Genomic DNA, 285,386 nt, shown 5'->3' with positions numbered 1-285,386 from the left:
TAATAAACGTTCATAAATGCAAAAGGCAAACATATACAAAAGTATATAAACCGCATGTCTGAAATAGTACAGGAGAACAATCCTGAAGCCATTTTTGACTCTCCCAAATTGACCTCAAATATTTCTCTGCAAGGAGGAATGAAATGGGAAACCTCCCTATTGTCTCTTTGCTCACAAATCTTGTCTTAAGGGTGTATCTGTGTATGAATAGGGTGAGCCTATGACCTGGATTCAGGAACTGAGTATTTACCATGACAAAATAATAGCCAGAATGCCCAGGTATCCTGGCAGACAAGTTTTCTGCTGTAGACCACCCCTTCAGTGATGTACGGTATGTATGATGTTTTTTTGGGGGGGGGGTGGTCTTGAGCTATAGGGTGGCAATTTTGAAAGTCTATATAAGAGCTTGCACACCAATGTTCTGGGTTCCTCCTCCCTCCTGCGTGGGGTGTGTGAGCACCCTGTTGCAACAGTTTAGTAAGGATCAGGCTTACTAGCTGCTTTGCTTCTCAATATTCTCTGGTTGGACTCTGTTATTTTCCTCCTACCGATAGAGAACCTACATAAGGACTCTATACGGGCTCTTGGGTAACCCATAAGGGAAAAGGAGCATTTTTTTTCTTATAACAAGATAATAAAATAGATTTGTGTCTGCATCTTGGTGGCTGGAGCAACGCGACTGATCAGGGACCCCCTTGAATACAGCCCCACACCAGCCTGCCAACTTCTGCAATTTAGTAATGTTTGTAGCTTCTAGAATACCATATTTCTGCCCCTCACTTGGAAAATCACACTCCCACCAGGTGCAGAAGAAGGAGATGTTTATCAATGGCTACTAGCCATGGTGGCTGTGTTCAGCCTCCACAGCTGGAGGGAGCAATGATTCTGAATACCAGTTGCTGGAAGCCACAGGAGGGAAGAGAGCTCTTGTGTGGTGTAGTGGTTAAGAGTGGTAGACTCGTAATCTGGTGAACTGGGTTCACGTCTCCACTCCTCCACATGCAGCTGCTGGGTGACCTTGGGCTAGTCACACTTCTTTGAAGTCTCTCAGCCCCACTCACCTCACAGAGTGTTTGTTGTGGGGGAGGAAGGGAAAGAAGAATGTTGGCCGCTTTGAGACTCCTTCGGGTAGTGATAAAGCGGGATATCAAATCCAAACTCTTCTTCTTGTGCCTGAGTCCTGCTTGTGGGCTTCACTTTCAGGGATCAGCTTGGTCACTGTGAGAACAGGATGCTGGACTCGAAGGGCCAGCAGGCTCTATTTATGAACTAGGACAACATTTGTTCAGCTCCTCTGTAACCCAGAATTAAAGAGTCCTGTAGCAGGCCAGGTCTGGCTCCCTGTTCCCTGACCCATACCAAGTCATTGGTGAAAGAAAAAAAACTTCAGAAAGTTTGAGCCAGGATACAAATACCGCGGACCAAAATCCTCATCCTTCCAGTCTTGGGAATCTTGGGTGGTTCTGTAGAGCCAAATCATTTAGTATTATCTCATATAATGTTCCCAGATGTCCTGCACACCATCAGCCTAGGGAAAATGTTGCTGAAGGGGGCTGGCCCCCTTGTTAAGAAGCATGGTGTTTACATGCAAGCCTGCCATTCTCACATGCAGCTCTGACACTGAATTCTAGGGATTGCATGATGCTGAGATCCAATGCACTCTAGAGTTTGACACCTAAAGAGTTAACACAGGCCACACGGATGAAGTAAGGTAAAAGTGGACCCCTGACCATTAGGTCCAGTCACGGGCGACTCTGGGGTTGCAGCGCTCATCTCGCTTTATTGGCCGAGGAAGCCGGTGTACAGCTTCCAGGTCATGGGGCCAGCATAGTTAGCCACTTCTGGCGAACCAGAGCAGCACACGGAAATGCCGTTTACCTTCCCACCGGAGTGGTACCTATTTGTCTACTTGCACTTTGACATGCTTTCAAACTGCTAGGTTGGCAGGAGCTGGGACCAAACAACGGGAGCGCACCATCGTGGGGATTTGAACCGCCGACCTTCTGATCAGCAAGCCCTAGGCCCTGTGGTTTAACCCACAGCGCCACCCACGTCCCTACATGAATGAAGTACATTTTATTATATTGAAAGGGCATCAGCACATTTTTACTAAAAACATTAAAACAATTTCAATAAATGGCACGTTAATCTAGTCTGAGGAGAGTTAATACTCATTGCAAGAGTTGTTCTGAAAACATGCCTGGCAGAGGCAGACATCTAGCAAGGTGAAGAACACTGCCACTTATCTCCTAGTTTGGGCTTGAAAATTAACATAGAAACAAAGTCAGTAAGTGGGTGTTATCATTTCTTAAATGGCACCAATCTGGAAGAGTTTCTCTAAGGTGCTACTGTAAGGAATTTTCTTTAAAAAGTGTTGGGGGAAATGGCTTCTGAAAAAAACTTGTTCTGTTGTGCTGATAAGATGTGTGGGGGGAGAAGAGATTAGCATATCTTTGGGGCTATTGAGCCTTTGGGCTATTGAAAATCTACAGAAGGAGTCTGATGTTGTTTTATTTATTTTTCAGTTTGTGAATGATAAGGGAGGGATGGCAGAGATTGACAAAAGGAAAGAGATAATCCATTGGCCGTGTGTGTGTGTGTGTGTGTGTGTGTGTGTGTGTGTGTGTGTGTTGCAATTCTGCTGGCTTGGAACCTGCAAACCTGGCTTCCTATAATAGAGTCTCTCTGAGATGCCTCTAGGCCACAATAAAAACTTCATTCTGAGGTGCAGCAGGCTATCATGTTGTTCAGTCGTTCAGTCGTGTCTGACTCTTCGTGACCCCATGGACCAGAGCACGCCAGGCACGCCTATCCTTCACTGCCTCTCGCAGTTTGGCCAAACTCATGTTAGTCACTTCGAGAACACTGTCCAACCATCTCATCCTCTGTCGTCCCCTTCTCCTTGTGCCCTCCATCTTTCCCAACATCAGGGTCTTTTCTAGGGAGTCTTCTCTTCTCATGAGGTGGCCAAAGTACTGGAGCCTCAACTTCAGGATCTGTCCTTCTAGTGAGCACTCAGGGCTGATTTCTTTAAGAATGGATAAGTTTGATCTTCTTGCAGTCCGTGGGACTCTCAAGAGTCTCCTCCAGCACCAAGGCTATCATAGCAAGAGCTATATCTTTTCAGGGGTGTTTCAGAACAACCTTGGAGGCCATCCTTAAGTGAGATCCGTAATCCAGGCTAACAAGGAGGCTCAGAGGAAGGTGTATAAGAGTCTACCCTAGTAGCCTCAATGTTCAGGTGAAGTCATGTGGCAGGGGGGACAATCCCGATAGCTGAAGGCATCCAGAGGAAGTGAAATCTACACATGCTCAGAAGTACTGGGCTTATGCAGAGAACATATAAAATGGGTGCTGGTGTCCAGCTTTACTAAGCTCTAGCTGAAGTCTTCCATAGCTCTTCCATGCTGGAGAATATGTACTCTGTGTCTGCTCTCCAGTGGCTGAGAGCTTGTGAGAGACTGGTGTGTGTGTTTGTGTGTGTGTGTGTGTGTGTGTGTGTGTGTGTGTTTTAAATCCTGCTTCTGGGACAGCTTACAGAACACTATAACAAGACAACCCCTTCCTGCAAATATCAAGACACAAAAGGAAAATGTATTGGGCTGGAGAAGGGAACAAGCAAACTTGTGTACAAGCCCTTAGTTACCAGCTCTTCTAACAACCAGCTGGGGTGGAAAAGTACAAGAGGAGCAGGAATGGTCAGTGCCCATTGGGACTGGTAGAGTAGGAGGCAGGAGAAAGTAGTATATTTGGGAGAAGCCTAGCCGTTAGCCTTTCAGAGGGGCAAATCAGTCACTGAATGCTGCAAAGCGCCACCTAAGCAAACTCAGGCCACAGGATCCTGGGATGAAGGAGCTGTTTTGCAGGCATGAGGCTTTCCCACTGGTTTAAATGATGGTATTCAGCTCCCCCTTCTGGCCACGGGAGCAATGAAAGCTCATTGAAAGGAAATGCTTGCATCACCAAACAATTTGGGCAGTGACAGAAAATGTTGCAGATTAAGCTTTACCTGATGGGACAACAGGCAGTGCCAGATTTATGTATAGGCTAAGTAGGCTGAAGCCTAGGGGCTCTAAATCTAGGGGGCCTCACCAGCCCTCCTGCTCTCCAGCGGGCAGTCTCCCCTCTCCCAAAATTTTAAATCCAAGACTTCATGCGAGGGCAAGGCAACTCAGGCCTCTAAATCTAGGGGGCCTCACCAGCTTGCCTTCTCCCCATTGCCACAGTCTCCCCTCTCCCAAAATTGCAAAACCAATACTTCATGTGAGGGCAGGACAACTTGGGCCTCTAAATCTAGGGGGCCTCACCAGCCTGCCCACTCCCCAGTGCCGCAGTCTCCCCTCTCCCAAAATTGTAAACCCAAGACTTCCTGCAAGGGCAGGGCAACTCAGGCACAGCAACTATGAGACTCAGGGCTAGCCAGTAGGGCCCAATTTGAAGCAGCGGGGTGCAACTTGATTTTTTTTTTTTTGTAGAGCCCCAGTTCACAGCCAAGGTCTGCAAAATCTTATAAATAAAATCCATCTAGATTGCCCCGGTGCAGGGGCCCGCTTAGGAGAGGCCCACAGGGTCCAATTTAGCCCAATTGCTCCAATTGCCTTAAGGTCAGCCCTGATGAGACTGTGTAGGGGTTGGACTGACAAGCCCTGCACCTTCTAGGTCCCTGGTGTCACCATTCAGAGTACAGACTCAAGGACTTGTTATGTAAATAAGGGGAGGAACTTATTGGAAATCTGTTTTGTCACCTCTTCCCGCCCCCCAAACCCTGAGACATCGAGCCCAGCCACCTTTTATTCACAGTCGCATAAGCACTACACTACAGCATGGCTATAAACTTCTACGTTCAACCGCTGAAATATACTCTCAATATGTAGCAATGGAGATTTATGTTACTGCTTTATGAATGAACACTGTGTTTTATGAATGGACTCTGTATTTTGTGAATTACCTAAGAGCCACCAATAGGGAGCTCTAGAATCTGACAGCTAACAAATTGGGTACTACCAAACAGCGACTCCTATTGCTGAAAGCAGGTAACCAGCAGGGAACGCTTCAGCTCAGCCTTTGCACTGTTGACTGAACACCCCCTGCTGTGCAGATAATGGAGAAAGTTTGTAAATTGTATCCCTTCTGTTATCCTGGCCAACTCTATTTTGCTGGTGTAAACCCTGGTGCACCAGAAGCACAGAATAGCAGCAAATAAAATCTGCTCATACGTCAGCGACTGATAAGACTTGTCAACCAGTTCTTCCAAAGTCTTCCTAAATTATAAAGCTCCAAAATACATGCCAAAAGAGAGCAGGTCTGGGAAGAGCGAGGCATACAATGGGCACCACCAGTGAAAAGGCCCTGCTCCGTGTAACTCCTGCCCTGTCATTTGATAGAGTGCCCACTTGCCCTCCTTCTTGACATGGAATGCTCTCTATTGGAGTCTCCAGGTCCAGTACAAAGACCATAAGAAGGGAGAGCAGGGACCTTGAAGTTCCCAAAAGCTGTTAATCAAGCAAGCAAGCACACAGGTCACCTTTGTCTCAGTCAGGACACCTATGTCCTGGCCAGGCCTGCACCCAATCTTGTTTTTGTACAATCTTGTTTGTCCTCAGTAACCAAAATTATATTATCAACATATACAAGCAGAAAAGTTGTTTTCCTTCATTTGCAAGGAATCGTACAAAACAAAGTGGCACTAATAAAGAAAAGTTCCAGGGTGGCAAGAGAAAGGAAACTAAAAATGTTTTTGCAGTTCATCAAAACTATCCAGCAATATCATGTTATAGGAAAACTGGTGCTATTAACCTTCTAGTTGGTTAATTGGTTAATTAACGGCAGCTACAGGAGAGCTATGAGATTCAGGTGAGGGTCAGTTGCCTTGTCAATCCCAGCAGGTATATAAGAGGACAACCCGGCCTGCAGCTTGCTCATCCTTGGCTTCACTCAATTTTGTTTATAACACTCTTCTATTTTCTTCTAGTTGTGAGGGTGGGGTGGGGGATCACAAGTGGAGTAGCCTAGGGCCTCTCTTTCTCTAAATCCAGCCCTGTTAACAGGTCCCAGAGCTGGCTAGCTGCCTCTTCCGTTCCGCCTGACATTTAAGCTTCTCTGTTCCCCAGTAATCTCCGCAGCCAAAGCCTCCCATTTCGTTAAAAGGCACCTCTGCATGTTCGGCCCCTAAGCCAGGCCCAGTGAGGAGGTCTCCAAGCACCCGGGTTTTGAGCCAGGGGAGTGGCTTTCCAATGCCTAGTGTTCCTTCATCTGGGCCAGGTGGGAGAACCCCTTAGGGCAGAAGGACAGAGCTGGAGCCCAGTGGGGCTGGCTGCTGGGCCCTTTACTCCTTCCACAAAGTCTCTTCCATGGGGCTGACCGCGAGCCTGCTCTCCATTTTCTTGGGGGCCTTTTCTTTTGTCTGCACCATGGGCGCCATGTGCACAAACTGCTGGCAGGTAAGAAGAGCAAGCTATTTCCCTTGCCACTCTTCAGAAAGGGTCTGGGAGGGGCACCTGGTCCCTAATTTCATCGACTGAATACTGGAGGGGAATAGAAGGGAATGGGAAAGGCTAGGGTTTAATGTAGATCTACGATTTCATTGCCTTATGCATAATTGGGCTTTTTGTTCCTTTAGGAATCAGAGAGTGGGGGTATGTGTTAGTTCCTAAGGGTTTAAGCAGAGTTGGTGGGAATTTTAAAAGGGGTTAGTTGCTTCCGGGGTGTTGCTAGGTACTGGTATTTTAAAGCATTTGAAATTGAGGCACAGGCCCATGACCCAGATTTGGATCAGATTTTCATATGCTCATTTATAACAGTCTTTGGGCAATTTAAGAGGGCATGTGATTGGAGGGGTGGTGGTGGAGGAATTTTGTCATTGCTGTGCTTTGTAAGTAAGTGGTAGGAGCTTTTTAAAAAGCTCATAAAACCTTGAGAGCTTCCTCATAAAATTCCCAGAATGATGTACAGATCAGCCAATATTATCATAGTTACTTTGTTAAAATTGCAACCCATCCTCTCAGTTGTTGTTCATCTATTACCTATTACTGAGGCTGTGGTATCGGCTGCATAAAGCACGTGCATCCTCCTCTCAAAAGAGATAATCCTGGGAACTGTAGATGGTTAAGAACTGTAAACCACAGTTCCCAGAATTCTTTGTGGTAAGGAAATGCTTAAGATGCATGGTCTCTGCTATGATCTAGCTGCCAACAGATCACCCTGTCTTAGCTGCTGCACCGCTTCAACTGAACTGGTGTCAAAGTGTTTTAGCCCTGAGTAGTCCAGCTATTGAGGACCAGTTTTAACTGATCTGGGGCTCCCTCGCCCCTTCCTCCCACCTCTTCCAGGTGAACAGCAAAGGCTCTGTGGTCCTCAGCATGCGTTGCCGAGGCCTGTGGGGAGAGTGCGTTTGGGACAAGTTTGTCAAAATCTGGACCTGCGACGTCTTCAGCTCTTACCTGAACCCTCATCCTGGTAAATTTCATGTCCCAAATCAAGCTGCTGTCAAGGACGACCCCTTTTAAAGACAGCTAACTCCCTGGTTGGCACAGCAGCAGCAGCGGCAGGCGATGGACCTTGACACAGTTGGGTGGTGGGCAGGGAAGCGAATGGGGGGCATTGTCCAAACACTGGGGTGTCTGCACTGAGTGCAGCAAACTGGTTCTGCTGCTGTAGAATCACTAAATTGGGTTTTCTTGGCTGTGCACATGCAGTACTATGACTTTCCCACGGGGGGCAACCAAGGCTGTGTGGAAAAAAGATAATTACCGGTCTGTGCCAAGTGGCTGGCTTCTGACCACAGGATGCTGTTGGTTGGTAAACTGACACCCCCCTTTCGCTTCCTCTTATCCATTTATAACTTGCCACAGCCCCAGGAGATCACTGGGGCTCTAGAAAGCCATTATTTCACACCCACAAACGGAATTCCTGGTTCTTTCAGTTCTTCTCCTGCTTAATTCCTGGTTCTTTCAGTTCTTCTCCTGCTTTCTGGGTTTTCAATTCACTGACATCATTTCTCTATGAGGCAAAGGGGTTGCCAGTCACTACAAATCAGCGTTGTGAGCAACCTGTGGTGGAGCTCACTGCCACAGGGCAATTGGAAGGCCAACAGATTATTTGCGTGCTTTTATTTATTTTTCTAAATATTAACAATTTGGGGATTTATTAGCACAGGCTCTGGCGATGGCCATTAGCTTACAGTATATGGCTAAAAAAACAATCTATCTGGAATCATGCTAGCTTGGAATGGAGCTTCCACATTCAGGACAGTCCATCTTTGACTTTCAGGTGACTGTGCCTTTACACTCTGGTCCAAAGCATCCATAGGAATCAGGTTGTTTGCCATTGGAGACAAAATGCTAGAAAAAGGAGCTCCTGGTCAGATTTGAGAAGGCTTTGTCCGTAAAATCACTCCGCATTTTAGCCATGGGGTGCTGACAGTAATTGAGAGGAGGATGCTCCAGTCTAGAACTGTGTTGTGTTTGCTCTAAAGCAGGTGTTTTTGATGATGACTCACTGCGCTGGCCAGGGCTGATGTAGTAAAAAAACATTTCTTTTTTCTTTTTAAAATCATTTTTACTGGTTTCACAAATACAAAGTACCAAATATACACACACTAGTAAAAACATATCATCTCGAGACTTTCCCCCATCCCCTTCATGGGGTCTCATTTTAAACATCTACAACTGCATATTCATCCATACTCAAATTTTTATATCAAACCGTATTGCCCATAGTAATTTTTACACTACAAGTGAATCAAAATCTTGCCCTTGTTTCCATCCGCTTACAATGGTCTCCTAAGTAACTTTTTAAATTTTTCCCATTCTTTTATAAAGGTATTTATCTTCTTGGTTTCTGAGTTTTCCAGTCGGCTTTGCCATTTCGGCACAGCCCATCAGATTGGTTTGCCATTCTTCTCTGGTAGGGAGATTGTTTTCTTTCCAACTCTGGGCTAGTAACATCTGGGCAGCTGTTGTTCCATACATAAAAAGTATTTTCTGTTCCTTTGGTATGTCAGTACCTGTAATTCCTAATAAAAAAGCTTCTGGTTTCTTAACAAAAGGCCAGGGGTTCTTTGTCCCAGTATCCTGTCTCTGACCATGGGCCAGCAAATCATACAGCAGTCTTCCTCCAACCTGGTGCTTCCAAATGTTTTGAACTACATAGTTTCTTTCTGCTTCTTGTAGTCCAAAACATTTGGAAGCACCACGTTGGAGGAAGACTCCTGTATGATTTGCTGGCCCATGGTCAGGATACTGGGACAAAAAACCCCTGGCCTCCCCCCCCCCATACAAAGCAGACCCTGCAGTCCCATATTTAACAGTTCCATATCGATCTTGTCGCCACTCAAAACCAAGCTGGTGTGTTCCTGGTCACTTGCTGGGCCTTGACCTATGTATCTTCCCACAGGGGCCATTATCACTGCAAGAGCCTTGCTCATCACATCTGCCATTGCAGGGGCTTCAGCCTTCCTCTGCCTCCTCTCAGGATGTCGATATTTCCGCTGCTTCCAAGAGACCACGGCCAAGTGGCGCTGCCTCTACCTCTCCATGGGATGCTATCTCTTTGCAGGTATGTCCGCCACCAAAGACCAGAGGCTTCCAACACAAGAGCCCTCTCCATGAGACAAAAGCAATTCCCCGCAGTGCTGAGGGACAGGTAAAACCCATGCAAGCTGGCTCACGCCTCTTTTTGGTTGCAGTGTCATTGATGTGCCCTGCCATTGGGCAAAGAGAGGCACCTCCCTCAGTCGGCAGAATCTGATGAGCCACAGGTCCTCTGCCCTAGTCGCTCCTCCTTGAGCCTTCCCATGATACACAGATCAGGCTGCACAATTCCTTATTGCAGAAAAAAGTGGGGAAGCATGCCTAGACCCATGGGATATTGCTGTATGTGACCCCACTCTCTGAGTGGCAAGAGATTCCAGCATTCACCCAGGGTTTGGTTTCCTTGGAATGAAGGACATTCGAGACTGTGGCGTCTTTAGAGTTTTATTTGGACATATGAGCAAAAGATAGAGGAGCTTGTGGCTTGGACACTCCAGCAGGTCTTGCTTCCACATTAGGGTTCCAGGGAAGCCCCACGCCACAACTCAGGGGTCCAGCACAGAGCAAGACGTGCCTCTATGTCTCCAGCTTCCAGCATTAGCCAAAACATACAAACATACTTGCTTACACAGCCCTGTGTATGTAAGAGAGTAAAATTTTTACAGCTTCAGAGCAGCTCATGTTTCATGGTTCTCTTTTCTGGGTTGGAAGGAGGTAAGCCCAGAGCAGTGACTCAAGCAGAGACTCAACAGGCAGCCTCTTCTTTGGACAGGCACTTTGGGAAGAACTTTGTGACTGTTTTGGAAGGTGGTGGACTTCCTTGGGGTTTTTAAAACTGAGGTTGGACGGCCATCTGCCACAGCTTCTTTAGGTGTGATTCTACAATTCTATAATTCCACGATTCACAAGGAGTGTTTAATCACTGGATTTCTGTACATGTATTCCTTGCAGCATACCAGTGGGTCTGGCACCATGGGTATAGCTGCAAGGGGGGAGGCAATTTCCCTTCCACATCAAGTAAATAAATAAAAACAATTAACTAGAAGTAGAAAATGTAGAAAGACTTTGACAGATTTTTTTGAGCACTTGGGGTCAAAAGAAAGCAATTAAAAACAACTGTTGTAGATACATTTCATTCTAGACCTGCTAGACAGAGGATGATGGCAGGTGGGTGTCCTGCTCCCCCCGCAACATAAATCCTGGCTACACCCATGTCTGGCACCCAATTTGAGAATTCCCAAGCTAAAGACTTGCAGGAGGGGAAGGTAGGGGGCATGGGCTTAGCCAAAGGGGGGGGACAGGGAGGGACAGCTAACCCCCCTAAATCAATAAGAATTAATAAAAATATATAGCTAACTGAGGTTCTTCCCCCCCCCCACAAAAATCCTGGCTATGCCCATGTAGGGGGGGGGAATAAATAAGTTCTGCACTCCAAGTTCATAAGAGCTCACACCTCACTCCCGTTCCTTTTAGGCTTTTTGTCCTGCATTGGCGTGATCCGATATTGCCTGTATGTCTTCTTCCAGCACCAGTATGAGGTATTTTCCCTGTCTGCTCTGGCTGTGTGTTCTTTTTTACCCACCCTCCTTGTGGTGGTTGTATTGTACATTACGCAGAGAAATAGCACTGGCGGCCGGCTCTTACTCCAACACAATAGGGAAATGCTTGAAGGCAGAGGGCTAGCTTAGGGCAACACTGTGCCAAAATGCCCTCCCTCTTTTTTAAACAGTGTCCCATCCCTTAATGAGAAAATAAATTGCATTTCGAAATTACCAAAAGGACAAGAACGTTTCGGTGAGATTCCCATGGGTGGGGTGCAGGGCTTTGGTCACACCTTGCTTTCAAATACAGTAGTGCTGAAGAGCATTTGCGAGTCTCCTGTCCAGGGCTGGCCCACCTATGAGACATGCTGAAGCAGTTGCCTCAGGTGGCAGCTTGGACAGATACATCCAGGTTTGCTTGGAGGGCACCACTCGCTGCCTCCTGCCTTTGCTGCTCATTGTCTCTTCCTCCTCCAACCCCTGCCTCCCGCTGCAGCTGATGCTTCCTCATCCTCCACACATGGCATTGGCCTCCTCTTCAGCCTCCTTCTTTCTCCCTTCCTGTGAGGTAGGTTAGGCCCCTAAGGCCACCCAGTGAGCATCATCGTGTCTGAGTGGGGATTCGAACCCTGGTCTCTCCTGGGTCCTAGCTCAACAACACTCTAACCACTACACCGTCCATAAAATCAGCACCGTCCATAAAATCTGCCTGGTTGCAGTTTCCAACATGGCAGTCCCAATTGACAATGTGTGGGATGTAACATAAGCAGTCATGTGCAACACTTCCTGTTTGCCCGGAGTGGACACACAGGGGGATGTTACTCCAGCCAGGAGGACTTCCTGTCACACTTGTCTGGAGCATTTTCCCCCTGCATGTGTCCAGGTAGATGGGCGTGAGCCTGTGAGACCCCATAAAAGGACTGGTCACGCAGCCATCTTTCTCTCTCGACCATTTTCTCTTGATGCTTTTGCTGCATGCTGGCTCAATCCCCATATGGATAAACTCTCTTCTGTAATTACAAGCTAAAGCTTGCCTTCAGGGAACCTACTGTGAACTGAATGTGAGTAAACGTCTTATCATTACTTTTAAAAGAAGATTGTTGTGTCTTTATTCTTTTTAAGAGGGAACAAAGGGGATTTACCAGGAACAAACCCGATCTGGATAAAGCCAGATTGGAATGCTTAAGTAAAGAGATTCAGACAAATCTACCAACTAGCTTCCTGCTATATACTGGGGAATGTACTGCTACTGACTCACTAGCGTGAGTGAGGAAGGATAATATTTAATCAATGTATCCTCTCCTCCCACTAAGGGACGCGAGTGGTGCTGTGGTCAAAACCACAAAGCCTAGGGCTTGCCAATCAGAAGGTCGGCGGTTCGAATCCCCGCAACGGGGTGAGCTCCTGTTGTTTGGTCCCAGCTCCTGCCAACCTAGCAGTTCGAAAACATGCCAGTGCAAGTAGATAAATAGGTACTGCTCTGGCGGGAAGGTAAACGGCATTTCCATGTGCTGCTCTGGTTCACCAGAAGCAGCTTAGTCATGCTGGCCACACGACCCTTCTGTCTGTGGACAAACGCCGGCTCCCTCAGCCTATAGAGCGAGATGAGTGCCGCAACCTCAGTCGTCCGCGACTGAACCTAATGGTCAGGGGTACCTTTACCTTTACCTTACTATCCACAACATTCCCACACAATGTGCCCCACAGCATCCCACAATGCCAATGCCTGGGATCTCCCTCCATGCCAAATCTTTGACCAACCAGCTCTTTCCCATTTGCCTTCTAGGTGTCTCTGAGGATCCCTGGATTCCCCAGCTTTGAGTATGGCTATTCCCTGTGGATGGCTGTAGCAGGTGGCCTGGCAGCCATTGCCGCAGCTGTCACTTCGTACTATGAAGGGGTGCTTCTTAAGACCCTCAGCATGAGTCCAGCCAAGGAGATGCCTGCTGGAGATGCCACTGGGACTACTTGGACGTATGTCTGAGGGAGAGAGGAACCTAAGAGCATCTTCTGATAGTGGCGTTTAGTACAAAATAAGATGTTTCTCACAGGTGTTTCTTAAGGAGGACCATCTGAATCCTTGATTGTGACCCATCAGAGGAGCTCAGTGATCAAGGCAATGCAGAAGGAAACAGACTGTCCTTAGGAGAAGCACAGAAAGAGAAAATCAACAAAATAATCCATAAAAAAACATTGGTTAAAACATCAGCAAATACTAATTGGTTGTCCATGCCCTGTGGAGCTGCTTGCTGGTAGAGGTTTTGGCAGAACTGCCCCTCCCTTCTTTCGGGTGTCTTTTGAAAGCCTTTCCAACAAGAATTTTATCAGGTTTTTTAGGGCAACCAGTATTTGCTGGTGTTTAAAACAATGTTTTTATAGATACTTTTGTTGGTTTTATCCTTCTGTGTTTTGTAGCATCTTGTGATACATTTTATGCAAGCTTAATTATAAATAAATAAATAAATAAATAAATAAATAAATAAATAAATAAATAAATAAATAAATGTGGCGAGTTGAAAGGCTAACTTTAGCGGCAGGTTGAAGAACAGAAATTTTAAAAAAGCCCTTTGAATGGCAGGTGGGGCCTGCCCCCACAGACAAAGTGTACAGCACCCCTGAGCATGGGCAGAATTGGTGCCAAAGGAATTTTTTTTCTGATCAGCGGGTCAATCAAACAAAGCATGGCATCCAGCAAAGTCCTACTCAGAGTAGACTCAAGTTAGCCAATCTTATGGACGTACTCTAATGTTGGATACAACCCATAATTGACACTGTGCTGCCTTCCTGCTTCTTCTCGTAGGGTCATAGCTGAATATTTCCTCTAAGGTTGGCACCCTCAAACTGTGGTCCACGAGCTTCATTCAGGTGGTCCGTGGTGCATCCACGAATTTGTGGCTGTGGGTGGAAGACTGCACAACCATTGCATTAAATATTCCTAATTTGAATTGTATTTCTGTTGCTTTCTTATGCCTCATATTGTATTTTATTGTTTGACAGACTTAATTTTATTGTATTGAATGGGGAAATGGCACAACATCCAGCACGGTGCATTACAATTCACACAACAGGCAGAAAACACCATCAAAAACCCTCAACAATTTTCGACTGGTCTGAGTGAGGAGGAGAGGTTTGGGAACCTAAAGCACAATGTGTAGTGTGGGGTTTCTGTGTGGTTGATTTCCCCTCTTCCTTCCCGCCCGCTTCCCCATAAGGGATTGTGCAATCTGGCCTGAGAAGGCTCAGGAAGGAGGGCCAGGTGATGGGGGGAGTGGAGCTGGTGCTGCTGCTGCCCTTCAACACCTGCCACCCGAGGCAGCTGCTTCATTTTGCCTAATGTTAGGACTGACTCTGAAACCAAGCAGGATGAAGACAATGTAACAACAAAAAGCCAACTAGCCAAAGCCTTGCACTTTCCAAATGCTTTCCGCAAGGTGCCTCCCCAAAGATTCCTGAGTAAGCTTTAGCAGTCAAGGAAAAAGAAGAGATGTTGTCCTGTAGATCAGGAATCGGTTAAGCTGCAGGAAGCTAAGAGCAGGAATAAATGGACAGTTCTCCAAATGGAAAGAAGTAAAAATTGGGTGTCCCCCAAGAATTGGTACTGGGACCTATGCTTTTTAACTTGTTCAGGGTTTCCCAAACTCGAGTCTCCAGTTGTTTTGGGACTACAACTGCCATCATCCCTAGCCAGCAGGACCAATGGTCAGGGATGATGGGAGTTATAGTCCAAAAACAGCTGGAGACCCAAGTTTGGGTAACACTGATCTGGATGAATCAGATCAGCCCCCCTGATTAATCGACGACCGTGATGTTTTTTTCAAAGTAGATGGTGAAGAGCTCCATCATTCCGGATCGGGGAGGTGTTAGGAAAAGCACACTGCACATGCTCAGAGAGATCATTCCCAGAGTCCAGAGCCCGTGGGGCTATTACAGCTTTGCAGCGCTTGTGCGGGGATCAACAGCAAGAGAGAAAGGCGACGCCGCTCCCTTTTAAATCTCGCGTTTAACCCTTTCCCGCCTCCAGGCTCAGCGCTGCCGGCGAAGGGGAGGAGCCGGCCGGCCGGCTCGGGGAGGGCGCCCCGGAGGCTCTTGCTGGTGCTGGAGGGTGGGAGGGAGGAGCCGGCAGCCGGCAGCCGGGGCGAGAGGCCGGCCCTTCTGTCGCACAGAGCTCCGCAGCCGAGGAAAGGACCGCGGGCGAGACTTCTAGCGAACCTCGACGGGTCACGATGGCTCCTCGCGTCTGGCTGCTCAGGCGAAGTTAGAGGGGATGGAAAAGTAGAGGAGAACCCCCACAGTACCTTGCGGGCCGCTCACCTTTCCTTTGCAAGGCACCCGACGGAGCGGACCGCCGAGAGACGCCGGGAGACTCCAGGGAGGCCGTCGGGGCGAGGCGGGCGGCCCCCGTATGGCGCCCTCCAGGTGTTGAGGGTTAGCTGGCCGGCCGGTCAGGCTGCCGTCGGAGGCGCAGGCGATGGCCCTGGAGCGGGCGCTGCAGGCCGCCCGCCAGGGGGACGTGGACACGCTCAAGGCGCTGCAGGCCGACGGGCAGCTGCTGCCGCCCGCGCAGCTCCGCGACGCGCTGGGCGCCTCTCCTGCTCACCACGCCGCCCGCGCCGGGAAGCTGAACTGCCTGCGCTACCTGGTGGAGGAAGCGGCGCTGGCCGGCAACGGGCGGGCTCGCAATGGGGCCACGCCGGGCCACGATGCCGCCGCCACCGGCAACCTGGCCTGCCTCCAGTGGTTGCTCACCCAGGGAGGCTGCCGAGTCCAGGTGAGCACCGGTGGAGCGAGGGGACGCCCTTGCGCGCTTTGAAGTGTTTTGCGCCTTGGGCGCACGGAGAGGGACTGTGTTCTAAGCGGCTCCGTTGACGTAGACCTTTAGGGGCGTTATCTTTTAAAAAGACACCTGTTTGGAATTCTTATTTACTTATTTAGGAAAGTTCAGCAGAGCTCGGAACAGAAAGGGTCAAGATGGGAATGCCTCTGATTACACGCAGAGTTCGTTTCTCTCAACCCAGTGCTGGATTGGTGTTTGTTTTTTGTTTTTGTTTTTTTTGCGGGGGCGCGCAGCAATCTATTCCCCCCCCCCCGGTTGATACCCATAGCTAGGGTTTTTAGCAAGTTGGTGGGTGAACAATTTGGCGAAAATTGGAGGGTTATGTGTATGTGTGTGTTGCCTCTGAGTTCCATTTTTGCCCTCTTAGATTTCCTATGGGACTCTCATCCACAAAAAAAGGTTGGCGATGGCCATCAATCTTGACTGCCTTAAAAGAGGATGAGACAAATTCATGGAAGAGAGGGCTGTCGGTGGCTACTAAGCAGGATGATGGCTGTACTTTGCCTCTGTGGTCAAAGGCAGCAATGTTTCGAAATATCACTTGCTGGAAGCCACAGGAGGGGAGAGAGGACTATTGTGCTTGATTCCTGCTTGCAGGTTTCCTACAGGTATCTGGTTGGCCACTGTGAGAAGAGAGTGCAGGACTAGATGGGCCATTGGCCTGATCCAGGAGAGCTCTGTTGCCCCATCACCCACTAAGCACTGCCCACTCTAGGAAGAAGAGGTACCTGCTGGTTGGAGGCAGCATTTTTCCAGCCTAGCTTTAAGCACTTCCTCTGTGCAGATTCGTTTGCAAAGACAGCACGCAGGTGTCCTCTGCTCCCCCAAAGTTGATCATGCCTTCGTATTTAGAATAGGAACAACAAATACATAATTCAGAAGTCAGTACCGGAAAGGAAAGAACAGGGAACAGTTTCTTGGCTGCTCCATAACCAAATACAGTAGGCCTAGTTACAGCAAGAGCAAGTGTTGATTACAGGAGTGGTGCTTGTAAAGGAGGGCAGGAGTTCCTCTGAGCATGTGTGAAGTCTGCATCCCTGTCTGCTGCATATTCTGTGCTTAACTGGGAAGCTCCTTTTATGTGGAGGCAGGTGTTCAAAGCCAGCAGAGTTTCTAAGTAAGAGAGTCTTAATACTTTGCGGGGCTAAGCTCTTGTCAGCCAGAGCAAAATGTTTAGGTTCCTCCCCTACCCTCTTTGGGAGGAGACGAGGGTGCAAGATTCAGCCTCTTGGTGTGTGGGGATGTTGTGTTGGCAAGACATTCACAATGTCCTGTTTGCACATCATCAGAAGCACTGTGGGGAGAGACCCTCCCCAGACATGGAAGAATTTCTTTAAAAGTGGATGAGATGTCACCCTAGATACTGAAGGAAACCTGTGTTGACCTCTGAATGCTTGATTGACAGGGAAATGCAGTCTGGCTCCCTGCCAGAGTATTTTTGCGTGATCTGGGGAGGGGCAACTTCTCAGCAGTGGAGCACCCACTTTGCATGTAGAAGGTCCCAGGTCCAATTCTTCTGCATCTCCAGGTAGGGCTGGGATAGAGCCGTGCCTGAAACCCTGGGAGCTGCTGCCAGTCAGTGTACAGCAGCAGTCTTTGCAGTCTGGTGCCTTCTAGATGTTTTGCACTGCAACCCCTATAAGCCCCAGCCCAGGTCACGCTGGCTTGGGCTTATGGTAATTGTAGTTCAGAGTATCTGGCAGGCACCAGGTCATACACAGCACTGAGCTACGTGGGCCAATATTCTGGTTTGGACGTATAAGGCAATTTTTATTGTTCAGCTGGAGCATCTATAGCTCAGGGATGGAGCTATAGATGCTGTGCATGCATAACCCCTGAAGGCATCTCCATGTAGCACTAGGAAAGACTTAAGACTGCTCCTTACATCTCCAGGTACATGCTAAAATCCAGCTGTGCTGTAAAATGACCTTTACTGCATGGTAGGCAATTGGCATGTTTTGACTGCTTGATTTGCATTAAAATGCTAAGTGCATTTGTTATTTATTTGTTCCGTAAAAATTTACACATCGCTTGATTGTAAAACAACAACTCCTCAGAGCATTTACAAAACAGTAAAAATCAAGAAAGATTTGTGACGAGTGCTGGATTTACGTATAAGCTAAACAAGTTATAGCTTAGGGCCCCACTGACTTGGCCCCCCCCAAAAAATTAAAAAAGCCACCACTGGATGTACATTTCCAAAATATAAGATAAAAAACAAATAAAATAAAACCTACATACAGCAACAGTGTTTTGTGTTGCGTAGGCTCCTATGATGTAAGTAATGGGCGCCGCCTGCTAGCCTGCTCCCTAAAATATCACTGGTTTGCTCATTTCTATATATAGGGTGCCTACATTCTGCATGTACAAATGGCTTTAGATACCTATTAGGTCCATAAATTACCATATAGCATATATTCAACACAAAAAACAGTGACAATTTGTTGTTGACAAAGGACAGCTGGGCATATAAAGGGCCCCATTATCTTCAGTAGCTTAGGGCCTCATCAAACCGAAATCCGGCCCTGTTTGCAACCCTACCTTAAAACAAGCCAAAGTTAAAATAATGAAGCAGATTAGAAATGCCTAAAGTTTGCAAGAAATGGAAATGGTTTTCACCAAGGAGGACTGTGGGTTTTTGTCTCGTACATCTTTCCAATGAAGGTTGTTAAAGTTGTTTCAACTTCAGCGTGAGTAGGCTGGGGCATCAGGAGAACAGCTGAAGCCTAGGACACCGGGGTTCAATTCATGAAGGCATCTTCACCCATTAAAGCAAGGGGTGGGCAATCTTTTCTCATGCCAGGGCTGGGGAGGGCCAGAAACATAAGTGAAGGATCCTCAGGATTGCAGGTGGAAAGTCTTTCCAAGACTTATCTGTGAATGCCGTGAGCCAAAACTGGGACCTTCTGCATATGCTTGGGCATAAAACAATAACTGCACCCCAATGTAAAAAGCTGTTTTATGCCAACTCTGACAGATTGGTCCTTCTACATGCAAGGCAGATGCTCTGCCTTTGAGTTGTGGCCTTTCCCAGATATGAAGGAAGCTTGGCGTGGATTTTTGTGTGGAAGGATTGTGAGCTTCTGGTGCTCCAAACAAATACCTGGGCTCAGAACTCTTCAGTGTATGTCTTTTGCATGTGGTCGGTGGAACTGGTTTCTAGTAAAAACAAACAAACACCAAAGCGGATCTCACAAGCCCACTCCTGATCATTTTGAAATTATGTGACTTTTGGACTGAAATGTTATGCATGTGCATTAATTAGAGAAGAGTGGACCAGAGTTAAAGCAGGAAAGGTACAGGGCCATTGTTGGGAGGGAGCTTCTGCCATGGTTTGCTCAGTTCAGGCAACACACCTAACCAAGGTTTGCACAGAACATAATTTAGAACCCAGAACGTTGGTTTGGGCTTCCAAATGTACAATGGGCAAACCAGGCTTTGGAGCTGGTTGATTTCTTTTGTTTTCCATCACTCCAGCATCTGGGTGCAGCAGCCATCCCCCCTCTCCCGACAGAAAAGTGCCTCTGTGGATTGTCAATTCAGACATATGCCAAACTGTAGTTGATGCAAAATGTGGTTTGAAAAGCCACTTCAGACCCTGGTTTCAAATGCCACTTTGCCAGGTGACCACAGACTCTGGTTGTGAATGTGAAAGCATCCTATATATGCAGTACCACAGTTTGTCTTTCTTTCCCATGATTTGGTGCAATTTTTGAATGGAACTGAAGTGTAAGGTGTTGTAGTCCAGGCAAGGAACTGAGATAACCAAGAAAGGATTGGCCTTGTCACTCATGTATTCCCGTGGGGTTGGAAACCCCCCCCCTTTTAGGGATTCCTCCACTGGTTGATCCAGGGATGCCCAAACTGTGGTCTCCGCAAGCTTCATTTGGGTGGTCCACAGCACACCTGTAAAACCAGACAACATCTAGCACAGCCGCCTTGAGTCCCATCAAGGAAAAAGGCAGGGTATAAATAAATATGTAATACTGATTTACTAATGGCTACAACGGACAGAAAAAAATGATTAAACAGTCCGCCAAGTACCTCCGAGATTTTCACATGGCTTCTGGGAATGGGGGGGGGGAGTTTGGGAACCTTTAAGATAATTTCATAGGTGTGGAGGGCAGAGACCTGTGGGTTGTCAACACCTTTCACTAGAAGCCCTTCCTTGTTGGCTGTTTCTCTTGGGTAGCAAAGGACCATCTTAACGCAGGTCCCGGAGCCCCAATGTGAATTCATGGTTTTCTTAGGCCAAATCCGTATGCTGAAACTCTGCTGGGAGCAAGCCAAATCAATGCCAGCATTCACATGTAAAGTGGGAGGTCCTGGATTGTACAAGCACTGAAAAAATGGTTAGTTGGCAACATTTCAGCTCTCTCTCTCTCTCTCTCTGTCTGTGTGTGTGTGTGTGTGTCTGTCTGTCTGTGTGTGTGTTAAAGCCTGCAAAGGTGGGCTAGGTAAAGGAAAAGGGACCCCTGACCATTAAGTATTCAACAACATAACAACGATAATGATGATGGTTTTTCATTGAATCTATATACCCACAGGTCTCAGGGCAGCTCACAGAACAAAATCAAAATATAAAACTACAAAATATATAATCAAAATATAAAAAACAACTGCTCTGGGTGGCTTCCAACATAAATAAAAACATAATAAAACATTTTAAAACTTGCTCATCAGGGATGCCTTCAGGTGTCTTCAAAAGGGTGCATAGTTACTTGTATCCTTGGTTCGGGATGTGTGTATCACATAACTCCATCAAGACCCCTTTGTTAAGTCCAGTTGAATTTGACTATGGGGTGTGGTGCTCATCTCTGATTTGAGGCTGAGGTAGCCAACGTTTTGTCCACAGACAGCTTTCTGGGTCATGTGGCCAGCATGACTAAACTGCTTCTGGCACAACGGGACATCGTGACGGAAACCTGAGCGCACAGAAACACCGTTTACCTTCCCGCCACAGCAGTACCTATTTATCTACTTGCGCTGGTATGCTTTCGAACTGCTAGGTTGGCAGGAGCTGGGACAGAGCAACGGGAGCTCACCCCTTCACGCAGATTTGAACTGCTGACCTAACTCCATACCCTGCCACACTTCTCTGATGAAAATAGGGACGTTCTAAGGGAAAGCGGGACATTCCAGGATCAAATCAGAAACCAGGGCGGCTTCTGTAAATCCGGGAGTGTCCTTGGAAAATAGGGACACTTGGAGGGTCTGCAGTGTTCCATGACCAGCGTTGTAATCCACTTAGTTTCTATGCATGATATTGGTGAGGGGAAGAGCCATTTTTCCTCTGCCTCAGGCAGCAAAAATGTCAGAGGCCGACCCTGTCATTTGCAAGATACTCAGTTGTGCTTCCTTCATTGCAGGGGATTAGATCAGATAATCTTTTGGGTCCCTTTGGGTCTTTCCGCTCCTGCTTTAAATCCTTGCCCACTTTATCCTGGGTAATGTGTCCCAGGTTTCCAACACTCAAACAGCGCTCCAAAGCTTGAAAATCCTGTGCTAATGGCTTCTGCTTCTTAGTATCCTGTGCGTTCAATGGAGGTGACACTTGACCCTCTTGGTTGTGTTTCCATGACTTGCAGGACACAGACAACTCTGGTGCCACCGTCTTGCATCTGGCTGCCCGCTTTGGGCACCACGAAGTGATCGACTGGCTTTTGCGCTTCGGGAGCAGCGACCCGCTGGCAGCCACAGACACGGGTGCTTTACCTGTTCACTATGCAGCAGCCAAAGGAGACTTCCCTTCCTTGCGAATCCTCATTGGGCATTGCCCCAGGTAAGAGATCAAGAGTGTATTTGTTCCTCAATAGGGACTAGTGAGTTGCTTAGGTTTCTTTTGGCCCATTGGCAGGACTGCGGCATTGTTTGGCTTACTCCCACTAGTGGTCCCCCCCCCCCGCTGACAATGTGCTGTGTAATGAATTCTCCTTTGGTTGTGATGTCCAAACTGCATGTTTTAATTTGGAAAGCAACATGGTTTTGGGTTCTGAACTACAGAAGGAAACATCATTAGGAGTGAGCATGCTAGAGAGAGCTGATGGAGAATTTGCGGCCCTTGTTGTGGCCAGAATTTGAAATGGCAAAACCCACCCCCTTGCCCCAACCCCAAGTCTGCAGTATGAAAAATGAGGTGTGCCGACTACTCCACATGGCTGCACAAAATGATTCAAAATGAGCCAAAATTGGGCTGCTGCCTCTTTGCGTTTTAGAGGCTGGTCTGTATTCTCTGCATGAGGTCTTCAGCAATGAAACAGTTTTGTCTGGCTAGGGGCAGCTGGTTCTCACACAAATGACAGCCCTCCCCCACATTCCTCATTGGTTTGGGCTGGCCTTTATTTGCTGCAGATCTTGGTGATAGAATGGGCTGCACCATTTTGAACTGCAGGGGTGTGTAATGAGTGTGGTTGTTTCTGGCAGGGGGTGGGCGGGCAGGGGAGATGAAATCACATTAAAAAAACCCAACTTTTTGCAAATAAAAAAGAGAATAGCAGAAAGAAACATCCTATCCTTTTAACCTGCAGATCTAGTTTTCTCACCAAGCAAGGCCGTGGGGAGCTATTTGGAGTTTTTTAAGGACCCAGGTTTGGAGCAAGCCTGCTGCCTCTGGGTAGAGCTTCACAAGGCAGGGAGGGACCCTGGCAGAATGATGGCATGGCAGAAGGGCAAGTTCAAGTACCCAGCCTTGGGAGCAGGACTGAGCATCAAGTCTACTTCCTCCGAGTGACTCATTGAGCCATTTTTTTCAGGCTGGTCCACAAGACAGGCTCCTGGTGCTGCTGCTGACCCACATCTAGGGTGAAGTATGCATAAAGATGAATAAATTGGTGGAGGTATCATACAAAAATGTGTTGCATGCAGCAATATTGCTTTGCAAAAATGTGTCTCTAAGGCGAATTTGGCTGTGGGTCCAGGTCCTTATCTCCCTTAACCCCCATAGGCTAAATTTGATAGGTGGGCGGAGCCTGCAAATCACCAGACATCACAATGAAATCAGGGGACTTCAAAGCACCTTGCAGGGCTTTGCTTTGGAGGGCTGCAGATTGGCATGCTTGAAGTTGCTTCTCATCAGCTGAAATCTGTTGCAGGGATTGGCTTCACGACTTAGTTCCCTCTTGCACAGCCGATCCAGCAAGATCCACCAGCTGATAGGTGGTGACTTCCGGCATGCTTTCTGCAGGGATCAGCTGTGCAATCTAGTTCCCCACAGGAAATTCAGTTGCACAACCAAGCCAGCTACATCTCTGCTCAGTTTTCAAAATTAGGCAGGCTGCAGGCACATTTTGCACCTGGCACTTGCGACCAAGTGAAGATGCCTGGGAGCCACGATGGCACCTGACATCTCCACAATCTGGAGGTGCATGCCTGGGGATTACTGGATCCAGACTGTTTTCACACACTCATGCCACACCCTGCAGGAATAGGCCAATATATAGATAGATAGATAGATAGATAGATAGATAGATAGATAGATAGATAGATATATGATATGATATGCAGACTATCCCTGAAAAAAGTGACTTTTCTTCTCTAAGTTCTTGGAGCTCTTAGCCAAGCTCAAGACTGTCATCTGAACTAGCCAGATGTCTAACTGATAATCGATCACAGTCAGTCCATCTTTGGAAAATACAGTAAGACTTTAGAGCCGTGTTGCCCAAAAACGACAACTAGACATTCCGTTTTGGTGACTGTAACCTTGGTTTTAAGGAGCCATCTGGTGCCTGGCTTATTTATTTGAGTTTCTAACATTGTCTCTGCATCTTGTGTGGAGCAGGTGGGCACGGTTTGAGAAAAATAGCCTCATGGGCCAAATTGGGACCTGTGCCAGGTCAGATTTGACTTGTGGCCTGGCAGTTCCCCACCCCTGAGCTGCAGGTCTGAATAAATTCATCCTCCTTTGTGGCCCTGTGAAATGGCTCCTTTTTGTGGTAAATGTAGGTAACAGCCTGTAACTTCACTTATTGGCCTGCCAGCAGCTTTTCAGCAAGATCTGACCTCTCCCCCCCCCCCCGCTGCCCCACTCCCTTGTCCTACGATAACAGCAAAACCCGGTTTCAGCAAACAGCCAGGGAGGAGGCTGCCTGTCCGTCTTGACTGCCGCGAAGATTTGTTCCCGTTTGTTAAGCCCTGCTTGCCTTTCTCCTCCGATGACAGCTTTATCATGGCGGGAAGTCAAATGCTTGCTTTTTTGACAGGGCACCAACAAAGCCAGGTTTAGATCTTGATGGAAATATTGCTCTCCTGTGCAGACGTGGTGCAGCCGAGGATTTGCACATGATGCTTTTGCAAAGGGGCGATAACACAGCCGCCTTTGTCTCCGCCGGAGGTTATGTAAATGGATTAAGCTGCCTGCAAGGGAGGGATGGTTAGCCAAATGTGAAGAACTGGGGTGGGGGATGGGGAACCTTTCCATGTGTGCAGTAAATGCAGAGGAAAGAATGGGGAGCCATGTGGATGGTGTGGCCTCTGTGTATTTCCAAGCAGAAACACAGAATCTTTCAATTGTGAACTTGGGAGGGATCCCAAGGGCCATCTAGTCCAACCCCCGGCAAAATGCAGGAATCGCAAATTAAAAAACCCTCCGATGGAGGAGAGTCCACCACCTTTCCAAGGTTTGTTGGGTGTGTTCATGCACAGTGATGTGCACAGCCATTAACCAAATGCACAACAACAAAGCCAGTGGACCTGATGGGATACCCGCCAAAGTCTTCAAAGTGGGTGGAATTGAACCTACACAACAACTTCACAAGCTCATTGAAAATATCTGGGGGAGAGAGGAGATCCCAGCAGAGTTTAGGGATACCACAATTATCAATTTCTTTTAAAAAGCTGATAGAACGGATTGCGGAAACTATCAAGGCATCTCTCTCTTAGCTGCGGCTGGCAAAATTCTTGAAAGGATCTTAGCAAACTTGTCTCCTAACTATATCTGAGAATACCCACCCTGAATCCCAAAATGGTTTTCGACCTTCTAGGGGGACAGTGGATATGATATTCACTGCTTGACAGCTTCAAGAAAAATGCAGGGAGCACAACCAACCCCTGTATATGGCGTTTATTGACCAAACTAAGGCCTTTGACACTAAATCAGCGGTCAGCAAACTTTTTCAGCAGGGGGCCGGTCCATTGTCACTCAGACCTTGTGGGGGGCCGGACTATATCACAGCTCTGACTTTGCTCATTGGCCAAAACCATGTGGATGTCACTTAGGAGGATACCAGCCCATTTTGCTACACAACTTTTTTTCTAAGAGGCCTAGAGTTTTACTTCCCCCCCCCATCCCCAATGAAAGCTCAGAGTCTGTGTGCCCGCAGGCACCAGGTTGGCAACCTTTGGCCCAAGGAGAGTCCTGAGGTCTGGAAGTCGACATTTGGCCCCTAGCCCAAAGTCATGTGAGGAGTCCAATTGATTAAGCCAGTAATCCCCCAAAATAGGCACCGTGGGAAATAGGTTACAACATTCAGGGGTGTTGTAAGCCCAAACTGTCTATCCACAGAGGAGGAGGATCAATGCGTCTCTGAGTGAGTCTCTGCACCTTTTTTTCCTGTTGCCTCTCTGTGTGGGAGGCAATTGAGCAATCGCTTCAGATGAAGCAGAATTGCTTGTCTCAGAGGCTGCTGCTGCTCATTGAGTCTCTGTGTGAGTTTCTCTCTGCTCTGTGTTGGCTTCCTTTAGTCGGGAGGCGTGCTCTGATCTGTAACAGGCAAGTCTTTCATGCTCCATAAGTGAAACTTCTGTAAGAGTTGGGTCTGGTGTCACCACTAGATGCCTTGGGGGCACTCATGCTGTGTGCTAACATTTTAAATCTCCCACAATGCTCCATCAGGGGCAGGGGCTAGTGGGATATATATATATATATATATATATATATATATATATATATATATATATATTAACGGCAGTGGTGACAGATAAACCTGTATTACTGTATTATTACTTTTGTGGTTATTGCTTTTCTGTCCCACCTTCTTTTGGCCAAGGAGCACAAGGTCGCGCACATGGTTCACCCCCTTTCTCATTTAATTCCCCAACAACAACCCTGTGAGGTAGGTTAGGCTGAGAGATGCAATGACTGGCCCAAAAGTCACACGCAGTGAGCTTCATGGCTGAGTGGAGATTTGAACCCTTGTCTCTCCCAGGCCCTAGTCCAATACTCTGACTTTCTGGAGGAGGCAATGCAGAAGAGGGTCCCACACAGGACACTTAACTGAGGTCACTCTGAAAACTGGAACCTGCTTCTCAAAGAGTGAAGCATTCCTATAATTTTAATGCGGGGGGGGGGGGAGTATTCCTCAACAATCAGATGTTTGGGGGAGGGCCTCAAAACACCCTAAATAACCAAGAAGTAGTAGAGCTTTCTTCGACCATACCACTTCCACCTGCAGGTGGATTTTTTTATTTTTACAAGTTTGGACGTGCTATCTCTCCAGTTTGCCAAGGAAAATCTCTAGGAGAAATCTGCCCTTCTTCTTGCAAGGTGACTCCTCTACATGTGGGGAAGGGTGGTTTTTTGGTGGGGGCAGGTGAGGATTCATCGTTCTTCTTTTCGCTTCTGGCATGGAATACTGCATTGGAAAATCTTTGCTTGGTTCTGCTGAATGTTAGAGTGTAATTTCCCAGATGAGGGTATTTAGCCATCAGGGTGGGGAGAGTTTCCTTTTTAATAAATAAATAAGCATTGTGTTTCTTGTACCCATGACACAATAAAGCTGTTTGAAAGCAATGTTTTATGGTGAGTTTTATGGACTTGCGTCTCATGGTAGTACCTTGCAAATCAGCAAATCTGTTACGTTCACATAATGACTATCCCCTGTTGTCTGGGCCTTGCAGTTTGTATTCAGAGACAGACTCCCCCCTATAGTTGGAGGTTCTGTGATTTAGGTATTGTGGCAAATAGCCACCGGCAGACTCATCCTCTCTGCATTTACAACTTGTGCTGGTGGGAAGCAACTGAGCAGAACATGCACAGAGTGCAGGTTTCAGGTGTCGGAACAGCACCACAGGATCCTGAAAAATACCTGCTAGATGGCATATTCGTATTTGCACCAGTTTACATCATTATCATCATCACCACCCCACTTTCTCAAAGAAGTTCGTGGCAGCATACATGGTCAGGGAGAGGGCCTTTTTGGTAGTGGCACCCACTCTGTGGATCACCCTCCTTTCAGATGTCAAGGAGATGAGTAACAACTATACAACCTTTAGAAGGCACCTGAAGGCGGCCCTGTAGAGGGAAGCTTCTTAAGGTTTAATGTCTTATTATGGTTTTATATATGTTGGAAGCCGCCCAGAGTGGCTGGGGCAACGCAGTCAGATGGGTGGGGTACAAATAATAAGTTGTTCTCGTTTTCATTCTTCTTCTTATAGTTCTCCTCATCCCCATTTTACCCACACAACAACCCTGTGAGGTAGGTTAGGCTGAGAGAGATGAACTGGCCCAAGGTCACCTAGTGGGTTTCATGACTGCATAGGGATTCGAACCCTGATCTCTCCAGGTCTTAGTCCAGCACTTAAATCACTACACCACACTGGCTGTTTAGATCACATCTTTCCAGCAAGGAGATCAATGCTCTGAATATCACTTTTCTCCTCCCAATGACAAAGGAATTCCCCCTTGTAAAGCGTTCCCCTGCCCTTGCCTTATGGGGTTTGCACTGTTAGCCATAATTAAAAATAAAAATAAAAATTAAAGATCCACTGAAATCTTAAGATGCAGCTGGGTCCTAGTGCCGTCCTCACACAAGCTGCAGATTTCCTGCTAGATACGTGCTTCTGTGTTCTGTAGGTCCACAAACCTGTCCCCAGATTAAACAGTCACCTGACTGGGGTCAAATCCTTAGCCTCCTCTGCCCCCAAATTGAACCATACCCCTTTTGGGGCTGGCAGCTGAGACCCCCAAAATCTCTGCAGGCCTGTCACAGTGCTGAGCTCAGTGCCAGCAATGTGGTTGCTGAGGTGGCAGTTCAGAAATACTGTTGAAGCAAGGAGTTGATGGCAAAATCACTGCCCGACATTAAAGCAGGTCAGCTGGATCCGTGCTTTGCAGATTACGGGCCGTTTAATCTCATTTTCCATGATGAGCGAGTGTGATAGACCTATTAATAACCTGGATGGAGAGAAGGAACCTCGCGTGGTAATTAAAAACCTGCCCATGCTTTGAGTCTCGTGCCAAGGAAGCTGTTTTGCAAACACCCCAGGCAATATGCGCACCGGGAAGCAGGTACAATTTCCTGGGGCCTGAGCATCTCGTGTCTATTTGATGCAGTTCTTAACAAAATATAGGGAGAGTTCTGAATAGCGGATTGCGAATTTGTGCATTTCTGAATATTTGCAACTCTATACAGTACAAACATTCACTCCTGCGTTTTGACGGTATGTGACGTTCCAACCTCCACTTGTTATGCACAGTCACACTTGTAGCTTTTCGTAAGCGAACCCCATGCGAACACAGCAAAGTCGCAGTGTGATACACATTGTGTTGTGTTGTGCGCGCAACTTGTAACTTTTAGAGTGCCTGGTTCATTCAGCAACGGTCTTGTGGGTGCTCATATTATTGGTATTAGTCATTAGGATGTTAAGATTCTCAACAGACGCAGATATTATCATATTTATTATTACCATAATTCAGAGATGTGTTTATTTTACATCCTGGGTAAATAATTTTAAATGGTCTGCCCCTGCAGTGGAGAGGGCTGAAATGTTGAGGCCCTATTGGAAGGAGCGCTGAAGGAGTTAGCACCCAGAAGTTGAAGTTGTATCCAACTAGATCCATTGTAGACCCATTGAAATCAATGGAGCCATGTTCGCCATGCCCGTTAATTTCAATAGGTCTACTCTGGGTAGGGCTAACATTACTATCATTATTAATATTATTTCAAAAAAAATGAAAAACAAAACCAAAAACAGCTCAGAGTGGTTTGTATGCAACTCCCTTGTTTGTTAAGTTAAAATTTCTGTGGCCAGGCTGTTTCAGTGCTGCACCAAAGGAAATGGGACTTGGTTGGATTGAAGTGGAGACTGGAAACAATGCAAACTCATTCAAAGTACTTTCCTAATCTGTAACTGGTGTTAGATCCTAATCACAGAATCATAGAGCTGGAAGGGACCCTGAGGGTCATCTAGTCCAACCCCCTGCAATGCAGGAATCATTCTGCCCCATGTGGGGCTCAAACCCACGACCCTGAGATTAAGATTCTCATGCTCTGCCAACTATACAAACCCAATAGGTGTTCACAGCTTCTTACTTTGCATAGCCTGCACAGTTCTGAGTCTGCATCTGTCCTGGAACTGCGTTTTGTTGTTTCAAAAGATGGGGTTGTTTTTGAAAGGAGATTCCAGCTAAATGTTAGGAGGAACCTTCTGACCGTAAGACAGTGGAATGGACTCCCTCGCATGGTGTTAAATGGCCACCTGTCAGGGATTCTTGAGCTGTGATCCCTGCCTTGCTGGGGGTTAGACTGGATGACCTTCGGAGTTCCCTTCTACAATTCTATGCCTCTTTGGTTTTGATTTTTTTGGGGGTATTGTTTTATTACTGGTGTGTTTCCCATGCTGGGTTCCTTTGAGGGGAAGGGTGGGATATAAGTTTATATAGCGATAATAATTTTGCTAGTTGCATGGAGAAAGAAGCATGAACTTTTTCAAGGCACAGACACATGACTGCAGGAGATTTTATTGTTTTATTTAGCCTCTTTTTTGCAGGATTTCAGCAGGCATTGCCACAGCACGTCTTCCCAGTCGTCAGCTGGGAACTGGATCTTCTTCTTTTTTAATTATTAAATGAAAGTTGAGATCCAAAAAAAGAAAAGAAAATAGCTGAACTATCCCACTACCGTGGTCCACATTCATTTCTGCCATATAATGGAATTGTGGCATACCGGGAACACCTAGGTCCAGCCATGCAAGGGTGTGTTCAAGGTTTAGTGTCCAAATCCCCTGGAGGTCTGTGCTCCCTTGGTTGAGTGAGAGATCGTACCTTTGCTTTGTTATGGGTCATAGCTCAGTGGCAGAGCAACTGCTTTGCATGCAGAAGGTCCCAGGTTCAACCCCCAGCATCTTCATGTTTCACTGCAAGAGATCCCTGTGAGATCCTAGAGAATCTCTGCCAACCACCATTGACAGTGCTAAGCTAGATGATGATGACGATGATAATATATTATTTATTTATTTATACATACATACATACATACATACATCGCCCATATGTTTGGGTTTCCCCAGCCACTCTGGGCGGCTTCCAACAGAATATTAAAATACAATAGTCCGTCAAACATTAAAAGCTTCCCCAAACAGGGCTGCCTTCAGATAGACCAATGATCAGACACAGTCTAAGACAACTTCCTGTTTAAACTCAGAGTCATGAGGACTAGTCTTACTTCATTTTTAGGGGGAAGAACCATAGCTCAGTGGTAGAGCAGAAGGTACCAGATTCAATCTCTAGCAACTTGAGGTAGGGCCACTAAAGAGTCCTGTCTGAAGCCCTGGAGAGCCCCATGTCTTTTTGTGAGAGTATTGTATATGTTTATGGAACGATGTCTTCTTCTTCTTCTTCTGTGGCGATCACTTGTAGCCGAGTAAGATTGTCTTCCATAAACACGGTTTTAACAATGAGTCCGTAAGTGACCGTGGAGGCCAATTCTGGATCCACATATCCTTCCACATTGGGGACATTGATTTCCGGGCGGGAGTTGATCATGGTGTGGATTTGCCAAGCGTGCCTTCCTCTTAGCACATTTCTCCCTTGCGTCCTGAGTTCGAGTGTCTTCAAAGCCCATGACACCTTTGGTAAAGGCTGTTCTCCAGTTGGAGCGTTCGCAGGTAGGAGTGATGTATTGTACCATCACACACTCCAAGTTGATATTGGGTGTAAGAGCCAAGGGTGTCAATTTACAGGGGTAGCAAGGAGGCTGTCAGAAATTTGGAAAATTCTGTGATGCATGAAGAGCATAAAAATCTTCTGGATCAGGCCAGTGTCCTATCTAGCTCCATAACCCAACATGCGCTGGGTTATGGAGAAAGCTAGAGAGTTCCAGAAAAACATCTACTTCTGCTTCATTGACTACGCAAAAGCATTTGACTGTGTCGACCACAGCAAACTATGGCAAGTTCTTAAAGAAATGGGAGTGCCTGATCACCTCATCTGTCTCCTGAGAAATCTCTATGTGGACAAGAAGCTACAGTTAGAACTGGATATGGAATAACTGATTGGTTCAAAATTGGGAAAGGAGTATGACAAGGCTGTATATTGTCTCCCTGCTTATTTAACTTATATGCAGAATTCATCATGCGAAAGGCTGGACTGGATGAATCCCAAACCGGAATTAAGATTGTTGGAAGAAATATCAACAACCTCAGATATGCTGATGACACAACCTTGGTGACAGAAAGTGAGGAGGAATTAAAGAACCTTTTAATGAGGGTGAAACAGGAGAGCACAAAATATGGCCACTGGTCCCATCACCTCCTGGCAAATAGAATGGAGGCAGTGAGAGATTTTATACTTTCTTGGGTTCCATGATCACTGCAGATGGTGACAGCAGTCATGAAATTAAAAGTCGCCTGCTTCTTGGGAGAAAAGCAATGACAAACCTAGACAGCATCTTAAAAAGCAGAGAATCACTTTGCCAACAAAGGTCCATATAGTTAAAGCTATGGTTTTCCCAGTAGTAATGTATGGAAGTGAGAGCTGGACCATAAAGAAGGCTGATCGCTGAAGAATTGATGCTTTTGAATTATGGTGCTGGAGGAGACTCTTGAGAGTCCCATGGACTGCAAGAAGATCAAACCTATCCATTCTCAAGGAAATCGGCCCTGAGTGCTCACTAGAAGGACAGATCCTGAAGCTGAGGCTCCAATACTTTGGCCATCTCATGAGAAGAGAAGACTCCCTGGAAAAGACCCTGATGTTGGGAAAGATGGAGGGCACAAGGAGAAGGGGACGACAGAGGATGAGATGGTTGGACAGTGTTCTCGAAGCTACTAACATGAGTTTGACCAAACTGCGGGAGGCAGTGGAAGACAGAAGTGCCTGGAGTGCTCTGGTTCATGGGGTCACAAAGAGTCGGACACGACTAAACAACAACAGGTTGGTGGCCATCACTGCCTCCTGCAGGAGTGAGTACCATAGTTTAGCTATGCACCTTGCGAAGGCTGCTGGTACAAGCTGATACCCACCTATCAAAGGGAATTTGCACCAGACCTCCTCGCCCCCTCCTTGCCCTCCTCCACAGCTTATAGTCCATACAGGTAAATACAAGTAAAGTTAAGTGGATTATGATAAAGCAGGCAGGTGGCCTGGGAACACATGCTTGGTTACAGCTTGGAGATGGAGAGCTGGAATTTGGCAAATGGCAAGCGAACCTCGTTTGGAAGCTGAAATGGGACCTCTGTGCAAGAGGTGCTAAATTTTACCACTTGAAAGGCCACATATTTAAATAGAGTTGGGACCGGACACAGGAATTACTGCAGTTGCCAGGTTGTGGACCTTTTATTTCCCGGGAAGCATTTGCATTCCATAGATAACTTTTCCCAACAGGATTTGGCACCACCGTTTCTTTCTCAGATGAGTCACAGGGCTAATCTTTCAAAGTAAAATGGGTTACTACCCAAACCTGTGGATATAAACACTGAATGGAGCGTTTTAAAGCCAGTATTTCTTAGCACATCCTCTGTCTCGAAACTAGACTGTGCAAAGCATATTTAGATATTTCAGTTTGGTTTTTAAATAGGTTGCTATTTGTTTATGTGTCAGTGAAGATAAGCGAAACATTTAGGATTATTTTGTAACGTTGCTTATCTTGACGTTCGCATTTGTTTTTAATCCTCCTTTGGTCAGGGATTCCTGCTCCCAGTCATTTGTTGCTTTCTGATATCATAAAACTCCATAGCCAATCAGATGGAGCCGTGCGATGACATCACAGAGGGCAGGTGAAGGCCAGTGAAGAGAATGCAAATGAACAAACATTTCCGTAAGGAATAATAAATGCAACACAAAACGGAATCTCCATAAAGGCTTCCGCCCCTCCCCGCATCAGCGCTATGTATATGGGTGACTATTTATTTAAAACCGAAAGTATTTTTGATTCATGCCTCTCCTGGTTAACAGAATGACAGGAGAAGATGCAAAAGCAAAAATAGGATGTTTATGAATTCCCTCCCCCCATTTCTCTGGATATTTGGGACTCAAATTACCTATGTCACCAATGTCATTTTGATTTCTGGACTCCATTAAACTTCTTGTAGGCCCAGTTTGCTACGGCTTCCCTGCCCTATCCTTCATGCTCACCTTACCAATTATTGCAGTCATTTGCACTATAAAAATAGGACTGCAAAAAAGAAAGAAAGAAAGGATCTTGATCTGTCCATCATCCATGATCACTCTTCCACATTGGGGCGGCGGCAGGGGAATTCAAGAAACAAATACTCCAGAAACCATGGAGATACCAGTTATGAAACGAATTAACTTTTCCAGGTTAATCTGAAAGATGGTGAAGTGGGATGCTGGACTAAGGATTTGCTGCTTTCCCGCAGAGAAAACCGATTCTTTACCCCTGAATTGGAACAAATGTCAGCCATGCTTTCTGCGGATGGATGTTTGCTCTGATTCAGCACTAAAGAGCAGGTTTTCCTGGGGAAGGCGGGTGGAGCAAATGGGAAGCCACTCGGACCTGTGGCTCGAAAGCACGAACAAGCCGAAAACCACTCAGACCCATGCTTTCTAAGAAGGAGAGAAGCAGAAGTGTGGATGAGTTAACGCAAGAGAAACAATGGGGTGGAACCAGGGAAATCTCCCCTCCCAAAAATAAACAATGCAGTGTGCATCATTTATCCAGCACTAAGCTTGGCTCAGAATCTCGATTTCCTCTTGAGCCCTCTTGCTTGCTTGGGAACCCCACCAGAGGAGCTCCCGGCTTTAAATAGGTTTTCGATTAGCTGTGGATTACCCCTGGTAGACCTTCCTTGTTTTAATGTCCTTGTCTTTCATGCTGGCTTTTTACTGGGATCACCTGTCTTCCTTAGTTAAGAAGGGGCATGAATTATTCACTGCCGGGTGAGGACTCTCTGTTCGCTGCACCTCCCGGAGACAGCGTGACGCTGGTCTCTGTTACAGGTCTCTGCAACTGGATCTCTGGGGGCTGTGAGCAACATGGCCAGGGGCTCATTTGGGGAGGGACTTGTCACCTTGCGTGTTGGCTAAGAGGTAGGGCTTTATTCTGCCCAAACGGGACTCTTTCCCTCCCCGCCCCCTTGTGGACTCACAAAGGTTAAGGAAGACGGCTAAGTGGATTGTTGCAAGAAGCAAACGATTGTTTCTATCTGAGGGTTTTCTTTGTTCTTTCTGCAGATAAGGACGATATTTGGATAAGGGGCAAATCATCCCCTGAAAAAGTGAACCTGTGTTTTCCCACCAGCTACCAAGAAAAGCCAAGCTGAGTAGTTTAATGCAACTCACAGGAGCCTTTGCCATTTTAAGAGCATATAGCTCAATATGGCCTACACTGGCTGGCAGCAGCTCTCCAGGGTTTCCCAGTCCTATGTAGAAGTGTCAGTCAGGGATTTGAACCTTCTACAAATACTCCAGCATTGAGCTGTGGCCCTTCTCCCCCCAAACCCGCGCCTTTTGAAACACATTTCTAAAGCTCTGTTTATTTTAGGATGATGATTACATTTAAAGATCTCCTTTTCTTCCAAGGAACTCAAGGTGGTGTAAATGGTTCTCCTCCTCCCCATTCCATCCTCACAACAACCCTGTGATTTAGGTTCAGCTCAGATACAGTGACTGGCCCAAGGTCACAGCAATGAGCTTCATGACAGAGTGGGGATCTGAACCCCGGTCTCCCAGGTCATAGACGAACCCTCTAACCATTATACCACACTGACATTGTACTTGTGAGTAAATTCTATGAAGCACATTTTCACAAAATACAGGAATTCCCACTCCACATGCTCGTATTGCAAGGTCTTTGGATGAGGCCCTTCTCTGCACGGCTTTCCCTTGTGGACGTTTGCAGTCTTATGTGCAAAGGAGAGGGAACCCTTTTGGTGATGGTGATGCTGTGATTTTGGAATTTCCAAAGAACAGCTTGCTGCTGCTATGAAAAAGAGGTAAATGGACCCCTGACCGTTAGGTCCAGTCGCGGACGACTATGGGTTTGCAGTGCTCATCTCGCTTTACTGACCGAGGGAACCAGCATACAGCTTCCAGGTCATGTAGCCAGCATGACCAAGCCACTTCTGGCGAACCAGAGCAGCACACAGAAACGCCGTTTACCTTCCCACCAGAGCGGTACCTATTTATCTACTTGCACTTCGACATGCTTTCAAACTGCTAGGTGGGCAGGAGCAGGGACCAAGCAACGGGAGCTCACCCCGCCACGGGGATTCGAACCGCCGACCTTCTGATCAGCAAGCCCTAGGCTCTGTGGTTTAGACCACAGCACCACCTGCGTCCCACCTGCTGCTGCTATTACACTCTCTGATTGCCAGATTGAGATAGTTAAAGGCCAAATGAGGATGCCTGTGGCCTTTTAGAAGAGGGCAGGTCAGGATTTTTAAAAAGTATTTATTTTAATGTATCTATGTGGGTATTTGTTTTTTGTTTTTGTCTGTTTGTTTGGTTGTAAGTTACTTTGGGTTGCCCTGGGCAAGATGAAGCAATTAGTAAAATTTAATTAATAGTAGTAGTAGTAGTAGTAGTAGTAATCTGCCCCGATTATTTCAGTGGTTAGGGTTGCATCCAGCTAAGTTCTACTTGGTGGCCCATTGGATCCAAGTTAGTCATGTCCATTAACTTCAATGGGATTACTCTGAGTAGGAGTAGCATTGGATAGAACCCTTAGGCTGCTTCAGTCCTGCTCTGTATCATTTCTATTAGTCGTTTTGCCTGTCTGCTTATTATGAAAGTTGCAGTTTTCTGCATGGGTGTGAATAGATATGTCAATCTATAAGAAGGATAATTTTATGCATTCCTGTTTATTGTATACACCGCTCCAGAAAGGGGGGTGGGGTGGCTGCAGCTCATCAGCAAAGTACCTGCTTTCCATGCATCAAGTTCTAGATACAATGCCTGGCACAGGACTAGGAGAGAATCTTGCTTGAAATTCTGGGGAGCTGCTGCCAGTCCGTGCAGGCAATACAGAACCAGATGGACTAACTAGTGGGCTGAATCAATTATAAGGCCGTGTCTCATGCTGGATGTTCTTACGCTAGTTATTTTCTCTGATACCGATTCCTTCTCTGCTCACTCACTTATTCTGGTCGACCCAGACATTGCGATTTCCCAACACCTGCCAAGTTACGATTCGTGGTTTTGAAAAGCTCACATCACAGATTCAATGCTTTCCTTTCAGGGGTGAATTGTCCACAGTGCAATTGTGGACATTCTGGTCCCACCTCAGCACTCGCCCCCTTCCCAGGGACACCTGCGCATCAACTAAGAGAAATAAGAATATTGGTGAAACTGGCAAAAAGGAGGAGGGAAATCAGCGAGTTTGAAGAAGCATCACATAACTAAAAAGGGCTGCATCTGATATCCGCTGGGGAATTTAAATTATTTGCAAGGTTTGTTAAAAAAAAATAAAAACAAACAGCATTTATATGCCACCCTCAAAATAAGGTTTCTCCGCACTAAAAATGCTTTTATACACAGAAATCTGAGGGGGAGAGACTGAAGTGAAGAATGCCTGCCATTTTATTCAAGAACCCAACCGAGGAACCTTGCGACCCAGCTATCAAAAGTATGGAATATATTATAAATACACTGCTCAAGTGTGGTTCCCCACCGTCCCATGTCCTATATTGAATATTTATTGGGATTGCTCCTTCAGGTTGCAGCGCATCTTCTCTTCAGTGTATCCAGAGAGTGCTTTTTGATTACCGAAATATCGTCATATGCACAGGTGCATTTTCTGGGGGGGGGGGGTTGGAATCCCATGCAAAATTGCTACAGCTGCCCCCACCATCTCTTTATCAGGGAAAAAAAAGGCTGATGTGGAATTGGAGCGAAGAGGTGCAGAGCATTAACACCAGGGACTAGAACCTTGGAACTGGCATCACAGCAAACGTGTGCTCAAAAGCTGGTGTGAGGGCGCAATGAAAAATGGGGTGATACAGTCAAGGGAGTAACACTGCTGGGTTGTGGAGGCCCAGATGGTCAGATGCCCAGAGGTGGGCAGCCAGATTGCATCCTAATTACTAAATTAATTGGAGTGGCATTGGCAGCAACTATAACTGGCACTATATTCATAGTGAGGCTGTGGTCTTTGCCACTCCTGGGGCTGAAGCACATTTATGGTGGTGGTGGTGGGGGGGCTCTCTTTGCTTTGTGTCTGTTTAATCTTGTCCCTAATCAGCCGCCGGGGCTTTTAAACCTGATCAGTGCCAGCCCTTCAATCTGTAGGCTTTGCCTTGTTAATTCTTAATCAGCTTGGCTGGTGGCGATCAATGAGGGGAGAAGAGGGCCGGTTTCCATCGGGTTGTTTGCTGCAGTTGCTCTGGTTACCAGCAAGCAGCTAATCCCTCTCCTAATGGGGGGTGGAAGACTTGCGCCCCTTCCTACAGACTTTTTGCACCCCTGTTGCCCCACCATTCCACAGGTGAAACCACTCTTCTGCCCCTGTTCTTGCACCCAGGATCACCAGCGCACCCACAACCACCAGTTGCTACCAGAGTCTCCTCTTCTTGCCCATTTGTTCAGCATTGCCGTGGATCCGTGAATTGGTCAAGTGGCTCAGAGTTCCATAGATCTGCTGAGCCTCACAAAATGGCTTGCAGATTTTTTTTCTTTGCAGAAGCGTTCTAAGGAAACCTTCCAGGGAGTGGGAAGAAAGAGGAGGCTGCAGCCCATTGTGTGCTTTGCATTTGGGGGAGGGGCTGGCTTTTATCGCTCGCTATGCCTGCAATGCCTTTACGGCCTTTGCCGTGATGCTATCTGGGACCTGGCACAATGGCGCAGGTCTCTCCAGAGTGCTGATTTATGGGGCTGCCTGCAATCAATGCCCAGCTGTAAATCTTGGCGCAGCTTTGGTCTGACTGGACACTTGTGAATTATGGTGATCGAGCTTATCAGAGCAGCTGCAGCTTTAAGGGGTATGGATTTGTCCTGCTTCTGGTGGAGAGTGCTCAGAAATGCAGTCAGGTCCTTGAGAACATGCCTCCTGGATCAGGCCAAAGGAGACCCATCTAGTCCAGCATCCTGTTCTCATGGGGGCCAACCAGATGCCCCAGTGGGAAACCCTTAAGGAGGATTCTAGCCCCAAAGAACTCCTGATGCTTTACTTGAGATTCCTGGGTTACACTGTGATTCCCAGCCACTGGCAGAGCATAGTGATCATGGCTAGTAGCCATCCATAGCCCATGAATTTGCCCAGTCCTGTTCTAAAGCCCTCTAGGTTGGTGCCCATTGCTGCCTCTTGTGGCCATGAGTTCCATAGTTTACCGGTAACTATGCACTACATGGAGAAGTCCTTTCTTTTTATCTGTCCTGAATCTTTCAGCATTCATCTTCATTGGATGTCCACCAGTTCTCAGGTTCCTTCTCAGTGGTTGGTAGATGGTCTGACACTCTAACCAGCACCACAGCATTGGCTCCCAATTTGATCTGACTTTATGGGACCATAACTTCGTGGTAGAGCATCCTAGGTCCAGCTCTTCACATCTCTAAGTAGGGCCGTTTGCTACCCTGGAGAGCTGCTGCCTGTCTGTGTCAACAGTATCAAGCTAGATGGACCAGCTGGTCTGACTCAGTGTTCGAAATTAGCCAGGCGCCAGGTGCGTTTTGCTACTAGCATGGGTCCAATTGTGACTATGTGGGGGTTTCTGGGTGCTAGCTTGGCGACGACAGTTTAAAAATCTCTGCTTTACTCCGTTGTTAATACCATTTCCATTTCCGCTGTGTGTGTTTCTCCTTCTTACATGCTGCGACAAGTGAATTGTTGTAAGAGCAAGCTACAGTCAACCAATGTAGCTGAGATAATAAAATCTTAGAATTGTAGAATTGGAAGGAAGTCCAACCCCCTAGGATTAGACATTCCATTGTGGTGATCGCAACCTAGATTCAAGGCCCCATTTTGTGTCTAGCTTACATACCTGAGTTTCTAACCCTGGTATGACTGGATATAAAGTGGCTTCTTATTTTTATATATAATTTTTAAATTTGATTTTGAATAATATAAACCAATTACAAACAACAATTCAAAGTCCAAATATCAAGATTACTCTGAATCTCCCGACTTCCCCCCGTCTCTTCCATGGGTCCTAATGTTAATATTTACAACTGCATATCAATATTTATCCAAATTTTTATCCTTCTAGATTATCCATAGTTTCTATTACTTTACAAGTATGGTGAAAATCCTGCCAATGCTTTAACTTGCTTGCAGTGATCTGATAAGTAAATCATAAACTTTCCCCATTTTAAAAAAAAGTTCTTGTCTTCTTGATTTCTGAGCTTCCCAGTTAATTTTGCCATTTCAGCATAGTCCATCAACTTGGTTTGCCATTCTTCTCTAGTCAGTGTTGTTTCTTCCTTCCATCTCTAGGCATAGCTTCTTATGTTCTGGTGCTCATCAGTGTTGTACGATTTCTGGTGTTTGGAGAGGAAGAAACGCTTCCTCTCTGCAACTTTCTCCGCATCAAAGTTTCCCACCTTTTCTTTTCCATTGGAGGATGTGCTGTTTGAGAAAGAATTTCTGCAGCATTGGTGGCAGCAGAGTCTTGGAGCTTCCCTGACCTTGGATCCCACCTGCATCCTCTGATAAACAGGAGCTCCCCAAGCCTGTGGGATAACTCTGTAGTCTTTGAAAACAGCAGCAAAGTTTAGTTCACAAAACAGCTGCATTCTCCACATTCCTGCCGCCTGCCAAACTTCGTAACAGGAGGCAAGCTGCCGTTTCCAGGGTTGCTGCACTTGCTAACCCTTCCTTTGAGTGTCAGAGTTGGTTCCCTTTGAAAGAGACTATTCCTGGGATCTGCAGCGTTTTCAGAATAATCCGTACAGGTTGAGCAGGAGGGAATCAAACAGCAGACCCACCAGCACCTTCTGGGAAGTTGGAACAGTGACTTTTCTCCTTTAAAGCTCTTAACCAAAGCTCAAGGTTGTCATCTGAACTAGCCAGATGTTTAACTGAGAATCAGTCACAGTCAGTCCATCGTTTGAAAAATAAGACTTCAGAGCCGTCTTGCCCCAAAATGGCAACTAGACATTCCGTTTTGGCAACTGTAACCTTGGTTTAAAGAGCCATTTGGCACCTAGCTTATATATCTCGAGTTTCTAACACTGTGTGCATTAGGGCTGGGCAATATCTGGTTTTCAACACCACAATATATCACCAGCTAAACATTGTGATATACCGATATATCACAATGTCTGAAATAAGGGTGGAGCTATCTAAAGGCATTGGCTGGTTTCATGGTTTCCCCCACCTTGTGATTTTTGCATTGCTGGGCGATATATCATCCCAAACTGATTTGAAGTCCATATCATGATATCAGTTTCACAATTTTTGACCTGGCACTATATTGAGAATCATGACGTGTGTGTGTGTGCTCTGCAAAAATCACAATGCAGGAGAAACCGTGAAGCTAGCCAGTGTTTCTACACAACTCATGCTTTACTTCAGACATCATGATATATCAGTATATCGAGATGTTGAAAACCAGATACCATCCAGCCCTACTGTTCGCCTCTACATAGTTCCATCCTTATGGCAGACATCGCGATATATTTGTATATCACGATGTTTAGCTGGCGATATATCGCGATGTTGAAAAGCCAGATATCGCCCAGCAGACTTTTACCTTAATCACAACCCAGAGGCTTGATGTTTTGTTCCTTGAGTTAAAAGGTGTGGAAAGGAATGGCTCAGTCAGGGATGTATTTTGAGTCATGTATGTGTTGAGTAAGTTCCCTCTTCTGACCTGAGGCTGTTGGCGCTGCAGTCCCTGTGGAGGGAAGGAGTGTAGACCAGGCGACAGCTGGACCAGCTGACGGCCAGGTTGCCAGTTTTCAGGAGCTGTTATCTCTCCTGCATTTGATGATGGGACCCCACCCAAAGAGGATGCTGCTCTAAAGGTGTTAACTTTCAAGATGCTGGAGAGCCCTTCCCCGGCATATGTCGCCGTGACATAAGCAGCTGCCGGCCCTTCTGGAATTTAGCCCAGATGGGATGGGCTTTTGCGGAGCAAAGGAATGTTACGCTGCCCCTCTCACAACCCCCCACTCCAAGCATCTGCTATCATAACATTATTGCTCTCCGGTGGCTTGTGGAAGCCAGATGGCAAAGCCCTTAACCCACCAGCACAGCATTACCAGGGGACCCAAAGCACTTGCTGGCTCTGCAGCATATGACTGAGACCTGGAAGGGCAGATTAATTTGCCGGATGGTAGATGAGGCTGAAATTGACCGTGATGGGTTTAGGATGAGGGCCCGTCACCCTGATTAGCAGCTAAGAGGCCTCAGCCCTATTACTGTTAATTAAATAGATTAAAAAACATTAAAATGTAGACGTGCAGGGGGTTAATTCTCCCTCCCTCCCAACCTACCCCGATCCCTGTTCCACCTCTCTAGGGGTTGCGTTTAGGAGGAGAATTTATAGTCCATTCATGGTGCAAAAGATAACAGCTTCATTCTCCGGCCTCGACGAGCAAAGCAACTTCACTTTGGAGCCTGCAAAACCTGCTTCGTTTTTATTTACCGGTATTTATTGCACAAAATTTCTAGCCCACCGTTCATTGCAAGGGGCAGCTCTGGCAAAGTTTTAAGGGGGACCATCGTACAAATAAGATCGGTACAGCGGTAGCCTCTGAAAGCTATACCTTGGCGCTGGAATGGGGAACTTATAGTATTCCTGGTGTTGCTGGACTATAGGCCTCACTGGGTGGGGCTCATGGGAGTTGTAGTGCAAGAAAATTTGGAGGGCCATCCTGGTGCTTGATCTCTAGACACTTAATAGTCTCCTAGAAATGCCTGCATCAGCAACTATATTTTCAGCTGGCTTTGAAAAGCAAAGTGAGGCTATGCCAGCCAACCCACAGAGGGGAGGACATTCCACATCCAAGGGGAGCCACCAAAGGAAGCCTTTCTGTGCACTGCCGTATAATAGATCTCACCTGGTGATGGAACACCCAGTAAGGCCTCCCAAGACCAGTCTAGGAGACGACACTTTTAAATCTCTTGTCCTTCTAAGTTGTCACCAGCACATTGAAATTGGGCTGGTAGCATATCCATCATCATCATCATCATCATCATCATCATATTTGTATGCCGCCTTTCCATAGTTAAAACAATGCTCAAGGCGGCTTACAACACGACAAGATTTACATAATTACCAACACAACAAAAGTCACACAATAAATAAAACCCAACAAAAAGTACACAACCAAACTTAAAACAATTTCCACATAAATCATAAAATCTAAAACTAAGGATACAACATTAATATCAACCACAATTTAAAATAACATAGATAAAAATAAAAGCAATTTAAAAAGATAAAGAAAAACTGAGCCCTCTCTGCCCAGCAGCAGCAGCAGCAGCAGTCATCCTTAATGGAGTCTGTCAGGCCCCACCCCAAGCCAGGTGGAGAGAAGCAGGGCAGGTCCCTTCAGGCTCCCAGCAGGTCAGTATTGGGAGCCCCTGTGCAAATTATTATTGCCTTGCTGGTTAGCTCAGTTGGTTAGAGCATGGTGCTGATAAATCCAAGGTCATGGGTTTGATCCCCATATACAGTCATACCTCGGGTTGCATTCTCTGCGGGTTATGTGTTTTTGGGTTGCACTCCGGAATGGGTTACTTTCGGGTTTTTGCGCGCATGCACAAAACACTAAATTGCGCTTTGTGCATGTGCAGAAAAGCCGAATCGCGACCCGCACGTGCGCAGATGTGGCACTGCGGGTTGCGAAGGTGCCTCCCGCACGGATCACATTTGCAACCCGAGCATCCACTGTAGATGCATACTGTATTTCTGCATTGCAGGGGGTTGGACTAAATGATCTATGGGGTCCCTGGGGTCCCTTCCAGCCCTATGATTCTATTCGTTTTGTAAGTTGCATGATTTATGTTGCTTTGCTACTCGTGAGAAGAAGCATTGAAGCTCTGCTTTCTGCCCACCAGGGGGAGCAGCCTTAGCTCACTGAGATAGCAGGTGCTCTGTCTGGACATATTCCCAGGTGTCTCCATCTTCCCCAACTCAGTTGATGGGAACGACCTTCACTGGAAAACTTGGAGAGCCGCTGTCAATCAAAGCGGAAAGTCTGGGCCAGGTGCGCCAATAGTGTGATGGCGTACCAGGGCCATTTCATGTGTCAGGAGGGCCTGCATATTTCTCTGTGGTAGTTCATGCAGAAAGGCCCAGATCCAGTCTCCAGTTCAAGTAAGGATGAGGAACCTCTGTCCCTCCAGCATGTTGGTGGTCTGCATTTCCCATCATGCCTGGCCATGCTGGCTGGCTGGCTGAGGCTGATGGGAGTTGGCACTCCAGCCAGCAACATCTGGAAGGCCTCATGTTTCCCACACCTGAGTTAAAGGTTCTCAGAAATCAAGATGCTGGGGAAGAGTGCTTTCTACCTGAGCAGCCTCCCCCAGCCTGGTACCCTCCAGATGTTTTGCACTACAGTTTCCATTAATCCCAATGACCAAGGGCCCATCTAGTCTAGCATCCTGGTCTCACAGTGGCTGACCAGATGTCTGTGGGAAACCCACAAGCACAAGAGCAATCTCCCCTCCTGTGGCTTCCAGAAACTGGTATTCAGAAGCACTGCTGCCCTCTCCTCCATGAATTTGCCTTGTCCCTTTTTTTAAAGCCATCCAAGTTGGTGGCCTCCTGCGGGACAGAGCTGCAAAATTTAACTATGTGCTCCATGGTGATGGTGTCCTTTCTTTTATCTGTCCTGAATCTTCAAACATCTGGAGGTGGTACCAGGCTGCCCTGAAGAATCGCTGCTAGTCCAAGTAAACCTATGAAGCCATGTTATTCCGAGTAAGATGATAATCTCAGGCTGTTGTCTTGGTTTAGATGGGACTGTGGTCTCACTTGTATAAGAGAGCTCCATACGTTCATGAATAAAATCTGATCTAGCCATGATCTGTTTGGTTCATGTGTACTGGCCACAGACCAGAATAATGACACCTGAGGGATTCTTCGCTTATTTCAGGGCTAAGTGCTTGCACCGAGGAAATAAATTTGCCACAGTTCCACCATGAGGCTGGAAGCCAAGTAAAAGAGGGTGTTAACTCCAAACTCCAAGTTCAGGAGATCTCACCTCAGCCATAACAGCTAAAAATGTAGGGTTTTCTTTAAAACTGGGCCTAAATAGGAAGTGGCTACCCTTTTGGGTGGGGCTAGAGGGCCACGTTGGCTTATTGTAGACACACCAAAAGCCACCACCAAATTGTTTGGGTTCTTGGGGGTCATTGCAAACCTTCTGGGTGGTTGACCGTGATCTGCAGGCAGTGGATACCCCTGATTCAAAGATTCATCATGGTGTTCTGAGCCTGTAAGATACCAGAAAGCCACCAGCTTTAGGGTTTATTTCTGCCGCAACTTATTTTCTGGGTGCAGCTGAATGGATGCTTTTGGGGTGGTCCTAGTCCCCTGCCCCTTTCAGGATGTATGTATGTATGTATTCCTTCATTGGGTTGGGTGGCGACCTGTCAGAAGAAGAAGAAGAAGAAGAAGAAGAAGAAGAAGAAGAAGAAGAGTTTGGATTTGATATCCCGCTTTATCACTACCCGAAGGAGTCTCAAAGCGGCTAACATTCTCTTTTCCCTTACTCCCCCACAACAAACACTCTGTGAGGTGAGTGGGGCTGAGAGACTTCCAAGAAGTGTGACTAGCCCAAGGTCACCTAGCAGCTGCATGTGGAGGAGCGGGGACGCGAACCCGGTTCACCAAATTACAAGTCTACCACTCTTAACCACTACACCACACTGGCTCGGTGTTTATTTAGCTGTGGTTCCTGCAATGTGGGGGGGGGGTAGGATGGATTATACTTGGGGTACCTTCCAACTCTGCAGTTCTGTGAATCTTCCCTCCCCTTTTTAATTTTTTTTACTGAGGTTTTTCAAGTATGCAAAAATATTTTAGGACAGCTGAGATCCGAAAGAAGCTGGTTTGGATGAACAGAGCCACATACACACTTGGGAACAAAAGGCCCACCTGCTGAGCCTCTCCTATGGCTGAATAAACATCTGGCAGCATAGCACAGGGCCTTTTCTTTTGAAACGTGGCTCACACCTGCTCGTGAAACAACATCCTTTGCAGCTGTTAGCCAAACACAAAGAACTGGACCCATTTTTGGGGGGCCACAGCCTGCTACCCATGCACCAGCTTGGTTCTGTTTACAGTGACTTCCATTGACTGCTGCAGGAGCAGAGGGAATCCCAACATGCCCCAAAGAGGGTTGGAGTGGCCAGGTTGCTCCAGAGAGAGAGAGAGAGAGAGAGAGAGATCTTTTGGCTCTCTCCCCATCACGCAACACCAATCCCATCAAACATAGTGGGACCAGGACTGGAGATTCTGGTCTGCCGGGGTGGCTTCCTTCTGTCCATGAGATTCAGTGGGTCTGCTCAGAGTAAAACTTGAGTTGTCTGCAACCCGTTCTCTTTCAACGAGAGTCAGAGGAAGGTGCCTTCAACCTAGAGGACTGCCCTCTGCGAAGTAGGGCACTGGGCCACCCGGGCCAGCCCTCCTCTTCCCTGCCTCCCGAGAGCCTGCTCTGCCACCGCCCTTCTCAGAGTTACAGCAATGAATTATTGAAAGCCCCGGCATCTATTTTGATAGCAGAGCCGAGTATTTATTGCATCTCCTCTTTAAAATATTAAACAGGTATTTATTGGGAGCGTAATAAAACGGTCTTCGTGATGCCGCAGCCCAGGCATTTGCAAATCCTTTGGGCAAATCAGAACCCAGCCAAAGCTTGGGATCCAGCTTGGGAGATACGGGGTGGTTGTTGATCTCATTGGAGAAATGCAGGGTGCAGATAGCTTGCGTTGCCCTAAATAAATGCACGGCAAGAGCTTCCTAGAGAAGCAAATGTTATAATAAGAAATCACTGGCACATCACTGCTTGACTCCTGAATGAGCATTTTCACTGCTGAGCTGGCGGTGCACTTATTCTGCAAATTCTGTTCCACTGCCTTATGCCACTCAGGGCATTGGCCCATTTGGCTCAGCATTGCCTACACTGGCTGCCCAGTTTGACAGACAGACGGAATATTTCTATTCCTACCTGGAGATGCCATGGGACCTTGAACATGGGACCTTCTGCATGCAAAGCAGGTGCTCTGCCACTCAGCTACGACCCCCATTCCATAATACAACAGACAATGAATGGGTGAAGAGGCAATTGACTAGCAAAGTAGCCCTGGCTCCCAGCTCTCAGGAGCCCAACCAATTGCCCATGCCAGGAATTCAACCCCATTCCCTCTTTTTTTAGTGTTGGAATGGCTGCTTCCAGTTAAGGCGTTCTGGGAAATGATATATAATGAACGTTTAAAAATGTTGAAATATCCATTTACAAAGAAACCAGAAGCCTTTCTTTTAGGTATCGTAGGAAGAGAAATACAAAAGCAGGACAAAACATTGTTTATATATGCAACAACTGCAGCGAGAACATTATCAGCCCAAAGATGGAAGCAGGAAGAATTACGGATGAAAGAAGAGTGGCAGATGAAATTATTGGACTATGCCGAATTGGCAAAATTGACCGGAAAAATTAGGAACCAGCAGGACCAGACTTTTCTGACAGACTGGAATAAATTTATGTTGTATTTGAAAGACAACTGTCAACAGCTGACATTGTTAGTACGGTTGCAAGAAGTTTTGTAAGGATAAAAGTATCATTTACTATTAAGGGTAATTTATAATCTATGTATAAAAAGAATTGATCTAATAATAATAAAATATAATCAATTGCAGGATTAGAGAACAAGTATGAAAACCATCAGTCAGGGGAGGGGGGAGTCACAGGCTTATATAGCCAAATATGTATTTTTATTTTTATTTTACAGTCATACCTCTGGTTGCATCGCTGCGGGTTGCGTTTGCTACAGGCTACGAATGCGCCGAACCTGGAAGTAACCCATTCGGCGTGTGTGCGCATGCACAGAAGCGCTAAATTGCGCTTTGCACATGCACAGAAGCGCCGAATCGCGCCGTGCACATGCGCAGATATGGCACTTTGGGTTGCGCTCTTTTCATGTTGCAAATGGGCCTCCAGAATGGATCCCGTTTGCAACCATAGGTACCACTGTATAATGTTGCTATGTTTGAAAAAAATGTAAAAACCAATAAAATTACACACACACACACACACACACTTCTATAGCTGTGTTGTTACCCTTTCCCTCCTGTGTTTACTACTCGCCTAATCTGCTTATTTAAACATGATACAAAACTGCAGCATCCAAAAACAGCCGGTGGAAGGAGCTTAGCCTAAGCAGGCTGATTAACTTAATGACCCAGAAGGATGGGATGGCCCTGCCTGGAGCAGGTGGGCGGGAGAGAGAGAGAGAGAGAGAGAGAGAGAGAGAGCACCAATGGAGAGCTCCTCTCTGCATGCAGCATGGGGTACAGAAGTGGCAACACTGAGCAGAGAGAGGTGGTCTGTGGCTCAGTCTTGGAGCGTCTGCTCCAAGACTGAAAAGCTCCCTGGCTCAATTTCCAGGTATCTCCTGGCAGCACTGCAGGAACAGAAATAATTTGTTCCTGGGACCCTCGTCTGGTTGCCACTAAGCAGACTTGTGCTACCAATGGGGCTTTGCCTGCTAATCACAATGATCAAACAGGCCAATAGGAATGTAGTTGCTCTTTCAAGTCACCTGGTCCAAAGGGCTATTTTATAGGTCTCTGAGAGAGACAGAGAGAGAGAGAGAGAGAGCGCAACAGAGATCTAGGGAAGGTGGACGAGAGAAACTCGCTCTCCCAATCACCTTCCAGAAGTGGCTCCAGCTGTTTAATTTCCGAGGCAAGACTTAAGCCCAGGGGTAGGCAACCTAAGGCCCGTGGGCTAAATCCAGCCCAATTGCCTTCTAAATCCAGCACGTGGACGGTCTGGGAATCAGCATGTTTTTACATGAGTAGAATGTGTGCTTTTATTTAAAATGCATCTCTGGGTTATTTGTGGGGCATGGAAATTCGTTCATTCCCCCCCCCCAAAAAAATATAGTCCTGCCCACCACATGGTCTGAGGGATGGTAGACTGAAAAAGGTTGCTGACCCCTGCTTTAGCCCAAGCATACATGACCAAGCCGGTCCTTAAGAGACATGGCTAGGGCTATATACCTAAAAAAGAAACTGGTTTGATCATTTTAGCAGTCTCCTTTTCTATTCATATGATTCTTACTCTTATTTACATCCTGCCCTTTTCCCTGACAGGGAAAAAATCACAGGTTTGGAGAGGACTGCAAAAAAAACGATTTAGTCCACCTCAAACCTACAGTGGTACCTCGGAAATCAAATGGAATCCGTTCCGGAAGTCCGTTCGACTTCCAAACCATTTGGAAACCAAGGCGCAGCTTCCGATTGGCTGCAGGAAGCTCCTGCAGCCAATCGGAAGCCACAGAAGCTGCGTCGGATGTTTGGGTTCCAAAGAATGTTAGCGAGCCAGAACACTCACTTGCAGGTTTGCGGCATTCGGGAGCCAAAACGTTCGACTTGCAAGACGTTTGGGATCCAAGGTACGACTTTATTATGATAGCAAGTTGAGAGAGAGGGAGGGAGGGAGGGAGGGAGAGAAGAACATAGTCCTGCCTACAAGTTGCTCATGAAACAGAAATGGGGTTGGGCTAGATGACACCTGGGGTCCCTTCCAACTCTGCATTCCTATGAGAAAGGGCACAGAGAAGCCCATCCAGAGAGACTTGTGCCATTTCCAGGGCTTTGGAAAGTGCTGCTTCCTGAGTGCCCAACCTTCCCTCTCACCCACCCCTTCCTTTCCATCTTCTCGCCCCTGCAGTTCGGTCAGTGCCCAAACCAAGAATGGTGCCACACCTCTCTATTTAGCATGCCAGGAGGGCCACCTGGAAATCATCCAGTACTTGGTCAAGGACTGCGGAGCGGACCCTCACCTACGCGCCAACGACGGGATGACCCCTCTCCACGCCGCCGCCCAGATGGGCCACAACACCGTCATCGTCTGGCTGGTGAGGGCTGCTCGGGGCTGCAGCGAAGGCTGGGTGCGAGGGGGATCAGAACTCGGGGCCCAGTAAGGCTGCCCAAGCAACATTCAAGTGGTCACCTATAAGCAAATTGCATTTGTTTGCGTTTGTATCTCAAGCCTCTCCTGTGGCGTTTGCTGCAATGGAGCTTCTTGGCCTGTTTTATTTCAGGGGGGCTTTTGATCCTGCCATCTCCCCCCGCCCCCCACTCTCATTCCTTAAAAAAAATATTTTTTTGAAAATTTTCAACATAAAATACAATAAGAATCAAACTAGTCTACAGAACAAGAATAGTGAAAAAAGCAAGCGGGGGGGGGGGGAATGGAGACCTATAAGACACTTTATCATATTTATATAATATATATACCCTGCCATTTATCTCTCGTTCCTCAGATGAGCTTCACGGATATCAGCCTCTCCGAGCAAGACGACGACGGTGCCACCGCCATGCACTTCGCCGCCAGCCGAGGCCACGCCAAAGTTCTCAGCTGGCTGCTTTTGCACGGAGGGGAGATCACCACGGACCACTGGGGCGGGACCCCCTTGCACGACGCGGCTGAAAACGGGGAGCTGGAGGTGAGCCCGCAAGCGGTCGGCCTCGCGAGTGTCTTGTAGAGAGGGATGGGATGCGAAGCGATTTGACGGCCAGGAAGAGAAGTAGGAAGAACTGCTGTGCAGTTGCTGTGTGGACTGTAGGGGCAGAAAATAGGGTCTGTCCTACCCCGTAAGTGCATGGAATTTATCCAGGGTTGCTTCTCTGGCCACATTTGCAGTATGCATTTGAAGCACTTATCATAGCTCTTGCAACAACCCCAAAGAATCCTGGGAGCTGTAGTTTATTATGGGTTCTGAGAGTTGTTAGGAGGCCTCTCCTGTTTCCCTCCTTGAGCTACATTTCCCAGAGTTCCCTGTCAAAAGAGATCGATCGTTAAAGCGCTCTGGGAATTGTAGGTCGCCGAAGAGGGCTCTCTTAACAACTCTCAGCACCCTTACCAAACCACAGCTCTCAGGATTTTTTTGGGGAAGAAATGACTGCTTAAATTAGCGTTATAATGCTTCAAATTGGATGCTCTGAGTGGGGCCTCAGTTCAGCCAGAAGTCCCTCATTCAGCCATAAACTCACGAAACATTGTTATCTGGTCGCTATCTCCCTGCCTTGGCGTGCAGAAACCATGTCCGTGAAACAAGGCTAGGTCTGGCCTACCTTGCAGAGTTGTTGGAAAGATTTCTGAATAATGTATGTGAAATGCATAAGGCACTTAAAAAAAAAACTTTAATGGCAAAAACAGCTGATGAGTACCGATGGAGCCAAAACAAGGCTATGGAGAAACTAGAGGGAGATATCAACATGCTGGGGTGGGGGTGGGGGCAGAAGTTTGCAGAAGTCAGGGTTTTGAAAAATTAAAAACAACAAAACCTCATAGAATTGTAGAGTTGGAAGGGACCCTGAGGATCATCTAGTCCAACCCCTTGCAATGCAGGAATATGCAGCTGTCCCAAACAGGGACTGAACCTGCAACCTTGGCAATATCAGCACCATGCTCTAACCAACTGAGCTATTGATGTAAGAGGTTCTTTTTTGCCTTTAGAGGGCAAACCACCCCAAGAAACGTAGTCCGGTGAGGAATGTCGTGTCAGCTGGAAAAATAGGCTTGCTAGGTCCAAATACAGCTGATACAAGAGGCAACGTGGCTAAGTGGCTGGAACCCTAAACAGGTGGACTACAGGGAGGTCCACCTGGTTCAGTATTGTCCGCACTGACTGGCAGCAGCTCTCCAGAGCTCCAGGCAGTAGCCTCTCCAAGCCCTTCCTGGAGATGCAGCTGGGGATTGAACCTGGGACCTTCTGCATGCAAAGCAGGCGCCCTACAGCTGAGCTGCAGCCCTTCCTGAGGAGGAGTGCATCTCCTTAGAGGTGAGAAAGACACACTGCAGCATTTCATTGCAGACACCAAAGCATGAAGAATAGAGTTGTCCTTTATAGAAACAGGACTCTGTGAGGCCGGGGCAGTGACCTGGTGATACTGTATATTGGTGCTTGGCTGGGCCCCAGAATGCTGGGTAAGGACATGCAAGTCTCTCCATATCTCCAGGTAAAATTGAAGGGACCCCAAGAGTCATCTAGTCCAACCCCCTACAATGCATACAAGGGAACAGGCATCCGACTTTGGAGGTTTGCTGCAAAAGGAGGCAGCGCTGAGCTAGAACAAATGATTCTCAGACATGCCATAGCTTGAGAATAAGGCAGCCTTCTTCCTTTCAAGCCTTGGTGGTGGTCCTTCCTCCCGTGGGCTGACTGCCTTTCTCTTCTCCTCTCAGTGCTGTCAAATCCTCGTCGTGAACGGTGTAAACTTGGGCATCCGCGACCAGGATGGCTACACGGCGGCCGACCTTGCAGACTACAATGGGCACCTGCATTGCGCCAAGTACCTGCGCACAGTGGAGAACATGGTGAGAATTATGTCATGTGGGCGGCTGGCTTGCTTTGACGGGGAAGAGTGAGACCAGAGAGAAAAGGAAGAGGCACTGATGATAAGGGCCATTGAGACAGATTATTCAAGGAACCATTAACTGGCTCCTTGCCCGTAACTTCCCAATCACACGCAATAGGAGGCAGTAAAAAAGGGGTCCAAGCTGGAAGAAAGAAGCTCTCAATTAACACTGCAGGGGACCTGAGGTGCCAAGTACTTACTGTGTAGTCATCATGGAAGGACCTTTGCTAGATGGAAGGACATTGCTGGCTCACATAGCATTAGAATCCCCCCATCACACTGAACAGGAGGCAATAAATAGGGTCTAAGTTGCAAGGAGGAAGCTACCACTTAACATTGCAGGGGACCTAAGGTTGCTGAGCTCTTACTGTGTAATCATCATGGAAAGAATCTTCACCAGAGGGATGGATATTGCTGGATTATGTTAAGTGCGGAACCCACATTTCAGCTCTGCTCCTTATTTCCGTAAAACAGCACCCAAGCAATGCTAAAAGGGATTTGGTGTGGAAGGAGCCTGGGAAAGGGGCGGTGAACTCTGGGATGTAGCTTACTTTGGAGGGGAATAATAGTTTAAAAGAGAGGGATGCTACCTGTTGAACCCTATTAGCCAGATGTGTGTGTCTGACTATGGGGAAATGGGCTTCTTCCTTGGATGCTGAAGGTTTTCAAAAGTTCTTGATGGGTAGATGCGTCACCAGACCCTGGTACATTCAGCGCAGATGTGGAGCTGTTTTTTTGGGCCAGTTTAGGCAACACTTGATTCCATATTTCTTTTCACGAGTTGCAGCTGACTGTGTGAATGGGCTCTCTTGGCACAGCAAGGGATGAACATGGAACAGCGACATGTTTAAACAGGGATTGCTGTTTCACCTGTTCATTTCTTTATTTCATTTTTTTTTTTAACGTTTATATCCTACCTTTCTTCCAAGGAGCTAAAGGCATTGCGCAGAGTTCTTTTCTTTTTTTCTTTTTGGAAGGGGCTCACTTTTTATACTCACAACAACCCTGCGAGGTGGGGTAGGCTGACTTAGTCCAAGGTCACCCAGTAAGCTTCATGGCCAAGTGGGGATTTGAACCCTGGTCTTCCAACACTCTAACCAACTACTGCAAGTTGGCAATCATGAAGTGTGACCAGGGGTGCCAACTTGAATAAAATATTGGGGGGGGGGCTCAGGCAAGCGCTGCCCCACTTAGTTGATCACATGACGCTGTGCCCGCATACCATTTGAATGACAATGCCCATCAACTTGGAGAGAGGCAGCCCCCTCAAATATTTTATGGGGAGCCCAAAAACCTCCTCAGCCCCTAGGAGTTGGCTCTCATGAGTGTGACAGTCATTAAATGATGGGCACAGCCTATCTGAACCCTTCCTGAGCCCCAGGAGGTTCTTCTGCAGAACCAGATGCAGATGGGCACTTGCACTCCTTTGATACGGACTCTGCCAGCCGAGTTTACACCAGATCATCGTTCTGCCTTTCTGGGACATTTTGTGTGTGTGTGTGTGTGTGTGTATGTGTGTGTTGCATGGGGGTGTCTTCAGGTGCATGGAACATCCTTCCTTCCCTCCCTCCCTCCCTTCCTACAGCTCCACTCTCACAACTCCCCTGCCTCCCCATTGGGAGGACAAAAATATTTCTCAAGCAGGCGGAGGAGGCCAATGGGAGGCTGGCAGCTGGTGTGTTACCCAGGGCAGCCGGGCTAATGATGCCAAGCAGGGCTCGCAGAAGGGCTGCTGTCACTCAGCAGCCCCCCTGGGGACTCATCCAGCCCTGTTGTGTTATGCTTTCCTTCATGCCAAGAAGGCCAGACCTCAGGGTTGGGCCGCGCCAGAGCTGAGCAAGGGGACTAGGGGCTTTCCCAGGATCATGGGCAACGTAAGTAAGGGGGGGTGTCCTGGTGTGTGTGTGTGTGTATGTGTGCCTGTTGTGGGATGTGTCACGGAGTCTCCAGGGCGAGTGTTAGCCTGGGGCATCACATCTGGGAAAGATGTGATGCAGAATTACAGCCTGGTGGAAAACCTGTGAGTGGGGTAGGGGAGCCGGCCAGCCTAAATGAAGGGGTCTCTTGAAACACCCTCCAGGAATCCCTGAGTGGTGCCTCCCCCCCCCCCTTTCAAAAGCCACTTTCCCATGTTGGCTTTAACCCCCTAATCCCCAGCTGAAGCCATCCTTCTGTTCTCCAAAATTTGCCTCGGCATCAGCTCTCAAGGCTTTTGGTCTTGGCTTCTTCTTATTTTTATCATCACCACCTTTGTACTTATACCCTGCCTTTTCATTGTCAGGGACTGATGCAAGTGAGTCAGTGTGGTGTGGTGGTTAGAGGGTCAGACTAGGAACTGGGGAGACCAGGGTTCAAATCCCCACTGAGCCATGAAGAAGATCTACCTTGCAGGGTTGTTGTGAGAATAAAAATGAGGATATTGAGAGAAGCACAATAAGATGAATAAATAAATTGGGGGAAATTTCAACTTTGTGGTGCTGTATAAAAACCATTTTTTTTCTTGGGATTCCTACCCATGATTTGCCAGGGAAGGCCTCTCCAGTTTGGCAAGAGTTGGCCTGTCCCCTGCCTGGCCCAGGGAAGACCCTGAAATCAGGGGCATAGCCCCTGCTTTGCATGCAGACACAGGGAGTGTGGTCTAGTGGTTAGAGCATCAGAGTAGAACCTGGGAGAGACCAGGGTTCAAAACCTCAACTCGGCCACAAAGCTCACTGAGCATCCTTAGGCCAGTCACTGCCTCTCAGACTAACTTACCCTGCAGGGTTGTTGCGAGGAACAAATGAGGAGGGGAAGAACCATGCACCCCCCCCCCACCAGACTTCCTTGGAGGACAGAAGGTGGGGATAGAAGTGCAACCATCCAATCAACCAGGCAGACCAGTTTTCGAGGAGGGGGCCACCTGAGCGTTGCCTGGTGCAGAACGGCCCCTTTCTCGGAGCTTCTTGCTCACCTCTAACTGACACTTATGGCCTGTGGCTTGCAGAGTGTGGAGCACAGGGTCCTTTCGCGGGATCCTTCGACGGACCTGGAGTTCAAGCAGCCGGACTCTGGGATGTCGTCGCCCAACACCACCATGTCCGCCCCGCAGGCCCACTTTGACCTCGGGTCCCCCAGCAGCACCCTCTCCAACTACGACTCCTGCAACTCCAGCCAGTCTAGCACCGGGGAGAAAAGGAACAGTCAAGGCTGCAGTAAGTATCCCTTACAAACACACGGGGTGTTTGTGTGTGTGTGTGTTGGGGTCTGTTCGCCTTTCCCCACTTGCCATCTGTTGCAAAGTCTGTTGCTCTTGGGAAGAAGTGGGAGGTGGCGGCAGGGTTGGGGGGGAGTTAATTCATAGCACCATCAAATTGCAGAGTTTGATCTATTTGTTTTTATTATTATTATTCATCAAACTTACATGCCGCCTTTGATCTAAAGATCTCAGGGTGGTTTGCAGAATAAAATGCAAGGTGAAACACAAGTGAACGATCAAACCCGAAACCACGAAGCAATAACCCCTGTGTCTCACAGACAGATTTAAAAGGCTGTAGAATATTAATCCACCCAAGGCCTGGTTGAAGAGGAACGTATTTGCCTGGCGCCTAAAATATATATAATGAAGGCGCTGGGCGAACTTCCCTGGGGAGAGCATTCTACAAACAGGGAGCCACTACAGAAAAGGGACCTGGAGGATCATCTATTCCAATGCACGAATCTCAACTAGATCGTATCTGACAGACGAGCACCCAACCTCTGCTCTTTCTTTCACTGTTTTTAAATTTTAGATTAGTTTTCTTTGATCTTATTTTACCACGAGAAAGCTCCAACAAAATCGTATGGCAAAAGGCGGGGAGAAACCCAACCTCCACTTAAAAACCTCCAATGAATCATAGTTACATTGATGATATTTTTATTATCTGGACACATGGTCAACAGACCCTGGACACCTTCCACAAGACATTCAATGACCTTCACCCCACCATCAACCTAACTATGAACCAATCTATGCAAGAAATACACTTTTTGGACACTACTATAAAAATACAGGATGGACACATAGACACCACCTTATACCGTAAACCAACTGACCGACAAACATATCTACATGCTTCTAGCTACCATCCCAAACATACCAAACAATCCATTGTATATAGCCAGGCCCTACGTTACAGCCGCATCTGTTCCAACTCTACAGACAGAGACTCTCACCTAAGAGATCTACAGCAAACCTTTTTAGAACTAAAATATCCACCTGATGAAGTTAAACAACAGATCGACAGAGCCAGACTGATACCCAGAGAGAACTTGCTGCAAGACAGACCCAAAAAAGAAAATAACAGAACACCACTAGTCATCACATACAGCTCCCAAGTTAAAACAGTACAACGCATCATCAGAGATCTACAACCTCTCCTAGACAATGACAGTTCTCTTTCTCAAGCTCTGGGAGGAAGACCCTTCATCGCATACAAACAGCCACCCAATCTCAAACAGCTCCTCACCCACAATAATACAAAAACAGGACTCAACATGGACACTGGTACCAGAGCCTGCAATAAACCCAGATGCCAACTTTGCTGCCACATAAACCCGGATAACACCATTACTGGTCCCAACAACATCAAACACACCATCTCAGGACTATTTAATTGCTCATCTTCCAACATTGTGTATGCAATCAAATGCCAACAGTGCCCTTCAGCTCTCTATATTGGACAAACAGGCCAAACCCTACGCCAAAGGATAAATGGACATAAATCTGATATCAGGAATCACAAGACAGAGAAACCAGTAGGAGAACACTTCAATCTCCCAGGACATTCTATAAAAGATCTCAAAGTAGCTGTCTTAATACAAAGAAATTTCAGAAATAGACTGGAAAGAGAAGTGGCTGAATTGCAACTAATCACCAAACTTAAAACCATGGAGAAACCTGGTTTGAACAAAGACATTGGATTCTTATCTCATTATACATAACAAAGCCATCTTTAGCCATCTCACCCCTTGCCTTTCCCTGCAAGACTAATTGCAGCCGTTTAGAGTCGTCAACAGGTTTTCCACACTTATCAGCCTATCACCCATTCCCACCACCCTTCTTAGTAATACCCCTCCCCACTCCCCCACTATATTTAAGGATCTGGTGACTTCTGTTTCAGTGTATCTGAAGAAGTGTGCATGCACACGAAAGCTCATACCAGGAACAAACTCAGTTGGTCTCTAAGGTGCTACTAGAAAGAATTTTCGATTTTGTTTTGACAATGAATCATAGAATTGGATGGGTCCTCCAGACCCTCTCCTCACCCCCTAAAATGCAGGGGTCACAGCTAAAGAATCCCTGGCAGACGGCCATTCAACTTTTGTTTAGAAACCTCCCATGGAGGAGAATCTGCTTCCTTCGGAGGGAGTCTGTTCCACTGTTGAACGCCTCTTACAGTCAGAAAGTTGGAATCTCCTTTCTTGTCATTTGAATCCACTGGTTCTGATTCTTCCCTGTGGAGCAGCAGCAGAAAACAAGCTTTCTCCATCTTCCATGTGACAGCTCTTTAGATATTTGAAGATGGCTCACATTTCCCATCACAGCCTTCTCTTCTCTAGGCGAAACATCCCCAACTCCCTCAACCTGTGACAGGCTCGGTTTCCAGACCTAATTTTTACCATCTTGGCCACACATACAGATCAGGGCCAAGGGAAGAGTGCCACCTTGTGGCACAGATTTGTGCTTCATTGCCAGCTTACTAGATAACTTTACCAGCACAGCAGCAAGCAATGTCCGCATTTCCGAAAGCAGCTATGGTTTTTTTAAAAAAATAATTTCAAATAAGGTCATTGCGAAGAGGTTAATTGGTCCTCCCTTTTAAAGCCACACAGGCTCAAGGTGAGCCAAAACAATCTCGCATTAATTGCACCCGCTGGAGACAGACAACTGTGGAGGGTTCTTGCCTTCAGGCTTTGTGGGCTTCCTGGATGTTTCTGGTTGGACCATGTAGAAAGCTGCAAGGATGCTGGAGTTAGGTGGACCCAGCAGGGCTAACCTTGTGTTTCCCATATGTTGTGCACTCATTTTTTGAGACCTCTGCTACAAAACAGAGAAGCGCAAATTTCTAAGGATATTTCAAAGGACTGCCAATGTCAAAGGGTATTTCAAAGGCTGTTTTAAAGCATTGCAAATTTCAAAGAATATTTCAGTCTGCGCTCTCTCTCTCTCTCCTTCTCTCTCCGACTCCTTGTTCCAGGAGTTCCTGGTACGACGATCACAGATATGCAAACCTACATGGACATGCTGAACCCTGACCTCGCCCCCGGGCAGAACAAGAAGGGGGGTGAGGCCTCCCCACCCCCACCTCCAAACTTCCCGGCGCCTCCCCCACCCCCCGATACCAAGGTGCTCCCTCCTCCTCCTGGTTACCCGGCGCCAAACCCCCCAGAGGTTCAGCACACGGCCGAGATCTACGTGCAGGCGAAGAACAATCTCCGCCACGTGGAGAGCGAAGCCCTCAAGAGGGAGGTAAGGCCCAGGATGCCGCAGGACCCTTTTGAGAAATGCTAAGCTTTGTGCCGGAAGCTGTCTTGGCTTTCTCTTGCAGTTTCTTGGTGCGATGGAGGAGATCCCAAACTGACCTTGAGTAGGTGGGAAGACCAGCAGTGACATAAAGGGTGCATAGGATTCCTCTGGAGTCATGGTTTTCAAATATAGGAAGCCCCCTCAGGCACCATGTTATAAACCTGGGACCCTCCAGATATTTTGGACCGCAGCTGGAGGGCACCAGGTTGACGAAGTCTGTTGTAGATGTCTATAGAGCAGTGGGTCCCAAAGCAGACGGTGGGATTACCTAGGGGGACACTAACAGGCAAGGGGTGCACAGAAGGTGCAATTGACTTTGAAAAGCTGATATTACCAGATCGAGTTCATCAGTGTTGTTGACTTAATTAAACTACATAGTTTTAATTGGATCTTAAATAAATGGTTACTGTTTTAAATTTTATTGCACTGTTATATTGGGTTCTGCAAACAATGATTCTGAATGATGCTTTTTTAAATATATTAGGGTAAGGGGCAGTGGGGATGAGTTTATGTTGGCCCAATAAGGTTTTGCAACTACTGTTTTTGCAATGCATTATTGTGTTTTTGTATATGCCGTATTGGCTCAAATATAAGGCACACTCCCCCCCCCCAAATTCTGATTGTGAAAAGTTAAAGTGTGGCTTATATTCATGACCGTACGGTATCGCGGCATAAACAGCTGCCCACAAGAGCCATTGGGGGTGCAGGACAATGGTGCCCATCCCGACCACGTAAGGAAGGGGAAAGGGAGGGAGGCTGCCGGCAAAGCGGCATGGCTCCCCCCCCCCAGGAAGCAGCCCGGGAGCGTGGGGCAATGGCGCACAGACAACCCACCACTCCCAAGCCTCCCCCGGTGCCAGCTTGGGGAGGTAGTGCCGGGAAGTGGTAGTTCCAAGAGGTGGGCCACACCTGTAAATAAGCCTTGAATTTTAATGGTGCGACTTATTTGTGGGTGCGTTTTATATGGTGCGACTTATTTGCGGGTGCCAGTGCAGTACTGGAAGCCGCCCAGAGTGGCTTATTATTTTATTATTATTTATAATAATAAAATTATTATGATTATTATGATTATGATTATGATTATTATTATTATTATTATTACTGCTGTAGAGGTTTGAGCACATGCCTGCATGTGCTTGTTTAGGCATAGACTTGGGGAGCATCTTCCATCTCAGATGGTTTAGAACACTGCTTGAAAAGTCAGGAAGTACTGTTTGGAAGTGATGCTGGATGCGCCTTTGGAGCTGAAGGCGGAGAGGACCACCTTTGGCCAGCTTAGTCAGGTTCCTACAAGAACCTGAGTGCCCTTTCTCAGAGAGAACAAAAAAAAAAAAGCTGATTCTCCTTACTCCGGTCAGACATGCTGCAGTTACTATAACACTGGATCGCTGCAGGGGCTTCGTTTGAAAAATATTGGGAAAGCCTCACTGAGCCAAAACACAGCTGCTAACTTCTTGACCCTGTGATGCTGGAGCCTGTGATGCTGTACCAATTTTACCAGTCGTAGGGCAGGCCACTACATTTAAAGCATTGCAAAACAGCTCAGGACAAGGATCCTTAAAGGACTATCCGCTTCTGAACGCCTTAGCACTTGGGACGTCAGGGGAGGCCTTGCTGCATTTCCCATCAGACCTGCATGCACTAGGCAGAGACCCTTCCCCACCTTAGTTCCCAGAAGATCTGGCTGACTCTTCCTTAGGGGAAAATGTTGGTCGTTGCAGCAGGCCCATGGCTTGGCCAGTCCTTCCACTGTTCTCTTCTCCCCACTTTGCAAAGGGATTTCTGTCTGCTCTGCTGGTTGGATGATGACCGCCGCTTTGCTTCTCCTTCATGGGATGTTTTTGCTAATCTTAACCGTCTGGGACTCCAGGGTTGGGACTGGCTGGCCGGCCTAAGTAATACTTGAGTTGACTCCAGCTCCCTACAGAAACAACATCTCCTATAGGCACCTCAGCAGGGCTCCCTGGAGCTCTCCAAGGTGCTGAATGTTTTCTGCTTGACTGGGACATTGGCTGCCTCCCCTGAGAACCTCGTGATCCCAGAATTGGACACAGTCTCATGTTGTGGTATGACTCTGCACCTTGGCATAGTGTCCTCCTTGCTCTGAAATCTCCCCAACTTGTGGGTGCTCTCAGAACCCTCAAAACCTCGTCATTCAACCAGAAAGATCTTTGTGAGCCTCTAGCTCCAAGTATGTAGGGTTGTGACTCTTCTCAATGCTGAGCTTTCCCTAGGGTTACTGTGCAAATGTCTTCCTCCATTCCTTCCTCCCTTCACACAGACTTTACTTTCTTGGCTTGTTGCCACCCAGAAAGAGTTTCCCATCGGTCCTTGCTGTGTCTCCCATGCTGAGGCAAAGTTTTGCTTTCGAAGTATCTCTTCCTTCCAAGTCTGATTGAGGGAGATGCATGGGGTGTGTGTGACATGAGACGGGGCCTTCTCTGTGGTGGCCCCACAGCTTTGAACATAAGAACAATCATGCTGGATCAGGCCAATGGCCCACCCACTCTAGTATCTTGTTCTCAACCAGATGCCTTCAGGTAACCAGCAAGCAGGATCCAAGCACAAAAACAGTCTCTCCTGTGATTTCCAGCAACTGGTTTTCAGAAGCATTGCTTTCCTGGAATGAATTCCTGGAACTGACTCTGCTGGCAGCTTGGCACCAGGTTAAGGCCTACTGTATCCGTTTGTCTGTGCTTTTCTTCTGGGTTGCCAGCATTAGTGTCTGTTGTTGTAAGGTCTGTTCCTCAAGATGAACTTAAGGCTGATCTCCAGTTGGTTTTAGGTACGTTTTATCTGCTCCGGCTGACTTGGGCTTTTTTGTTTTAGGTGTTTGTATTTTAACTGATTTGTAACATCCTCTGAAATCATACCTGAAAGACCACTTCCTTCCCTACAGTCTTTCTCAGGTGTTAAGATAAACAGAGGGGTTCCTCTTGGTGGTTCCAACTCCCTCAGAAGTTCAAGGGGTGGTGGCAGTGGCCCAGGAGAGGGTCTTCTCTGTGGTGGCCCCTAAAGTGTGGAACTCCACACACAGAGAGTGGTGTTCCTGGCCCCTTCACTACACAGCTTCTGGGAAATGCTGAATATGCACCCTGACCTGTGGCATATTCCATTCTTGTGAATGGAATATGTTTCAACTGTTTTTAATTCTGAACATTCATGGATTATAGAATCATAGAATTGTAGAGTTGGGAGGGGTGCCAAGGGTCATCTGGTCCAACCCTTGTAATGCAGGAATCACAGCTAAAGAATCCCTGACAGATGGATTCCTGTTTGAAAACCTCCCATGAAGGAGAATCCAACACCTTCCGAGGGAGTCTGTTCTCCTGGACAGCTCTCACTGTCAGAAAGTTCTTCCCAATGTCTACTCAGAATATCCTTTCTTGCCATTTGAATCTGTTGGTTTGGGTCTTCGCCTCCGGAGCCACAGAAAACAAGCTGGCTCCACCTTCCATGTTGTGACAGCCCTTCGGATATTTGAATAGTCGCGATATTTTTAAATAGTTGTAACCCACCTCAGGGTGAAGGGCAGGTAATGAAATGATGGTGGAGATCGTGGGAGGGATGAAAGTATATGTAATAATTAAAAAGACCTTCCAAAGCTAAGCTTCGACCTTTGCAGAGAGAATACCCCACACCTGCCTGACACAATCCTGTCCTTTCCCATTCCTCTCTCTTGTCTTGGGATGGTGATGGAGTGCAAGCGGTCTTGGTCCCTGCTTGCCTGTCTATGATGTGAAGCGACAGAGAGCTGTCAGGAACAATAGCTGGCTTGTTGGCCCCACTCCTCCCGGCTGACTCATGACAACAGGCTGCAGTTAGGAAAAATTGATGGCTCCATTTGTAATTTGGTTAATTGCACCGGCCCTTTTATTCCCCCTTAGCCCTGGTTTGGGGCTCAGGAATGTGGTCCAGTTTGCAGACTCAGCAGCTTGGAAGTGGCCTGGCTGCTACTGTGACTTTTAGACCCACAACCAGGTCCCTTTCTGGCAGACTGTGAGGGATAGGGGAAGGCTTTTAAAATAAAATAAAATAAAATAAAATAAAATATAAAATAAAGGGAAATAAATGGTATCTGAAGAAGTATGCATGCACACGAAAGCTTATACCAAGAACAAACTTAGTTGGTATCTAAGGTGCTACTGGACATATTTTTTCCAGGAAATAAATGGTTCATTGAGTCCCTTGAGGTCTCTTGCTGGCTGCTGAAGGATTTGGAAGGCTGGCTCCTGAGTGGCAAGTGACTGAATGCAGGGGTAGGGGATGAATCGAGCCATGATGGGTGTCCCTTGCAGCATGGAGTCTCTGAGATCAGTGGCTGCGTCTGAGAGGAACAATAAGCAGAACACAATAAGCAGAATGCTGGATCCTCTGATATTTATGTCAAGTCCAATCAATTCAGAGAGTTGTCTCCAACTAAGATTTACTCAGACTAGACCCAGTGGAATGAAGGGACCTAAGTTAATCATGTCCATTAATTTCAGTGGGTCTGTTTCCCTCTCCAAGGGTGGCCCCATGTAAAAAGCATTGTGGCAGTCTAGGCTGGATAAGAGCCATGTATGTATAACTGTGGCAGGTCCATTTCTAAATGGGGACACAGTTGATGGATGTTGCCGTTGGAGGACCTCTCTGCATCCTCTCCTCATCCTCTCGCTGCCAAATGTTTGGCAGGTGTAATGCACGTATCCCAAATCAGATATCCCTGCAAGGATTGAGCAAAGCTTCACTCTGAGACCTACATAATTTCCGTACATGTTAATAGTCTCCTCCTCCAATTTATTCTGTGGTGCATCTGCTGGTTATGGGAAAGGAAGCCAGCACTGGAACACTTCATTCTTCCTCTTCTCTGCCTGCTAAGTTTTCAACAAGCAGATTTCTATTGTGAGAGGGCTTGAAACTTACTTCATAAAATGTAAGCTGAAGTTGCTAAGAAAACCACATTTTCTTTGCCCCACATTCTACACTTCCCCCGTGCCATATACAGGCTTTCTGATACTGGTAAAGTTTTGTACTAACTCCCACAATCTAGGTAATAAGGATGGGGGACTCCAGCATCTTGGTTTTAAAAAAAAATCTGCAAAAGGAATAGATGCACTGAGAATTACAGAAATCATTTTTTCACAATCACACAAACCCTTTAATGCTGGCATGTGTTAAAGGTTGGACAGATCTGTCTCAGGCCTTTGTCTGCTTCCTTTATTTATTCACAAATCCAACTCATTCTGTTTCCACACCAATCTGCTTATACAGTGGTACCTCTGGTTACGAACTTCATTCATTCCGGAGGTCCGTTCTTAACCTGAAACCATTCTTAACCTGAGGTACCACTTTAGCTAATGGGGCCTCCCACTGCCACCATGCCGCTGGTGAGCGATTTCTGTTCTCATCCTGAAGCAATGTTCTTAACCTGAAGTACTACTTCTGGGTTATCAGAGTCTGTAACGCAAAGTGTTTGTAACCTGAGGTGTTTGTAACCCGAGCTGTCACTGTATTTATTTTTTAAGGAAAGCATGAAAACGTGCATTATATTTGAACATTTATCCAACAAACTATGCAATTTTTGGTATGCATGTTACCTTAAAATATGGATTTTTTGTGTGTGTTTTAACCTAACCTATATGCATTTCAGTGTGTTTTTGAACCGAGAAATATCCTGCAAAATTTGGAGCAGAGCAAAAAGTGAAGGGCAGCCTGCATTTCTAGCCATGTACTGGTCATGGAGCTGCAAATCTGGTCAGCTCACTTTAAAACGTGGACCATATAAAGTCCTCAAGCATTTGTTGTGTTTGTTCTGGTGGTGGGCTGTGGGCACCCCTGAAATATTAATATTAATAATAAGAATTTTATTATTTATACACCACTTTTCCAGCTGGGTTTCCCCAGTCACTCTGGGTGGCCTCCAGCACATATAAAAACATAACAAGATGTCAAACCTTAAAAACCTCCCAATACAGGGCTGCCTTCAGATGTCTTCTAAAAGTTGTGCAGTTCTTTATCTCCATGACATACAACAACAGCAAGAGGAGGAGGAGGAGGAGGAAGAAGAAGAAGAAGAAGAAGAAGAAGAAGAAGAAGAAGAAGAAGAAGAAGAAGAAGAAGAAGAAGAATTTATTATATACAACAACAACAACAACAACAATTTATTATTTATACCCCGCCCATCTGGCTTGGTTTCCCCAGCCACTCTGGGTGGCTTCCAGCAAAATATTAAAATACAATAATTCATCACATATTTAAAAAACTTCCCTAAACAGGACTGCCTTTAGATGTCTTCTAAAAGTCAGATAGTTGTGTAACCTCACTTCTCGCAATGAGGGAACCGCCAGAAGGCCCTCGGCGCTGGACCTCAGTGTCCTGGCTGAACAGTGCGGGCGGAGACGCTCCTTCGGGTATACTGGGCCAAAGCCATTAGGGCTTTAAAGGTCAGCACCAACACTTCGAATTTTGCTCGGAAATGTACTCCACAGGGAGGGCGCCATTGCCAAGAAGGCCCTCTCCCTGGGTAAGTAACTGTGTTGAAACACCGCAAGAGGGGCTGTGTCTTCCTCTGATGCCTGCGGAAACACTGATGCAAAAGGAAACACGCCCCCATTTTGAAAACGGACACTTGCTTTCTTAGGGCCTCGTTGTGTAGCTACAAGATTCAAGGTGTGCTTTTGTCAGTGGCTATGCCGTTACAAGGATACACCGCCTCAGAAAATGGTAGACCTGGAGATTTAAAGCAGATATTGGCTGTCCATCTGCCAGGGATTCCTTAGCTGTAATCCCTGGATTGCAGGGGTTTGGACTAGATGACCCTCGGAGTCCCTTCCTGCTCTGCAATTGACTGTTCTTTCAGGCTACGCCCCACATGTGGGAACCTAGGGAACCAATCCTGAGCCGGAGCCTTTGGCAAGGGCCATTGTAGCTTGGTGGTAGAGTGCCTGCCTTGCAGGAAGAATGCACCAGGTTCAATTCCCAACACGGCCAGGTCGGGCTGGGATAGATCCTAGGCCCAAGGCCCTGGAGATCTGCTGCCAGTTAACGGAGACAATGTTGAGCTAAGTGGGCCAATGGTCTGATTCGGTAGAAGGCACTTTGCTGTGTTCTTACCATCTAGCTCCAGAGTACATACACTGATGGGCAGCAGCTCTCAAGGTTTTCAGACTCAAGTGTCTTGCCGGGGTTCGGTGCTGGAGCTCCCCGTGCGTGAGTCTAAGCTACCCACGCACGAGGTACCAGTTGCCGGGGAAAAGCGGCCAGCGTTCCGCGTGCGTATGGGCACGGGCGCCGGCCAAGTCTCACTATCTGAAGGTTGCTGAGTAAGACGGAAAATGACTCTGAAGGTGCGTGAGTAAGTGGATGCCTCGAAACTAAATAAATGCCTCGAAAACTAATGGATGCCTCGAATCTGAATTGGAACTACTTGTAACCTCCTGCACTATCATTGATCAATAAAGGAAACCAAACCAAGGATATTGTCTAAGCATGAGATTTTTTTGACAGAAATTAAAAATCCTAAAACCTTTACCCTTTTCCCCAAATGACGACAGACACCGAATCTTTCTTTTGTGGCTTTGGCAAAACCCGCGTAGGCTCGTCTTCTAGCCCTAAGCTAAGTTTCCCTAAGCTCTCAGTCCCTGCGCGCCAATTCTTCCGCGATGCTAACTAAATAAAACTAAACCGAGAAATCTTCCGCAAATCTAGCCCTAGGCTAAACCTAAAAGCCTAACTAAAACCTCACCAAAAGATCTTCCGCAAACTAAACCTAACTAAAAGAAACCCATCCAGCCCGCTCCCAAAACCCTTAAACTAAACTTGACCTAACTGAAATCCAACTAAACAAAACGTAAAAGAACGTGCCTAAGCGGGGAGCCTCAGCCTTTTATTTAGGAACAGGTATGACATCACAATCAATAATTCAACCAATAAAACCACTGTTGCTGCCCTCCAAAAAGGCGGGAAGCAGGATAAACGTCCATTGATAATTTTGAAACATTACTGGAACTACAAGTTAAGGGCGGAGTAATCCTAATGGCAAAGTGCCTCTTCATTCTTACTTCCACTTTCACTTTTAAGTGGAAGGATACGAAAAGTAGTTCTTAATAACCATTAAAATAAACAAATAACCGCGGATCTTTAACGGATCCACGAAGTGTATTCCAACAGTGTCTCTCCCATTCCTACCTGGAGATGTTGAGAGTTGAGCCAATGGCTTTCTTCTGCATGCAAAGCATTCGGCTCTCACCCCTTTGCCAAGCACTGGGGGGGGGGGAGGTCTTGCCAAATCCTTAGGAAGATGGGGCCAGATCCATCCTCTGCCTCTGACATGCAGGTGTGTGTGTGTGCGCGCACACACATGTGTAGGGTGAAGATTCAGTGTCAGGCCCTGCTTGAGGAAGTGCATCCAAGGCCGAGGGTCTATTGTTGGCGGCTGGATTGTGTGGCACAGATACCTTTGCTGGGAAATAAATACACAAGTCTCCAGTTTCTCTGCAATGTGACCCCTCTTCCCCCTGCACAGCTAGTGGCACAAAGGCCTTAAACCCACAGCATCGGGCTTAGGCAAAAATTCCTTAAATCATCCGCTTTGGCAGCAGCTCATTCCCCTATTAGCGTCTTGCCCTGGGGGGTGGAAGTGTTGGCGTCTTAGGGCTGGTTTACGCAACCAGCAGGACCGGGTGCTGAAGATTTAATCTGATTGGCTGAAGTGACCCAAGTGATTTTTTTTAAAAAAAACTATTATTATTTTTTGCTGCCATTGTCAAGTGCTGCATACTCCATCTAGTCCAGCATCCTGTCCTCACAGTGGCCACCCAGATGCCCCAATTGGGAAGCCCGCAAGCAGGACCTGAGCACAATGTCACTCACCCTCTCTGTGCCTTCCAACAACTGCTATTCATATACATTTGTTGCCTCCAACCTAGTAGCCATCAATACATTTGGGTTTTGTAATGGTCTTGAGTTATATCTGTTCGGATGGCTGATATATTTATCAATGACTTGGATGATGGGCTTGAGGACATCCTGATCAAGTTTGCAGATGACACCAAATTGGGAGGGGTGGCTAATACCCCGGAGGACAGGATCACACTTCAAAATGACCTTAACAGATTAGAGAACTGGGCCAAAGCAAACAAGATGAATTTTAACAGGGAAAATTGTAAAGTACTACACTTGGGCAAAAAAAATGAAAGGCACAAATACAGGATGGGTGACACCTGGCTTGAGAGCAGTACATGTGAAAAGGATCTAGGAGTCTTGGTAGACCATAAACTTGACATGAGTCAACAGTGTGATGCAGCAGCTAAAAAAGCCAATGCAATTCGGGGCTGCATCAATAGGAGTATAGCATCTGGATCAAGGGAAGTAATAGTACCACTGTATTCCGCTCTGGTCAGACCTCACCTGGAATACTGTGTCCAGTTCTGGGCACCACAGTTCAAGAAGGATACTGACAAGCTGGAACGTGTCCAGAGGAGGGCAACCAAAATGGTCAAAGGCCTGGAAACGATGCCTTATGAGGAACGGCTTAGGGAGCTGGGTATGTTTAGCCTGGAGAAGAGAAGGTTAAGGGGTGATATGATAGCCATGTTCAAATATATAAAAGGATGTCATATAGAGGAGGGAGAAAGGTTGTTTTCTGCTGCTCCAGAGAAGCGGACACGGGGCAATGGATTCAAACTACAAGAAAGAAGATTCCACCTAAACATTAGGAAGAACTTCCTGACAGTAAGAGCTGTTCGACAGTGGAATTTGCTGCCAAGGAGTGTGGTGGAGTCTCCTTCTTTGGAGGTCTTTAAGCGGAGGCTTGACAGCCATCTGTCAGGAATGCTTTGATAGTGTTTCCTGCTTGGCAGGGGGTTGGACTGGATGGCCCTTGTGGTCTCTTCCAACTCTATGATTCTATGATTTTGTGGTGCCTTGTGAGTTATACGATTGTTGCTGTTTTGTCAGTGTATGCTGTTCGAGTTTGCATTGCTTTTGCTTTTGAGATTAGTAGATATATATAGATATATACATTTTTAATTGTTATTACAGTACAAAAACCGAAGCACTCTGTTTCGCCAGGCATGCCTCCAGGCTGAAGGGACCCAGCGCAGGCTGTGATCCCTCATTCAAGCTGTCTTCAGCCTTCCTGGGGGGAAAAGAGAGAAAGCTTCCTCCGCTCCAGCCTTCAAGGGGGATTCAACAGAATCCTGGCTGAATCACTCCACAAACAATGCCTGAATTAACCCAGATAATGATCCCAGCAGCTGGAGGTGCATTAACTATTGAATACCTCTCCTTTCAATGTGGCTTAGCGGGAAGAGGAAACCGCCTAAGCAGAAAAGAGGAGAGATGGAGGAGGAAAAGGTGGAGCAGAGAAGTCAAATCTTGCAACAAGGGAAGCTGAATTTCCCTTAGGGGAGCCATTGAGCTTTTCCCAGATGACCAGTTTATTGAGCAGTCATCCTTATATGTTGGCCAGGAGGTTAGATGGCCTTCTGTCGAGTCTTATCCCACACTATCCAGGACATTTTCCCATAACTTTTCTTTTTGTAAAAAAAAAGTCTGATCTTTGGGGGAAGTGGGCTTGTTGTGCGAAACCTCCCAGGCAACTATGTTGTTGTTGTTGTTGTTGTTGTTATTGTTGTTGTTGTTCAGTCGTTCAGTCGTGTCCGACTCTTCGTGACCCCATGGACCAGAGCACTCCAGGCACGCCTATCTTTCACTACCTCCCGCAGTTTGGCCAAACTCATGCTAGTCGCTTCGAGAACGCTGTCCAACCATCTCATCCTCTGTCGTCCCCTTCTCCTTGTGCCCTCCATCTTTCCCAACATCAGGGTCTTTTCTAGGGAGTCTTCTCTTCTCATTAGGTGGCCAAAGTACTGGAGCCTCAACTTCAGGATCTGTCCTCCCAGTGAGCACTCAAGGCTGATTTCTTTAAGGAGGGATAAGTTTGATCTTCTTGCAGTCCATGGGACTCTCGAGAGTCTCCTCCAGCACCATAATTCAAACTATAATATAATTCAACTATATTATCCCAACCTAATTTTGCTGATTCCTGTCAACCTAGCAGTTCGAAAGCACGTCAAAGTGCAAGTAGATAAATAGCTACCACTCCAGCGGGAAGGTAAACGGCGTTTCCATGTGCTGCTCTGGTTCACCAGAAGCGGCTTAGTCATGCTGGCCACATGACCCGGAAGCTGTACGCCAGCTCCCTTGGCCAGTAAAGCGAGATGAGCGCTGCAACCGTAGAGTCGTCCATGACTGGACCGAATGGTCAGGGGTCCCTTTACCTTTAATTTTTCTGATACGTGATGGGATCCCACCAGAAAATGGCAATAGTCTGGAAGTACCCTTTGTTTGCATTGGGGTTGTGAGTCCAGTTTGACTCCTCTTTGGGATTTGTTTTTTGCGCTGCAGACTGGTAGGACTGCAAAGTGCCCGAGGCCCATGGTTTGACATCGACCTGTGTTAATTTGTTGCATTGTTTAGGTGGCTTTCCACTAAATTTTACTCACTGAAATGAATGGGCCTTAGTTTTTCTTAATTTCAGTGGCTCTCCTCTGAGTAAAACTTAATTGAATACTGCTCCTCCTTTTTTTGCTTACCAAGATGGACAGTACTGCTATTTTTATTTTTTCAATTCTTTGTTATCTTCGCATGATCCACTAGGAGCTCAGCCTTCTTGGGAAAGCAGCATGCAAATATTAAACCAAATCAAAAGTGCAAGGTGGGAATAAAAGAAGGCAAGTAACACACATATTTAAGTGATGCTCCCTGCTACAGTGGTACTTCGGTTTTTGAACGTTTCCGTTGGTGAACATTTCGGAACTTGAACACCGTAAACCTGGAAGTAAATTCTTCCATTTTCTTTCTTTTTTAAAGATAGTTTTATTGAATTTTTACAATTTTATCATCATCACAATCATCATTTCAAAAACAAAATACATTATAAACAACCCCACCCCCGGTGACTTCCCTCAACTTCATTTTATGTTTTTTTTGGCATATTATCTCTCCCTGCTTATTGGTTATTCCTTTTAAAAAAAAATATTATTATTATTATTATCATTTTAACATCCCGTTTCTATTTCTACAATTGTTTTTTTTTTATTGCAAGTGTTTATTCAAACCCTGCAAGTGAGTCCATTTCTTTACATTGATTGTGTAAATATAAATGGTTCCCAGTCTCTTAAAGTCTTTATTGTCTTTGTCTCGAAGTCTTTCCGTTATTTTGCCATTTCAGCGTATTCCATCAGGTTTCCTTGCCGTTCTAATATCCTAGCAGCAGTTGTAGCATACATGAAAAGTTTTTTTCTTCTCTGTTGGTAAACCTTGAGCTGAAATGCCTAACAAAAAAGGCCTCTGGATAAATGCTTCCATTTTCGAACATGCCTCGCAACTCGAACGGTCTTCCAGAATGCAATACGTTCAAAAACTGAGGTACCACTGTACTGATTTTGGCAAGCCGCTCATGGAGACGAAGGAGTAGGGTAAAGGTAAAGGTAAAGGTACCCCTGACAGTTAACTCCAGTCACAGACGACTCAGGGGTTGCGGCACTCATCTCACTTTACAGGCCGAGGGAGATGGCGTTTGTCCACTTCCGCAGACAGTTTTTCTGGGTCATGTGCCCAGCATGACTAAGCCACTTCTGGTGAAGCCAGAACAGCGCACGGAAACGCCGTTTACATTCCCGCCGGAGCGGTACCTGTTTATCTACTTGCACTGCGTGCTTTCGAACTGCTAGGTTGGCAGAAGCTGGGACCGAACAATAGGAGCTCACCCCGTTGTGGGGCCTCGAACCGCCACCTTCCGATCGGCAAGTCCAAGCGGTGCAGTGGTTTAAACCACAGGGCCACCTGCGTCCCTTAAGAGTAGGGTAGAAGCCGCTAAATAAATAACAATAAACATGTTTTTCAAGGTGGTGGACAGAAGGACTTGCTCTGGGGCTTAGTGGGGCAGCAGGCCAGGCAAGAGTGACAGTTTTAGCTCCTCATTGGTTCTTTGACCCACAGCTTTACACAGTGAAGCACATTCAAGTGCTGGGAGGTGCATATAAAGTCAGTATTGTGATCTGGGATGTCAATAGCCCAGGGGGCAGAAAGGGTGCTTTTCACACATCCTCTGAGGCCTTGTTGCCTAACCACTGGCCAGGGTAGGCTCCTGGCCTTTGTATAAGTTCTGGGCCAGGCATAAGCAAAGCACCTCCTCTCCCTCATAGCTGCAGTCCTTCTTCTTCCGACTGGTTGTACTTATGCAAAGCACATTTGCATCATCCAGGCTCCGCTGGGTCCCGCAGAAGCAGAGGAAAGGTGTGAACTTGCTCGTTTTTCTTCCCCCCTGCATAACTTCTCATTAGCAGATTGCACCTCCGGATGAGGTTACCGCCCTGGACACAGCGGTCGGTGTCCAGTTCCCCCGACACCCTCCTTTGCCACATTTCCAGGTGCACGGAAGATGTGCGTGTTTGCACACTCCGTTCGCAACAGACTCGCACGTAGAAGGGGCAGTCCCAAAGCTGCTTCCTGGCTTGTGCCCTGGAGAGAGTTTCACTTCTTATTATCTTGGTAAAATCCTGGCTGCTATCTGTCCATAGAGACGTTTCTCTCAGACAAATCAATCCATCACTTTGGCTGGCTGGAGTTTGCTACCAAATAGCAATGTTTCAACATTGATGTTTTTAGAACCCTAAGCATCTTGGGATCAGCATTTCAGGGGGTTGGACTGGATGACCCTTGGGAGTCCCTTCCAACTCCACAATTCTATGATTCTTGGATACTTAGTAGACTGCATCTCTAAGTCCAGGCATAACCAGTTTTTTAAGATCTTCTGAGGAGACCCCTGATCGTCATTCCACAACAAGCAGATTGTTTCCTTGGGATGGCACAGACATGGCCTTCTTGGTGATAGCACCTACCCTGTGGATTGTCCTTCTAGATTCCTAGACACAGTCATGACTTATAAATACCTCTGCAAAACTTACCTATTTACCCAAGGCTTTCCTGGACCAACATAAGAACATCAGGAGCCCTCCTGGATCAGGCCAATGTCCCATCTAGTCCAGCATCCTGTTTGCCAACCAGATGTTTACCGTTGGAAAACTGCAAGCAGGACCTGAGCACCAGAGCACTCACTGCTCATGTGGTTTCCAGCAACTGATGTTCAGAGGTTTTTCTGCCTCTGATCTTGGTGACATTGCTGAGCCATCATGGCTTAGTAGCCATTGACTCTTGGTTTTTAATTCTCTGTTTTGTACACGGCTGAGTTTTATTACTGAGATCCACTCGCATGTAATTCTGGCCTCATCTTTATTGAATGCTTTGTTTTTATGTAAAACTCTTTAAAAGATTGTTATTAAGCAGTTTAAAAAATAATGATTATAAATAAATAAAGCATCCACTGCTGGCTGGTAATTTAGCTGGTCCAGAATTTGGTGAGGCAGTTGAGGCTCATATTCACCAAAAGTCATGCTCATGTTTCTGATGGTCAGAGGTGTTTGACGGTGGAACGGACTCCCTCAGAAGGTGGCGGACTCTCCTTCATTGGAGTTCTTAAAGCAGAGATTGCATGGCTGTCTGTCAGGGATGCTTTGGTTGAGATTCCTCCATTGCAACTAAACTCTACAATTCTATCATTCTAAAATCCTTTTGTTGGTTTAATCTTCTAGCTGTTTAAAGCAAAAGCGAACCCTTTTCTGCAGGGAGTCCCCCAATTTTGGAATTCCCTCTTCAAGGAGACCCAACTGATGCTGGCATCTCAATCTTTTTGGCACCAGTTTACAACCATTCTTACAATGCAGGTGTTTTTACCTGGGTTTTTTTAGGCTGAACTGCTTTTTCTGTTCCTCTCGTTTATTTTCTCTTTGGTTTTAGGCTATCTCTTTTTATATACATTGGTGTTCTGTTTAATATTTTTTGCGAAGCTTTTTTTGTTATTATTTCATTGCAGAATGTATGTAAAGCAGAGGGAACAGTTACAATAGCGAGACTATAAAATAGGTGCATTCAATGAGTAGTTGCACATGAGTTGAAATAGCGAAGTCCAACTAAAGATCCATCAACTTTCTCAGATCAAGTATAGTTCCAGATCTGCTGGACTTGTCTTGAAAATGGTGGTTCTGCTGTATGTGCCATGATTTCGGTTGCTATATGTTGCATAAATCTTCTCACGCTTTCCTACACTGCCCTGGAATCTTCTGGTGAAGGGCAGATCAGGAATATTTTAAAATAAAGTAATGGGCTGGTAGCTGAGCGATTCCTTTGAAGACGGAAACATCACCTGGGCCAAAATGCAGTGGCCAGATTGCTAGCCAGGCCTCCCCACAGAAATCATATAGCCTGTGCTATTTTTCTAGAAAAAGAGGTGCCAGAATTTGCCACGGACACCTCCCTCATTCTCTTAGAATGGCAAAAATGCGCCCACCTGAGAACTGAGTTCTGTTGAGTCGTGGCTGGTAAAGAAAAAAGCCCTGCATATAACCTCTGTTTTAAAACAGCAGCACCGGTTGCCAGTTAGGGCCCAGTTCAGGGTGTGGCCGTTAGTGTTTAAAGCCCTAAATGTCTCAGGCCTCAAATACCTGAAAGTCACCTCCATTCCTGATGACCCCCTCAGGTGTTGAGATTAGCAGAGGCACCCCCTTGGTAGTTCCTCTGCCCCCAGAGTCTTGGGGTGGGTTGCGGCCCAAGAGAGGGGCCTTCTCTTTGGCAGCCCCTGAACTCTGTAATTCCCTCCTCACAGAGGTGCAAATGGCACTTTCATTATACAGCTGTTGGAGAATGTTTATCCTGGCTTTTTCGGACCTGTCTCCCATTTTTGTAATTTCAAATTGTTTTAAACTTTTTTAGGTTGGATGGATACACACACACACACACACACACACACACATACATATACATATATATATATACATATATATATATATAATGTAATGTTGTGCTTTAATTGTTGTAACCCACCCTGGGGCCTTAGGATGAAGGGCAGGTAATAACTTGTACCAATAAGAATAATAATTATGCGCAAATCTGTGAAAGCTGTTTCCCTTGATATACCGCATTTTTGTCCGATATTTTCACCAGTATTAGCATTTTGGATGTACACTTTCCCCTAGCACATCCATTTCGGGGCATATTGTTTGGCTAGGGAACAGCAGCACAAAATTCAGAGAAGTGTGACTTTTGAAGGGTAATAATAAAATGGCTTTGCCCCCAATCTCACCACAGGGCAGGGACATTTCCAGACCCTCCAAGTGTCCGTATTTTTCAGGGACAGTCCCAGATTTACAGAAGCTGTTCCGGTTTCTGATATAATCCTGGAATGTCCCGCTTTTCCTTAGGACTTTCCTATTTTCATCAGAGGAATGTTGGAGGGTATGGTGTTATGCGACCCCTGAGCCAAGGAGATAAGTAACTATACAACCTTTAGAACAGGCATCCCCAAACTCAGCCCTCAAGATGTTTTGGGACTACAACTCCCATCATCCCTAGCTAACAGGACCAGTGGTCAGGGATGATGGGAGTTGTAGTCCCAAAACATCTGGAGGGCCAAGTTTGGTCATGCCTGCTTTAGAAGATATCTGAAGGCAGCTCTGCATAGGGAGGTTTTTCTTTAAAAAAAAAGTTTAATGTTTTCTTATGTTTTTATATATGTTTGAAGCCACCTAGAGTGGGGCAACCCAGTCTGATGGGTGCAGTATAAATATATAAATATACATATAAATATAAAAAGGACACCCCTATTTTCATCAGAGAAATGTTGGAGGCTACACATTTCCCAAGCAGGGCCAGTTTCCTTACTGATCTTAAACGAATTGGCAATTTGGGAATGGGGGTGGGGTGGGAGACCTGGGATCCTTCAGCCCAGGAACCTGTTGCCACCTGCCACTTCATCTCTTGGGCTGCCGGGCTCCCAGGTTGATCTTTACTTACGGCTCCGTGAAGAGAGGAGCAAGAGATCCTGCCGGGTGGCGATTGGCTGCTGCGCCTGGGTGATGTCACTGGTGGGTGAGCTGATAGGTGTAGCTAATTCATTAGAAGGCTTCTGTAACCAGAGAGGCCAGCTTCAGTATCACAGGTGTGCAGAGGGCAGGTGTCAGGTGACACCGATGTTTCAGTCAGCTGGGCAGGTTTGGTGGGACTTAGTGCTTCTCTGCTCAGGTAAGAGAAAATTAAAAAGACATAGATGTGTATATCTATATTGCTTCATTAAATTGAGACGGCGGAGAGATGGACAATCGGGGGGGTGTGTGTGTGTATTTTTTTATCTGGGGTAGCTTGGTACCAGAGCTAAGGAAGTATCCCCACAGCTCTTGGCAATTTGCTGCAGATTCTCCTATTCCCCGGGCACAGAACATAGACACGATGTGACCATCCTCTATTTTTTTGCTGTCAAGGAATGGAAGTGGCTGCCCAGGGGCCAGTGACAGAGCATCGGTTTTGCATGCGGCAGGTCCCGGGTTCAGTTCCTGGCAGGATTTCAAGGGAGACCCGAGAAAGGCTCCCAGCCTGGAAACCTGGAGAGCAGATCCCAGCCAGTGAATTTGGGCAGATTTGGTCTTACTTGGTACAAGGCTGGCAGAACCCTGTTTTCTTGCATTGCATTGAGCTGGGCTGAAATTGTTCTCCACCTAGAACTTTGGGGGAGAAGATTAGAACCAGGAACAACGGGCATGGAATGAGTCAAAAGCTAGTGTACCTTTGAAGCCCTCGGTTCAAACCCTCACTTCAACAGGGCAGTCAGGCAAGCTGGTATGTCCTCCGTCCTGCTGATAGGAGGGGGGGGGAAGATACTACTACCCTACACTGCAGGGCTGTTGGAAGGGCTGCTGCAGCAATCGCTTCGGGAATGCTTGGAGTGTGCTCCAGAAATGCAAAATGTCAAACCTATTATGAGCACAAGTGGCTGGAATGCAAGGAGCGACAGGCACATCAGTGGGGTGGAGTCGAGGCTCTTAAGGAAATGGGCAACATCTTTACTTAAAAAAAGAATTTCCCAACCCAGCAGGGACAGATTGCTGTCTGTATGTATCTACTGGCCACATTCTGTCAGTGAAGGTTGGCGATTCAGAGAGCAGCAGACCATGTGGACTCTCAGCCAGGGTGGTGCAGGGGCTGGTTGAGAGTAGATGGCCCTGGGAGGGTCCCTTCGAACTCTACAATTCTATGACGAGAAAACAAAAATAAATACAGAAATTGAAAATGCCATATGTGTGTTTTTCTTAAATTCCCAGCTCGTTATTGTAGTATTCCTTCCCTGCTCTCAGAGGCCTCGGTAATTTCATAAACACCTTCCCTGTCCTTTTAATGTACTCTCATATTTTTCTCTGGGAGGAAACCCAATTTCCCTTAAAGCCTAAACCAGCCCCAATTAGTGCCCTGGTCGAAAGCAGACCTCCAGTTTCTCAGCTTCCCCATCGGAGCTTATGCTTCCCTGTCAGGGTTTATTACCACGGCCTGGGCGGATAATGTTTTCTGTCTCCAATCACAAATATATCCGAGTCAGGTATATCGGTTTCTGTGCTTATTAGGTATAAATGGGCCAACTGCTCAGCCGAAACGGCAAATGTCTCGTTTCCAGATTCTGGTGCTCGAAATATGAACAGATTCTCACAGAACTAAGGACTCTGTGCCGTTGGAAGGTTTGTGGAGTGAGCAGGAATGACCAGCACCCAAGCACAGCTCCCAGCGCCACACACACCCAGAGATTGCGTCCACATGGTGGCAGTTTATTCCGATTTCGTGACTTCCCCCTAACAGCAGAGTTCCACATTATAGTTGAGCTTTCACGTGACATTCGAGCCCTGCTTTGGGCAAAAGATCTCTGCATTGCAAGAGGTTAGACTAGTCGCTTCCAACTCTACAATTCTGTGATAAGAGCTGCTTCTGGAACTAGAGAGGAGTACAGTGAAAGTTTACGGTGTTCATCTCCGTGCTATTTGCTTCCAGAAACAATCTGTTTGCAAATTGTATGGAAATGAGTGCTAAGCTTTTCAGGGTGTTTCACTACAGTTCCGGAAGTGGGTTGTACGTTGCGTGAAAGCTCAGAGACAGTGTGGAAATTAACGGTTAGGGAAACATAGTGAAAATGGAATAAACTAGCATATGCATGCAGGCAGAGAAGATCTCTTGTCAGAGAGCAGGGGGTGGGGTGGCGGCTGGGATGCTCATTTCTATTTTAAGAGACCTTGGGGGACATTGGTTGTGCATTGATACACCAGCTTGGTGATACAGCCCCTGCCTGTTCCAGGTTCAGCCCCCAATGGTTTCTCCTGACTGGGCTGGGAATAGTCCTTACTTGCGGGCAGTACTAAGCTAGGTGTACCGATGGTCTTGCTCCTTATAAGGCAGCTTCCATTGTCCCTGTGTCTTAAGAGAAGGGCTACTGTAGCTCAATGGTAGAGCACCTGCTTGACACCTGGAAATGTCCCTTACTTGAAACCCTGCAGAGCTGCTGCCAGTCAGTGCAGACATGACTGAGCTAGATAGATGAAGAGAGTGATTCAGTTAAAGGCAGCTCTTTGTGTTCCAGGGTTTGCTCTGTAAGCAGTGCGGAAGAGGTATGCAGCATCCGTCTTCAATGGGATGCACATTTGCAGCTGATTTTGCTTGTTTAAGGATCATGCAAGGATACATGGGCAGTGTAGGGCGGGTAGCAGCAGTGGACTAGCTAGCTGCTCAGGTGCCCGGTGCGGCTCAGCTGTAGCGCGACTGAGGGAGAGGCGGTGGGCAGATGCAAGCCCTACACTGCCGTTTCAGGCAGTGCTGAGCCTGCAGGTGCCCAAGCCACCACGTCACTCCCAGGAAAGACACGTGGCTCGGGCACGCTGCAGGCCCCGTGGTAAGTGCTGGCCCCGTGGTGTGGCGCCCAGTGCCAGCCGCGTTTTGTTACATTTGTTGACTGAACTAAAAAGTTTCATGAGCCCATTTTTTTTTTTTAAAAAATATATTTTTTAAACTCATATTTTTGTCATTTTGTCACACACCCCAGTGATGACACCCAGGGTGAACCCCCTCCCCGCACCCCCTTCCTCCACCACTGAGTAGAAGGAAGATAAACTACCCCCTTGGTGATTTATTTTTTTTTGGGGGGAGGGGATGTAAATGACACAAGGGGGTGTAACCATAAAAAGAAAAGAAAAATAGGAGTGAAATTCACCAGTTGCAATTTTATGGGAGATTTGCTAGGAAACTGCAAGGAAGTTGATTTCGGCGATAAGGTTCTTCCATTGGCAAATCTGCTTGTCAAGAGCATTGACTGGGCTGTGTGTCTTTCTTGGGGGGGGGGGGGGTTGCAGAGGAAGGGGACAAAAGGGAGCTTGAGAGATAAAGTATCCTATTTGACTTCCATTACAATGGTCAGAGAGTAATTTACCCTTTGGGGTAAATTTCCTGGGCCAGGGTGGTTGTTCTCTCCCTCCCCCCACCTCATTGGTAAAATTAGTGACCTGAAAAAGAATTGGGGGGGGGGGAATCCCTTTGAGAATCTGTGACTTTCGTTTCTTCAGTGCATGTTGTGCCAATTTGCATATCACACAATAATATAAAGAAAACCTGCAGGCTGGATTGGATGTGAAATTATTGTTCTCAAATATTCCAGATCTGCCACTGAAGTTCAGTTTTCTCAGCTTCTGACATTTCCAACCTAAGATTTCATTTCCCAAATTTTTGCAGCAGTTAGCATTTTGGTGTGAATTTCTCCTAGTAAAGTCATTTTTGTAGGAAAGATTTGACTAATGGATGCATGTTTGCAAGCAATTTCCCCCCAAAATGTAATACGTTTTCACACATTATTTCCACCAATGTATCCAATTTTAGGCACAAGATACACATTTTTTGAAAAAACACTTTTTGCTTTGGGAGAACTGCATCACAAAATTCAGATAAGTGCAGAACTTGAATCACTGCTGTATTTCGGTTTGTGTGCTGTTTCAGGAAGCGTTGAATTTGGTAGATTTGCCTCGAAATGCAAAGTGATTTGAATTCCCCCAACCTGCCCCTTTCTTTATGTGGCCCAAACAGAACTCTCTGCGTTTCAAGAGAGAGAGGCATTAACTTTCTTGGGGCATCCCCTTGCATAAGTACAAAACAGATGTCAGGGAGGCGGGAACATCAAAAACAGTCCAATGAAGGGTGAGCATGATCATGGGTACCAAATGCTGAGTGTCTGTTGAAATCCACAGCCAATGGACAGGCCCTGCTTGCCTTGTCACCTTCTCTGCAGCCTGGTGGAATGGCTGCTGCTAGTTCCAGTTGAAAGAGAGTCTACACTTTGGAATGCCCTTTGGAATTCCTCTGCCCATTTGGCCCCTTCACTGCCCATTTTTCTGGTGGGTAACAAAGCCGGGCTCTTTGAACAGCTATTTGAGGCTTAATTCTAGCTGGTAGCATGGCTTGTCGGCTCTTCAATTGCCAGTAATGTTGTGATTATCTTGGAGGGGGGTGTTTGTCTTTTGGGTCTGTGCTTTAAGACAGTTTGAATTTCTACTATGCTTTTTTTTATTTTATTTTATACTGCTAGGCTTTTGGCAGTGCGGGTGGCGCTGTGGGTTAAACCACAGAGCCTAAGGCTTGCCGATCGGAAGGTCAGTGGTTCGAATCCCTGTGACGGGGTGAGCTCCCGTTGCTCGGTCCCTGCTCCTGCCAACCTAGCAGTTCGAAAGCATGTCAAAGTGCAAGTAGATAAATAGGTACCGCTCCACAGCATTTCTGTGCGCTGCTCTGGTTAGTCATGCTGGCCACATGACCCAGAAGCTGTACGCTGGCTCCCTCGGCCAGTAAAGCGAGATGAGCGCTGCAACCTCAGAGTCGTCTGCAACTGGACCTAATGGTTGGGGTCCCTTTACCTTTACCTTTACTCCACCCAAAGGCTGGCTGTCAGCATTTTAACAAAGAAAAACACACTAAAGCAAAGAAAAACACACTAAAACAAAAAGACCTTGCAAGGGAGTCCAGGTGGAGCATCCCTGCTCCCTGAAGTCACCAGTCAGGGGCCTCCAGGAAAGCTTTGAATGGAATTACCTCCTCCTGCTGTTGCCCTCCTGCAATTAACATTCCATGGTAGACTGCCTCTGAATGTGGAGGGTCCATGGTATAACTATCGTGACTGGTTATTGTTGTTGATGGAAAGGAATGTTTTTGGGTGTTCATAGAGAGACAGAGAGAAGGGAGATGGTATCACAGAGGTGTTTGGGAGTTCAAGGCATAAAATCCACCTGGGGAAAAAAGGTATGCAGCTTCGGATTCCACAATGTGAGAAAACGAAATAGAAGCAAGGACCAACTAAAAACAGATCCAAAAAGAACCTATTATTTGTAACAAGGGGGCTTGGAGTGGAGTAACCCAGCAACCCCAGGGTAATGGATTATATCAGAGCTGGCCCTATTGTGAGGCAGCCACACAAACATACCCAGCCCCTCTTCCTGAGTCTCCCCAACAAGGACAGATCAGGCTGCACAAGTGATTCCTCATGGGTCAATGCAGCAAAAAGGGAACAGAACAAAGCCTGTGTAATCCTAAGGGATATACTGTGCCTTCGAGCAAATATTCAGCTCAGATCTTGCTGTCTATCTTTGGCCTGAGGAGGAAGGGGGCATATAGTATACAGATTATGTTTGTCCCCACTACCAATCTGAGCCTTTGAAGCCAATTCTGTGCATGCTCAGGGGTACTGTGCCCTGTGACTGTGTGATGCCATTTGCTGTGCCACCTCAGGTGGCCAAATGTCTTGGGAAAGCCCCAAATTCCATTTGTTATCATCGTCACATCCTGTCTTTCTTCCATGGCAGAATTCAAGGCGTGTCACTTGAGGCTCTCTGGACAGACTGCTATCCAGGTGCTGACCAGACCCAGACCTGCTTACCAAGGTGGCTGCGTTAAAAATATTAGCAGAGCCTTGCTGGACCAGGTCAATGGGCCAACTAGTCTAGCATCTGTTCTCACAGTGGCCAACCAGATGCCCCACGTGGAAGGGACAACGAGGGTCATCTATTCTAGTCCAACCCCCTGCAATGCAGGATTCTTTTTGCCCAATGTGGGGCTCAAACCCATGACCCTGAGATTAAGAGTCTCATGCTCTTACCAACTAAACTATCCTGCTTCCACCATGTTGCCACTTACTCACCTTTTCTGTATACAAACGCTGCAACCTTTCCAAATAGGCGAGTCACTCTATCCATCCGTGATCATTTTGGCTGCCCATATTATTGGGTACCAGCAGGATTGGAAGAGTCAGGGGCAGAGGCACCAGAAGAAATAAGGAAAAGGCTACATGCGAGGCTACAGGCAGCTTTAAAGCTGATGGGGAAAGGATCTCAGATGCAGAAGGGGGACAGCTTCAGGGTTAGAGAAGAGGCACTGAGAGGAAAAAGTTTGTCCCAGGTCGACATATGCCAAAAACCCTGAAGAGTTGCTTCCAAGTCTGTGTTGGCAATATTGAGCTAGATGGGACCAGGGGACGGAATCATTTCTAAGGTAGCTTCCCGTGTTCCTAAGTCCTTTCCCCAGCTTTTGAACACGGTTCCCTTTTCCGTGGGGTCATTCCTGCCCCCACCAGGGTTGAGTAGAGAGTGCAAGCAAACTGTCTCTTGTGTCCTCTCTCCTGAATGGACCCCGGTTAAAGATTAGCCAGCCGCAGCTAATGAGAGGCTGATTCCTGCCTCTTTAAGGCTGCGTGCGCGCAAACACACACACACACACACACACACACACACACACACACACACACTGCTGTTTGCTGGAGCAAATGATAGCCAAGAAGCCAGAGCTGGCATCATCTGTGCCTTCTGGGCTTGCCACGAAATCAGGAGCTTTAAGAGACAAGGGAAATGACAGCTTCTAAGCTCACATTATTTGTTTTCATTATGGATTGATTGCCCCTTTATATCCTGCCTTTTCCTCCAAGGCCCACAAGTTTTCCTGCTCCTAAGTTAATCCCCACAACAACCCTTTGAGGTAGGTTAGACGGAGAGAGGCAGCGACTGGCCCCAGGTCATGACTCATGCAGACATAGGAAGCCACCTTTACCCCAAGTCAGTTTGCTGGTGCGTTTAAGACCATACATGGCCTCCTGTTTACGCTGCGCCCAGTGTGTTCCCAGCTCTGGTTTGGAAAGTAATAAATATACTGTATATAAGAACATCAAGTCCAGCCTCCTGTTTTCACAGTGGCCAGCCAGATGCCCCTGGGAAACCAGCAAGCAGGAGCCGTGCACAGGAGCACTCTCCCCTCCTGCGACTTCCACCAACTGCATTACTGCCTTTGACTGCTATGAGCCATTTCTCCAATCCTCTTTTAAAGCTGGCGGCCATCGCTGCCTCCTGTGGCAGTGAGTTCCATAGTTTAACTATGCTCTGCACCTACATGGCATTAGCCCCGACCCATATCCATCCTGTTGTTTCTTCCGATATCCTTTGTTTTGATTATGCATTTTCCAACAATGGGACCAGGGGAGAGCAACAAACAGATCTGACTTTCAAGCCGGTAAAGGCTTAGAACAATGCTCAGAGAGCTGGTTCAATTAATCCTCAGGGCTTGGGGGAAGTTCAGAAATCTTTAGGGCTAGAAAGGCAGGATAGGGCTGTTGGCAGGCGGCTGGTCTTCTTTGGAGAGGATTATTCACAAGTCCCTTCCCTCGGTTCAGCCTTGAGAAGGGTTCCCCAGATACAGAACCGGGGAAGGCTCTCTGGTGCCTGGCTGCAAAAGAGGGGAATTCACCCACTTCCCTCTTTTCAGTTTGTTCCTGAAATGCAAGCTACTGAGCTTTGTTATGGGGCCGTGGGGAGGATAATAAGGGGGTGTGAGGGAGAGGAACCATGCAGGCTGCCCTAAGCCTGTAATAAAAGAAGCAAGGTCAAGAAAGAGTGGCGTCTGTCCGATATTGGCAGGAAAGCAAAAGGGCTCTGTGTTGTGCAGAGGGAGCAAACTCCAAAGTTGACGGGGAAGTCAAAGCTTTGCTCCATGATAATGACGAGTGGAGTTTGCCCTTGGCTCCAGAGGGGGAGGGTGGCCGCTACTTCTCCTTTCGATTGTCTTGCCGCTCCTGGCCCTGCCACGGAATATGTCGGAGGCAGTCTGTTGCTGGGAGGGGCAAACGAATCATAGAATAGTAGAATTAGAAGGGACCCTGAGGGTCGTCTTGTCTGACCCCCCTGCAAATGCAGGAATCTGGGCACAATGGGGATAACAGGCTACTCTGTCAAACAGACCATTTCCGAGGGGGTTCTCTCGCACACCATTTGTGCTTGTGCCCTGCTGCTTGCGGGCTTCCTAGAGGCATCTAGTCAGCCTCTGCGGGAAGCTGGCTGCTGGACCAGCTGGACCTCTCGCCCGATCCGGCAGGGCTGCTCTTGCATTTGTTTAAATCTGGGACATGGGGAACTTGGAGGCCTTTAAAAAAAAAAGAAGAAGAAGGATTGGGCAAATTCATAAGTGATAAAGCTATCAATGGCTGCTAGCTGCAATGGCTACGGATCAGAGGCAACAATGCTTTTGAATACCAGTTGCTGGAAATCATTGGGGGGGGGGAAGGAGAGGGCTCTTGTTCCCTGGTGTTGCTTGCGGTTTCCCATTGAGGCATCACTGTGAAGACAGGGTGCTGGACTAGATGAGCCACTGGCCTGATCCAGTTAGCTCTTCTTACGTTCTTATCTATGGACCTCCAGATACTGTTGGATTCCAAGCCCCTTCAGGCCTGGCTGGCATGGCCAATGGCCAAGGATGGTGCTGAATACAGACTCCCCATCCCAATATAAAGGATTAGATAAATGGATGACTAACAACAGGAAGATGCACATTAAAAAAATAAAACAAATGCATATTGGCAGCTAGTCAGGGTGATGGCTAAGAATGCAGCCTTTCAATTGCAATCTATTGCACACTTTTGTATGGATATCCTCCTTGCAGTTAAGAACGTCAGAAGAGCCCCATGGCTGGATCAAAGGGAGCCCATCTAGCCCGGCTGCCTGTTCTCATAGTGGCCAACAAGATGCTTCTTCTGGCAAGTCAGGCATGTTTCCACATTTGTGTTCTGTGCTGATTTTAGATAGAAGAGTTTGGATTTGATATCCCGCTTTTCACTACCCGAAGGAGTCTCAAAGCGGCTAACATTCTCCTTTCCCTTCCTCCCCCACAACAAACACTCTGTGAGGTGAGTGGGGCTGAGAGACTTCAGAGAAGTGTGACTAGCCCAAGGTCACCCAGCAGCTGCATGTGGAGGAGTGCAGACACGAACCCGGTTCCCCAGATTACGAGTCTGCCGCTCTTAACCACTACACCAAACTGGCTCTCAGTTGGGGCATTTTGCTTTGTGGTTTGTTTATATTGCCTTTTAAGGGCTTTCCTTGAGACTTGTATGCTAGTGGGTTATAAATTCTCTTGAATCAAGTTTCCGAAGGCGTTTGTGTCTCTGAATGCGAGGGATGATCAGCCATTTGCGGGTTATTAATTGCCAGCTTGGACAGATAGAAGTCTTCCTTCTGCTGTTGATCACATTTACTGAATTTCAGCCGCTCTGTTGATTGTGTCGCTATTGCGTTTCAAGTGAACTTTTATTGTACCCTACCCTGAAACCGTTGCGATGAAGGGAAGAAGGTAGACATTTTAAAGAACGGAAACAAACCAATAAAGCTGTTGTCTTCTTGCCCTGATTTTGCACTTTGTAGAAGCATCTGGATCAGTGTTTCCCAAACTTTGGTCCCCAGCTGTTACTGGACTACAACTCCCATGATCCCTAGCTTGCAGGACCAGTGGGTCAAGGATGATGGGAATTGTAGTCTAAAAACAGCTGGAGGCCCAAGTTTGGGAAACACTGATCTGGATGAACTAGATCAGCCCCCCCGTGCCCGATGTTTGGCACTAGCCTGCTGGATCAGACCAAAGGGGGACCAATTTGGTCCAGCATTCTGTTCTCACAGAAGCCCACAAACAAGTCTCCAGCATTTTCCCCTCCCGTGGTTTCCAGCAACTGATATATTCAGAGGACTTGCTGCCTCTGACTGTGAAGGCTGAGCATAGCCATTTTGGCTAGTAGCTGTTGTCATGTGGTCACATTGGTTGGGGCTGGAGCGAGCTGTAGTCCGAAAACATCTGGAGAGCACCAGGTTGGGGAAGGCAAGACTAGCTAGATCTTTGGACCGATCTAGTGGTGCTCATTCTGACAAGCTTGCCTTTTTAATAGGACCTCTGCACCTTTAAACTCCCATGTTGCAAGCTGAAATTCAGCAAATGAGATGCTTCCTAGGCCTGCGTTGACGTTCTGGGGAGAACTTCAGCTGCTGTGTTTCTGCTGGCTATATAATTTCTAGCGGTAGAGAGGCCACACCAAAAGGAGAGCGACTCTGGCTTTGGGAGCATTGTTCTATATCACTGTACATCACCCTGATAATTTGACGAGAGGGCAGCGTATCTAAATACTTCAATAAATAAATAAATACATGGGGCAAAGGGCGAGAGAGGAAGGTTTCTGTGGCCTGCCTGTCTTGTTTTTTTACTTTATGTGCAGGGGGCACCCCAGTAAGTTTTGGTAATCAGGAACCATCAGATCAAGAAATGTAGTGCAGCTGGGCATCCCCCACGCACCTCGGCCCCCAAAACTCCACTGTCCACACTTTTGCCACCCAGAAAAGTCACAGGAGATATCTCCTGAGTGCTTTTGAATAGCTCACCTCTTAGAATCATAGAATCATAGAGTTGGAAGAGACCACAAGGGCCATCCAGTCCATCCCCCTGCCAAGCAGGAAACACCATCAAAGCATTCCTGACAGATGGCTGTCAAGCCTCCGCTTAAAGACCTCCAAAGGAGGAGACTCCACCACACTCCTTGGTAGCAAATTCCACTGCCGAACAGCTCTCACTGTCAGGAAGTTCTTCCTAATGTTTAGGTGGAATCTTCTTTCTTGTAGTTTGAATCCATTGCCCCGTGTCCGCTTCTCTGGAGCAGCAGAAAACAACCTCTTCCTCCAAAGGTAGTGGACTCTCCTTCTTGGGAGGTTTTTAAGCAGAGGTTGGATGGCCCATCTGTCAGAGATTATTTAGTTGTGATGCCTGCATTGCAAGGGGTTGGACTAGATGACTCTTGGGGGTCCCTTCCAACTCTGCAGTTCTATGGTTCTACAGCATTGTGCAAATTAATTGAAACAAACAATGAATTTAGTAGTTTATTGTAAAAAAACCCTCACATATACATGTACAAAACTCACATATACGTACATTAGTAACGGATATGACCTCCGCTATTTTTAAGCAGCATTTGAACACGGTTTGGCATGGAGTCTACTAGTTTCAAACAGTCACTGTTGATTTTCGGATCCCTGTACCACACGTGAATCAGCGCCTGAATGAGCTTCTTCATAGTCGTACAGTCTACAGCACGGAGGTGACTTTTGCATATAGCCCACAAATTCTCAATGGGATTTACATCCGGGGAATTCCCTGGCTAATCAAGTACCTGTATTTGCTGCTCTGTCATGAATTTCTTCACCACTTTCAATGTGTAATAGGGGGCTAGGTCCTGCTGCAATATCCCAGTACCACCAGGATACCTCTTTTCCAGCTCTGGAATAACTCTCTTTCGTAGAACCTCAACATATTGTGGCAAGCACATCATTCCTTCTATTGGTTTCAGTCTTCCGACACCATAATGATCAACTGACTTTTCATGTTTGTTTTGAGTACAGTCATAACTGTTCCTCACCGCTAATCATTTAGAAGAAGAGGAGGAAGGTGGAAACCATAGTGAAAGTGGCAAAGGTTCTCTTCTGCTCAGTAAAACTGACACAGCTTATCCATTTCACCAGATTTTTTTATTTTTATTTGCTGCAGAGATGATGACAGCCTTGTCAGTTTTATCACTGCTTTTAAAAGGGGGGGGAGGCGAGTAATTCTTGCTGTGGCAATAGACAGCTGTTGTTAGAGTTAGGCAGTCCCTACCTGCCCTCGTGCTTAGTATCTGAAAGACATCACACAAAGGAAAATTGATTGGGAGGGGGGAGGAGAACAGGAAAAAAAACCTAAGGCAATAGTTCTTAATCAAAGAGATAGGCATGAGGTCACACTGCACCTGCAAAGGAAGGAAGGGAGAATTGGGAGTGTTCATGGAGCGTGCTCACAATTCCCCCCCCCCACACACACACACTTTTGAAATTGAATTAGCTATTTGTTATGGTGACACCAGGTGATTGACAGGTAGGCACACGCATACTCATAGACCTCTCCTCCTCTTGAGTCCAACCCTGGTCTTTTTCTTTCTCTGCACTCCCTTCCACCACAGAGCCCTGGAGACAGAGGTTAATTGGGAGAGGAGAAGAGGGCAGACGCTCCAGAGACTGTATGCTCTAATTTGCAGCTGGCTCATGCTAGGATGAAGCCTGCAAGTTGCAGGTCTTCCAGATAGATAGATGATAGAGATATATAGGTAGGTAGGTAGGTAGGTAGGTAGGTAGATTCAAGCCCCCACCTGCTCACCAGGAGACTTCAGGTCACTTTTTGTGGTCAGGCAACCCTACATGCCGATGGTCCTATATAGTAGCAGGCTATCTGTGTTGTGTAGCCAGAAGCCAAAGCAATCCAGGGCAACACGACTGGCCAGGGTGTTCCAGCTAATTTACATCTCATGGTTCCCTCAAAGGATCTTGGGAACTGAGTGTGCCAACTAGTTTGGGGCTCAGTATGCTTATCTATAAAATGGGTCTAAGGAGCCTAGCTCTTCACATCCTTTCAAATGAGACTCATGGCTCTTAGCGGTGCGGGCGCCTTCTCTGCAACATGGAGATCTGTGGGGCTCTGTCCTTGTGCTTTTTGCTGTAATAAAAGAGATCCGGCATCTTGGTTTTCCAGCTCACCTCACTTGAGAGCAGCCCAGAACTGCGGCGTGTCGACTCTAGCAGGAAATCAAGGAACTTCAACAAGCAGCCCAGCACCGGTGATTACTACAAGCACCTGGGCAGCAGTGGTAGCGTGGTAGAGCAAACCGGGAACAACCGCAGGATGGCGCACAGCGAGGAGGTGAGCCACTAGGGAATACTGCTTCCTTCTGGCCAGCTGCTGTTCCCCTCTAGCCATTCTGAGTAATGGCCAGTTGCTGTTTGGGGACAGGGGGAGAGTGTGTGGTCCTCGTGAAGGCTCTTTCCAGAGCATAGGCCTTCCAACAACAGTCAGAGGTAGAGGAAGTGGGTTTCCCCAGACTGAAAACTGACAGAACCTTCTTAAAAATAGTTTATATATTGATTGCATTTGTAGCCCACCTTTCTCTCCAAGGAGCTCAAAGTGACATACATGGTTCTCTTTCTCTCTCTCCTTGTTTAATCCCCACAACAACCCTGTGGTGTAGGTGAGGCTAAGAGGCAGTGCAAGGCCCCCAAGATCACTTCCAGTGAACTTCATGTCCAAATGAGTATTTGAACCCAGGTCTCTCCCAGGACCTGGTCCGATACACTAACCACTACACCATGCTGTCTGTCTGATCACAGTAGGTTTATGTGACAAACCATGATTCAAACACTAGGTCCAATCTGCCTGGCCTCTCCTCTGTTGCTTCAGATAGTACATCCACTTTTAAAAACCTTTTTTCAATGCATATACATTTTGTAAATGCATATACAACCAGTTCCTCCAAATTAACAGATATTTTCTAGCAGAGTTGCAAACTGTTCCCGCAGTTGCTTGGAGACCAAGGTGTGTTGGTGAAGTCACACATGCTAGCCAGTAGGTGCTGGCTTCTCTCTGATGGGCTGCAAACATGCAAAATCAGCCTCTCCCCCTTTCATGGCGCAGCAACTGGTGAGGTGGACCAGGAAACAGTAAGCAGCAAGAACAAAAGACCAGCTGCCCTCCTCCCCAACTGCCTCTGGCACACCTGCCTCCCTTTTGACCACAGCGGCTGTTTTCTGCTTTCTACCCCACCTCACTGCCCCTCTCTGGAAGAAGATGCCTGCATTTGCAGGGAAGTCACCTCCACTGCTCTCAAATGATGTATCCACCTGCATCTTGACTGCAGGTGGGCCAAGGTGGGACTTGAGCTGCATATCTCTGTACCAGCTGGTCTGCCCTACTTCTGTGGAAGTAGACAAAGGTGGGTTGGTGAAGTCACACATACTAGCCAGTAGGTGCTGGCTTCTCTCTGTTGAAACCCAGGCTTTGATCCTCCCCAAGGAGGACCATCCTCTGAGTGGGGGTTGAGTCATAAAACCTAAGAAGATCCCTGTTGGATCAGGCCAATGGCCCATCCACTCCAGCACCCTGTACTCACAGTGGCCAACCAGGTGCCCACTATGGCAGGACCAGAGCACAAGATCCCTTTCCCTTCCTGTGGCTTCCAGAAACTGGTATTCAGAAGCATTACTGCCTCCAGCTATGGAGGCAGAGCAGAGTCATTGTAGCTAGTAGTTGCAGCATTTCTTGGTGAGGGCACTGATTTTATCTGTCTCTCATTCCCCCTTCTCATACTTCTGTTGCTGCTGCTGCTGCTGCTATTGTTGTCACTTTTCCTTCTCAGGCTTCCCTTCTGTCCAACGACAACGTGCAAAACGGGAGCCCAGCGGAGAACAAGCCTTCCGGGGAGATGCCTCCCCCTCCTCCTCCCCCACCCCTCCCCGAGGGCGCCTGCCCCCCACCGCCACCCCCTCCATTGCCAACAGAGAACCACCCTCCATCCACCAGCCAGCGGCGATCATCTTCCTCCACCGGAAGTAAGTCAGACAGCGACTTTCCCATCTGACGGGCGTATCAGCCACTATTGGCTGTGATGGTTATGCGAAGCTTCCACATTCGCCTCTGAACCAAAGTTGCCAGGAGCAAAAGTGGGAAGAAGTGGGTATTGCCCTGTCTCTGAGCTTCCCAGAAACACCTGGTTGGACAGTGTGGGAAACAAATGACCCATGTAACAGCCACGAGAATTATATATATATATATATATATATATATATATATATATATATATATATATATATATATAATTAAAGCCAAATTGGAACGCAGGAGATATAAACATGAATCGGAGTAGTTGAGCAACAAGAACAAAGTCCAGCAGGTCAAAAAGCCCTGTTTGACCATTTAAAATAATAATAATAATAATAACCCCAATGTTTTTATGGGTCCAAACAGGCTTGGGAACACCCAGAGCTCAGAGTTCTACTGCTTCTGCTTCGCGGTGACTGTGGGTCACAGGCTAGTGCGTGTTTTACAGCTTCCCCACTTTCCCTGTCCTCTCCCTGCAATCTCAAAGTCCACCAGATTCTACACCGAACTGTCAAATAGAAGCTAACTGCAGCTTTAAAAATGTCAGCGTGGCTTGGACGTTTCGTGTTCTTCTCTAGAATTCCAAGAAGTCCTGGGACTGTCTGAAAACAGAGAGTGTTGAGGCAAATATATATATAGCCACGAATCTCCTTTGGGGGCTGCAGGTAGATTATTATTTTATTTGGTAGGGGGAGGCAGAAGGAAGCGGTTATCTCGACTTACCTTTATCCAAACTCCACCCCTCCGACTTAACCCTGCCTTTTCCTCTCACTTGGCCCGGGTGACAGATTTCTGGCTCCCACCCCTAAGGACCTGCTGTGTTGGCCATCCCCACCCCCCACCCCACCCCAGAGCTTTGCACCAGCCTGTGCAATGAGCAATGGGTGCCTTTTCCAGGAAGGATTTCTCCACTTGGAAGCCATGAAGAGTAAGTCCAGTGAGCCATTTTGCCATATCTCTGACTGTACCTATTTAATATGCTTGTGTTGTGTAGCTTCCTTGCTTCAGAGCCCTAATTTGTGTGGGGTTGAGCTTTCTTGAGGACTAGTCGCACTTGCTGCGTGCATGCCAGACTACAGTTGAAAAAATTCTGGGGACCCATACTGAGTGTACGAAATGTGCATATGATTGTTTTCCTGCCGTGGAGTGTGGCTAAGAGACTCTCAGGGCCCTGATTCTGTATCTGCAACCCCAAGGAATCTTATTCAGCTGTTTGCCTCTGGATTCTGAGGTTTCCGAAGTTCCCCACATACTTCCGAGTACAGCTCCACAACCCAAGGGACTAGAAACTTGGCAAGAAGGTGTTAAACTTTTTTTAAAAAAAAGTGAATTTGAATGCTAAGGGGGTGTTGTTTTTCTGCGCTTCTGCAGAATTGTGCCCCTTGCCATACATATTTTGGGCAGGGTGAAGGCTTCCCAACTTATTCGAGGGTGGGTCTCACAATCTTACTACAAGCGGTTAATATTTGAGTAGTGAGATGTGCATAAGACATCTTATACACATGTATAAGGAAGTTTCCCAGATGGTGAAGAAACAGTCATTATCATAATTTTGAGCATTTATATCAATTACATTCTCACAATAATTCTCTAAACACCCTTTTAGGTCAGGGGAGATTAAGGAAGACAGACAGACAGGGATTTCCCCCCCCCCTAAAGAGGGTAATCAGAGCATGGTTGGTGCAGGTATACTGCAAGAAGGAAGGATAGTAACTTGTATAGGTGTCTTATTTTAATAATTTTCATGGACTTTGCCGTGTGGGCGGCACTCTAAACTTGCTCAGAGGCACCCTTTTCCCTCTGTCCCCCTTGGAAATATCAAGGCATACTATTTGACAGGATTTTGGGAATCCTGTGTTAGGCTGATGAAAAACTCAGGCTCAGTGTCTTATATTTGGACATTTTGGGAACAAACGGGAGCCTTTTTTCTTTTCTTTTTTTTCTTTTTTTAGTAAAACCAGAATTTATTGGGAAAGTATGGGCCCCTGAGAAAGTGGTTGCTTTCCCTTGGAAATGGCCAGTTGTAAACTTAAATGGAAGGAGCTATTCACTTCTTCCAAGAGGGGAAAGAACTGGCTGTTGAACTAGATCAGGGGTCAGCAACCTTCGGCTCTCCAGATGTTTCGGACTACAATTCCCATCATCCCTGACCACTGGTACTGTTAGCTAGGGATCATGGGAGTTGTAGGCCAAAACATCTGGAGAGCCGAAGGTTGCCTATGCCTGAACTAGATTGTCAGCACTCTTGCAAAACTACAATTCCCAGGATTCCTTGGGGGAAGTCATGAGGGCTGAACTGGTGCAAAACCCATGCGCTGTCTTGTAGTTCAGAAAGGTTCTCCCTCCCACTCTCTGCTTTTAAATACATCTGCAGTTGCCTCCCTTAGCAAAGGCTTTAGCTCCTTAAAATATTGATGGAGGCTTAATCCTCAGGCTTTTGTGTTGGGTGCTTACCTGTCACCACACCCCATGCCAAGCCTACATTATTTAGTACAAATTGAGTCTGGCAATGCATCCGGATTGTGGGATGCAAACGGCAATACGGGCGTTAGAGCCTCAGCTTACGGACGTACACACCGAATCTCTGTCTCTATATCCTGACTGGGAAACACGCACGGAAGCTTGTTTCTAAAAGACTATGTCGCTCCATCAGGCTGAGCCGTTCCTTACAGCAGCCTGCCAAATGCCTCTAGGAAACTCATATGCTTCTGCTTCCCTGACTCATGCAGAGACACGACAGGCAACCTCCTCAAGGCAAATGGTTGCCTTCTCTCTGCTTCAATCATTCAGGATATAGAGATGCTCTACCACCAAGTTGTGGTCTTTCCTCCAAAGGCCAAATGTGGGCGGGAAGTGTAGTGGGAGTTGTTGTTGTTGCTATGGGAGCCTAGAACCACTGTTCCCAGAATGTACCCGGAACAGCTATGAAACAGGGAGGAAGCTGGTTTGCATTTCAAACCATGCTACGCACATCATACAAGTCTCTCGGCAAACACTGCTGATCCCCAGAGGCTTCACACAGAAGCACAGTCCTCGGAGTAACAGATCGCGCCTCGGAGACAATTGCTCGTTTTCTTCCTCTGCAGAAATGGCCAAGCCCAATTAATTTGTCTCCCGAAAGCAACTTAGCAACTGCAGTTTTTGTTTTGCCTCAGTGTGCCTCCCAGAATCTGCACAGCCTCACTCTATTTAAAAATGTTTTCGGAAATTTCCAACCGTGTGCCTCCTTGCAAAATCCCGGTGCAGGGAAAAAGTCACGGTGGCTTTCCATGATGCAAGGATATATGGTAAATCACTATTGATGTGATAGCTATCTTCAAATATCTGATGGGCTGTCACAGGGAAGGTGGAGCAGGCTTGTCGCCTGCTGCTCCAGAGGGTAGGACTCAGACCATGGCTTTGAATGACAAGGAAGGAGATGCCAACTAAATATTAGGAAGAACTTTCTGGTGGTAAGAGCTGCTTGCCCGTGGAACAGACTCCCTTGGAAAGCGGTGGATTCTGCTTTGTTGGAGGTTTTTAAGCAGAGATTGGATGACCACCTGTCAAGGGTGCTTTAGCCGTGATTCCTTCAATGCATGTGGTTGGACTAGATGATCCTTGGGTTTCCCTTCCTGTGATCCATATTTTTTTATTAAAAAAAAACTTTTGTGGAAATGGGATGAACTGAACTTTAGGGTTGAGAAAAAGGAGAGGGGCTGAAATAGGCACACCCTGCCCTCCCGTATAGATTTTTAAAGAGACATTGGATTGTTGTCGTTCAGTCGTGTCCGACTCTTCGTGACCCCATGGACCAGAGCATGCCAGGTACTCCTATCTTGGCGTTGGATAGCCAACTATATACATGTCCCCTGACTATAAAGTGTATTCAAAGATAAGGAGGAGGAAAAGGTGCTGTGGCAACCAGCGCCAGCCACAGTGGTCCCCATTGTTTGCACAATACTAGGCCTTTTCACCTGCTGCCACTTCCTGGGGGCCCATGGGCTGCGAGTCCCCAGACCTCAGCCCCGAAACTCAGGGACTAAGTTTCCATCAGAGCCGAGGGCAGAAGCTCGCTGTGGATCTGAGCAGCGCTCATTCTCCTGGGAATGCATTGTCCCCTCTGCAGTCTCTCTCACTAGTTCACCCGTCTCCAACCTCGATTGTCCTGTGCCCGCCGCCCCTCTGCTTGAGGAGGCACACAGGGCTCCTTTTGTTTGTGCTCATATGCTCCGCATTAGCCGAGCCACGTGGACATCTATCAGGCGCCCCCGGGGGGCTTATTAGCGCTCCCAATTTGGCAGCCGCTCAACACATGGCGCTTATTAGCCCTGAATCCAGGAGGATTTGGGGTCTCAAGCCGGCTCTTAATAGCATGTCGTTTTCTCAAAGTGGGCCATTAATGCCAGCAGGCTTTTTTGTCTTTGCTCCCCGAGGGGGAGGGCACTCCCGAGACCCCGTCCATTCATTCCTCCTGCCCGGAGGAGGGAGGCTGACGCTGGGAGCCTTTTCTTCCTCCCCTTTCTGGCGGCACCATGGCCTGCTAGGGAATTAGGAGCGACGGAGCCGCATGGCGCAGGAAGACAGATGGTGGCGCGAGGAGCCTGGGTCTTGTCCTGCCGCGCCGTCTGCTCAGGAGCGCTGGGGCTGCGCCCTGCGTGCTATGCTGACACACTCCAAACAGGGCAAGTATCCTCCTTGCAGTAGACCAGCTTTGGCGAACGCCCCCCCCCCCACAAGTGGGTCAGAACACCCAGTGCAATGTTAGTGGTTCAATCTGTGGTTGGTGCCAGGTGTGTGAGGTCAGGCGACGGCTGGAGAAAGCACCTAGTCCTGTGCTCCAGAATCAGAACTATGCGTACCGCAAGCCAGGTGGGGAGGCGATGTAACCAAAGGGAGACTAAATAGCTCCCGAAATGGGATTTTCATTAGCCCAGATCAGCGCTATTCCGGGTCCCCCTGGGAAGATGGGAGGGGCTGGCACCTGGCTAACACAGCCCTGGCCTTCCCCTGGCCTCCTTTATCCCTTCTTAACCTCTACCTGTCTGCTTCCTTGCACCTGAGCGCCGGATGGGTCGCACCAGGAAAAGGTGAGGTGCCATTGCGGGCTTCAGAGGAGGGGTGCGTGGTCTGCTGGGAGGACCCAGTCAAGAGGATATTCTGCCTAAACATTAGGAAGAACTCCCTGATGGTGAGAGCTGTTGGACAGTGGAAGGGACTCCCTCGGAAGGTGGCTAGAGGTTTTCAAGCAGAGGTTGGGTGGTCATTTGTCAGGGATTCCTTAGCTGTGATTCCTGCACTTGAAGGGGGGTTGGACTAGATGACCCTTGGCACCCTTTCCAACTCCACAAGTCTATCCGTCTTTGAAGTGTCGGGTACCCCGTTTGCATCCTGCATGCTTCAGTCTGTTGGCTTCCTTTTCCATGTGAGTCGTCTCGGTTTGGGATGCCGTGGAACGGGTTGAAGGTGTAGGCATGTTTTGGTTCTTCCCCGAATGACAGCAAAGCTGGCTTTTTGCAGTGATGTCGTGGGACGCCTCTGCCCACTCAGCTTTTCCCCACTGGCTTTGAACGTGGTGTAGCGATTAGCTAGCCGTTGCTTTTAATGTTTCCAGCTTCCACTGAGATGGGATTAGCATGTGCATCCCAGGCTCGCCGGGGCTCTTAAGGACATCATCGCCCCCACATTGCATATTTTTTTGTGTTGCAAGGTGGTTCCTTCAAATACACAGAGCATAGGTGTGGTTCCTCTTGACTTCAGGGGTTTTTTTGGGGGGAGGGAGGGATCATTTGCCAAACTTGACTTGGTAGAGCTCCTTAAGAAGCCCAGTGGAAGCAGTAGAGGTCTGTCTGGTCAGCTATGTAACACGAATGAAGATGCCAGATTCTCCTGCCAATGGCTGGAAATGCTAAACTCACTTGCCGTGGATCATGATTAACTCTGAGGCAGCCTAATTGGGGGAGGGGGAGGCATGGGCCAAAGAGCTCTTGATTGGCAGAATTGTTTGATCTTCCAGCTCCAACCATTGATCCCCTTTCTTATAGAGATAATGTGAAAAATGTCTCTCAGGTGAGGTTGCAGTTAGGTGAGGCAACAGGTCACAGATCTCCAGGTGTTTTATATAAGTAGTAGTAACAGCAGTAGTAGTAGTAGTAGCTATGTGGGGGTGGAATATGATGAGGATCTTTTTTCTGGTGAAAATGCCCCCCTCCCCATTATCTTCAAAACCTTGCCAGAGACTGCAGGGGGGTTGTATGCATGAAGAGGTGGAGGAGAGGTTAGATTTTGTTTCTGTTTGCAGGAGAAACTCCCTGGTTTCCTCAACCCAAATGCAAACTGAAATTTCCACTCCACCGAATTTTGCGATGCATTTATCTGACCAGGTGATCATGTGTTAGGAAAAATAACATACATACAAGAATGCAACGTATCTGGGGAAATGGCTTGCAATGATGGGTATGCTAGCCATAGCTGCATACAAAAACGGGGTTTGTTAGAAGAAATCCGCCGTAAAATGCTGATAATTGTTTGTGGGGTGTGTGGTTGTTTTTTAATGCAAATTGCTGTGGAAATATGAGCTGAGTTGGAAGAATGAGAAACTCAGAGAACCGAAATTAAAAGGATCTGTCGTTCCTAGGATGAATGCTCCCCTGTTGTTGTTGTTGTTGTTGTTTTAAAAAAAATCCATCCACATGGAAAACTAGCAAGTCGGAGAGGAGGAGATGTGGGGCAGTTTATTGCAGACAGGTTTGGAGGGGAAGAATCCACATCACAACGTCCTCATCAAAATGCCACCCTGTATTTTCTACCCCCACGTTTAATCTGGATCAACTCTTTCGGGGGTTTATTGGTTTGTTTTACTGATCGGATTTTCCTCGGAAACAGTAAATCCGGATTAAATGGGGAAATATTGTGTGGTGGCATTGTGGCGTAGATGCTGTGCAGAAACCTTGCAAATGAATGAACAGTAGCGAGGTCACGATCGACCACTGCTTGGAAGTGGCCCGGGTTTCACGTAACCCCTAGGTGTTTGTCTTCCACGTACCCTACTTTTTACCACTTTCTTAAGTAACAGAGTCTTGGGATGGGTTTTGAACAATGTGGATCATCTCTTAGCTAGTTTCCAGAAGAAGGCAAGAGCTACAGGGCGCTGCAGCCAAGTTTCCCACGAGTCCTTAAGCGCAAACTAGTTTTTATCGTCAGCTGTTTTATCTAGGTCTGTAAAAGTAAAGGTAAAGGGACCCCTGACCATCAGGTCCAGTTGTGTCCAACTCTGGGGTTGCGGCGCTCATCTCGCTTTATAGGCCAAGGGAGCCGACGTTTGTCCGCAGACAGCTTCCAGGTCATGTGGCCAGCATGACAAAGCCGCTTCTGGCGAACCAGAGCAGCGCACGGAAACGCCGTTCACCTTCCCGCTAGAGCGATCCCTATTTATCTACTTGCACTTTGATGTGCTTTCAAACTGCTAGGTGGGCAGGAGGTGGGACCGAGCAACGGGAGCTCACCCCGTGGCAGGGATTCAAACCGCCGACCTTCTGATCAGCAAGCCCTAGACTCTGTGGTTTAACCCACAGCGCCACCTGGGTCCCTATCTAGGTCTGAGAGATCCCTTAAGTTAAAAAAACAAAACAGACTCCATTCAAAACAGCTGAGGAAATGGAGACCTACCAAAATCACAAAATTTGGGAATATCCTGAAAGAGGGTGCTGCTAGAATGAGTGGGGAAGCTGCCAGGGTGATTTTGGATTTCTTGGCATGACCAAAGCCTCATTTGCTGTTATCTGCGAGTTGAGAGCGTAGAATACCATGTTTCCTCTTCCAAACGTTTGTTCATCTCCTGCTAGAACAGGAACTCCAAAATTGTGTATAGAGAACATTGGTGTGTCACGCAAAATAAATGTAAAAGTAGGCTTAAAAACCTCTCACCTGCATTTGAGGGCTGCTGATGTGTCTCTGTGTGAGTCACTGCTCAGGGCATAAAACCGTCCTCTCTGCCTCGTCTAGAATTAGGCCATCCTATTATTTATCTGTATTAAGAGTGATTGGATGAGCCTGCTGGACACCGCAGTCACTTGCCTTCCAGTTCCATTACTACATGAGTCACTTCCAACAAGGCAACAATTGTTTGGCCACATCAGTGATGCACACAGGAAATAGACTCCTTTGAAGAGCAAACCGCCTTAATATTTCACACTGTGTGTGTGTGTGTGTGTGTGTGTGTGTGGAAATGAGCATAAGAAAATGACATAGTCCTCCCATTTTAAGCTAGCCTGAAAAGTATACCTTCACACTGTCAGAAGTCTGGGGTAATGCTACTGTTTGAGTTAGCGACAGCTACACTTCATATTCCACCCAAGCCACTCCTTGTGTCTCAGGAAGCTGGTGTGAACTTCCAGAAGTTTTACAGTAGAGGTGAGGTTTTGCTCTTTGTGTGCGGCACCCCAGTTTCAGTCTTCACTATCACCTGTCAAGGTAGAGGTGGGACTCAGCTACATTAGTAAAGAAAAAGTGTTTTATATGCGTTATAACACCGTGACACCAGGTGGCGCTGTGGAGTTCAGTCTTTCGTCAATGTAATTTCCCACTTTGAGCTTTACAATGTTTTTTTTTTCCTGAAACGGTTTTTGATGTGACTAGATCCAGCCATGGAGGAGAAATTCCTGTGGTGCACAGTTTGATAAAAAATTTACCTAATTCAAACTTTCCAAGCCAGTACACAAACTTATCCTTCAAAACCGGCAATGTAGTTCTCCAGCAAAAAAAAATGTGCATGTGACAAAAAGCACCCATTCAGGGGAAGTGCTATCAAAAAAGCAGGTATGGGTAAAAGCAATGCACAAAAAGTGGCATTATGTATATTTAATAACATAAGGAGTCCAAATATGCTATCTCAGCTGGATCACCTCTGCCTATACACTTGTGGACATCCTCAAAGATCTCAAATGTGTTTATGGGAGAGGGCTGGCCCTTGCAGAAGCCATGCTGGTTCTGCTTTAGCAAGGCTTGTTATTCTATATTTGGCAATGCTGCTTGGGGGGAAATGTGCCTATTGGATTTTATAGCATCCCAAAATGTATATATGAGCAGGGGTGCACACAGAAATGACTATGAATTTTTCCCGAAGAAGCTTTCAGTCACCTTCAAATGTCTGAAGGACTGTCACATGAAAGATGGAACCAGCTGGCTTTCTGCTGCTCCAGAGGGTAGGAGCTGATTCAAATGACAAGAAAAGGGATTCCGAGTTAACGTTAGAAAGAACGTTCTGTCAAAGAGAGCTGATTGACAGTGGAGGGTCGTGGACTCTCCTTCGATGCAGTTTTTTCAAGCAGAGGTTGGGTGGCCATCTGTCAGGGATTCTTTAGCTGAGATTCCTGCGATCCGTGGGGTCAGACTAGATGATCCTTGGGTTTCCCTTCCAACTCCACAATCCTGTGATTCCCTATATTTATTTATTTTTAAATTAACTGATGCAGAAATGGTGACGAACTGAATTTAAGAAATGAGAAAGTGAGAGGGGCTGAAATTGACGCACCCTCCCCTTCACCCTCTATGTTTCAGGCACCAAGTCGTTCAACATGATGTCCCCGACCGGTGACAACGCAGAGCTGCTGGCAGAAATCAAAGCCGGGAAGAGCCTGAAACCTACACCCCAGAGCAAGGGCTTCACCACCATCTTCTCGGGCTCTGGCCAGACAGCCACCAACGTAGGTGATGGACTGGGTTGCCTGCCTGTTTGCCAACTACGTTCTTCCTTATCCTCCTTAGAAGTGGGAGTGGGGGGAGGGCAGAGGCCCCAAAGAGGCTTTTGGAGCAGGATTAACTCTTTGTAATTAGAATCAGGGAAGCTGATTGGCTGGTGTGTGTGTGTGTGTGTGTGTGAGTGTGTGTGTGTGTGTGTGAGAGAGAGAGAGAGAGAGAGAGAGAGAGAGAGAGAGAGAGAGAGAGAGAGAGAAGTCTTCTGGAGCTCAGTTCAACAGCATCGCCTTTATTGTGGGCCCGAGGAGTAGATGGGGGCTTATCAGTGGGGTCCTTAAGCTTTTACTAATGCAAAAACAAGGCTGGGTTTTTTTGGGGGGGATTCCTCACTCCAGCTGCAGGGAACTCTGCCCCATGTGGCTGCACTCTTGCAAACAGTTCCTGGGTTCCCAGCAGTAATAATACAGTAATAGCAATAATAAGAATTTATTATTTATACCCTGGCCATCCGGCTGGGTTTCCCTAGCCACTCTGGGCAGAAAGCATATTCCAAAATCTTTCTTGTGGCAATACCTCAAGCCTGCCAAAATGTCCCCAAACAGTAAGTCTCTAAAGAGAAGAGCTCAAATGGCTGTAGGTGTGCCCCCCCCATACACACACACCATGTATGGCATGCTTTTATTTCTTATACAAATATTGGAGCCACATGGGCACTCTGTGCCACAGGTAAATTAGGGCGTGTTGAATTTTTCAACATCCAAATTCCAAAAAGGAGGATGGGCAAAGAAGTTGTAACATGACTTGGGAATTCAAAAGATATTTTGGTTAAATTGGCATAATTTGGTTTTGCTTGGTAAATAACTACATAAAAATATTGACTCGTCCTATTATTTGCCTCTGTGTGTGTGTGTGTGTGTGTGTGTGTGTGTGTGTGTGTTTGTGTGTGTAAAAATATGTGTAAAATGGCATGGAAATGATTAAAAATGATTGCCAAGTGCCACACACACACACACACACACATACACAGTGGTACCTCGGGTTACGTACCTGATCCATTCTGGGGTGCCATTCGCACCCCGAAAAGTACGCAACCTGAGCGTCCATTTTGCGCATGTGCGAACTGCGCAAGACTTTTCTGCGCATGTGCAGACCTCGCGGAACACTCTGTGTGTGCACGGCGCGGCGATCTTTACTTCCGGGTTTGCGGAGTACGCAACCTGAAAGTACGCAACCCGAGGTATGACTGTATATATATATGCCTGAGAATAACAGACAAGTAAACAAGCGGAAGTGGCAAGATGAGAGAAGAAGCCTTGCGGAATATAAGTAGAGAAGAAGGAAACGGGATGCTTCAGAACCGTCAAATGAAATGATTTTCCCCTGCTGGTGAAAATGAAGAACAAATAGCTGATGCCCAGGATGGAAATTACAGACATTATGAATGGACATTAGGAAAACCAAGCACACCTTCTACTTCTAATTAAAAAAAAGACAAGAATGTAATACATGAGAAATACATGTTGCCACGCTGAGCATCAGATATGGTGTTGGCCTGCATGCCACAGCTGCCATCTCCACTGCCACCTTTATGGATGCTGGCTTGATCACCTGTAACTGGAACAAAACTCCTGGTTGATCACAATAAAGCCAGTTGGGTCCAAGAAAAAGGTTTGAAATTGTTGGATCAGGAATCCCATTATGTTTGTCAGAAGGGTGAAACTGATTGCATCATCTTTGACGGCTGTAAAGATGCAACTAAAGTTATGCTGAAAGCGTAACGTTTAAGCCCTTTTAAAATGGGGGGGGCGATTATAGGGTTGTTGTTGTTTTTATTCTGATTATGTATTTTGTGGTTTTATGTTCTGATTTTATTCTGTGACCTGCCCTGAGACCTGCGAGTATAGGGCAGTATATAAACTAGAAGGAGGAAGGGAGGGGGGGCAGATCATTCAGATCAGTAGTTCTCTAGCATCATCACCGAACAGCATTATTCTGTGTGCAGTGAACTGGGTGGAAGAGATATCTACCACTTCCCTCTGGAGAAAGAAAACCCAGCTGAAGTTATTGCTAATAATCTTGTAGGTTTCATGAAGGGCCTGCAGGCCATTGGAGATGATTCTACAAAAGTTAAGACTTGCCTGGGAAGCCAAACCGATGGATCCAAATTTGCACTAGAGGAGATCCTGACAAAACATCAAAAATGGCTTTCTGGGGAATGGGGCAGAACCACTGGCTGGGAGGGTGGTACCATGGGTCAAGCTTGGTCGTCAGATGATCTGGTTGGTTTGTGCCCTCCGCACCAAGGAGTTACCCCTGCGACGCTTGATCACAGCCCTTGATGGGAAGACCTTGTCTAACTGCGAGCAGACGGGTTGTTGCTGTTCAGTCGTTCAGTCGTGTCCGACTCTTCGTGACCCCATGGACCAGAGCACGCCAGGCACCCCTATCCTCCACTGCCTCCCGCAGTTTGGTCAAACATGTTAGTAGCTTTGAGAACACTGTCCAACCATCTCATCCTCTGTTGTCCCCTTCTCCTTGTGCCCTCCATCTTTCACAACATCAGGGTCTTTTCCAGGGAGTCTTCTCTTCTCATGAGGTGGCCAAAGTACTGGAGCCTCAACTTCAGGATCTGCCCTTCCAGTGAGCACTCAGGGCTGATTTCTTTAAGGATGGATAAGTTTGATCTTTTTGCAGTCCATGGGACTCTCAAGAGTCTCCTCCAGAGCAGACGGGTAGCATTGGCCAGATGCTAGATGCAGCTACCGAACTTGACATTGATCCTTCGCCAAACTCTCACTTTGCTGAGTGACAATGTCGTAAAGAATCTGTCTACTGAACTGACCAAGTGTATGGGTGTTGGATCACACAGGCCGTAAGGACAGGCAAACCTCCCATGCATCTGGCCCTACTTGCCTACTTGAAATTGGTCCAGTGACCCATTCAAAGAGGTGGTTAGCAACAGCAAACATGCTTTGCCACTTACGGGTTTCAAAACAGGACTGTTGTCCATTTTTCTTCATGATAATGTTCTTGTTTTATCTTTTTTGGTTAGACCGCTGTTTTACACACAAGCAGTGTATCCGTTTTATGAAAGAAGTAAGTGCAAACCGAATCGAGTTCCTTCCCCGTCCCTAACTTTCGGCTCCTTTTCACCCCACCCAACTCCAGGTCGAGGCTCCTGCATCTTCCCCTTCCCCTACCAGGACACCGACCCCTCCGTCCACCCCGGATGCACCTCCCGCGCCCAGACCGGCGGCCTCCCCGGAGCCAGTGGTCAACGGCTCTTCGCTGTCGCCCTCCTCATCAGCCGCAGCTGGCCAGGTGGACATTGAGGCCCTGATCCCCACCCACGATGAGCAGGGGAGGCCCATCCCGGAGTGGAAGCGCCAGGTGATGGTCCGCAAGCTGCAGGTGAAGATCCAGGAAGAGGAAGACCAGAGGCGCAAGGTAGGAAGCGTGTGGGGGGGGCTGGTGAGCATGGCGTGGTGCTGCGTGCCCTGGTCTTGTCACCTGTGTTTGCTGTGAGGCTCCCTCTGAGGAAAGCATCAACCCTTGGCCCCCACGGCCTCAAGACCCCCTTCAAGTGCTGCTGAATTCGCCCCTGACCATTGGGCTAGACAGTCCGGGGCTTGATGAGAGTCCCAACAGCATGGACACCAGGCTGAGGAAGGCTGCTCAGTCCACCAGCTCTTTCTGGATTCTCCTCCCCTTCCTGATCTACTATTCTCCAGCCCAGAGTGGGTTCCCTGGGAAGAACCACCCCCACCCACCCACCCACCCCTGGGGACTGCCTTCTCCTGGGTCAGATCATTTTGATCAGCCAAGCTCTGTATTGCTTCCACTACCTGGCAGGAAGCCTTGGAAATTACTTAGGACAAGCCCTAACGTTACTTTAGGACAAAGAGCAGCTCACCTGTGGCCCTTCCAATACGGTATTGTTGTTTACTATTCATAATCATTTGGGTTTTCTCAATTTGTTTTGTTTCACAAGGTTTGTGCATCGCTTGATTGTGAGGGGGAAATCTCAAAAGGGCTTTACAGGAAGAATAAGGCAATGACACAGAAGAACAGCTATCTAAACTGTTCAGAAAATGAAATCCATGATAAGCTAAAAATGGATTAAAATGCAATTATTATTGTTGTTACTACTACTACCATTTCTATTTATTTATCCATTTATCCCACCTTTCCTCCAAAGAAAGTGCAGAAGTCTGGGTTTCTGCCAGTAACAACCATAACAAAATTCTACTGGGTTGGTCCAAAGATCAATCTAGTTTAGTCTTTCACAACCTAACACTCTCTATGTGTTAGTTATGCTGGCTGGAACTGCAATTTAAAACATTGGGGGGAGGGGGGTTATTTTATTATGATTTCTTTATTGTATTTATATCCCAGCATTTTCTCCAAGGATGACATAGATGGTTTCCCCCTTCCTCATTAAATCCCCACAGCAACCCTGTGAGGTAGGTTAGGCTGAGAGACAGCGACTGGCCCAGCCCACAGTCACCCAGCGAGCTTCATGGCTGAGTGGGGATTTGAACCCTGGTCTCTCTCAGGTCCTAGTCCAACGCACTAACCACTACACTACCATTGGCTCTAGATAACAGAAAGGACTCCGATTATGATCACTACATTCCTCGGAATAACTTGCTTCAGTGGCCAGATTTGGCCCACTGGACCTCCATCCATCTGGCTCGGACACTCTGTCAAAGGCAAGCAATGCAGGCTGCAATCCAATCTGTTGCACCAGCTAAGGGGGGAGGGGACTTGTGATGAGCAGACCCCCCCCCCCTCCGCTGTGGAGCGATAACAGCATTGTTCTGCCAGCTGGGCAGGTTCGTGTGCTACCTACTGGGGCCTAGCGACAATTTCTGCACCGGTTCGATTTCCCTGCCCCTCCCCGCCGGGCCAGTATGAGCTGCGGATGCACCAGTTGCTGCACCCCTCCATAACCAGAGTTCGGACTGCAGTGTTGTATGATGAGATACAGTTATATCAACCCCACTAGCAGATTGTTCCAATGGACACCTGTATCTATCTACCTATCAACCCTATCCATCTCTCCACCCCTCCTTAGCTGCATTGCAGGGAGTTGGACTAGAGGACCCTTGGGGTCCTTTCCAGCTCTGCAATTCTGTGAGTCCATGATCCATCTTCCTTCCTTCCTTGACCTCCGGTCTCCAACATGAGCAGCCTGGTTCCGTGGCCCCTTTTGCAAATCATTGAGCCTCCAGGGCTCGGGGTTCTTCTTTCCCACCTCGTTTGGTCACCTGAGACTTTTCTGTGTGCTCTGGCTGGGGGGAGGCGGAGAGGTGAGGGGCATGTGGCTGGCATGTGGTTGGCATGGTCCTGCATCCTTTGCCTTGGTGTGGCTGACTCTGAAGTGCATTTAACCTGCAGTAGGTGCCAAGGGTCCTTGGCTCAAGGCTGGCGTTCCCAGCATCTGATGGTGGCCCACCAAGCTCCAACCTTTGCTGCCGTGTCTTCAATTTGGTCCGCTTGTCTAAGTAAAACCAACCAACCAACCTGAAAAAGGACCCCCCTAACAGACAACACAACCCTAACGGTTCGCTACAAAGCACGATACTGCAGCGTTAAATGCCTTACATGATCACTCAGTGGTGTAATGTGTGAGCATCATACCTGAGGCCTCTGCCGTTGAGTCGATCACGCCCTTGTGTTCCTTGTGGTTCTCTCGCTGCCCGCCACGTGAGCTGGAAACTGTAAGTGTCTCTCTCTCCTCCCCCCTCCAACCACTTTCCAGTTTCCCCTGCCCCCCTGCACCCCACCCGCCCCACCCCGGTCTGCGCAACTCCCTGGGAGCGCCAACGTGTTGCGCCACCATTACACCACGAAGGGACATGTAAGGCCTTGTGGCGTGTGCGAAACCCGGGCAAATGTAGAGGACGGTCCTGAGGGAGCCCCTTTGCCCTCTGTTCTTTTCTGCCCTGCCGTAGCTTCCCTCCAGCCACCAGGAAGGCTGGCGCTACTCCCATGCCCACAAGGCTATCCTGGGGCCTTTCGGGGAGCTCATGACCGAGGAGGACATCCTCTACCTGGAGAGGCAGATCGAGAACCTCCAGGTGATGCACAAGGTGCAGAAGGTGGAGACCCAGCTGGAGCAGCTGGAGCAGGAGCTGCAGCAGCTGCTGCCCGTCTCAGCCGCCTTGGCGAAGGAGCACTTCACCGTCAACCCCAAGCGCATGCAAGGCCAGGCCGACGACCTCCCGGCCTGGTGCAGCAAGATCTCCACCCTCCTGAAGAGCATGGCACTCCTCCTGGCCACCCTGGGCGGGAAGGCCATTACCCTGGCAGACATGGTCACCCCACAAGGGCCAGAGCAGGCGGGCAGCATTGCTGCCGTGGGGGCTGCACCACCTCTCAAAGAAGGCCCCTCCAACATCACTCGGTCGCAGTCCTTCAGCTGTACCCGGGAGGAGGTGGAGAAGGAGATCATGCAGTGGGGGGTATCGGTGAAGAACCTCAAGGCCAATTATGAACTGCACATGCAGGCACAGGTGCCCAATGCCATATCCAGCCGGGTGTACAAGAGGAAGCGGTCCTTGCCGGTGGGGACAGCTCAGTTCACTCTTGGCCGGGAGCCCATCTTGGAAGAAGACTACATCACCGGCATTGAGCCATTTGGTGGACTGGGGGAAGAGGAGATCTCCACCATGGGCCTAGAGCCACCGATCCCTCTCTCTCATGCACCTCTGCTTTACGGCGAAGCGGGGGTCCTTTTCCCGAAGCAGGCTGACGTCCCGTGCGTGGCGGGAGACCCCTTTGGGGAGGCACTGTTCAGCCCCGACCACATGACCCGTAGCCTCCCGGTCCAGACAGAGTTGAGCTGCGTCCAGGATTACATCGACATGCGGAAGGAGAGGATCGTCTACCTCTTCCTGGAGCACTGGAAGAAGTGGACCTTCACGGAGTCAGTCAGACAGGCCACGCCCAAGAGGAAGATGGCCGCCTCTGATGCTGCAAACGCCAACTCGGATGGAGCTCGGAAGATGGATGGCCCTGGGCTGATGCCCTTGGGGAGGAAGCCCAGCGAGGACGACCGGCTGCTGTATTTCATGAAGCAGCGGCAAGTGGTCGGGAAGCTGATCGCCCACTGGAGGAGCATCATCAGCCAGGTGCCCACCAGGCAGATCCGCCGCCTGAGCCGCACCAACATGCTCTACTGGCCCGAGCACTTCCTGCCCCACATCAGCGGCACGCCTGTGGCCTACGACAGCCTCACCTTGGACCTCTTCATGCTGGGCTACTTCCAGCTGTTGGAGATGAGCATGAGCCGCGCAGAGCGCAAGTTCCGCCACCTCCTCTGCTACGAGATGTTCGACCGGCTGGGCAGCCACAGCTGGGAGCTCATCCGCCACTTCCACAAGGTGGTGATGGAGGAGGTAGAGGCCGGCAAGAGGGACTGGCTGGACGGCTTCGAGGACCTCAAGCAGGAGTTCTTTGGTGACAACCTGCAGCCCAACCAGGCGGCTTCTGCAGAGCGGTCGGCGGTGTCATCGCCCCGCCCACCCTCTGTTCTCTCCCATCAGGCGTCGTCCCAAACATTGGTCAGCAGTGTCCAAGAGCCCAGCATGACCACAGATGAACTGACCCCAGCGTCTCTTGACCCCAATAGCAGGAAGAACTCGGTCCAGCTCGTTTCGGAGCTCGGGGAGTTTAGCAACGAAGACATTTGCCGCTATATAGACCGCAGCTTCTCCTTCTGGAAGGAGAAGGAGGCTGAGATGTTTGATATCTGAGGGTGCTTCCTGGGAGGGTGGAGAGAGGGCATGCGCAGAGAGATTCGGCCCCGGTTTTTTCCGTACAAACTCAGAGGCACACAGTGCAGACTACCAGCGCCACTGCAGCCCAACCCACCTTTGTGGAAAGTGATCTTGGGGCTGCTCTCAAAGGCGACAACTTTATTCAAGCCGGTGGTGGGAGTGAGGAGGGGTCTGAGGACACGGGGGCCCTCAGCAAAGGCCTTGCCGTGTCTTGGCGAACAGAGGTGAGGGGCCAGAGGTGCACTTCACCTTACTTCTATTGGGAGAACGTCTCCAATTTGTTGAGAACCCATTGATTTGCATTATTCAGGCCAGGCGTAAAAAATGTCTCCTTGACCCATCCATTCGCTACCACAAGGTTGGTGGTGGCCAATCTTGGGGAAAGGACCAGACCAATTTTTTACAGAGAGAGAGGGTGGTAGGTCTGCCAACTTCTGCTGATCACAGTAGCTAAACACCAAATCAGGTCTTTTGTCCAACTAGTGTTGTCGACACTGACTGGCAGCATCTCCAGTTTCAGACAGGGGTCTATTTCCCAAACTGAAGGTGCCCTGCCACTGAGCCATGGTGCTTCTAGTCAAATTCCTAGAGCTCTGTGAATATCTGGGGAAGGTTGTCATCATCATCTCAGCTTCCCAGAGATACCTGATTGGCCATCGTGGCAAACAAAATTATGTCCCATGTGGACCATTCACCTGGTCTTGCTGAGCTGCCCCTACAATCCTTTCATGCACCAGACCTTTGGTCTGCCTGGTACGTCAACATGTTGATACCCAAGGCAGACCAGCAATGGTGGCGTCACACATATGGTCACGGTCAGTACACAGTGCCCCTGAATCTGTGCAGAATTGGCTTCAAAGGCTCGTTTTCTTTCAGATCAGTAGGAAGAGCAGACATCATGTCTACACTTCATGTCCCATTCCTGCTCTTCCCCTATGACCAAAGATATGAGGGAAGATCAGAGCTGAATAATCCAAGGCACAGAATATCTATGCATTTATTCATGGTTTATTTTCCCCTTTGCTGCATTTATGAATGAGAATATTATTATGGATTAAATTTATATGCCACATATCATCCAAAGATCACAGGGCAGTTCACAACATAGAAATAAAAATGAGAACGCAAAGTACACAATAAAGCAAACACAAATCAATAACACACACACACCCTCTTGCAAAACAAAGTTGGTAAAGCATGAGACTCTTAATTTCAGGGTTGTAAGTTTGAGCCCCACATCGGGCAAGATTCCTGCATTACAGGGGGTTGGACCAGATGACCCTCGCGGTCCCTTCCAACTCTACAGTTCTATGATTCTAGAGTGTTAATCAGCCAAAGGCCTAGTTACAGAAAAACGTTTTTTGCCTGGCACCTAAAGATATGCAATGACGATGCCGGGCAAACCTCACTGGGGAAAACATTCCACAAACAGGGAGCCACTGCAGAAAAGGCCCGTTCTCATGTTGCCGCCCTCCAGGCCTCTCATGGAGGGGGCACGTGAACGATTACATGTGCAGCTGGATCTATTTGCAATGCGAAGGCTCAGGAGGAGTGGCCAGTGGGGAGGAGGAACTACTGCCCCTCAGCATCTGCCAACCGAGGCAGCTGCCTTGTGCTTTGCCCAACGACAGGGCCGGCCCTGATGTCAACCATCAGTTGCTTTCCAGGGTCTCAGGCTGAGGCCTTCGCTAGGGCCTGGTTATCTTTCATTATTTTGAGTGTAAGATGCTTGGTAGGCCGCTCCTTTGGGAAACTGTAACACGGAGTAGTTGCAGTAAGCCAAGGAAGGGCAGATTTTAGGCTTTGGTGATCTATTCTGAGTTTTACTCAAGCCCTGAGAGCCATAAGGCAGAGCCAGGTGCAAATATACTCTTAGAATTAAAGAACGGGATATCCCTGAGCATGGATTTCAGTACTGGAACACACAGTCTTCCGGTCATACAACACTCCTGATTCTCTCCATCTACCTCCAAAAAACGTTCTTCATCTCAGCAGCCTAATTTAGCATAAATTTGCTATTGTTGAACATCTGGGAGTCGGAGTTGTTGCTGATCTCCTGTGAATCACTCAGAGACCTACCTTTAGATCTCAAATCTACTACCTGCCCTAAGCAACCTATTCTCCGTCTGCACCGTACATTTAAAGCAGTAGAACTTTAAACAGCCATGGCTTTCCCCCAGAGTATCTTGGGAACTGTAGTTTGCTGAGGGTGCTGAGAGATGTTAGGAGACCCCTGTTCCCCCATAGTTCCCTAAGGAGTGCGTTTGATTGTTAAGCCGCTCTGCGAATTGTAGTTCTGGGAGGAGGACAGGAGTCTCTTCACGACTCTCAGCACCCTTCGCAAGTTACAATTCCCAGGATTCTTTGGCGGAAGCCAAGACTGCTTAAAGTGGTGCGAGACCGCTTTAAATGCATGGTGCGGATGGGGCCCTAGACTGAGCCTGGCTCTTGCTCTCACTCCACAAGGAGAAGGAAAAGCAACTCTCGAGTAGCATGTTTCATTCAACACGCTTCACACATTGCAGTCTGTACCGTTTGCAATGTTTTCATTATTCAGTTAGCAATAGTGTGATTGTTTGTTTTAAAGTAAGTAGCATTCATTGCAGGGAGGTGTGTGGTGCGGATCAGGAGGGGGCCTTTAACCCTTTGCCTCCAACCATGATCCCAATCCAAATCAGACCTTCCCGCAGCTATTTACATTCTTTTTTAAAATAAAACAAAACCCACAGCCATGTGCACAAATAGCATTGCAAACAGGGTCCTAGAATTTCCGACCACAAACACAAACACACACACACACAAAATCATTGAGTGTGTGGTGGTGTCCTCATTTTCTCCGCAGGAATCTATTTATGTCTCAGAGCACATTGCAAATAACCAAATCATCACTCGGGGGAGTTTGGGCAATCGAAACACGAACAGATGCATCAACCTCCCGTTCTGCTTGCGTGATCTTTGAGCTGTGTGATTTTGACTTGTGGCAGAAGTGGGATCTTCTGATTAGCTCAGTGTGTTGATCTGCAAACGTTCCATTCCACCACCACCCCTTGCTTGTCTCTGTTAGCTCCAGCTAGTGCAATAGGGGGGAAACGGGGGGGGGGAGGTTGAGGGTTGGGGGGGGGAGGCGTGTGTGGGGAGATTTTAGGATTAGTGTGCCTGTTGTTCATGGGTGGGGGGGGGCAGTGTTGCTTTCTCTGGTGCTGAAGTTAAGAAATAAAGTTCTGTCTTGCGTGGAAGGAATCGAGCATATTTATTTTTGTTGGCGGAAGAATTGCTCAGGCCATGTGCTAGATCTTTGTACGTGTTTGTTTAAAATATCTAAATATTCCCTGCCTCTCTCCATGAGACCAGGCCTCACAAGAAATTGAAATTAATTCATAGTAAGCATGACCAGTGTCTCCACATTTAAAAAGAAATGAGTTAAAAGTGCAGAATCCAGATTTCTGCCAATAACAACAATGACAGCAGCCCTCCTGGATTGGTCTAAAGATCCATTTAGTTCAGCCTTCCGCAGCCCTAGTGCTCTCCAGATGTTTTTAGCACAGCTGTGCTGGCTGGAACTGCAGTGCAAAGCATTTACGGGGGGGCAGGCAGGCGGGTTTATTTTATTGAGATTTATCTATTGCATTTATATCCCAGCTCTGTCTCCAAGGAGCTCAAGATAGCATAGATGGTTATCTCCTTCCTCATTTAAATCCTCACAACAGCCCTGTGAGGTAGGTTAGGCTGAGAGGCAGTGACTGGCCCAGGGTCACCCTTCATCATGGCCTAGTGGGGATTTGAACTCTGTTCTCTCTCGGGTCCTAGGACGTCTCTGGAGGAAGACTGTTCAAGTATGCCAGTGTTACTAATGGAATTCTAATAATTTCAAAATATGAATGGATGAGAGACCTTACCTGTGCAGTATAGTGATGAGAGGAGAGCAGAAAGTAGAAGGGAATTACTTGGATGGAATGCAACAGAGACGAGATCCAGGTCACCTGAATATCTATTTTACTAGTGCCATGTAATGGTGATGATTGAAGAAGTGGTCTCCCCACACCCTTTCTTGTTTCTTCCCGCCTCCACATAATCCACTAAGGGAAAAGCAGACATATATATATGATCCCAAATCTTCTTGGTCCAAGTCTAGTTTGGTCCTAACTGAACCACCTTCTGCTTGTCCCCGGTTGTCTGCTGTGAAATGCAACTAGTTAGTAACACAAGCCTCTCCTGAGACGTATGTGATTTCTCTCCATGTTTTGCAGGGGGATCGCTGCATGTAGAAAACTAGCAATTCAAAGGCTAGAACCCTGAACGCTTAGCTTTCAGCAGGCAGAGAGTTTTGTTTTGCCTAAACCTCTCTTCTTGAATCTGCAGCACAGATACTACTGCAGAGGGAAGAGATGACTATGCATGCAGAAAAAAACCCCGTAATTGCTAAGAAAGTGTGAATTTGCCTCACTTGAATATGCAGAAAGAAGCACTGGCTGGATTTGATCCCAAGGCCATATAGAGATGAGGGAGAAGTTCACATTTGCCTCATTGGCCCTTCCTGAAATGACGCACCTGCTGAAATGTGCCAATTTTTCCAGATATGCACAAAGTCGCAGTGCAGTTCTCCCAGTCATGCGAACAAAAAAAAAGATGCATATGCTGGGGGTGGGGGAGGGAGTTGTGTGCACAAAAATTAGCAGACTAGTGAAAGCTACACACAAAAATGAATTTTATGAGAGAAAATTGCTTTGCAAACATGTATAAAGAGAAACCTGTGCTCAAATGCTGATGATGACATTAAATGTAGAAATGTGAAGAACTGAACTTAAGATTGGGGGGGGGGGGAGTTAGAGAGAAACTGAAATTGACCCGTTTGCCCATTCCTCCAGGAAGGAGAAGGCTGTTGAGTCCACTGGCTCTTGCTGGTTTCTACTCCTACTGATCTGCCGTTCTCCAGCGTAGAGTGGATTGCCCGGAAAGAATTCCCTCCTGGATACGAACATAGAAAACTTCCTTATACTAAGTTGATTTGTCAAGCTCAGTATTGCCTACTCTGGCTAAAAGGGCCTCTGCAGGCAGCCTTCCCCTGACCGGTGGCCCTACAGATATTTCTGAATTCCCATCAGTCCCTGCTGTGGTCTGGTATGAGGGGAAGCAGGCACTTAATTGGGAGAAGGTACCTGGTTGGTGTTCTGAACCGCAGGCCCAAAGGAGGGCTTGTGGTTGGGTGCAGGGATACTGAAGAAGGATGGCCAAAACACCATAGTGATCAGTTCTAGTTAAAGGAAGGCATAGACCTACAGCAAATCAGCTTGCCAGGTCTCCCGGCATTAAGAGACATTGGATGGACCCCGCAGCAAGGAGATGGGTTGTCCGTCCCAGGTCCGTAAAGCCTGGGAGACCTTGCTGGCAGACCCTCCCAAGTGTCCCTATTTTCCAGGGACAGCCCCAGATTTACAAAGCTGTCCCGGTTTCTAATTTGATCCCAGAATGTCCCGCTTTTCCTTAGGATGCCCCTAATGTTGTAGGGTATGGAGTTATTGCAACACTTCCCCCCCCCCAAGCCAATGAGATAAGTAACTATGCTACCTTTAGAAGACACCTGAAGGCAGCCCTGTATAGGGAACTTTTTTAATGTTTTACAATGTTTTTATATATGTTGGAAGCCTCCCAGAGTGGCTGGGGTATAAATAATAAAATTATTATTTTATCATTATGGGATAGGATGTCCCTATTTTCATCAGAGAAATGTTGGAGGGTCTGCGATGGTTTTTACATCCTTATTTGGTAGCCCTGCACCCAACAACAAGCCTTCCTTTGGGCCTGCGTTTCAGAACAGTTACCCATGTGAGAAAAGGATACTGGACTAGGATGGGCCGGATCCAGCAGAGCTCGTCTTCTTCCAGGGTTCCAGACAGGAGCCTTTCCCAGGAAAGCTGGACTCTTCAGTGTGCCAAGCATGTCCTCTTTCGCTTCTCTGGAAATTCTCCGTAAAAGTAGCCTCTTCCCCCTCCCAGCCCCTCCAAGCAACCCTGGCCTCGGCTGCCCCCTGGACTTGCAACTTTACCAGCCAATCCTGGCTCTGCACCTGAGTCCAGCCATAGCCTCGCACGACCTCCAGTTCCTACACACGTATAAGCCCCTTTATCCTCTCAGCAGTAAATCTCCCAGGAATTTAGGTCCCACCTCTCTGTGGTGGCTGAGCGCTAAACCCCCTCGTGCTCTCTGGGCTCTTCCACCTAAGCAGCTTGCCCTGGTGGGATTCCTGATCCATCTCCATCTTCTGCTCTTTCGCTGTGGTTCTGTTACCACGATCCCTGATCCCACTGTCAAAAGTGTTCCCCAGTCTCATCGTTCAGGTGGCGTGTGGCCCCTCAAATTCTTAAACTGGTCTCTTACTCTTTTTTCACACCCACCCACGCCAAAACAACAACAGCACCCCGTACTACTGTAGAGGATCTGCTTTTCTCAGAGAATCATGTTGTTTTAAGGAAGCTAAGAAATGGCAACTTGTAGTGTCGGGAGGAAAAAAAGCTTGGATGTGGTTCCTGCTCTCTAGAAAGGTACATCACTCCCTCCCACTTACACACACATTTGCCAATTCATCCTAGACCCCTTGACAACCCCCACTCGCCTTCCCCCAGTTATAGAGGGCTGAACAACACTACACCAGCACAGAATATTGTCAGGAAAACTCTGAGAAACTAGGTGGGATTTTTAAGGGGGAAAGGGCATTTTGGAATGAGTCTCAGTCCGTAAAGGACTTGGGGTACAGGACCAGAACTAAGAGTAGGAGTGGGGATTTGTATGTAAAAGCCTAATTCACCCTTTCTGAAACATAGCCATCCTTATTCTCACTTCTCCGAATTTTGCAATGCATTTCTCCAGCCAAGTAATGTGTGCAAAATTGCACCTGCTAGGATAGGGTGTTTAACAATACAAAAAGACCTCTCTTTTTTGGAAAAAAATATGCATGATATTGGGATAAATTACTTCTCCAAAATGTGTATATTAGGCCACGTTGTACACAAAAAAATTGTATATGAGGAGGAATTCGCACTAAAATGCTTGTGAGTTTTCATGAGGGTTAAAGGGGGGGGGGGAATCACAAACTGACTGAACTTCAGATTAGAAATAATGAGAAACTAAGAGAAACCAAGATCTGCCCATCCTGACCCATGACACAAATTTGCATAACATTTGCCTATGCTGATTTATATGTGCAGATGCAAATTTTGACCAAGTTTTAGAGGGGTGCCTGCCTTGTAAACAAAGGATTTTATTTTTATTTTTTAAAAGCTTTTTTAAAGAAGAAGGACCAAGGGTCCCCTTGGGGCACCATCTAGAGGGAACATTTATTTCATTGACTAGCCAGTGCTAGCCATATCTACAGAATGGAACCAAATCAGGCACGTTTTAAGAGAGCATAGGATTCCATAGTCACCTGCACCTGCCCCGGTCAAATGAGGTGCAAAGCCTCCTAATAATTTTAAAAACAAGAAACAACAACAGAGGGCTTACAAGACTGGGAGGTGGTGGCAGTCGAAGAACCTGGGCATAGAGCAGCTCACATCCTTAACAGCAAATTCAGCCTGATTCCTTCCATTTGCTGGAGCAAAAATTGGTGTTTGTTCTACAGGGACATTTAATGCTTTCTGGTGGTTCTCTCACTGTGGGAACGCATGCAAAGGCAGTGTTACCTGGCTGGCCGATTCCCCACTGTGAAATCTTCCTGGAAAGGCTGCCATAACTACAACAGCTCCTGCCCATAAGGAGAAGTTGCTCTGACCAGCTTATCCTGGAGAAATTACTTCAGTGTGCAAACCTTCAGTGTGCAAACCTGTGCACAAAGTTCCAGCAGCAAGGAGGTTTTGCGGTGTGGAGAGATGGGCAAAAACCCCTGTTTAGATCCTTCTTGAACTTTCCCCCACCTACCTCCTTTCTGAGATTCCTTTCCCGTTCCGGTGGCCCTGAGTTTAGCCACAAACGTGCCAGAATGCGGGAAGCATTGGCAACGGGGCAGAGAAATCCAAGGCACAGCCAACACGTTCCAGATCTCTGGCGGAACTTGGCAGAGTTCTTTCCTAAGGCGTCTCTACTTAATTGCCTCAAAGTGAAGCGACGTTCAGTGGCATCTCCAAGGCAGCAGCAAGGTATAGAATTCCCTTTCTCAGCCTGAGCTGGTTTTCTGAGTGCAGGGGAGCAGGCGATGTTATGCTTTCACCTTTCTTCTCTGCTACCTAGTAGAGAGGTTAACAGCCAGATTTGTTCTGCAGCCTCAAGAGAGTTTCCCAATAAACAGAAAAGTTAAAGAGGATCGAAACGAATAGATCTTTGGTGCTTCTTCTACCGTGACCCGCAAGCCCATTTCATGGTTTCTGTAGCAGATTTTCAAGGGGAGAGGGCCTGCATGCTGTAAGTCTATCTTCCTGTTGGGTGCCAGATATCAGCACCCAGAGCAGATATTTGTTGGAGAATGGTTGGCAAAGAGATTCACCAGTTTTGCCCATTGCCATAAAGGCAGTTCTAATGTCCTCCTGCCCCCACCAATCCCTGCTTTCCCCTGTAAATGCTCCAGGACAAATTCAACTTCTATGTCCCCTTCCTCCTTTCTTGGGCCACAAAGTTCTTCCAGCCAGGCTTGGAGCTCTGAAACGGACGCACCTGCCTTCTCTCTCTCTCTCTCTCTCTCTCTCTCTCTCTCTCTCCTCCGTTTCCCTTTCTTCCAGCCCTTCTCACAGGCTTGAGCAGAAGGAAAACCCTCAGCCACTTCTTTTGCCTTGCAGGAACGAGAGGAAGAGGCTCGACTGGCCACCATGCCCGCCTGGCGGAGGGATATCCTGCGCAAGAAGATGGAGGAGGAAAGGTGAGCGCAGGCTCCAGGGGGGAGGAACCACAGCTCAAGGGATGCTGTTGGCAAGGGCATCCTTTATTGATTCGTAAATGTATGCCACCTTTTCCTCCAAGGAGCTCAAGGTGGTGCACAAGCTTCTCCCCTTCCTCATTTAATCCCCACAACAACCCTGTGAGGTAGGCTACCCTGAGAAGCAGGGACTGCACACACCCCCCAGGTCAACCAAGTGAGCTTCGTGGCTGAGTGGGGATTTGAACCCTGGTCTCTCCCAGCTCCTAGTAGTCCACCACTCTAACCGCAGCACCGAGCAAGCAGCAGCTTAACAGGAGTACCAACAGAGGCTGCAACCTGGCTGGAGTTGCAAAAAAGGCATCAAAGATCATATCCTATATGGGCTGTTGTTAAATTGGTGCTAAATTTTGTTGTGCCGTGTTTTCAGCATGGGACGGCTAGCCACATTTTGGAGACGGTAGGTGGGGAAAGACGGCAGGAGGGGAAGCTTGCAAGCCAGGCAAGGCTAATCCCTCCTGCAGCTTCTCACTGGCCCTATTTGTTTTTATTTATTATCCATGCTGTGGGTGGAAAATGAGAAAGTTGGAGACCTGGGACAATAGATGGCAGCAGGCAGGTTCTCAACCATTGGAAGGGGGTGGATTCTGTACACGCCTCTGGTATATTAACGACAACACTGATGTGGTTTCTCTTAAAAGTGGAGCAAACCAAAAATGAAGAGATTCATCCATGCTTGTTTTTGAGTAGACGCTTATAGTATTACTCTTATAAATTTGGGATCTAACAGGTGCATTTTCTTCTTCTCCTTCTTCTTCCTTTTCTTCTGCAGAGAGCAAAAGCGGTGAGTCATTACTGTCGTGACCGATTCGGAAGGGTGGCGGCTTAAGGATTGGAGAAAAAGAGGGCTCAGATTTGTTTTGTTTTTGTTTTAAAAAATTATCAAAACTATCCAACATACAATATAATAAAAAAGAACTAATCGAACTAATCTAAATAAGCAACAACAACAACAAGAAAGAAAAGAGAAAGGGGGCAATAAAATAAAATAAAATAATAAAATAAAATAAAAAGCCCTTTCCCAAAGGTAGACCTTAACCCTTGTCTCACACAGAATGGGACAGACCCGCTCCCCCCCCCCCCAGCTCCCACTTGGGAGCTTCCCTTTCTTCCACCAGCTTCCCACCCTGGGAGATCTTCCCTTCCCTGCCTCTCACACATGGGAGATAAAAGAAAAAGGGGGGGGGGAGAAAAAGAACACAGAAAATAAAGAGAGAGAGAGAGGTGACAAAAGAAATAAGGAGGGCTTGTGGTTCTTCGTCTTTCAATTATGTATATTAAGGTTATTCAAAGTATCCAGCTATATTCCAAAATAATATCCAGCTGTTCCTCGTTCTGCTAGGTGATGATTCCCCAAACGTCAGCCCCAGACACCCCAAGTTTCATTCATTCTCCTTTCCACACAAAAAGCCCCAAAGGGGCTCTCCAGTTCTTATTACCGCTCAGTGTCAAGAATAGTCTTCCAACAGTCTGGTATGTCAACTTTATCCAAAATAACAACCGAACATCCATTATTAGGATAATAAGCCATAGTTACTCACTTGTTCTGTTTTCATTAACTCTGGGGCCTCTTCATATCCAGAAACTGGCATTCAGAAGCTTTACTGCCCTCTGGCCATGGAAGCAGAGGATGGCCATCATGGCTAGCAGCCAGTGGTCGCCTTCTTCCATGAGCTTGCCCACTCCTCTTTTAAAGCCATCCAGGTTGGTGGCTGTCACTGCCTCCTGTGGGAGGGAGTTCCACAGTTCACCTATGTGCTGAATGAACAGGCATTTTAGCTTTTGTGCCTCCCAAGCCTTTGGTAACCGGCTGAGCCTCCCCTCCCTTTTTCCTTCCCAACAGAAAAGAGGAAGAAAAGCTGCGGCGAGAAGAGGAAGAGAAGGAGAAGGAGCAGTCAGAAAAGCTAAGGACTCTTGGGTATGATGAATCAAAATTGGCGCCTTGGCAAAGGCAGATCATCCTCAAAAAAGGAGACATAGCGAAGCACTAGGACCCGGGTGTCCTTCAATCTGCCCACCTGCCTGGTTCTGCTTTGCTTGGAGATGCTTCCATCCTGTAGATCTCAGACCCTGTGAGCTGTTTGAGAGGAGGAGGAGGAGGAGGGATGTTCCTGCCCACCCCTACCCCACTTCCTGTTTCTGGGCTTCTCTCTCCTCTCAGCAAAACCACACACACCCCTCCCTTACCTATGCCATCTCTCTCCAATTGTTCGTTCCCCCAATTCTTCTTATTCATTTTGTGCCCGTTTTCAGACCAGCCCCGTCCCCCGTCCCCCAACGTGAGGACAGGCATAACATTCTTAAGTTTTGCTGGAAGTGATGTGAAACTATACCCTAAAATATAATGTACCATTTTCTGTCCTGAAATGAAAAGAAAAAGAAAAAGAAACCAGAACGCCCATGTACCAGTTTTCAGTGTGTCGGAAAGCACCAAGGGGTGAGCACTGACTGGCTAGCACCTGGGACTTCACCAACCCTGAGAAATGTTTTGCAACTTGTTAGTATTTCTGAATTGAATTCATGTTCATGAAGAAGCATATGAAGCGGGGAGGTGGGTGACATGCTGAAAGGTGGGGAAAGATGTACATAAATTCACTTGAGTGTAAGTCAAGCCAAAGCTGATGTCACACCTTGGGGGAGGGGGAGAACTGGCTGTCTGGAGTGTTATGTCTGTCTTCACCCTAAGGCTAAGTTGAATATGAAATCTAGCCACATGGCAACCTTAGCAACTTCCAACGCCCTCCACACCCACTTGGCTGGTATGATATCAACTGCTTAATGTCCAAATGTCCATCTGTGCAATAAAATAATTTCTCCAGATTTGTCCTTTGCTGCTGTCTTGGCTAACCCTAAGGCCTAAGAGGGCTGGACTAGATGACCCTCTTGGTCCCTTCCAACTCGTATGATTCATTTCTATTCCGAAAGTGGGCATGGCTGAACAAGGTTCCTAGAGCTTCAGCATCCCATCAAACTCTTTGACCTCTCACTCTTGCAGAGGAAAAAGAATAACCACTGAAAAAAGAGGAAATGAGGGATTCTGCAAGCTTGCTGCATTTGCATAGTTTAAACAGGTTGCAGAATCTGGTGTTCCTTGATGCAGAAACTGGATGAATAATTTTTTTTAAGCTCTATGTATCTTGTGCATGTTTACTTGAAAGGAATTCCCATTGTCTTCATGAGTACTTATTCCATTGGCAAAGGAGAGGGTTGTTTTGGTTTTGGTTTTGTTTTTTCAAAACAGCGCTCAGACCCCCTTCTCCAGGATGGATGGGCCACAGCCCTCATTTCATGTCTGACTTCACCCTTTCTCTGCCAAGATAATCTGTCTGCTGGGTAGCTATAGGTAGAAAGTCCCAGGGCTTAAAGTACCTTGCAGAGCTGCGTTCCTCAAGCACCCTGCCCTTTTCATAATAGAACCTTGTAGACAAAAGTTTCTGCTGGTGCACATTTTATTTTGCAAAGGGAAAGGGGCATTTTAAAATAAAAGGGTTACAGTTTGAAATGTACATCTCAATAATTTGGATGAGTTGAAGCAAGAGGTTCCTTTAGCTGCCATATTTTCGTTAAAAGCACAGCAGCTCCAACAGCGCTCTGTAGATTTTCTTCAAACTCTTCTTCTCTATATGGGTTTCGGTCCTGTCCACCTTCGAGGCCTCTGGAGGTTGGGGATTCCTTCAGACCCAGAATGTTGACCTTATCAGCTGTTAAAAAGCAAGTCCCTCTCCAAGCTGGCCTTTCCTTCCTTTTTTCTCGCTTTTGACCTGCCCCTTGGGATGGAATCGCTTCTACACAGACTTCCTTCTGCTTTCGCTGATACAACTACAATAATGTTTTTGTGCCATCCTGGTTGCTGAAGGGCGGCAATTAGGAGGGGGTGGACTGGGTAGATGTGTGTGCATATATGAACCAGCCAGAATGCCTCCCCGTGCCCCTGTTGTGTGACTCACTTTGCCTCCACTGAATTCAATGGGATAACTAACCTTCTCTGGATCAGCCGTCAAGGGCCTATTAACCACACACAAAACAGGCAGCTGTTATTCTGGACACAGAAGTAATATTTAATAATTTAGAGCAGGTTTCAGCAGGGGGCCAGTCCACTGTCGCTCAGACCTTGTAGGGGGCCAAACTATATATTTTTCAGGTGGGGGGGGGAGAACAAATTCCTGTGCCCCACAAATAACCCAGAGATACATTTTAAATAAAACCACACATTCTACTCATGTAAAAAAAAACACCAGACAGGCCCCACAAATAACCCAGAGATGCATTTTAAATAAAAAGACACATTCTACTCATGTAAAAAAAACACCAGACAGGCCCCACAAATAACCCAGAGATGCATTTTAAATAAAAAGACACATTCTACTCATGTAAAAAAAACCAGACAGGCCCCACAAATAACCCAGAGATGCATTTTAAATAAAAGGACACATTCTACTCATGTAATTCCCGGACCGCCTGCGGGCCAGATTGAGAAAGCGATTTGGCTGGATCCAGCCCCCGGGCCTTAGTTTGCCTACCCATGATGTAGAGTGTATCATTTCTTGTTTTATTATTTCCTAAAACTGAAATAACGATGCCATGGTGGAAAGGGTTTCTGAACAGAGGGGGAGTGGAAAGGAGTCATAGGCAGAGGTGCGCAGCATTTTTATTTTTATTTTTATTTAACAAAATGTATATACTGCTCAATTATTCAAAACAAAACTCTGAGCCCAGGAAGTTTAGCATTCCACCAGCACCCAACTCCAGTGTTTGCTTCGAAGGAGTGGCAATGGCAGTGAGCGCGAGAGCTGGTAGTCTCTAGTTCAAATTTGAATGACAATATTCACAACTCAGCTTGCTGCAACTAGTGGGGAATTCTGAAAATGGCCTTGGAAATGTAGCACCAGAAAAATAGCAGAGAACTGGGTGTTTCATAAATAGCAATACTGCAGCATCCTGAATTTGGATGGCGGCCCTCGAATCCCAATTCACTGCTCGAGACCTGAAATTTGAAAGCTGGAGGATCCCCAACAGTTAGCTGTGTCTATTCTCTTCTTTCTATGCATAAAAACACAGGAAGCCAAACCTTTGGGTCCACCTAGCTGACAGGCAGGAGGGTCTGCAGCAAGGGTCTTCCCAAAAACGCCTAGAGATGGCAGGAACGGCACCTGAGGCCCCGCCTAGATGCAAAGTATGTGCTTGAGGGTTTCCCACCAGGGCATCTGGTATGTACAGGATGCTGGACTAGATGGGCCATTGGCCTCATCCTGAAGGCTGTACTGAAGTTATTATGCCAAGCTCCCTCTGCACTACAGACACACTATTTAGTCTGCAGGTAGACCACCACTTCTCTTGACAATCCTTACGAGCATCACCTGAGCTCCTTCTCTGTGGGCTGGCTCAGAGAGAGGTTCAAAGCATGGCAGTGAGGAACAGAGCCTTTTCTGTGGTGACCCCCCCCTTTGCAGAATTCTCTCCCAGGTGAGCCCTGCCTGGTGCCGACACTGACATTTTCTAAGAACCTGATTAAGCCCTCCTCTTCACTCGGACATTTGATGGGATTTGGAACATGATTAAACTAGATTGCAAGACGCCTGGAGATTGCCCTGTGTTTGGACACTTAACAAATTAAAAAACAGTGAAAGCCAATCAAATTGCACACTTCCTGGTGTGGGAAAACTAGGAGCTCCTGGGACCATCAGGTGTATCTTTCCAGGGCTCAATCAGGTTCAGAATCACGAGCCTCTGATTGTTAAAGTGCGTTAGAATTGACATAAATGAAAACACATACATAAATACATTTTTCAAAACAGGCTCCTGGCACACTTGCCAGCCATTGGGTGAGCTCTTGTGAGGTCACAGAATGTTTGTGAACATACCAGCTCCTGAGGGGGGAGGCTCAGTCATGGAATGCTCAACCCTGCTGGACACTGAAGAAATCAGAAGGGTGGTTTGGCTGAGAGGAAACTTGCAGGAGGGCTGAGAGGTGAGTGGCGGGTGGGCAAGGGGCTGTGGGAGAGAAATATTCTGGTTGTCTCATCCTTCCTGTGGGCAGCCAAGCTCTGAGGCATAAGTCTTGGCCATAATTTGTAGCAAGGTGTCTTGCTGAATCACTAATAGTACCTTGGAGCATTTTAGTGTGTGCAAAGCATTTCACATACATAATCTCAGCAAACTTTACATCTACCGGCATGTAAGGTAGATGAAGTATTATCTCCCTATCTCAGAGGCCACCTGGAATATCTATGGCTGTGGCGACATTGGAACTGCAGCCAGCATCCTTGGGTCACAGCTCAGTGTCTTAGGCACCACACATGTTCCAGATTGCCTGGAATAGGATTTCAATGTCACTGCAAAGTTCTACAACTGCAGAGCCAGTGTGGTGTGGTTAAGAGTGGTAGACTTGTAATCTGGGGAACCGGGTTCGTGTCTCCACTCCTCCACATGCAGCTGCTGGGTGACCTTGGGCTAGTCACACTTCTTTGAAGTCTCCCAGCCCCATTCACCTCACAGAGTGTTTGTTGTGGGGGAGGAAGGGAAAGGAGAATGTTAGCCGCTTTGAGACTCCTTCGGGTAGTGATAAAGTGGGATATCAAATCCAAACTCCTCCTCCTCCTTCTTCTTCAGTGCCCCTTCCATGAGGTTGGAGCTCTCTGTTTCCTTTGCCCCAGCGCAAGTCTGTCTGAGATGGGGTGGGGAACGGCATAGCCCCGATCTTTGCGGCCACCCCATCTCAGGGGCTCCCCTGCTAGCTGTTGGCGTGCAGCTGCTCCCTCAGTTCCTGGGCGCAGCCACCCAGCTGCATGTTCTCCAGGACAGCGAAGATAGCATCCGCTGAGGGCCCCTGCTGCTGGCACCAGCGCTTGAGCATCTCATACTGCTGCTCGCGGAATTGCGAGTGCTCCAGCTCCACCAGCTCGATCTCCCTGTCGCGCAGGCCCAGACCCCGCACAAACTCTTTCCAGCGCCGGACTGGCACAGCGTCAATCACAGCGTACATTTTTCTGCCTTGCAGCAAACCACAGATAGGGGGCGCTCCGCTCACCAGCCTCTCTTTCTCGGGGAGGGATGCGGCAGGAGGCTCCGAATGCAGAAACAGGGGGGGCATCTGCACCGTGTCTGCAAAAACAAAGACGTGGATTTATCAACCGCAAGGCTCTGGGGGCCTCTTGCTGCAGCAGGAGGTCTCAAGGGGCATAGACACTTGTCTCTGAGAGCAATGGGCACGTCGAAATTCTTGGATAGCTTCAGCATGAGCTGGACCTGATATTTGCTACACCTTTAGTGGTTAGGTTGCCAGGATAAGGGCCCATCAGCACTGAACATTCAAAGCATTTGGGATTGTCACGGCGTCCCTCAAAAGAATTATGGGAAGTGAAATAGGAGCTAGAACTTTATATGCACAGAGGTGGAAAGAGGAAGGATTACCAAGGAAGGAAGAAAGGCTTATGAAAATAATGGGCTGGGCTGAAATGGCAAAATTAACTGCCAGATTAAGAGGACATAATGATGAAGTATCCAAGGAGGATGGGAGAACATTGATGGACCATCTATTAAAGTATCGCCCATACGTGAAGTCGCTGGCAGGATTTGAAATATAAGCAGTGGATTAATGAAAGAATTAACGGCACTGGAGTTTAGATAGTAAAAATGCATGTGTTGTAAAACAGCTAATAAAATGGAGTAAAAAAACAAAACATCAGGAAAGGGGGGTAGGAAGTCAAGAAGAAACTTTATATATTTAAAAAAAACCCATAATGTTCTGGAATATTTTTGGAGATTTAATATACCGTACTTTTCCATGTATAAGAGTATGGGTTTTTTTTTTTACTAAAAAATAATGTTAATGGGGGGTAGTCTTATACACGGGGGCAATCTCCCCCCATTTTCTTAATTTTGAGTCCCCCCTGTCTTATACACAGGGGTGTGTTATACACGGAAAAATACGGCAAATGACTGGAGAGAGAAAAAAGAATCCTGGGAACTGTAGTTCGTGGAGGGTGCTGAGAGTCTGTAAGAGCACCTCCCCCCCCCCCGGTCACAGAACTACAATTCTCCAAGTGGTTTAACAGTCAATTCCTCTCTGCAGGGAACTCTTTTCATTAACTCCCTAGCCAGCTTAGGCAAGCTGTTATTCTTTCAGCCTCAGTTCTTTATCTGCAAAATGGGTATATTTGCAATATCTGGACTTATATGGATTGATCTATATATTGTAATTGGTCTGAAGCACTTTGCATGTGTGTGTGGGGGGGTGTCCACCCCGTGGGAGGACTTTCCTACTCAGAGCCAGCCCAAGACATTTTTCTGCCTGAGGCAGAAGGTAGTATCCCATCCTGCCCTGTTCCATATGTAGAGGCTGGCTGTCTGAATCTTACTTCAGCAACAGCCTGGGGCTACTGAACTTCAGTGAACCAGATCAGAGGGCAAATGGTTGGCTTGTGGGGCATACAGCTACGATCCCCAACAGAGGAGGGTCTGAAGCCACAGCCTCTAAACACTCTACCCAAATGGCAGAACCGGTCCTGTTTCCACCTTAGGATTACCATTGCAAAGGTGTTTTGTAGACTGGCCAGTCTGGACGCATGGAGATGTGGAGTAGCTCTCCTCAGCACGGGGGGCAAATCTCCTTACACAGTACGCAATGAGGGCCGCCGCTAGAAGCAACAAGCATCCGCTCATACCTATAGCTTAGAAGACACGCAGGAGGAGGAATCAAACACCTCGTCTTGGCCAAGCTCCCCAGACATTGTACAACCGCACATACAGTTGCAATCGAAATTATTCAACCACCCCCCCATTGAAAATCAGGTTTATTATCACAAATTTACAAACTTCCAGCTGCTTGCAATGAGCAAATCAAACAGCAATTGAAGTAGCTCAACACAATGGATGCCTCAAGCGGTTTCCCCAAATGCAACTGAAATTGCAACTTATACTGGCTTCTCCAGACTCACTATTATTGAAGCTCAAGGTGGCATACATGATTCTTCCTCACCTCGTCCCTCCCCCCCCCTGCCACCGCACAACAACCCTGTGAGGTGGGTTAGACTGAGAGGCAGTGACTGACCCAAAGTCACCCTGTGAGCTTCATGGCTGAGTGGGGATTTGAACCCTGGTCTCTCCCAGGTCTAAGCTGAGCACTCTAACCTCTGTTCTGTACTGCCTCAACCTGAACAAAATCGGCATGGAGGTCCCGTTTAACCTAGGGTTGCCATATTTCCAAAAGTGAAAATCTGGATGCTACAGTTGTTGAGAGAAGAAGAAGAAGAAGAAGAAGAAGAAGAAGAAGAAGAAGAAGAAGAAGAAGAAGAAGAAGAAGAAGAAGAAGAAGAAGTTAGCCAAACCCAGATGGATGGCAACCCTAATATAACACACATTTAACTTTTCCTTCACAAATTTGCCCAACCCAATTGTAAAGCTGCACCTGAAGATGCCATTGAGGACTGAACCTGGGGCAAGTAATGTGACCCTTAACTTAGTATCCTAGGGCCTAGGGTTGCCATACGTCCAGATTTTCCCAGACATTACCAGGATCTCAATGGCAGAAGTGGGGGGGGGGGTTGTCCGAAAAGCGGCAGTTTGTCCTGGATTTTCAGCAACATAACCGAAAAATCGCATTTTGGAGGGGATTTTTTTTTAAAGTCGATATTTTCACTTCTTGAAATATGGCAGCCCTATCCTACGCTATGTTTCAGTTGCACAAGAAACAGAGGTTTCTATGCATACAAACACCCCTCCATCATCTAGGCAAGCAGAAGGCAGAATCACAGGCCGCAGACACATTGCAGTCAAGCCAAAGTACTCCAGGAAGGTGCAAAGTCAGGATACCCAGAGCCAGTGTGGTGTAGTGGTTAAGAGCGGTAGACTCGTAATCTGGTGAACCGGGTTCGCGTCTCCGCTCCTCCACATGCTGCTGCTGGGTGACCTTGGGCTAGTCACACTTCTTTGAAGTCTCTCAGCCCCACTCACCTCACAGAGTGTTTGTTGTGGGGAAGGAAGGGAAAGGAGAATGTTAGCCGCTTTGAGACTCCTTCAGGTAGTGATAAAGCGGGATATCAAATCCAAACTCTTCTTCTACTGTGAGGCACAACCAGGGGAAACTCCCAAGCATAGCTGTCAACTTTCCCTTTTTTGCGGGAAATTCCCTTATTCCAGCGCCATTTCCCACTGCAAGAAAAGGGAAGGTTGATATCTATGGCCGTTTCCCAATGCAAGAAAAAGGAAGGTTGACAGCTATGCCCCAAGGGCCAGGCAGAGTGCTGCATTTGGCCCCTGACCCTGAGGTTACCCACACCCCTCCAATAAATGCTAAACTGAGCTCATAACACCAGGAGTGACATATCCCGGGATTGCCAAGACCTACCAAATTTACAGTCCTTGCTGCAGATTTCAGTTCTGGGACTCTTGCTGGAAGACAAAAAAGAGTTAAGTCCTTTAGGTAAAACTAGGTCACAAGGGCAGCCCATTCTCCCAGATAAGTCTCCCAGGCCGCACTGCAGGGCTGTTGTGTTACAGTTAAAGTACGTATATCAGGAAAGAAAAGAAAAGGAAGGGGTGGGAAGAGGCTTCTTTTGAGCACCCCTGCCTTGACCCCAGCGACCTGTTTATTGGGTGATGACAAAGCGATTCAGAGACATCACTTTGTGAAGGGCATGGGGACTTGCCTGCTTGGGGTGGTGGGTATCAGAGGTCGTGAGGCGTCAGAGCTAGACTGCAATCTTACTCTGGAAGGAAAAGATAAAATAAGTTTCTAGGTAGTTTGTTGAAATCCAAAGGCAGCCCTTACAGAAAATGCTTCCTGGGGTCAACTAAGCAGGAGGTGGGATTGAGAGCTTCCGATGTCTGGGTGAGAGATGGTGGGTGTCAGCAGAATAGAATTTGATTTGGTAGGCAGGAGCAGGGTGTGTTTCGAGACAAGCAGATCATAGACAGAAAGGGACAGGCTCCACTTGTAGATTGCAGACCAATGGGGCTTAAGCCCCCACACAGAAGGGTGGCAATGCAGGGGGACTGAAAGAAGGGGGTCTGTTGGGGGTGGACAAAAAGTGGAGAATGTCTAGCTTGGGGTAACACATCCGTACGGGATAAGGATGCTAACCAGCTTTCCCCAACATGGCTTTCTCCAACTCCCACCAGCCTGGCCAACATGACAAATGAGCAGTAAGGGAGGAAGGGAACTGCAATACAAAACCATCTGGAGGGCACCACGTTGAGGAAGGCTGGCCTCAGCATTCAAGGTCACCAAAACTGGGTAGAGCAGAACTCAGCCGTGAGCCCACAAAGAGGCCCAAGAGGTGGTGGCAATGGGGACACCAGAGACATTTGGAGAGGGACTTGTAGGTTAATGGTGGGAGCCTCCGAGCCGAGAGGAGGGAGCTGGAGAGGGCTTGGGGCTGAACTGAGAACAGAGGGACGGTGAACATATTAAGAAACTGCAGGAATGGAGAGAATTTGTAGGTTATGCCTGGGTACAAGCATGACAAAGGACAGGGAAATGATGTGTTGGGGGTTGCTTTGCGTTGTATGTCAAAGAGAACATAAGGGTACTTGAGAATTTAAGAGAGTCTAATCCACAGCATCTCTATGGGTATGTTCTGGGTATAAGCTTTCGTGTGCATGCACACTTCTTCAGATATACTGAAACAGAAGTTTCAGCTACCTGACTGAATCTCTATGGGTGATATGGTACTAATGGTGATGATGATTTTGATTTAAAAAAAAATCGGTTGCTTTTTACAAAATAAATAAATCAATAAATCAAAGAAATTTACAAAAGAATTTAGGTGGAGCTTACTGGCACCCACTGACTAAAATGATGAAGACAGGGATTAGCTTGGAACATTGCAATTCTCACTGAATTCTTATTGTCCACATCACCATTGACATTACATTTGCTGGCCGCCATGTTGGTTTATTTCTCAACCCAGCTGACTGCCAATAATTTAAAGTCCAGGGCTGATTCTCCAAAGGAACATACTTGAAAAAGAGAATGAACTAGTGATCAAACTGTCCTAAATGGGTAGCGTCAACTGGCAGGTGCCAGTGATGGATTTGCATGGCAGGCCAGGACTGCTTCCAGATGTGCTGTTTTGCAAGTCGGATTCAGTCATGGAACATCAAATTCAGGTTGTGCAATTGAAATTGACTTGCTGCAACAAACCTGCTTTAAAAAAACAAAACAAAAAACCAACCCTGGACTTTTTGCAGTAAGGAAAGTGGTGGGAAATGGAGTGGAAAGTGCAGGATCATAATCCATTGATGCAATGCAAACAAATCAGAGTGATTACTCGATAAGCAGCCGATTTCATATATGGGGAAACATACCAGAATGAAAGCTCAATAAAAAGTTGTCTGGAAGAATCCAGAATGGCAAGCAATGATTCTTTATATCTTAAGTATGTTAAATTTGTAATGTTTAAACAAAATAGAAAATTCTTTCCAGTAGCACCTTAGAGACCAACTGAGTTTGTTCTTGGTATGAGCTTTTGTGTGCATGCACACTTCTTCAGATACCAAGAAGTGCGGTATCTGAAGAAGTGTGCATGCACACGAAAGCTCATACCAAGAACAAACTCAGTTGGTTTCTAAGGTGCTACTGGAAATAATTTTCTATTTTGTTTCGACTATGGCAGACCAACACGGCTACCCACCTGTAATTGTAATGTTTAATATGTGCTCCTGTGAGAGAGGGGTTTGGAGAATTGCTTTCCCCAGTGGGGGGGGGGGGAGGATGAAAAAAAATAACTGATATGTAATGTGCTTAAAATTGGTAAAATCAATAAAAATATTTAAAAATATATATATGGAAGAATCCAGAATGGGTCTGTTCTGTGCTCAAAGATTTAACTTTCAGAAATCCTCAGGGGAAAGGTGCTGAACACGGCTAGCAAATCTCACACTCACTAATTTTTAGCAAGGGAACCAGGAAATGGAGGCTGATTCTGATAAGCAAGGAACAATAGAGAGAGTATCCCCTGTCCTATTTTGGTGTGGTTCTTTAAATAAAATATGGCTGAGAACGTGGCAGCCCTCTTGGGAGACCTTCAGCCAAAGGGAAAACCAGGCCTCACTTTCTAGTATCCACCCCTCCCTCAGAATTCCCCACGGAGGAAGGAAGTCAAGAACAACCAAGGAGATCTCACGTTGGGCATGGCTGGCAGCTTTCTCCAGATGGGCAGAAGCCAGGCAGGCAGCCTCCGCACTCTGTGTTCACCTTTCCGGAGCCTGCAGGAAAGAGAAACCCCATGGTAATAGGTTTTAGGACCAGTTTAGGATTGCAATACAGCCAGCCATTTGAATGCAGCTCTATTAGTCGGAACTGGCAAAACTGACCTGTAGGATCTGAAACCAGGATTGGAGTAAATTTATTGACTATATGAATGATAACTGTAGAGGTTTGAAGACACTAGCAGGATCGCAATAAATCCTACGATGTGGACTAGATAAATAAGATGAAACTGCGAGATGTAGATCAGAAAAAGGAAAACCTGATGGTGGGATGGAGGGAAGTCATGGTGGGGAAAGAGATTTGTTGTTGAATGTTGAGTGTTATTGTTTTCCGTTTAAAGTGAAAATTTAATAAACATTATTTGAAAAAAAGGAATGCAGCTGTACTAGTCTCCTCTCTCTCAGAGGGATGGACAAGGCCATCAGTTTTGGATTCTCTCGGTTTCCCGTTTCTCCAATCTTACATTGAGTTCTTCACATTTCTGCATCAGCTTGCTATTATTATTATTATTATTATTATTATTATTATTATTATTATTTCTTCAGCATTTAAAACACGTTTCTCCTAGATTTCTTGACAAAGCCTTGACAAAATCCTGCATAGACTCATAGAATTGTAGAGATGGAAGGGGCCCCAAGGGGCGTTTAATCCAACCTACAGCAATGCAGGCATCATCATGTAGCTGTATTCTTCATTGGCAATTGTGACAACTTACACACACACACACACAAGTTTTAATTTCATTCATTTCTATTTCTTTTTGGTAACCTGTTTGATGCTATAAAATTATCAAGGAGAGAGAGAGAACCAGGAAAGGAAAAACCATGTACCTAATTATTTATCTCTTGTTTGGGAAATAGTGACCCAAAGGCAGATACTGAGCACTTTGGGATACTCACAATTCTGCTGCGTTTGCCGATTCATAGACAAGCAGTCGGTGCACTTCAGGCAATTCAGGTGCCCAGGAAACTCGGGCTCATCAAAGAAGCCCGACTTACAGCCGCACTCTGAGTTCTGGAAGTCTCTGCAGGGTGTCGTGGCGACTTGGTTGCTTGCATCTGGATTAATCAGTTTGCTTTTACCGTACATTAAATCAAACATCTTGGGGAGGTTTTGTGCAGGAAGGAAGCATGAATAGAGGAGGCTGGAGTCAGCACCCTTTTCCTCTCCTCTCTGTTTCTTCCATGCCAGGGGGGGGGGAGCTCCATCCCAGCCTTGCCCCAGCTCTGCCCAACCCTCCAAAACTTCCCGGCTCTGGATTCTTACCATCACATAATGTGCACGCAAAACAGCATCTGGCTGCAGGTTTTTCGCATGCTTGCGATATCCAGTACATATTCCCTGAAAAATAAGCACACCCCTTTGTACATTTTCTATTTTTTTTTTATAAAAAAAACCACAACCATGTTCCAGAAAGGGCCAGCTTGGATACCTTAAGAGAATCATCCACCGTGTGAGAAATAAATTACTTTTGGAGCCAAAGGTCCAAAAGGGCTTCGAACCTTCAAGCCTTTCCTGGAAAGCCCAGCATTCTTTTTTGAAAACATGCAAGGAAAGATTGCAGCGTTTGGGACTTTTTAGATTAGAGGAAAGGGGAGGAGGAGGCAGCATGATAGAAGTTTATAAAATTATACACGGCATTGAGAAAGTGGGCAGATTTTTTTCTCCCTCTCTCATAACACTAGAACTCAGAGATGTCCCATGAAGCTCAATGTTGGAAGGCTCGGGACAGATAAAACAAAGTCCTTCTTCAAAGTTAAACTATGGTACTCTCTACCACTGGAGGCCGTGATAGCCTCCAACTTAAGTGGGTTTAAAAGAGGATTGGACAAAACTCATGGAGGAGAAGGCTACAGATGGATGGCTACCAGCCACAATGATAGCTACTGTACATTGTGCCTCCACAGTTGAAGGGAGCGATGCTTCAGAATACCAGTTGCTGGAAGCCACAGGAAGGGAGAGGGCTCTCATGCATGGATCCTGCTTGCCAGTTTCCCACAATGGGCATCTGGGTGGCCACTGTGAGAACGGGATGCTGGACCAGATGGGCCATTGGCCTGATCCAGTGGTCTCTAGCCTCTGTCATAAGAAAGCCTCAGAAATACTCAGAAATACTCTGTTCATGTCACATGCTTGCAAGCCATCATTCAGCACTGTGCATGTGTTGAACACAGAATCGTAGAGTTGGAAGGGACCATGAGGGCCATCTAGTCCAAAGATCCCTATCTTTGGCCCAACATGGGACTCGAACTCATGACCCTGAGATTACGAGTCTCTGGCTCTACCAACTGAGCTATGAAATATACATATTTTGTTAACAATTACAAAAAAACCCACATATGCAAGATAGTTATGGCCAGGGGCCCCTTCTGGACCTCCAGGCCCTATGGTTTTATACCAGCTCTCACCCGCCCCCCATTGTCAAGGCCCACAAGATTCAGGAGGAACCCCAGCCAGACTGAAAGTGCCCCATCCCTGCAGAGGGACTGCAGCCACCCTCACTTACCATATGGGCACCTTCCTGGCGGTGTGGAGGGGTGCGGCTTCTCCCGCCCGTTGCGAATCAGCGTCTCTTGTTCTGAACTCCACGGGCTCCTTGGGGTCCCTTGTTTCCGGAGCGTCCTTATGAGCTCGCCCTCAGTTGCGTTACCCAGATTTCTGGAGCTGCAGGCTGAGGTCAAGAGAGCCATCAGAAAGGCCTGAAAGAGGAAAGATGGAGAGAAAGAGCCTGTGCAGCAGCTCTGGAGGCTTGACTGCAACGGAAAGGATGCCTGGGAAATCCCTTGAAGGGGGACTATCAAGCAGATTTTCTCCTGTTTGCCCATTCAGCCGCATCACAGAACAGAATCTTGCTGCAATTACTTAGTTCTCTACAATGGACTTTGGTGCTGCTGCTGCTGCTGCTGCTGCTATTTTTTAATATCCACATATTAAAAATCTACATACAGTGGTACCTTGGTTCTCAAACTTAATCCGTTCCAGAAGTCTGTTCCAAAACCAAACTGTTCCAAAACCAAGGCACACTTTCCCATAGAGAGTAATGCAAAATGGATTGATCTGTTCCAGACTTTTAAAAACAACCCCTAAAACAGCAATTTAACATGAATTTTACTATCTAACGAGACCATTGATCCATAAAATGAAAGCAATAAACAACGTACTGGAGTCACACAATCCATCAGTAGCTGAACTGGGTTCCACACAGTCGCAAAAACAAAAAGCCGCAAAAACAAAAACACAAAATAAACAGCAGAAACAGACAGACCTCAGCGTAACACTCAAAAAGGAAGTGTGGCGCTCAGAACGGAGCATGTTCGGCTTCCAAAAATGGTTCTCAAACTGGGTTTGCAGTGCTTGGGTTCCAAGTTATTTGAGTACCAAGGCATTTGAGAACCAAGGTAGCACTGTACATAGTCTTATATTTACATATTCATTGGTGTAAAACTGCTGCTCTCCTGACAGGGACCTCAGTCCTTTTCTTCTTCACACAACACATTGTTAAACTATGGAACTCCCTTCCACAGGAGGCAGCGATGCCCACCAACCCAGATGGCTTTAAAAGAGGATTAGACAATGGAGGAGAGGACTATCCGTGGCTACTAGCCATCGGAGGCAGCGGTGCTTCTGAAGACCCAATGCTGGAAGCTGCAGGAAAGGAGAGGGCTCTTGTGCTTGGCTCCTGCTTGTGAGCTTCACAGAAGAGGCAGCTGGTTGGCCACTGTGAGAACAGGATGCTGGACTGGAAGAGTCCAGGAGGCCTGATCCAGGAGGCTTAGGTTCTTACGTTTTTTGTCTGAAGTGCCGCTGTTGACTTCGGGTGACAAACTTCAGCTTTGGCTGCTACAGGTTGCATTCCAAACCAGGTCTGCTCAGAGGCAAGTCCCATTCAATTAAATGGGGCTTAGATAAGTGGGCTTTCAGCCATACCCCACTTGTGCATTTTAAAGAACAAAGGGATGCTATCACTCATTATTGCAATTTCTCCTCCCCCCCCCATGGAATTTACCTGTTAATGTCCCAGGATTTCAAGTTGACAACCCCAAAGTCATGTTGATTGCAAACATTTGAAGCACAAATTAGCTTGAGTGTTACATTCCAGCAGAAGCGCACATGTGACCATATTCTGCATAAAATATCCATTTACGAAATAAAATGCTGCATTACACGAATAACTTATGTAAGTGGCATTAGAGGGGAGCCTGTAAAACGTTCAGTGTGTCCACGGGAATTTCTTCAGCCCGGGAGACAAAGAGCAAAATGTCAACAGCATGCTAAACTGCCCCTTCCCGGATGCCTCAGTGAGGCAAATGATACTGACCAGAGTTTATACGGACACGTGAAATCAAACTAGCGAGGTAGGCTGCAATGCCAACCCACAAATCCCAAATTTTGCAGCAGTGACAGCAGTCACTGAAACCTGCATTGTGTGAAGGAAGGCTATGTCCACCAGGTGGTGCTGGTGTCTGTTTTGCCTGGAACCTATGGCCAAATCTGTTCTATAAAGCAGTATCATACCACATTAAACAGTCATGACTTTCCCCCAAAGAATCCTGAGAACTGTCATTTGTTAAAAGTGCTGAGAGTTCCCTGAGAGGAGGTATTGACTAGTGAATTGTAGGGTTGTATTCTGGGAATTGTAGGGTTGAATTCTTAGTAGAGCAGTAATGCTGGAGTCACCATAAATAGTCAGAGCTGTCAACCTTCCTTTTTTTTCCAATGGGAAACGGTGCTGGAATAAGGGAATTTCCCACAAAAAAAGGAAAAGTTGAAAGCTATGTTAGTAGAGCACAAGACTCTTAATCTCAGGATTGTGGGTTCAAGCCCCACGTTGGTCATTGCAGGGGGGTTGGACAAGATGACCTTTGTGGTCCCTTCCAACTCTATGATTCTGTGGGCAAGATGCTCAGCTCCCATTAGCCTCCTTGGCTATGGGCCAGGCTTCCTCAACCTCGGCCCTCCAGATGTTTTTGGCCCACAACTCCCATGACCCCTAGCTAGCAGGACCAGTGGTCAGGGATGCTGGGAATTGTAGTCTCAAAACATCTGGAGGGCCGAGGCTGAGGAAGCCTGCTATAGGCCATGCTGATTGGGGCTAATGAGAGCTGAAGACCAGCACCATGGAGAGCAGAAAAGCCTACTGGATTACACCAGCATCCCATCTAGTCCACCATGCTGTTCTTACAGCAGGCCAACCAGATGCCTGTGGGATGCCTGCAGACAGGACTCAAACACAAGAGCAACCTCCTCTTTTGTGGCTTCTGGAAAATGGTACAGTGGTACCATGGGTTACAAACTTAATTCGTACCGGAGGTCCGTTCTTAACCGGAAACCGTTCTTAACCTGAGGTGTGCTTTCACTAATGGGGTCTCTCGCTGCACACGATTTCCATTCTCATCTTGGGGCAAAGTTCGCAACCCAAGGTATTACTTCCAGGTTAGCGGAGTTTGTAACCTGAAGTGTTTGCAACCCAAGGTACCACTGTATTCAGAAGCACACAAGAACCAGGTCCACCAGTGTTGGGGCAGAACCTTCAGCAATATCTCCCTGTATACATAAAAATGTAAGGTTGTCATCACCCAGTCCCCATTGGAGGATTTGTAGTGCCTCATCAGAATCCTTGATTTGAATGAATCCGTGGCGGAGGAGGGGTTTGAGTGTCACAGTTGCCAATCAGGTGCCCTGTTGGGAAGCCCACAAGATACACCCATACCCTCCAACATTTCTCCAATGAAAATAGGGACGTCCTATTCTATAATGATTACTGTATTTACCGTATACCCTCCACATCTGACTGGGTTGCCCCAGCCACTCTGGGCGGCTTCCAAATTATATAAAAATATAACAAAACATTAAACATTTTTTTAAAAACCTTCCCTATACATATGTATTCTAAAGGTTGTATAGTTGATGAAAATAGGGATGTCCTAAGGGAAAGCGGGACATTCCAGGATCAAATCAGAAACCGGTGCGGCTTCTGTAAATCCGGGACTTTCCCTGCAAAATAGGGACACTTGGAGGGTCTGTACACCTACAGGTAAGCACAAAAGTGTATACACACACACACACACACATTTTCAGCAGCTGGTATTTAGAAAGCAGAGCAGAGCTGCTACGCTACAGGGGAAATGTACAATGATGAGGAATGCTTTTTGGTACAAGAATGGGGGTGTTGCAAGGAAGCCCCCTTATTTTGACCCGTGAGGCCTTTTGAGCATCTGCTCTCGCTCATCTCACAGGCAGAAGAAGAGATCGGAATCGTGCTTCCTGCTGCTGCTGCTGCTGCTGCTGCTGATCTGGTGGTGGTTTTCTAAGGGCTGGTAATTTTTCAAAGCTCCTTGGGTTGACCTTATCTGATATGACAGGGGAAACACCGTGAGTTGCCCGCAAAGGCATCCTCCCACTCACTCCCACTGCGTAGTAGCGCTGATAAGGCCCCGTTCAACGTCACCCTGGCGGTGTGGGTGTTTGCCAGGATACTCTGATAAAGTTTGCAAAAGAGAAAGGGGAAAAGGCGTCTGTGGTGAGACAGCCGAGGGCTGGCTGGCTGCCCACCGACATCTTGCCTGTCGCGATCCAAACGACTCCTCATCATAACCTGAAATTACCCCCTTGAGACGTTTGAAGTCAATGACTCGCCCTGTCACCACAACAGCCCCAACAGCGAGCCCAGCTGATAGCAGGGCTCAGAACAACAGAGACCCCAAACACGCTTTGGGTGTAACTTATTTAGCTCCATCAGCAGAGCATGAGACTCTTAATCTCAGGGTTGTGGGTTCAAGCCCCACGCTGGGCAAAAGATTCCTGCGTTGCAGGGGGTTGGACTAGATGGCCCTTGGGGTCCCTTCTAACTCTACAATTCTATGATTCTAATAGGGGAAGGGATCATGGCTCAGGGGTACAGTGGTACCTCGGTTTACAAACTTAATCCGTTCTGGAAGTCCGTTCTTAAACTTTCCTCACCGCCGGTGCCCTTCCACTGTTCGGATTCCATTCTTAGACCGAGGTAAAGTTCTCAAACTGGGACTCTTATTTCCAGTTTTGTAGATTTTGTAAATCAAATTATTCTTAAACCAAATCGTTCTTAAACCGGACTACCACTGTGCAGCACTCATTTTGCGTGTCACTGCAGACCATATTGACCTAGGTGGCCTGACTGAGTATATAACACAGCTTCTGGCATTCCTAATAAGAGTCCAGGAATAAGAAATAAATTGGCACTCTGCACATGCTTACTGAATAGTCACAGCTAGTTCTCGCTCATTTATTACTGAAACTTGTGGAATATCCAGTGCTGGGAGACTCCGGACAGATAGCAGAAAGACCTTCACACAGGACAAAGTTGAACAATGGAACTCTATGCCACAGGAGGCAGGGATGGCCACCACCTTCATACCCTAAAACATTTCTCCTATGAAAATAGGGACATCCTATTCCATAATAATAATAATAATAATAATAATAATAATAATAATAATAATAATATTTATACCCCTACCATCTGACTGGGTTACCTCAGCCACTCTTGTCATCTTTCAACATACGTAAAAGCATAACAAAACATTTTTTAAAAAAACCTTCCCTATACGGGGCTGCCTTCAGACGTCTTCTAAAGGTGGTACTTAGTTACTTATCTCCTTGGCTCAGGGGGGGGGTCACATAACTCCATACCCTCTGATATTTCTCTGATGAAAATGGGGACATCCTAAGGAAGAGTAAGGGACGCGGGTGGTGCTGTGGGTTAAACCACAGAGCCTAGGGCTTGCCAATCAGAAGGTCGGCGGATCTAATCCCCGCGACGGGGTGAGCTCCCATTGCTCGGTCCCTGCTTCTGCCAACCTAGCAGTTTGAAAGCACGTCAAAGTGCAAGTAGATAAATAGGTACCGCTCTGGCAGGAAGGTAAATGGTGTTTCTGTGCACTGCTCTGGTTCGCCAGAAGCGGCTTAGTCATGCTGGCCACATGACCCAGAAGCTGTCTGCCGGCTCCCTTGGCCTATAGAGCGAGATGAGTGCCGCAACCCCAGAGTCGCCCGCGACTGGACCTAATGGTCAGGGGTCCCTTTACCTTTACCTTTAAGGAAAAGTGAGACATTCCGGTGACAAATCAGAAACCGGGACGGCAAATGCAAATCCGGGACTGTCCTTGGAAAATAGGGACACCTGGAGGGTCTGCACCTTGGATGGCTTTAAAAGAGATTTAGAGAAATTCCTGGAAGACAGGTCTCTCAGTGGCTACTAGCCAAGATGGCTCTCCTCTGCCTCCACAGTCGGAGGCAGCAAATGCTTCTACCGGAAACCACAGGAGGGGAGAGTGCTGCTCTTGTGCTCTGGGTCTGCTGCCAGGCCTGTGGGGAACCCACAAGCCGGATTCAAGCAACAGAGCACTTTCCCTTCCTGCAGTTTCCAGGAACTGGTGCTCAGAAGCATTGCTCCCTCCTGCTGCGGAGGCAGAGCATTGCCATCATGCCTACTAGCCAATCGCTCCATCGGCTGGAGTCCAGCAGTCTCAGGAGGGCACCAGGGTTGGGGGCGGCTGCCCTAGGGACCCAGTATTGAAGACCGGAAGCAATAGCTCAGCAGACAGGATATGCTGCACCCTTGAAGGCACTGCAACTGCAAGCCAGGACTGATAAGAAAGCCAGGAAGGCTGCTGAGGCAGCTCTTTACCAGAATAATAATAATAATGAGAGTTTGGAATTGATATCCCGCTTTATCACTACCCGAAGGAGTCTCAAAGCGGCTAACATTCTCCTTTCCCTTCCTCCCCCACAACAAACACTCTGTGAGGTGAGTGGGGCTGAGAGATTTCAGAGAAGTGTGACCAACCCAAGGTCACCCAGCAGCTGCATGTGGAGGAGTGGAGACGCAAACCCGGTTCACCAGATTACAAGTCTACCACTCTTAACCACTACACCACATTGGCTCTCTATAATAATCGTGCCATTTCCCAGAAGGTATACCGGTCCTTTACCTTCCTGGAAACAGTGCATTTGGCCCCAAAGCGGCAAAGTTTGGGGTCTGACTTGCCTGGGAAAGGAATGAAATCCCAGTGGAGAAGAAAAGAATCATCCTGTTGGAGGTCCTTGGGAGTCATTTAGTCCAACCCGCTCCCACCCCGGGTGCAAGTCAGGGTGTGCAGTGCAGCAGCTGATGGAAGATTAAATCCCCACAGTAAAGGACTGCCTCCTGGGCCAAAGTAAGACTTTTAGAAGGCCTAAGGCAGCACTTAAAAGATTTTGGTGCCCCCATATACACTGTATATCTAATTCAAAATATAACCAATAACAAAACGTAAAATAAAAAAATTAAGTTTCTGAAATGAAACAAAACCTACAGCAAGTTGGAAAATAATAGTTATTTTTTGTAAACTTCCGCTTCTTTAATCTTTGAAATATTTTCTCCTACTTTTTCTAATTGCAAAGTCTTCGATCAGACCCTCAGAACAAATCTCACGTAACACATCTGCTTCTATCCTTAGCAGAGATAAGGCATGCAGTCTGCCTTGTTGCATAGTTGTCCTGTTGGGATTTGTAATAGACTTCGACTGAGAAAATGAACACTCCACTGAGCAATTTGGGACCGTTAATGTTAAAAATCTAACAATGGAAAATTTATGTGTTGTCCCACCCTTCCCTTGATGCCCTAAGCATGTGCTTATTTTGCTTAATGGTTAATCCAGCCCTGAGTCCAACCCCCCTCCCACCCCGGGTGCAAGTCAGGGTCTGCAATGCAGGAGGCAATGGAAGCTTAAATACCTGCAGCAAAGGAACCCCACCACGACCAGCAGCAGCAGCAAACGCAGCCCCTTCTAGTGTTGAACAGCTTGTTCCATGAAGACGTTTCTGCTAACATTTTGTCAAAATCCTGTTTCTGTGCGGCTTCCACCTGGTGGGATCTGGAGCAACAGAAAGCCAACACTGCTCTTCTGCTGAGCAGGTATTGGAACCTCTTCTCCAGGCTAAGCGACCCCCCAAGTCTTCTGACCACCCCACACAAGCTTCCAAATCCCGCAAACGAGTGAACAGCTCCCATGTTCTCCCGCGAGGAACCTGCGAAGGCTTGCTGCTGCAGAGATTTGGCCCCTGAAGTGGTGGAGCGCTGCAGGAACAGTGATGGGGACATGAGGGTCTTGGAGGCAAGGGGTTTCTCCTGCTCTCCCTGTTGCACAATGGTAGGAACAACTCAGCCAGGCTTATGACTTCTCCTGATCTGGATGCGATGGTTCTGTCACACAGCCCAAGACCACATTTGCTTGGTTTAGCCACAGCAGCACATTGCTGGCTCATGCAAGATCCTTTTCAAATATACTAATGTGCAGTCCAGTCTTTGCCTTGATCTTTATGTATTCCATCCCCTACTAGAGATGGAGGGAAAATTCAATTCCACTTGGCTTTAAAGCCAAATATATCGAGCTTGCATTTGCTGGGGGGTAGAAACAAACATGAACCGATGGAACACAGCTCTCCTTTAAATCCCCACTGATCTGAATTTTGCAATGTGGCTCTCCAGCCACTGTTTACGAAAATGCATATATTAGAGGAAAGGGTGTGTAAAAATGAAGGAATTGGTGAAATTAGCAGACAAAATGCATTCCGTTAGGGGGAAATGCATGCAAAAGAGAAGAAGAAGAAGAAGAAGAAGAAGAAGAAGAAGAAGAAGAAGAAGAAGAAGAAGAAGAAGAAGAAGAAGAAGAAGAAGGTGTTTGCTGGGAGAAATTAGCAATAAAACACTGGTGAGTTTTCATGAGGATTAAAAGAAACACACCACAGATGGCTGCAAACTGCGAAGAACTGAATTTATGATGGGGGAAAGGAGAAATTGAGGTACCTGAAATTTACAGATCCTCCCATCCCAACACACACAAACGCAGCAGATGAGATGCTGATAGTATATACAAATATCAGGTCCATCAGCCTACCTCTTCCTCCTCCCCCACCCCTTCCTCTCTCTTAAGCTTGCCAGTGCCATCCTCAAAAACCCCATGACCTTGCTGTGGTTCCACCGGCCCTATTCTTGTAAAGCCCTCCTACACAAAGCGGGACAGATTGCGCATCACCGTGGGCGAGAGCAGAGCTGAAATGAATATCCCCCCCCCACCCTGGGACCTGATCCTCCAGCTTCTCCTCTGAGAATTGTGATGACGTCAAACGTTCCCCAATTGCATTGTGCCAACATCAGCAAATCCACAGCTGCCAATCAAACGTTTCAGAATGTATCTGTCTAAAAAGCCATGGCCCAAAAGCTCCGTCACAACCTCTTGTGACCAGTAGAGGGGATCCAGTCTTTATTTGTGTCCTCCTAAAGGCAATGGAGAAAAAGTTTCCTTTTTTAAAAAATAATGCAGGAGTTTGATTCTCTTGCTGCTGGTTAACGTATTGGGGCTGGGTGCTGCTCTCTGCAATTTTGATGTCACTGCTGCTTTTAGCAAAAAAATAACCCGGGGTTATTTTTGCTTTTTACCTGTAAACTGCTCCAAGCAACTCTTCTAGCCTTAGCAGTTATCATTACTCTGAGTAGGACTAGTTCTATATACAACCCATTGTGTTTTTGCTTGTCAAATTTCAGTTCCAAAACTCAGACCGTGAATTTGGAGATGAGCATCTCAGTATTAAAAAAAACCCCAAATAGCACAATTGGAAACTTCCTCCAAGTTTTGCACCCTCTGCTCCTCACCCTCAGAAAAAGTCGCATCGCCTTGAAGGTGAAATCATCTTTACATTAGACACACACACACACACCACAAACCATTACAAGCTTTCCCTCTTATCCTCACCTTTAAATAATAGATCTTCAAATATCTTCAAGTTTATGGTCTACCAAGACTCCTAGATCCTTTTCACATGTACTGCTCTCAAGCCAGGTGTCACCCATCCTGTATTTGTGCCTTTCAATTTTTTTGCCCAAGTGTAGTACTTTACAATTTTCCCTGTTAAAATTCATCTTGTTTGCTTTGGCCCAGTTCTCTAATCTGTTAAGGTCATTTTGAAGTGTGATCCTGTCCTCTGGGGTATTAGCCACCCCTCCCAATTTGGTGTCATCTGCAAACTTGATCAGGACTTTGCTGGGGGGAAAGGATAAAATGGCAGCCCCTACCCACTTCCACATGTAGAAACTGACCTGGCTTGCAGCTGAAACCAGTCTCAGCACTGGAGATGTGTCAGTATTGCCCCTGGAGCTAGCTTTGCGGGTTCAGGAAAAGTTCCCTGTCCAGCATTGCCCCAGTGGTGGCTGGTGCCCATTGGGGGTGGTAGAAAGAAAAGTGGGGAGCCCAACAGTAGGGGTCACCAGAGCCCATGATAAAGGTAAAGGGACCCCTGACCATTAGGTCCAGTTGTGTCCGACTCTGGGGTTGTGGTGCTCATCTTGCGTTAATGGCCGAGGGAGCCGGCATACAGCTTCCGGGTCATGTGGCCAGCATGACAAAGCTGCTTCTGGCGAACCAGAGCAGCGCACGGAAACGCCGTTTACCTTCCCACCAGAGCGGTACCTATTTATCTACTTGCACTTTGACGTGCTTTCGAACTGCTAGGTGGGCAGGAGCTGGGACCGAGCAATGGGAGCTCACCCCGTCACGAGGATTCAAACCACTGACCTTCTGATCAGCAAGGCCTAGGCTCTGTGGTTTAACCCACAGCGCCACCCGCGTCCCACCCAGAGCCCATGATAAACAGAGCCAACTCATTCTGGTTTTGTCCCTATACTCCTTCCTGCTGAGTTGTACAGGGTGTGGGGGGCAACCCTGAGGCTGAGAAAGCTGGCAGACAGTGCTACAGTGCAGACTGGTTGCAAGAAGACAGTTGGATGCGGGTTGACTGAGGTTGGTGGGGCAGTGACCCACTTACCCTAGCAAATGAGCCTCTATACATTCATCCTCCAACACCTCTGGGCTACTCTGCGTCATGTCCTGCCTGAGGCAGTTGCCTCATTCTGTCTAACAATAGGGCCGTCCCAGAACTTAAGAAGAGGATCAGGCCAATAGCTCGCCTGGTGCAGCGTACTGTTCTCACACTGGTCAACCAGATGCCCATTTGGGAAGCCTGAAAGCACGACCTGAGCACAAGAACATTCTCCCTTCCTGCGGTTTCCAGCAACTGGTATTCGGAAGCACAACTGCCTCCATCCATGGCCATTGCAGCTGGTAGACATGAATAGCCCTCTCTTTCAAAGCTATCCAAGTTGGTGGCCATCATTGCTTCATGAGGCAGCGAGTTCCACAGTTCAACTATGAGCCGCATGAAGGACTCTCTTTTCTCTGTCCCGAATCTTCCGACATTTGGTTTCAATATCCACAAGTTCTCGTGTTGTGAAAGAGGGAGAAAAACTTTCCTCTCTCCGTTTTCTCCATGCCAGGCGTAATTCACTCGCTTCCATCAAATCGCCTCTTACCTTTCCTCTAAACTGAAAAGTCCCAAATGCTGCAACCTTTCCACGTAGCGCAGCAGCTCCCTGCTAGCAAGAACCCCTTTCACGACTCCACAAATCTATGCTTCCACGACATTAGTTCGAATTACCTCCTGGAACATTTTCATGGCAGCGTTTCTGAACCTTAACCCAGCTCCACAATCTCCTTCCATAGGCATGGGACCCCAGAACAGCACTCAGATTCCCAAGTGGCAGCTAAATCCCATAGATTTGTAGGACTGCATTAGGATATTGCCAGTTTCCTTGTCGACCCCCTGCAAAACTTGCCCTCCCCCCGTTTGCATACTTACCACAGCAGCAGCAGGTCGCTGCCACCTCATCATTCAAGTCCGGAATCAGGAGCCCATTATCTGCAGGGATCCCCAGAGGAACTGCTGTCAGAGGCCACCGGAGATTCCCAGGAAGTCGCCGAGGATACAGCCTGGCAAGAAGGAGGCCCCCGGGAAAGCGATGAGGGCAGAGGGTGTCCTCACCATTTCACCCAGCGGACAGGTGGGAAATGAGGGCAGAGCCATCGCAAGGAGGCCCTTCAGGCAAAACCACCGTGGGAGGAAGGAAATGTCTGTTTAAGAGCGCGGCTGTTCAGAGGAACCATTCAGAAGCCCGCGGGAAATCCAAGACCAGGGCAAGAGGGGCAGCAGAAAGGGAGCTGGGCAGCGCCAGGACTCGATTCGCGGTCTCCCCCAATGCTGCCGGGCTGGGGCCCTGTGGATAGGGGCCCTGATTCATTGCCCAATTTAAGGCTTCAAGAGCTCTGCGGCGTAGAGCAAAGGGGAAATAAAAGGGAAAGCACTTCTGATTTCCATTATGAGTTTCTTCTGCGAACTGCAAAGGACGTTGTCGCGAATGGGCTTCCTTGAAAGACGCTGTTATGCAAATTCATGCATTATCAATCTGGCCTGGAAATAGTGACTCGATGAGCAGCTGAGTCAGCCCGTAGGGTTGCAGGGAGCGTGCTGTTTCTGCCACGACATTTCAAACAGAGCAGAATCAATGTGCATGTGTGTGTGTGTGTGTGTGTGTGTGTGTGAAGGACTTCATCCACAGCTTTGTCAGGCACAGAAAAATGGGCACCTTCCCCTCCTGCTACTTCAACCCCCAACCTTTAGAAACACAGGCAACTGGCTGCTTAAGTCTGGCCACCAAAGTAGAGCATGAGACTGCTCTACAATGTTGGAAGCTGCCCAGAGTGGCTTGGGCAACCCAGTAAGATGTGTGGGGTATAAATAGTAACTTTACCATTCAGGCATTTTCTTCGGAGAAATGTTGGAGGGTATGCATGTGATAATAGAGAGTGGCAACACGACAGCAGGGCCTTTTCTGCAGTGACTCCCCGTTTGTGGAATACGCTCCCCAGGGAGGCTCGCCTGGCACCTTCCTTACGTATCTTTAAGCGCGGGGCAAAAACTTTCTTCTTGAAACAGGCCTTTGTTTGAAGTTATTGTCTTTTTTAGTATGTGCTCCATGTTGTAAACTGCCCCATGAAGTTCCAATCATAGGGTTGGGACCCCCAAGGGCCATCTAGTCCAACCCCCTGCAATGCAGGAATCTCAGTTAAAGCATCGATGACAGGTGGCCATCCAACCTCTGCTTAAAAACCTCCCCAAGGAGGGAGTCCGTCCCACTGCTAAACAGCTCTTCATGAAGGGCAGAATATAACTTTAATAAATAACAGTACCAATAATAACTCCACACAGAGCATTTCTCTCCTCCACCCCCACCCTCCACTGTGTGAGCACCCCACCCACCCCATAAAACAGAAAAACACAAAGTCAGAGATCTGTGTTATGTTTAATGGTTTATCTGTGACACTGACAGCACTGAGCGAGGGATATTAGCATTAGAGGGACGGCCGAAACCAACATATCTGCCCGATATCAGGAAGAACAAGGGTGGAGGGGGGGGGTCACGACCGTCAATACATAAAGTGGTATAAAAGGAACTGGCCTTGGGAATGCCTCGCTTGGGGGGCGGGGGGTTTGAGGTGGGTGCTAGGGAAAGAGTTAAGCTTAATAAATAGGCAACTTGAAAACACACACGCAGAAAAAAAAAAAAATACACCAGCCGGCTAAATCATGCACAGGGAAATGGACTGTGTGTGGGGGGGTCCTCCCTCAGTTCCCCCTCGCAGTCTCTGCTCCACATAGAGTAGCCCCCAATGCCAACTTATTACGGGTATAAAGAGCAGGAAGCTCTCGACAGACACCCACCCCCCGCTCCCAGAAAAGGAGTACGACAATCTGTGCTTTGGGTTTTCCCCGTAGAGAACAAAGCAAGCAGGGTCCCCATCAAACTGGGAGGTCTGCAAGCTTATTATTGCCAGAGGGAGGTGAAAGGAATTGGAAGGGAAGGACGGGGCAGGTGCCCCAATTTGCCACCAGGGCAAAGGAAGAGAGCTCAGCACAGCGGGGATTCACTTGGGGGGAGGAGAGAAGGGGCCCTTTCGCCTCCACGTTTCCCAATAAAGGACAGCAGGGTTGCAAAGTGCAGGGGTGGTGGGACCCCAGTCTGCTACCCTCATCATTTGCCCAGGGGTCCCCTATGCCCCGAGTCCTTAAGCCAACATCCCTGCAGAGACAGCACAGCCTCTTTTGAGAAGGGCAAGCAGTGCAGGCCCCGAACCTTCTGCTCCATCCCCAGTCTCTCGTATTCCCAACTTCCTGGCTCTGCCGTCTGTCTATGTGGGACACTCGGCCTCCACCTGTCCGGCTGCCCACTTTGCACTGCCATTCCTCATCACTTCGCCCTCCCCCAGCAACTCCTCCCCCTAACTCTAGAACCTGGATTTCCCAGCACATCCCCCAGACCTCCCACTTCTCTGCTCCTTCCCGACATTCTGCTTCCTTCTTTGTTCCCCTGCAAGGCAGCTCCTCCCTCAGGTGGAATCAGGACACGGGTGCAAAGCCAGGGCAAATGTTGCAGCGTGCACAGGATATGGGGCGTCGGAACCAATGTGGGCTATCGCCAGCAGGTTGGCAGGACTCCCTTGGTGGGTGGCTTTCCTGGGCGCAACCAGAGAGCAACGTCAACCATTGACATGCCCTCACCAGGGAAAGCATCCTGGGCGCCCTTTGCAGAAGATAGCAGCCATGCACGCCATTTCACTCATCAGACAAACCATGTTGTCAAGGCAGAAGGACCTTCTCAATAGGACAGATCCACACAGAATGCCCCCCCCTCCCCACACCCTACAACTGCACCTGGGATCGTGGCCTCGCTGCAGAGGTCTCCACAGTAGACTTGTCTGCAGCAACGGAGACAGAGCAGAAGAAGAGCCAGCGTTGCCATCTGGATTAGCTTCCTTGATCTGGCCATTCTGCACATGCCCAGACCAAGAGGCAAGGGAAGGCACCCACAGGGGGGCAGAAGCAAAGTGAGAGACAGAGATTCATCTGACCCCCAGGGCCAGACAAAATCAGTTGGCTGCTAGCAGTCAAATCTTATTTCAACACGGGCAATGGGACAATACCCCCCGCCATCTAACAGCAGGGCTGTACCAGCACAGCAGGCATAAACTCTCGCTCTTTCAAGGAGTTTTGCACAGGGAGAACTTCTCCGTTAATTAGCGGGACAGAGGGAGGGCATTAGGTTGGAAGCATCCCACAATAGTGTTAATGCCCAGGCATCTGGGCATGGTACGAGATAACAGTCCTAAGTGCATTGTTTGGGAAAGATCCCTCCCCACTGCCCCCCCCCAAGGTCTTTGTCAAAAGGAGTACACTCCGTCTGCCTCTTACTCCCCCCCCCCACCCAGAATCTGGGTGAAGCAGGAGAGGGCAAGGAAATGTGGTCCTGGGAGGTCCGTGCATCCGCCAAGAGCCATCAGCAGGTGTGGCTGTCTCTCGTATCCACCGCCAGGCGGCCTCTTGCACACTCAAACCCAACAGTTGCCACATATGCATGGACCCCGGACACACACACATCGACGCACGCAGCTGCTTCGTCCCGTGCGGCATGGACTCTGCTCGCAGGATGGTGCCCCTCGCCCTCGTGCCTGTGTCCTTCCGGGTCAGCAGGGCACCACCACCACCCAAGGAGCGGGCAAGGGGTTCCGATGCCAAAGGCTGGGGACGCTGCATAACTTAAGGGTGATGTGGAACTCCCGGCGCTGGGCACGGCATCTCCCGCTCGTGGTTTGCGCTTCTCTGATGTCTTCATACTTCCCTGCAGACAAAACAGGTTATTTAGATGGTTCTATTTTTCGGGGAGGGGGGAAGAGATGCTGGAGCTCACCACGAACCTCTCCCTTCTTCTCTTAGAATGGCAATGGCGTTTGCCTGGGAGGGGCCGGAGCTGAACTCCAGTGAGCTCCAACTGGAAAAACAAGCCCTCTTTCTACTGTTAGCTAAGTTCTTTCAAAAGGAGAGTGTGAAGCTGGAGGTAGCGGAACAATGTGAGCTAGAGTTCTTTCAAAAGGAGAGTGTGAAGCTGGAGGTAGCGGAACAAAGTGGGCTAGAGGATCAGGAAGAGAGCTGAAGCCTTTACATAAGAGGAGCCTTGCTGGATCAGGCCCATTCAGTCCAGCTTCCTGTTCTCATAGGGGCCAACCAAATGCCTTTACTGGGAAACCCTTAAGTAGGAGCTGTGCACAAGAGCAACATTCTCCCCTCCTGCGGCTTCCAGCAACTGGTATTCAGAAGCATCACTGCCTCTGACCCCAGAGAAAGAGCACATAACCGTCAAGGGTCCCTGTTTTCCTGGGAAATTCATGGAATTGCAGAAGAAATCAGGAATGACCCATCTCCCCGCTCCAGCGCTGCTGACAAACACGGGACGATGATGGGCCAGGGCTTGCACTTACTTAGCAGGGCAACCTTCAGGAAGTGGAACCCTTGTGCATGGGGAAGGCATTTCCGCACTCGAGGGGGGGCGACAGACTCAAGGAATGCTCTTGCCAGCCCCTCTCTGCCAACGCCAAAGTTGTTGCCCCCGTTATGGTGGCGTGAGGTGCAGCGTGGGTGGAAGAAGTGAGTGAGCAGGGAAGAGAGCAGCTACCGGGAAGGGGCTGCAGCACAGGAGGCAGTCAGCCGACATGCGTGTCATTTGGTGTCATGCTCCTGAGCAAGCCAGCTGACACACATCCTGACTTTCTGCTGGAAAATGTTGGAGGGTATGAAAGCACAGCCCTCATGGCTAGCAGCCATCGCTAGCCTTCCCCTCCACAAATTTATTCAATCGTCTTTTAAAGTCACCCAAATTTGTGGCCACCCCTGCCTCCTGGGGAAGGGAGTTCCCCTTCTCTCCTCCCCCTCCCCCCAGGCCAGCCCAGCCCAGCCCAGTCTCCCCAGCAGCACTCACGAGGCAGTGAGCGTGGAGTTGAGCAGCAGCGTGGTTCGGATCCGGTAGAGCTGCGCCAGCGTCAGCTTGCGGTGCTGGCTCGCCTGCGGGTCCGACAGAGTCCGGCGGGCGGCAGGCAGCTCCTCTCCCCGGCACTCTCTGCCCAGCCAGCAAGGCGCTTGCAGCCCCGCAGAGGCGGCGGGCAACGCTGGGGAAACGCAGAGCCCGGCTGGCGAACCCTCCTCGGCCTCAGACAGCTCCGAGGTGCTGCTGTTGCTGCTGCTGCTGCCACCCCCGCCGCCCCCCCGCCCTGCTTTGCCCAGTCTGTGGCCCTGGGGCCCATTAGTCCGCGGGGAGCCCAGCAGGAACATGGCCGGGCAGAGTTCAGAGAGGCTCTTGCTCTGGGCCAGCTGCAGGGAGGCTGGCAGCATCTGCAAAAGGTTTGCCTCTGATTTGGACTTGAGCACCTTGGTCTTGGCAGGCAGCAGCTGGACTGGCACCTGCCGCCGCAGTTTCGGGGAGCCGGTCCGTTGCAAGGGGGTGGGGGCGCCGTCCTCCTGCTCTGTAGACCCACCAGCCTCCTCCTGCTGTTGCCGCTGCTGCTGCTGTTGCTGCTGCCGCTGCTGTTGGTCTGCAAATTCCTGGAAGGAAGTGGGCGACAGGGTGCCATAGGCGCTGTCGATGGAGGCCGACCGGCATGACCCGGACTCCGGTTTGAGGCAGTGGTTGGCAGTGCTGGCAGGGAGGGCATCGCCCAGTTCCATGGTGGGTGTTGTGGAGGAAGCTGTGGTGCTGATGGACGCTTCATCGGACTGGGAGCTGAAGGGACCCACCTCGAAGTCGGGGGAAGGGGGGCCCTCGCTGGCATCCACCACCACCACGGAAATGGTCTCGGTGGAGCCGTCAGAGAGGCTGCAAAGAGGAGGCAGGGAGACATCAGGAAGGAGCTGGTTGCCAGTTAGCTTTTAAGATCAATTTGGGCTTGATTTCAAGAGAGGAGTCTTTGACTAAATATTAGGAAGAATGAGGCAAGGGCCTTCCTATGGTGACCCCTCCGCGACGGACCACCCTTTTTCTTGGAGGACATATGCTTCCCTAAATCTAATTCGTGGGCTACTTTTACTCCACCAGGCATTTTGGGGAATGAGGGTTCTTGCTGCCCCTATCGGAGGTTTGTGGCACATGAATGAGGTTATTTTGTAATCGGAATGTTTCCAAAACTTCTGACAGGTAAGGCTGACTCTTTCATTTCTGAATTAGGAGACCAAAAGTGCACTTCAACTGTATGGGGACAAGTGTGAGGGGATAAGATGGACCCTTCTTCAGAGGTGAGCAAGTAGAGTTTTTTTATATAAATAAAAAAAAAACTTATTTTTGGCAAAGTTCTTATCACGGATTTTGTAGCATTCTGTTCTTCTGCACTCTGCAGCACCCTTGCGGGCCTCAGAAGCCCTTGCCTGCAGAGCTGGCATCCTCTCAGCCCTCCCTTGTGGAAGGTTCCCTCAGCCTCCTCCCCTCTCCCCTCTCCTTGGGAGTCCTCTGGGCAGCCACTGCTGCCACCTCTGGTCTCTGAGCTAAAGAGGAGGTGCCTCCTGACACTGTCCAACAGGGGCCTGGGAAGCCAGCCCCAGAGGCACGATTCACCTGGGGAGCTTGCAGCCAGGGCTGCTGCAACAAACAAATAGTTGTGCAAGCCTTTGGGAAGCAGAGACGTGAGAGGGCAACGGAGGAAGGGGAGGAAGGAAAGTGGGACAGGGGCCAGCATTGCCCGTGGCACCCCTGACCATCATTCAAGGCACCCCAGGGTGCTACGGCATACTGCTTGAAAACCACTGCCTTATGTCAATAACAGAGCCTGTGGCTCAGGGGCCACATGCGGCCCTCTGTATCTGGCACTCAGGATTCTCCCTAAAGAATATCCCTGCTCCCCAGGCCACACCTCTCATGGACCCTGCTTCACACACCTCCATTAAAAAGGGTCCCTGAGGATCATCTCATCCAACCCCCCTGCAATGCAGGAATATGCAGCTGTCCCACACGGGGATCAAACCTGCAACCTTGGCATTATCAGCACCACGCTCTAACCAGCTGAGCTATCCAAGCAGATCTAAACTGTGGTGTGGGTGGGCGTAGAGGGGAAGCCTCTCATTAGTGCATGGCTGGAAAATGGCCTTCTTTACACAATAAGCATCACTTTTCCTTCCGGCCACACTCGGCGCTGGCATGTGGCCCCTGGAAAGCTGTGCAGGAGGGCACGTGGCCCTCAGACCACAAACAAAGCCCCCTCTGCTCCTGCCTGTCTCCCCGCCCCAAGCATACCACTGCTGTGAGTCCAAGCTGTTGGTGCTCTTGCGGAGGATGGTGGGGGAGCTGGCTCCCGAGGTGCCACTCTCCCCGTCCTCTTCCTCCTCTTCTTCCTCTTCTTCTTCTTCCTCCTCCTCTTCTTCCTCAAGGCTTTGCAGCTGCTGCTGGCTGCGCTGGTGCTCCTGCAGACGGAGGTGCTGCAACTTGTTCTGCAAGAAGGCACAGGAGGGATCGGATAAGCAGAAAGACCCAGCAGATACTACAGTGGAAGGGTGTCGTTACAGCACGTTTTGCACCAAGCACTCACCGTCTCAATTTGCTCAAGATGCATCTAGGCATATGGATCAGCATATGCAGTTTTTATGCAAGTTGGTGCTATAGTATAGGCCAACGATCAGCACTTTTTAATACCTCGCAGTGACTCCGACTCCAGAGACACAAGAAAACAGAGAATCCCCCAACGGGTGGACTAGAAGCTGCAGAGAAACATCCCCAGACGCAGATTGCGGCAAGCAAAGGCTTGCTTCACGCGTAACACCAAACCATGGTTTGGTTTGAACCTCCAAATCTAGCCCGGCAAGAATAACCATGGCTTGTTTTCCTGCATTGCTGGGGGGTTGGACTTAGATGAGCCTTTGGGTTCCTCCCAAGTCTACAAGTCTATGATTCTGTGATAACAAACATGGTTTGTCGTTAGTTTGCAAACCATGGCTTGCTTTAATGGCTTGGTGTTCTGTCTGAACCCACCCCACGCCAGGCACTCCCCAAGCTGAAAGGGTGCAAGAAGAGAGATAGCATCTAGAAAACAAACCATGGTTTCTTTGCTCCTCTGTGAGACAATTTGTGGTTTGTTGAACAAACCATGGGTAAGGCGGCATGAAGGAGACCGGGGTTAATTATTACGGACATAATATTTGATAAAGAAATAAAGGAACAATAGATGAAAATTAAAACCTCACACAGGAAGAAGAAAGGAGAACTTCACTTGCAAATTTAGAAATTACTAAATGTGTTAATACCAATTTAAGTCAATCACTGTAGCTGGGGTATAAGGAAATTTATCAAGAGTGGATTGTAATTGGACTGAGCAATAGTTTGGAAGCAGGACGAAAGGGAATCAACAGACCTTTTGAGTACAGCATGTGGGGGGGGCATATAATTCTTTTTTAATAATTGGCTATGTGATTGATTTGTATTTGAGTTGGTACTGCAATTTGGAATTGATATAATAAGGCTTACATGGAAGTTTTGTAATTGAAAATATTTTTTTAAAAAAAATTAAACAAACCAATGGTAAAGGACCCCATGGTTTAGTACTATAGGCAGAGCCAGCAAGTGCCCTTGGTGGAGACAGATCCATACCCAAAAAACGGACAAGCAAAGGGGAGAAGTTCTCGAGTAAGACCCCCAAACAGAGTTCTAGATCACTGGAGGGAAGAAGTTATCAAAAGGGTGAGGGGCTATTGAAAAAAATGGCACAGGGCACTGTCATCGGGGGCTGGCATCGCCTTAAATGCATTTTGTGAAACAAGTAGAATAAATGAGTAAAAATGAAAACAGAAAGATAAAATAAATAACAGCTGAACAAAGTCTACATGCCCAGAGGTAGTGGGAGTCTCAATGCCAGTTCCTGGAGGCAAAGGGCAGGGAGTGCGGCTGTTGCTTGACAAGATGTGCTCCCAGCTGAAGAACTCATCTTCCCAGTGAGCGTAGGAGTTGGGAAAGAGGATGGGGGGGGGATAAACTGCAGCAAAAGAAATCTATTCATAGAATCACAGAATGGTAGGAGTTCGAAGGGGTCCCGAGGATCATCCAATCCATCCCACTGCAACGCAGTAATCGCTGCTCAAGAATCCCTGGAGGGTGGTCATCCGACCTCTCTTAAAAAACCTCAAATGAAGGAGAGGAGGAGATCCTCCTTGGGTAGGAATGAGGAATGTGCAGCCCTCCAAGTATCGCTGGACTCGTTCCCATCGGACCCATCCAGCGTGGTCGAGGATGATGGGAGTTGTAGTCCAGCAAAGCCTGCAGAGGCAACAGAGTGCCCACAACCTCCACCTTTCGGGGGGAATCCTCTTGGTTCCCACAGCACCCACCTGGGCGTTGCAGACAGCCTCGATCCAGCTCCGGCACAGAGACTGCCCACTGGTCTGGAAGGTGTAGGCTCCCACCGCGCTCCGGAACTCGTTCAGGTAGATCAGCAGGAAGGAACCTGATGAGGAAGACAAGGGAGGGAGCCTGGTGTTAGGTTAGCGGTTACTCCTGCGTGCAGGTGACAAGGGAAAGGTGCTGCCGGCACAAGCTCGGCTTCAGGAAGCTGAATGGTGGAAGATTCAGGACAGGTCGAAGAGCCTACTGGATCAGGCCAGTGGCCCACCTAGTCCAGCATCCTCATCTCACAGCGGCAGGTGGCCCAATGGGGAGCCTGCAAAGAGGATATCCAAGGAAGTTGAAGGTTGGGAGGCTCAGGACAGGCAAACGGAAGTAAAAAATTTCCTGCATTGCATTAGTTAACCTGTGGGACTCACTCCTGCAGGAGGCAGTGGTGGCCAATGATGTTGGATGGCTTTGAAAGAGGAGTTGGCAGATTCATGAAGAAGGCTAATAGCCACGGTGGCTGCGCCCTGCCAGTACAGTTGCAGGAAGCAATGCTTCTGAATACCAGTTGCTGGAAACCGCAGGAGAGAAGAGAGGGCTCCTGCGCTTGAATCCTGCTGGCTGGTTTCCCACAGGCATCTGTCTGGCCACTGCGAGAACAGGATGCTGGACTAGATAGGCCATTGGCCTGATCCAGCAGGCTCTTCTGATGTTCAGCCTCCCAAGGTCAGGCTCCTTAGGACTGATAAGGGATTGTGCAAACTAAGAGGAATTCCATCCCCTCCTCCCTTTCTATGATTTATCTTCATCGATTGCAGAAGCAAAAATCTGGATTCCTTTGGAGCAGGTTTCGACATTCTCCAGGGCCAGGATCACACAGCCCTTATCACAGGGCAACTTATGCATGCAGATTTTCCCTGGATTGGGAATATCTGAGTTTAGTATCGAGAAAATGTGGGCTGCCAGCTAGATAGGGAGAACATAGCGTGGGTGACACCACAAAAATCTACACTAAACTCCCGTTTGTGGAATGCTCTCCGCAGGGAGGTTCAGGTTGGCACCTTCATTATACACCTTTAGGTGCCAGGCAAAAACATTCCTCTTTAACCATGCCTTTGGCTGTTTGACATCCAATGCCCTTTTAAAATGTATTGGGGGGGATTATTGGGTAGTTTTTAATTTTTATTGTGTATTATGTGTTTTTATATGGATATAATTCAGTATACAAATAACAACAACAAGTGGATGAGTGCATTGTTTACAAAAAGCAGTTGCGGGGGGATCAAGATTGAGGTTGTGGCTGTGGCACAGCTCAAGGGGTTAATCCTACAGTGCAGACATATACCAGCTGTCTGTGGAAAAATTACCCAACTCACAAACACCCCTCACCAGGATCCTTGAGCGCACGGCACACCAGCTTGTCAACCAGCAATGGCTGGCGGATGACCTTTGTGCGTTCGGCCTTCTTCACCGGTTTGGTGATGAGGAAGAGGTCCGTGAAAAGAAAGCAGTAAACATCCATCTGGAGAAGAAAAATATGCCAAATGATCAGAGCATCCTGTGTGGAGCTTGATGCAGGGGCGGGGGAGAGAGAAGGGGGCAGGAATGGGGGCTCTTTCTAGAGAGGACAAGGGATGCTATGCACCACATTAGTCTGCAAGCAAAACGTAAACCACCACCACCCCGGGAAAAATTCCTCTCCACCCTCTGCACATGGAAAGCTAGCATGTCAGGGAAAATACTTTTCTGCCTGGCTTTCTGCATGCAAAGGCAGTGTCTCAGCCTCTGGCTTTGTGGGTAGAAGTTCCAGGCTGAATCACATGAGACCCCCAAGTCTGAGTTGCAATAGTAACAAGAAGAAGAAGAAGAAGAAGAAGAAGAAGAAGAAGAAGAAGAAGAAGAAGAAGAAGAAGAAGATGATGATTTCCCCTGCCCATCAGGGCTTACCTTACTGTCTTTGCCTTCTTTCATTTTAAGGCTTCCCTCCAGCAGAAGCTGCCGCGTCTCCTCGGCGGAGGTCCCTGGGATGGGGGCTGTCAGGTCCAGGCGCAAGAACTCCTTCAGGATCTGAGGAAAGGGGGTTAAAGCCAAAAGAGTTCAGGCGCCTGAGACACTCCCTCCACCCACCCAGCCCAGACTGCCGTCTCGGGCACCCTTTGCCCACCCTTCTCCCCCATGTCGCGGTCACAGCCTCGCCACCCACCTTGTCCACTTCATCAGTGCTTCCCTCCACCACCTCGTAGGCATCGATGCGGCTCAAGATGCTGGCCAGGCGCTGCTGCTCCTGCCTCTGGCGCATGCGCGAGTTGATGTGGTTGATGAAGCGCTCCACCGAGTTGATCTGGTAGGAGGGAAGCCCGCCAGAGGTTATACCCAGGGGGAGGCAGCAATAAGGAGAGGGCGGCACCCGGCATCCCCAAGCTGGGTGCCTTCCAGCTGTGCTGATCTACAACTCCCAGCTGCCAGTGGTTCAGTGCTGATGGAGGGTGTTGGGTGTCCAGCAACATCTGGAAGTCACACAGTTTGGGGAGGCTGGCCCAGGCCAGATGTCTCCATGAAGCCCCAGAACCAAGATGTGAATGCAACAGCCCTCTCCTGCTGTAGTCCTCCCCTGGAATCAAATACTTAGAGGTAGACTGCTTCAGGTGCTGGAGGTTCCATCGTGGCTGGACTTTGTCGGCGTTAGGTAGGTTCGCCCTCAAATGCAAACTGAACTGTGTTTCTCCCCATCCCAACGGAGTCCCAGCCCTTCCTGAGATGGATTTGGGTGCAAACGTTTGCTGAATTCCTTGCATCTCCCAACACACAATCACCTACGCTAGCAGGCGTACCAGGGCGCACTGGCAACACTTTACCATGGTGATGATGGCCTCCCGGGTGTGGGGGTCTTCCGTCTTCTTAAGCACCGACTTCAGCAGCAGAGGGTATTTGGTGAGGCGCTGGTGAGGCTTCACCAGCATGTCGCTCAGCTTGAGCCGATTGCACTGTTTGTGCTTCTCGGCCCACTGCAAGTGGAAGAAGGCAAGCGTCAGTTCCTGGAGCCAAGAAACAGGCCACTAGCCAGTCCGTCACTACTAGCCAGGGGCTTAGCTCCCATCAGGAACACAAGCCACCAGCCCAGGAATGGACAGTTTCCAAAAGCAGCCCTAGGTGACAGACAGTCTCATATTCTAAAGAGTGGCCAATTCTTGGTGTTTCCAATAGTTCTGTCTCGGCCTCCAGACAAAACTCTGTAAAAAAAGCAACGGTCCACTCTGCAGACTGTCTGCCTGGTTCGAGGAAAAGGAAAAGCACCTATTGGCTAGTACCTCTGCCATCATCAACCCACCGCTTCCCCAGACCCTCCAGAGCCGTTTTGAAACTGCTTTTAAGATTGTTCCCCTCTTTTAGCCGAACAATAATCAGAGAAAATTAATTATAGAATTGTATCATTGGCAGGGACCATCAGGGACATTTTGTCCAACACCCCACAGTGCAGGAAGATACAGCTGGCCCATACAGGGCTCAAACCCACAACCTTGGCGCTATCAGCACCATGCTCCAACCAACTGAGCTAACCACATAGCACTCCTAAAGTGTGGGGCTTAAATAGCATGACTAGGAGAGGTGAGCATTGGGCTTGGCACCTCTGCTTAGCCAGCATTTAACTTGCTGGTGACAGATGCCTGCAGCTTTTCTGAATGTAGGACTCAACTTTGAGGGCAGCAACAGGTGTGGGATTCGTAGGATGGTCACAAAGAGAGGGGTGGGTGGGTTGGAAACAGCCGCCTTACCGTGACGTAGATGCGAAACAGTTCATTGTCCCGCAACAAGTTCCTCATGTACTCCATGCAGCCTTCCTCCTCCATGCAGTAGCGGATGTAAGGCTTAAAGTGGGAGCCAAACTGCAAGAGAAAAGCATCAGACTAAAGACACGGGTGCAGGGAGGCAGGAGCAGCGGAGGAAAGCGAGGGCCACCTGAGCAACCCAACTGGCCCTGCGCAGTGGTCCGAAACCGCAGATTCTAGGAGCTTCTCCCTTCTGCTCTCCAGCACCACCCCTGTTGATGGCCAGAGATGGTACTGCAGCTATCTGCTCAGCAGAGACCAATTTTTACAAGGAGTCTGTTGGGTTGCATTTGGTCCTGGAAAAGCTGCTCGCTCTGGTTCGGGTCCAACTATTGGATCAAAACCAAGCTGACACCAGATTGCCCGGCCGTCTTTCTCGGCCTCTCAGTGCCCCCTGCCGGGCGACTTGCCTCATTGGGGTACCTTCAATAGCCAGATTTCAACCTCCATTACAACTTGTTGGTATAGTAAAACAGAACATGCTTCAGAGGCCTTTCACGCTCCTCTGCTGATGCAGTTCTGGGACACTGGAATGGTCTCCAGCGGGTTGCTCATTTTCAGGAACAAAGCACCATACTCTCCTTGCTGCACCTGCAGGCAGGCACACTCACTGCATGCACACCTACCATCTTGAAGCCCTTGAAGAAGTCCGTGGGGTCTAGCAGAGCCCGGCTGGTCCTGGCCTTGTCCAAAACGGGGGCCATGACGCTTCTCCAGAGAGCACGGTGCAGCTGAATGATTTCCTGGATGTTGCTGAAAAGACGCTCAGCTTCCACCTGCAGAGTGGGGGGAAAGCAGACTCTGAGACCCTTCTTACACTCTCGAGCAGTGCCAGATTTACATGTAAGCTAAACAAGCTGTAGCTTAGGGCCCCACTCTCTTCGGGCCCCCCAAAAAAATTAAAGGGGGAAAAAAACACTGGGTGTACATTTCCAAAATATAAGATAAAAAAACAAATAATACAAAACCTACATACAGCAACAGTGTTTTGTGTTGTGTAGGCTCCTATGATGTAAGGAATGGGCTCCGCCTGCTAGCAAATATCACTGGTTTGCTCATTTCTATATATAGGGTGCCTACATTCTGCATGTGCAAATGGCTTTAGATACCTATTAGGTCCATAAATTATCATATGGCATATATTCAACACAAAAATCAGTGACAATTTAAAGGGACATATAAAGGGCCCCATTACCTTCAGTAGCTTAGGGCCTCATCAAACCTAAATCCGGCCCTGCACTCAAGTCACCTGCCAAGAAGAGCACCCCTGGGTCAGACTACCATTTGCTACTGTCACTCAGTGCACACTGCTCTCTCTGAACAGAGGTGCCACACACCAGGCACCATGGCGGGAGCCATCGAGAGAGGCACACATGCACCCAGCCCCCAGACTCCACCATGAATTTGGCCAAGCCCCTTTCAAAGCCACCCACTCCAGCAGCTTCCAACATGTGGTGTCCCACAAAGAAAGTGCAAAGGGCATGAAAATCTACAGTGACTCTCATCTGCCTGAATCTCCTTCCGATCCACTTCACCAGATTATTTCAGCTTTCAGGCGGTAAGAGCTGTTTGGAAGTGCAATGGTCCCCCTCGGGAGGACTCTCCGTCCTTGGAGGTTTTTAAGCAAAGGTTGGATGGCCATCTGTCATGGATGCTTTAGGTGAGATTCCTGCGTTGCGGGGGGTTGGACTAGATGACACCTGGGGTGCCCCTCCAACTCAACGGTTCTATGATTCTGTTATTCCATAACACAAGAGGAGGCAGTGTGGTGCGGCAGTTAGAGAGACCAGGGTTCAAATCCCCTCACCCTGCTCAGTCCCAAACTGCATTGGGTGACCTGGGGCCTGTCACTGACTATCAGCCTAACCTACCTCACAGGTTTGTTGTGGGGAATAAATGAGGAAGAGAGGGGAGAACTATGTATGCCACTTTGAACTCCTTAGAGCAGGGGTCCCCAAACTAAGGCCCGGGGGCTGGATGCGGCCCAATCGCCTTCTAAATGCGGCCCACGGATGGTCTGGGAATCAGCGTGTTTTTACATGAGTAGAATGTGTCCTTTTATTTAAAATGCAACTCTGGGTTATTTGTGGGGCCTGCCTGGTGTCTTTACATGAGTAGAATGTGTGCTTTTATTAAAAAGGCATCTCTGGGTTATTTGTGGGGCATAGGAATTCGTTCATATTTTTTCCAAAATATAGTCCGGCCCCTCACAAGGTCTGAGGGACAGTGGACCGGTCCCCTGCTGAAAAAGTATGCTGACCCCTGCCTTAGAGGAAAGAAGGCTGGATAGAAATGCAATCAATCAATCAGTCAATCAAAGTCATCCCAACTGTTGAAAACGCAGGCGACAGTTCTTAAAGTGATAGCTGGGATGGACAGCTGGGATGGAAATACTTCCAGGATAGGGAGTTCTGCTCTGCAGCCTGATGCAACTACATTTATCCAGAGTTCCTTCTCGATCAAACAGGTTGAGTGTGTTTTCGTTGGGAAAACCTGATCAATGCACTGCTGGGACCCGAGAGAAGCATTTGCATGATGCAAGAGTTGCCTTGGGCATATCTCTTTCATCTCTTCAAATAGCTTCTGTGTGCCACAAAGCCTGCCAGAGCGTCGTGTGGTTAAGGTATTTCTCCAAACAGTGAAAGATCGCAAGACGGTTTCTTGTCAGAAATGGGGGGGGGTGGGGGAGAGGGAGAGAGAGAGAGAGAAACTGGGCCACTTCCTCAGAGCAGATAAGAGACCAGTGGGGCAGAGGGGAGGGTGCTGCAGAGACGGCGTTCTGCTACAAAGCCACCGGGAGCAGGAGGCAGACCCATTACTGGCACAGGAAAAGTGAGGTTTGGCCCTGGAGGGTGACATCTGACATTTCTGGGGCAACAGCCATGTTCAACAGGAGAGGATGCTTACCTCACAAAGCAGCCCCGATTCCTGCAAGTTCAACAGGCAACACAGGAACAGCTGAGGAGGAAAGAGAGAGAAATGAGCTATTGCAATGGGGCTCGGTTGTGGGGGTCGCCGTCTGGTTAGAGAGCCAGCAAACAAAAGTGATGTTGGTCGTGATCCAGGGGTTTTGATCTGACACTGCTTTAAGCGAAGGGAAAGGCAAGGATAGAATGGCCGCTGTATTTCATGCATTGGCAACCTCAAGGCTGGATTACCGCAATGCACTCTCTGTGGGGCTGCTCTTGGTCTTGGTTTGAAAGCTCCAGCTGGTGCAGAATGCGGTGGCCAGATTGCTGATGGGGGCACCTGACGGAGAACATGTGACGCCTTAGTTAAAGCACCAGCCCATCTACTATGCAGCCTGGTTCAAGGTCCTTGTCTTAATTGACAAAGCCCTGAACAGCTTCAGCCCCAGGGTACCCCAGGGACGGCCTGAACCCTTATCTCTCAGCTGGGCCACCAAGATCCTCTGCAGGAGCATCGTTGGTCGTTCCCTGAGCAGGTGCAGCTCATTTGACAAAAGCAAGGAACGGAGTCTTCAGTGTCATTAACCCTGTTCTGTGGAACTCCCTGCCACTGGAGTTTCAGCAGGCACCTTGTCTTTCAACTTTTAAACACCTGCGGAAAACTCTTCTATTCCATCAGGCATTTATGCAGGCAAGTGAGAGCACATTGTACTACATTTCTGGTTTAAACTTATGCATTGTATGGTTTTATGCAGGGGTTACGTTCAGAGACACCGCACATATGGTGTATAATTGAAACTCAATGAAAAAACCTGCAAACACCCGGTTCTGCCCCCTCCCCCTCCCATTCCGCCCTTTTAGTGACGTTTCAGTGGCATCTTTATGATGTTTCCGGGTCACTTCCAGGTTCAGCACAATGTGGTTGTACACAGTCGCACACTTATTGAACATGCTTAGACAGGGGGCTGCCTGTATTTTATTTTTTTATAAACCACACTGGGGTGTGTGTGTGTGTGTGTGTGTGTGTGTGTGTGTGTATATATATATATATATATATATATATGTATATATATATATATATATATATATATATATGAAGAGCAGTATTTAAATATTTTTTATGAATGAATGAATATGCTTCAAGACTTCTGTGTCCTCAAACCCAGCCAGATGGGTGGGGTATAAATAACAAATACATACAATTATTATTATTATTATTATTATTATTAAACACATCACTTCATCTAAGACACTTACATCTGTGATGACCTTCAGTTTCCTTATGTAGGAGGCTTCTGTGTGCAGCAGTTCCCAAATAGCTTCCTGCTGGTGACATTGCCGGCGTGTCAAAACCTAGGAGGGTTAAGAGTCAGAGGCAGGGTTAGGGGCTTCTTCTTTTTACCATTACTTTCCTAAGAATATGACAAGCCCCCTTCTGAATCCATTCCCTCCGTGGGGGGGGGGGGACTGGATCCAGCCAACTACATCCTGGGTTTCCCCACCCCCCAGAGGACCGCTCCGACGAGTGGGTGGGGCCACCCGTCAATCACCTGACACCAAAGGAAAACCAAGGCCAAGTAAGGCTCAAAGGGACCGGCCCATCAGCCGACAACCCTGATTCCTCCAAAGAGACAGTAGCGCAGCGAATTGGCAGGCTCGAAGCTTCTGGGGAGCCCACAAGCAGGGCTCCGAGTACGTTCCCGAGCATGACCTTTAAAGCCCTAAACGGCCTCCGCCCTGTATACCTGAAGGAGCGTCTCCACCCCCATCGCTCAGCCCAGACTCCTCCGAGGGTCTTCTGGCATTTCCCTCACTGCGAGAAGCGAAGTTACAGGCAACCAGGCAGAGGGCCTTCTTGGTAGTGGCGCCCTCCCCGTGGAAAGCCCTCCCTTCAGATGTCAAGGAGATAAAGAACTACACAACTTCTAGAAGACACCTGAAGGCAGCCCTGTATCAGGAGGTTTTTTAATGCTTGATGTTTTTAGACATGCTGCCCAGAGTGGTGGGGTATGAATAATAAAATTATTATTATTGGAAGCAAACCCCTGCCCTGTTGGTTGACCCCAGCATACTGGTACACTGTTCCTAAAAGTGGAGGTTCCACTGGCAGACCTGAATCTGTCCAATCCCTTTAAACAAATAAAAAGCCATCTAAACTAGCAGCAGCCAGCCTACGCCTCACCCAGGGATGCAGATTTCCACAAAGTTAATTGTGCGGGGGGGAGAAAGGACTTTCCTTTTCCTGTCTGTCTTAAATCAGCTGACAGATACCTTCACTGGGGTTGGGGGTTCAGGTGAAAGCTTTATTGGAGAACTGAGCCCAGCTAGGTCAAGATCACAGCAGCCAGCCTTCTCCATAAAAGTGTAAGAAGAGTCGTCTGCTGGATCTGGTCAATGGCTCATCTGTCCCAGCATCCTGCTCTCACCGAGTCAAAGGGGAAACCTGCAAGCGGGACCCGAGCACAAGAGCAGCTCTCTCCCTCCAGGGTGGCTTTCAAAACTGGTATTCTGAAATACCAGCTGGACAGCAGAGGCGTCCTGCTCCCACCTCACCTCTGTGCCCTCAATGATCTCCTGCCAGCTGTCTTCCAGGCACAGGGCGGCATCGTCATCCTCCTCCTCCTCTTCCCAGGAATCCTGATCGAAGCGGAGCTGCTGGGGGAATTTGGGGAGGCCAAAGTGGCTGTAGGAGTGAAGCCTGCTTTCCAGCTGTTCCATCTTGTCCATCTCCTGGAGGGGTACAAAAAGGAGGGCTGAAAAAGGAAGTCTGGGGGTGCTGCTGTGCGGTGCCAGGAGTGGTGCCCTGGTTGGAGTGCCGGACTAGGACCTGGGAGAGACCAAGGTTCGAATCTCCGCTGAGTCATGAAGCTCACCTGGGGCCAGCCACTGCCTCTCAACCTGGCATTCCTCACAGGGGTGTTATGCAGGACCACATGGGGAGGGAGAAAGGAGGCCTGTGAGACGAGGGTTCAAATCCTGTTTCCCATAATGGCCCGCTGAATGAAGGGAACATCCTCTCCTAGCTTCCTGTCCTTTGGCAGCTGGTTCCCTGAGGTAGGTATCATGGATGGACAAGGACCTAAAAGAAGCCTTCTTGGACCAGACCAAAATAGTATAGGAATCTGCCTTCTACCCCCCCCCCCCAAAAAAACAGGCTACTACTGGTCCATACTCTCCATATAAACTGACCCAGGCCTTGCAAACATCACCTGAGGCCCTTCTCCGTGTGCCGCCTCACAGAAGGTCTGGAGAGTGGCAACACAAGAACAGGCCTTTTCAGTGGTGGCTCCCTGTGTGTGGAATGCTCTCCCCAAGGAGACTCACCGGGTGCCTGTTTAGTGCATTTGTCTCTCATCTGTGTTACGTAGTAACTCTAAAACCAGACCTTTGGCTGATTAAGCAATCTATGGCCTTTTAAATATGTTTGTGGGCGGGGGTTGTTGGTTTTTGTTATAGTCATGTGTATTTTGTGCTTTCATTTTGAGTTTTTTATGCTGTAAACCGCCCTGTGATCTTCAGATGAAAAGTTGTATATAAATTCAATTTATAAATAATAATAAAATATCATTAGGCACCAGGCAAACCACCTGTTCTTCTTCAGGCCTTTGGCTATTAATAAACTTTGAGTGGTCAGGATGTTTCAATCCTGCCTATTAAAAACAGGATTGCCTTCTAGAGTTTTCCCTCCTATTGGTTTTATACCTATGGGTTTGTTTATTACGGCGTCGTTTTGAGTTCCTTTTGTAAAATAACTGAATTTAAATAATTGTTTAATAATAATAATAATAATAATAATAATAATAATAATAATAATAATAATAATCTAGCTTAGTATTGTCTACAATGACTGGTTGTGGTTCTCCAAGGATTCAGACAATAGTCTTTCCCAGAACTGTCTGGCGATGCCAGGATAGAATCTTGAAGCCTTTTTCATCTAATGCTTTTTCATCTAATTCTGTCCCCTGCCTCTGATTTCCCAAAATAGGGTATGAAGGAACCAGCCTGCTCCCACCGATGCTTCCCAGAAAAGAGTATTTAGTGGCACATGACCCTCTGATATCACAGATATCAGGCCTCCCTCCAACTGCCAGCTGCCGTAACTGAGGCCACTGGAAGGCAAGGAAACTGGAGCTCTTTCCTTGCGCTTAGACCCAGTTCCATGACCTACTGAACTTGGTAACTAGCGCCTGAAGATTCATCCACAATTAACTTTGCTCCACATTTCTAGGCACTGGCCCGGGCTTTCTGGGACTGTGCCTGACAGCTTTTTATTTTTGCCCTGTTGCTTTCCCCTCAAAAACCCACTCTTCGCTGCTGAATCAGAGCAAACAGCAATCTGAGAAAAACAAAAATGGCTGTTTTCTCCAAATTCAGCGCAAAAGAGTGGGTTTTCATGGGTGGGGGGGGGGGAGTGCAGAGCAGGAAAGCAAGGACATGCACCTAGAAAGTGAAAGGTTAAGTATGGATGGGCCTTGAGTTTATTTCTTTCCTCCTCCCTCCCAAGCCCTTTTCCTTTTGTGCTGTGTCTTTCAGAGAGCAACCTTCCCTGGCCATCCTAACAAACCGCTGAGGGGGAAAGAACTGCCCTCCTTAGTTGATCTGCATGGATCAGCCGATGAAAAGGGGGGGTTGTGTGCTTCCGAGAGTGTCACTGTCTGCTTTTGTATGCGTTCACATCCTATAAATGTGTGCATGAAGAAGAAAAGAAGAAGAAGAAGAAGAAGAAGAAGAGGGAGGAGGAGGAGTTTGGATTTGATATCCCGCTTTTCACTACCCGAAGGAGTCTCAAAGCGGCTAACATTCTCCTTTCCCTTCCTTCCCCACAACTAACGCTCTGTGAGGTAAGTGGGGCTAAGAGAATTCAAAGAAGTGTGACTAGCCCATGGTCACTCAGCAGCTGCATGTGGAGGACTGAAGGAGTGGGGAAGCGAACCCGGTTCACCAGATTACGAGTCTACCACTCTTAACCACTACACCACAAGAACCACCTGCTGCTGCTGCAAACTGCCTCTGGCCATGGAAGTTCCATCTACCCATCACGAATGGCCTCCTCTATGAATGTGTCTCCACCTTGGTCTCTGGCTACCCTTCCTCGTGATCTGACGCCACTTGATTTTGCGGGGGGTGGGGGCGGATCCTGACCTCTCCAGGACACCCTTCCCAAAAGAAAAGGGCCTGCAGGAATCAAAAGGAAAGGACCCGCAGGAATCCACAGGCGGCAGTGCTGGGCACTGGCAACGTACCCGCGTGAAGGGGCTGGCACTGTTGCCAGAACCAAATAACCCGCTGAAGCGGCTGGCAGCCCGGTTCTTCCACGTGTCGATGCCATTGCTGGGCAAGGAGGCGCTGGAGGGTTGCAGGGGGTCGTGGCTCGGGATGCTGGCGTCCCCCAAAAACTCATTCATGTTCTTCCTTTGTCTTCCAGGGGCCTGTGAGGGACAAACAGGGAGAGGAGAGGGAAGTTAGAGAGCTGGAGAACATAAGATTAGCATGCCAGAACAGGCCAAAGGGTGCCCAGTGTCTTGTTCTCACACTGGGCAACTGCAAGGGAAAGAAGGAAGCAGGGCCTGAGAAATTCTCGCCTCCTTCAGTTCCCTGCAACTGGTATTCAGAAGCAGGGTGGATATAAATCAATGTGTTTTTTAAAATAAATAAATAAATAATGGATTTTTAATTATTTAAATTGGATTTTTTAAATTTAAATCAGTTTTTTTTAATTTAAATTGGATTTTTTAAATTTAAATCAGTTTTTTTTTAATTTAAATTGGACTTTTAAAATAAAATGCTTTCGGAGGAAAAATCTTTCTAAAGATAGTTTTCTATTTAAGTTGCATTATAGTCCAAAAGCTATTCATCAGGAAAAAAGGATTTAAGTTTTTCATGTGTGCTAAAACTTGTTGTTTTTTTAAAAAAATTGTTTAACCACTTCAGTAAACAAACATGGATACATATGCTATAATGTTATTGTTTTAGTTAAATAAATGGTTCAAATTGTTATTAAGGAAATGATTATTTTTCTCCTTCCAATAAAGTACAGCAGAAAATTTCATAATTACCTGTCAATGTATTTCTAATAGTATAACCAAATCAGTTATTTTTGACATAACTGTAAAAACTACTCTGAAAATTTATTATTCCAAAAATGAAACCTTTATCTGGTTGTAAATATTAAGATTATACCAGCAAGAATGAGCCTTTCTGTAAAAAAAAAGGAAAAAAAGATTTAAATCAAGTCTTCCTGACTAGTGATTTAAATCAAGTCTTCCAGACTAGTGATTTAAATCGTGATTTTATATCGATTTGATTCACCGGTAAATCAAATCCACCCTGTTCAGAAGCATTGCTGCCTCTAAAAGGAAGGCGTCTGGGTTATCAGGAGAGGCAGAGAGCATCCTGGGGACAATGGAGCCTGTCCCCAAAACCCACAGGGGCACGGCAGCCGCCCATACCTTGAGGAGAAAAGAGAGCTGGAGGAGAAGGCAGAGAAACATCTTGCCTGGTTCTTGGTGCGCAAGCTAATGGCCAGCTGCCTTTTTGTGACCCAGGCAAAAGAGCACATATCCCAAAGCCTCTTGGCTAATCTCCATGCTATTCTAAGCCTGATAAGGATCTCCACAATCACCCAGAATGCCCTCTACCCAGCCACAGGTGCTCTGCAGCGCCCCCAGGCCAGGATCTGGAGCAGGTAAGATCATCTCTAGATCTCTATTCATTGAAACATCATAACCAGACACTGGAGAGACCTGTCAGGAGTAAGCATGGACCAATGGTACCAAAACAGTATGGGAAACAGCTTTACTAAAAATTAATCAATAAGCTGAAAATGACACGGGGACAAATAGAAGAAGATGCCTTCACCCCTTTATGGCTCCCCTTTATCACACACACAGCCCAACAAGACAATGACAAAAATCCACCCACAGCATACAAATCGATATGGCTAACCTGATCCAAAACACCCACCCACCCCACTCACACATGAAAACAAAGACCATCACAGCCAACCACAAATGAACACGCACACCCTAGGCCAGGCATAGGCAACCTTCGGCTCTCCAGATGTTTCGGACTACAATTCCCATCATCCCTGACCACTGGTCCTGTTAGCTAGGGATCATGGGAGTTGTAGGCCAAAACATCTGGAGAGCCGAAGGTTGCCTATGCCTGCCCTAGGCCAACCCCCAACCTCTCACCACCAAAGGAACACAAGCAAACAACAGAGAACCTGCACAAACAACGCTGACACCAAACCCTACATACATTAAGTAAAACAGAAACATAGTCACCCGACCCCACCCCACCCCTTCCCCCCTTTTTCTTCCTAATGTCTCAATAAATAAAACGGATTTGTAAAAATGTTACTTGGAAAAAATACGAGAGAGAGACATTGCACATACTTTTGTGAATCAAGAAAATCTTTAATAAAAAAAACACAATTAAAAAAAAACTCCCCTCTACAATTCTATGATTCTATCTATTCTTCCTTTAGATGTGGGAAGTGGAGGCAGCGGATTGGCAACTAGGACAGTAATCTGAGTTGGCCTTTCGGCCCATAGAGATCCTGTTTGGCCCACAGAGATTCTGGCCTGGCGCTCATATCTAAGCTGGCAAAAGAGCGGCAAAAGCTGTAGGGAAGACAGAACGCTGAACTCTCTGAGCTGAAACTAATACACCAGTCATGGTTGCCGCATCTAAAGAACCACCCAAAATTTCTTTCATTCATATATATCACTTTTCCTGTGTAACGTGGTCCACAGCTACTGCTGAAAATTAATTCAAAATTAAGGTTGCCGCATCTAAAGAACCACCCAAAATTTCTTTCATTCATATATATATATATATCACTTTTCCTGTGTAACGTGGTCCACAGCTACTGCTGAAAATTAATTCAAAATTAAGGTAAACTAGGGGACAGTCTAAAACAAAAACAAAAAGATTCATTTTCAACTACATGGAAAAAGTTTGTTTTATATACAAATAATTATAACTACATACGCTCCAATATTTCTCCAATGAAAATAGGGACATCCTAATCCATTGCAACAGCAGTAATAATAATAATAATAATAATAATAATAATAATAATAATAATAATAATAATTTTATTATTTATACCCCACCCATCTGACTGGGTTGCCCCAGCCACTCTGGGCAGCTTCCAACATATATAAAAACATAATAAAACATTAAACATTTTTTTAAAAAAACTTCCCTTGCAGGAATGTCTTCTAAAGGTTGTATAGTTACTTATCTCCTTGGTTGCATAACTCCAACATTTTTCTGATGAAAATAGGGACATCCTAAGGAAAAGTGGGACATTCCAGGATCAGATCAGAAACTGGGACAGCTTCTGTAAATCCAGGACTGTCCCTGGAAAATAGGGAAACTTGGAGGGTCTGTCATGTTCAAAAGCCTGCTGTGAAATTTCCTACTATTTGGAATTCTTACTGACGTTTCAAGTTTCAGGTCCCTCAGCCCAACAGTGCGCAATGCAGGGATCACAGCTAAAGAATCCCCTGACAGATGAACATCGAACCTCTGCTTAAAACCTCAATAAAACAAAATCTTAGAAAAAAACAAAAAACATTACTACTGCCCAACACGAATAATAAGTATTATCTTTTCCAGGGATTGTGAACCGAATGACCCAAATTTGCATTTTGTGCAAATACACAAGTGGTCCCCCGTCCCCCCAAAATGTCCTAAGGTCCAGACTCTGGCTCTCCCCTGGGCAGAAGGAGAATAGGACTTAAACCCACAAATCCTGCAAGGGCCAAACCATCTGCAGGGGTGCCATGCTGCCACCCCAAAACCTTTCCCCCTGCCACCACAGCAGAAAAGGGTCCTTGTGTCTGCCAGACTCACCTTATAGCCAAAGCCTCTTGCTCTCTGCCCTGGGAAGAATCCCAAGGAACGAAAGCACAAAGGCAGACAAGGAAGGGCCAAGAGCCTGGCTCTCTCCAGCTGGCTGGTGAGCAGGGAGGCGAGGAGAAGGCTGCTCGCCTTGAATCAACACTCTGTTCGCCGCCCGCCTTCCCCTTCATTCGCATTAATTGCATCGCTGAGAGGAGCTTGCCGGGCACCCTGGAGATGGGACATTCCTGGGCTCCCTCGGCGCCTCTACCTACTCCCCACCCCCCCTCCAGAGATCGGCGAGTTCTGAACATTTCTCCTCTTCTCCATCACACACAGCCCTCTTGGCTGGAGGATAGCACAGGATAAAATATCTCTGGTGAGGAGGCCAGCTCCTGCAGGCTTTTTGAGATGCTGCAAATGTTCCCTCCAGGTGGAACCAGGCAGTCATTTCCTTTATAGGAGAGCTGGAGGTGGAGTTGCTGCTTTCCAAGCTGCAAACGAACCCACTTTCTCTCCACCCTCCAATCACTTCACTCCAAGGCAGTCATTTGGTTTGCTTTTTACATATTTTAGGGCCCCCTTCACAAGGAGAATCTGTTGCAAAACTGGATACAAAATAATTGCCGAAGCAGCAGCAAGCAAAACAAAAGTTGCAGCCCGTTAAAAGCATCCATTTCATAATTCACCACACCGGCACAAATCAAGCAATTAACCAGCAGATCATATCAGAAGGAATTCTCTACCTTGTTTCCACAGCTCATGATTAGCCACTGGAAAAGTTAGGATTAAGTTTCCCATTTTTAAAGATCTTGGGAGGGGCCCTTCCTGATGTTTCATGGGACTGAATTCCACAAAAAGGGGGTCACCACTGTGAAGGCCCTGTTTCCTTTGCCCTTCAACCTAACTGCCTTTTCAGATGGGTATCTAAGCATCATCTATGGAAAAGATTGGAAGTTGCAGGCAGGTTGTATGTGCAAGCAGAGGTTCAAGTAACCCAGTTCCCAGGTCCGGTGCAATTGGAATAGTCTCGCTTAGATTCCAACCAGCTGGGCTCAACCAGTTACCCAGCAGCCACATTCTGCTCCTGTTGACGTTTCTGAGTCATCTTCAAAGGCAGCCCCACGCAGAGCGCATTACAGTAATCCAGCCTGGATGTCACCCAGGGCATGGATAACTGAGGCACACGGTCATTGTCTTCCTTCTGAGAGTGAGATGGATTGCTCTTCTATTTAAATCACAGCAACCATTTCTAAATTTGCACCTATAGGTACCTATGCATTTACATCTACCCTATAAGTAGCATTTTTCAGAATGGCAGTTTGCATTCTGAATAATGCAAAGCAATCATTGCAGAAGGAAGTTAAGAATAAAATGCAAAGCACGTTTATTCAAAATCCAATTAAAACTGTTTAGTTTAATTAATTCTACAAGACTGATGAGCTTGATCCACTGAGTCCCGCTTTTCAAAGTCTGATAGTCATTTACACCTCCAGTGCCCCCCCACTGCCCCCTTGCCTTTTGGTGCCCCCTAGGTGCTCCCCAGGGGGTGGTATCACCCACTTTCAGAACAACTGTACACCAAACGTTATGCAAATAGGTACCATCTTTTTGGACAATGTGTAAGCATCGCATATGCTAATGCCAGATCTTTAATTTGAAACGTTAAACAGAGTCCTGTGGCATCTAAAAGGGGGGGGGGAGTGTGTTGTATTGATTTTGCAACAAAACCAACACAACAACAGGAAACAAACCCCAACGGAGGCAAAGACTGTTGACTGAGACGTGTGGCATCTTGAAAAGCGCCACATTTATTTAGTCACATTTATTGGGCTGCGGCTGACATCGGGCGGGAGAAACATCGATGCGTGGCCATCAAAGCAACAGAGCGGCAAAATGCCCGAGAGCAGAGAAGGCAGCTGCTGAGGCCGGCCCCTCAGCAGAGACTAAAGCAACAAAACCTCAAAACAACCAGATTAAAAACCAGAGAACCTCGAGGTAAAGGTCTTCCCCTTCGCCACCGAGAACTTAGCCACAAGAGTACCAGCTGACTCCCCAGGAAGAACCCCCATGAACATGGGGTGTCACACCAGACAGGTGGCCTCCATCCCCAGTTTCCTGCCTCACCTGTCTCTAGGAAGGTCTCTCTGCCTTCATCCTCATTCCTCCCCTGAAATATGCAAATGGATCAAGCCAGTTTGGGTGCAGGGAGAAGCACTGCCCCAGGGGTTGCGGTGGGGGGTGGGAAGAGAGAGAGAGAGAATGCCAAGCCTTACCCCAAGGGTGCAGCACCAACTCCTGGGATAAGGGCCTTGCAGCTCAAAGCAGAAGGGCGTGCAGCATGCAGAGACCCAACACTGCTCATCTCCAAGCTGCTGCAGCCTTTGCAGCAGCAGTTCTGCAGACCTGTAGGGGGTGGCACCGTTGCCCCCCAGCAGTGCCTCAATGGGGAAGGGGAGGAGGAGTAGGAGAGAGGCTCCAGCACACTCTCCCTCCTCCAGGCCCACGGAGCAGCTGGGACAAACAACTGGATCCCCAAGGTCACCTTACTGCGCAATGCAGCTCATCCCGGGTGACAGGGTGCCTGCCCTCAGGGCCAGCTGAGCCCGGCAGCTGACAGGGAGACAATGCGCCTCAAGGGCTGGAGGCCTTTCCCAGCTGGTCCCCCCACAGCCCCTCTCCTCTCTTTGTTCCAGGCCCTGTGGGGGTGAGAGGGTTTTTTTCCCCCAAACGGGGACCCCCCCTCCCCTGTGAAGCTGCCTCCAGTGCTCAGAAGCAGAGCAGTTTGGACGCAAAGGCAAACACGGGATCCGGATGCTTTGAGCGCATTCAAGGTGGCAGGCGGTTCAATCCAATGTGAATTTTCTCAGAGCAGACCCACTGAAATTAATGGGCATGGCTGCCCTATTATTATTCTTAGTTACGTTTATTATTAGTCAATTTTGTTTCTTTTACAAAAGCAACTGAGCTTAGGAACATAAGGAGAGCTTGCTGGATCTGGCGAAAGAAGAAGAGTTTGGATTTGATATCCCGCTTTTCACTACCCAAAGGAGTCTCAAAGCGGCTAACATTCTCCTTTCCCTTCCTCCCCCACAACAAACACTCTGTGAGGTGAGTGGGGCTGAGAGACTTCAGAGAAGTGTGACTAGCCCAAGGTCACCCAGCAGCTGCATGTGGAGGAGCGGAGACGCGAACCCGGTTCCCCAGATTACGAGTCTACCGCTCTTAACCACTACACCACACTGTGAGGCATCCTGTACTCACAACAGCCAACCAAAACAAAATTAAAAATTAAAAAAATCCTTCCAGTAGCACCTTAGAGACCAACTAAGTTTGTTCTTGGTATGAGCTTTCGTGTGCATGCACACTTCTTCAGATACCTCTTCTGGGAACTCCATAAGCAAGCAGAAGAGCTGGATTCCTTCTGTGGCTTCATAGAATCACAGAATTGTTGAGTTGGAAGGGAACCTGAGGGTCATCTAGTCCAACCCCCTGCAGTGCAGGAATAACCACCCCGAGTGGGGTATAAATAAAATTATTTATTTATTTATTTATTTATTTATTTATTTATTATTTCCTCCTCCTTCTTCTTCCCCCCAATGTGGGGCTTGAACCCATGATCCTGAGATTAAGTCTCATGCTATTCTAGCAGTCTCCAGCAACTTGCATTCAGAAGCACTGCTGTCTCTGACTGTGTAGGAAGAGCATAGCCCTTGTGGATAGTAGCAAGTTGATAGCCCTCTCCTCCATGAATTTGGCTAAGTCGTTTTGGGCTGACAGTTTCACATATTGTTTTATTATTAAGTTGTCAACCTTTATCCCGAAAGGAGATAAACCTTAATGATAAACAAAACAATGAAAAGCCTTACAGGGTTGTTTCAAGGATTACAATGAAGCGTGCATATAAGTATTATGCGCGGAGAATATACACATTTCATACGAAGTTTATACAGAGAGAGAGAGAGAGAGAGAGAGAGTAAGTACAAAGTTTGAATGCTCTGCATGTTTACCCTTAAAGAAACTGAAAGTGCAAAGAACAAATTAGTCCACCCAGGATAAGAGGAAAGAGGAAAGATCTCCTTCGCTCCCTCCACCGCCCCAGAAACGCAAAACTGGCTGCTGCCCAAGGCCATTATATAACAAAGGAAAGAAGAAGAGGCCAGGAAAGTCAACCTGGTTTCCCCACTTGTTTCCCCGAATAGCAAGAAATAATCAAAACTGGCGGTCAAAGGTCCGCACTCCTGCCAGCTTGCAAAGATCTTCCTGCCATCATGGATTCCTGGTATTGACTGAATTTCTAGTGCTCAGGGTAGACTGGCTAGTGACTGGCTCAAGCTGGAGCCCAAATCCAGTGCATGGTTTCTAACTCTTGCCATTTCAAAGCAACCCTGAGATCCAAAAAGCTCCTATTTTTATAGGCAGAGAGGATCCATTTTTGAGGTGCATGCGCGTGAAGAGGAGGAGGAAGATTCATGAACTATGGGAATTATGAAATTGACAGTCACCCATCCTACCAGAGGACCACTAAGAACATAAGAAAAACCTGCAGGGACAGGACAAAGGAGGCTCATGGAGCCCAGCATCTTCTTCTCCCCTCCTGCTGCTTCCAGCCACTGGCAATCAAAAGCATTACTGCCTCCAACTGCGGAGGCAGAGCACAGCCATCGTGGCTAATAGCCTTCGACAGCCTTCTCCTCCATGTACCATTTGTCCAATCCTCTTTTAAAGCCATCATACAAATAATTGCTCCCAACATCCTGCTGCACCCAAACACCCACAAGTTCTAATGTTGAGAGAGGGAGAGGAAACTTTTCTCTGTCCACATCCTCCACTGAAAGAATCAGTTGCCCTGTTCCTATCAGAATCACCCCTTTCTCCTCTCTCACTCCCAGCTGTTCCCTTGAGATCCCTCCTCTCTGCCCAGGACGAGATCACTCACACTCGACCTCCGTTTCTCTCCAATGCCAGGCCCATCCTCAGGCTCTGCTGGACCCCGCCGCTGTCTTTTCAGAGAGTGTGCTTGCAAGCCGGGGCCCTCTTCCTCCTTGGCGCCTGGTGCCCCTCCAGACCTCACCGCCTCTTGACAGACTGCAGGATCAGCCATCTGAAAATTATATATCTGGATCCTTGAGGCAACAAATCCTGGGGCCACGGCCGGCTGGCTGTCTCTCTGCGGCTCTCTGCCAGGGGGCTCGTCAGGGAAACGGAAGAAGCGGGTAAGATGGGAGGTCCTGGGTGGGCTAAGATGGGTGGGGACATGCCACGTGGTCCATCTGGGGCTCAGCATGTCCACAAGGCTCTGCTGCGAGGCCGTTGCTGCCTCCGAACCATGTCAGGCCAAGAGAGGATGGGGTCAGGGACCAAAGGAGCCTGAGATCAGTTCCAAGGGCTGCTCCAGCTCTTCAATCCCAGCAAAGAGGCCAAAACAGGCAGCAGATCTGCTCCAAAGGTTTCCAAGTCTGGCTGGCCATGGTGGAGAAACCGCATCCTACTTGAGAGGCTGCCCTCGACCACAAGCTGGATGGGAGGGTGAGGTTTTCAAGCTCACCTCCGAGACAGGCTAGCAGGCAGCTTGGCACAGCCGCACGCAGGAATCCAAAGATCAGGGCAGAAGCTATAGGGGCTGGGCCAGTCCAATAGGCAGGACAGACAGCTGGCAGGGCGGGGTGGCTGGATGGGGTTCAGAGTGCAAGAAGCAGCCGAGAGCTGCTCTCCAAAAACCTGAGCACCACCGCCCAGCCTCCCCCTGAAAATTTGGGAAAAGAGAGTGTGCAGCAGGGGTGATGTGGGTCCCAATTGGAACCCCTTCCCCTAATATGCATTTGCTTATGGAGCAGGAGTGGGGAGGAGCTGAAGTAGGGGAAATGTTTGAAACGCGAACGGATCTCTGTATCATTGGAGCCGAGAAAGGAGAGGCTTGCTTGTAGACTTTGTAGAGATATTTGGCTGCCCACTGTGGGAAGCTAGCACCGGAATAGAGGGATGTTTTGTTCCAATCCGACAGGACTCCCTTCATGTCCCTAAAACGCAGCTTTAAGAACACTGAATGATGGCTACTAGACATGATAGTTGATGGAACCTCTGTGTTCAGAGGCAGTCTACCTCAGAATTCCCAGGTTTGCAGAAGAAGCAAAAAATAAATAAAAAGCCTAAGGGGGTATACACCCCACCCCCCGAAAAAGCAGCCCTATGAGGATTGAGAGTCCTTAGAAGTTACAGAGTATTGACTGTCAGTTGGAAAGGTAAAACAGAAAAGGGTGGGGGGGGGAGAGAGAGAGAGATAGAAGTGTCCTGGCTGAGTCTCTTGACAATCTGTAGGATACAGCTGGCCAGAACCCTGAACAACAGCACAAGCAGGAGAGGGGAGTAGTAAGCACTGCAACATTTTGTTGCAGAGCCCACTTGTTCTCAGTTTTCCCTGTGCTGACTCAAAAGTGCCCAACACTTTAGTGGCATTGCCTTAGGAAAGGTGCCCCCAATGCCCTAAATCCTATGTTCTTATGATCCTGATTTGTTTGTTTGTTTGTTTATTAAGTTAATCAACAGAATGGCTTTAACTGAAACATAACAGAACTTCAGACGCATGACTAAGCCTTTCTTGGTCCAGCAGACATTCCAAGGTTGCGTTTGGATTTATGATAGGTTTGTTATTGTTGTTGCTATTTTAACTTCCCAGTTCCTGTTGTTTTTTTATGTACGCTGCTTAGCAATGCAAATGATTAAGCGGTACAGATGTGTCTTAACGAGATAAAACAGATTGAGTGGTTGGGTGTTGTGCACCCTGTTTCATGCACACAGATGGGCAAACAGTGTCCCGCAAAACCAAGGCTAAGAAGATCCTTCCAGCACAGCATCCAGTTTCCAACAGTGGACAGCCAGAAAAAGGTGTCCCCAGGAAGCCCACAGGCAGGCATCTAGGAAGACTATTGTTGCCTGCTGCAAAACACACACACACACACACACACACACACACACACCCTCCTAGCTTCTGGTACTCAGAGGTACACACAGTGAGAATGCAGACCTTATGCTTCCTCCTCATTCCTTCATCACTCTTCTGACTACAGCCAAGCAAAGGAGAAATGACATATAAGAGTGGCTGGGGCAAACCAGTCAGATGGGGAGGATATAAATAATAATAACATCATCATCATCATCATTATCATCGTTGTTGTTGTTGTTGTTGTTGTTGTTGTTGTTATAGAATAGGACGTCCCTATTTTCATTGGAGAAATGTTGGATTGTATGGGTGTTTCTTGTGGGCTTCCCAACAGGGCATCTGGTTGGCCACTGTGACACTCAAACCCCTCCTCTGCCACAACTTCATACAAATCCAGGATTCTGATGAGGCACTACAAATCCTCCAATGGGGACTGGGTGATGACAGCCTTACATTTATATATATATATAGGGAGATATTGCTGAAGGTTCTGCCCCAACAGTGGGGGACCCCGGTTTCTGTATGCTTCTGAATGGCATTTTCCAGAAGCCACAAAAAGGAAGGCTGCTCTTGTGTTTGGGTCCTGCTTATCATCATCATCATTTATAAGAACATAAGAAGAACCAGATGGATCATGCCAATGGCCCATCTTAGTCCAGCATCCTGTTCTCACAGTGGCCAACCAGTTGCCTCCATGGGGAACCCACATGCAGGATCCGAACACTGGAGCCTTCTCCACGCACCTGTTCTGTTTCCAGCAACTGGTATTCACAAGCATTGCTGCAGAGCATAGTCATCATGGCTAATGGCCATCGACAGCCCTCTCCTCAACGAACTTGTCTAATCAATTTAGATTGGTGGTTATTATTGCCTCCTGTGGGAGTGAGTTCCACAGTTTAACTATGCACTGCATAAAGAAGTGCTTTCTTTTGTCTGAAACAAATTCAGCTTCACTGAATGTCCGTGAGTTCTAGTGTTATTGGGGGGGGGGGGGACACGTCTCTTGAGCCACTTTTCCCAGGCCACGCATAATTTTATAAACTTGCTTGCCTTTTCTCTAAACGGTCCCTAATCCTGCCACCTTTCCTCACCTGGGAGCCGCTCCATCCCTTCGATGGCTATTGCAGGAATGCAACACACAAACGGAAACATCTCTCACCGGCTTTGAGAAATCACCGACAAAGCAAGAGTGGCATAAGCAATGACCGGTTGGGCTTTTCTCGCTTGGGCCAAGCAGGTAAGATTTGGGAAAGGCATAGACTTCCGAGTAACACACTCGCAAGTCAGAGCCGCACCGGCATGCAAATCTGCAGCCTTATCTAAAGAGCAACTTATGCAAAACGAGGCGTCCGTAAGGAAACACCATTATTCAAAATGTTATCTCAGGGTTGAAGTTTCTTCTCATTAATAGATTACTTTATGGACTACCGATGCAGTGGCACTGATGGCTCTCAATATATTATTTCTGAACGCTGGAGCAGCAGGCAAGAAAGGAGGTGGGACCATAGAATCACAGAATCATAGAGCAGGAAGGGACCCCTAAGGGTCCTTGGGGTGCAGGAATTGCAAGTAAAGGATCGTTGGCAGGTGGCCAGCAAACCTCTCTTTTAAAGATTTCCAATGAACTTCCTGAGGCACTCTCAAATGGCTCTTACCCTCAGAAGGTTTTCCCTAACATTTAGTCAGAATTTCTTTCCTTGCTATTTGAATCCATTGGTTCAGTTCCTCCCCTCTGGAGCAGCAGAAAACAAGCTTGCTCCATCTTCAAATGGACAAACCTTCAGACAGTTGTAGGGCGTGATGGGTTTGGGTCAGAACCGTTTATTTCAATGTGCATCTGCCCCATTTCATGTAATGTGGGAGGGCTGATTTTTACAACAAAAGGGGGCAATGAGGAGGGGGCACAAATTCTTCCCCAGCTATGGCTCACACTCAAGTCTTCCCTTTCCCAGGACTGCCAAGGAGTCAGTGTTTGAGAATGGCTATCTGTCATCTCTGTTTGTCTTTCACTGTTAATTTTTAAGCTGGTTTTATGGCAGGATATAACTGTATTTAAGGGACGCAGGTGGCGCTGTGGCCTAAACCACTGAGCCCCTTGGGCTTGCCGATCAGAAGGTCGGCAGTTCGAATCCCCGTGTGAGCTCCCGTTGTTCTGTCCCAGCTCCTGCCCACCTAGCAGTTTGAAAGCATGTCAAAGTCCAAGTAGATAAATAAGTACCGCTCCAGCGGAAAGGTAAACGGTGTTTCCGTGCACTGCACTGATTCGCCAGAAGCGGCTTAATCATGCTGGCCACATGACCCGGAAGCTGCATGCCAGCTCCCTCAGCCAATAAAGCAAGATGAATGCCGCAACCCCAGTGTCATCCGCGACTGGACCTAATGGTCAGGGGTCCCTTTACCTTTACCTTTATAACTGTATTTAATTGTTATTCTTTTTTTCCTGAGCCTCCTTTAGTGGCTGCAGAGTAGAAGGATGTAAGTGGGGAGAGAGAGAGCAAAAAGGATATACAGCCAGTTTGGTGTAGTGCCTAGAGTGTCAGACTTGGACCTGGAAGACCAGGGTTCAAATCCCCACTCGACCAGGAAGCTCAGTAGGTGATACTGGCCAACTCATTGCCTCTCAGCCCAACCAACCTCACAGGGTTGTTGTGGAGATTCGGTAAGGAGGGTTGAACAATATGTGTCCTTGGAGAAAAAAGTGGGATATAAATCCAATAAATAAATAAAACCTATGGATAGACTTAGAAGCAAAGCAGTTTGGGTGGTGAGAGGAGGATCTTCAGTCCTTTCCTGTTAGGGGACATCTTTCCTGGTTTGTTTGTCTGTTTGCTTGCTTTAAACCAGAGCGCACCACCTCCCCATTTAATATGGGATGGGGCAAACCTAGGCTTCAGATAGCACCCATCTGGGGCTCTGGTGGCGCCTGGGCGCAGGGCTTGAGACACAAGGTGTCTCTGCTACCTTAAATCTAATCAAGATCAGCCGCATGACGTGATAATCTGGAGTCTGGTGAGCTCCCTGCGTAGCAAAGGCGCTGATCCCATTAGCACTCATTAGGGGACAGTTGCTTGCTTTGGCTACCTGCTGTTGAGAGGAGCAAATAAACGCCCTGTGGACACACCCAACACTTGCTCTAAGCTCTTCTGCAGTTCTGCCTGCCATTAGGCCTGTCTGCACATACTGCAGATCTCTCCCTGCCCTCTGCCCTGCTTGTTAGAAAGGGTACCAGCCAGTGGCAGAGCAAGCCAACTGGGTGCCCAGGCAGAGCAGGGGGCAGCAGGACACAGGGGGCAGCAGGGGCAGGGGGGCAGGGGGGAGGGGCAGCCACCTGCGGGGCTTTGAAGAAGTGCTGCCTCAATACAGCTGTGAGCTTCCATCTTTGGGCTGCATTGAAAACAGCTTCTCCATGTGAACCAGGAAGTGACCTCTCCAGATAACAAAATGTCTCTTCTTTTCCTATCTCCGTGGGTACGATCTCCTGGGTGATGCAGTTGAATGTACATGTGGACTCTGTCCATTTCCCTCCCTCCCACAACCACCACCCTCCACACAGCCCTAGGCACTGGCAACCCATGCTACACCACTGTCCTCTTCCACTGATGGGATGTGAAGGAGGACCCCTCTCTCAAGACGCCAAGCAAGCAACAGACAAGTGGATATGGGATGATGCAGCCATGTAGGGAACCCCAGCCTTAATATTTCCACCCAGAGATGAGTCCCAACATTGCTGGATGAGATCCTAAGAGGGACCATTGATGGGAATGGGGTGGTTTGGACAGCCACAAAGCAGACAGGTTACAATGAGGGTGAATTAACTAATTACAACCAAATTATAAGGGGAAAGGCTATTGAGAAAGTGGGAAAGGGGAGGAGGCTATTGATGGCAACCAGCCATGATCGATAAACTGCGCCTTCGCCGTCGGAGGCAGAAATTCTTCCGAATACCAGATTCTGGAAGCCACAGGAAAGGAAGAGTGCTGTTGAGCTCAGATCCTGATTGCAGGCTTTCCAGCAGAGACATCTGGTTGGCCGCTGTGAAAACAGAGTGCTAGACAAGATGGATCATAGGCCTGATCCAGCAGGCTCCTCTTAGGTCCTAATGAATACAGGAACCACAGCAAGGGGGTGAATCAGCAAAGTCCTTCCACATGCACACTGAGGCACCCCAGAAACATACAGGGGAAGTTCAGTTCGGCTGACATTTGAAGGCGACCCTCCGCAATCGACACTTCCTGGAGCGCTACTCAAAGCGAAACACAACCAGCCTTCGAAATTTGCACTTCTCCAAATTTCATGGCACTCCAAATGACACATGGGATGCGGGTGTTTCGAATCCCCGTGACAGGGTGAGCTCCCGTTGCTTGGTCCCTGTTCCTGCCAACCTAGCAGTTTGAAAGCACGTCATAGTGCAAGTAGATAAATAGGTACTGCTCTGGCGGGAAGGTAAATGGCGTTTCCATGCGCTGCTCTGCTGGCCACATGACCCGGAAGCTGTACACTGGCTCCCTCGGCCAATAAAGCGAGATGAGTGCCACAACCCCAGAGTCATCCACAACTAGACCTAATGGTCAGGGGTCCCTTTACCTTTACCAAATGACACATATTATGTGTCATGAGCAGGTGTGTTGAAAAGCAGCATACAGAAATGCATTACTTTAGGGGAAACAGCTTGCATAAATATATCCATTTTGACAGATCCATCCACTCCTCCCACATAGCAGAGCCGCACCTAGAGTCTTCCTCCAACGCCGCATGAGGCATGGAAGGCAATTTGTCATGCTGAGTGACACACGACTCTCTCATGCAAAACAGACAAAGGTTCAGATGTGCACGCCTCGTGTCAGCCTCCTCGCCCGGGCATCCCTGACACTCTCATGGCCACATCTGGGCATGGACGGCAAACAACACATTTACTCCTGACACAAGCCAGACCATCCCTCTGCTGTGATGTGCCATCAACACAAACACACACGTGCCGCAGGAAAAACTCAGCAGCGTCAGGCTGCCAAAGGAAGCAAGAAGAAGCAAAGGAAGGCTGAAAACAGGAGCTGGGCAGCAGTAGCCAAGCCCTCTTGCTACTTCTTTACTTGGTATCTCAAATTGCAGACTGCCCTCCTTCACTGAGAATGATCCCAGGGCCAAGAGCAGCCTCTGGCCCATGGGAATGGTGTTGCGCCTCCAGCCCCGCAATGGTGCTTACCAGATTTTATTTTTGGGGGGGTGCACTAGCCAGAGCACCAGACTAGCTACTGGAATGTGCCTGAAAAGGCCTAACCTCACTGCTGCCCCCCCTACTGCCCTGTTGGGAGGGTGGCAGTGCAAGAACATTTCTCCTGCCCAGGGTCAGTTTCCAGAATATTAAAAAACCAAAATGTGCATTTGTAAGAAATCACTTTTGGGAACTCCCTGCTGGGTACAGCCAGGGGTCTTTTTGCTGTACCTGGGGCAGCAGGCAGCAGGCAGGTCACAGAGTCACAGTCTTACCTGCAACAGTGAGATGGATTGCATTTCTACTTAAATGATAGTGCTCTTTTCTAAATTTGCATCTAGGCACAGAGCAGTAGCTAGATGGTCTTGCGCACCCTGGCAGAACCATCCAGATTGCGCCCCTAGCCTGTGCCCCTGGCGGGGGCCTTCCTCCACTCCTTACTAATGGCCCTGTCTAGGCATATGTGTACAGATTCATAAGAAATCAATTGTTTAGTGTGGCTTTCATGATGCGCTAAACTATCTTTTTTTAAAATAATAATAATGAGTTCCCTGCTTTTGATTATTTGGCATTTACATCCTTTGCATCACCCCTACGTTTCGTTGATTTCAATTGATGTTCTTTCTTTGTTTGCACTTTTGACTCTGCATTACTATCGAGAAACAAATTCTTGCTGACAAACGAACAAGAAACATTGCTTGCTTTTATATTCCTCGGTTTTTTGCCTTAGCACAAACATTATGAGATGGAGTTACAGGTTGGTAGCCGTGTTGGTCTGCCATAGTCAAAACAAAATTAAAAAAATTCCTTCCAGTAGCACCTTAGAGACTAACTAAATTTGTTCTTGGTATGAGCTTTCGTGTGCATGCACACTTCTTCAGAGTGAAACAAACAGAGAAATAACGAGCGGTGCAAGTTGCAGACCCACAGGCTTCCTCGATCTCCAGGGAAGGGTCCCTACTCCTGCCCACCTCATCCCTTTCCCCCTGCTTACCAGGATGTCGCTACTCTCCCTCCGAAGCGACAACTGCTCCAGGCGGTCGAGAGAGGGGGTGCTGGGGAAGGACGGGCCAGTGCCCGCAGGACGGAGGATAGGCAAACTCAGCGACTTGAAGTCCTTCACCGCCTGCTCCACTTTGAGTTCATCCCCAGGTTTGGCTGCAATGCAGAAGAGGAGGCCATGGGGCAGGTCAGGAGGGCAATGCCAGACAGAGAGGTCCCTCTCATATTGCCAAAGAGGCTTCCCCAACCTGGAGCCCTCCGGATGGGTTGGACGACATCTCCCACCAGCCTCAGGAGAGACACGCAGCAGAGCAGCCTACCTTTCACACGAAGGTAATGTCCTCCAAACCGGTATGCCTCGAAGTTGAGCGAGAGGGGGGTGTTGGACTGGTCCAGGTAAATATCCACTTTAGACAGGTCGATTCCCTTCCTCTCAAAAACCGGCAGCAGCACTTCACTGGGTTTTAAAAGAAAAGAGAGAGAACCAGTAAGTGGCGCTGCCAGTTAATCGATGTGTTGGAACTAGCTTGGGCTCAGAACGCCTGGAAGGTTGTAGCTCCCAATGCAAACCTGCCTGGGTGCTAAGATCATTCGGTCAGCACCTTCTCTTGGTCCCATCAACACTAGAGGCACGGCCGGCAGTGAGATGAGAGAGAAAGTGCCTTTTCGTGGTGGCTCCCAAATTGTGGGATTCCCTCCTCAAAGAGGGCAGACTGGCTCCCTCCTTGTTATCCTTCTGCTCACAGGCTACAAAGACCTTCCTGCTCAAATAGGTGTGACCTTGGGGCCAGTTACTCACTCTCAGCCTAACCTGCCTTTGTTTTCCCACACCCATTTCTAAGCAGGAGCTGCACATCAGAGCGGTGAGAACTTCAGCAGCAGAACTAGTCAGGCCTTTGCCCTCCGAACATCAGGTGCTGGGAGCAGGTTAGGATCCTGCGCTGAACTGATGGGCTCAGGAGTGCTGGAGCTGCTTCCAGATGAGACCTTGGACCCAGAGCATCCCACCTTGTGCTTTCCTGGGCTCCCAAAAACGAGTGAAGCCCCCGCCCAGCTTGCACCCCAGACTAAGCTGCTCTCTGCCCTCCTTACCCCAGGGACTTCTTCTTCATGGCTGGCACGATCTCCGTCTCAATGTCCACGTTCAGATCAAACTTCAAGGTGAAGCATTCCTTGCTAGGGTCCTGCGGGAGAAATGCAGGAGCATGTCGGCCAGAATTCAAAACAGTCGCCAGGCCTATGTCCCAACCCAATTTCTTAGCACATTCCCACCCCCTCCGGCCCTCCGCAGGGCATCCAAAGAGGCCTCTGTGACTTCTAGGGCCCTGCGCAGGATGAGGCCAGACCCAATTCCCAGGGTTTTGGAGTGAAAGCAAGGTGTGGTCACGGAATGAGCACAAGTGGCTTCCTTACGTCTGTGTGCCTCCTGCGAGCCTTCTTCTTTGGCAGCTTCAAGGCTGAGCTCTTCCTGTCCCTGAAACAGACCAGCCAGCAGGCAGAAAGGAGTTAGAAGGTCCCCCATCATATTGCCCCACAACAGCAAGGGAAGGCAGGCACAACTTTCCCCTCTGATGCAGGAAACGCTCTGCCCCACCGGCTCCCATACGGTTTATAAGCGCCTTTGCAGAATTCCTATCAAGCTGACCGACGTGTCAAGCAGGGGCATGCAATACAGCTCCTGGTGGATTGTACCAGGGTTTTTTGTCTTTGGTTCGAAGTAGATTTTCAAGCGGCACAAATTCCCCATCAGACACCCCACATTAAGAAAGAAAGCCAAATGAACACAAATTGCAAGCGCCTTCTGTCTCAACTTTTAAATGCCTGCTGGGAAAGTTTTTGTTCCGTCCAGCAATTGAGAATGCGCCCTTCCACAACAGTTAGCTGATTTCCGATTTCAACTTTTTAAGTTTGATTTTTATGGTGTGGGGTTTTGTTTCGTTTCTTGTATAACTGTAAATCGCCCTGCTATTCCCCGCCCCCCTTTTATGAATCGCTAGCGGTATGTATGCGTGTAAAATAGTGCACCGGGGGAAAGGCTAGACTGGACCCTTCCTCCCTGAGAGGCTAGTTTTCTAAGCGAGGGGAGTTCTCCTGATGTGAGCGCCTCCCGGGCCAGCCGGCCCTCCCCTCCACTCACCCTTTCCCGTCAATCAGCCCTTCGTCCTCCTCCTCCACATCTGAGGCGGGGCTGGTGCGTGGTGGGCACGACCGTGTGGAGACGTTCCGGGCCAGGATAGAACCTGGAAGGGGGGAAAGCGCAGAAGACACAGCCCATGAAGGATCCAGCCTTCACTGTGTTGCCCAGGGGTGGGGGGAAGCAACCCACTGAAGAGCACACCAGCTAAGCCGTTTGGAAAGAGATCATAGAATTGCAGAGTTGGACCCCCAGGTCACCCCCTGCAATGCAGGAATCACTGCTAAAGAATCCCTGCCAGGTGGCCATCCGAACTCTGCCTATGAACTTTGGACAAGCCCTGTGAAAAGGAGGCCGTGCCAAGCTGCTGTCGACCCAACCGCGTGGCTTGGGCTTTTCCCCTCACCTTGTGGCGGCAGGTCGAAGCGGATGTGCCCGTCAAAATGCATGGCACCGTGGAAGCGTCCGTCACACGCTTCACACAAGTGGAGGGGGCTGTTGTGGTTCAGCTGCTGGCACTCGGCGTGGTGGCATACCTGGCAGAAGGAGAGGGAGGGAGGGAGGGGAGAGAGAAACAGCAGGGTCAAGCCAGGGGCTAATTCCAGGACCAGAGAGGCATCTCCCGGGTGCAGGTTTTGGATTTCTAACATGCTGGCAGCAGGGCCAACAGCCAGCAAGTGATGTGAGCCAGAGTCCACAGCTGATTCCCTGCTCGCTCTTTAAGGGCACCTGATTGATGCTGCGAAAAGGCAAAACCTTTTGCAAAATGGTGATTTTTGCCTGTATAGATGCTGTATCAGCAGAAGCAAGCCAGCTTCGTTCCCATTCCTAGCCATTCCAGATTTCTCCAATTCATTTCCAACCAGGATCAGCCCAAATTAAGTTTCTTTTTGATTCACTTACTTCTCCCCAGCCCAAATTAATTTCAAGGTTTAAAGGCTTGAAGGAGGCGGGAGAGTGGCGTGCGCCACTTTCCAACTGCAGGTGGATTCTCCTTCTACATCGTTCGGATGTACAGGTTACGGGGAAACGGCTCCCTTTGCGTTTCCTCTTCCTTTCGCAAATTCGTTTGCAATTCAGCTTGTCAGCGCATCTCTCCATTCCGCCTTCTCTTCCATTCCACTGCGGGATGGATCTCCCTTTGGCTCCCTGCATATCTCCTCCGTGCAAACCCCCCAGGTTGTTTCTGCTCCCTTGTTAGCTCACTGTTCGGAAAAAGCTGGCCTTTCACACCCTGCCACCCACGTCCCAGCCCCTGTTCACATGAGGGGTACCTGGGTCTTTTGTGGCTGAATTAACGTGCCCCACCCCACCCCACCCCCGGGCTCACAGAGGAGGCTGCCGGTGGCCCTGGCCTACCAAAACCTCCTCATACAGGCGACGGAAGCAAGTGTCTGCAGCAGAACAATGCAAGAGCAGCCACAAGGTTTCCTCCGATTGTGAGGGACACCCTGGATGCCTGCGGCTGCTCAGCAGGGAGCTATTTTTAAGCACACATCCGAGTCAGGCTGAGGGCTGAGGGCTGCCTGATGCCCTGTGACCTCACATACAACAATGGCACAAGCACAGAAAAAGAGGAGCTACTGGATCAGGTCAATGTCCCATCTAGTGCGGCGTCCTGTTATCGCAGTGGCCAACCACCGGGATGCCATCAGGCAGGATCCAAGCAAAAGAGCCCTCTCCCTTCCTGGGGATGCAGAAGCATCACTGCCTCTGACGGGCTCCAGCCTCCGCTGTCTCATCTCAGAAGTTGTGACCACAGTGCAGCAGGCAGGTATTGAATCCAGCACCTTAGGGAGCTGGAGGTGACAGGTTGATCCAGGAGGGGGCAGTGCAGCCCAGTCTACTGGAACTGCCTCTGCAGAAACCTGAAACCAATATTTAAAAATGCTTAACATTTCTGTTCTCATCCCTGTTCTGAAGGTGAAATGTCGGCGTCCCGGTCGAAAACCAGAGCACTTTGGCCCTTCTTAGCAGTTCAAATATGGAACATCATAAGCTTTCAGCAAACTACTAAAACACCATTGCATGTCAAATATCAAATACGCCATTGCAGGTTCAGCTGTCAATTCAGTCAAATTCCTCAACACCAAGCCATGCCTACCTTTCCTACACTGGCAAATGCTGAAAGCAGCATTTGATTTATTGATGTACAGAGGATATTCAGCAAATATTTGAAGATTTGGCTAGAAATTGGCTAACTTTTTTTGGGGGGGGGGTCTGTGAGCCAAACACTGAAGGGTCTGTCAGGTTTCGATATTCAGATTTTTCACTGTCAACCCTGAATTTGAAATTCGCCATTTGTATCTTGGACCTGAAGCTTATTATGAAAACTGAGGTGGAAGGCAATGATATAACTTCTTCAGCTGCCCAATATTCACTGCTACTGAACTACTGTGCCCTGACAAAGTCAAGGTCAACCTCCTGTCGAAAACCATGAGGACTACACTCTTACTTTATTTTAAAGGCACTTGTTTGATTTTGCACCGAGGTAGCTATCGGATGCTGCCTGAAGCGTTGCATCTCTGTGCGACGAACAAGGACTCTGACCAGACAAAAGCCCACAGAATATTCGCCCTCAAAATCGGCAAAGGCGAGCTTGAAAGAGACCCTCTTTCAGGGCACAGTCATTTTAACTCCAGCATTTGGGAACCAGCTGGTTTCCTGTGGCTTGTCACCAAGAACAGTCAAGGGATGAGAAAGGCTCGCCCACACTTCATTTTGCTGCCAGTCTCTGATCATACCCCAACTTCCCAGATCTTTTATGGAAGGAAATACCTTGCAGGGCCTCTCTTCCATCAGCCCCAACACAGTTTGGGCCACATCAGAGTTCAAGTTCCAGCCGCCCTCATGGGAAAGGCCATAACTCAGCGGTAGGGTATCTGGTTTGCATGCAGAAGGTCCCAGGTTTGATCCCCGACACCATCTGAAAATCCTGGAGAGCCATTGCTGCCAGTCAGTGAAGACAATATTGAGCTAGATGGACTAATGGCCTGATTCTGTATATAAGGCACCTTCCTATGCTCCTACCTGATTTCATCCAAATGCTGTGCACGTCAGACTTTGTACTGGCAAGCTGCAATCACAGACATTTTGCAGTATGCTATTCATGTCAGCCTGGATAGCTCACATGGTTAGAGCATGGGGGTGGTAACACCAATGTTGCAGGTTCAATCCCTGTTTGGGACAGCTGCATATTCCTGCATTGCAAGGGGGTTGGACTAAATGAGCCTCAGGGTCCCTTCCAACTGTACAACTCTGTGTTTCTATTTCGTCTCTATCCTGCCTTTTCTCCAAGAGTGATTCTCCCCCCTGCGCCCACAGTTTATCTTCACAACAACCCTGTGAGGTAGGTTAGAGTGGGAGAATAATGACTGGCTCAAGGTCACCTAGTAAGCTTCATGGGTGGGTAGGGATTTGAACTGGGGTCTCGTGGATTTCCCCCTGACTGTAAATAGTGCCCACATTTCTCCTTGTGGTGGTTATTTTTTCTTTCTCTGGAGGATAGGACCCAAGGCAATGGATTTAAGTTACAAGAAAGGAAGAGCTTTCTGACAATAAGAGCTGTTCAACAGAGAGGTGATGGACTCTCCTTCCTGGGAAGTTTTTAAGTAGAGGTTGGATGGCCATCTGTCATGTATGATCCAGTTGAGATTCCTGCCTCGCGGAGGGTTGGACTAGATGACCCCCCCCCAGAGTCCCTTCCAACTCTACAACTCTATGATATCTGAAAAGAAAAGTGCTATTGCATTGGAAGCCATGCATATTTCCATCAGCATCCATCTTTTACCAACAACCTCAGGGTCCAGCCTTTGAGATACCTTTGAAAACAGGCGGGCAATACCTGGACAAAATATGAAAAGTCAGAGAGGGTCTGAGGAGAATTTCCCACCAGAAGGCAGTCCAGGAAGTGAAAGGGGGACAGCAAAAACCACCTTGAGGTCTTGGTCCTTCCCCCCAAAGCAAAAGGAAGTCCGGAAAGTAACTAGACATATGCAAATGATCTCTATTTGCATCTTTAAGATGCAACTTTATCGCCTCAATTATTATTCGGTGCCCTGTTGATACATTTTCCGCAAAAGGTTTCCCCAGCGCAGGAGTTACTGCCGCCATTTTAATGCTTCCCAGCATAACCCCAAAAAGGCAGCCGGGAGTGTACCTGGTGCAGCGCCACGCTTCCTACTGAGCCGATGCGATGCCTGTCTGTCTTACCAGGTGCAATAGCCAGGCCGCCTTCCCATCGCACTGTTCCTAGAGTGGCACCTCTCAGACACAAACCAAGGCAGCCAGGCAAGCTCCTGGCTGAAAAGCCAGCAGGCCACATGGCAACCCCCAAGTCCAAGCCTTGCTGAAAACGTCCGCAGTCTCCTGCAAGGCTTTTCCTTCTCTGCACTCGAAGCTGAGAGGCAGGGAAAGGGCCACAGAGCCAGCAGCTGAAGCAACAGCACTGAGTGAGGCAGGAAGCCCCGGAGATACGGGGAGTCGGAATCAGCAGGTGGCTCAGACGGGAGATGCAACACATTTGACCCAGCGTCCGTTGGAAACCAGACATCGGTGGCAAATGCACAGAAAGGGCTGGAGACAGTGGAGGAGGAGGAGGAGGAGGAGGAGGAGGAGGAGGAGGAGGAGGAAGAGGGAGGGATCAGCAGCTGCTGGCTTTTTCAACGGCCATCTTGAAAGCGAATGCCACTCTCCCTGCCAGACCTAGGAGCCTCAGGTGTGACAGGGGAGCCTCCCCGGAGGAAACACAACCGCAGGGAGGGCGGCTGGAGGCTGCCAGACGCTCCAGCCCCAGAAACTCACCCCTAAGGCCCCCCACTTCGCCCTCCAAGCCAGGTCTTGCAGACCGGGGCAGGACAGAGAGAGCCTGTCCCCAGCTGGCTGGCTGATTCATGGCTCCGGGAGGATTTGAAGGAGGCATCTCAGCCATGACAAAGCCTTGACTAAGCAGGTGGGGCATCTCTGGGGCTTGCAGTGAGTAAGAGCTCGAAAGCCACTCCTGCCAGGCTGGGCCCAGACAGGCCGCAATCCGCTGCCAGCGCAGGAGCCGTCTGGCTTGCTGGTACTTGCCTCTGCAGCGGCTGGGTCTGGCTTTCCCCTCCTCTCATCGCCTGCCTCTGCCAGGAAACTCTCCCAGCTGGAACCTAAGCCGGCAGCATTGAGGGGCGGGGAAGGTGGCACTCCCTCCCTCCCTCCCCAGGTGAGCAGGAGCAGCGGTAACCAGCAGGGCATTAAGTTTCCAAAAAAAGGCCCCCTCCCTCTCTCTCTTTTTTCCTTTTTTCTTTTGGTATAATTTTTATTAAATTTTCTGTTTTGCATTTTAAAATATTCATTTAAACAACCTTAAAACATCAGTGACTTCCCTTCTTCTCTTTCCACAATTCATTTTACAAAACATAAATCCCTGCATATTTTACATGAACTAAACCATTCAGTATTGCACTAATACATCCATCAAAGCTTATTTACACTGTTGAATTTATCTTAACGCTGCCAACGTTTTCAAGTGTACACAGTTCTCTCTCCCCCCCCCCCATATATTCAATAAACATTTTCCAATCTTCTTTAAACGCATGTTCTTCTTGTTCTCTTGTTCTGTTATTCTATATGTTAGGTCCGCAAGCTGCGCATATTTCATCAGTTTAAGTTGCCATTCTTCTTTGGTTGGGACCTTGCTCGATTTCCATCTGTGTCAGGCTACACAGCAAGCTGCCTTACGAGCATAAAAGAACATAAAAAGAGGACTTGCTGGATCAAGCCAAAGGCCTATTTAGTCCAGCATCCTGTTCTCACAGTGGCCAACCAGATGCCTGCAGGATTTGAGAACCAATCCAGTCCCTGCGGTTGTCATCAGCTGGTATTCAGAAACATTGCTGCCTCTGGCTGCGGAGGCCACTGTGGCCAATAGCCATCAATAGCCCTCTCCGCCTCTCTCCTCTTTTAAAGCCACCCAGACTGGTGGTTATCACTACCTCCTGGGCAAGTTTAATAGTTTACCCTTCCAACGTTTCCCCGATGAAAATAGAGGCACCCCCTCCATTTCTCCCATGAGAATAGGGACACCCGAAGGAAAAGCGGAATCGGAAACCGGGGCAGCTTCTGTTAATCCAGGACTGTCGCTGGAAAACAGGGACGCCTGGAAGGTCCAAATGCTTCTGAATACCAGTTGCTGGAAACCACAGGAGGGGAGAGCAGTCTTGTGTTCAAATCCTGCACTGGGGCTTCCCATCGGGGCATCTGGTTAGCCACGCTGAGAACGGGATGCTGGATTACATGGCCTCCTTTGGCCTGATCCAGCAGGCCTCTTTTAATGTCCTTACTTCCAACTGCTTTTCCTTGCTGCACACAAGTGAAGAGAGCGAAGGGAAGGCCATGGCCAGCCCTATCATTAGAAAGAGGGAAGCAGCCGCCTCATGAGTCAGTGGCCTTCCCCTATTCTCTCTGTACCCCCTAAGCTAGCTTGCTCCATGTCTCCATCTTCAGGCAGCAAAATGTCTTGGGCTGGCTTGGGCAAAGGGATTCGGCTGGAGTGTGGCAGAAGAGAGGGGAGCTGTTGCCCCAGATTTGGAAGGTACAGCATCTGCTTTACATGCAAAACATCCCAGTATCTCCAGGTGAGACTCAAAATGTCTCCAGTCAAAAATCCTGAGAGCCAAGAAATCTGATGTTCTGCCATCCAGATAGTTATGTTATATATATTTGAGAGCCAATGTGGTGTAGTGGTTAGAAAGTGCTGGACTAGGGGCCAGGGAGAGACCAGGGTTCAAATCCTCCACTCAGCCTCCTTGCATGACCTTGGGTCAGTCACTGCCTCTCAGCCTAGCCTACCTTGCAGGTTTGTTTGAGAAAAAGCTGGGACATTTTGTTGTTGTTGTTGTTCAGTCGTTCAGTCGTGTCCGACTCTTCGTGACCCCATGGACCAGAGCACGCCAGGCACGCCTATCCTTCACTGCCTCCCGCAGTTTGGCCAAACTCATGTTAGTAGCTTCGAGAACACTGTCCAACCATCTCATCCTCTGTCGTCCCCTTCTCTTTGTGCCCTCCATCTTTCCCAACATCAGGGTCTTTTCCAGGGAGTCTTCTCTTCTCATGAGGTGGCCAAAGTACTGGAGCCTCAACTTCAGGATCTGTCCTTCTAGTGAGCACTCAGGGCCGATTTCCTTGAGAATGGATAGGTTTGATCTTCTTGCAGTCCATGGGACTCTCAAGAGTCTCCTCCAGCACCATAATTCAAAAGCATCAATTCTTCGGCGATCAGCCTTCTTTATGGTCCAGCTCTCACTTCCGTACATTACTACTGGGAAAACCATAGCTTTAACTATACGGACCTTTGTCGGCAAGGTGATGTCTTTGCTTTTTAAGATGCTTTCTAGGTTTGTCATTGCTTTTCTCTCAAGAAGCAGGCGTCTTCTAATTTCGTGACTGCTGTCACCATCTGCAGTGATCATGGAACCCAAGAAAGTGAAATCTCTCACTGCCTCCATTTCTTCCCCTTCTATTTGCCAGGAGGTGATGGGACCAGTGGCCATGATCTTAGTTTTTTTGATGTTGAGCTTCAGACCATATTTTGCGCTCTCCTCTTTCACCCTCATTAAAAGGTTCTTTTAAATGATTATTTTTTTAAAAGTATCCTGGAGTGGGGGCCTCTGGGATCTTGCCAGCCCAGGCAAGCCTCTGGTTGAGTCGAGGCAGGCCTGGAACCAGCTCCTCAGCCAGTCACCCAGCAGCCAGCCGCACATCCCGGCTAACTCACAGGAAGCGCTCCGTCTGGTGATGAGTCAAGGGAAATCTCCGCAGCCGGGCGTGGGATTGTAAACAAGTGTGTCTCACACTGTTTTGACACGGAGCAAGTCGCACGCAGCACTCTGAGTGGCGTGTCCCTTCGCAGACAGTCATTCTTAACAACAGGTAGGGAGAAGGGGAGGCGGAGGTGGGCAAGTGAAGTTTGTCTTTATAAGCAGGGTTGGGGGGGAGGCTGCATCAGTTGAAATCTGCTGTGCTGCAAGGCAGGGAGGTTACCTGTGCTTGAGATTTTGGAGGGAGCTCTCAGCAGGCAAATGGCCCACTACGACGACACAGCCTTTGTAACCAGAAGATTATGCTGTCCTTAGCCAGGTGCCTCTGAGCATGTCCAGAGTTTTGTTTCATTCTGCCCCTGCCCGCTTTCAGCAGACAAGACTAGCTTGCTTATCTGGGTATTATTTATTGAATTTCTTTTTTTTTTTCTCTCTCCAAGAGCTCAAGGTGGTGCATGGTTCTCCCTCTGCTCATTTAATACTCAAAACAAATCTGTGAGGTAGGATACGCTGAGATACAGGTGACTGGCTCAAGGTCACACCCAGTGAGCTCCATGGCTGAGCGGGAATTTGAACACAGGTCTCCCAGGCCCTAGTCTAGCACTCTAACCACTGCACTGCACTGCTCTCTCACTCTCGCTCTCTGCCTTCTGCATTGGTGCCCTCCGCCATCAGTGAGGTTTGGGGCATGACACCTTCAATGGGGTATTCAGGAGGCTCTTCTTAGTCGGGATGAAAGATACTCGGAGTCCAGTGTGATTTTCATGCTCTTTATTCAGCTCATAGTAGTGAGGGATGTAGTTCCCCCAAAACGTTTGCTTTATATACACTATTTACACAATGGGCCCCACGTGATTGGCTAATTCCGGGATACTCCTGTATGCCAATCAGAGTGCGGATTCACTTTCACCTGGAGCTGGATTGGGTGGCTCCTGCAGACCAATCAGACTGCTGCAATCTCAATCCTATTGTTCTGGGACCAATCAGACTGCTGCAATCTCAATCCTATTGTTCTGAGACCAGTCAGACTGCTGCAATCTCAATCCTATTGTTCTAGGACCAATCAGACTGCTGCAGTTTGGATCCTATTCAACTCAGTACATAACACGGGACCAAACAGCGGGCGATGCCCAGGCATGCCAAACCTTGATGCAATCCTGGACTGGCAGTGGGGGGAGATGGCAGGGGGGAGGGGGTCACTTAACGGAGAGGCAGAAGAGGGGACGCACCAGAGCCATGCCGTGAAACAAGGCTGGCGTATGCCACCATCCAGGTGCGAAGTGAAGTTCCTGGTGGCAGCATGCCTGGATTGGCATCCCGGGGCACATGGGCACATACCATTGCATCAGCTGCCACTTCCCTATGTGTAGCAGATGACAGAACAGCTCAGCTGGGACTTTTCTCTTGACAAAAGAGGAGCCTGACTGCCGGATGAAGGCAAACACCGACTCCAGTGGCCAGTCAGATGCGTTCTGTGTAGCCTGCCGGAAAGACTTGAAGGAACGAGGCCTCTCCTACAGCTGCTCCCCAGAATCTGGTAGACTTTCTCTGCACATGGAAGTTCCATTTAGCTGTCTTGGCTGCGGATGGGCCTCTCTCCATGCACTGGCTTAGCTGCCTTTTAGGAGCCACCGAAACCAGAAGCCCTTGCCGCATCTTGTGGCGATGAGTTCCACAGGTGCGAAGGAGCACCTCCTTTCAAATATCTCCTGCCATTCAGTTGCAATGGATGGACCCAAGCTCTGGCATCCAAAGAGGGGTGGGGGGAAGCTTCTCCCCCCCCCCACCCCACTTCCAACACACCATGCAGAATTTTACAAACCTCGGTCGCATCCTTCCTCATACGCCTTTTTTCCTGTGCTGGCTAGTAAAATTGTGGCAACCAGGTAACCATCTTAGCCACAGGTGCAGCAAAAAACACTGGCTGTTTGTTTTTGCCTGACAATAGCCATCCGTGTGTTCCTTCCAGAAGTAATACATGCCACATCCACTGAGACCCAGCGTGGTGTAGTGATTAGTGTCATACTAGGCCCTGGGAGAGACCAGGGCTCAAATTCCCACTTGGCTATGAAGCTCACTGGGTGTGACCTTGGGCCAGTCACTGCCTAACTAACCTCATTAAATGAGGAGCAGGGAGAACCATGTATGCCATCTCAAGCTCCTCAGAGAAAAATGTGGTATATAAGCTCATCATTTCACTTAAACCAGGACAAAAAGGCGACAGTGATTCCACCACATAGGCGCCAATTCCCTGGGGCCCTTGGTGCCTGAGCACCCACAAAATTCCCCAGGCACCCACAAATTTCAGTGCTAGGGCCTTGCATGCTGCATGGCACCCATGGCTCCAGGCACCCACAGTCTCGGGGCCAAGTTGTCATTCCTGCTCTACCGTGTGACTAAATAATGGGGAAACTCTCCTCCTAAATGCAATTCCTGCATTGCAGGGGTTTGGATGAGATGACCCTCGAGGTTCCCTTCCAACTCTACAATTCAATGATTTTTTCCTCCCCCGGGTCAGTGCTGCCCATCACTGGGGGGTGGGGGGCTTGGCAAGGTCAATACGGAAAGACATCCCCGCCCCCCCGTGGCAAAACTGCACCAGCATCAGGCAAAAGCCAAGCTATTTGAGGAGGACTGAACCTGAGAACACACCTCCTACCCGAAGGCAACATCACCCCGAGAATAAGCAAAACAATGATGCAGAAGAGACCACCTCAGAGCTCGTGCAGAAAGCCACCCCCTCTCACACACACACCCCAAGTAACTGCGGCATTCCACCCTGGGAACGATAGGGGTGTGGGCCTTTCCAACAGGCTGACCCCTCTTGCCAACTGTTTCCACTTGGCCTGTGGCTGGAACAGGCGGCTGCAACACCGGAATGACGCTCGGCCATGTTTTTCTGCTGCCAACGCACGTGGCAGCCTAGCTGGGTGGGGCTCAGTCTGGAGGCTGCGGCTGGTGCAGAAGGCAGCTGCTTGTGAGGATTGCCAGAGTGCAATGCCTTGTCTGTGGATTTGCATGGGCTGCCAGCCTGGGTTGAAGGTTTGAGCACTAAGCACAGTAGGGCCCAAAGCAACTCAGGACCAGTTTACTTAGCAGAGGCTGCCTCACCCCCCCCCCTTGGCAAACTGCACCGAGAAAGGGTGCAATTTGCAAATAACACATTAAGGCAAATTATTATTTAATATTTATTTAAAAAGTGGAACACACTCCCTCGGGAGGTTGTGCACTCTCTTTCCTTGGAGGTTTTTAAGCAGAGGTTGGGTGGCCATCTGTCATGGATGCTTCAGTTGAGTTTCCTGTATCTCAGGGGGTTGGACTAGATGACCCTTGGGGGTCCCTTCCAACCCTACAATTCCATGACTCTGTGATTCTATTCCTTGCATTGGTATCCCACCTTTTTCTCCAAGGAGCTGAAGGTTGAGTCCATGGTTTTCTCCCCCTCTTCCTTTAATCCTCACAACAGCCCTGTCAGGTAGGTTAGGCCGAACAGCAGTGACTAGCCCCAAAACTAGTTCAAAACTCTAACCACTGCACCACACCGTCTTTCATTAAGGTCACTTCATGTCCTCTGCCACTGGACCACCTCTTGGTCAAAGCAGCAGCAGCAGCAGCGGAGGGTCTACTCTGGCCCAAGACAAGCCGGCATCCGATCCTGCAGCACACCAAGCAGACAAGGAAGCACCTCTCCCCAAAGGAAACACACTCTGCACCTGCCCAGGAACACCGTTTTTGAACACATGTCTTTTTCCCATTGGGGAGATGAATTCAGCAGGCATCCAGAATCAAGCACTCCTCTGCACCATCTCCTTCTTCATGCAGCGGCAAACAGTTCTGACAAACCTCCCTTCCTCACAAACCCGCTTTGGCACCCCAGATGGACGTGAGCCAAGCAGCGAGGCCTGGTACCCAAGCAGAAAACCCAAATGTCTCTGACACCCACCAAGCCCTCCTGCACAAGAGCAGGTTGTGCTTTCTGGGCCCTTTAGCTGCAATTCCTGCATTGCAGGGAGGCGAACGAGACGATCCTTTGGGTACCTTCCAGCTCCACAATCCTGCGGTTCTAGAAAGGCATCCAAAAAGCAGCTTCCATACCTCGCCTGCGGCAGGACTGCCTGTCGCTGGAAGGGGCTTCTCTCCCTCCTCCTCGCCGCTCTCCAGGAGCCAAGCTTTCCAGAGTCAGCAGTGGGATCCTCTGTGCAAGATGCCACCACTCTGCGACTGCCACCGCTGCCGCCACAACAAAGACCAACCCCTTCAGGAACGAGTGCTCTTTCGATGTGTTTGTGTGTCTAAAGTTCAGGAGGAGTGGCTCAGGGGGACAGCACGCAGCCAGGAAGGTTGTGCACCTGGACAGGACAAGTTCCAGCGTGCCTCTCATCCACGGGACGACCTCCAGGAGGGCAGCCTCAGGGCTCTGTTGACCTCTGCGGCACTCGCAGTCTGTAGTGGCGAGGCTTAGGGCAGAGGAGGTGCTTGCCTGCCTGCCTGCCTGCCTGCCATCACCAACCAAGGCACAAGCCACTTCAACAGAAGCACAGGAAACCTGGAAAGCTGCCTTCCGCCGAGTCAGAAAATTGGCTCATCTAGATCAGCAATGCCCACACTGACTAGCAGAACACTCTCTGGGGTTTCAGGCAGGGAACTCTGCCAGCCCTACCCGGAGATGCCACTGGGGACTGAACCTGGGACCTTCTGCATGCACAGCAGCTATGGTCCTTCCTCCGAAAAAGCAAGGCTGTAGTCCTCATGGTTGTAATAGAAAAAGGAAGCGATTCCCAAGACTTGCCTGCACCACTTGCCACCTCCCTATGTCTCCGCACTGAGCAACAGAAGTGTGATCTAGTAGTTACGTTGTTGGAATTGGGCTGAGGCTCAAACATCCATGCAGTCATGAAGTTCGCTGGGCGGCCTTGAGACTGCCCTACCTCACAGGGTTGTTGTGAAGAAAAAATAGGAAGTCCACACGCCACTTTGAGTTCCTGGGAGGGAGGGAGGGATATAAACATAACACAAAAGGAAATTAACCCCCAAATAAAAAAAATCCTTACCATCCCGTTAAATCAAGTCACCGTCGCAGCCCTAGATTTTCACGGGTTTGGAATAATGTTGGAATTCACACATTTAAAAAAACACACACACACAGCCACTCAGGTAGTAAGCAATCCATGTTTTGGCAGAGAGAAAGAGAAGCGGAAAGAGAGAAAGGGCGTCTCCGAGAGGCCAGAGGGCCAAGTGGCTGCAGCTGTCGGCTGGAAGCCAGCCAGCCCTGACAAAAGGGAGAGAGGATGTGGGGGGCTCAGGCTGCCTTTTTGCTCACACCGCAAATAGAACAAAAAAAGAGAAAAGAGAAAAAGCCAGGCCTTCCCAGGCTGCTACTTCAATCACTTCCACTAGGCTGGGACGAGGTGGGGGCAGTGGAGAAGCCAGGCTTCAAGGCAGCCAAAAAGAGCCCCAGACAGCAGCGCTGGCTGGCTCAGCCCCAAAGCAAGTGGCTCAGCGCAGACGGCTGTTGCGTCATGGCCGTTCCATGTGACTGAGACAGGCAGGGAGCCAAAGGGACATCGCAGGCCACTGCCATGGTCCCAGACCAAACTGGAAAGATGGCCAAGTGCAGCTGGCCTCCTGCGCACTCATGAATGCCAGGGGATGGAGTTGGTGAGAGAGGAGCACACTGAGAGTCCTCTCCTGTGCAGCGGGACAGGCTCTACCTTGCAAAGGGATATGTCAAAGCCCACCCTGAGCTCCAGGGAACCCAATGCTTTCTGCTTATATCAGAACATATGAAGAGCTCTGCTGGATGAAGCCAAATGAGTGGAGAGGGATGACCAGGCGGCATCTCCTTCTTCTGCCACACTCCTGCCAAATCTCTTTGACCAAACCATCCCAAGACATTTCACTACCTGAAGATGGGCCCCCCTCTCTCCCTCATTCCATGTGCAAAATCCGTCCAAAGAGGCAGTTGCATCTTACTTCCGCACTGGCTAAAGCGACTGCATCCTCCAATATACCCGAGGGCAGCAGGCTGGCATAAAGAGGCACAGAGCAAGCTAGCTTAGGGGCTAGGGAATGGTGCGGGGGGGGGGGGCTGTTTCCCTTCACTCTCTCCACTTGTGTGCAACAAGGAAAAGCAGGTGAAAATAAGGACATAACAAGAGGCCTGGTCCCCTATGGCCCATTGAGTCCAGCATCCTGTTCTCCCAGTGGCCAACCATATGCCCCGATGGGAAGCCCAGAATCAGGATTCGAACACAAGACCACTCCTGGGGTTTCCAGCAAGTGGCCTTCAGAAGCATTACTGCTTTCTTTCATCCTTGGATGAAGAGCATAGCCAATAGCTCTCCTCCCTGAATTTTTTTGTTATCCTCTTTTAAAGCCACCTTGTTTTGCGGCCATCACTGCCTCCCATGGGAGTGAGTTCCATATTGGCCAGGGTATCCTGGTGCCTACCTTGGAAGAGGCCCAGTTCTCTATTTGGAAACAATGGGTGGCATTCAACTTACTTTCAGACCCATTGAAACGAACGGGTTGTTGCTATTCGCTTCAATAGGTCCACTCTGAGCAGAAGCTCATTGAATAGAACTCATCCTCTTGTTTCGGAGCTGCCCAGGTTAAAGTGTGCTAAGAAGGGGGGGGGGGAAACAGGCCAGGAATGGGTGACTGTGAAGTTGAGCATCACCTAGGCTGCAAGCTGAGCAGGCAGCTATAGGAATTGTTCCCAGATTGACACCTGGAACATATAGATTAGCAGATGCAAATCTGAGTCTCCTTTTGCCCATCTACCCCCCACCCCCAGTTTCTGCTCCTTGGTGCCATTTTATGGTGCAGACCCACAGGCTTCATCTGGGAAAACAGACTAAGGCTGTCTTCCCCAACCTGGCGCCCTCCAAAGTTGGAGGTAGTCATGCTTCTGAATACCATTTGCTGGAAACAGTAGGAAGGGAAAGGGCTCTTATGCTCAGGCCCTGTTTGTGGGTTTCCCATAATGGTCAGAGCAGAGCTGTCAACCTTCCTTTTTTTGCATTGGGAAACGGGCATAGCTGTCAACTTTCCCTTTTTTGCAATGGGAAACGGCGCTGGAATAAGGGAATTTCCCGCAAAAAAAGGGGGAAAGTTGACAGCTATGGGTCAGAGTAAGAACAGGAGGCTGGCCTGATACAGCAGGCTCTCTTGCATTTTGGACTACACAGCTCTGCTGGCTGGGGCTGATAGGAGTTGTGGTTCAAAACATCTGGAGGGGGGCAAGTTGGAGAAGGATGGTCTAAAGTGCCTGGAAGCGGTTCTCTAGCTTTGGATTCTCAGTGAGACGTTTATTCCAAGCTTTGCTTCCCAAGAGCCTTGAATCTGAGATTCTGGTACCCTATTTCAGGAAACGTCCAATTCACCTGTGGAGGATGATTTGAGACATGACACAGAACTGAGTTTCCAGAGGACACCTGCGCTTGCTGAGGTCAATTGCCCTCTGCCCAGATCTGAATAGAGCAACTTTGTTCATCAGGACCAGTCTGAGAAGAGGGGAGCTGGTGCTTCTGTTAAAAAAACCCAATCATAACAACATAAAAAGAGACTGCTGGATCAGGCCAGTAGCCTGTCTAGTCGAGCATCCTGTTCTCACAGTGGCCAAGCAGTTGCCTGCGCAAAGCCTGCATGCAGGGCATGAGTGCCACAGCACACTACCCATCTGCAAAAGTTTTTTTGGGGGGGGGGGTTATAATCTTTCACACACACAAACAAGGCAGACACTCGCCCAGTCCACAGCTGCTCACACTCACATGCCCATGCCTGGAGCGGGTGTGTCCCCATGTGCCTCAGCCTCTGACAGTCAGTGCATGGCATGTGTTTTGAGGAGGAAGTAGTTTTTGAAAGTCCAAAACATTTGAGAAACAACTGCCGAATGAAGCAAGTGCACCAGTTCATACACACACCGTGGGAGAAGCAACAGGAAAGGCTGGCCACAACAGCTCATGACCTGGTAGCTTCAAGGCTGGATTGCTGCAATGCACTCTATGTGGAGCTTCCCTTGCACATGGTCCAGAAGCTGCAGCTAGTGCATAATGCTGGCAGGAGGGGAACCTTGGCAGTGCGTAACAGCCATGCTCAGAGATCTGCACTGGTTGCCAATTTGCTGCTAGTCCGAGTTCAAGGTGTTACTATTAGGATATAAAGTCCTTAACAGCTTGGGACCAGTTTACCTACGAGATCGCCTTGCTCCACATGTGCCCACTCAACCACTTTGACTGGTGGAATTGGCACTATTACACTATTTGTAAGAGATCCATCTTTTAGTGTGCAACTCTGGAACTCCCTGCCTATTGACATCAGGCAGCCCCCATTCACTGTACCCTTTTCAGCACCTGCTAAAAACATATTTGTTTAGATGAAATGTCTAGAAAGCTGGTATGTGTTTAAATATGTTTTTAGTCTACTGTTATTTTAACTTTTAAAAAGTTTTTAATTGTTGTTGCTGATTTTTCTTGTTGATCATTTTATTGTCCTATCTTTTTTTGTAAACCGCTTTGAGGTTTGTTTGTTTTTCCTCCCCCCCACCCAATCAAGCGGTGTATAAATTTTATGGAATAAAAATATAAATGAAATAAGGGATCTTACTTACTGCCCCCAAGGTTTTGTTCCGGGCCCCACAAGATGTGTGGGGTAGGCCAGTGTGGGGTAGCGCAGAGTGTCAGACTCGGAACTGGGAGAGACCGAGGATCAAATCACCTCCACTGGGTGACCCTGGGGCCACTCACTGCCTCTCAGACTAACCTACTAAACAGGGCTGTTATGGGGATCAAATGAGGATGCGGAGAACTATGTGCAGTACCTTGAGCTCCTTAATTTCTCAGGCACACTTTTGTCCTTGGCTGGCTATCTGGTCCAGCACACAGAAGGACATAGCGGTTTTTTCATTTCTCTTCCTGCAGCCAAATGGGCCCATGAATCAGGTTTGAGGCAATGCACAACCACCCGCCCCCCCCAACTGAAAATACATGGTTTTGTTTTCTTCGCCTTGCAACTGAAACTTGAGCAAAAGTAGGCTTTGAACCCTGCCCCCACCAAGTGAAATTTACTGACCCTACACATCAGCTGAGAGTTTCAGAGGGGCACCTCCTGGCACTTATGTTTTCAAATTGTTCAAAGTACAGCATTTGTAAATAAATAAATAAATGAATGAATGAAAGTACACCAAATATTAAAACTGCCCCAGGCAAACGTCCATGACTCCTGCCCGAGAAATTCCAGAGAGGAAGCTGGAGGTAGCCCATTCCAGAAGAGAAAAGGAGGCAGGGCTTTTGGTGAGGATTATTGGGTCTTATAGGGTGACACCCCACCCCACCCCCAAGTCAGGCTGCAAATAATTGCCACAGTCCATGGAAATTCTGGACATATGCTGCTGTTTTTTGAATTTGCCGGACACAGTAGAACATATTATTTTCTACTGTCCATTGTACAACCAGCTACGCAAAAGCGTGTTATCCCCTTTTTTGGGTAGTCTAACATCACATGAAAATATCAGATTCTACCTGTCTGGTATTAACCCGGAAGTAACTGCAAGGGTGGCTGACTTTTTATATCTCTCAGAGTGGTGAATGGCACTATTTAGCAGGAAGGAACTCCAATTAAAATCCTTATTACATATTTTTACACAGCTGCTGATTTGTATATATTTTTAAAATTTTATATATGGATGTTTTATGATGGCCTATATTTGTATCGCCTACAAATTGGCGATTATAATTCTGGAGACAACCCACACGATAAACCCCAATATTGCCTTGGGGAAATGGCACAATCCCAACAACCGAAGGCGACCAAAGTGGGGACCCGATCCAATGCTTTGGCTTCCATCAAGACTGTAGTGTAGCTGTACTCCTGGAAACCAAAGAAAATGCTCACTGGTTGGCCTGAAATTTACGCTTGGTAGAATGGGAGATGGAGGGCATCTGCTGCTCCTCTGTACAGGACCCACTACCGTCCTGCCAGTCACCCCAAGAGTCCAACCTGGTCTCCCTCCTCCACAAACACGGGCAGCACACCTGCCCAGCTGTTACCTTGACACCCAGCAGGGGCAGATCCCACCAGACGGGCTCATGGCGTCCATTTCTCTGCTCTCCAGCCACGACTCAAGCGTCTTCCTTTTGGGTCTGGAAAATCTCCCAGCTTTCGAAAATCCAAAACTCACCCCCTCTCCAACCCACCACAGCAACAATATTAGCCAAGAAGCCGAGAGATAGGGGTGGTTTCGCACTGCAGTCTAAACCGAACTGGCTTTCCTTCGCCTCTCAACACTCCGCGATTATCTCTGGTCCCGAAAACAATAATTAGCGTCTGGATCTACTCAACGCGCCCTGCTAACGCGCAGCCTTGGTAAGTTAAAACGCCTTCACGTTTCTAGTCCTGGTGGAAAAGGAGCCGCGCGTCTGCCCAAGAGGCGCCGGGCCCCCGTCTGCAGCCAGCCAACCAATACATAAAAAACACACACACCACCATCGTGTTCCCAGTTTTGCGACCCCTCCCCGAGGTTCTCCCCCTTCTGTCCTGTCCCTTCCTTCTGGATTCCGGTCCAGCCACTCACCAATTTGATGGCGCCCCTGGCGGGCAGCTCCTCGGGGGTCCCTCTACCGTCACCGGCGGCTTTCAAGTCCCCCAGCCGCTGCCTCATCGTGAGAGCCTCCAAAATGGGGCTGAGGGAGGTGGGGGCTGTCTGCAGCCTCATATACAAGAGGGGGCTCCGTCCAAAGCCCCAGCTGCCGCCGCTGCCTTCATGGCGCACAAAGCTGCTGCTGCTGCGCCTCTCGTCTCTCTTTCTCCCTCCTGCGGAAGAGCCAGACAGGCAGACCTGCCTGGAGGCTCCACCGAGACAAAGCCACGTTCAAGCCCGACAGGAGGAGGAGGAGGAGGAGGAAGACTGGCGGGACCTACCATTCCCCTGCCGAGGAGAGTGTCTCCGGCTGGAGCGTACCATTCCTGTCCAGTCGCAGGCGCCAAGGCAGAAGCAGGCACCGGAGCGCACAGCGGAGAAAAAGAGGTTGTGCGCTCTTCTTCCTCCTCTTGTTTCAAGAAGCAGGAGCCCGAAAAGTCCATCGGTCGTGGTGGGGTCTCTGGACGAAACTCTTCGCCTGTTGATCCCCTCCAAACATAGGGTGGGGGTGCCTTATTTATTTATCTCATAAAATTTATATGCGGCTTGGTTGTGAAAGGAAAGCCGCCCCCTCCAAGCGGTTAACAAAACGAAAAATATTATTAGCTAAAAAAAACCGTGAAAAGATTGAGACCTGAGGGTATAGGGCGGTATATGAATTCAATAAATAAAAAAGGTTGAAGACAACAACAGAAAACAAAGCAGCATTCTAAATATCTGGGTAGGCTCCTCCAAACAAAAATGTTTTTTCGAAAGCACATGCTTGGTGTCAATAGGCAGGTTGTTCCTAAGTGCAGCTGCTGCCACACTAAAAGATTGGCTTCTTGCAAACCTGGAACGGATATTATGTGGCGCTTATAACAGGGGTCCCCAAACTAAGGCCCGGGGGCCGGATGCGGCCCAATCGCCTTATAAATGCAGCCCGCGGACGGTCCGGGAATCAGCATGTTTTTACATGAGTAGAATGTGTCCTTTATTTAAAATGCATCTCTGGGTTATTTGTGGGGCATAGGAATTCGTTCATCCCCCCCCCCCAAATATATACAGAGAGAGAGAGAGAGAGAGAGAGTCTGGCCCCCCACAAGGTCTGAGGGACAGTGGACCGGCCCCCTGCTGAAAAAGTTTGCTGACCCCTGGCTTATAACAATGGGCTCATCCACACTTCAGCTTGTCCCAAACCTTGAAAACATGGGTCAGAGCGGTTTTCTGATTGACTCATTCTTTCTAGACATGGGTCCAAGTTGTTTTCCCCTTGCCCAGCTCCTTTCTACCATTGTTAAGATAGCTGAGATCCTGAGATTCCTGGATTGCAGGGGGTTGGACTCAATGACCCTTGGGGGTCCCTTCCAACTCTACAATTCTGATTCTATAATTCTAAGATTGTGCAAATGTTTGGTGCACATCTGCAAGAAGATGAACAGAAAGGAAAGATTCAGACCCCTTCTATGAAGTATGATTTGTGCCCATTAGGATTATTTCAACTGCAAGATATTGGGGGCAGGGATCTGGCTCCCTTTTCTGCTCACATGGTTCTGCAAAGTGTCCAAATGCATAATTGGTACTTAATATAATTATTTCACCTTTTCTCCAGACTGGGCCTCAAAGCAACTTACACAAATTAAAATAGCACCGCTACAATACATAAAAGCTAAACACATAGAAAAGATAATCAATACAAAGTTGTTCAACTCTAATAGAATTGAAACAATATAAATAAGAATTCTATTAAAATACAAATTTAAAAAACAACAAGTCAGTTCCCATAAGAAGAATATATGCACCTGCTGGTAGAAGGACAACAAGGAGGGAGCCAGTCTGGCTTCTCCAGGAAAGGAGTTGCAGAGTCTGGGAGCAGCCACCGAGAAGGCTCTCTCCCATGTCCCTACCAAGTGTGGCTGTGAGGATGGCAAGAATGAGATAAGACCGTCCCTCGATGATCTCAGATCCCAAGCAGCTTTGCATGGGTGACTATGGTCTTTTATATATACATAGAATATAGAATCGAGTTGGAAGGTACCATGAGGCTCATCCAGTCCACTCACCTGCAATGCATGAATAAGCAGCTGTCCCTTGCAGGGACTGAACTTGCAACCTCGGTAATATCAGTGCCACACTCTAACCAACTGAGCTATCCAGCTGATAAATAGATAGCCGCTGGGCCCAAGCTATATAGGGCTTTATAGGTCAGCACCAGTGCTTTGAATTGTGCCTGGAAGCAGCACCAGCAAGCAGCAACACATTTTCCTTGGTGGGGTGATGCATCTAAATCACAACCAAATTATAATTTGGATGAAGCTTTCAGCTGCAAGAGCTGTTTTGAAAAGGCTTCGCTACGCCTCCTCCACACACACACACACACCTGCCCCCCCCACTCCCTCCCCATCCATCAAAGCCCCATGTCTGACTGCCTGGCTCGCAGTTTCCTCGAACACAGGCTGCTTTTCATCCTGCGTGTATTTCCTCTTTCTGCAGTTCTGCGCCCCCTCACATACTTGCAAGCAGGGCAGACGTGTGGCAGCCTGCACAGACAGCATCATTCATGTCAAGGGAGATGAAAGCATGGAGTTGATGCCAAAGGACAGCTTGGCTGGTACAGAAGCGTAAGAGTGCCTGGGAACTCAGGACGAGGGTCCAACAGGCAAAGCGTCCGGAGCCCCTTGAAAGAAGAGTTAGGGTGACACCAGAGAACCAGGAGCAAAACAGTGAAGCCATTCCCCAAAATGTGCTGCCCAAAGAGGAAAGTAATTTGATAAGGTAAGCCTATCTGCAAAGGAGGCTGCCCACTACATCTCTGCATGAGTCCCTGCTTCCTTCTGGTCAGTTTCCGGGGTGGGATGGGTAATTCTGCCACATCTTGACATCAGGTGTGGCTGGTGCATCCAGTCACTCACAGTGCAAAGATACAGGGGAAATTGCTCAGGCTTTAACCGAGGTTCCTTGTTGCATCACTGCATGATGACCCTGCTCTGGGTCTGCATCCTGCTAATTATGAGTTACATTGAGATCAGTGGCTCATGCAAAAAAGAAACCTGAGGGCTAAGCTCTTCAAAGGGAGGATCTTCACACTTCTTCTCTTATATGCTTTCTGCGAGTGAGGAGACTTCATTTTAAATTCAGAAACAAAAATATACCTCAGCTGCCAGAAGTTCAGGAAGCCATACACTGAAAGGACAAAGTGCATTACAATATCATTCATACCTAAAAATAACAAGCAAGATGAACCAAAGCCCACCCTTCCTTCCTCCGTGTCCCAGAATAAAGGAGGTTTTGAGATTTGGAATGTGTTACGGATATAGCTTGCTCCCACAGTCACCCTTTTCTCTCCTTTGTTCACTCAGTTTTCATGGAGAATCCAGATGGCACCATTTTCATGTCACTGCAGCCCAGTGGTTTTTTTTTCCAGACCTAGCTTGTGCATCCCCCATTTTCCCACTCCAATAAAAGACCATGTACAACACCTGCTTATCCATTGCTGTTGATGTATTCGGGACTCGTGTGCCTTTTGTTAAAAGCTTTCTGCTTGCAAGTATTGCCTGGTGATCAATAGGGGATTGGAAAGGATTCCAAAAGGATCTCTTCAAACTGGGGTGAACTGCCACCAAGATGGCAAAAACCATGTAAGCAAGTGTAAAATGAAGCACACACACAAAAAACCCCACAAATGAACTCAATTCTTAATTCAAACCAATTGCCTTCCTCAGAAATACCTTAACAGCCTTGGGACTGTTTAAAGGACACGAGATTATCATGGGGGGGGTATTTTTTTTTTTTGCATCTGACCCATATTTGGGTGGGGGAAATAGTTTGTATGTTTTTAAGCAAGGGAAATGGATTTACATGAGGTTAAATTGAGAAGTTTACTCTCTAAACATATTTTGGTTGATGTAGATAGCAGAAGGGGGGAAGTTGACAAAAATAAGAGAAAAGACAAAAATGTGTTTTGACCATGTGTGTTAAAAACATTGAAACTTAATAAAATATAATTGGAAAAATAATTTAGTTGATGCATTGAGCTTCGATAATCCATTAATAAAGAATTATACATGCTTTACAACAGGCATAGGCAAACTCGGCCCTCCAGGTGTTTTGGGACTACAACTCCCATGATCCCTTGCTAACAGGACCCAGTGGTCAGGGATGATGGGAATTGTAGTCCAAAAACATCTGGAGGGCCGAGTTCGCCTATGCCTGCTTTACAATGAAGAATAAAGTTTATACTAGAGTAGGTCATGTTATCAGACACGTTGGTAAGTCTCTTAAATACTACCACTACAGACTTGCACTCGGTTTATGCACCAGGACAAGTGATTCTGAATTAGCTTCATCCAGGTAACACACCTTCACATGGTGTCTAATTGTTGTTAGATAATTTCTTCGCAAAAGAAAAAATTAAAATAAAACAAGATATTAAAACTTATCTCTCTCTCTTTTTTGAGGTTCACGATTTGGATTTCTAGGACTAATTGTGACTAGTAGCCAATGACACATTCCCCCCCCCCCACTCTCGGAGACAGTATGCCTCTCAGTACCAGCTGTCAGGAATCGTAAGTGGGAAGAGTTGCTACTGGACTCAGGCCTTGCTTGTGAGCTTCCCATGGGGGCATCTGGTTGACTACTGTGAGAACAGGATGCTGAGCTAGATGCACTACACACACACACACACACACACACACACCCATTAGCCTGACCTAGCAGGGCTCTTATGTTGTTAAACATCATGCCAGATTCTCCCACAATTCCATGGGCCTTGTGATGCCTGAGCTGGCCAGCTCTAAGCAAACCCTGCCACCTGCTGGCAGACTGTGGAACAGTTGTTATCAAAACCATCTCTACCATATACACAACATAGGGCCTGATGAGGAAGGTCAACTTTTTCAGACCTGCTGGGAGGACAAAGGAAAAAAGAGAGCCATAGGAGTGACTCTTAATCTGGACAGCTGAGAAACAACTGCGCTAGATGTTAACAGATCGCCAAAAGTATCTATCTATCTATCTATCTAATATTTTATTAATTATCCAAAATAACAAAAATAAAACAGTATCAATGTTTTGATATCACTATTGTTGTTGTATTGTTTAACAGACCATCAAAAGTAAATGGGAACCTAAAATGTCCACGTTATTTCACAGCAGACGCGGATTTTCCCACTGCTTGGTAATTATCCTCTTCCAAGTAGCCTACAGAATTCAGAAGCAATAAAAAACCACCACATAATAATTCATGATGAGACAGCAACATAATACAGAGTAGCTCCACAGAAAAGTATTCTCGAAAACCATGCCAAACTATTTGTTTTTTTTAAAAAAAAAACCTCCTCTGCAAATAGAAGCATTTTCAAAGCATACTTAAAGGCATGGATAGCTCTATCAGCAGAGCACGAGACTCTTAATCTCAGGGTTGTGGGTTCGAGTCCCATGTTGGGCAAAAGATTCCTGCTTTGAAGGGGCTGGACTAGATGACCCTCTACAATTCTATAGGGTGGAGGGGGTGTTGCTGGATTTTCCCTAGGGAGAGAGAATTCCAAAGTCAGGTCCTCATCTGAATCTGCTCCTCATGCATCTATCTTGGCACAGAGTGCATGCATCTATCTTGGCACAGCCCCTTCAAAGCAGGAATCTTTTGCCCAACATGGGACTCGAACCCACAACCCTGAGATTAAGAGTCTCATGCTCTGCTGATAGATGCTATCCATGCATTTAAGTATGCTTTGAAAATGCTTCTATTTGCGGGGGGGGGGGGCAGAGAGATGGAAGCAGCCTTCATCCCAGCCAAAATCTACTTGATCAGCTGCCCAGGGGATGTCAGAGCACCTCCTGTAACCCTCCAACAAATCGTTTCTTCGCCTCTGCCCCCCTCGGTTTCATACACACAGGAGCCAACAGAGAGGCCACAGACTGGGAGCAGGAACCTGTTGTTCTGGGCAGCTGTGGACCACAGAGTCTCTCTGCAGCTTCTTACATAACAGCTCAAGGGTGAATGAGGACGAGTCGATGGCCACAAAGGGGCTTTCTGGGATCTACAGAATACAGTAGCTTCTTTCCATGTTGCTAGTGGCTTTTGCTTAATGGCTTTTGGTGGCTGGTGGCTATCAGCTGCTAAAAACAGTGCTGCACAAGTATTACCTGCTTTGATGGAGAGGTTGAAGGAAACCACAGAATCATAGGAAGTTGGAAGGGACCCCAAGGGCCAACTGGTCCAACCCCCTGCCATGTAGGAATCACAGCTGGTGACCAATGATATTGCAGGATGAGCACTTTTAGCCAGTTAATGTTCTTTCATCTTTCTGATGAATTTTTAAAAAATGTAATCACATGTGTTTTTGCAAACACGAGTTGCACTGAGACATAGTAAGTGACGAACAAATGTAAATGATGATGATGATGATGATGATGATGATAGACTTTATTCAACTAAGTTTTACTCAACAGTAGCTCCACTGAAAGCAATTGGACCTAAGTTAGCCATGTGCGTTGATTTTAGAGGGTCTACTCTAAGCAGGACCAGCTTTGGCTACAACTTAACACATAACAAACAGGAGGACAAATTGTGTCTGTCCTGGTGTAAAACATACTTTCCACATTACAGCATTACAGCTTCTTTCAGGCCTTGTCTCCCAGGGTTCCACACTCGTGCCCAACAAAAATCCAGAGCATTTTAGGGTGCACGTTATTTGGGGTGGGCGATTTCACATCTGGGAGGTAAGCCTGAGATTTTGCAGCTGCCTGGCCAGACAGGGCTGGTTTTGAGATAAGGTGCTTAATGGGTTAAAAAGAAAAAAGAGTTCCACTACCTGCCTGCTCTCTCTCTCTCTCTCTCTCTCTCTCTCTCTCTGCCCGCCACCACCCTCACCTTGTACAGTTGTAAATGAACAGATATTCCTCCAACAACTTCTACTATTCCTCAGCTCCTCTCTTTCATCCCACACTCTGAAATCTGTTGTGCTTCCTCCATCCAAACAGGCCTCAGCCTAAAGTTGGGAGAGCTAATTCACAGCCAAGGAGCTGTGCAAAAAAAAGTCCAGCAAGAGGACCCCAGGCAGAGAGGCATGGCAGTGGGGCTGTAAATATGAAGGTTGCTGCTTCAAATCTCTCTCGCGTTAATTTGCCTAATCCATTTTAAGAGGCCACCTGTGCTGCTCTCCCTAAGAACAATTTGTGGCGATGAATCCCATAAGTTAATTATGCCTTGGATGAAGGCTGAGGGAGGGCAGCTTCTGGATACTGGCAGCCATAGGTCCAGGCACACCTAGTGTTTCAAAAAAAAAACAAAAAACCAGGGGTCCTGGTAAAGAGGAGATGGTAAAGAGCAGTAACCCAGCTGCCAGCGGAGTGAGGGGAGACCAAGACAGAAGCAAGGAGGAGGAAGGGAACAGAGAGAGATGCAGGCAGAAGAAGAAGGCTGGAATGGAGCTGCCGCTTCTGCCTGAGTCTGTCCCTACAAACAGCACGGGGAGAAGCTACAGATCCATTCCAGCTTTTTCCTTTTTCCTCCATCTATCTGCCTCTGTCTCACTGCTCTGGCCCCATCCAAGGTCCACCTTTTCCTCACACCCAGTGAGCGACTTCTCCTTGTCCAGGACAAGAAAATGAAGAAACCTTAATCTGTTTCAGTCCATTTGGGTTAGCTCATTATCTGGTTAAAGATAACGCTCATGAAAATTGACTGCATCTTTGTAAATGCCTCATGACAGCAAACACGTTGTATTTCGCGACTCATTTTAGAAGTTTATATTCTTTAAGCAATGTTTATTTCAAAGATCAAGTTTTGTTAATTGTTCAGTGAATAAAAACAACGTCCTTTGGCGTAGGCATTCAATATACGATTGCCTTCTAAAACGAAAAGCTGCCTGGGTACACTGCCTAACGAAATGTGCTGTCAGACAGTTTTTTTTTGGATATCCACATGGACAGACACCCACACGCCAATCTCCTTCTCTGCACCACTCATCATTTGACCCTTTATTTGATGAAATGTACAACTCAAGAGGATTCACAGCCACACAATAAAAATGAGTTTTAAAACATGACTAAATGTAGATTTTAAATGATACAATGAAACACCCCTGAAAATATATACATTCATCTCGTCGGAACAGCTTGTTGAAACAAGAATGTTTTTCATTGTTTCTGGAAAACTCAAAGAATAAGCATCTGTCCTATCTCACCAGGGAGACCAGAGCTGATTTTGCCCCAGACTCAGGATTGAACCCAACCTGGGATGGGTTTGTATAATCAGTTTCCTCCAAAAACACCCGCAACTGCATTGCCAACAACCTGCTTGAGTCCCTGTCCCAAAAGGGAGAATTTCAGGAACTGGGTGGTAGTTGTTTAATACCAACAGGGTCCAGGGTTGGGTTTGTCAGGAATGGCCACATTATCACCTCCTTCCGAGTGGCAGGCACCACCTGCAAAGATGCGCTCACCCCCTGGACCTCGAAGAGTTGAGAGGGCACCTGGTTGGGCACAAAGTTGCCTGGTCAGGCCACAAAGACCAGTACCACAAAACAAGGCTTGATAGAGCATTGCAAACCTCGCTTGGAGCCACATCAGCCACGGCATCAAGCAGGCTATATGGGTGGGCAACTTCGTCCTCAAACCATTCGCCAAGCAAATCACAGTGGATCTCCCAAGAGGTTGCAGGCTCCATCCACTGATGTAGATGTCAGGAGGGCTCAGACCACACCACTTGCCTGGGCGATTAGTCAAGGAAGCAGTGGAGGCAACAAAGGAAGCCCTCTGTGCTGGTTTCACCAGCTAGCCTGAACTCACGTCCAGTCAGGGCTTTCAACGCCTACACTCGAGCTATTGTCCAGTCTGTTTCATAGCTACCCAGTATTCCAGGGGCCAAATATGCTCTAGAGAAGGCTCTCATGAGTAATATATATATATTCATTCCATAGTTTGATACATCCATTATACAGTTATCTTCGGTTATCTTATATCCTTGGACTTCCCCACACATCACATCCCTTCATGGCTTCTTGTTTAGTCCTTGTTGAGCTGCATTTCCTTAATTAACACCCCTCTTCTGGTTGTTTTTAATTTATCTGGTTATTGTATATCTTTAAATATTATCCAAAGTGTTCCCACTCCTCTCTTATATCTGTCTCATCCTGATTCCTTATCTTTGCAGTCAGCATTGCTATTTCCACATATTCTGCCAACTTATTCTGCCATTCTTCTTCTTCTTCTTCTTCTTCTTCTTCTTCTTCTTCTTCTTCTTCTTCTTCTGTAGGACTATTTTTGTCCTTCCGCCTTGGAGCATAAATCCTTCTGGTTGCTGCCGTTGCGTATAGAAAGAGTACCAAGTACTTTCTTGGGTATTTCATCCTCTATAATAGGAGCAGTTGTTTACATGGCCACCAGCATCTCTCAGTTCCGCAAGAAGACTTAAGGCCTCAGTTGGGCCTAATGTAGAAGCAACCCTGAAGTCCTCTAGTTGAAGGTTGCATTTTTAACTGACATTTTAAAATTATCTTTAAGCCGCTTTAAAGCTATCTCACTTGGAGGGACCGAAGGGAAAAGCTGAATAGCAGCAAGATTTTTTTTGGGGGGGTCACCCTTGTGAATGGTTCCCTGCTACACTCCAGGTATTAGTACATTCATCTTAATACTGCTAAGTAAATTATCACCAGTTTGTTAGTGTAAAAGGTGTGCCTATTTAGCATGTATTTCAGTTCTGGTCATCAGCGACTCCAATTTTTGCATCTCATGACCATTCAGCACCCATCTTTTCCTTTAAATATATGCCAAAGAAGCAACCAATGAAATAGGCTTAGGGTCCGCAAGAGTTTATGTCATCATAAATTTGTTAGTATTTTAAATATCTTCCAAAGAGTTTTCCCAAACAGATTATTCTGCTGCAAGGAATTGGAGGGGGTGGTGTTGACAAAATGACGTCACACGTATTAGCCAATAGGCTCCTACGGCTACCGTAAAAACTAGATGTTGAAATCGGTACTTACTTCCCTTTTCAAGAAAAGGAATGGACTTTTTTCCAGGTTCAATTTTAACCAACCTGAAGAGGAAGTTTGTTCAAAGACTAGGTAGTAGCGGTGGCAAGGGTGGCGGGGGAGAAGGTGGACACCACATATTCAACCTCAGGGACTGAACAAAGTCCATGGAGCATCCCCCCTTTGCGGATAATCCTCAAGATCCCCCCCCCAAAAAAAACCTCATCTCAATAACAAAAAACGCTCCCCATAACAGCAAAACATCCAAAGAGATAATGAAGGTTTAGGAAATGGTGGGGGAAAGGTCCAGGAATATGGGTTGACTACCATTAGCAAACACTTACCTTCACTTCAAGACAGCCCCAGAGAGAAACCCAGGTGGCATTGGGGGGGGAACCCCAAAGGGATTTCTTTTTCCTGCCCAGACTTCAGTCCCAAAGAAAAGTAAGGGAAGCTATCCCAGAGAAGAGAGAATGAGTAACCTAGTCAGCTACTCCACAGATGGGGGAGAGGGGAATGAGAGGCTCTAAATCCATCACAGCTTTACATTAACAAGCAATTAGGCTAAGAGGACAAGGCAGAGAGCGGGAGATTCTGCAGGGCTAGTTTGCACGCAGACACACAAATTATAACCTGGGAGTAGAAGCAGGGGCAGCCCATCTGTGCTGGGGCTCTTGGTAGCAGCACAGCCCAAGCTGGACCCCAAGGCTGGCATAGTGAGTGAGGGGTTTGGTGTTCAGCTAGTTCACACATTCCACAGAGGCAGACTCAGATTAGGCCCAACAGGGCTCTGCAACCTAGTATGTGATGTCCAAACACGCAGGTGCTTCAAGAAAGCTGTCTGCTTTTTCTTTTTTTTCCAGATCACATCTATTTTTATTCATTTATATGCCCATTCTCCAGCCTTACTTTACACACACACACAAATCAGTTGCAGAACTGTCCCAGAGATTGGTAGAAGGCATATTGACAGCGTCACAGGCACTAGCCAATTGGTCCTGTCCACTTCTAGCTTCCCCCTGCCTGCAGTTCAAAGCAAGCTACAGAGCATCAGTTGTGCCATTTCCCACCCACCCCCTCCAGAGCTCGTCAGGAGAGAGACAAAAAAGACAAAGTCTGAGTTGAATTAAAGAATGGCCCTAGAACTGATTCTTCCCTGCCCATCCAAAGAAAAACCCATGAAATTTTTCTTCACCTTAATTCTAGGGTTGGACTGAAGCGGCATGATAGAGGTTTATAGAATTATGCACGGTACGGAGGAAGTAGCTGGAGAAAAAAGTTCTTTCTCCCTCTCTAATAACACCGGAACTCGAGCTTATTCATGCAGCACATAGTTGAACTATGGAACTCGCTCCCGCAGGAGGCAGCGGTGGCTTTGAAAGAAGATTAGGCAAATTCACAGAGTAGAAGGCGGATACTAGCCAGGATGGCTCTGCTCTGCCTCCACGGTCAAAGGCAGTGATGCTTCTGTACACCAGTAGCTGGAAAACTCGGGTTGGGGGAGAGAGAGAGAGAGAGAGAGCACTCTTGCATGTTTCCCGCAGGCATCTGATTGGCTCCTGCAAGAACACGATGCTGGGATAGATGCCCTGATCCAACAGGCTTTTTTTTCTTACGTTCTTAATTTATTTTAGTGGTACTAGTCAGCCTGCCTACTTCCCTCCCTCCCTCCCTCCCCACCTGCTCAACCTGTAACCATGTAAACAAGCTGAGGCTGCCTTGCACCCCAGTCTTCTCAAGGAAACTGACCCTTCCTCCTCCAACTCCTCACACACAGGCCAGCTCAAGGGTCCTACGAAGCTGCCCTTTTTCATTTTTTGCATATCGTGTTGCTGGGCTCCTTTCCTGTTCCTGAGCAGCAGAGAACAGGGGGAGCAGCTCCAGCGAATCGTTGTGAATTGAGCAAAGCGGACAAGGGAGAACAGCTGTCGCTCTCTCTCTCTCTTTACACACCCACCCCAAATCTTCTTGTTGGAATGGCGAGGCACTGATCCTTTTGGGGGGGGGGGAGAGCTGAGCATTTCTCCAGCTGCTGAGGCTTTGAGGCTGCCACTCTGTCTGGAAAAGTCTTTGCGGTTTGTTAGCAGGGAGGGGAAAGAGGCGGTGAGGTAAGGGGGAGACCCGAGGAAGGGCGGAGAGGCAGAGGGGAAGGACAGAGCCAAACATCAGGCCCGAACGGCTCCGTCTCCATCAGCCACACCCATGAAGGGGCACAACGGAACTTGGGGCACCCACATTCAGTTCTAAAAACCCAGCTGGGAAAAAGCAGCCGGGTTCTTATTTTCTTTACCCCTTACCCTTCACACACACACACACACACACACACACACTTACACACTTTAAATATTCTGGTTAGTTAATCCCCATGGTAGGTATTCAGCTTCTTTTTTTAAAAAATAATAATAATAATAATAAAGTGGGCACGTTTAGGATAAATTCACACATGTAACAATAAGCAGCTCTCACCACTTTTTTGGGACTCATGTCGTTTTTAGTTCATTCTCGAAGTCAGGCACTGGGCAAAACTTTTCAGATGGGCTGGCAGCCAATTAAAGAAGGGCGTGATACCCGCTCCATCTTCCCCCAGTCTAGACATCAATGTGTTGGATGATGCCAGCACCAGGCAGTGATGATGTGGAGCAGATTGGGTGGCATGGAGTGGCAGGTGGGGAGCACTCAGTATATTGGGACCATGCTGCAGATAGAGGGACGGAAGGTGGGCGAGAGGGGAATCTTGATGCTGGGCTGCCACTTTGGGTCTCATCCGCTTACTCCGGTTCCTGTGTGTAATGATAGATCTTGCAATTTGTTGGCACGCCTTTACTGTTAAGGGCTTGGCAGTTTAAGGACTTGCCCTGGAGTCACATGACCTCGGCAGTTCCTTAGGTCTTGAGTTTCAGTTCTAGCAGAGTCTTAGCAGACTCTTGTCGCTATTTTCCAGGGACGCCCCTGATTTAGAGAAGCCGTCCTAGTTTCTGACTTGATCACAGAATGTCCCACTTTTCCTTAGGATGTCCCTATTTTCATTGGAGAAATGTTGGAGGGTATGGTCTTAAAGCATGGGTAGGCAAACTTAAGGCCCGGGGGCTGGATGCAGCCCAATCACCTTCTAAATCCGGCCTGCGGACGGTCCAGGAATCAGCGTGTTTTTACATGAGTAGAATGTGTCCCTTTATTTAAAATGCATCTCTGGGTTATTTGTGGGGCCTGCCTGGTGTTTTTACATGAGTAGAATGTGTGCTTTTATTGAAAATGCATCTATGGGTTATTTGTGGGGCATAGGAATTCGTTCATTTCCCCCCCAAAATATAGTCTGCCCCCCCCCCACAAAGTCTGAGGGACAGTTGTCCAGCCCCCTGCTGAAAAAGTTTGCTGACCCCTGCCTTAGAGGCTCCTCTGAATAAACCTTCTTTTATTTTTTTAAAAAAAATTACACCTTATTGCAGGTGCTTGTTGTTGGACCCAGAAACATTACACAGTGGGTTAGAGGCTCACTGTGTCTGAATCCCTATGGCCCTGCCTGCACTATGCCTTGAAAGCAGCATCATGCCACCCAACGAATTCTGGGAACTGTAGTTTGTTTGGGATGCTGAGAGCTGTTAGGAGGCCCTTTATTTCACTCCCAGAGCACCCCGTGAAGGGGAATTGATTGTTAAACCACTCTGGCATTTGCACCTCTGTTGGGTTGGTGGGGAGAGAGGTCTCCTAACAACTCTCAACAACATTAACAGCTCCTGGGATTCTTTGAGGGAAGCCATGACTGTTTACAAAGTGGCATAGCATACCTTCCAACATGTTGACTCCAGAAATTAGGGTGTGCATCTTCCTGGCCCTGCTCCCGTGCGAGTCACATGACCTGCATGAGATCACAGAGCCCAAAAACATGTGTCTGGGATGCGCGCAGCACCCAAAGAATGGGATGTCCCGATTTAATGGGGGCAGTTGACAGGAATGGCAAAGCACTGCATATTGTGCAGATGGAGCCTGTCGTAGCCTAATGCCAACAGCTGATTCTGTATTTGTGACCTCATCCTCCTTGGCTTGGTTAATCCACAGCCTTTGGATTTCTCAGATCAAGGCACTTGGGAGGAAACGGTAGGCTTTGTGGCAACTTCCTCAAGATCTAAGAATATCCCCCTTTCCCAGAAGCCCCCTGAATCCAAACACATGCAAAATCATAATACAGTACCTTTGTGGCTCGCCGCTTCTCCACACAGTTGGGATTTTGGCAGTACAATACTTTCTCCTTCTCCTCCGTCACGGTCCGCTCATCTGGAAGAGAAAGCGTTCAAAAGTTTGCTGAAGAAGAAGAAGAAGGCAGGTTGTCCAGCAGCCAGTCGGGAGCAAACAGCTTCACAGCACCTAGCTTGCAAAACTTCAGATCTATAGACAGCTTGTGGTCCTAATGGGGGACCAATATTTTTAAAAAGCAGTGGTTTTTTGGCAAAGGAAAAGCTTAGTGATCACAGGAGCAGAATGGGACTTAAGAGACCCACAGCACAGGCCCACGAGACACATTTTGCATCTGCTATAGATGCAAAATTTAGGTTCTGAGCAAATGAAGGGTGGGTGGGAAGCTGGTCACTGTCATTGCGCTTTGCATACAAGTAAACATGAACCCTCTAGCAACACCCTTGTGGAGAGGAGAGCAAGGACTCTTGACTTTAAAAAATAAAAAATGTGCCTGCGTCTAATCTTGCCTCTTTCTCACATTTATTTCTTGCAGTATGTTTTTCTTTCTGTAAATCTACCAAAGAATAAAAATAAAATAAAATTCAGATGAAGGGGTTTTCTCAGAATGGTGGAGGACGTGTGTGCTGCATCCCATTGTTGTTGTGGGGGTGGCATTTGCCCTTCTTCTTCAGATAGGAAATGCTCTGTGGTGGGGACAAAAATATATATAGGGGGTCTAGGAGAGTCAGTTGTGGGGCAATGAGAAATGTCCCTGTTTTCATCTGAGGAAAGTTGGAGGATATGTGATTGTGAAGCTCAGGTCAAAAGGCAGAAAAGACCTGCAGTTCCCTTTCGGGTATAAGCAAGATAGGCAAGATATTCTGGGATTTTTAAATTATTTTTTAAACACCATGCAACTCATTGCTGCCACAGGGTTCAGCCTACCAGGCCTGACATGATAGGAACTCTGGCAAAGACCCCAACACATGTGCATCCTCAGTGGCCACGTTGCACAGCCGCCTGTCAGTCCCTCTGCCAAAGGACGTCTGTTCAACTTAATAACCCACAGCACAGCTCATTTAATAACTCATTTTTCCCCCTGTTGCAATTCAATAAGTTCAAAGCCCACAGACACAGCTCTCCCCCTCTATTCCTATTTTATATCCCACAGCAACCCGGTGATGCAGATTAGGCTGAGAGTTAGTGACTGCTCCAAAGTTTCCCAGAAAGCTTCAAGACTGAGTGGGGATTTGAACCCAAAGCCTCTCTGGCCCTTGATCAACAAGCATGAGGCTCTTTTATATGTAGGAATCAGGGGCAGGTGGGGTGAGAAGCATTTGATCATGCAATGGTCCATTTGCATTCTGTTTTAATGTTTTGCTGATTTCATCTGTTTTAAAATATTTTGTTTTTATTTTTAACGGCATCAGAGATATGTTTGCTGCCCTTTGTGAAGAGCAGGGCTGGGTGATAGATCGACAGATCATCCAAAACTGGTTTGAAGTCCATATCGTGATATCGATTTCATCATTTTTGAGCTGGCTATATGTATTTCAAATCATGGTGTGTGTGTGTGCACTATGCAAAAATCGCAATGTGGGAAAAACCATGAAGCCAGCCAATGCGTCTACAGAGCTCCATCCTTATTTCAGACATCGTGATACAGTTGTACCTTGGTTTTCAAACGTAATCTGTTCTGGAAGACCGTTAGAGTTCCGAAACCTTCAAAAACTGAAAGCTCAGTAAAGAAGCATTGACATGGAAAACTCAATATGGAAGCTGCGTAGCATGTTCAACTTCTGAGGCGAGTTTGAAAACCGAAGCATTTACTTCTGGGTTTACGGCGTTTGAAAACCAAAATGTTCGTCAACAGAGATGTTCAAAAACCAAGGTACCACTGTATATTGGTATATTGCAATGTTTAGCTGGTGTTCTATTGCTACGTTGTGGAAACCAGATATCGCCCAACACTAGTGAGCAGTAAATAGAAATATAGAACAGTTTTAACTTGTGAGCCATAGCTAATGTGGAACAAGCACCTTCCCCCATTCTGGGAGAGACTTAGGGCAAAGCAAAAGGCACTCTGTACGTGCTTTGGGGGCTCTTATTATTCTTGCATGGTGTGTCCGATTCTAGGCCCAGCACAGGTTCCAGGGTTAATTGCTGTTATGTGCTGGTGGCTCACATCAAGTCCTGAAGCTACTTGTCTTTCTGTCAGCTGCACTGCAAAGAAATGAACCACGTGCTGTAAAAAACATTAAAGTCAGAGCAAGCTACCGGGTCAGGGCATGCTGCTCACCTCTCAGCCCAGAGGGAGACTTGTGCTCGAAAGCCTTGGGTTCCGTTGCTGGCGAACTTCAGAGTTTTCAACTGGCTCCAGTCCTAAGCCCCTGATTATGCAGGGAAAAAGTTCCCGTCAACAAAGAGCATTTAAAAGGCCATTACGTGCTGTTCTTGGCAGGCACCCCTCAGCTGCAGGGATGGAGCATCTGTCAGACACAGGGCCTGCGCAGGAATCCAAACGGACTCCCATCGGAGGTGAAAGGGAGCTGGTACCATCAGGGTCAGGCGGCCAGCAGGATGCCTTGCAGCAATCCAAGAGGGCCTACGGACGAGGCTCCAGGTTTCTAAATACTGCAGAGCCGTGATCTCAGGGAACCATGTTGCTAAGAGAGGCAGGGCCATGATCCTTCCCGCGTTCATCAAATGAGAAGTCAGCCGGGAAGAAAGGAAAATGAGGAAAGAAATAGCCATTCATTTCCCCACATCTGTGAAGTTCCCTTAAATATCTCAGTCTTTTTGAATTCTATCCAAATCTACTGTTCTGTGGTTTGGTTGCCATGTTTTAATATTGTCTGGGAACGCAGAATGTTGCTTGTCAAATAAATAAGTGCATCCATGTGTAGTCCCTGGGAAATCACTTCCTGTTTGTTTGTTTTCCTTTCGGCGGTGCCTGGTTCAAATTTGCAGAGCAAACTGCTGGAGTCTTTGTTCTGCAGGGCTCAGCTCCATCTCTCGGGATCTCTAGAACTTTGTACTGCTGGTGACTATTTGATGCTATGGTCTGAAATCTTGGAACCAGGGCAACATCTCGGTCATGCATCTAACAAAGTGGATTCCAGTCCACGAAAAAAATTATACTCTAATAAAAAACAGGTTGGTCTTTAAAGCTGCCGCAAAACATTTGTATTTCTTGTCTTTATTTGCATCGTGTGGAGGGAAATTTTTCGAAGAAAAAGCAATTTAATTATTTATTTTAAAGGTCACCACAGAAGTTCCCGGAGGCTCTTCAAAGGCAGCAACATGCATTGCAGAGTGTATCCCAGGAGTCCAGCTGTGATGAAAGGAAAGCACATGTCCTTGAATCTAGAGCTGCCTTCTCTAGGAATGGCCATGGCTCATCATGCGGCAGCCGAAGTTGGGTGAGGGCACTCTTGCCACAGCTACCATAGGGACATCCGGGCTCAAGGATGAGACCAGGGGACACACGGAGACACACACACACACACACACACAACTGCGCAGCTGCCTTTCCAAGGGACTCCCATTTAAGGCAGGCACATCTGCCCTCAGGAACAACAACACGCACTTGGGTATGCCAGACAAGACCCCATTGCCCAAATCTTTGGGCAGCAGGCAGGTTTTTCCTTCAGTGATGCTGCCCCAGAGATAAATTCTCTTCGGTTCTGCTGGTGCCCACCACCTCTTCAGAGTTTCACATATCCTTTCCCAAAGCAGCTTGAAGAAAACCCCTTGGAGTTTGTCTAAATCTGGCCTTTTTATTTTTGCTCTTCGCCGCAGAACCGCTCTTGGCAACGGTTTCGCCAGGCAATGTTTTCATACCAGCTGTTTAAATCTTTCTCTCTCTTCTTGGCGGGTGGGGGTTGGGGGGTGAGAATACAAATTTGTGCATGCGGTTCCTCGCTTCCCCGAATGGTGAAATGCGCCAGTATTTCAACCAGGGAGTGTGGGAGAGAATGACGGCATTATTTTTGCAAAATGCTTGTTTACAAATATACACGGTGAGCAAAGAGGAAGACGGAAAAAGTCCAGAGACACGAAACTCAGAGCCACATGGAGACCCCCTTCCAGACAAGTGCAAAAGGGCGGGGGGGCATTGGGAGTTTTCTTTTTTCAATTTTGCAGGTTCTGCCCTCCATCTACCCTCCAACTGCTGAGCTCTGATTCAGTCCCAATGAAGCTCCCCCATCCCCTCAAGTGTTGCTGAAGTGGTGAATTCTGAAGTGCTGGTGTTCTTCATGGCAATAAGAACCCCAAAAGAGTCTTGCTGGATCAGGCCAATGGCCCATCGCATCCAGCATCTTCTTTTCACAGTGGCCAGCCAGATGCCTGTGGGAAACCAGAAAGCAGGACTCAAGGACAAAGGCGTTCTCCCCTCCTGTGGTTTCCTGCAACTGGTGGTGGCAATCTTTGTGGCAACCATGCCCCTTCTGAGATTATATACAAGGACAGTGGAGAGAGACTCTTTTTTGATTCTCGCACTTCAGTGCCCAACCCACCTAAATTTGCCTTTCCTGAACCACTTTGTGAACAAAAACACACCTATCCTTTGAAATTCGCACTTCTCCGAATTGTGCAAGGCAGTTTGACCAAAATGCAGGTATTAGTAGGGGGAAAGGATGCAATTTGGGGGATAGGTTTGTGCCAAAAAGCACTGTATTCAGGGGGATGGCTTGCAAAAAAACACAGCTTACAGGCAAAATTGTGTACAGAAACATGCATGTTAGGAGTGATAACTGAACAAAAATGCATATGCATTTTCACTGAGGTTTTTTTTAAAAAAAAATCCAAACTGATACCGACATGGGGCAAGCTAAACAAGACCGCGAAGATGATAAACAGAAAGAAACTGAAATGGACCGATTCTTCCATCCCTATCGACAACAAAAATGGATTTTTGACCTATGCAAAGGTCAGGGCTTCAACACCAAACCGCTTGGTTCTAAGCCACCTGTCCTCCCTGCATAGGCTAAAAGGCCCCTCCCCCACTTCCAATATTTAAAATTTCAGTCTTGGGCAATTGCCAAACAAAGCAGCACCAAAATTGTTTAGCAGCACAAGACAGTGGCCATTTTCAAGACAAAGACACAGGAAAGCCAATGTCAGACACAGCGAGTGAGGGGCAGGGAGCGTGCAGAGCAGCGACGAGCACACTCTTTTCTACCTCGAGCCAAAGGAAAATAAGTGATGCTTTCGGCGACGGATGGCTTTCACACAGCTGCAGCTTCTGGCCAAAGTGGTTCAACAGGGTTTATATTTAGAAGCGGACCGAGTGAATTACAGCTCACCCCGCCCCAGATGCAGCCAACAACAACAGAGGCCATGCTCGTCTTGACGGCATCGGCGGGTTCCCTTCGACCCAGTATACGGCGCAGGCTGCCAGCAAACTGACTCACAGCTGGAGTTTTATTTCTTATTTTTCAGAAGTGGGGGGAGGGGGGGAGAGAAGCTCAAAGTTTTGGGCCTTTGCCTTTTTAGGGATCCCTGGGAGAGGGTGGCGCATTTGTCAAAAGGGCATTGGAAGTGGGGAGAGAGAGAGAGAGAGAGAGAGAGAGAGAGAGAGAGAGAGAGAGAGAGACCAAACAGAGGCAGGAAGGATTATTTAGTTGTGATTCCTGCATTGCAATGAGGATGGACTAGAGGACCCTTGGGGGTCCCTTCCAACTCTACAGTTCGAATGATTCCAAGGGCTGAAATGCTATTATATGTGACCTGCTGTTCCACGCTCTACAATGCTGCAAGGCCACCCCAGGCAGTTGGCACCAGCCTGCTAACAAAGCTACTACCCTCTCTGCAATCAGGATAGATAGATGATAAATAGATATTCTATACCAATCCTGCACCCAGTATCCCTAGGCCAAGAAGTGACCTGGCCCTCCCTAGATCCGAATTTCCCCCATCCTCTGAGTTCTGAAGATTTTGCCATTTGTTGTTTTAAAGTGACGAAAGGGCCTTTTGAAGCAGCTTCTTCTCCCGCCCCCTTTAAAGGAGGCTGGAAGCTGTTTCAAAGGGTGCTTTGCTCGACTTCCGGTTTGGTGCCGAGTCAATGGCGGACGGGAGTCCGACGGCTCCGTCCTCCGTCAGGCGATAGGGATCTCCGTGCCTGCGCCACGGGTCTCTTAAAGCCACGGGAAGAGCGTCCCGTGGACCGTCTGCTTCGTGGGTCCCAGACGTGTCGTCTCCGCTCCCGATTGACCCTCGTAAGGGGGGAAATCGGGCGAGCGAAGCTCCGACACGGGACTGAAGAAGCGTCTGCCTTCGGAGGATCAAAGCAGCGATCCCGCCAGACTCGAGCACCCGGCACTTCCGACATAGAAACTTCCAAAGAAACTCTGTAAGTAAAAGATTTTGGACTGTCTGAAAAGTTTGGAGCATACTGCTTGCAGAGGAAACTTTAAAAGGAAGCCTGTTCCCTTTGAACTGTTTGCGCGAGCCGGGTAGCGCTAAAAGATCAAAGCCGCGAGTAACGGGAAAGTTTTGCGAACTCTGCCAAACTTTTTAAAAGTTGATTAAAAGTTGTTTTATGGATATTTTGAGACTCAGAAATAGTTGATATGGCAAAAGAAGACACCGCTCGCCCTCAGGACTAGGATTCCGGGTCAGTAGCGGGCTGCAAAACATTGTTGCCATTTCTTTTTCCTTGGTACTGTTTCAGTGACTGTTTACCAGTGGAGACTTTTTGACTTTTGTAGCCAGATACAAGTTACTTTATGGACCTGGTGGTAACACTGCAAGTGAGAAACAGTTACTGACTTGGGCTATTTAAAATAGACTCTTCTTGGCTTCAAGGAATTTATAATTTTGGGAAAATTTGAACTCTTTGCCTAAAAGTTGGATTATTGGACTGGTGTGGGCTCCTGGCTCAGCAGCCTCTTTGTTCTCAGAAGCTAGCTGCAGGCCACCTGGTGTTTACTTTTGGGACTGTTGGTCTTCTGCTGTGAATGTCTGAGACAGTTACCACAGCAACTGGAGTGACCTTGAGATTACAGCTACAGAGCCCACAGGGAATGGAAACTAGATCTAAAGGAACTGGCTCTGAAAAAAGAAAAGGCTCTGTTTCCTTAACTCTTCAGGAACAAATGGAGAAATTGGTTGTTAGCGTGGCAGAAATTGCAGCAGGTTTGAATAGTGTCACTGAAAGGTTGAAGCAAACACAAGAATCGGTGAACACCATTGGTGCATCAGTGAATACAACAGTTAACTCTGCAATAGAAAAACTCCAAGCTGATATAAAAGCCGATATTAAAAATTCTACTGAGACCTTGGAAAAATCAATTGGGCAAATTGAGGAGAATGTAAGAAAGAACAGAGAAGAAATTAATAAAATAGGGCTTGAGGTGACCACTTTGAAAAAGGATTCAGAGGAAATTAAAGTGGTCAGAGAAAAAATAAAAAAGGTGGAGGAAAAATTGGACAATATAGACTTGGAGCAGATAGAGAATATTGGAACACGACAGAGAACTGTTGAAGAATCTCTTGCTTTTCTGCAACTACATCAGAGAGAAGGAAACATAAGAATAAGGGGTCTTCCAGAATTGGAAGGGGAAGACCTGAAAGCTTACATTGTGCAACAATTTTCAACATATTGGGAATTAGAAGAGGTAAACGTCTCAGCACGCATAGTGAAGGCCTTCAGATTCGGACCTAGAGGTTCCAGAGGAAAGAAAAGCACTAAAACAGTCAGTGACTGTTTGCTTGTGCTACACGATAGACACGACAGAGACTACTTTCTGGACTTACACTACAGAAACAACCTGGTGGTACAGCAGAATAAAGTAATTTTTTATAAGGACATCCCCAATTTTTTTTTGGATAAAAGAGCTCCTTACAACGATTTGGTGACTGAGCTAAGAAGAAAAAAGATCTCCTTCAGTTGGGAATTTCCAGAAGGCCTGGCATTTACGTTTGAAGGGAAAAAGATAAGAATAAGATCCTTGGCGGAAAAGCAAAAGTTCTTGGACAAGCATCTGGAACACTTTAAAGGTACTCCATTGGACCCAGCACAGCTCTACAAGTTTCCAGAAGTATTCCCACCACCGTCGGGACTACCAGGACCAAGCCAGGATCCAGAACAAGATAAGAAAGGACAGGCAACTGGAGGAGAAGAATAAACAAAGAAATGGCGCTCAAGCTAATGACTTGGAATGTACGGGGATTGAATCAGAGACCAAAGAGACGCAGAGTGTTTTATAGCATAGAAAAGAAGAATTTGGACATAATATGTTTACAGGAAACCCACATAGCCCGTCGTCATAGAAGATTATTACAGAACAAAAAACTAGGCCAAGAGTTTATATCATCGGACAAGGTCAAGAAGAGAGGTGTAGTGATTTACGCAAAGGAGAAATATAGCCCAAGACAGCTATTTAAAGATGAAGAAGGGAGATACATCGCAATTGAAATCAACGTACAAGGCGAAAAATTCTTGATTCTGGGACTTTATGCACCAAATGATGGAAAGTCGATTTTTTATAAAAAAATACATGACTTGCTGTTGGATTATTTGGATTATAAGGTAGTTTGCCTTGGAGACTTTAATGGGGCAGTTTCCACATTAATGGACAGATCTCAAAGAACTAAATTAACAAACGATGGGAAACTCCCAAAGACCTTTTTTGAAATGGTGGACAATTTGAATTTGGTGGACTCCTGGAGATTAAAAAATCCCAGAGAAACAGAGGCAACGTATTTTAGTGAATCTCAGCAGTCATGGTCGAGGATAGACTACATCTGGATTTCGAATGAATTGGCTCCAAAAATACAAAAGGCAGAAATCGGTCCCAAAACGCTTTCAGACCATAATCCGGTACAGTTAAACCTAAAAATGATTTCCAAGGATTCTTTCAGATGGAGAATGGATGACGCACTGATGAGGGACACCAAGCTAGTAGAAAGAGCGGTGAAAAAGATGAAAGAATATTTTCAAATTAATTGGAGTTCCGAAGTGGAGAAAAGGATTGCCTGGGATGCAAGTAAAGCGGTAATGAGAGGATTCCTCATAAGTGAAAAAGCAAAAAAGAAGAAGCAACAAAATGTAGAAATGGAGAGACTGCTGAAATTAATCAAAGAAAAGGAAAAAGAATTAAGAGGACATCCCAGATGTGTCAAAATTCAAAAAGAAATTAAATACTTGCAATCCCAATATGCGAACATTATGAATCAGGACATTGAATGGAAAGTGAAAATGATGAAACAAAGAACATTTGAATCTGCTAATAAATGTGGAAAATTACTAGCTTGGCAATTAAAGAAAAGACAAAAGGCAAATGTCATCAGCAATTTGGTAGTAAATGGAAAAAACGTAGAGAAACCGGAGGAAATCAGATGGTGTTTTCAGAGATTTTACAAGCAACTGTACAAGGAGGAGAAGATAGATGAAGCAGAGATAGACCGATTTCTGGAAAAGAATGGATTGCAAAAAGTCCCAGAGGAAAAACTAACAACTCTCAACCACCCAATATCGACACAAGAGATAGAAGATGCAATAAACAATATGCAAGTGGGGAAGGCCCCAGGACCGGATGGATTAACAGCAAAATATTATAAGACATTGAAAGATTGGCTATCGCAGCCGTTAAGAGAAACTTGCAATAAAATACTAGAAGGAGATAGGGCACCAGAGACGTGGAAAGAAGCCTTTATCACACTGATTCCAAAACCAGACACAGATAAGACTCTAATGAAAAATTACCGTCCAATATCCCTCTTGAATGTGGATTATAAAATTTTCGCAAATGTTTTGGCTACAAGGCTGAAAAGAGTGCTGAAAGACCAGTGTTTTTCAACCTTTTTTGGGCAAAGGCACACTTGTTTCATGAAAAAAATCACGAGGCACACCACCATTAGAAAATGTTAAAAAATTTAACTCTGTGCCTATATTGACTATATATAAAGTAATTCTCTTGATTTTTTCAATTTTTCCCACGGCACACCAGGCAACATCTCGCGGCACACTAGTGTGCCGCGGAACAGTGGTTGAAAAACACTGTGAAAGACTATATACATAGAGACCAAGCAGGTTTCTTGCCAGGAAGACAAATAAGTAATAACACGAGAATTATTGTGGACATTTTAGAAAAACTGGAGAGAGACATAAACATAGACGCGGCACTATTATTTGTTGATGCAGAGAAAGCATTCGATAAAATATCTTGGACATTTATGAAAAAGAATTTGGAAAAGATGGGAGTTGGAGAAAAATTCTTAAATGGCATCAAGGCCATTTATACAGAACAAAGAGCAAAAATAATAGTAAACAGTGTGATATCGGAGGAGATTGAAGTTGAGAAAGGAACAAGACAAGGGTGCCCTATCTCCCCTTTACTTTTTATTACGGTCCTGGAAGTCCTCCTAAATATGATTCGAAAAGACAAACAGACAAAAGGAATTAGAGTGGGAGAGAAAGAATACAAACTACGCGCCTTCGCAGACGATCTGATGCTATCCCTGCAGGAACCGGAAAGCAGTGTCCCCAGAGCTTTGGAACTAATTGAACAATTTGGACTTGTAGCTGGCTTCAAATTAAATAAGCAGAAAACCAAAGTTTTAGGTAAAAATTTGAGTGCAGAACAGATTCAAAGAATACAAGAAGGCACTGGCCTCAATTTTGTTAAATCTGTAAAATATCTAGGTATCAGTCTCACAACCAAGAATTTGAACCTGTATAAGGATAATTATGAAAAACTGTGGATGGAGATAAAGAAGGATATGGAAATATGGACAAGATTAAAACTGTCGTTAATGGGAAGAATAGCTGTGATAAAAATGAATGTCCTACCAAGGATGCTGTTTTTATTCCAAGCCATACCAATTTTGGATAAATTGGACTGTTTTAAGAAATGGCAAAAGGATTTATCAAAGTTTATATGGCAGGGCAAAAAGCCAAGAATCAAGTTTAAGATTTTAACAGACTCTAAAGAGAGAGGAGGCTTTGCCCTGCCGGACTTAAGACTTTATTTTGAAGCAGCGGCCTTTTGCTGGCTAAAGGACTGGTTTAAGCTAGAGAACGTTGATGTGTTGGACTTGGAAGGACATGATAATATGTTTGGTTGGCATGCATACCTTTGGTATGACAAGGTTAAGATCCACAGAACTTTTAAGTCTCATATAGTTAGAAAATCCTTGTATCAGGTCTGGACTAGATATAAAGACTTGTTAGAGAGAAAGACTCCTAGATGGATCTCTCCAGTGGAGGCCAAGGCCTATAAGAGACCGAACATGTCTGCAAACTGGTTAAGATATATGGACATATTGCAGCAGGAAGGGGACTCTTTTAAGCTAAAAAGCTACGATCAGGTGAAAAGTCAGGTCCCCGACTGGCTGCACTATTATCAGGTATATGAAACATTTAAAATGGACAAAAAAGTTGGTTTTCAAGTAGAAAAATCAAAACTGGAAACAGAACTGATAGAATCGAACTTTAAGAACCTTTCCAAAATGTATAATCTTTTGCTAGAGTGGCATACGAAAGATGAACTGGTTAAATCGTCAATGATAGATTGGGCGAAAGATGTAGGACATAATATTATGATGGATGACTGGGAGAGACTGTGGCAGAAAGGTATCAAATTTACTGCTTGTCATAGTTTAAGAGAAAACATAATGAAAATGGTTTACAGATGGTATTTGATACCAGTTAAGATAGCTAAGATGAATACCAAAATGTCAGATGTATGTTGGAAATGTAAACATGCGAAAGGTACCTTTTATCATATGTGGTGGCTGTGCCCAGCGGTAAATGCTTTCTGGGATAAGATTTATAATGAGCTCAAGAAGGTAATGAAAGTTACCTTTTGTAAGAAACCAGAGGCATTTCTTCTGAGCATAACCAATGAAGAGATACCCAGTCAGGATAGAGTGTTTTTTATGTATGCCACAACAGCAGCCAGAATCCTATTGGCAAGAACATGGAAAGGGGAAGAGATACCAACGGTGGAAGAATGGCAGATGAAGATGATGGAATACATGGAACTCGCAGAACTGACCGCCAGAATCCGGGACCAGAGGGAGGAGACGGTGTCACGAGATTGGAAAAAATTTAAAGACTATTTAGTTAAATCAGCAAAATTGAATATTTGAGCAGAGATGTATAGAGGCTTTAATAGGTTTATGTTAGATAAAATTGGCAAGAGAAAATTTTTGTATGAATGATTTTTTTTGTTAAATAGGAGTTAAGATTTGATATTAAGATAAGATTTATAGTTGATTAATAGTTGATTAAGTATATGACCGAGTAAAGTTAAGCATATTGAAAATTTGAGCAAATGTAAACTGAACAAGATATAAAGCTACCTTAAAGATGTATTTGATTTTGAAGACAGTGGAGGGAATGGGGGAAGTCCCCAAATAGAGAAGTTAGAAACAAGGAAAGTATAAAGATAGGTATTGGTCAAGGTATGTATATGTTCTTTTTTCTTTTTATGTTTATTGTTATTGTTATTGTTTTTATTGTTGTTTTTATATTGTTTAATATGTCTTGTGTAACTGTTGTATTTTGTTTTTCAGTGATTTATTGGAAAATAATAAAATCTTATAAAAAAAAAACAAAGGGTGCTTTGCTCTGCTTGTCCTTTAAGCAGGAGGGTGGCAGCCTTGGCACCTCCCTCCACAGCCCACTTAAAGAACAGGTAAAAGGGCTTTAATCTCAGCTCCTCCAGTAGATAAGCGAAGATTAAATCCTGTGGCCTCTCTGCATGATCCTGTTCCCTGCTGGGAATAGGGCAGCACAGCCAATTTCAGTCTGTTACCTCCGAGGATGTGGACAGGCTGCTTGGACGAGTGAAACCAACCACCTGTCTCCTTGATCCTTGCCCATCTTGGCTTATAAAAGCTAGCCGGGAGGGGCTGGGCGATGGGCTGCGCGGGGTGGTGAATGCTTCCCTCTGTGAGGGAGCCTTCCCAGCCCCGCTGAAAGAGGCGGTCATTAAACCGCTTCTTAAAAAAACATCTTTAGACCCGGCCAATATGGCCAACTATCGCCCAGTCTCAAATCTACCATTCTTGGGCAAGGTGATTGAGCGAGTGGTTGCTGAACAACTCCAGGCACACCTGGAAGAAGCGGACCATTTGGATCCCTTCCAATCGGGATTCAGGCCTCACTATGGGACTGAAACCGCCTTGGTCGCGCTGGTCGATGATCTCCGGCGGGCTAGGGACAAAGGTGAGAGCTGTTTCCTAGTTCTGCTGGATCTCTCAGCGGCCTTTGACACCATCGACCATAACATCCTTCTAGACCGACTAGAGGGGTTGGGAGCTGGAGGCACTGTTATACAGTGGTTCCGCTCCTTCCTCCTGGGCTGTGTTCAGAAAGTGGTGGTGGGGGATGAGTGTTCAGACCCCTGGGCTCTCACTTGTGGGGTGCCTCAGGGTTCTGTCCTCTCCCCCATGCTTTTTAATATCTATATGAAGCCGCTGGGAGAGATCATCAGGGGGTTTGGGCTGGGTGTTCATCAGTATGCAGATGATACCCAGCTCTACCTCTCTTTCAAATCAGAACCAGTGAAGGCCGTGAAGGTCCTGTGTGAGTGCCTGGAGGCGGTTGGAGGATGGATGGCGGCTAACAGATTGAGGTTGAATCCTGACAAGACAGAAGTACTGTTTTTGGGGGACAGGAGGAGGGCAGGTGTGGAGGATTCCCTGGTCCTGAATGGGGTAACTGTGCCCCTGAAGGACCAGGTGCGCAGCCTGGGAGTCATTTTGGACTCACAGCTGTCCATGGAAGCGCAGGTTAATTCTGTATCCAGGGCAGCTGTCTACCAGCTCCACCTGGTACGCAGGCTGAGACCCTACCTGCCCGCGGACTGTCTCACCAAGGTGGTGCATGCTCTGGTTATCTCCCGCTTGGACTACTGCAATGCGCTCTATGTGGGGCTACCTTTGAAGGTGACCCGGAAACTGCAATTAATCCAAAATGCGGCAGCTAGACTGGTGACTGGGAGTGGCCGCCGAGACCACATAACACCGGTCCTGAGAGATCTGCATTGGCTCCCAGTACGTTTCCGAGCACAATTCAAAGTGTTGGTGCTGACCTTTAAAGCCCTAAACGGCCTCGGTCCTGTATACCTGAAGGAGCGTCTCCACCCCCATCATTCAGCCCGGACACTGAGATCCAGCGCCGAGGGCCTTCTGTCGGTTCCCTCACTGCGAGAAGCAAAACTACAGGGAACCAGGCAGAGGGCCTTCTCGGTAGTGGCGCCCGCCCTGTGGAACGCCCTCCCATCACAGGTCAGGGAAATAAACAACTACCTGACATTCAGAAAAAACCTGAAGGCAGCCCTTTTTAGGGAAGTTTTTAATGTTTGATATTTTTGTATTTGATTTCTGTTGGAAGCCGCCCAGAGTGGCTGGGGAAATCCAGCCAGATGGGCGGGGTACAAATAATAAATATTATTATTATTATTATTATTATTATTATTATTATTATTATTATTATTATTAAACCGTCTCCTCTGGCTGCTGTGTGGGCCCAGGAGTTCCCTACCCATCCGTTACCCACAGAAAAGGCCCTGTAAATTGTGGGCAAGGGAAACAGACATAGGGTTACTTCATTTGTGTAGAATTAGGGGGAAGAATAGAGGCTGGTTCTGAGTCTGCTGCCCCCTAATGCCATTGCACTTTGAGACCGTCATCTCCAACAAAATCAGGAAAGAGAAAACAAAAAGATCAAGGGAATGGAGTGACACACACACACACAATGAAAGGTTGCAGCACTGGGGAGTTTTTAGTTTAGAGAAAAGGCAAGTAAGAGGTGACATGATGGGAGTTTATACATTTTACACACGGCATGCAGAAAGTTTTTCTCTCTATCACCTAGCAGTAGAACTTGTGGAAATCCAACGAAGCTGATCTTTGGGAGATTCAGATATAAAGGAAGTCATTCTTCACACAGCACATAGTTAACCTGTGGGACTCCCTCCCACTGAGGGCAGTGACAGTCCTGAACTTGGATGGCTTTAATAGAGGGATTGGACATCTTCATGGAGGAGAAGGCTCATTGAGGGAGCTGGGTATGTTTATCTTGGATAAGATGAGACCCAGACGAGAGGGGATAGGATAGCCATCTTCAAAGATCTTAAGGGCTGCCCATGGAAGATGGGGCAAGCTTGTTTTATGCTACTCCAGAGGGGAGCATCCAAAACAACGGATTTAAGTGACAAGGAAGGAGATTCCAACTAAACATTAGGAAGATGAGGGTGGAACCGACAACCTCACATCCATTGGAGGTTTTTCAACAGAGGATGGATGGCCATCTGTCAGGGATTCCTGCATTGCAGGGGGTTGGACTGGATGACCCTTGGGATCCCTTCCAACACTACAGTCCTATGATTCTATGAACAGTGACGGCACCTAGGTATCAAGCACAGCAGCGGAGGATGGCCTGTCCTCTTTGTTTTATTGCCCAAGTTGTGTGAGAGAAAATGTGCTTCTTCTCGAGAGACTGGGCTGCCCACACTTTGAAATTACTCTCTCCCCACTACCACCCTGAAGCCCCACAGAACAATGCAGCCTCTGTCGCTGGTGGGGTCACTCTTGGCCCTGACCACTTAGTAACAGCCTCCCTATTGGCCGCCCCGCCAGGCGGAATTATGATTGCCGTTGACCTATTATGAATAATCATGGGAGCGAAGAAGGGAATCCTTTCAGCGCAGGAAAAAGGGAAGCTTTTTAAAACACACGGGAGGAGCAGAAAAGAAGGAAATCCAGTTGCAGAACTGGGAGCGAGCTGGGGGGGCGGGGCGGGTGGAGAGGAAGCGGGCAGGACGACAGAGCTGGAGGCAACAGAACTAAGCAGGGAAATGTGTGTCTGCCCGCAACATCCTCTTTGGAGTTGGCCTTCTGCACAGCCAACTGTGGGATAACCAGCCTCATATAACCAACAAGTAATCAATGCATGATGGGGTTAATGCCATAGAGTAAGCTGTCCTGCCAGGCTTAACTATGTCCACTTCCTGGCAGGAAAAAAGGTAATCAAGCCTATTGTTCCCTTCCAGCCTACCTGAGAAGCTCAGTGTGTAAAGAGATTTGAGCTTTCTCCATACAACACTTTAAACTCCTGCCATGTCCCTCTTACAAACCAGCCTTTCTTCTTGGTGGAACCGCTCCTCCTACGTTCCCACAAGGGAAATTGCAGCAGCGATTGGGAATTCCACTGCCTTGGCAGGTTAGAAAGAGGCGGCGGAGCCCTCTGATTTTTCATCTACCCATCGTGCACCATCCATCCCAGTCCGTGGCCTGCCAGTGGGAGGTCTGCTGCAGGACCAACTCCCTAGCGGTGCCAGCTGTCAGCCAAGGGAAGGCATCCGTCACAGCAAAGGGGAAGATGTTTACATCTAAAAGCAGCACAAGAGCTAAATATTTGTGTGAAGTCAAAGGGGGGGGATTAACATTGTGTGGCAAAGTGTCCAACCACCTATGCAAACAGCAGTTTGCACACTCACACCCACACTTTAAAAGCGATCAAAGCAGGGATGAGATTTTCAGAGTTGCAAAAAAAACCAAAAACAACTCCAAGTCTTACCCAAAATATTTGTTCTACCTCTCTCCCACTTCCCCAAGAATAAAACTGAGATGTGCACTTTCCTCTTAATGTTGAAAAGTTTTAAAATAGGTCAGAATGAGGATGAGATGCCCCCATCTGCTTGAGCATTTTGGCTGCCTTTTCCTGAACCTTTCCCAACTCTACAACATCCCTTTTCAGGTGAGGCGGCCAGAACTGCGCACTGGATTCCCCAAATCTGTTCTTCCATACATAAACTTACAGGTGGTACCTGCTCACTCACATTGGCTAGTTCTAAAAGCCGCAAGGGTTTTCGTAAGCCTGTTTTCAGCCTGTTTTACAGAGGTGGAGCTTTGCAAAACATCTGACAGCCTTCTAGCAAGCCTCCCAGGACCCCATGCTGGTTTCCAGAGCTTCCTGTCCCAGGACAACCTGCAGCTCTGACCTTCCATGCTGTACCTGCAGTTCTTCCAGAGGTATCTCGTTTCAAATGAAAACAGGCCTGCAGTTTCTAAGATCGCCATTCTTAAAAGCTCTTGTTGTACATTGAAGATTACTGGTCTAGCTTTTGTCTCCTTTGTATGTATTAAATTGCACACACACACACACACAGAGAGAGAGAGAGAGAGAGAGAGAGGAGGAGGAGGAGGAGGAGGAGGGTGGATGAAAGCCTTCATTATTGACACACATCTGCTTCACAGCGACAAGCATGCATGGGGGCGAACTGGGCAAAGATGCCCAGGATTGGCGTGGGGGTGGGGAGTGTGTTCTTTGAAGCTTCCACTGTGGCTGCTGAAGAGCCAAGCTGCTAGTCGAGGGTGGGATATGTGGATTGCCTCTTCAGCATACAATGGAAGCTTCAAAAGAAAGCCGGAAGGTTTCTCTGTTATGGTTTCAGGGTAGGATGGCCCATTACATGTTGGTAAATAAAGGTAAAGGTAAAGGAACCGTGACAGTTAAGTCCAGTCGCGAACGACTCTGGGGTTGCGGCGCTCATCTCGATTTATTGGCCGAGGGAGCCGACGTTTGTCCACAGACAGTTTTTCCAGGTCATGTGGCCAGTATGACTAAGCCGCTTCTGGTGAAAGCATAGCTAAGTCGCTTCTGGTGAAACCAGAGCAGCGCATTGAAATGCTGTTTACCTTCCCGCCGGAGTGGTACCTATTTATCTACTTGAACCCTAAATTGCTTGTTCCCGGCAACCCCAAGATCCTTGGATTGAAGAATATTTTTAACTGCTTTTAGAATGTTTTTTTAAAAAATAAAAAATAAAAAACTGCAACTGGTTTTTACATGTGTTTTTTAACACTTTTCTTTGTTTGAAGATTGCACAAAAGTACAAAAAGTACATGCCAAAAACCGACAAACAAAAAGAAAAAAAGAAAAAGAAAACTTCTATACTATACATAAATAAAAACCAATACCATCAGATATACATGATTTTACATGTTTCTAATTGTAATTGATACTGGAGTGTTTTGGTCTGTTTTAAGAATGCTTTTGCTTTTTTAGTTACAGGTGGGTAGCCGTGTTGGTCTGCCGTAGTTGAAACAAAATCAAAAATTCTTTCCAGTAGCACCTTAGAGACCAACTGAGTTTGTTCTTGGTATGAGCTTTCGTGTGCATGCACACTTCTTCAGATACACTGAAACAGAAGTCACTAGATCCTTAAATATAGTGAGGGAGTGGGGAGGGGTATTACTCAGAAGGGTGGTGGGAATGGGTGATAAGCTGATAGGTGTTGCTTTTTTAGTTTTTGCTTCTTAAATTGTGTACCTCTTTGCTGCCCTAGGCTCCTTGGGGTCAAAGGGCGGGGTTCAAATTCAATATTACTACTAATAACAACAATGCAATAAGGTAAAAGAGAATGACAATTTGCACACCGTAGGTTATGTGTACAGCAGCAAACATCCAAATACCGGTAATAGGCTGCACCCAGCTACTCAGAGTAGATCTCCTGAAATCATGCTAACTATTGAGTTGAGCTCCTGAAATTACAATAGTTATGCCCACTAATGCCATTGGGTGTACTCTGAGTAGGACCAGCATCAGGGACAAACATATTAATGCTATCTAATTAAGAAATGCAATGCCTTTAACCAAGGCAGATACCAGGAGAGAGAGAGAGAGAGAGAGGTGTGTGACCAGGTGCTGTTCACCGAGGATGAGCAACTTCAAAAAGGGCCCCCTCCCTTCTCTCCCTTTTGATGGCTCCTTATCTTTAAACCCAGACTTTGAAAGAACAGCCTTCCAATAGAGGGCACCTTCAGGTAGAGGACTCTCCTCTTGCTGCAGCCCTTCAAAATAGAGGACTTGCCCTGCGCAAGTAGGACATACCTATTTCAGGTACCAACCAGGGGTCCACAGACCAACATTTAAAATGGATTGTGCAAGGTCAGACATGGTGTCCCTTCCAGATGTTGGTGGACCACCATTAAGTAGTAGGCCAGGTTCAAGGTACTGGTAATACAAAGCTCTCCAGATCAGGGTATCCCAAACTTGGTTCTCCAGCTGCTTTTGGACTACAACTCCCATCATCCCTAGCAAGCAGGACCAGTGGTCTGGGATGATGGGAATTGTAGTCAAAAAACAGCTGGAGACCCAAGTTTGGGAAAAACTGCTCTAGAGCTTGGGGTCAAGATACCAAACAGATTGTCTCACTCCTGATAGATCCAACCGATCACTGAACTCTGCAGGAGACCTTGGCAGATACCGTCTCATCAGGAGGTCCTTTCCATAGGACATAGGAATCAGGCTTTTAGTGTGGCAGCACCTGCCTTCTGTAATGCCTTCCCGTCACCATATCAGCCAGACGCCTTCTCTACTGTCCTCAGAGCACCCATTGAAACACCTATAGAAAATTTAAATCTCAGTCTGTATCTGTGCTGGACTTGAAATTCTTTTTGATATAGACGCAATCCACAAACGAAATACATAAATAAATCTCTCATCGTCCTTGGCCATTGGCTATGCTGACGGGAATCCAACAGCATCTATACAATACAACACCTTTAGTGGCATAAATAAGACAACAAACATAAGCCCTCTGTATATGCTAAAATTCTAAGACATGTGATGTAAAATAAAGGGGGGGGAGAGGGGGAGAGATCTTCGACAACCACTATTATTCAGGCCAGAGCGCCCCAGATTTTACTTCAAAAATCCTGGTCAGAAATTGTGCCATAACTCTAGTGACTTCAGGAGAATCATCCCTCATCTATAAGAACACAAGAAGAGCCCGTCTGGATCAGGCCAACGGCCAATCAAAATCCGGCATCCTCTTCTCGCAGTGGCCAACCAGATGCACCACAAAGAGAAACCCACAAGCAGGACCTGAGTGCAACAGCAACTCTTTCCAACAACTGGTTTTTCAGAAGCATTACTGCCTGCAGCCATGGTGGCAGAGCATAGCCACCATGGCTTGTAGCCTTACCCTCCATGAACTTGCCCAACCCTCCTTTCAAGCCATCCAACTTGGTCCCAACTCTGAGGCTATCAGCTCAGCCCCCCAAAAGCAAACCACAAGACTGGCAAGATTCTTCTCCTCTGCTCACTGAGAGACATTGTTCTTTAAAGCTTTGTTTTCCTCTTTTCCTGCTATTATTTAGACAGGCACCGCGTCCCGAAAGTGTGCAAGCCTCTGAACTAATCCTCATCCTTTCTGCAACTGCTGTCCAAATATTTGGACAGTCGGCAGGACCCAGCAGCACCCAAACTTTGATTTTCGGCCGCCTGTTTACTAAACCTCACACTTTTGTTTAAAACTGTAAAACTCTTTTGCCCTGCAATAAAACAGCTCCGGCGCATCCTGGCAGGGGGAGGTAAAGGAAGCGGGGAAAGAAAGCAACTTCTTATTGTGGAAATAAATTGCCTAAGACTCTTAAAACTGTTTGCGTAATTTTTGGGTTGGCTCTGGGAAGCGAGCGCCAGGCTGGGGTGACCTCATCCCTCGAGCTTTCGGCACGCGGGGCGCCTGACCTACCCTCCAGATCCTGCGTGATATCCAGAGTTGAACTCCACGAAAAGCGCTCCACTGTTGCGCATTCCAGCTCCGTCAAGTCCGCAGGGAGGGTCTCCAGTTCGTACGCCCCTCTTTTCTTCCAGTATAGAAACATTTTGCATAGAGGAATCCCACAAGCGTGGCTTGTCCTTAAAGCTCAGTGGCCCGAAGGGAGATCCTCTCTCTGTGTGTCTCACCAGCCTGGGATGGTGGCGAGCGCAACATTTTTTAGCCCAAGTTCCATCCACGGCTTGAGCCGTAGCCGGTCAGGATTGCACCTTAAGGAGCAGGTTCCGGCAGATGTACAGACAAGTGGCTCATTCATCCTGGTGAAACGGGAGGTTTCTGGGAGAGCAAAGAGCTTCTAAGAAACTGACCAATGTTCTGCGCACCCAACCGGACAAAGGGCCTTTTTCTCGTGCCTCCTACAGACATTTTACAAATTTCGCTTTCCATCATTTATGAAAGAGATCTCAGGCAAGGATACAAGACAGACTTATGGTGGGCATTTAAAAAAAAAGAAAAAGAAATCTTGCTGGAAAGCAACCAAAATAAGGCGGTCTTGCCCCTACAATGAGATTTCGAAAGAAACAAGGAGTGTCGAAATCATACATGGGAAGAGAACCATTGTCTCCAAGTCAGGCAGATGATTTAAAATTTGATGCAGGAGATAATGAGAGAAAGGAGCACCATTGCGTCCTATGAGAACCCCAATTTCTTATCTCCCAATTAGACAGGACAGAATATTTTGCTGCACACACAAAAACCTGTTTACTAGAAGAGTGAGTCTAGTACTGAACAGAAATGCTGACCCGAGACCAAGTATAATTGGCAGCGGGTTCCCGTAGCTCACTATGTGACCACAGACTAATCAGCATCTCTCAGCATAACCTACCTACCTACCTCACAGGGTTGTTGGGAATGAAACCACGGAGACAACAGCGGGATTTGCATCAGCCGTGCTTCTGGCCTCTTGCTAAAAGCTGACACCTGTGCCTGCAGCCTCAGAGGTCAGGCAAGGAAAGTGGGCTGCAGCAAAGTTTTGCAGAGAGCCGCAAGCCAGGCGTGACTGCAAGAGTCTTCCCTTGCCATTAATCTCAAGAGCTCTCATTCAGAGGCAGACTGCCTCTGAACATGGAGGTTCCACCTAGGACATCATGGCTGTTGATCGACCATACTTCCTCCTAAACCTAAGTCAATGGCCATCACATCTTGTGGCAGAGAGTTACACGGTGTCGAGAAGTAGTACTTCTTCTTCTTCTTCTTCTTCTTCTTCTTCTTCTTCTTCTTCTTCTTCTTCTAGTATGCACAGTTTTATAAATCTTTCTTCATATTCCACCTGTGCTTAGCCATTCCCACCACCACAAAACCTAAAACACTTTAGCAGTGCCTTTCCTCATAGTGGAAGTGCCCTTCAGTTTGGTATATATAGCAAGGAATGTAACAATTGCAATTTAGTCTAATCATGGAACTGGAAACCTGGTGTGATCTTCAGCCAGTTTATCTGAGGAAGTTAACGTTCTTCATCAGAAACTGGAAAACTTATATAGAAAGGGTTTTTTGGGGGGTGGGGTAGGGTGACAATTTACTACCCCAAGCTGAAATTCCAATGTATCCTGGCATAAGTAAGTGGCCCCAAATGAATTGTGTGTGCATGTGATAGTGGGAGAGAGATGAAAATAACTGAATTCTGTTTCCCTAACTCAGTTTTCGCTTGAAAAACCTCATGGGACATTTTTTCCCCATTGGCTGGGATAAAAGGTACCCCCCCCCAAAAAAAAATACAGGACTCAGTATAGAATTCCTTGCAGCATTTTTTTCTTATTCCATCATGCTTCTTTATTTTTCATTTTGAGAAAGAAAAATCTACGCAGGTCCTTAAATCTGCATCTCTGGGTCAGTTTTATTAGAAAATGTTTACTCTCGCTCAGCATGTTACTACTGGCAGCGGTAAAAGCAAAACACAGCAAATGCAGAAAACTTAAGTGTAAATGGTAAGCGGTTGAAATTTGGCAACACTCTTTGCTATGATGCAGCTCACAATGCCCACGGGGACTGATGTCGCAGGTCTGCTTCTGGGTAAATTCAACCATGCAAGGTGTACCCAGGCTAGATTTTAAACACTTGTGGGGTTGGCTGTTGTTGTTTTTTAGTAAAAAGGTCTTTATCAATTGTCAGCTCACACACACACCCCTCACATGCACACACCTCTCTGAAGCAGGAATGCCCACTGAGGCAAACGTGTTTTTAACTTTTACAAAACTTCTTCTCCTAAGGAATATCTTATACACACTGTCTGTCTGTCTCTCTCTCCCTCTCTCTCCAGATTCCTCCCTTCCCTTTTGCGGGGCAGAATAAATAGCCTTATAGCACACTGCAGGGTTTGCAAGTGGCATGTGGTTTGAGGGCTCTTTGAAGCTTGCTCTGATAAATCCTCAAAAGTCAAGATTAAAGGGAAGGATTTCAGGAAGGTGGAACTGCAGGAGTCTCAGCCCATTCCTTGAAATTATACCTCTGCCAGCTTCCCATCACAGGCCTGGGTTGGGGGCTTCCATCCCACTTCCAGGAAGGAAGGAAGGAAGGAAGGAAGGAAGGAAGGAAGGAAGGAAGGAAGGAAGGAAGGAAGGAAGGAAGGACACTTCCTACCCCAGCTGGCTGCCCCACAGACCTGCCTTCTTCTATGGACCTGGCTTGCTGCCCACCAGACAATTTGACATGCTCCTCCAAGTCAGCCACTTTTCCCCCCATCTGTTGACTCAGCCGCCCAAAATGAGTTTTTGGCAATTGAACTCGCCTTTGCTGGTTTTGCACAGACTTGGAATCTACAGCTGGTTTTCCTTTTTGACCCGATGCTTCAGCACGCCCAGAAATACAGGCAGCATCCATGTGCAGAGGGAGGGGGGGCACAAAACTGGGCAGTGGGGTGGCATGGGGAAATGTGCAGAGTGAGAGAGGAAAGGGGCAGCAGGGCTTTTGCTAAGGGATGAGAAGCCTGGAGGAAAAGCTGCATGCACCAAGTTGCTTTCCTTTTATTCTAGCACACACTCACCTGCCCAGGTGGGAGGTAAAGCGAAGGATCTGTGCAAACAGACTGGGCACAACCAATCCCCCTCTTGTTCCGCGAGCCTAATTAAATCCCTTTTTTTCTATTTAACTTGCAAAGGTCAGTGGAAACAAGGCTCATCTATCAGAGGAATCACAGTGCTCTTTGGCATCAGAGGCGAGTGTTTGTTCTGAAAGGCCAACCTGTCTCCAACCTGTCTCCGATAGCCCTTTCTTTCTTTCTTTTCTTTCTTTCCCTTGAAAATGGACCCAGAACTTATTTTTGGCTCATAGAAGATAAACTGCTAGGCAGAAGCAGAGGAACAGCTTACACCCAAGGCTTCTTACCCATCACAAAAACTAAGCAGCCTTGAAGGTCCATCTACCTCGGCATCCTGTCCTTTCACACTGGCAAGCCAAGGTGACTCTGCACATCCCCCTGATCTATGGGTTTTGTGGAGGCGACAGCCCACCCCTGCTGCTTGCCTCCAGCATCTGCCCTGTACAGGTAGACTGCTTCAAAACATGGAGGCCCTGTGTTTAGCTCTGCAAGGATGATTGCCCAGGCTGGCCTTCAGGCTGTACACATGAGAAGCATCTCCAACCCCCCCATCGCTCAGCCCGAACACTGAGGTCCTCCTCCAAGGACCTTCTGCCTGTTCCCTCGCTGTGAGAAGTGAAGCTATGGGGAGCCAGGGAGAGGGCCTTCTTGGCAGTGGCACCCACCCTGTGGAACGCCCATCCCATCAGATGTCGAGGAGATAAAGAACTACACAACTTTTAGAAGACATCTGAAGGCAGCCCTGTATCGGGAAGTTTTTGGTGTTTGATGTTTTATTATGTTTTTATACGTTTTGGAAGCCGCCCAGAGTGGCCGGGGTATTATTATTATTATTATTATTATTATTATTATTATTATTATTATTTCTCCCACGCTCCAACCTGGTGATATCCCCTTCTTTCTGTACAATTCACAGCACAGAAATCGGAATTGTGTGCAGCAGTGTCCTTCGCCGGGTTTCGCTGAGAAGCAGATTCTTGCTGTTCCCTCTCAGCCACCGCCACCGCCCCCCACTCCCCCTTTCAGCAAAGGTTTCTGGAAGGAGAACCTCCTGGCAGGCAAAAGCTCCAGACTGTAGCCTGGAACGAACAAGCTGCAGCCATCCTGCCTTTTAAAACACCTCGGCCCGGATGGATGGAAACTCTGACAAGGCCCCAGCATTCCTCATCAAGCAGTGAAGGAAGATAGAAAAGGGGAGAGGGGTGAACTCACAGAGAAAAATGGTCCTTGGAGCCAAATGGCTTGCAAAGCCAGAAAGAGGGTGGGGGTGGGGGGTGGAATCACAGAACTGTAGAGTTGGAAGGGATCCAAAATGTCATCTTGTCCAAGGTAAAGGATGCTTTGGGAGCCAACCTGAGCCACCTTCTCTGGCCTCACGCTGAACCCCCTACTCCCAGCCTCCTTGGCCCACACTTAAGAGGTGAAGTTTCGCAGCCCAAGACCTCCTCACCCCTGTACCCTTTTGAAACTTAATCTTGCTTGATTCTGCTTATACGGCAGCAGGATGAGCTTCAAATCCCAGGGCTGGTGAAAAGGATCTAGGGGTCTTAACATGAGTCGACAGTGTGATGCAACAGCAAAAAGAAAAAAGAAAAAAGACAAATGCTATTCTAGGCGACACTGGCTGAAGTCTAATGTCCAGATCAAGGGAAGTTATAGTGCCATTTTATTCTGCATTGTTCAGAGTCTACTTGGAGGTTCTGGGCACCCCTGTTTAAGACAGATACTGACAAGCGGGGCGACTGGGATGATCAAGGGTCTGGAAACCAAGGTGAGGGTGGTGGGTATGTTTAGCCTGGAGAAGAGAAGACTGAGAGGTGACATGAGAGCCATCTTCAAATATAGGAAGAGCTGCCATATGGAAGATGGAGCAAATTTGTTTTCTGCTCCTCCAGAGAGTAGGACCTGAGCCAATAGTTTCAGATGACAAGAAAGGAGATTCAGACTAAACATTAGGAAGAACTTTCTGTTGGTAGAACTGTTTGAGAGTGGAACGGGCAACCTCAGAAGGTGGTGGAGCCTCATCCGCTGGAGGTTTTTCAACAGAGGTTGGATGGCCATCTGTCAAGGATTCCTGTATTGCAGGGGGTTGGACTAGATGACCCTGAGATCCCTTTCCAACTCTACAATTGTATGAAAAACCACCCATTATCACATTTATTTATTTATTTAGATTCATACACCACCTGATTGTAAAAAAACAAAAAACCAACCAACCCTCGAAGTTTACAGAAAAAAAAATAAAAGTTATCAGTAAGAATAATTTAAGACTTTCAAAAAGCTAAAATAACAAACTGAAAACAGATTAAAACTCACACCAACTTTCTAAATTTCTGGGTAGGCCTATCTAAAAAAAATAAATGTTTCTAGCAGGTTCCGAAAAAGAGTATGGCGATATCAAATGGCAAGGAGTTCCCAAGGCATCTACTGCATAACGGTCCTGCATCTCTGATTCCTTTAAGTACCTAGCAACACGCTGAAAGGGGGTGGGGTGAGGGACACATACATGGAATGATAATATTTTAGCCCCAATAACCTCAGGAGCTTTCAGCGTGTTTCCCAAGTCCAGACCCGATAACACTCTGTATACCCGACTGCACTGGCTCTCTTCTGCTCCTTAAGGCAGCCGTCTCCTCGGGACGACACAGCGCTTGCTTAAATCTCCTGCTATTTTTTTCCACTTGCAGAGAAAAAGCAGAAAGCCAGCTGTGCTAAAACCAGAGTGTCTGTTTGCAAGGGGCAGCAGGGGGGAAAAGGAGGAGGCTGTTGGCAACGAGAGCTTGCCTGAACAGTGCCAGGTCCTGGGAAACTTGCGTGAGAAGCCGCACCGCAAAAAACCTCAAGTTTTTTCAGCCTGTTAAAAATAAAAAGGGGGAGGTAAAAAAATAAATGTTTCTTGTGTTTGTGATGAGCACCACACAGGCCCTTGGCTTTGCCCTGGTGTGGATTAAGTTTTCGGAGCAAAAAGCAAAACACAGGTCCCCATCCCCTCGCACACATTCGTATCTGCGGCTCTGGCATCGAAAGGGGGTTGGACTAGATGACCCTTGGCGTTCCTTTCCAGCCCTGCCATTCTATGATGCCATGAACCCACCAGCAACGATGTTTCTTAGGTTCATCCTACCCCACTTAAAACCCACCCAAGTCCTGACATGGCACTGGATCAGGTCCATCTTAACACCACTGGTGGCAAGACGGACGCGTTTTCTATTCTAAGCAACTCAAAATGTCAGGAATGCTAAACTCATTTCGGCCTGGAAGGAGAATTTAGGGAAGGGCCTTAGCTTGGGAGTGGAGCAACTGTTTAAAAATGTAGATGACCCCAAGCTCATTGCAGGGGACTGGGCTAGATGACTCTTTTGGGTATTCCCAACACTACAATCCTGTGATTCGTTCCCCAATAGCATCTCCAGTTAGGCTGGCGAAGGCTCCTTGCCCTGAAACGCTGGAGAGCAGCTGCCAGTCCGTGCAAACAGTATTAAGCTAGATGAACCAATGGTTTGCCTCGTAAGCTTCCCATGAGCTGCAAGCTCTTTACAAAGGGACCACCGATCAGGACTGTCCTGAGGGAAAGAAAGATGGTGTCCCTGCATTCCATGTAGGAAAGGAATTAAATCTTTTCTCAGCACTGGCAATAGGATGGCATCCTCCACCCCTTTTGAAGGCAGCAGCTTCAATAGCTCCTTCAATAGCTTGGGGGGCGGGCTCCTCAGCCCACAGGATCTACTTGCTTGAGGGAGCTGCTTCATTCAGGGGAATGGCTCGGCGGCTCCAACTAGGAGTGCTCTAGCAAGACAGGGGGAGAAAGGGTTCTCTGGCCAAGGTAGGGCCAGTCCTTGGGACATTCGCCTAGCCGAGGCAGGTCTGGGCTGCAGTGTGTTCCATTTCCATTTCTTGTCCAAAATGTCTGCATTATAGTTCAGCTTTCACACAACGTAAAAGCCTTTTCCAGAAAACTAATGGAACCTAGGGCATGTCTAGTGCTAATTTCCGTGCGATTTGGTTCCAGGAAAAAAATTAATCCCGTCTGCAGCGCCTTGAACCTTGGAAAATCATGAGAGTAAAGTGACGAGATTTGGGGAGGTTTTACATTTCTTTCCTGCAATTTTCACAGGGGTAGGGTGGGGAATCTTGGGGGGGGGGGGGGGGGGAACAGGCATGTGTGTAAAGTGGGGAGGGACATTGTCCAATGGCAGAGTCATCACTGTGCCACACCATGCCCACTGATGTGAACGGAATTTAGCACAGCATGCTGGTATATTTGGTCCGAAAGCCACCGCTGCAGAACACAATGGGCACTGCAGCGTGAAAGGAATGTTAGAAAACGGGACAGAAGCTCTACCACTATAATCAGGAAAACTAAGGGAATTTCCCCCATGACTAAATGCAGCCCTGGATGGAGAATGGTGCTCTTGAGACGTTCCCCAGCATCTCAAAACGGGGAGAAGGTGCCTCTTGCTTTTGCCCCAGGTTCAGCAGTGCAAGGGGAGGGGGGTGCCAGCTGGATTCCCTGCCTTGATCACCAACATTTCTTGGGTCTGAGAGAAGAAGGGAGTGGAGAGAGAGAAAGAAGAAGAAGAAGAAGAAGAAGAAGAAGAAGAAGAAGAAGAAGAAGAAGAAGAAGAAGAAGAAGAAGAAGAAGAAGAAGAAGAAGAAGAAGAAGAAGAAGAAGAAGAAAACAGCTAATGAAAACATTTAAGGACTGCTTCATTCCTGAGAGGCACAAAAATGAGCAGCATTTCCCTATAATAGGGAAGGAAACGATTTGGGAGAATAAAGCAGACAGGGTGAACCCTTTTCCAGCTGGCTAATTTATCAGTGTCTCCTTTGCTTATTTTAATAGGGGGGGGGGAATGCTCAGAACAGTTTGTTTTGTCTGTCCTAGTTGCCAAAGAGGTAGCCAGGGTTATAAAATCACCAGTTCTTTTCCACTTCTGGCTCAGAATTGCTGCATTATCAAAAGCCACATACTTGGTTTCATACGTAAAGGAGGGAACTCAATGTTTATGCAGGGTAGGGGGGCATTGGGTCTCATCTGGACCCCTGGGGAGCCACTGCTGGTCAGTAGTGGCATTGAACTCAACAGGCCCAGTGCTAAATAGGGTGGCTGCATTCTTGGGAGTTACAGGGATCTCAGTAGTCTATAGTTTTCATTGGCCACTGTACACTGTTGTTTGCCCAGAGCAAGGGCTGGAGGGCTAGCGAGATAAGCTTGCCACTGGCCTGCCCAAGCAGAAACTCAGGCAAAGGGCTCTTTAGCCCTATCCTCTCCAGTGGGAAAAGAAACTGATTTTGGCCACAACTTTCGTCACAGGAACACAGGATGAGTAAAGGAGGGACCCATGATAGAGGTGTATAAAATTAGATACGAGGTGGGGAAAGTGAACAGCGTTTTTCTTCCCCTCTGATAATACTAGAACCCAGCAGGGTCATCTGAGGAAGATGAATATTCAGGACAACATGAAGTACCACCAACTTGGATGGCTTTATTAAGGTGATTACACAAATACCTGGCGGATGGGTCTATCAAAGGCTAGTCAAAAAGGCCCTATGCTTCCTCCAGGGCAGGAGGCGGAATACTCGTGAATACCAGCTGCTTGGAATCGCAAGTGAGAAGTCTGCTGTTACACTCAGGCTTGCAGGCTTTCCAGAATCATCTGTTTGGCTACAGTGTAAAAGAGGATGGATGCTGGACAGCTAGGCCTTTGGGCAGGTCCCAAAGGATATTGCTACAGGTTTAGAGGGGTCAGTCTGTATGATGCCCGTGGGCCCCTTCCAAACCTGTGATCCTGCAGAGCTGTATAGGTTAGACTAGAATCTAAAGAGGAAAACAGCCCAACCCGATTCATTGTTAAGGCAATAATTAAGTGCTGCCATTTATATTAGAAAGAGGTTGTTCTGTTGTCATAGAGACAAATGGGGGCAAGCTCCATCACCTAATGGGGAAGCAAGATCTGTTGGGGGTTAATGCTGTGAGCCCCTCTATCCTATGCTCAGGTTGTAGATACGTGCAAATAAAACCATACATCCTAATGACACCAGTCTCTGTTGACCTTCATGCCAAGGAAACTGAACCCTGAGTAAACACAGACACCCCTAGAGTCTCTCACTGCTCTGTTTGAGGTCCGAAAAGCAGTATCATAATCTGCAAGGAACTCAAGGCACTTTTAAATTATGGCACTGTGCACCCTTGTGAATGTTAGTGATGTGGCGTACATGGCTGAAGAAAACCCAAACTGGCATTAAAGAACTCAAGGGGCAACCCTGCTAGATGAGACAAAAGGCCCCATGGAGCCCCACAACCCGTTTCCTGCAGGGGCCAAGATATCTTAATAAAACCCACCAGCCAGGCATGAAAGGAAGAGCCTTCCCATTTGCCCATAGCACCAGTTATTTCAGGTGTAGACTGCTCCTGAACATGGAAGACCCATTCCAGGCTGCAGAGACCTTATAGTCACGAAACACCAGGCTGCAGCTAACTGCCCCGAAGCGGCAGATCTCCCCCACCCCCCACCCCAAGCCTATTTCATGACTGCTACCACTTACTTGTTCCCAAGCGCAGATTGAGCCAGGTGCGAGGGGGGGAGCCATACTTGGTCAGGACCGAGTTCATCCCCTTGCCTCTCGCGGAGCCAGAGTCCCAGGGGGCACAGTGGGTGGGTGGGTGGGCAGACAGCAGTCCAGAGAGCAGAAGCAGTCACAGCACCACAAAGCGAAGAGATCAAAACAGAAAGGGGCTCAGCGCTGCTCTGCACCCTTCAGGAAGGGAATGAGAAAGCCCTGGTGCTCAGCAGCCAGACTCCCACCGCTCAAGCTTTTCCAGTCGGACGGCAAGAGCAAAGTATGCGCCTCTTGGCCTCCTCCACGTTTCTTTCTTTCCAGAGCAGAGAGCCTCCCTTGGGCGTTGTATATTTTACCACCGGCTTCCTAGGGTTGTCCGTTTCATGTGCCTTCGCCGTCTGGATTCCCGCTTCTGGGCCTTCCCCCTTCCTGGCAGGCGGCCACCCACCTCCACCCCCACCGAAAATGAACTCGGCAACCAAGCCGTCTCTCCAGCCTTGGCGCCCACCAGGTGGGGGGGGGGGGAAGAACTTCCAAAGCGTTATTCCATGGCTCAGTTTTGCTACTCCTCCGAGCCTGCCCGGTTTATTTTATTGCACTGGGTTTAGCTCTCTCTCTCTCTCTTACCCACAACCCGCCATGCAAACAAATCAGCCAGCGAAGCAAAGTCCCTTAGAAAAGCTCAAGGCACAGGCCACTGAGCATCAGGCAGGCAGGACCGGTTGCTACAGCAACCAGCTGTACTCAGAACCAACTAAGGGAAGCACCACCGCACCCCTTATTTCATCTCCCCCACCCCACCCTGGTGCCCGATTATTTCAGATTCAAAGGCTTGTGCAACTTGTTCCACAGGCAGAGGGGTGCCTGCCTTATGCCTATGGACATCTGTGTTTTTCTGTCTCTGATAAGATACATTTAAAACTTTGGCTGCCTCAGACCCTGATACTTCATATGTGATTTCCAAAGCACTGCACAGATGGCGTCCATATTTACCCTAGCCACTGTTCAGGGTAGATTGTCAGCCAAAGCTTTTCCTGTGCAGCCAGACTTGGCCATATGGGGAGAATTAAGAACACATTAAGCTAACACTTTAACTCTTTCAGCTGCCAACGGCGTGACGTATACAGGCCTCAGCCAATGAGAACGTCCCGGCTTGCGAACCCCAACACAAAGCCCTCCCATTTCAAGAAAACAAAAACGGGTAAAGTTCATCTTTTCCCTGTAGGTTGCTCTCGCACAAAAAGGAATAGTTAAATGGGGACGGAGGAGTGGATTTCCTGGGGTCTCTCTGGATTACTTAAAAGTGGCTTTAAGGTAAGCTGTCTGTAGACTTGAATAGTAAATTCTCCCACCCCAAGGGAGATCTCTGCTACGAAAATTTGTAAATGGAATACATCAAATGCTGTTTCACATAGTACGTATTGAACAGGAAAAGCAGCAATTCCAGGACACTCTGTTACCGATCTTAAGGCAGCACAAAATAATTTCTATCAGCAGAACTTCAAATGGGAGATGGCAGCAGAAAACGGCTGGATTGCAATTCGTCAAGAGGTCCTAGGCTATCAGCTTGTGAACCAAATCAGGATGAAGGGTTGGAGCCATACTGCCAAGTAGACCTATTGGAATTAATCAATATGGCTAACCTTAAAGCTGTTGATTTCAATGGGTTTACTCCGATTAGAACTTAGCTGGATACAACCCAAAAGGGTATTTGTTCTTATCACTACACTACATGTGTCAATTAGCTTATCAATAACCAGGGTTTCTCTGCTATCACCAGAGTTGAAGGGGGAAATTGCACTTTAATGAGAAACTGCTTAATTTGCACCACGAAAGCTGCACTTCTCCAAATTTTTCAGTTTGCAGTTTTCCAAACAATATGAACAAAAATGCATATATCTTAGGGGGAAATGTGTGTTTGAAAAAGCATATACTAGTGAAAATAACATTCACAAATGATATCAGGGAAACAGCTTGCAAAAGTGTGCATTTAGTCAGAACCGCAAACAAAAATGAATTTACTAGAAGAAATCTGCACTAAAATGCTGATGAATTTTCAAGAGAATCTTTAAAAATAATAATAAAAAAACAACTGCTGAAGAAATGTGGAGAAGTGAATTTAACATTGGGGGGGGGGGGATGAGAAACTTTCAACAGAAATTGACGTTTATGCCCATCATCAATATAATTTGCTTTTATCACGGACTTGTTTCACATTTCGTTCCTCTCTGACCTCACTTCCTTCCATTCCCCCACCTGCCCATATGCTACACATATGCCTTTCAATTTAGGCATCTGATGAAGCACGCCCTGTTGCATGAAAGCTTGAGCCATGATAGATCAGTGCTCGAAATCATAGATCAGTGCTAGAAACCATTGTTCTATCTAGGTGGATTTTGCGACAGGGAATTTCATTAGTGCGAGTAGTTTCTGAGTTCTGGGAGCAGTATTGCACCTAAGATCTCAGATTAAAACAGCAGAGTGGAAGGAAAGGAGGAGCTCTTTCTGCCTCTCCACTTCTAGCTACGCTCTGAAGACTGGGGAAGAGACCCTTTTAAGAATATTAGGGAGGTAGGCAGGGGAAGGACTAGACCATATGAAAAATGAACATAGTATTTTAGCTGCAGTTCATTCATTTTCAGACTTGCATTCTTGTTATATAAAAAAAGTGGGCCTAGACATTCCGTTGCTGCACCCGTAACCTAGGTTTAAGGTGCCATTTATCTCCTAGCTTTCGTATCTCAGTTTCTAAAACTGTAATAGATTTATTGGTACTCAAGCTGCAACAAGACTCTTTTATCATCATATGGGGTCCAGAATCAGTGCTTTCCAGAGGGTTTGTTTTGAAGAATAGCAGATTTATTGTAGCCTTAGCTTTCACGGATTAGAGCCCATGTTATCAGAGGAATGAAGATGCTCTAGTCAAAAGTGGATGACAACATAAATTTAATAAATAATAATGCTGCTGCTGATGAGTCCTCTGCATCCTATTATCATTGGCCTTTGGCTAATGCAACATCTGAAAAACTGCAAGTTCCTCATCCCTATCTAAAAGGTATACACTAAGAGGACTTCATCCAGCTGTGCACTGATGCCTGTTCACACAAAGGCCAACTTCTTGATCAAAATCTAGGATTTCAAAACTGCAAGTTCAAGAACCAGAGGACTTTAGATAAGTCGATCAGGCAGCTTGAGCAACATGATCTCAGCCACATTTCATCTGTAGCTAGCTCCTTAAAACCATTAGATTAGAAAAATCAAAGTAGCTTGTGTGAGGCATAGTTCCCTGGCTCAAAGGATGAGAACTGAAATGAGCCTGAATCGCTAGATCTTAAGAGAAAAAACAGAGACTAGGATGGACTACAAGTCTCAATGGCTCCAGCCACCATGGCTGTGTTGGCTGGGGCTGATGGGAATTGTAGTCCAAAAGAACCAAAGGAGCCCAGGTAGGCAAAGGATGTTACCAAGCCGACTCAGCAGTAGATCCCTTTCCTGCAGTGCAGCTTTGGATCAATAGGGTCTCTGGCCTGGGCCAAGCATTGTTTCAATGAAAATAGCTTGGCTCCCTAGAATCTTCTCCAAATACAATAAGGGACTCAAAAGCAGCAGCTGCAGCTACAGCATCTTCAGGAAGCCAGGTGCCCTGTGCCAAGAGTCCTCTCAGCACGGAGCTGTTTGGTAGAAGGCTGTTAAAGGCTGCACCCACAACATTCAAGCTCACTGCACTGCAAGAGCGATACAGCTCCCTCTGCAGACAGCAACTGCAGCCTGGTCATTTCTTGTTTGAAACCAGATATTCACCACCACCACATCTTTGGTAGCCTAAAACAAATTTCACAGAAAATAGAGAAGCAGTAAATACCAAATTGTTGCAGACTCTTGAAAACTGAAAGACATGCCAGCACATGACAACAAGAGTGATGGAACAGCAAAGAAGCATCATTTCACTCACACCCAGAAGGGCCACTGTTTGGTGAATCCTGCATCAAGGACCTCAAAGAATGTGGAATAAAGGCAGTTTATATCAAAAGTTTAATTTTTTTCAGGATGCAAAGAAAACACACAAATGAATAAAACATGACAGTGTATCAGCATGACACTCTCAGCTGTGAAAATTGTAACTGGTCTCCTGTGGAAGGTCCCCTGAGAATATGCCATGTCTCCTGAGCTGATCAGTTCCTGCAGAGGAGGATTTAGATTGGAGCTCATGGCTGCATATGTTCTCTCCTCTTGAGATGCTTTTTCAATTTCAGTTTCCCAGCACCTGAAATGTCATAGTTATACTCCGACGTGACATAGGGTATCTCCCCTTCAATCCCCACCTGACAAAGAAAAAACAGTGTTATAGGACACGTTGTGTCTGTGAAAGACACACACACGTGGCAAATGCCAGCAAAACTCAATGGGTTCAAAAAACAAAACAAAACAAAACACCAAACACATCTATCAGACTCTAAAGTTTTAAGGCCAATAGGACACTAGGAACAGAGTGAGCATAACCCAATATGAATTTGTGAACTGTGGAAAGAAATGGGGGGAGGGGGGAAAATTGCTTTCTCCCTCTGAATATTAAAACTCAGATTCTCCAATAGCTCTGGCTGGCAGTAGGTTCAGGATAAATAGAAGGAAGAGTCCTTACTTGGTTCAGGAAGATGCAATTAGGGATAGGGATACTTCCAATCAGTAAGCAATTCACAAATCGCAAGTTCTGTGGTGCTACTGGTGTCAGAATGTGGTATAGCTTCTTGTCTGTGTCTACCCCTCGGACGATTCCTGTAGAAAGGGGCACATGAAGAACCAGCCTTGAGTATTCCAGAACCACTTAGCAGGCTGGCACAACTAAGGTTACCATTGGATGTTTTAGCAACATTCTGCAAATATCTAGACACCTACTTCAGGGCTAAAGAGAAATCATGACTTGGTTTTTAATCACAATATTTTAGTTCATATTCATCTGCTGCTGCTTTGGTTTTTCTTTTATTCTTTTTTACCGGTGTTTATTTTCACTACATAGTGTATTTTTAAAAATAAAATTCAAATAGTGCAAACTGCCCTCAGAAATGTCAAGATATAATTTCACTGGAATAAATATTTGGAGCACTTTGGGGGCAGAGCACATGAGCAAGACAGTGGTAGCCAACCCATATAGCTTAGCAAGAGGGGACGCTGCTTCTTACAAGCAAGGGGGGGGTGTGGATTTGTCTGTGTAGTCCTGCATCACCTGCCCAGGCTAGACAAGGCCCTCCCTCTCAAGGGGAAGGGCAAGCTGGGTAGGAAGTATACATTTTGGCTATCTACCAAGGTCAGCTGAAGCCCGTGGATTCCTGCCCCTTTTGATTCCGAACAGTTCCCAGTGGAAAGGGTAAGCACTCCCACTATCATGGACTGTTTTCATTTTACAAAAGACTAAGGATTTAGGGTGGGGCAGGAAGAAAGGGGTGCTACAAATGCAAGACACTTACCAAAGCCCAGGCAATTGCAGATGGGGGTTTGCGTCAACAAGACCGGCCCGTCTGCGTTACACGACACCTGATCTGGCAGTTGGCAGAGGCCAACCCAGCTGGCATTGACAGAATACAAGATGTGGGCAGGAGCAACATCTGTGTGTATGACTCTGAGGGCGACGGCATTGAAAGGTACCTGGGAAACGAAAAGCAAAAGCGTAAACTCAACCAGCAATTTGCTTTGTTTCAGTTATACAAATTCATGTGGGCTACATCTGCTAATGACCGCTTGGCATCACCAGCCAGGAGTGGAATTCCTGTTTATTTTTACAGAAGAATACCTCTGGGTGCCAAATCCTGGGGACAAGCTACTGGGGATACTTGTGGGAGGGGGGCAGAGCTCTGCGACAAAGTATATACTCTGCACATGCAAGATACATCACATCTTCAAAGTTCAAAAGGGTGTTAGGAAGCCAGGCTGGGGAAAGACTTCTGCTTGAGAACTTGGAGAGCTGCTGCCTGCCAGAGAAAACAATGTCAGGCTAGATGGACTGAAAGCAGCCTGGGCTGAAAGAGCAGGACAGAGAGAATCCTCTGAAGGTCTTTAGGGCAGGCATGTCCAACAGGTAGATCGTGATCTACCGGTAGATCACTGGGCGTCTGTGGTAGATCACTGGCTTCCCCCAAAGAAGCTCAACAACTTTGGCTCCCCTAAAAAATGATCAACATTTTAGCCCTTCACCCCCCAAAAAAAACAGGGTGTTCCTCCTGCCTCAGAAAAGCTCAACAACTCTGACATGAACCCCTAAAAAATGGGCCTTCCTCCTTCCTAAAAAAAAGCTTAACAACTTTGACCTGAACCCCCCAAAAGGGGGTAGATCACTGCCAGTTTTTAACTCTGTGAGTAGATCACAGTCTCTTCAGAGTTGGCCACCCCTGCTTTAGGGTAACAATTCCCAAGTGGTAACTGCATCTTGGCTGCTTGCACAAAGCCTCTGTAATGACAATACTAACACAAAGCTCTGATGCATAGGCACATTTACCTGATAGGGTATCAGGCTGTGTAAAGGAAACACAGATTCCATGTCTGGGGGCTGCAACTGGCCCAAGTACGCCAAGATTGCCATGTCTCGTAGGACACTGCTGTGGGTGCGTCTAGAGGAGCAAAATGAGAAATAGATCACAGACTGGTTGGGAAGCACACTTTCTGGTCAGCCTTACGAGGGGGAAGGAGGGGAGGGACATGGGACTGAAGGTGAGAACAACAGCGCAAAGGAGGGCTGCAGAATAAAAAAGAGAAGTGGCCACATAAATGGGGTTGGGAAGGTGAAAAGTGGGTTTAGTAGGTGCATGGGATGGGAAGGGGAAGCTCTAGGAAGTTAATATGGTGGGGGTTGAGAAGTGGAGCAAGAGGGGAGGCAGAGCCCCCCCCCGCTAGTGTCACACACACACACACACACACACACACACAAATAGTATTTAAAATGCCACAATACTCTTTTGCTGTTATTGCAAGAACACTATTAGCCAATAGCTTGCTAGTGACCTGCTTGTAATATACATTACAAGACAGACAGGAAGGGATGCAGAAAGAGTGGGTCAAGGACTCCCAAAGGGAAGCAGAGGCGCCAGAGAAGTGAGGCTAGCTAGTCATGGAAAGGCCTTAAGGTATCACGTTACCCTGTCCTGCTCTCCACCCCACCCACCCCTGTCCCCACATGCCATTGTGTGGCACTTACCCAGTGCCAGCGTTCCCTGCTCCTGGGAACTCTGGCTGGACACACAGCAACTGATGGCCAGGATGTGGAGGGTGGAAGCCCGCTTGGGCCAGGCCCTGCTGCCCCGAGTCCTCCATCCCTTTCAGGCTCTTGCGCCGGAGGAGTGCTTTGCCTCTTGTGTGCAGGCCAGCAGTGCAATGGATATACTCTGGGGATAGCTGAGGCATGTCCCTGAAGTCTTCCGCACTGATCTGAATGATGTGACTAGGTGCCAGCAGCCGAATTATGTCAATCAAAAGGAGCAATCCGGCACCTTTGAACCAGGGGACAAAACAAGAGCATGTCCGGGTAGGAATGTGGGCATTCAACGAAAAGGATGGAACACGTTATAGGGTGAAAAATGAAGCTGCTGCATCAAGCAAGAGTGCATCATTTCAGGCCTCTGTAACTGCTGAGCCGGAGGGAGAGAGAAAAAGGTTTTGCAGGGCACCCAAGTCCACCTGATTCAAACACTTCTGCAATTGCAGCAGGCTTTGCCTCCATGGTCACAATTTTTATGGTCATTAAGAGAGAGAAACTTGGGTCCTTCTTAAAGGAATGCACACACATCCTGCACTCTTATAGCTCAAGGCATGAGTTCCCTGCATAACTCCATCTTCCCAACTTTCAGTACCTTGTGTCTTCCACCTGCCATTCCTCACCTTTGAAACATATCTGACATTCTAATGAAATCTTAAGCTTAGAACCAGAATTACATGAATATACTTGACTGATATAAAGAGAAGAACATATCAGTTGGCCAGGGCCAACCAACCTCATATTCCCTCTCTGCCAGTCAGTTTTGGTACTGCAATTCCAAACAAGCACAGAAAATGCTGACTTTGCAAACAAAAACAGAAATACCAAACTGAGCATAGATTCCAGAAGAGAAGGGATATTGTATTAAAGCAACTGAATACTTTGCTTCCCCACCCCCGCTGTGCACTTTGCTGAGATCTTTACGGAAGGGCAGATGCCAGTTTCCCTTCAAGCATGGTTCTAGCCTTGCTGGGTTGCCAGTGCTGCCTCTACAGCCATGTTCCAAATGTGGTGAAGTCCCCAGAGCCAGAAGCTGGGGGTTTGGGAGGCACACAGAGTGAAGGGTTCTATGCAGAGTAGACGCATTGAAATTAATGGGTCAAAGTTAGCAATGTCTGCTAATTTCAATGGGTCTACTCTGAATAGCAATAACATTGGCTACCAGTACCCTAGACAGCTTAGGGTTCTAGAAGCAGAATAAGCAAGAGATATGTCAACTGAGGCGGCCAGGTAAGAAAGAGTTTGAGAGATGAGCCTCAGTGACAGTCCCCACATCCCCACCTTCCTCGCCTTGGGCCAACATAGGATCTCAAACTTGCGTGCAGTTGACCCCACAGCTGAAAAAAGTCACATTCTCCCCATAGCCTTACCTTTCACCCATCCCATTGTGTTGATGACCAGAGGAACGTCTCTCTCGTAGGCACTGAACACGTATTTCAGTGTGTCAATGTATCTTTCAGTGTCCTGCTCACAACTGGTTGCCCCAAAGTAAACCATTTTGCGCGGTGTACGCTGGTGAGTGAACGGTGGACCTAAAAGGGGAGAAGAAATTGACAGAACTGCACATATTCAAAACAGCTGCAACAGCACTTTATCCACCCAACGGGGTGGTGGGGGTGCAGAAAGTAATTGACCTTTCTCCCTATACTCAACCTCTAATGGGAAAGCAGGTCATTGCTCCAGTTTGGTTTTGATCCCTTTGGAAAGGCTGGTGCTCCAAGAAGAGCTCCACTCACACCAGGAAGTAAATTCTGTGTGGGGCTTCCTTTGTGCTTGATCCAAAAACTGCTGGTAGCACAGAATGCTGCAGCACAGTTTCCGATGGGAGTGAGACCCTGTCAGCATAAAACAGCACGTAACAAATCAGAGATCTGCCTTGGCTGTCAATCTGCTCCAGGGCCAAATTCAAGGAATTATTATTAGTATTACAAAGTCCTTAAGGTTGGGACCAGTTTACTTGCAGGATCAATTTACCCCACATATATGCCCAGTCGGCCACTTCAATCTGCAGATCTGACACTGTTACAAGTGCCAAATAATGCTCATTCTGCACTTGTAAGAAACTGATCTTCTGGCAGCACCTACACTCTGGAACCCCCTGCCTACTGACATCAGGCAGGCACCTTCACTGCACTCTTTTTGGTGCCTGCTAAAAAAAAATTATTTAGGCCAGCCTGCTCAGGTACATAGTAGGCTGACATGCATTTTATTTACTTTTAGCTACTGTTGATTTTAATCATCACTGGTATAATTTACAATACCTGTCTTCAATGATAACTTTAATATTTTGTTTTATATTTCTGTAAGCCACTTAGAGATTTCCCGAGTCATTTATTGTTAAATAAATAAAACAAATAAAGCCACTCAGAACATGAGTCCAGACATTTCACATCATTCTGATAATGCCTCCAAAGCACATACCCAGAAGCGGCTCTGTTACGTTAATTAGGGAAACGCACCCAGGAGGCGTGAACTCTGGCTGCCCCAGATCACAGTCCAAGAATTCAATGCAGGGAAGGCTACAATTAAGAAGAGGAAAATGATATAAATGTTAACAGAATGCCTTTGACTGCCATCACTGGAAAACACAGCCTGAAGCTAAAGCAAAATTTTGAATATTCTGATCAGCAGCCCCCCCCCCCACTCACCTGCTCTTGTCAGCAATCAGGATGGTTATAAGAATATCAGAAGAGCTGAAGCTAGATCAGAATGGCCCATCTAATCCTGCATCCTTTTCTCACTGTGGCCAACTAGAAGCCTGTGGCAAACCAGGATGCAGGACCAAGGGAGGTTACTCTCCCCTCCTGTGGTTTCCAGAAGCTGGTATTAAGAAGCATTGCAAAATCTAAGAGATACATGCTTATAAGTGCTAGGCCTTCAAAACTGGAAGCCTAGAGACTGCTTTGGCAAAAGGAACAAAGGCAGGATAGCCAGACAAGGATCAGAGAGCTGACAGCCCACGGTGGGGAGGAGATAAAACAGCACCCGCCACCCCTGACCCAAGGAAAATAGGGAAGGAGATGGGAGAAAGAAGCTCTCATTGCAAACAGCCATAGCAGCCTTCACCAGAGAACTCACCTGTTGAGCAAAATATTAATCAGGTATCTGTTAAAAGTTGACTTGCCAACACTTTTGGGGCCACAAACCAAGACTATAGGGCAGCCTTCATCCTCATCTGAAACACAAACACAGTATCTGAACATAACTGCCCCAGTGAAGTTACAATCTCAAATGATTATTCAAGAATAAGAACTTACAAACACAACTGGCACATCTACATGAAATCTCACAGGAGGTTAACATGACCAACATCTTTTTTCAATAAAAAAAGACCAAGCAGAAACAGATTCTTCCTCCAAGCTTAGAATCAGAGTACAGCAGCTTGGGCCCAGTTCTTTCTCTGTGGACAAAGGAGGGCCCCATTGGCTTCATTTTTATTTTAACAAGTCTTCAGGTACAAGCACTGCTCCATTTAGGTTACAGCTGCACTTCACCCTTGCTCACGTTAGCTTTAAGCTACTCACCTTGGCACGCTTGGACTAATTCTTCAACTGCTGACAATGTGCTTTCTGACATCAGCAGGCCACTCCTGGGGTCTTGCTTCCCAAGACCAACAGAAGCGAGCACTGTATCCTCTGGAATGAAACTGGGAGCCTTCTGTCTCTAGGAATGAGAAGGCATTTGTCTGAAGGTGGATTCATCCATTTAAAAAGGCAGAATAGACTGTATGTCTATTAGCAGGTATTAAGAACCCCTAACTTCAGAGGCAGCATCCCTCTGAATACTAACAGCTAGGGAATAGCAGGTTCAAGGGGCATTTGGCTTCGTAACTAGTTTGTGGGCTTCACAGAGGCATCTGAGAGGCCCCTGTGGACAGCAGGATGCTGGATCAGATGGACTTTTGGATGAATCCAGCAAGGCTCTTAATGTTCATTGCAAATTGGCCTTAGCTAGCAAGTATTTAGCTAATTGACAAACACCTAAAAAGCAGAGATATCCATTGCCAATGAAGTGTGGAGTTCAGGCCTAAGAGTAGGATAAGTTAAAAGGCCCCAAATCCAGGAAACGTTAACACAAAGGAAGCCTTGATTGCCTGGCAGAGCAGCTTCATCCCCACAAGAGGCCTAAAAGGAAATCCAAGCATCTACGAAAGGATACCCAAGTCCCAGGACCAACGCAGCTCAATTGAAATCCATGTAATTAACCCAAACAGAAATTTGATATTGGCCACATAATCACCATTTTTCATTAGCGGGTGTCTTCAGACTTCAGGTGTGAATGCTGTAGAGAAGGGCATGTTCTTTCATGCATCAACCCCCCCCCCAAAGTCCTTGACCTTCCCTTGTGTAATCTTGCTTTATCAGGGCCCCCCATCACAAAGAGGGTTCAACTCAAATTCAAGAGGATTAAGTAGAGGCCCTGCTTATGGGGACTGAACACATGATGCCAGGTCTTGCAGTGTATCCTGAATCGGTTCTGCGAAAACTCAAGAGGACAGAAGGAACTCACCTTTGCTATGAATATGTGGGAGAAATTTGAGTAGCTGTGAAGGAACCTAGTCGCTGGAGTATCCAGACGCTCCAACAAAATAATGGAACACTGAGGAATGAAGTCCTTCATCAGTTTGCATCTTGCATCTGGAAAGACAAAGGATGAAACCACAAATGAGACAGTAAGCCTCCTGCTTGGCCCTCATAATGCTTCAAGGCCATTGTGATTAAGGACAGAAAACCTTAATAATTGCAATGGCTCTGCAGGGCCTCCAGTGGAGTCTGCCTCACTTCCTGGAAGCCTTCACATTTGCACAGGAACATTTTCTACAGAGCACAGGGAAGCTATTCAACAGGTTCGGACATTAGCAGCCTGGGTTTGGCCTTTATTGGCAACAGGCCCCAAACTCCGGAACCTTTTTCCAGAAGAGGTTAGGGAAGCACAAACACGGCTGTCTTTTTGAGAAGTCTGCAAATTCTGCATGTTTTCAATGAGGACTTAAATTTTCTGTGGCTGCTTTGTCTTAAATATGTATTTATCATGATTTATAAACAGCTGGTTTTTGTGTACATGTTGCATTTCTTTTAGTGTCAAATACTTAACACAGCTTGTGAAAAAGCAATATAAAATATTTCAGGTAACAAACAAAACCACCCTGTGAACAGCGTTAGGCTGAAAGAGAGAGCTGCTGGATGAGAATTCTTATTTTATTTATTTGTATTCAGCCTTTTCCCCTAACTGGACTCAGCAACAGAGAACAGCAAAAAGACTTAAATGTGACAAAGGGCCACAGGTCAAAATCATGCCCATAAAAGATATCCATTCTGCACACAGAAACTCCAAAAGCATTTCAAAGGATGCACGTGGGTATATATATATATATATAAACACACACTAGACAGCCTGTCCACAAAAGCCATTTTCCACAATCTGATCCCTGATAGGCAGAGCTCTGTGTGAGCACAAAGCACATCATATTCTTTTTCAAACATCCAAGATCACCCTCTCACAGGAACAAGTTCAGAGCCCACCCTCCATTCCTACTTACCTCGGGGCACAAGGTGTGCTCGGAGGATGGACTTTGCCTCTGCTTTCATTTCCTTCCCAGATTTTTCTGGCTCCTTATAAGCCACTGCTTCAATGGTGAGAGCACAATGGGAGTAGGGGGAGAAGAGGTGATACGGGGGCTGATCTGGAACGATGTTGAACCCAAACACCCGTACAGAGCCATACAGGCACGTCAGGGAACACTTGCCAGTGAATGTCAGTGCCTGAAAGGTACAAAATAACTACTGTAAATAAGCAAACTACTGTAATACCTAAATGTTGGCTGCCCCTTTTAACATTACCCTGAGAAGTTGTCCTAGACTGTTTTTAATGTTACATTTTAATGGTGTAACCCACTCTGGGGTCTCATGGTGAATTATATCATCATCATCTGCAGGATACAGGTCCTCCAAGTACTGCTGGACTAATTGCCTTATACCATGTTAGACCATTGGTCCAGCTAAATTATTACTGTCTGCAATGACAAAGCTCTCCAAAGCTTCTGACAGGGAGTCTCGCTCAGCCCTTTCTGGAGATGCCACCTGGGACTGAAGAGAGGACCTTCTGCACAAAAAGCAGATAATCTACCATTGAGCTACAATCCTTCTGCTAAAATCAAAGTTAGATTCTATTCCGCATGGTTCTGAATACAGGCCTGACTGAAATATGAAGCTGACTTATAACTCAGTCCATTGGTCCATCTAGCTCCAAGTTATCTATTCTACACAATGACTTTTCGAGGATTGAGATAGGAACCCTTCTGCATGCAAGACATTTACTCTACCAGTACAGCCCTTCCATATCTACCTGCCCACTTCCCCCTGCCCCTTCTGCTACCTAGTCACACCCCCACAAAGGCACGTCCTTCCTTGTACAGTAAGCCTGCAACTTATGTGCATTTAACTTGTGCACATTCAGAATTTTTTTAATAAAAAGATTGAAAGGAGGCAGAAAGGAGGCAAGGTTCCAGGACAAATGACTATGGCAATCCCACCCACCATGGAACCAAATGGGTTTCGATCAAGAGGTGATTTGGGCTTTAGGCGCAAACTCCATGTAAATTGCAGGCCTATACCTTACAGCTACTCCCCGCAATGGCAAACCCACCGAGTTGGAGTCCATTCTCTGTATTTGCATAACCACGCCTCTTGTGTTTCCTGGCCACGCCCTTTCCCTGAGCGGCAGCACCTCAAACAGCGCTAGACCAACCTGATAAAGTGGAGCACGCCCCTTCTACTCCCAAGCCACGCTCTTCCTTTATTTGGTAACGCCTCCAACGACGGGGGGGGGAACCCGCGCGCGTCCTGTATTTGCATAGCCACGCCCTCTCCGCGCTTACCTGTCCCTGAGGCAGGAGCAGAAAGGCTCTGCCTTCCTTGGCCTCGACGGTCGTCAGTATCTCTCCCTCAGCCGAGGTTTCTTCGTCCGTTGGCGGCGGTTGCGATGGCCGCGCGGAGAGGAGGCCGCGGTGCTGCAGGGCGTCGGGCCCCCTGTGGACCTTCTTCGCCGGCGGGGCAGGCGGAGACTGCGGAGCCGCTTTTCGGCGCCGGCGCCGGCTCCTCTGCCGCCGGAGGAGGCTGGCCGGGTTCAAGCGGCGGTTCGCCATTCCCACACCTCCCCTCGGCGGCGGCCCGCGTCTCCAAAGCGACCGCTAGCGCGCATGCGCGTCCTTTCGCGAGCCGGGAAACGACGATAGAGACAGGAACGGGTAGAGCGGCTTCGTGCTTCGGAACGTCGTGACGTCATATGGTTGCCTCGCAGAGAGAAGGAGAACCGGAAATTAGAGGAGCCTATCAATTGGATTTCCGGGGCAATAGACTTTTTAGTTGAGGTTGGAATTGAAATAGGCAAATCGTGGGAGACGTTGTAAGGTTTTTCCCCCAGTTGTGTTTTGTTTAAATTTATTTCCCGCCTTTCCACAAACGGGCTCGAGGCGGTTAACAGTAGAAACGCGATAGCGTAATAAAATACGTAATAAAAGCAAAACACAATAAAATAAACGAAGGCAGGCTAAACAAATGGCCACAGAATTGTAGAGTTGGGAGGGACCCCCCAAGGTCATCTAGTCCAACCTCATTCCAATGCAGAAGTTGGATCCCAGGAATAATAATGGGATTACCCTTTGAATTCGCCACAAATTTTACAGAGAACAACCAGCTACCATTAAAGCACAGATCAGATCTGTATCCAACGACTGAACCAGTCCAAGACTGGTACTTTTTGGCACTGCCACTTGCCACTTTTTAGCACTGCCTCGATGTGGACCACGATTTATGTGGTGTCGTGAGGCTCGGGGTCTCTGATTGTTACACTCCAGTTTGGGCACAGATTTTTTTCTGTGATTTTACTGGTTTTGAAGGGATCCCCTGCAAAAAAACCCAGAGAATCCATAATCGGTGGTGCCCAGATTCATGCGTGTTTTTGCACCACGATGACATCAAATAACAACATAAGGAAAACCCTCAGGGATGAGGCTAATCAGTGGCCACTCCAAGGGCTTCAGCAAACAGAAAGCAAGTCCACTCAAGTGGAAGAGAATAATCTGTTGTATCCAGTGAGAGTCCCACTCAAAGAAGATCCATTGAAAGTCATGGCCATGACAAACTGAGGTCCATTAATTTCAATGGGTCTATCTACTTTGTGTAGAGCATAGCTGGATAGGGCCCAGTGTCAGGTGGGACAAGGGTTACCTCTTCATTCATTCCCTGCTGAAACTTCCCTCCTTCCCAAAGCTGTTCTTCCAGGAAAGGAAGGAAAGTGTGATGGGGTTTACACAGGATGGAAATGGGAAGAGCAATGGAAATCATTGCACTCTCCCCAATACTGGGATTTCATCCAGCTGAGTTTTACTCAGAGCAGACCCACTGAAATCAATGCCACATCCATTCGTTCCAATGGGTCTATTTGGAGTATCACCAGCATTGGTAACAACCCACTGGTTTGTTTCATTTCTACAAATATTTGTCCTGATTATAGAGTTTAAGAATTAAGGGAAAGGGCCATAACTCAGTGGCAGAGCATCTGCCTTGCATCCAGGAGATCCCAGGTTCACCATTAGCATCTCCAGGTGGTGCTGAGAATGAACCCTGCCTGAAACCCCAGAGTGTTGCTGGAAGTCAATGTGGACAATACTGAGCAAAATTAACCATTCACTTGTATTATGTGTTTAACAAAACATACCATTAGAAATTCTGCAAAGCCAAGTGTCATCATCAAAAATACCATCCCATGTTCTCCCCCACCATGGGGACCCCCATTTTCTCCTCTTTTAATAAAGATTCACTGTTTCTGCATATATTTTCTTTCCTTATTGTATCTGAAGAAGTGTGCATGCACACGAAAGCTCATACCAAGAACAAACTTAGTTGGTCTCTAAGGTGCCACTGGAAGGAATTGTTTATTTTATTTTGTTTTGGATTTTCCATGGAAGCCATAATCTGGATTAAATGGGGAAATAATACAGGCCAGCATTTGGATGAAGATGTCATCATACAGACATGGAGCAGCATAGAGTCCAGTGACAGACCCGTGCATGGTGGAAGTGCCAATTATTTCCAAAAAGCCAGGCATTGTAACAGCATGGCAGTGGAGATGTCAAAACACAGCTGCTTCCTCTTCTTTCATTTCAATCTTTCAAAAGATTTCAATCTTTTTCTTTCATGATATATTTCTTTTGGGTGCTTTGGGGTTTTTTTAGCAGCTGAGGACTAGAGACTTGCACAGGTCGCTAGTGCATCCATTCCTACATGATGTAGTCAATGTGATCGTAACAGAGGGGGCATGAGGAGTGTTGTAAGTGTTTATAGGGTCTAATTTTATTTCACAAGGAGCCCAGGAGGAGAGGGCACATTTTACTTCAACTCTCCTGCGGAATCTGTTAGGAAAATTAAACCTCACAATTTGGTTTTCGGCTTGCATCCTGCTGCGTCGCTCCAGGAAAGTTTCCTGTGTATGTATATCCTGCCCTCTGCTCTGAGGCATTTTACAGGTGTGCAGGGTTATGCAAATGATCCCAGGTGATTCAGGGACACTGGTCTCAATATTCCTTCTCCCCAAAAAGCAGAGTGCCCTTGTGACTGCAACAGTGACTTCCCCTGGTCCATTCAGGATGAGTCTCTCTCCCTCACCCTTTTTTTATTTGCTGCTTTTGGGCTTCTGTTGTTGTGCCAGCGGGAGCCTAAACCAGGGGATTTCTTCCCCGCTGAGGCTGGATGGAGACTATACCCTTGCGGGGCTGTTTCAAATTCACCGGAGTAACATCACCAAACCCCAGAAAACTAAGCCAGAAGTTGCCATCTGTGACAGGTAAGTGAGAGGAGCCAGAAATATCGCAGGTGCCATAGCTCAATGCTTTGCGTGCAGAGGTTCTCAGGTTCAATTCTCAATGGCATCTCCAAGTAGGGCGGAGAGAGACCCCTGCCTGAAACCCTGGAGAGTTTCTGCCAGTCAGTGTAAACCACACTGAGCTAGGTGGTCTGATGGGCCAGTGGTCTGATAAGTCATCTTCCTATGTAGGATGCAGGTATCTGTGTTTGGGAAGCATGTGGTCCCAAGCTATGTTTAATCCTGGCAAAAGAGCAAATGAAAACAGCATATACCAAAGTAACTTCTCCACTGTCAAGTGCTTGAAGGAACATCTCCCATAGACATGCTTATACCTTCAAGTGAGGCTCCTCTACTTGCTATCCCACCATCCTGCACAAGCAGAAGTAGCATTACAGGCAGCAGAGCCTTGTGTGTGGTGACACCCGTCCTCTAGACTTTTTTTTAAGGAGCTACGGAAGGCCCCTTCCAATGTGGACTCACAGTCAGCTTAAGACCGTTTCTCCCCATCCCCCAACACACACACCAGGCTTGTATTGGCAACAGACAGGCATCCTACTTATTTGCAATCAGCTATTGTGTTTCACTGGATGGTTAATCAGTTTTGATATTTTCTAGGCTGTCATTTTTTTTTCTTTTGTCCCTCTGAGAGGCAGTTTGGCTGAAAAGCCATTAGAAGTGCCATGCTGTGTTCGCTCCAAGGTAGCCAGGACTATTCCCCTTTGGGATATGGAGGGTTCCATACAGCCATCATGGCTCACGGCTATTGATCGACCCCCACCTCTTCCATGGATTTTATCCAGTCTCCTTTGAAACAGTGTCTTGCATCAACAAGTAACATACATGGGACAAAGTTATGTGCAATGGATCCCTGACCCTCCAGCTTCCTCCAGTTTTATAAGAGATGAAGGGGGCTGGAAATTCCTATTCAATTTTCCCCAAACAAGCTGCATAAATCAATCAATAGCTCCTAAGTTGGAGGCTGTGAGTGCCATTGCTTATGAAATCAACACAGTGCCACCAGGGTACAAGAAGGGCTGTGGCTCAGGGGCAGAGTAGAAGGTCCTGCAGGTTCAATCCTCACCATCTCAAGGGCTGGGAGAGACCCTCCATCTGCAGCCCCAGGGAGCTGCTTTCACACCTTGCAGGGAATCTTGAACCAGGTGGACCAATGACTCGACTAAAGCAGTTTCTGGAGATCATATAAGTATCAGCAGGCAAGGAGGAGCAGGGAACTAAGGGGGACAACTCTCGTAAGCAGCCTAGTGAGAATTGAACACTTTTCTTTTTTTTTGCAACCAATCTATGTTTCGTTTTATCTGTTCGACCACTTTATTTTACGTTCCAGTACTGTTTTTATAGTTTGTGTTTTATAATCATTTATAAATTAAAATTATAATTATAAATTATAAATTAAATTTATTAATTTATTAATAATAAACTTTATTATTAAAAGTTTTAGAATACAGTAAAAGCAAAACAGAGAGTAGAGCAAGCATAAGAAAAGAACATGAAGGAGGAGGAGGAGGAGGAGGAGGAGGAGGAGGAGGAGGAGGAGGAGGAGAGGAAGAAAACCTCTATCAAGGTTATATATTTACTCTTAATGCACACCAAGGGATATAAATCATCCCTGCTCTCACCTGGGTGCTTCCCCCTCTTCCCCCAGCCTCCCACCCTGGGAAATCCTCTCTCCCCTGCCTCTCACACAGGGCCTTTTCTCTTCCATCCCTCTCAGAACATAAATATAGAGTTAACCCCCCTCCAAAAAAAATAAAGAAAGATAAAGAGAGAGAAATAAAAAGAGGAAGAAGGTGCTGACAAGGAAACCGGGGGGGGGGAGGGCATGGAATGGAGTATCATAATGGAGCCTGTTGCATAGGAGCAGTCTACCATGCAATATTTTGCTGCTGTCCCACACTTGGGATTCCACCCCACCACCCACCGCCCTTTAGTTCCACGTTCTCCTGCGGCTTTTCTCTGTTTCTGCAGCATGTATGACGTGAGTTACCATGGCTACTACCTGTTCCAGGCCATGCGGTTCGGGGTGGAGGAAATCAACAACTCCAGCTGCCTCCTGCCCAACGTCACGCTGGGGTACGAGATCTACGACACTTGCTCGGCATCGTCCAACATGTACGCCACGCTGAGCCTCCTCTCCCAGGGTGGCGGAGAGGGCTGCTGCGGTGCCCGGCAGCTGGCGGTGGCTGCCAACTACACCCACTCCCTGCCCAAGGTTGTGGGCGTCATCGGGCCAGACACCAGTGAGAATGCTTTCACGACAGCCAGTCTGCTGGGCGTCTTCTGCATGCCAGAGGTAAGCCCCCAAAGGGTGGTGGGACTTTGTGGATTAGGAGAGCTATCTGTGCTATCTCCAGGTGTGGTTGGACTACAGCTTCCCCATCAGCTACAGTCAGCACAGCCAGGCCCAGGAATGAAGAAAATTATTGTGGGGGTGGGCAAGAACAGGCACCAGCAGCTGCCCAGAGATGTCAGGGAGTTGGTGCCAGGCTGCTCTTCCTGGTCTCTGTTTTAGGCTGTTGATAGCATGATTCACAACTATCTTGTTGAGATTCCTGCATCACAGGGGGTTGGTGCCCTTCCAGTTCTGTGATTCTGCTTTATTTTTCTCACGCATCTTTCCCCCCCCAAAAAAACAAATTACCCTCTTTGCTGGTGCAGGAGAGATCACTGCAAAGTAAAAGCAACACAGTCCACTGGGAAGTTGTGTTGGGGAGAGGTTCCTGCCGGATCATGTCCGTGAAACGTTGATTAGGCAGAAGAGAGCCTTTAGGAAATGTTGAGGGAGGGCAAGGGCGGTGAATTTAAGCAGAGGGAGCCTCAGACTGACGATAAAAGACGTCTGAGGAGCCCTGTATGACTGGTGGCTGCTAGCTAGGAGATGCACATCCCATTGGTGGCTCTGTTTCCATCAGTGATGTAGCTTGTTTTCTGCTGCTCCAGAGGGCAAGACCCGAACTCATGGATTCAAATGACAAGGAAGGAGGTGCCAGCTAAAAATTAGGAAGAACTTTCCGAGGTTGAGAGCTGTTTGACGAAGGAACGGACTCCCTTGGAAGGTGGCGGAATCTCCTTCCTTGTAGGTTTTCAAACAGAAGGTGGATGGCCAATTGTCAAGGGATTCTTTAGCTGCTGTTCCTGGTTTGCAGGGGGTTGGACTAGATGAGCCTTGGGGGTCGCTTCCAACTCACAGAACTGTTTCCACCTGCCCATCCAGCTGCATCAGGGGTGAGGGGATGTCTGTGGCCCTGCTGGGAACAGAGAAGGGGTTTCTGTTGGGAGTTAAACTTCAGGAACATCTGGAGGACCCGATGCATATCAAGAGCAGTTGCCTCCTTCCTGCCTTACCCTCTCTCTTCCCAGGTCAGCTACGAAGCCTCCAGTAAGATGCTCAGCGACAAGCGGGCCTTCCCTTCCTTCCTGCGCACCATCCCCAGCGACCAGCTGCAGGTAGACGCCATGGTGCGCCTGCTGAAGGCTTTTGGGTGGACCTGGGTCGCGGTGGTGGGCAGCAACAACAACTACGGGCTCCAGGGCCTGCAGATGCTGCACGAAGCGGCCCCCCAGGAAGGCATCTGCTTCGCCTACCAGGGCGTCATCCCTGCCAGCAGCGCAGAGGTGGCCCACATGGTCCTGGAGGTGGTGGCTTCTGCCGCCAACGTGGTGGCCGTCTTCGCCAACAAGCGCAGCGCCTTCCTGTTCCTCCAGGAGGCCGCCCGGCAGAACGTGACCGGGAAGGTGTGGCTGGGCACGGAGGACTGGTCCTTGGCCACGGAAATCTGGGAGATCTCCGGCATTCAGGGAATCGGCACAGTCCTCGGGGTAACCGTCCATCAGGCACGCCTTTCGGGGATGAAGGCGTTTGAAGCAGCTTTTGCCGCATCAGAGGAAGCGGGCGCCCGCCCGGAGCACGGAGGCGACGCTGCCTCATGTCAAAATTGCAAGGAAAAGTGTGGCCAGCGATTCTCCCGGTTCCGCAAGCTGCCTGACAGGCAGGAGCCATCGCCCTACGACACACAAGGGGCGTTTAATGTGTATTCGGCGGTGTATGTCATGGCGCATGCCCTCCACCGTCTGCTGGGCTGCCAAACTGGTGTGTGCCATAAGGGCACCGTCTATCCGTGGCAGGTAAACCTCCCCATCTCTCTCTCTCTCTCTCTCTCTCTCTCTCTCTCTCTCTCTCTCCGCATTTATCCGGCAGGGACGGTGCCAAATGGCATTCCTGCTACAGTAAGAGTGAGGTTTCTTCATGGAAAAAGCAGGCAATGCTGTGCCAACCAGGCGTGCCTAACCTGTGGCTTTACAGATATTGCTCAACTCCAGATCTCATCAGTCTCAGCCAGCAGGATTCATGGAACACGGAGGCTGCAACATCTGTAGGGTGCCACACTGCTTATCCCTGTTCCGTGCTTTCCTGGGATTCCAGGATGCCAAAGAAAATCAAAATAACAGCTGAGATTTCTCTGCATTATATACTCTTAGCGTCTATGCCACACCATCTCTCCAGCTGAGCATGCTCTGATGGGCATCAGGGGTATGTGAGCTGGGACAGCTCACGCGGTAGAGCATGAGTCTCTTAATCTCGGGGGCATGGGTTTGAGCCCCATGTTGGGCAAATGATTCCTTCACTGCAGGGGGTTGGACTAGATGAACTTCAAGAGTCCCTTCCAACTCTATGATTCATCTTGTTAGAGGGTGACCCAGGCGACAGCAGCCCCCCAAGTCGCTTGCACTGGGCCCTGGATCTCTTGCCCTTTCCCCTCCCTTTTCCTGCTCACAAACCCTGCCTAATTAAAGAGTTCGGGTTTGGGGTGCAGAGGTTTGCAGAATCCATGGGGAGTTTTCAGAATCAAAAAATGGAAGGGGAGTTCCTCTGGGGAATGGGACCATTTGGTTCACCCAGAGTTCACAAGGCCCCGTGCCTTCGATTTTAAACATGGGGCGTTTCTACACTGCAGACTTAAAACTGGTTTAGCAGTTAATTCCTCCTCCCCAGGGAAACTCTAGAAAATACCCGCAAGCCCAGAGTTTGGTAATACCTTTGGACCAACCCACAGGAACGTGGCAAGCTCTAGAGTCCTCCAAAACGCTTCTCCAGATATGTACTGGGGGCTGACATGAGTTGTAGTCCAGAACATCTGAAGGGCATCAGGTTAGGGTTGGCTGGATTATTCTGTCTGTGTCTGTCTGTCTCTCTGCTGCAGCTCCTGAAGGAAGTGAAGCGGGTGAACTTCAGCCTGAACCACAGACAGATTTATTTTGATGCCAATGGGGACCCCTTGGTTGGCTACGACCTGGTCTTGTGGACATGGGCTGGGCAGGAGTGGAACTACACCGTGGTGGGCTCCTTTGACAGGAACCCGGACCGCCTGAGCATCCACAAGGACAGGCTCCTGTGGCACACAGAGGATAATCAGGTAAGGAGGCACACATGGAGGAGCGGGAGGCTCATACACCCAGGGAAGATTCTTACTGTTGAGATCTAGCCACCACCCGTGACGTTGGTCTGCCTGGAATTCCCATCGCCAGGGAAAAATGGGAGCGAGCAACCCAGCTTCCGTTGCTCGGTCCCTGCTCCTGCCAACCTAGCAGTTCGAAAGCATGTCAAAGTGTAAGTAGATAAATGGGTACCGCTCCGGCGGGAAGGTAAACGGCGTTTCTGTGCACTGCTCTGGTTCACCAGAAGCGGCTTAGTCATGCTGGCCACATGACCCGGAAGCTGTACGCCGGCTTCCTTGGCCAGTAAAGCGAGATGAGCGCCGCAACCCCAGAGTCATTCGAGACTGGACTTAACGGTCAGGGGTCCCTTTACCTTTACACCCCTTGACACCAACACTCCTCCTCCCGCCCAGGTCCCTGTCTCCGTGTGCTCCAAGGAATGCGGCATGGGGGAGCAGAAGGTGCAGCAGGGCATGCACCAGTGCTGTTTCCACTGCGTGGGCTGCTCTCCAGGAACCTTCCTGAACAGAAGCGGTGAGTGAATTGTCAGCAGGCAGGGCAAGGCCAGGCCAGCACCAGAGTCAGAAGCAGGCAGGCAGAGGCGATTCAACTCTCCTGCCTCTTAAACCCATGGCCTCTGTGGGTTCAGGCTGGCTCTGCACCCTTGCTGTCTCCCCACAGGGCCAATGCCTCCGGGGTCACATGGCTTCCTAAACCCGAAACCCAAGCCTTGCATGATGTTCCTGAGCTTTTGCGGTTTGGGGCCAGGGTTTGTGGTCTCACCTGCATCCTCTAGGAGGAAGGCTTGGCCAAGTGGCCCGTGACCAGAAGCAGGAAGCTCTCTTGCAAAGCACTCGGAGCGATGGAGAAACATGGAAATGTGCTGGAGCCACAGAGGGTTAGTTCATGCCAGCCTGGAGCGTGATGGCAGTGGCAAAAAAAAAGAGATATATATTTGTACCCGGTATACCTTTAAAGCACATTCTTTCCCTCAGGGAATTCTGGGCACCATAGTTCACCCCTTCACAGAGATACCATGTCCAGCAGACCTAAAAAAAACTACAGGCCTCAGGGAGAGAATGTACTTCAGATGCGTTTTTATTTGCTTTTCAATTTATTTGTAATTGTGACTGGTTTTAGATGCTTGTAACTGTCTTTTGAATGTTTTAATCTTTATATATATATATATATATATATATATATATATATATATAGATAGATAGATAGATAGATATAGATATAGATATAGATAGATAGATAGATAGATAGATAGATATAGTCTGCTTTCTTGTTTTAAATGGTCCACCCGTTTGCCGCCAGTTTGTAGGAGCGGGTGCACTTTTAGGACCCTGAGCAGAGATGCAGAGATGAGTTCAAGAGATGCAGAGATGAGTGCCAAAGACTCAGGGCCACCCCCTAATAACACTCTTGTGCGCTGTGATATTAGGAGAGCACTTCCAGAGTGCAACACACACAGACAGCGAGGCACTACAGCATACAGGTGCACTAAGGCTGAGCTGTGTTGATGGGAGGAAAGGCAACATTCTTTTAGCAGGGAATCCAGGATTAATTATTTCACAGAATCATAGAACTGGAAGGTGCCACGAGGGTCATCTTGTCGAACCCCCTGCAATGCAGGAATCTTTTGCCCGGCGTGGGGCTCAGACCCAAAACGCTGAGATTAAGAGTCTTGTGTTCTTCCAGCTGAGCTATCCCAGCTGGTTATTGCATTTGTATCCTAGGCTTTTCTCCAAGCACCTCAAGGTGGTGTAGACATTATTCTGCTGCTCCTCCTCCTTTAACCCCCACAACCCTGTGAGGGAGGTTAGGCTGAGAGGCAGCAGCTGGCCCAAGGTCGCACCCAGCTAGAGCATCCCGGCCGAGCGGAGATTTGAACCCTTGTCTCACAGGTCCTCATAGTCCAACTCTCTAACCACTACCCTGCAGCGGCTCTCCTGTTGGCTGCCCCCCCACAGATCCCCTGGGGAGGGGGGAACGTGGTTTCCAGTTGCCTCCGCTGACTTGCCCTGCCGCCCCACAGAACCGTACACCTGCCAGAAGTGCCGGAAGGACCAGTGGGCGCCTGGCAGAAGCGAAGCCTGCTTCGACCGCACCGTCGTCTTCCTGCTGTGGGACGACCCCGTCTCCGTGGCCCTGTTGGCAGCCAACACCCTCCTGCTACTGCTCGTGGGCGGAACCATAGGAGTCTTCGCGCACAACCGCCACACACCCGTCGTAAAGTCGGCCGGCGGTTGGATGTGCTTTGCCATGCTGGGCTCCCTGGCCTGCGCCTGCCTCAGCCTCTACTGCTTCTTCGGGGCCCCAGGGCACTTTGCCTGCATTCTGAGGTTGTCGGTGTACAGCACCTGCCTCACTGTGTGCCTCTCGTGCATGGTGGCGCGCTCGGTGCAGATCGTCATTGTCTTCAAGATGGCGGCCAGGGCTCCAGGCCTGTACGGGGCCTGGCGGAGGTACCACGGCTCCAGCCTGCTCATAGGAGCCATCACTGGGCTGCAAGGCACAATGGTCCTCACCTCCCTCAGCATCGGCCCACCGGTCCCCTACAAGAACTACAAGGCCTTTGAGGAGCTGATTCTCCTGGAGTGCGGCCAGGGCAACACGGTGATCCCCCTTTTCTGGATGATCTTCAACAGCCTGCTGGGCGTGGCTTGCTTCACCATCAGCTACATGGGGAAGGACCTTCCCAACAGCTACAACGAAGCCAAGTGCATCACGTTCAGCAACCTCATCTATTTCGTCTCCTTCATCACGTACACCACCGCCGCGAGCATCTACAAGGGCAAGTACCTGGCGGCTATCTACATCGCCACCCTCCTCTCCACCCTCGCCGGGATCTTCGGGGGCTACTTCGCCCCCAAGGCCTACGTCATCCTCTTCCACTCCCATCTCAACACCAACCAACACTTCCAGATGTCCATTCAGAGCTACACAAAGAGGGTGAACGCAGCAGGCTGAGCGGCGGGAAGGTCGGGCGGCCAAGGCGAGATGGGCTTTGCCTTCTCAGTTTCACGTTTTTCCGGTCTTGTCTTCCGTTCTGTACAATTCCACACCATTTCCCTCCCTTCTTTCTACAAAAGGAATCCTTGTGAATTCTAGTGCAATATGCCTTCATGCGGTACAATTGTGTGCAATTAACTTGCGCAATTTGAAAGCTGGCTAGTTCAAATCCCGCAGATTAAGCACAGGGAAGGAGGAGAGCTTAAAAACTCCTCTTGCACCAGGTTTTCCTGGAGCAGAGAGTTTTTAAAAGCCTTGCTTACCAGGCTCTGGGATGCTCTCAGGAGATTTTCTGGGAATCCAGATGGCCCCACAGGAGCACCCCAGAGCTCTCTGCTCTGCTTGAAAGGTAAAGATGGTTGCATGAGGGTGGTTTGGGCATACAGTGGAACCTTGGTTCTGGAATGGCTTAGTTGATGAACAAATCGGCTCCCAAACGCTGAAAACCCAAAAGTACGTGTTGCAGTTTCTGAACGTTTTTTGGAAGCCAAACATCCGATGCAGCTGTCGGCTATTGTTTCCGGGACACCTGCACCAATCAGAAGCCGCGCCTTTGTTGTTGAATGTTTCAGGAGTCAAACAGATTAAGTTCGAGAACCAAGGTTCCACTGTACATGTTTTTGCTCATGCGAACTATCCCCAGAATGTAACCCCGGCACAAGATGCAAAACACTACAAATTCTATGATTCTGTTCTACGATTCATACCGTGTACACTTCTTTGTATGCAATTTTGCTAAGATACATATTTTCCTGCAAAACGATTTCCCTAATACAATGCACTTTTGCAAGTTATTTCCATTGATCTACGCACTTATATGCATTTTTGAACACACCGCTTGGCTGGAGGACTGCATTGCAAGATTTGGAGGAGTGGGAATATCCGAGGCTGGCTGGATTTCAGTTTCCGTATCATAAAGTACAGATCAGATTAGTGTGAACTGAAACAAGTTTCTCCCCCATCCCTTGATGGGAGTAAGGCCAGAGAAACCTAATCCACACACAAAGAACTCCAGGGGCTCATGGGTGATGAGGAAATAACAACCCCCCCCCCCCATTTCCCCATCCCAGGCAATTAGATCAACAATGGTTTTGAGTTGTGGGGGTGACAGATTCTTTTTCACTTCACTCCAGCGAAGAGGTTCTGTCAGCTGAGCAAGGGAAGGATCTAACGTAGAAATTTTAGCAGCACCTGGGCCATTATTGCACACTGCATTATGTTCAGAGTATGGATGTAATTTAAGTTCGGGTTTTCTTTTTTAATTACTCTCCTTTATTGGGGATGGGGCTTTACAATAGGGGCACAACGCTACGTCTCACAGTCATCTGGGATGGTAATGATCAGCGACTGTTCGATCACATCCGGGGGACCAAAGTTCTCGTTCGAAGAGAGTCTCTGTACAGGGAACTCCTCGCTTAGGGAGCCGTGGGCGAGCGACTCTGCCGCGACTTCCTCGGCAGAGCCCCCCTCCAGAGCGTGAGGGGGCTGCAGGGCCACCACCACGGCCTTCTCGTCCTCGATGACCAGGTTCCGCAGCTTCCTCTGCCGGGGGTTGTAGTTCTCCACCCGGTCGTGGATCTCCATGTGGCGCCTCAAGTGGGCCTTCGAGAGAGCAAGAGGAGAGACGGTTGGCATGTCAGAACCCAGAGCCCACAAACGGAAGTGGGGAAGAGCAGCTAAGTGCCCTTTCCAGCAGTAACAGATGCACTGCTGGGCAACGTCAGCCGTGCATCTGCAACAGAGGGAGACTTTACGGGTTTAGGGCGAGGATGACAAAATGTGTGAAGATCTCTGGACAACTGAGAGTGCTTTATGGAGGGCCAGTGGTTCTCAAGGGGGTCGCTTTTGATAGCGTTTAGTCACCCTAAGGCAGAGGAGAATTCTCTTTTCCTGTCGAGGGCCACACTCCATGAAGGATAATCTCTTAGGGGCCCCATATAAGTGTTGGGCAGGGACTCAAGAGAAAAGTGAACAGAGCCACCCTCTTGTCTCTCTCACCTCCTGCCCCAGTTCCCACCCCAAGTTTCCCATCTGCTAGGCACTTGCAGAAGCTGAGGGCCACATGAAAATAGACAGAGGGCCACAGGTTGGCCACCCCTTTCCTCAGATGAAGGGGGGAAATCAATGCAGATACTGTAGGGAGAAGGAAGAAGGAAAAAAGAATTGCAAGAAGGAGAAAGAAAAGGCACTGAGAGGGGATTTGAAAAGCTTAGGAGTCAGGCTATGCACACACACACACACAAAATTCCTATTTCTTAAATGTGCTGTAAGCCAGACCACGAGTGCTGCATCATACCTGCCGTGTGAACTTGTAGCCACATTCTGTGCATTCGAACTTCCTCACCCCTTTGTGCCGACGGACATGGACACGCAGTTGCTCCACAGCTGGAAAAGCAAAACCAGGGGCCCATTAAGTGGCTAAGGACAGCATCCAGCCCAGCGCTGCCCACTCCTCCAGATGTTTCTGGCAACTTCTCCCAGGGGCTGTGCTGGCCATGTCCAAAACATATGGAGGGCACAAGCCTGGCCAACTTGGTCAGTAGCTCTACCAAGATTTATGCCCAGCCGTCCCACTCTAGGTGGCCTCTTTACCTTGGCTTAAGTCTGGCGTTTCCCTAAATACAAAAGCTCAGTCCTCTGCCAAGTGCAGACAATCTGGTGCCCCAACCCTAATCCCCGACCCTACCAAACCCTGGGGCTGGTGGGAGTTGTAGTCCAACAGCACCTGGAGGGCACCAAGTTGGCGAAAGCAAAGCTGCAGGATCCGTGCTCCTCAACTGCGTAGCTCCGTCTTCCACAAAAGCCTTCGCACTGCGCGTTTTGAGACAGTAAGGCTTTGCCCCTCTTAACAAGCATTTCACTCATTTGTTTCGGCACTCCCTCCCCAATCATCACCTTTGAAAGTCTTCCCACAGATCTGGCAGAAGTGGGGCCTCCCTTCCTGGTGCCGGCTGGCAATGTGCCTCAGCAGGGGGCCTCTCTCGGTGAACTTCTGGTCACAAAACTCACAGCTGAAGGGACGCTCGCCTGTGTGGGTCCGGTTGTGCTTGTCCAGGCTTGCTGATGTGGGCACACAGAAGAGAAAACCAGTCAAACAGGAGGAGAGGCCTTCTTTATATTTCTATATACGCACCAGACTGTATTACAAAAAGTGATGGGAATGGAAACATAGCTTTTAAAGCACCCATTATTCCTTCCTGACTAATGACTAGAGCTGCAAGGTTAGTCCGAAACCCATATGAAGTTCACACCACAATACCGGTTTCAGACTTTTTGAGCTGGCGATACATCATGGCTCCCTGGCTCCAGCCAGCACAGCACACCTCGCTCCAGTCTGCCTGCAGCTTGTTCCTCCCCGTTTCAACATCATGGTGCATCGCCAGATCGCGTTGTTTGGCTGGTGATACATCACGGTGCTGAAAACCTAGTACTGCCCAGGCTTCCTGCTGACTGAGAGGTTCTCTAGGTTCCCAGAGAGCCTGGGTGGGACAAGCCTGCAAGTCCTAAGCAGATGCCCTACGGCAACTCTGCCCTTCAGTGGGAACGGCCACAAGGGCCAGGCTGTACCCATACCTTGCGTGCGGAAGGTTTTGCCGCAGAGGTGGCACTGGAAGGGCTTCTCCCCAGTGTGGGTGCGCAGGTGCATGTTGAGGTTGGCCTTCTGGGTGAAGGCGTGCTGGCAGAACTCGCAGACATAGGGGCGCTCGTTCCTGCAGAGACAGGAGGAGGAAGGGCAATGCTTGAGCATACTAGGGCAAGGAAGCTCCCTGTGGAAAGGGACAAAGCAGGCCACTTCCGCACACCTATGCTTAGCTTTGATGTGCATCTGCAACCCATTGCGACTCGAAGCCCTGTGGCCGCACTCCTCGCAGACAAACAGCTTCTCCCCGCGGTGCTTGAAGGCCTCGTGGAGGTGCAGCTCCGTCCGCGACAGGAAGCACTTGGAGCAGGCCGAGCACTAAAGAAGGAAGAGGAGGAAGAATGGACTGGGGTCAGGGACGTGCCCCTTGTGGGCCAAGTGGCCTTGCAGAGGTGGCCTCAGGCTCAACCACTTCCTCGCAGACTGCCCCTTTCCCCCCATTAACATCCCTGGAGCTCGGCCTTCCCTTCATTTTCACATGCAAGCAAAGGTGCCATCTCCCAAGCAAACCACATTCCCTGTCTCCACTGGGCTTACCATAACAAACAGGTTTCAGAAAAAAATAAGGTGGTTTTTTAAAAAGGATGACAAGTTGTCGTAATCGCCAGTAACAATGTATTGTATGCAGCTGTGCAATTTACAGGGTCAATAAGACAAACATAGCAAAAGGGAAAGGAAGTGTGGGATTGTGATGACAGAATCAAAGCAATTACAGTGGTACCTCGGGTTAAGAACTTAATTCGTTCTGGAGGTCCGTTCTTAACCTGAAACTGTTCTTAACCTGAGGTACCACTTTAGCTAACCGGGCCTCCCGCTACTGCTGCGCCGCCACCGCACGATTTCTGTTCTCATCCTGAAGCAAAGTTATTAACCCAAGGTACCATTTCTGGGTTTAGTGGAGTCTGTAACCTGAAGCATCTGTAACCTGAAGCGTCTGTAACCCAAGGTACACTTACATACTCCCTGTGAGGCCTGATTCTCCCGAGCTGCTGTGTTTCCATATAAAATAAAAATTAGACTCAATGGCGAAGAAGCCATCGCAAGCACTTTGTCCCCTGGACAGTTTCAGCTTAGGTGAGATTTTTCCAAGGACGGTTTGCCAAGTCTTGGCAAACACCGATACTCACCGCGTGTGGCTTGGGGGCGCCGTGTAGCTTGATGAGGTGGCTCTGCAGGTCCTTCTTCTGCATGAACTGCTGGATGCAGGAAGAGCACTGGAACACAAGGGGACACAAGAGCCGCAGGTCAGTGGTGGATGAGGGTTGTTATTCTTTTGTTTGTTTTCATTTTAAAAGAAAAGCCATTTCTCACACTGAACCACACCTTACAAAACTAACCTTCCTTCCGTACAGTTATCTGAATAACGTCCCACATATTACAAAGGATGTTAAAAACAAAAACGGAGATTCCAAAAACAAAAAAGGATAATCCCTCGTATTTATAGGGTCAGGTGCAGAGTTGGAATAATTTAGGAGGTCTACTCTTTTCCTGTTTCATCAATAGGGGGCTTCCCAAGTTACTGTAGCATCCTTAAGGTTTGGTGGGAATCTGATCAAGAGGCATTGCAGGGACTCAATGGCCCTTGGGGTCCCTTCCAACTCTACAATTCTGGATACGTGGGTGGCGCTGTGGTCTAAACCACACAGCCTAGGGCTTGCTGATCAGAATGTCGGTGGTTCGAATCCCCACGACGGGGTGAGCTCCGGTTGTTCGGTCCCAGCTCCTGCCAATCTGGCAGTTCAAAAACACATCAAAGTGCAAGTAGATAAATAGGTACCACTCCGGCGGGAAGGTAAACAGCATTTCTGTGTGCTGCTCTGGTTTCACCAGAAGCGGCTTGGTCATGCTGGCCACATGACCCAGAAAAACAGCGGACAAACGTCGGCTCCCTCAGCCAGTAAAGCGAGATGAGTGCCGCAACCCCAGAGTCGTTCGCGACTGGACTTAACTGTCAGGGGTCCTTTACCTTTACCTTTTACACATTGTACTGCAAGCACATGCGTGCCAATATTAATCTATAAAACAAAGTCTTGCTGTGCACTCATAAAGGAGACTTTTTTTCATTTGGCCTCTACTTAAACCAACTTTTCTGTTAATCTTTCACCATACTTTGTTAAAGCATTCTTTTTTAGGAACCGCCTAAAACTCCAAGCCTCTGTGCCTAGCTGAGCACTTGGCCAGGGTGTTCAGGTACGGCTTCTGTTCCTGATGGCAGCCTTCCCCTCCCTCCAAAAGCTGGACCACAACTCCCATCAGCCCCAGGTGGCAGAGCTGCCTTGTAACTCTTGTAACTTCAAAGGGAAGGTTGAGGATATGTGAATCGATCCCCTTCCCCCAAGTAAAATGGCCTGTCACTTGGCAGCCATCAAGACTCAGGGGCAAGGCAGGCTGACCTTATAGGGCATCTCTCCCGTATGGGACACCATGTGCACACGGAGCTCCATCCGCCTCTTGAACATCTCTTGACAGACAGAGCAGGTGAAAACCTGGACAGAAAAGGGAAAACGACATTCAGGGAGCCGAGGGGCAGGGGAGGGGAAAGCCCTGCATAGAACTGCCACCTCCAAGGAGAGCGAGCAAACCAACACGTTCAAGAAACGCAGCCAGAGACTCTGCTGCTTCAGGAAGCAGGCAGAGAAATTTAAGAACAGTCCTGCTGGATGAAGGAACTCACCCATCTAGTCCAGCATCCTGTTTTCACAGGGAACAACCAGATGCCCCAGGGGGAAACCCGCAAGCAGGATTCAAGCCTAAGGGCAACACTCCCCACCCCCCACCCCGTGGCTTCCAGCCTCTGTCTTTTGATTAGCTAACAGCCGCATGAGGCCGCACAGTAGAAGAAGACGGCCGCATGGCTCCTCTTCTAGACATCACCCAACCCCAAACAGCCCCTTTTGGTCCTGACTCAATGCAGGCACAAATCCTTAAGTCACCCCTCTCCAGATGGGGCCTGGGGCTGCCATCTCGGCGGCTAGTGCGTTTGCAGCTCAATGCTGACAGGCGTATCAGTGTCAGCTCCCTGGTGGGCGAGACAGGATTTGAACCCGGGTCTTCTACATCTCAACTCAGCCCTCTCTCTTGGGCACCACAACAGCCTCCACCCACCCAGTAGTACATCAGGGCTGTTCCTTCAACAGCACTGCAAGAGTGTCTGTGTGTGCTTTCCAGCTGCAACCCCCTCCTTCCCATACCTGCTCTGAACGGTTCATGCAGTTCCTGGCTTCGTGCTCCAGCAGGTTCTCCTTCCGGAAGTAGCATTTCCCGCACTTGGAACATTCAAAGGGCTTCTCACCAGTGTGCTTCCTGCAGGTTACAAGGATTTTTTTTATAAAAAAGAACAGAGTAACCCACTGCAAGTAGTCCTGCAAGGCGGGAGGGGGGGGCACTGTTGTGCTCTGGTCACTCAAGGGGACTCACCTAAAACCAGGGAACAGTAGAAGGTAGATCAGGGTCCTCTGATCTAGGTGATTTGGCCTGCTATCAGGCAAACTGCATTTTCAATTGCTGGTTTTAAATGTGTTTTGATGTATTTTAGCTACCGTTTTTAACTAGTTAGTTTTTATTACTTTGTATTTTATAACGATGCTTTTAAATGTTGGAAGCTGCCTTAAGAAAGGCAGGATATAAATACATTAAAATAAAATAACATAAAACAGCAACAACAACCGCAGCAGTTGACTGTCAGGAGTTTGTGACTCCCAATTGTTCAACAATACCAACAGACACCTTCCTTCCCCACTCCAGAGCTAAATCTGGCTGCTGAAACAAAGAAAGTCTGGAGTAACCAGAAGTAGACTACCGTCTGAGAATGAGTTCAGTCCAGTTCTGGTCCTGAAAACAAACCCCTCCATGCAGAATGTGCTCAAAGGCACCTGTCCTGGACTCCTAAGTTTTGCACCTGGGCACTCTGGCTTCTAATAAGAAACCAAGCCTGGGTTCTGCCCATTCCTACTCCAAATGCTGGGCAAGGAGCCAACCATGCCTCAATTCACAAGCTGGTTTTGGGGACAAAACAGACAGCTCTTATCTTTGCGAGTGTGACACCCTCCCCAGCGCAAGGCATGTGAACTTGCCTGTTGTGCACCTTGAGATAGTACTTGCTGAGAAAGGACTTGTGGCAAGTGGGGCATTCAACTGGTCCCGTCGCACCCCTGCGGCTTCCCAGCACCCCACCTTCCAGCAGGCCACTGTTCCCAGCTGTCTTGGAGCTGCTGGGCTTCCTGGACAGGTGAGTTCTCCTTTTGGTCCTCACTCTCTTCTTCCCGGGAATGTAATCCTCATCCCTTTCCTTGCTCCCTCCTCCATCATCTTCAGCAGTCAAGTCATTCGAGCCGGGAGCCTCCTGCGTTTCCCGCTGCGAGAAAAACAAGGCAGTAACTTCTACACATCCACCCAAACACAACTTTGTGTACTACGATAAACAGAATCCTCCATGAAGGCTAGCCACTTGACCAGTTAAAAAATAATACTTGGCCATATATGATGGCCAAGTATTTCAAACATTCATTTAGTACAACTGTAAGAAAGGAACTAACTATATGCTAATTTCAATCCTGCCAATTAGTTAAGTGTTCCAAGTAAAAGTTCTATTGTCATCAAGTGTTATTTGTAGCCTAATCACATAGTGCAAATAAGAGGTGCAAGTGAAACAAGTTCAGGAGATTCAACCATTCTCCTTTATCCCAGGACCTGAGGAATAGCCCAAACCATTGTAAATGTTGTTTAAAATGAAATTTTAAACTCACACAGCAGCTCTAAGACCAAAGTACTTTGATGCTCTCTGGGTGTTTTGGACCACAACACCAGGATGGATGGGAGTTGTAGCCCAAAAATTCTGGAGGGCATGAGGCTGGGGAAAGCTACTATACATACATAGCTAGACTATTTGCCCTTTACACAGGTCAAACCTGGTTTAGCAACCCAGTGTAAACTTGACAAGCAGCTGCTGAAGTTGATTGTGGCCCCTTACACATTTTCAGGTGTACACTTAAAACCTTTGGCATTCAACTAAACATAAAATATGCAGAGGAGTCCCCAAGACCCCTGTGAGCACACAGTCCTCATATCACCAGCTCTATCGGTTCCATTAAAAAGACTGGCTGCCACCCACACAAATACATTTTCACCATCCATGGAATTATCTGGACTGTTACTATCAGACTGTGGACTGTTAACCGACAGTATTTGATGAGTGACCTCAGAGTTTCTCAATTTTTAGACTAAGTTCCACCTTTTTCAAGAACATAACACACAACCAAACTACTATTGGATGAACTGGCCTTGTCTCCCCTGGCCTCCCCCAAAATCCAAGGCAGTCCGTATCCCGTCCCCATTTCCTGATGAGATGCTTATTCTATTCAGTTTCTCAGAAAAGCAGCTGCCTGAACCTAGAATTCCAACAGGCAGCTCTCAATCTTGCAGAGGCAGCTTGATTGAGTGGGCCAAACCAATCCTTCCACCATTCTACACGGAACTACAGTTAGGTTAGGTTTCTTCTCTAATATCCTGCTACCCATTATGACTTTCAGCTGCAGTAAAACATTTTTAGCATTTTGTTAGAGAGACCTGGCCTTTGGGACAAACAAGAAAGTAAATAGGAACTAGAAGATTCAGAAGCTCTTTTTTACAAAGACTCACAGCTCAAACCTGCACTGTGTGTATGTGAGAGAGAGGGAGCTTGCTACTGCAGTATGACCCCATCTGCAGGTTTTGGAGCACTAACAGCAGCCAGGCCTTGAAATCAGAGCTGTTAGTTATTTCTGAGTTGCTTTTATTAGTTCGTGCTGTACTGGGACAAAGTGCACAGTTTTGTTGATGCCTGTTGACATTTGTGATATTTCTGCATTGCCTGGATTTGCTGTACATGGATGTGTGCTGCTTTGGAAACAACAGGCCTGCATAGATCTGCTGTTAAAACATGTGAGTCTGCACCATGCCTCATTGTATCTATTTGGTGCTTTAACAAAAAGAAAGTTAAATGAAATGAGGATTCTGCACTTTAAATTCTGCATCACAAAAACTGCAACATGCACGAATCGCTGATTCTAACAAAGCTCTAAGTACAAGCTGGGATGAATTTGTGACTCATCCATCTAGTGTGTTTTTGTCATTGTTCAGTATTATTAAAATTAGCAGCTGGGAAACAAGGAAATAATAGCTTTCCTATAGCCACTATACCTATTTACACATACAGAAAAAAATACTATGAAAGATCCCACCCACCCAGAAACACTGTGTATAGCCCTATTCAAAATCCCCACGAATCAGGTCAATGATGTTTAATGTACACAACTTTCAGGCTCTTGTAAATCTCAAAAACTTGCATTTTTGAATAGTTAAGTCTCTAGTCCTCGTAATTTCTCAGATAAGCCAGGGGAGTTGCACAAAGACCAGACTAACTGAATACCTGTGGTTACTAACTACAAACTTATTGAGCCATTCCAGGTTGTTGGAAGATAGTCTACCATAGTAAAGCATCTTGAATTTTTCAACTTTCAAATTCCAAAAATGAGGGGTGCTAAAAAGCTGTAACATCAAGATGTTTTGGTTAAATTAATACAATTTAGTTTCGCTTGTTAAGTAAAATGTGTGTAAAATTGCAAGGAAATCATTAAAAATGACTGCCAAGTACTTGCAGTTACATTATATATTAATTTTTTATTTTTTTATTTAGCATTACTTGACATTTTCAGAAGGTAGAATTAAACTTCTTTAGTTTCCCAAAAGCAGTTTATGTGCTTCTTCATCAGGCACGGACTTACCAAGCTAAATGTTGTCCAATCACAAAAACATCAGATTTTAATTCCTCACACCCAGGAACATATTTTTAAGACCCCTCACTGAAGAAATTTGCAGTAATTGAAGAAACACTCCCTAAACTGACATACCCAACCACCACAGGCATTTCTAATCTGAGTAACCACATACGTATATCTGGATTCGCTGCAGCACAAACCAGATTCCTCAGCTGCTTTCTGGAGGTGCAGAAGCTTGCCAATTTGAATTACAGGAACCATCTCTGGAAGCTTATTAGCAGTTCCATGCCTTAAAAATGGGCAGTGATGGACAAACTGACTGGAACACAGTTTACCAATCCTCCTGTAACACGTACAGGTGCAAGACAGACTTGACTACCTTCCTGAAAAATACTCTTGCCTTGAGGCCCTCTGAAATCTGAACATGCATGCCAGGGCGTATCCCAGCATCCTCTGCAAAACTGTTCTGCACACCAGGAAAGGCTCCCCAAGGACCCCAAGTTGCTTCCCCACAGCTGCGAGTCCCTAAATGCTAGAACATGCAATAACCCCCGAGATCTTGAATTTCCCCCACCCACCCCAGACACACCCAGCCCCTTGGTGCAGGTCCCCACCCACCCTCCCCATGCTCCCACATTAAGACAAGCAGCAAAGGCGTTCTGCTGCTTTGTCCCCACCAACACTGCTTGCTGCTTTAAGGTGCCTTTATTCTCAAACAGGGACGGGGCTTGTCGCGGACAAAGGCAACCCCTTTCTGTTATCACATGACTCCACACGCCACCTCATGATTGGCGCCCGCATCCTCGGCGGCTCCTCTTTTCAGTGGCCTTTTTAGGAGCTCCTTACATTCCGGGGTGCTCTTTACTTCACCTGCATTGCTCAGCGCTATTGTTTTGGGGGACCTTTTCAGCCTTCCCCGAAGGAGACAGGGGCTCTCTCTTTGGCCCTGGGCCACTTTGCTGCCCTGGATGCAGGGGCTCGGGCTGGCTTCTCGAGCAGTGTCACCTGGGGGCACAGCGCCACCAAGGGCCGGCTCTCCCTGCGTCTCGGCTAGCGCTTCGGAGTGATCCCCAAGGTCCTTTGTGAGCGAATACGGGCCATTCTGGTCGCCGCCGTCCAAGCACCCAGGCTTGAACTCCTGGCAAAGCCTGACTGCTTCTGGGATGCAGAGCTCCTTGGCCGCCTCAAGAAGTTTCTCCCAGTTCTCTGCAGTGATGGCCAGGTGGCCTGTGTAGAAGAAGTCGAGGAGGGGCGTGAAGATCTCCACAAAGGTCTCTGGCAGGATGATTCTGCTGGAAGCTCCATCATACATGCTCCGGAAGAAGGAGCTGCAGCACGCCAAGACACTCCAGTGTGCCTTGAACACCAAGCTGCCCACTGCCAGGGTGGCATCGCAGTACTGCCCACTCTCCCGCTGCTTGTTGAGTTCCTGCAGGACACGCACACTGTGCTGGACAAAGGAGCCCTCCATGGTCTGCTGCAGGAGAGAAACAAAGTGCAGGAGAAGAAGGGTCAGGGATTCTTTAGCTAGGATTCCTGCATTGCGGAGGGTTGGATTCGATCAGCATTTCCCAAACTTGAGTCTCAAGCTGTTTTTGGGGGACTACAGCTCCCATCAACCCTACCTAATAGGCCCAGTGGTCAGGGGTGATGGGAATTTTAGTCCAAAACAGCTGGAGACTCAAGTTTGGGAAACCCTGGACTAGATGAACCCTTTGGGTAATTGTAACATTCTGTGATTGTAAGTGGATGGAAACATTGAAATCCAAGCTAAGTACAATGAGAGGTAGGCTGCTCATCTTGGCAATCAGGCAGGGGTAGAGAACAAATCACTTATGTATTCCTTATTATAATTGTATTTATGTGATTATTTTTTTTCCCAAGTTGCACAGATACTGCTTTATGACATTTGTTTTGTATGTTATAAACAGCCCTGTGGTCTACTGATGAAGGACTGGGGCAGTATATGAATTTAATAAAGAGCAATAATATTTATTAATAAATAATGAATAATTATGCAGAGGGGTGTTGTTTTAATTATGTAAGGAGCCTCGAATCCTGGTCTGTGAAAAGGGTGGGAAATAAATATAATAATGATAAAAATAATAATTAGAGGGTGTGGGCTCTGGGCACAAACTGAATTATTTAGTCAATTGCATTAACATCTGAAAAAAATTGGTTCCTTCATACCCCAGACCCAAACAGCAGCATAAAAATGGATGAAATGAGCAGGACTGTCTGTCTTTCCTCCCATAACTTTTCAGCTAAAAATGAAAACAAAGCAAATTATGTGTCCACAGCAAAACCTCAATATTCATTTGCAGCGTCCCCCAGGGAAGATAACTGGTGAGCAGAGCCCAACCAGTATTAATATTATACCAATTATTAACACACTCCCCTTCCTCAAAACATCAGGAGGTAGAACGCAAATAGCAAAGCCAAATCACTCCCCAAACGAAAAGGTCCCTGCAAGCCTGATCACAAGAAGAAAAACAAAAAAGCAACATCTCTGAGCAGGAGTAAGGCACCCCCCCCCCCACTCTCCACTCCCTTCCTTCTGTGTAAAAATGCTTGGGGGGCTGGGGGGGCTGTCAGACTACAACTCCCATCATCCTTATCCATTGGCCATGCTGGTGCTGATGGGAGTTGGGAGTCCAACAACAACTGCAGAGCACACACACACACCCCAAAATCATGGGGGGGGGGAGGAATGGGCTGTATTGGAGGGTTAATGACTGAAATGAAAGGAAGGCGTGGGGGAGCGGTATTGCCATTCAGGCTAAAGGAAGGCTGCAGGCGGCGAACTGCCAGTTCAGTTTAATTAATAAGCAAGCGACCAACATGGAAGGGGGATTTCACTGCCTCTTCCCCCCCCCCCAATAGCCGGTGGTCTCCCTCTTTTATTATGGGATAGTGGAAACTTGGGGAAACAAACCACAGGCTGGGGAGGCACTACTTCCCCCCAACCCGGCAACAACGCGCACTTTTAAACGCCCCTCACTCGCTTACCTCGGCTCTACCCTCCTCCCTCCCCTCTTATAGCGCGCCCAGCCCAGGCACAGGAGGAGCACAGAAAAGCCAAAACGCCGCCATCTTGGACCGAGCAGGGACGTCGTGACGTCAGCGCGGCTGGTGCCGGATAGGGGCGGACGGAAAGATATGCTAATAAAGAAGGCGGGGCGACCGGTGACGCCCCGCCCCTCTCCTTCAAGCTTCAAAGCGGCGCTGCCCAAGCAGCTCATCCGGCGCAGGACCCGATTCGAATTAAAGGGGGGTTCATCGAATCACAGAGCTATAGAGCTGGGAGGGATCTCAAGGCGCGGCCCCTCACCCAACTTGAA

The 285,386-nt window shown here is 47.7% G+C and overlaps 6 protein-coding genes across 11 annotated transcripts; 3 read left to right on the top strand and 3 right to left on the bottom strand.

Moving 5' to 3' along the window:
• The first annotated feature begins 6,410 nt into the window (after positions 1-6,410).
• On the top strand, positions 6,411-13,055 carry LOC117051009 (claudin-16-like). Its single transcript, XM_033157022.1, has 5 exons — positions 6,411-6,440; positions 7,329-7,455; positions 9,394-9,555; positions 11,004-11,068; positions 12,858-13,055. The coding sequence occupies exons 1-5, from the start codon at positions 6,411-6,413 to the stop codon at positions 13,053-13,055; spliced, it is 582 nt and encodes a 193-aa protein (XP_033012913.1).
• Positions 13,056-15,496: 2,441 nt separating this feature from the next.
• ESPN (espin) lies at positions 15,497-118,973 on the top strand. 2 transcript variants are annotated; one of them, XM_033156550.1, is made up of 14 exons: positions 15,497-15,839; positions 21,494-21,687; positions 48,862-49,048; positions 49,457-49,639; positions 51,382-51,513; positions 54,538-54,745; positions 57,770-58,041; positions 87,895-88,062; positions 89,552-89,744; positions 99,331-99,476; positions 102,637-102,915; positions 116,015-116,094; positions 116,924-116,935; positions 117,995-118,973. In XM_033156550.1, the coding sequence occupies exons 1-14, from the start codon at positions 15,540-15,542 to the stop codon at positions 118,140-118,142; spliced, it is 2,502 nt and encodes an 833-aa protein (XP_033012441.1). In that variant the 5' UTR covers positions 15,497-15,539; the 3' UTR covers positions 118,143-118,973. The 2 variants fall into 2 exon arrangements, with proteins under 2 accessions (XP_033012441.1, XP_033012443.1); XM_033156552.1 differs by lacking the exon at positions 87,895-88,062.
• Positions 118,974-144,553: 25,580 nt separating this feature from the next.
• On the bottom strand, positions 144,554-246,696 carry PLEKHG5 (pleckstrin homology and RhoGEF domain containing G5). Of its 3 annotated transcripts, XM_033156547.1 has the most exons (22): positions 246,060-246,696; positions 215,911-215,993; positions 183,740-183,869; positions 183,337-183,439; positions 182,613-182,673; positions 182,292-182,383; positions 181,520-181,656; positions 181,192-181,355; positions 164,439-164,624; positions 161,749-161,925; positions 160,453-160,548; positions 159,194-159,244; positions 156,913-157,062; positions 156,233-156,343; positions 155,315-155,464; positions 154,663-154,800; positions 154,407-154,526; positions 153,849-153,981; positions 152,459-152,574; positions 150,378-150,571; positions 148,080-148,970; positions 144,554-146,945 (listed from the first exon to the last, which is right to left on the bottom strand). In XM_033156547.1, the coding sequence occupies exons 1-22, from the start codon at positions 246,124-246,126 to the stop codon at positions 146,936-146,938; spliced, it is 3,360 nt and encodes a 1,119-aa protein (XP_033012438.1). In that variant the 5' UTR covers positions 246,127-246,696; the 3' UTR covers positions 144,554-146,935. The 3 variants fall into 3 exon arrangements, with proteins under 3 accessions (XP_033012438.1, XP_033012439.1, XP_033012440.1); XM_033156548.1 differs by lacking the exons at positions 215,911-215,993; positions 246,060-246,696 and adding an exon at positions 201,703-202,032; XM_033156549.1 differs by lacking the exons at positions 215,911-215,993; positions 246,060-246,696 and adding an exon at positions 195,225-195,308.
• Positions 246,697-250,087: 3,391 nt separating this feature from the next.
• NOL9 (nucleolar protein 9) lies at positions 250,088-260,515 on the bottom strand. Of its 2 annotated transcripts, none has more exons than XM_033156546.1 (12): positions 260,192-260,515; positions 258,854-259,076; positions 257,824-257,951; positions 256,839-256,971; positions 256,393-256,489; positions 255,736-255,833; positions 254,685-254,846; positions 253,258-253,549; positions 252,562-252,673; positions 251,537-251,714; positions 250,714-250,847; positions 250,088-250,396 (listed from the first exon to the last, which is right to left on the bottom strand). In XM_033156546.1, the coding sequence occupies exons 1-12, from the start codon at positions 260,456-260,458 to the stop codon at positions 250,280-250,282; spliced, it is 1,941 nt and encodes a 646-aa protein (XP_033012437.1). In that variant the 5' UTR covers positions 260,459-260,515; the 3' UTR covers positions 250,088-250,279. The 2 variants fall into 2 exon arrangements, with proteins under 2 accessions (XP_033012437.1, XP_033012436.1); XM_033156545.1 differs by having other exon boundaries at positions 256,839-256,977; positions 260,192-260,514.
• A 4,674-nt stretch (positions 260,516-265,189) lies between these two features.
• On the top strand, positions 265,190-271,665 carry TAS1R1 (taste 1 receptor member 1). Its single transcript, XM_033156544.1, has 5 exons — positions 265,190-265,489; positions 266,557-267,321; positions 268,398-268,610; positions 269,046-269,166; positions 270,674-271,665. Exons 1-5 carry the CDS (start codon positions 265,208-265,210, stop codon positions 271,606-271,608), a joined length of 2,316 nt encoding a protein of 771 aa, XP_033012435.1. The 5' UTR covers positions 265,190-265,207; the 3' UTR covers positions 271,609-271,665.
• A 1,231-nt stretch (positions 271,666-272,896) lies between these two features.
• Positions 272,897-285,156, bottom strand: ZBTB48 (zinc finger and BTB domain containing 48). 2 transcript variants are annotated; one of them, XM_033156541.1, is made up of 11 exons: positions 285,055-285,156; positions 282,827-283,522; positions 279,364-279,644; positions 278,482-278,593; positions 277,684-277,776; positions 276,418-276,504; positions 275,454-275,608; positions 275,224-275,360; positions 274,546-274,710; positions 273,947-274,035; positions 272,897-273,252 (listed from the first exon to the last, which is right to left on the bottom strand). In XM_033156541.1, the coding sequence occupies exons 2-11, from the start codon at positions 283,514-283,516 to the stop codon at positions 272,959-272,961; spliced, it is 2,103 nt and encodes a 700-aa protein (XP_033012432.1). In that variant the 5' UTR covers positions 283,517-283,522; positions 285,055-285,156; the 3' UTR covers positions 272,897-272,958. The 2 variants fall into 2 exon arrangements, with proteins under 2 accessions (XP_033012432.1, XP_033012434.1); XM_033156543.1 differs by having other exon boundaries at positions 282,827-283,519; positions 285,055-285,135.
• Positions 285,157-285,386: the final 230 nt, after the last annotated feature.

Source organism: Lacerta agilis, chromosome 8, assembly GCF_009819535.1.
Source record: "Lacerta agilis isolate rLacAgi1 chromosome 8, rLacAgi1.pri, whole genome shotgun sequence".
NCBI lineage: Eukaryota > Metazoa > Chordata > Lepidosauria > Squamata > Lacertidae > Lacerta > Lacerta agilis.
Note: the sequence above shows the minus strand (reverse complement) of the source record. Positions and strands in the feature narration are given on the sequence as shown.

What these genes read in the sequence shown, in the direction of transcription:
- LOC117051009 (XM_033157022.1), top strand. Translation starts at nt 6,411, where the DNA reads ATGGGCGCCATGTGCACAAACTGCTGGCAG. An exon ending in GGGATGCTATCTCTTTGCAG is followed by an intron (nt 9,556 to 11,003) that starts GTATGTCCGCCA and finishes CGTTCCTTTTAG; the next exon opens with GCTTTTTGTCCTGCATTGGC. An exon ending in TCTTCCAGCACCAGTATGAG is followed by an intron (nt 11,069 to 12,857) that starts GTATTTTCCCTG and finishes TTTGCCTTCTAG; the next exon opens with GTGTCTCTGAGGATCCCTGG.
- ESPN (XM_033156550.1), top strand. Translation starts at nt 15,540, where the DNA reads ATGGCCCTGGAGCGGGCGCTGCAGGCCGCCCGCCAGGGGGACGTGGAC. An exon ending in CTCATTGGGCATTGCCCCAG is followed by an intron (nt 21,688 to 48,861) that starts GTAAGAGATCAA and finishes TCGCCCCTGCAG; the next exon opens with TTCGGTCAGTGCCCAAACCA. An exon ending in ATCATCTTCCTCCACCGGAA is followed by an intron (nt 89,745 to 99,330) that starts GTAAGTCAGACA and finishes TCTATGTTTCAG; the next exon opens with GCACCAAGTCGTTCAACATG.
- PLEKHG5 (XM_033156547.1), bottom strand. Translation starts at nt 246,126, where the DNA reads ATGAACTCGGTCCTGACCAAGTATGGCTCCCCCCCTCGCACCTGGCTC. An exon ending in AGAAGCGGCGAGCCACAAAG is followed by an intron (nt 183,870 to 215,910) that starts GTACTGTATTAT and finishes TCCTTCTGCCAG; the next exon opens with GTATGCCACCACGCCGAGTG. An exon ending in AAGAAGGCAAAGACAGTAAG is followed by an intron (nt 153,982 to 154,406) that starts GTAAGCCCTGAT and finishes TTTCTTCTCCAG; the next exon opens with ATGGATGTTTACTGCTTTCT.
- NOL9 (XM_033156545.1), bottom strand. Translation starts at nt 260,458, where the DNA reads ATGGCGAACCGCCGCTTGAACCCGGCCAGCCTCCTCCGGCGGCAGAGG. An exon ending in TGCTCCTGCCTCAGGGACAG is followed by an intron (nt 259,077 to 260,191) that starts GTAAGCGCGGAG and finishes TGTACCTTTCAG; the next exon opens with GCACTGACATTCACTGGCAA. An exon ending in GCAGGGAACGCTGGCACTGG is followed by an intron (nt 252,674 to 253,257) that starts GTAAGTGCCACA and finishes TTGCTCCTCTAG; the next exon opens with ACGCACCCACAGCAGTGTCC.
- TAS1R1 (XM_033156544.1), top strand. Translation starts at nt 265,208, where the DNA reads ATGCGGTTCGGGGTGGAGGAAATCAACAACTCCAGCTGCCTCCTGCCC. An exon ending in GCACCGTCTATCCGTGGCAG is followed by an intron (nt 267,322 to 268,397) that starts GTAAACCTCCCC and finishes TCTCTGCTGCAG; the next exon opens with CTCCTGAAGGAAGTGAAGCG. An exon ending in AACCTTCCTGAACAGAAGCG is followed by an intron (nt 269,167 to 270,673) that starts GTGAGTGAATTG and finishes GCCGCCCCACAG; the next exon opens with AACCGTACACCTGCCAGAAG.
- ZBTB48 (XM_033156541.1), bottom strand. Translation starts at nt 283,516, where the DNA reads ATGGAGGGCTCCTTTGTCCAGCACAGTGTGCGTGTCCTGCAGGAACTC. An exon ending in ATGCGGGCGCCAATCATGAG is followed by an intron (nt 279,645 to 282,826) that starts GTGGCGTGTGGA and finishes TTTTTCTCGCAG; the next exon opens with CGGGAAACGCAGGAGGCTCC. An exon ending in GCATGAACCGTTCAGAGCAG is followed by an intron (nt 277,777 to 278,481) that starts GTATGGGAAGGA and finishes TTTTCTGTCCAG; the next exon opens with GTTTTCACCTGCTCTGTCTG.